The sequence below is a fragment of the Oryctolagus cuniculus genome, chromosome 14, assembly GCF_051225735.1.
Source record: "Oryctolagus cuniculus isolate XC-2025 breed Fujian yellow rabbit chromosome 14, ASM5122573v1, whole genome shotgun sequence".
In the NCBI taxonomy this organism is placed as follows: domain Eukaryota; kingdom Metazoa; phylum Chordata; class Mammalia; order Lagomorpha; family Leporidae; genus Oryctolagus; species Oryctolagus cuniculus.
The window spans coordinates 2,699,311-2,983,842 of NC_142880.1; the positions used below are offsets into that span (position 1 = coordinate 2,699,311).

The 284,532-nt window shown below is 56.6% G+C and overlaps 4 protein-coding genes and 1 long non-coding RNA gene across 6 annotated transcripts; 3 read left to right on the plus strand and 2 right to left on the minus strand.

The window, feature by feature from the left end:
- Positions 1 to 7,847: 7,847 nt before the first annotated feature.
- ARSB (arylsulfatase B) lies at positions 7,848 to 155,601 on the minus strand. The gene is made up of 9 exons (XM_089312908.1): positions 155,266 to 155,601; positions 154,717 to 155,234; positions 133,325 to 133,511; positions 128,524 to 128,714; positions 119,510 to 119,717; positions 66,820 to 67,063; positions 47,881 to 47,951; positions 11,262 to 11,384; positions 7,848 to 9,817 (listed from the first exon to the last, which is right to left on the minus strand). The coding sequence occupies exons 2-9, from the start codon at positions 154,978 to 154,980 to the stop codon at positions 9,552 to 9,554; spliced, it is 1,554 nt and encodes a 517-aa protein (XP_089169034.1). The 5' UTR covers positions 154,981 to 155,234; positions 155,266 to 155,601; the 3' UTR covers positions 7,848 to 9,551.
- An 8,368-nt stretch (positions 155,602 to 163,969) lies between these two features.
- On the minus strand, positions 163,970 to 226,341 carry DMGDH (dimethylglycine dehydrogenase). Its single transcript, XM_070056319.2, has 16 exons — positions 226,230 to 226,341; positions 219,462 to 219,624; positions 215,099 to 215,197; positions 213,762 to 213,926; positions 208,495 to 208,699; positions 201,078 to 201,326; positions 198,409 to 198,607; positions 195,703 to 195,872; positions 195,195 to 195,348; positions 193,224 to 193,389; positions 192,763 to 192,893; positions 191,451 to 191,668; positions 188,828 to 188,985; positions 186,798 to 186,857; positions 170,107 to 170,241; positions 163,970 to 164,389 (listed from the first exon to the last, which is right to left on the minus strand). The coding sequence occupies exons 1-16, from the start codon at positions 226,319 to 226,321 to the stop codon at positions 164,174 to 164,176; spliced, it is 2,580 nt and encodes an 859-aa protein (XP_069912420.2). The 5' UTR covers positions 226,322 to 226,341; the 3' UTR covers positions 163,970 to 164,173.
- LOC149122219 (uncharacterized) lies at positions 187,207 to 194,843 on the plus strand. The gene is made up of 2 exons (XR_016220334.1): positions 187,207 to 187,383; positions 189,737 to 194,843. It is a non-coding gene; the product is annotated as an uncharacterized LOC149122219 (long non-coding RNA).
- Positions 226,342 to 226,453: 112 nt separating the features above from the next.
- BHMT2 (betaine--homocysteine S-methyltransferase 2) lies at positions 226,454 to 241,887 on the plus strand. 2 transcript variants are annotated; one of them, XM_089312909.1, is made up of 9 exons: positions 226,454 to 226,499; positions 229,734 to 230,015; positions 230,671 to 230,803; positions 232,217 to 232,308; positions 232,922 to 233,113; positions 234,403 to 234,550; positions 235,428 to 235,610; positions 235,834 to 236,062; positions 241,083 to 241,887. In XM_089312909.1, the coding sequence occupies exons 4-9, from the start codon at positions 232,261 to 232,263 to the stop codon at positions 241,162 to 241,164; spliced, it is 882 nt and encodes a 293-aa protein (XP_089169035.1). In that variant the 5' UTR covers positions 226,454 to 226,499; positions 229,734 to 230,015; positions 230,671 to 230,803; positions 232,217 to 232,260; the 3' UTR covers positions 241,165 to 241,887. The 2 variants fall into 2 exon arrangements, with proteins under 2 accessions (XP_089169035.1, XP_069912423.2); XM_070056322.2 differs by lacking the exon at positions 229,734 to 230,015.
- A 16,571-nt stretch (positions 241,888 to 258,458) lies between these two features.
- On the plus strand, positions 258,459 to 270,376 carry LOC100339955 (betaine--homocysteine S-methyltransferase 1). The gene is made up of 8 exons (XM_051853656.3): positions 258,459 to 258,549; positions 259,479 to 259,611; positions 262,709 to 262,827; positions 263,655 to 263,846; positions 264,543 to 264,690; positions 267,504 to 267,686; positions 268,956 to 269,184; positions 269,823 to 270,376. The coding sequence occupies exons 1-8, from the start codon at positions 258,517 to 258,519 to the stop codon at positions 270,007 to 270,009; spliced, it is 1,224 nt and encodes a 407-aa protein (XP_051709616.2). The 5' UTR covers positions 258,459 to 258,516; the 3' UTR covers positions 270,010 to 270,376.
- The last annotated feature ends 14,156 nt before the right edge of the window (positions 270,377 to 284,532 follow it).

Below are 284,532 nucleotides of genomic sequence, written 5' to 3' on the forward strand. Positions count from 1 at the left end.
GTCCCACACAGGGTCCCTCAGGCGGTGTGGCCTGTCTCGGCCCCGCCTGACATTAGGAGCCCCACAGAAGCCCCCCCACCATCCTCATGTCCTGGGAGGGGGAGGGGGCGGAGCCTTCTACGTGGCAGGAGAGGGTGGGGTGGCCTCCAGAGGCAGGGTGCCAGGTCCAGCTTCCCAGACAGCGCCCTCCCCTCCCCTGGGGCTCCAGGAGTCTGAGCCCCACCCCCGCCCCGTGAGGCTGCCCCTGGACCGCTGACCCCCAGCTGCTGGGGTGGCTACGCACATTGGCTTCCAGGTGTGCCTGTAGCGGGTCACTCAGTAACAGATCCTCAACACGGGGAGGAAGAGGCGGGGAGCGGGCTTCACAGCCCGGATTCCTGCATCCCAAGGAGAGCCGAAACACCTATCTCCCTGCAATCCTGAGCCCCAGGAGGTGGAGGGAGTAGAAGTCCTGTGGAGGCTTCAAAGACATTTTTTAACAGATTCATTTATTTGTAAAAGCAGAGTCAGAGGGAGGGGGAAGGGGAGTGGGGGAGAGAGAGAGAGGGAGTGAGAGAGGGAGAGGTGGGGGGGAGGCAGAGAGACAATCTTCCATCCATTGGTTCACTCCCCAAGTGGCCGCAACAGCCAGGTGTGGGCAGGCAGAAGCCAGGCACTCCAACCTGGTCTCCCGCGTGGGTGTAGGGACCCAGGGACTTGGGCCATCTTCCCCTGCCTCCCCAGACCATCAGCAGGTGCTGGGTCGGAAGTGGGGCTGCCTGGACTAGAACTGGCACAGATAGGGGAGGCGGGTGCTGCAGATGGTGGCTTAACCCAGGTACCAGGATGCCGGCCCCGAGGCGATTTAAACACTAGGCTTCCGGTCTGAGCTCCCACCAGCCCGGCAGGGCCCTGCCTGGGCCTGCCTTCTCCCACGTGGACGTGGTGCACCTGTTCTGCTCCAGGTCCCACCACACTGCACCCCCCAGGGGAGGGCGAGCCTGGCTTCCCTGCTCCCCCTGTGCCAGGCAGGTACCCACAGGAGGCGCCGAGCAAGGGAGGTGTGCCGGTCCCCTGGGCTCACTCTGACACCAGGCTGCGGCTTCCGGGTCTGCACCTCAGCCACCGGGCTTCTCTCCAGCAACCCAGCCCCTACACGTTCCAAGTCCACGGTCTCGAAGGCAACACCAGGCCAGGTCCCGACGGGCACCCACTGCCACCCGTGCACAGGGAAGCGTGCCTATCACTCTGGACGGACAGCTGGGCGGCTGCTGGGGCAGAAGTGCTGGGTTTCTGCCGGCAACGCCACACACGGAACTCATTTGTCACGAAGCAGGAACGGCGGGGGAATCTCGGGGAAGGACTGGGAAGCGAAGGGGGAAAACCTGAGTCAGTCGGAATCTGGAGACCAGAAACAGTGACCGCAGCCACAGCCGACCCTGGAGGGTGTCCCAGGGAAACAGAAGTCGCCCGAGGGGCCGGACAGCATCACGGTGCTCCCCGGCCTCCCCGAGGTGCTGAGGCCCTTCCAGGAGACCCGCTCCAGACACAAACTTCCCGGAGCCGCCCCCGCGCCGGGCACACGCAGGCGCAGTGCAGGGCGGGAAGTCAGGGTGTGGAGCGAGGGCAGGCCTGCACACCCAGGACGACAATGTCACCCCGAGGGCAGAAGGCGGTCAAAGACTGACCACCCCTGCTCCGCCCTGAGACACGGACGCTCCGGGACACGAGCCAGACCCCACGTGCGTGAGCACACGTGACAGATCAGTGCTGTCCACGCAGGAGCTTTCTGTCGAGACCGGAAGGATGTGGGGAGAAGACTATTAGGGGCAAGCAGGTGTCCGGGCCCAGGGTACCAGGGCGTGGCTGACGGGGAGGACGCGACAATGGCGGGGCGTGGTGTGTGCCGGGGAGGCCAAAGCTGAAGTGGCGATCCAGTTCTGATGAGGTGTGCACATGGAGCAGGGGCGTCCTGCGTAGGTCCTGGAGGCACGTGGGGAATGGACTGACGCATCAAGGTCCTGTCACCAGGACCTCTATGAGGGATCGTGGTGTCTGGGGGTGCGGGCGAGATGACCCGGGGACACGCATCGGGAGGCCGGAGCGGTTGTGGGCTACATTTAAAAAAATATTTACTATTTATTTGAAGTGGGGCAGGGGTGGGGGGAGAGGGGAGGGAGAGAACACCTGCTTCCACTGGCTGGGTCACTGCCCAAACCCCCCAACAGCCAGGGCTGGGCCAGGCCCCGTACGGGTAGCAGGGGTCCAAGAGAGCTGGGCGGGAGCCGCGAGGAAGCGGAGAAGCTGAGACGTGGGCCGGCGCTCTGACACAGGTGCGGGCATACAAACAGTGCTGTGCCACCGCCCCAGGCCCTGGCTGCCCTGAGAAGACCTGCAGGGCCCACCCTCAGCCCAGCGGGGTCACAGCGGGCGGCGGGTAGTGGCCAGTGGCCTTCCTGCTCTGCTTCTCCCTCTCCTCGCCCCTGTTCCAGTATTAATATTCCGAGGATCAGAGGGCATCGCTTTGAAGAAACACCAAACTATCTGCCTTCCCAGGGGGCTTTGCGAGCCTGTGTGATCCCGTCCATCAGGAAAGCAAAGGAGCGCCTGGGCCCTGCCCACCTCGATGGCCCATGTCCCCGACAGGACTCGGAGCCCGCACAGGAAGCAGAGCTGCCGTCTGGGCCGGGAGTAGCGCGGCTCCGGGGAGAAGCTGGCCGAAGACCACCCATCAGTGATGGCTTCTCCCTCTGCACAGGGCCAGTGACACTGGGGGTGTCGGGGCTGACCAGACCATCCGAGAGCCACCGGGACTGACGATACACGGAAAAGGCCAATCAACTGGCACCCAAGAAACACCAAGCAGAAGCACGCCACATCTGTGAGGCGGTCAGTCCTCCAGAGCTCAACGTTTCGCAGTACAGGTAGCGCCGAGGATCCCAGGGGAGGCTGAGGGCTCCGCTGTGCGCGTGCCGCTTCCCACCGGACTGCACCTGGGTGTGCTCGGCCCTGGGCGGCCCCCGGGGTATCCGAGAGTGGCACCCGCAGAAGCCCCCGCGGCCCCGGCTCAGGAGCAGAGTTCCCGGGACTGCCCTGTCACCCACGGGAGTGTGTGCACCACGTCTCCGACTCAGGCGACGTCATGAGCCGCGTGGAAGCAGAGCGTGGCATTCCCCGCTCCTGAGCACCAGCAGGGAGCTCTCCATCTTACAGGTCAGACCCAAGCAGTGTCCCTGTCTCTCCGCTCCAGGAGCGCGCCTCCCAAGGCAGCAGAGTCTACACACCCACACCCACACCGGGCCCAGCAGCCCCGACACAGGCCGGGAACCCAGGGCTCTAAGCCGTCCTACCTGTCTGCGGCGCTGGCTGACTGCACAGGTGGGCGCGTTCCCATTGGCTTCCTAGCAAAGGGAGGAGACCCGGGCGCCAGGAGGAGCCAGCTGCTCCAGAACGCAGCCACAGGTGAGGACTGGACGCGGTGGGAGGCTGGCCCGGCAAGCCGCAGAGCCCCCGGAAGCCCTCAAGTGAGCGCTGCCCTCAGCAGCGGCCGTGCGCATGGGGAACGCACCTGGGGCGCTCGCCTGCCCTCCCCAGGCTCGGCGTGTGCTGCAGGTGGTCGCCACCCCCTAGGGAGGGTGTGGGAGGTGCCGGTGGGCCGTCTCTCCTCAGCTTGGTCTTTGAAGCCCCCAGGGAGCTTTTCTTCCTGTCCCCTGCTCTTGGGGTGCAGGGGCACTGTGCAGGCCCTGGTCCCCTGCTTTGCTGCTGCTGTGCGGCTCCGGCCTTGTGCCCGGTCCCGGGCTCTGCAGGACTTCCTCCAGACTGTGCTGTCCTCAGCGGGCAGGCCGAGGGCTGCAGGGGTTCTGGACGCTGGTGACGAGTGTCGGTCCGGAGCACCTTGGCTTACAGGGTCAGAGGTGAGGGCAGGGCCTGAGCCGCAGCCCGGGAGCTCGGTAACCCCAGAAATGCTGGTGTTGCTCCTCTCTGCTTGGACTTGCCACGCCGCCTGTCACACCTGCACCTGCACGTCTGCTGTCTGTCCTGGCTTCCTCCTCCGGCGGCCCCGCTGTGGTTCTCGCTGCCCGGCCCAGCGCACGTGTGCCGGCTTCTCATCCTGCTCACTCGTGACCCGAGCTGGGGCCACGCATCCCCTGCAGGGGCTCTGCATGGAGGGAACATGTTAAGCACTCCACACTGGAAACTCGTCCCCGCTCGAGGTCAAGAGCAGTTTGCCGTCCCGGTGTGCACTCCCAGGGCTGCCCGTGAGACCCACGTCCCTGCCCGTGGTGATAAACATTCCTGCAAGTCAGGCCTCGTAACCCAACCACAACCCTAACAGCACAGGCTGAACGCCCTGACTGCATCGTCCCACTCGTGCACGTGCGTCAGAGTATACCTCAGCCCCCAGGAAGGACAGACGGCACTGGTCAGTTAAGAGGGAGAGCGCCTCTCTAGCTGCCCACACGTGGTCAGGAGTGGCCCTCAGACACACATGCACCCTGCTGTGCCCCGGGCAGACCCATGTGAGTGACGCGGGTGTGGGGACTGCCGGAGTCCCCTGCCGCTGTCTGGGCAGGGCTGGGGGGCTGTGGCCGCCTGTGGTGGAACCTGCAGCCTCCACCCCAGCAGGGTCCTGGGGTCCCAGATGGGGGACACTAGCTGCCATCATCCATGAGCGTTCAATCAAATCACTTCTGTTCAAGCCCTGGCCCTGGCCCCCAGGAAACCCAGGCGGCGACCGTGAAGCCCCAACAGGTCACACTTCCCAACACGACAGCCGCTCCCAGTCACCCCCGGAGCCGTGAGCCCAGGCTGTCCTGTGAGAAGTGGGCTCATGCCGGCTCGGGGGTGAAAACCAGAGCTGAAGGCCGAGTGGTTGCTCGGCCCTGTCCTGGTGCCTGCACCTGCTGTCCACCTGTCCCTCACCTTTGCACGGTGAGCGAGCACCCTAGGCATACTCTTGCATTCCCTGCTGCCCCCCGTGGTGGGGCTCTGCCTGGGTGCCCCCTCTTCACCCACAGACTCCTGGCCCAAAGGGCAAACAGATCCACACTCCGGCTCATTTCACATCCCCAGCAGCCGGGCCGGCTCACCTCCCTGTTTCCCTGAGGAGGGCGGATGCGTGTGGACCTGTCGTGCCCAGCTCTGTACGGCCCGGGTCTGCAGGGGCTAAAGGCGACCCCAATTCGCTGGCTGAATGGTACAGCAGCCCCTCCGGGGGCCCACGGGGGAGGGTGTGCCACGGTGGGGCTGTGTTCATCTGAGCTCCCTGGAGTGAGTACCTGGATCATCTGTGCTTCATTAACGCAATTAAAATGGAGATTTCCTGGGGAGGTGTCATTTCATTTGCAGATCATGTCAGCCCCTCCTGAGAGCTCAGCTGGGCACAGTGGACCCTGCACACCAACCCCACGAGGGGCCCCTCCGCTCCGCGCTTACCAGCTGTGAAAGGCACTGGTGGCAGTTGGTGGATTGCTTAATTGTCTGTTTTTGAAAACTGCTACAGTGATCAGCTTAGCTCTCAGAACAGTAGCTTGGAGCTCCGTCTCGGTCTCCCATGTGGGTGCAGGGGCGCAAGGACTTCTGCTTTCCCAGGCCATAGCAGACAGTGGGGTTGGAAGTGCAGCAGCCGGGCCTTGAACTGGCGTCCTTGTGGGCTGCTGGAGCCTGCTGTGCCACAGTGCTAGTACCCCCCCCCCCCATGAACAAGTAGCACTGCACGTCATACCAACCACATTCTCCTTATCTGTTGTGGACAGACACTTGGGTAATCTCCCTGTTATGCTCTTTAGGAAGATGTAAAAATAACTCTTCCTCTTCATTTTCTTGACGTAAATAACTCTATGCGTGGACACCTCGGGTACTGGGAAGGTGGGAGAGGAGGAAACCGAGAACGCCTTTTACAGGAGAGGCGGGCTGGATTCTGCGAACTGCTCTGGGCACTGTGAAGTTCCGTGAGGCAGCGCCCAGCACGGTGCCCGGCAGGCAGGCAGCGCCCACGGAGCACAGCTCTCCCCCCGCTCGCCAGGCACCGTTCCGAATGCCAGGGCTGCCGGAGACCTCAGGGGCCGCTCACTCAAGCCATCGCTTCATCGGGTCAGCAGCAGCTCTGGGTGTGTGCGTGCGGGCGATGGCCCGGCCCGTGCCCCAGGAGGCAGACGCGCCCCTTGCTCTGCTGCGGAGCGAGATGGGCCCAGTCCCCCCGCTGCCTCTCAGAGTGGGGGCCTTGGGGATGCGATCACAGCAGGCCAGCAGCGCCGGCTAACCTCCCCCGCTCCAGGGCGGTCGGTCGCCCTCGTGAGGACGTCCAGGCCGGGCAGCCCGTGCAGTGTCCACGCAGGCCAATGGTGCTGGGAGTTGTGTGGGCAGTGGAAACGCCTACCAGGTGGCCCCAACTGCATTCCCTCCAAAGACCCCAGGCAGGCCAGCCAGACCACACCGGGCCCTGGGCCACACGCGGTGCGCAGAACGGCAAACCATGCGTTCTGCGCGGCCAAGGTCTGGGCCGTTTGTGACAGAGAACCTGCTCACTCGATTGCTGCTACTGGCTTCCCACCCCACCCTTCCTTTCACACTGTGTCATCTGTAGGGCGACAACCGACAGTCTTTACGGCTCTGATTTTTGCCGGCTGTTTTTTAAAGTGTTTTTTTTGTTTGTTTGTTTGTTTTTTAAGATTTATTTATTTATTTGACATGAGAGTTAGAGAGAAGGGAAGACAGAGATCTTCCATCTGCTGGTTCACTCCCCACATGGTTGCGATAGCCAGGGCTGGGCCAAGCATGAAACCAGGAGCTTCCTCCAGGTCTCCCATGTGGGTAGCAGAGGCCCAAGCACTTGGCCCATCCTCTGCTGCTTTTCCCATCATCAGGAGCTGGATCGGCAGTGGAGCAGCCGGGACGTGAAGGGACATCCATTTAGGGAGCTGGTGCTGTAGGCGGCAGCTTTACCCGCCACACAACACCCGCCCTGCTGTGTGTGTTTACTTAACAGATGTATTGAGATGACATTTCCAAGTTTGGGTTAGAAATCACCGACTGTGAAGTGACCACTCTGAGAACTGTGAAACGCATGGTTGGTGGCAGAAAGCGCGTTCACAGGGGCCAGCATGTGGCACAGAGGGTTAGGCCATGCCCGTGGCACCGGCATCCCACAGGAGCACTGGCTGGAGTCCTGGCTGCTCCACTTCCAATCCAGCTCCCTGCCAATGCACCTGGGAAAGCAGTGGAAGATGGCCCAAGTGCTTGGGGCCCAGCTGCCCAAGTGGGAGAGCAGGATGGGGTTCCAGGCCTTCTGGTGTTGGCCTCACCCAGCCCTAGCCATTGGGACTATTGAGGGATGAACTACTGGATGGAAGATCTCTCTCTCCTTCCTTGTCACTCTGCCTTGCAAATAGATTATATATATATATATATAAAATCTATTATATATATAGAATATATATATATATATATATATAAAGGCAGAGTGGACAGTGAGAGAAACAGAAAGGTCTTCCTTTGCCGTTGGTTCACCCTCCAATGGCCGCCGCGGCCAGCGCACCGCGCTGATCCGATGGCAGGAGCCAGGTACTTATCCTGGTCTCCCATGGGGTGCAGGGGCCCAAGCACCTGGGCCATCCTCCACTGCACTCCCGGGCCACAGCAGAGAGCTGGCCTGGAAGAGGGGCAACCGGGACAGAATGCGGCGCCCCGACCAGGACTAGAACCTGGTGTGCCAGCACCGCAAGGCGGAGGATTAGCCTAGTGAGCCGTGGCGCTGGCTGATAAAATATTTTAAAATGCCTTCACAATGTTGTGCACACAGCACCACTATCTGATTCCAGAAAGTTCTGTCCCCAAAATGGAAGCCCTCCATACCAATGGCTGACACATTTTTTTTTTTGGAAAGGTTAATTTTATTGTGTGCCTCAAATCTGGAGCAAGTATGTAGTAACAAAGAACTGGTTTACAATTACAACCTTTAACGGTACAAAGATTCAGAAAGAAATGACACCAATATTTCTAGCGACAACACTTGCAACTTGTCACCCCATAGAGAGTAAGAAAATCTACCTAGATAGAACATTATGGATAAAACAAAAACTCAAGTCATAGTCTTGTTGAAAATTAGCTTTAAAACTCTGCATCCTGGACGCAGCGCATCCAGCTGATGGCCTAGAACCCAGGCAGCTGCTGGGTGTGCAGCAGGTGCAGCCCCAGGGCGGGGCCAGCGGCAGTCTCCCTGCAGGGCTGGGCAGGGCGGCCCGCCTGACTCCCATCGGCTGTGGAGACGCAGCAGACGGCGCGTGGGCAGCTGACTGCCAGCAGCAGTTGGCACGAGGTGTCGGTGCTCCTAACAGTCGTCTGCTAAGGTAATGCAGGTCAGTAGCCACAAGAAAACAGCTGCTGACCTGAAGTACAGCCCTGCGAGTTCTGTCCTGATTACACAGTGGCTTTAGTTTCCAGTGCCCACGGAGGTCATCGGTGGCCCCTCTTCCCCAGCCTTGGCCACCTTGCCACCGGTGTCCCAGCCTTCGTCTGGGCGCTGCCTGGATGTGTGCGTATTGCTCCTGTCCCCGACGGGTGGCTCAGGATGGAAAAGCGAGAGCTGGAGGCCGCCTGCCGCGCGCTGGACAGCGCCCCCTTGCTGTGCACCTCTGTCTCCACTCGTTGGTTTAGAAAGCAGTGTGCCGAGTGCTCTCCAGGGACCAGGCCCTCCCGGGGCACCGGGGACCAGGAGTGGATGGAAGACCAGAGCGCGGCATCTGTGCGGATCTCGCCTGCTCCGATCTCTCGGGAGCTAGTCTGAGTGGTCCACGCTGGCAGTGTTAGGGGGACAGAGAGCGAGCTGTGGGGGTCCAACCGTGCACCTCCAAAAGCCAGAGCCTGCACGCCAGGAGCAGGGCTGAGAGGAAGAGCAAGGCGGACGTGCCCACCTCTGCCCACCCTGGCGCTAGCCGCCGCCCTCGTAAGCTGCCCCCTCCCCCTTCTCAGCAGGGACTCTGGCACAAGACAAAGGGTGTCCTCTGAGCGGCGCCCACCCCACACTGGGGGTACCCAGAGTGGGGTGCAAAGTCACCCTCCAGGCACAGGCCTGGGGTCAAGGGCAAAGGCAGGAAAAGGTTCCACAGGGAGGGGCTTGGGTGGCAGGAAGTCCAGACAGGACGGGCAGAGGTCACAGACAAAACCCATGACAAAAACACACGTGTTTACTGTTAGACCACGGCCAGGGTGCAGGCCCGGGACCCCGCTGCCCCTCACACCGGTGGGCCTCCTGCTCACAGGCACGGCCTCCACGGAGGTCACAAGCAATGGGAGTCGCTCGGTAACACCAGCGATGGTGGGCGGCAACCCAGAGTCTGGCTGGGGGGCAGGAGACAGCTGCTCGGCCCCCAGGACACAGCTCCTGGCTGTGCCAGCATGGGGCGGGGTGGAGGGGGCCACAGGAGGGGCCCAGACACAGGCCCTGGCCGGGCACCCATGCTCCGGATCCATCAGCGCCGTCAATGCGTGGGGGTGGGGGAGCTGTAACGGACACGCGGGAAAGCCAGGGTGGGGCAGCCAACGAGGGAAGGTGCTGGGGCCTGGCTGGGACCCTACAGCCAGGGCCCCCAGGCGCCGGTGGCCTTGGGGTCGCAGCGGGGGTCCTCGGCAGGGAAGAACACGGGCACCGAGTGCTTCTGGTAGAAGCCCAGGCGCGCCAGCAGCTTGGCCACGATGTGCGGGTACTCTTGGGACAGGTCGTGTCTCTCCTCGGGGTCCCACTCGATGTTGAAGAGCCACAGGGTCTTGTTGGGGGGGTCCGGGGAGGGCACCTCTGTGGCGCCATGCAGCGACGGCGGGGGGATCCAGTAGCCACAGCCTGGCAGAGAAATGAGACCGTTTACCGGGGTGCTGGGGCAGGGCCTGAGGTCAGGGAGGGCCCCGGGTGCTGGGCGCAGACGCGTAAAACACGCGGCCCCAAGGCTGCCTCCAGACTCCTCACAAGCCCACGTCTAGTGGTGGTGCTTTTTTTGGTTTTGTTTTTTAAAGACTGATTTATTTATTCAAAAGGCAGTGTTACCTGGAGGAAGGGGCAGAGGCAGAGACAGATCTATCCACTGGTTCACTCCCCAAATGCCCCCAGACAGCCAGGGCTGAGCCAGCTGAAGCCGAGCTTGGAAGTCCATCCAGCCTCCCACATGGGCGCAAGGGCTCAAGCACGTGGGCATTCTTCTGCTGCTTTCATGGGCACATGAGCAGGGAGCGGGATCGGAAGTGGAGCAGCTGGGATATGAACCAGTACCCACACGGGATTCCAACTTTGCAGGCCGCAGCCTTATCCACTACGCCACAGTGCCGGCCCCCGTCTGGTGCTTTAGTGAGACCCTTCTTCCTACTTCACAGCCAAGACATTGGGGGGGGGGAGGGAGGGAGGGAGAAAGAGGGAGAGGGAGGGAGAAAGAGGGAGAGAGGGAGAGGGAGAGAGGGAGGGAGGGAGGCAGGAAGAGAGAGAGAGAGGGGGAGAGGGGGAGAGGGGGAGAGAGGGAGAGAGGGAGAGAGGGGGAGGGAGGGAGGGAGAGAGGGAGAGGGGGAGGGAGGGAGAGAGAGAGAATGTGTGTGTGTGTATGAGACAGGGACCTCCGGCTGGCATCACAACTGGGGATGGGTGCCCCTGAGTTCACTGGGCCACACTGAAATGTCTTGCAATCCACGGTACGGTCCTCAGGAATGATGTCTTGCGTAGGTGTCAACCCCTGCCCCCCCCCCCCAAAGTGAGGGGTAACCTCACAGCCTGAATGGTCACATCACCAGCATGGCCTTTTACAGATACCATCCAGACGCAAGGCCCCAATGGCCCAGTGTGTGGCTCTGAGACGTTCTGTGACAGCTGGACGTGCGTGACTGACAGCCCCCCACGTGGGAAGTCCCAGTCCCCAGCAGGTAGGGCCATGGCATCTGCTCCCCTAACCCCGCTGCAGTTCTCAATTTTTAATTTGTCAATGGTCAGGATCAGTGAACGAAACCACCCTCCTTCTCTCTTTTGGTTCTGCCAGAGGCTGGGTGCACCTGGCCTGGGCCGTGGTGACAAGGGAAGCTGTGTGGCCGGGAATGGCCAAGCCTTAAGGCGGGAGGACACCTTGCGTGCACAGTCTTCCGTGACACAGGGCAGCAGGGAGCGCGAGAGACTGGGAGCTGAGCAGGTGGGGGAGGAGCTGAGGAGGGGCGGGCAGTGGGCGGAACAAGAGGGTAAGGCCTCCCTTCCCAGGGAAATGGCCCACGACGGGCAGGCTGCACACCGCGCGGTCCCACGCTCGGCCTCCTACCTGGGTAGCCCGTGAGGAGTTTCCAGCTCCCGTGTCTGATGGCGGCGTGGATGGACGTGTTAAAGGCTGGAGACGCGGGCAGGGCAGGCTCCGCCTGTGCTGGGATCGCGCTGCTCCCGGGGCCTGTGGAGAGCGTTTGGAAGAGCGTCAGGCGCTGTTCCTGGACCATGTGTTTTCCCCTTGCCAGGCAGTGGCTTGTACTCAACGCGGGCGTGCAGACGTGTATCCCGCCACGGACGAATCGCGTCCCCAGGATAACAGAGCTATGGTTACATCAGTGTCAGTCACAGGCCGTCACAAGCCCCGAGCAAACCCCGAGAGATGAGGACGCCCATTCATCCCGGAAACCCATGTTCTGCCAACAGCACGCAGCCGCCCTGGGCAGGAGGCGCTTCTGTCACCCCAGGCGGGTGCTGTGTGCGGCTTTTTAACTCTTTTTAACTCGAGCAGGGAGGGGCTGAGCGGAGAGCCAGCCCTGGTGCCGTGCGGGGCAGCCCTCTGACCCCACAGAGGGCTGGGTGACAGGGTCCACGACTGCACCTTCATAAAACGCATCACGCTCTCTCACTTGGAAATCTGCGTTTCTCGCAAACACGCTGGAGAATCCAGACTAAGGACAGGAAAGCAGAAGTGCCTGTGGATTTGCTGGTGGCTGTGACCATTGTGTGTACATCTATTGAGGCTTTCGCCGTGTAATACGTAAGCCAGACAAGCGCACCACCGGACCTGTAAGCAGAAGCAGGAAGTTCGTGATAGGCAGGTGGTTTTCCTGCCCAGAGGAGACAGCAGGACCGAGGGGATCCGCATGGAGCGAACAGAGAGCCTCGCATCCACCCCGAGGATAAAGGGTGAGTGTGGCTGCTGGAGAGGGCGATGAGGCGCCTGGGCCACAGCTGAGAAAGGCCATGCTTACTCATCGATTTGCTTTTATTTCAAAGGCAGAGAGACAGGCAGATCCCCCATGGGCAGGTTCACTCCCCAGATACTTGTTAGCCAGCGGGGCTGGGCCAGCTGGGCCAAAGCCAGGAGCCTGGAACTCCAGTCAGGTCTCCCATGTGTGTGGCTGGGACCAAGTACTTGAGCCATCACTGGCTGCCTTCCCAGGTACACATTTGCAGGAAGAAGGAACTGGAAACAGAACTGGCACTCGAACCCAGGCACTCCAACCGGCACCTTAACCACAGGCTAAGCCTGGCCCAAAGAACGGCCATCCTTCACGGCACGTGTGGGGAATGGGGGGGTGCAGACTGGGGCCTAGGAGGTCGTGAAGATGTGGCGGCTGCACCCTGGACAGCAGGTGCGGGCAGGCTGCGGCCGCCAGCTGGTGCAAGGGGGAACGCCAGAGGCACTGGGCTCGCCACCAAGCTGTCAGAGGTGGAAGAAACAGGGAAAAAGAGTAACTTTTAGAAAACTAACATTCACCAAATGTAAGAGACCCGGTGCTGTTTTACACTGCATGCAAGTGGCAACCGAGGCACACGTGGGTTAAGGCACAGGTGCCATCCGGGTTCAACATCAGGGAAGTTCCTAAGGCTCAGAGCTTCCCGAAGACCGGCAGGCTGGGCCTCCTGGGCAGGAGGACTTCCTGGCACAGATGTTCTTCACTGGGTACAGGTGGGAGGGGAGGGCAGCAAGCTGTCCTCTCGCCAGCTCAGGTCTGAAATGCTGCACAGGCAGAATGAGCTGGGCACGGTGGGGCGCAGGGCCCTGACTCCCGCCCTAACTAACGCTCCATGTAACTAACACCCCACCTAACACCCCACCTAACACCCCACCTAACAAACACCCCACCTAACTAACACCCCCACTAACTAACACCCCATGTAACTAACGCCTCCCCCAACGCCCCCCCTAACTAACGCCCCACCTAACACCCTACCTAACACCCCACCTAACACCCCACTTAACTAACACCCCACTTAACTAACACCCCACCTAACACCCCACCTAACTAACGCCCCACCTAACACCCCACCTAACACCCCACCTAACTAATACCCCACCTAACTAATGCCCCGCCTAACACCCAACCTAACAAACGCCCAACCTAACACCCAACTTAACGCCCCACCTAACTAACACCCCACCTAACTAACGCCCCACCTAACACCCAACCTAACTAACGCTCCACCTAACTAACTAATGCCCCGCCTAACTAACTAACGCCCCGCCTAACTAACGCTCCACCTAACTAACTAATGCCCCGCCTAACTAACTAACGCCCCGCCTAACTAACGCTCCACCTAACTAACTAATGCCCCGCCTAACTAACTAACGCCCCGCCTAACTAACGCTCCACCTAACTAACTAATGCCCCACCTAACTAACTAACGCCCCACCTAACTAACGCCGGCCCCTTACAACTTCTTAGGGTCAGTTTGTTTATTTGCGCTGAAGCTGACTTGACACTGAACACGACTGGCCAACACCTCTGCCCGGCTCCAGTCAATGCAAGTTCAAGGACTCCAAACTCGGAATAAAGGTCACGTCGCTAACTCACAGCCCACTGCCCAGGGCTGCGCGTCGCCCCACCCCAGCCACAGTGCACTTGGGCGGGCGGACACACGAGGTGCACACAGGTTCCGCTGCCCGGGCTGCTCGTGGCATCACAAGTGCCGTCACGGAGAGCCCAGGCCCAGGCCCGACTGTCACCTCACTGTGTGGCAACGACGTACAGGTGTGCAGTGCTGTCCACGATTGTTGGATCTAAAATAGAACTTTTTTTTTTTTTTTCCTAAGAAGAGCCTCCTAAAATCACCAGTTGGAATGCCCACACTTTAAATTTCAAAGAGGGGAAAGTCCTGGTAGCCAGACGTGCAGCTCGGCCCGCTGGAGCTGGGACGGACAAAGAGGCCAGACAGCACCAGCCTGTACCGTGCTGCCCTGCCCCGGTGCTGAAGAGGAACGCAGAAGTCACGGTGGCCATCGGGGCCACTCCAGAGTGTCTGCCCACTCGCGGATGAAGGTGGCCAGGCAATCAGCCCAGGAGCACCACACAGCCTCCTGGATTCCCACGCTGGTGCATCAGACGGGCACGTGCACAGAACAGATGAACAAACGGAAAGACCTTCCCTCCGGTCAGCTCAGAGCTGTGCTCTAGACCCGACAGCCCTCACAGGCCAGGTGCAGACAACCGGCCCACCTTGTTCAAACTCTGACTCGCAAACCAGCTACCATGCGAATGAGATATTACTAGAAAAGTCTACATGCCACACAGATCTGGCTAGACTGGAATTAGAGTGAAAAAAAGTATGGACGCCCATTCCCGGTTCTCCGCGGGATCACGTGAGCCCTGTGGTCACCCAAACTCCTCGCTGCAGCCCTCTGAGCAAAGTCCAGCTCAGCTCCGGCCTCATCAGGACCAGGCTGGCCCACAGGGCTGTCCGGCCTCCCGCCCCCTCCAGCAGCACTTGCTGGGCTTGTGATGGTCTCTGCACAGCCAATGGCCAAGGACCGCCCTGCGGACAACTTGCAGCCTCACTGGGCAGAAGGAAGGGGAGAGGCGCAGCGAGGGAGGGGAGAGGCAGGAGGTGCAGGTGTGGGGGGAGGGAGGATGCCCATCAGCCGGGGTCTCGGGGCGCCGAGCAGCCGCCGCCCCTCTACCCTCATCATTTACTTCTCTGCCTCTCTCCTTGTTTGCCAGCTTTTTCCAACTCAGGCGAGGAGGCCAGCGGGTGGGGGACAGAATGAGGTGCAGAGGAACTGGGGTTCAAGCACCGTTCGTGCCCGACTGTGACAGCACTCCATCAGCACCTGCTGTGTTGTCCTCCACATTGCCCGGTCGCTGACAGAAGCGTCTGCAGCGGTGTCGAGACCCCTGGCTTTGGAGCGGGACTCCCCAGGTCAGCCCCCGCATCACAGCCTCGGTACCAGGGCCACTGCCTTAGCCTCTCGTCTCTCACCGGTAAACGAGTGATGGGCTCCCAGCTTCTGGGGAGAAGTGCATGACACGGTACACGGAAGGGGTGTGGTGCACAGTGACTCTCACCGCACACTAGCGGTTACTGTGCCGAAATGCTGCAGCCGACGCAGTGACGCAGGGCAGCAGGGCAGTGGTTTGCAACCTTCTCAAGTGACAACAACTTCTAAATGAATGCTACGTTTGGGGCCGGTGCTGTTGCACAGTGGGTTAAAAGCCCTGGCCTGAGGTGCTGGCATCCCATATGGGTGCCGGTTCAAGTCCTGGCTGCTCTACTTCCAATCCAGCTCTCTGCATGGCTTGGGAAAGCAGTGGAAGATGGCCCATGACCCTGGCGCCCCTGCACCCATGTGGGAGACCCGGAAGAAGCTCCTGGCTCCTGGCTATGGATCGGCACCACTCTGGCCGTTGCGGCCATCTGGGGAATGACCCAGTGGATGGAAGACCTCTCTCTCTGTCTTACAACTCTCTTTGTAACTCTTTCAAATAAATAAAAATAAATCTTAATAAATAAATAAATGCTACACAGCCACCTGCTGCACACAACAGCTAACAGCAGAGCTGTCCAGCCCCTACCTGGGCCTCCATGAACTCTGGGTGGAGGGCAGTAGCCTGGAGCACTCCACTGTACCTGCCCACATGGGCACAGGTGTGGGGAGGGCGGGACTTGCTGGGAGAGGGTTACAGGTGCCCTCTCTCTTCCCAGTCCCTGCTGCTCCTCAGGGCCTGTGTGCTCTGCCCTGAATACCCAGCGAGGAGTGAAACAGGGAAGCCGACCACTGCTAAAAGCTCTCTCGTCACTGGACTTGAACCGGCTGCTAAAACTGTTACTCCACACAACTTGCCCAGGATCCCTTCTGTCCTTGCACCATGAACCAGGAGTGTCGGGAAAATATGCCAGAACGAAGCTAATCAGAAAAAGGTGAGGAGGCATTTGCGGATGTTACGCATTACCTACGGGGAAAGCAAAACGCTCCTGACGTTTATAAATGAGCTCCACGTGCTGGATTTCAAGTGGATCTAAGTTTATGATTTCAGTTTACAAAGTCGCTTTCTCTGACACCGACCCTCTCAGTCCATATCTGATGTTTTAAAGTCCCAGTGAGCAAAATCAGCTTCGCTGTGGCATGCTCAGACCAGACGGAGTTGCAGGGTTAACCCTCACTGCAGTGTGCGTACTAAGTACTCAGAGCGCCTGTGAGCTACAGGGCTGGCCACAGCTGGTGAATGTGGACATCAGCAGGAGTGCCGATCGAGTGGGTAAACCAGCACCGGCCAGGGCAGCCAAACCCCGAATCCTCAATGTGCGACCTCCCGGGACATCGGGCATTCGTATCTGAATGGTGACAAGACACTTTCTCATGTGTTGGTTTAAACTGCATTTTGAGTAAATCATTCGCGTTTTCTCCACCTATTACACAAACACCCCTTCTGCTGATCACTCTGTGCACGAGGCCACCTCTTCAGACTGAAGAAACCAGGCCCGGCAGGAAGGATCAAATAACCCCTCAAACACCGTGAGTTGTGCTGGGGAACAGAGCACACCAAGTGCCAGGGAGGGCACTGGGATGGGGCCCTAGGACAGAGTGTGGCCAGCAGGGAGTGGCAGGGATGGCCCGGCCCTAGGGAGGAGTCCCCTCTTGTACGCTCTGTTCCCTAGGGATCTTCCCCGCTTCAGTCTCTGAGCAGGAAAACGATGGCAAAGCAGAACTGCTGCCACAGCGCCTGGAGCAGGCGACTCAGCCCACGGGCGTCACCTCCACCTGCACAGGGGACACAGCCCACAGGGGTCACCTCCACCTGTACAGGGGACACAGCCCATGGCGTCACCTCCACCTGCACAGGGGACACAGCCCACGGGGGTCACCTCCACCTGCACAGGAGACACAGCCCACGGGGGTCACCTCCACCTGTACAGGGGACACAGCCCATGGCGTCACCTCCACCTGCACAGGGGACACAGCCCACAGGGCTCACCTCCACCTGCACAGGAGACACAGCCCACAGGGCTCACCTCCACCTGCACAGGAGACACAGCCCACGGGGGTCACCTCCACCTGTACAGGGGACACAGCCCACGGGGGTCACCTCCACCTGCACAGGAGACACAGCCCACGGGGGTCACCTCCACCTGCACAGGGGACACAGCCCACAGGGGTCACCTCCACCTGCACAGGGGACACAGCCCACAGGGGTCACCTCCACGTGTACAGGGGACACAGCCCACGGGGGTCACCTCCACCTGCACAGGGGACACAGCCCACGGGGGTCACCTCCACGTGTACAGGGGACACAGCCCACGGGGTCACCTCCACCTGTACAGGGGACACAGCCCATGGGGGTCACCTCCACCTGCACAGGAGACACAGCCCACGGGCGTCACCTCCACCTGCACAGGAGACACAGCCCACGGGGGTCACCTCCACCTACACAGGGGACACAGCCCACGGGGGTCACCTCCACCTGCACAGGAGACACAGCCCACGGGGGTCACCTCCACCTGCACAGGGGACACAGCCCACGGGGGTCACCTCCACCTGCACAGGAGACACAGCCCACGGGGGTCACCCCCACCTGTACAGGGGACACAGCCCATGGCGTCATCTCCACCTGCACAGGGGACACAGCCCACGGGCGTCACCTCCACCTGCACAGGGGACACAGCCCACGGGGGTCACCTCCACCTGCACAGGGGACACAGCCCACGGGGGTCACCTCCACCTGCACAGGGGACACAGCCCACGGGGTCACCTCCACCTGTACAGGGGACACAGCCCATGGCGTCACCTCCACCTGCACAGGGGACACAGCCCACGGGGTCACCTCCACCTGTACAGGGGACACAGCCCACGGGGTCACCTCCACCTGCACAGGAGACACAGCCCACAGGGGTCACCTCCACCTGTACAGGGGACACAGCCCACGGGGGTCACCTCTACCTGCACAGGGGACACAGCCCACGGGCGTCACCTCCACCTGCACAGGGGACACAGCCCACGGGGTCACCTCCACCTGTACAGGGGACACAGCCCACGGGGTCACCTCCACCTGCACAGGCGACTCAGCCCACAGGGGTCACCTCCACCTGTACAGGGGACACAGCCCACGGGCGTCACCTCCACCTGCACAGGAGACACAGCCCACGGGGTCACCTCCACCTGCACAGGGGACACAGCCCACGGGCGTCACCTCCACCTGCACAGGGGACACAGCCCACGGGGTCACCTCCACCTGTACAGGGGACACAGCCCACGGGGTCACCTCCACCTGCACAGGCGACTCAGCCCACAGGGGTCACCTCCACCTGTACAGGGGACACAGCCCACAGGGGTCACCTCCACCTGCACAGGCGACTCAGCCCACAGGGGTCACCTCCACCTGCACAGGGGACACAGCCCACGGGCGTCACCTCCACCTGCACAGGGGACACAGCCCACGGGCGTCACCTCCACCTGCACAGGGGACACAGCCCATGGCGTCACCTCCACCTGCACAGGGGACACAGCCCACGGGCGTCACCTCCACCTGCACAGGGGACACAGCCCACGGGGTCACCTCCACCTGCACAGGGGACACAGCCCACGGGGGTCACCTCCACCTGCACAGGAAACACAGCCCACGGGGGTCACCTCCACCTGCACAGGGGACACAGCCCACGGGGGTCACCTCCACCTGCACAGGAGACACAGCCCACGGGGGTCACCTCCACCTGCACAGGAGACACAGCCCACGGGGGTCACCTCCACCTGCACAGGGGACACAGCCCACGGGGGTCACCTCCACCTGCACAGGGGACACAGCCCACGGGGGTCACCTCCACCTGCACAGGCGACTCAGCCCACAGGGGTCACCTCCACCTGCACAGGGGACACAGCCCACGGGCGTCACCTCCACCTGCACAGGGGACACAGCCCACGGGCGTCACCTCCACCTGCACAGGGGACACAGCCCATGGCGTCACCTCCACCTGCACAGGGGACACAGCCCACGGGCGTCACCTCCACCTGCACAGGGGACACAGCCCACGGGGTCACCTCCACCTGCACAGGGGACACAGCCCACGGGGGTCACCTCCACCTGCACAGGAAACACAGCCCACGGGGGTCACCTCCACCTGCACAGGGGACACAGCCCACGGGGGTCACCTCCACCTGCACAGGAGACACAGCCCACGGGGGTCACCTCCACCTGCACAGGGGACACAGCCCACGGGCGTCACCTCCACCTGCACAGGGGACACAGCCCACGGGCGTCACCTCCACCTGCACAGGGGACACAGCCCACGGGGGTCACCTCCACCTGCACAGGGGACACAGCCCACGGGGGTCACCTCCACCTGCACAGGGGACACAGCCCACGGGGGTCAGTCACCTCCACCTGTACAGGACACAGCCCACGGGGGTCACCTCCACCTGCACAGGGGACACAGCCCACGGGGGTCACCTCCACCTGCACAGGGGACACAGCCCACGGGCGTCACCTCCACCTGCACAGGGGACACAGCCCACGGGGGTCACCTCCACCTGCACAGGGGACACAGCCCACGGGGTCACCTCCACCTGCACAGGGGACACAGCCCACAGGGGTCACCTCCACCTGCACAGGGGACACAGCCCACGGGGGTCAGTCACCTCCACCTGTACAGGACACAGCCCACGGGGGTCACCTCCACCTGCACAGGGGACACAGCCCACGGGGGTCACCTCCACCTGCACAGGGGACACAGCCCACGGGGGTCACCTCCACCTGCACAGGGGACACAGCCCACGGGCGTCACCTCCACCTGCACAGGGGACACAGCCCACGGGGGTCACCTCCACCTGCACAGGGGACACAGCCCACGGGGTCACCTCCACCTGCACAGGGGACACAGCCCACGGGGTCACCTCCACCTGCACAGGGGACACAGCCCACGGGGGTCAGTCACCTCCACCTGCACAGGGGACACAGCCCATGGCGTCACCTCCACCTGGCTTTCTCTTTGTCCCTTGTGCTGCTTGCCCTCTGCTGGTCCCCAAGTGTTTTCATCCCCCAGCTTTCTATCTGAATTCACCCCTCCCCAGGATTCCAGACCAGCACCCAGAAACCAAGCAGCCACTGGCCACCCTCTCCCTGCACCCCAGCGCAGCCGCAGTGGACAGGGAACCGGAGGTCCACCTGCACTGTTTGTCCTGCCCTCAGACGGGCCCTCCTCCCCCTCTCCGTGGCCTCCCTGCTGCCTGGCCTTGGCCCCAGGAGCCCCCTCTGCTCCGCCCTGGGCCCCAGGGCCTGGTGGAGCTGAGGGGGCAGGCAAAGCCCCGGGGTCTGCAGAGGACTCCCGGCTGGGGCCCATCCGCAGGGCCGAGACCTGGCCCCCCAGCTGCGGAAGCCCTGGGGAAACAGGGGCAGAGGCCTGGAGAGAAGCAGCCCCCTCCACACAGTCGGCAGGAGGAGGGGAGGGGCCTCCGCCAGCAGGGCAGGAGGAGCCACGCCCCCAGGTGGGGTGGGAGGAGCCTCTGCAGACCAGAGGCTGGACCCCACCCCACAGGGCGGGAGGAGCGGATGCTGGGCAGCTGGACCCGCTGCACTCGGGGTCGGGGAGACACCAAGAAGGCCGCAAGAGCTGGGTCGGCCTAGAGGACGCCATGCTGACAGCACCTGCACCCACGCCCGCCCAGACAGGAACGTGGGCCCAGGGAGCCTGAAACAAGCAAGCGGGACCTCCCCCGGCACCGCCGTCAGTGCATGGCCAGGGTCTCTGGCGGGCTGGCCGCCCCCCTGTCCCTACCTCAGGACTGGTGCCGACCGCCCCGCCATCCCTACCTCAGGACTGGGGCCGGCCGTCCCGCCGTCCCTACCTCAGAACGGTGCCAGCCACCCCGCCATTTTTACCTCAGAACAGTGCCAGCCGCCCCGCCATCCCTACCTCAGAACGGTGCCAGCCACCCTGCCATTTTTACCTCAGGACTGGGGCCAGCTGCCCCGCCATCCCTACCTCAGGACTGGGCCGGCCGCCCAGCCATTTTTACCTCAGGATGGGTGCCGGCCACCCCGCCATCCCTACCTCAGGACAGTGCCAGCCACTCCGCCATTTTTACCTCAGAACCCGCCATTTCCACCTCAGAACTGCGGCTGCTCCGAATCCACATTTTCAGTCTGTCTCTCTCTAAATACACGTTTTCCAAGTAATTGGTGGAGGCAGTCAACAAATGGCTATAAATAGGCATTGTGTGTACAAAAAAGAGGGAAACTAACCAAAAATATTCCTCCTCGGCCTGTGATTAGGCGGTGAGCTTGTAGGCCGGCCCCGGGCTCTCTGGCCCGGGATCAAAGAAGATGGCGCCCGCCCTCGGCCCCGGCGCGGGCCCAACCACAGGGGCTCCAGATCCAAGCCCCGCACCCACGCTTCCTCCTCCAGCGTTTTGGATAAAGATGAAATAACGCCGACGTCATCCTCCCTTTGGAAGGGGTCCTGCCCTGGAGGCAACCCTGGCCTTTGTGGGCGGCCGGGCACTGCCGGCCATCCTGAGCCTGGGAGCCCACGCCTGCACGGCAGCCAGTCACGGCAGAGCACAAAGCCAAAGCCGGCTGCGATCTTCCCTGGATAGCCATCACACCTCCCTGCGTGGCCTAAACCCCTGCGCGTTCCGCAACCCTGTGGTGCCAGCAGTGGGGCCGCCAGGCACTGCTGGCCAATGGGAAAAAGCAAAACCTTGAGATGGCACTTCCCAGCTTCGCCCAGCCTCGCCCGGCTCTGGCAGTGGCCCGCTGAGCCCGCAGAGGTTTGGCGTGAGGAGCTGGGCTGCCCAACACAAAACCTGTCTTCCCAGAGAAGCTGAAAACACACCCGAGGCGGTGGGCAAAGACTGCTTCCTCGCTCTGCAACTGAGAGAACAGAACGTTATGGAAGTGGGGCGGTCTGCCTCTGGGGTCACCGTGCCTTCAGTGGCCCGCGGGATCAAGGGGCCTGGTGGGGTTGTGATGATGGACTTCCTGGAGCTGGTGTCTCCCGCCCGCCTGGTGGAACCGCCTGGCCCACTGCCCGCCTAAGGCCTGCAAGGTCATTTGCTCTCTGGCCCTGCAGGAGTCTGAATTCAACAAACCTATAGCAGGCTAATTTTCACGTGGATAATTTTGTGTGGCCCGCAAAAGATGTTATAAATATCCAAGAGGCCCTTGGCAGAAAAAGTGTCCACACTCCCTTGCTGGCTGGATCCGAGAGAGTCCTCAGGCAGTTCTCAGCAGGGGCCTCTCCTAGGTCTCAGGCGGCTCTCTCCTGCTGAACAGATGAAAGGGGTGGGGGTGGCGGGTGGGGGTGGGGAGGCCCTTTTTTTGGCTGTTTGCTCTCCCCAGGGTGGAATCCTCATCTGCACACGATAGGGATCCTTTGTGCTGCAAAGAAGGGCACCCTGGGAACTGGACGGACTTCTCACCCTGGGAGGAGGGACTGATCACACCTCCTGCCCCAACTGGCCGCCCCCTGTGCACTGGGGATGGACGCTCCAGCCCACCGCTGCGCAGTGCTGGGGACAGATCACTTCACTTCCTCCCCCTTGCTTTACTTCTCTGAGATGCGAATGGCCCCAGCCCTGCGGACACTGCCTATGCGGATTGAGTGGCAGGTGTGTGTCAAGTGCTAAGCCAGCAGTGGCTGGCTCCAAGCCACAGGTGGCCTCTGTTGTCACCATCAAGTGACATTCACCCACCGGCTGAGAGAAACAAAACAGGGGCGGAGCAGCGTCCCCGACTGTGGGGCTGTCACAAAGCTGATCCTAAGCAATGGTCTCTACAGATCACCATCTGCAAAAACAGAGCCAATACTGTGGGGCCATCACTCCCACCCCCCACTGCCTAAGCTCTCGGCAAACACAACACAACTGACAGCCCATCTGTGGGCAAGTGACAGCCCATCTGTGGGCAGGCTGCTGCAGCCACATCACACCATCCAGGTCCCCAGGGAGCCATGCGTCCTGCCTGTCTTGGCACAGCAGGTGGGGGGAGGCCTGGGTCAGCCCCTGCAGGGTCCTGCCTCTGGCGTCCTCTGCACTCGCCACTGCCCTGCCTTGCTTCCTCCCCAAGCCCGGACTGGGCCTGTCTTCCCACTCACAGGAACTGTGAGGCCACAAGAAGTGCATGCACACTCGTGCAGGCTGGGAAAGCCGAGTGGGTGTCGGAAACCAGAGGGAGGTGGAGACAGGGCCAGGGGAAAGACCCGCCTGGAAAGCTGGGCACGGGGAGCCGAGGCCTCTGCAGGGAGAAGGGACCCCAGGCGCGCGGGCGAGGGGTCAGAGCCACCCTTCTCGCCCCCTGCTGTCTCTCGTGGAGCAGGGCAAGGCTGGCTCCTTTCCGGCACAGGCCGGCACAGCCCCGCTCCCCGGCTCTCCCTCTGTGCTGGCCTCACCCCCCAGCCAAGGCACGCCCTAGTTCCAAGATTTTCTCCATGTGTTTGAGGGGGTGTCTGACAGGAAGGCGTTTTGAGAAGGGATCAAGTGGGGGACAGAGCGAGAACCTGGACCCTTTTCCATAACCAACGGTCCTCAGGGTGACCCTGGGTGATGCCACCAAGAGACAGAGCAGAGTGACTTGGAGAACCCAGGGGATGGGAACAAAACGGGCCCCTCCTTGCCTTCTTCTTTCCCACTCACATTATGAAACATGTCGTGCACGGAAGCTGACGGAACAGCAGCACACCCAACACCCAGCTCCAACAGCCGCTGACTGGAGGCCATCTCAACCGTTTCCTCTCACGTCACCCGCAGACCCACCTGTCGTACTTCAAGGATGCTCCTGGCCACCAACACCTCCCTGTGTAGCCATCTTAGCGCCTGAATCTAAAAGGCAGGAACTCTGAAAACTGGAACCCCAACCACACACTGTGACTCCACCGGGACCCAGTGCGGCAGCACCCCACGCAGGCACTGTGACCCACTGCTGCTAAAGGTGCCCGCGCCCCTCACAGGCACTGTGACCCCACTGCTGATAAAGGCGCCTGCGCCCCACGCAGGCCCTGTGACCCACTGCTGCTGAAGGCGCCGCGCCCCACGCAGGCACTGTGACCCTCTGCTGATAAAGGCGCCGCGCCCCACGCAGGCACTGTGACCCTCTGCTGATAAAGGTGCCTGTACCCCACGCACACAAAGTGACCCCACTGCAGCCAAAGGTGTCTGCACCCCACACACGCGAAGTGAGCCCACTGCAGCCAAAGGTGCTTGCACCCCACACACGCGAAGTGAGCCCACCGCAGCCAAAGGTGCCAGGACCCCCCGCCCATGCACTGTGACCCCGCTGGGATCAAGCCGGGTTTCTTAAGAGCTTCACAGATCCGTGCTGTCTCCACCTAGTTCTTGTTTTTTAAGGACTTACTTATCTGAAAGGCAGAGTGACAGGAAGAGAGCAGGAGACACAGACACACACACGTATTTCTCCCATCTGCTGGTGTACTCCCCACACGGCCTCAACAGCTGGGCTGGGCCAGGAGCCCAGAACTCCATCCAGGTCTCCCACATGAATGCAGGGGCCCGGGCACCTGAGTGACCTTCCACTGCCTTCCCAGGCACACCAGCAGGGAGCTGGATTGGAAGCTAACCGGAAACAGCGTCACAAGCAGTGGCTTACCCTGCTGTATCACAGCACTGGCCCAACTTCTTGGCTTTTAAGTACTCTTCTCACGATGCCCACGTCACCTCCTAGGTGGCTGGGGGGACACAGTCCTTGTGTCCCAGCGTCTCAGGGCAGCAAGCCCTCTGGGGCACATCCTCCTCTGGGTGGGGGGTGGCCACTTTGCACTGCACTGCCGCCTGACGCATCGAGAGGCCCTCCTAGGAACACAGTCCCCAACTTCCGCAGCCACAGGCACGGCAGGAGCCAAGTAGTTCTGAAGTCTGCAGGGACCAGTCTCATCGCAGGCTCAGGACAGCTCTGTGCTCCACCCTGCCTGGTGCTGCAGGGAGCCAGGCTGGACCCCGGGACCCCGGGGCTCCCACCCACCACGGTGTCCTGGCTGTGGTTATGGGTGGGGGGAAGGCAAGGGAGAAACAGCACCACAAAGTCTGTGGAAGTGGAATGAAAAGATAAGTTTATTCTGATGCAACAAGTTTTGAAGTTGTATATTTCGAGTGGGAGTCTTCAAAAAGTTCACAGAACATGGGTATTACAGGAAAAAAACCACATGGGTTTCTAATACTGTTGCACCAAGATAAACTTACCTTCTAATTGCAGTTTTCCACGAGCTTTAGTGCCCTCGTGAATGCTGGCCGCTCGCCTCGTCCTGCTCTTAGACCCTAAGTGGTGGACACAAGAGGCTCCCACGCCCGGGAAGGAAGCTGCAGACGTGCAGTGTGAAAACCAAACCACGCCGCAGGCTGTGTGCTGGGACGCGATGCGTGGGGGAGCACACACGTCCAGGCCCCTGTCCCCGACAGGCTCCACACCTACTGAGCATGGGCAGAACCTGCAGCTTCTAGAGGCAACAGGAGACACTGAACGGCGCCGCTGGAGGTGCAATGAGTGCTTAACTCTGCCAGGAAAGAGCGTGGTGCCGGCTGGGAAGCCCTCGACAAGCCGGGCCACAGTGGAACCGGATCTCCAACTGTTAAGGGCGAGAACCGGCAGGAGTCAGACAGGAAGTAAGCCTTCCTGCAGGTTCTATACGTAGCACTCACCCTAACTCCACCCCTTCTGTGTCAACCCGGCACCCAGTTTCCCACAATGCACCTGAGCCTTCTCCACAATGAAGAGGGCGCCATGGTCATGGGCATCCTGAGCTCCAAGTGGACACATGGTGGAAACCTTCCCAGAGGACCCGGCTCAGACACCACCCCGTTTGTATATTCAATTAGGCCACCACCCTACCCAATAAAGGGACCCCCTAAACTGGGGCTCCGTCCTCGTGGGGCTCCCCACATTCACACCTGAGTGTGACCCTCTCTCTCTCTCTCTCTCTCTGGATACATCCTACTCCCATTCCCACTTGTGCACTTCACCTAGGACCCTGCTTGGAATTCTTATCTCACCACGGGGCAAGAACCCAGCGTAAAAAGGCCAGGAAACGTTCTCACCGCCAAAGGACAGGCTGCACTCGGCCTGGCAGGGCAAGGTAGTGATGGGGGAAGGACAAGGCTGGAGCAGGAGAGCAGGAGGCACGCTTGGGGCAGGGCAGCTCTGGCCTGGCTGGTGAGGCAGCGAGCGGGAGAGAGGCCTCTGCGGTGTGGACCCCAGGCCACGTTCGTCCGGAACAGGCGCTGGGGACGCCCCGAGGCAGTGCCTCTCCTGGAGGGGACGAAGACCACTGCCTGGTGGGGAACGCCTGCTGGGGCGCAGATCTCTCAGCCCACATGACGGGGGCCTCTTGTGTGTCACGTCCAAGGCCAGGCGCACGGAGCAGCTGGAGAGAGGACAGGGGCTGCAGGTGTGGCTCAGGGCCTGTATCTGCAGCACTTCTCACCGTCAGCAGGGTCAGGAGGCCCAGGCTGTCGTCAGGCCGAGGCCCACCAGACCTGGGCCACCTGCAGCTGTGTGGTTCGAGGCATCGGTCACACTCGGCCAGCTACAACCTGGCTGTCCGTCAGACCTGGGCTCTGCCTCTCTCTCCTCACAGGCCTGGCAGGGGCCCCAGCCTGGAAGACTCGTGGGACCTGCTTGTGTAGCCTCTGATTCCCCGACCCTGCGACTCCAGGCCACTGATGAATTAGCGGAAGCTGACAGGTGCAGGGTACAGGCTGTACAACCCGAGGCTGGTGGCCCAGGGTGGGAGCCCCCTTGGGACCCTCATCCTGCAGAGGGACGCTGCGCACCTCACGGCTGCCCGCAGTCAGTCACTTCTCATTGTGGGAGAGACACAGACAGAACCGTGTACAGGAGGCGGGGCAGGAGGCGTGCGTGACTCACAGTATGTCCTCACAGCCCTGTGACCCCAGTTTCTAATGCCAGGAGTCAGAGTTCCGAGACAATTAACCTGTGACGGACAGGTACACACAGCACGGCGAAATCTCTGCCTGCTCTGGGTGGAAAATGAAGTTGGTGCCCGCGATTTGTTTCTCATTTGCTTTGGAAAGAGGCCGACTGGGGAATGCGGAAAGCCGCGTCCCACTTCAGAAAGCCCATTTCTGCTGACTGTCGGTCTGGCAGGGGCAGGTCTGCCCATGCTGCCGCCGGAGCTCGCTTTCTGGGGCAGCCGCTGCACCGCGCCGAACGCAGACGCCAACGAAGCTGCACCTTCACCACAAGCTCTGATCAGCACTGCATGGCTGGGGAGTTTTCACAGAGCGTGCACGTCAGGAGACAATCAGGCAGGGCCTCAGGGCGAGGCGGACATCTGCAGCCAGGGTCTGCCGCGGGAGCTCCAAGAGCGCTCAGCCGCAGAGCCCCACGCTCGGCTGTGCCAGAAAACACGTGTGCTTGGATTCCTCCCAAGCTCTCCGAGGCCTTGACTCCCCGATGTGGTGTTGTTAACATTGCTAAACTTCTTCCTACACAGAGGTTTTACCCAGTACAGCAAATTAGCAGTAGAGGAGAACCTGAAGTTTTCTATAGAAAAATCGAATACTGGATTGAATTTAAACAGTGAAAAAATGCCCACAGCTGTGACTATGATAAGCCGAAGACTCTGCCTGCTTAAAAAAAAGTTTTTAAAATGTTGATTTAAAGGGCTGGCATTGTGGCGTAGCAGGTAAAGCTGCCGCCTACAGTGTTGGCATCCCACTTGGGTGCCGGTTTGAGTCCCAGCTGCTCCACTTCCAATCTGGCTCCCAGCTATGGCCTGAGAAAGCAGTGCAAGATGGCCTAAGTCCTTGGGCCCCTGCACCCATGTGGGAGACCTGGAGGAAGCTCCTGGCTTCAGGTCACCCCAGCTTTGGCCATTGTGGCCATCTGGGGAGTGGACCAGTGGATAGAAGCCCTCTCTTTTTGCCTCTGCCTCTCTAACTCTGCCTTTCAAATAATTTTTTTTAAAAATGTAGATTTGAGAGGCAAAGGAGAGAGAGAGAGAGAGAGAGAGGCAGAGACAGGAGCCCCTATCTACTGATTTACTCCCCAAATTTCTGCAATGGCCTAGGGTGGGCTGGGCTGAAGCCCAGGAGCCAGGAACTCAATCCAGGTCCCCCACGTGGGCACCAGGGACCTGAACTGCTTGAGTCATCTCTGCAGTCTCCCAGGGTGGACACTGGCAGGAAGCTGGAGTCAGGAGGAGTCTACTGAGTCCAGGCACCCGGATGTGGGTGTGGGCATCTTCTCTGGCCGGCTGAACGCCCGCCCTCTCTGCTTTCAGGGGCAGCAAGGGCGCAGGCAAAACCACGAGCTCGCCACACCTCACGGGCTGCTGTGCCGCTCGTGTCCCTCCCACTGCACGGAATTCCAGGTCGGCACCCTCCTGCCCCCTTTCCCAGGACACTGAAGCGGCAGGTGCCCAGGGACATCCGGCGGGAATACCTTAGGGCACACACCGAAGGCTGAGAAGCTGGGGGGAGCGGCACCCTTATGGTTCGAGGTCGGCCTTGCGTGTACTGGAACCGCTTCCCGCACTTCCTCCGTAAGAATCTCAATTTCGCCCTCAGACACAGCCCAACCAGCCCTGCAAACTACCAGAGACTGCAGCACGCCAGGAGGCCACGAAAGAGTTAACTCAGCCCCGGTAGGGAATTATGAGACAAGGCTCTGAGGATTACACACAATGGATTTATAACACAATAAGTTTATTTTTTTTTTTTTTAGGACAAAAGTGGTGACTGGGGACGTTTCAGATGACGAAGTAACCGCGCTAACCTCACTGCTTTTTTAAACGTTTGCATCTGTGAGCGGCAGAGGTCCCAACACAAAGCAGATTTCCTGCGTCCACGGAAAGCCACTCTGGCATGAGAAAGTTCCCTTCCCTAAAGCAAAACAGATGTGGGCGAGGGAGATGCAGTCTCTCTCATGGGCGGATCATCATGGAGAATCACGGTTATCTCAGGACCGCACACTGCGGGAGGGAATCAGGACAGAGTCTGGGCCACGCTGTGTCCTGCAAACTCGGCTTAGAAGCAGAAACGTTGTACCTGGAGCATCGAGAGCGCAGGCCAAGAGCTGTGTGTGCTCACGTCTCAGCCCACACAGTTTTAAGCTGGAAGGAGATCTGCCAACTAAACTAACTCACATCAGAGCTTAACTATTCGGAACTCTTGGCCGAGTGCTGCAGATGTGAATCCACAGCCACCAGGCCGTCCAAGCGATCAGGAGAAGCGCCGTGCCTTCACGGGTGCTTCCAAGTGGGCAGAGTGCCCCAGGCTCACCTGCACGAGAGAGCACACAGCGGGCCCACAAGCACCAGGGCCAGCACCTGGAGGCACAGGTCAGGGCGTCCTGAGCTCAGCTTCCCACGAGGTCCAGGAAGTGCACAGCAAACAGAAGCCAGAGCCCAGCACTGAGCTGGGGAGGAAGGAAGTACCTCGGCGGCCTACGAGAAGTTACAGGGAGGGGGACACACGTGCCGCTAGCGGCCCTCCGAAACCAGGCTGCACGGTTGTTCAGGGAGATGTCTGACCACTCTGTTAAATGTATCCCATAGACTGGTTCGCGCAGAGTCGCCCAACCTTGGATGGAAAATGTTTGCAAAATAAATTGCATCTGTACTGAATACATACAGATGTTTCTTTCTGGTCATTCCCTGCACAGTGTAAGTATATTCGCAGAGTGTGGAGAATGCATTAGGGACAATAACCGAGAGAGGATTCAACAAAGGGAGGATGTGTGCAGGTTTTATGCAAATACTGTGCCTTGTATTCCAGGGCCTGGAGCCTCTGAGGGCCCTGGTGTCCGTGGGGGCCCTGGATCTGACCCCAGAGAGACAGAGCGACAACTGTGTGTGGGAGAGAGACTGGAAATGCCGATGCAACAGTTGCAGGCAACTTGGCAGAAATGATTGTGAATATGACTCCTCACACAGCTCACGCAATGCACAGATGAAAAAACTAAACACAGATTTCTAAAACACTCTGCGCCAAAAAGAAGTGTCTCTTTTCATTCCTTTTTGCCGTGAACTCTGTGACGTTTCCTCATGTGATTAAGAGAGCCCTGAGTGTGTGCAGAGTGGCATCACAGAAACAGTCACGCACATCCGCCGGGGAGCGAGGGCTGCAGATGCACTGGGCACACGCGAGGAACATGACGGCGGATTTGGGTGTGCGGAGAAGAGCTGAACACGTGTTCACTAATGGTTTCTCTACTGCTGCTGTTAGAGGGATTTGAGTTCAGATGCAGGCCCTACCTGGAGCCATTCAGCACTCAGGCAAACACCCAGCACGCTTGGATTCCCGGGCTGGACACACGGGCTGCCCTGACCTCTGCCCTGGGGAGGACAGAGAGGCACAGGGAGGAACATGTGCCCAGGAGACGGATTCCAGGAAAATGTACATCAAGCAGCAGCGGGAACTCTCTACGGCACAGACTCCAAACGCCAGCAGAGAGAGGGGAGTGAGCACAGCACAGCGCCTACCCCAGCTCTGCCAGGGACACCACCTGGCCGGGACCAGGGAAGCAGAGAGCTCCAAGAGCCCCAGCTACAGGGCACTCCTGCAGTCCTCACAGACTGGGGCGGAGCCCCAGCCCTGAGCTGCTGCAGCACAGTCAATGCTAAACGCCATTCTGCCTCAGGGGACAGCAGGCAGCCCGTTGCTAGAGGGAGCGCCCAGAGCCAGAGCTGGGGTAGGCGGGAGCGCCCAGAGCCAGAGCTGGGGTAGGCGGGAGCGCCCAGAGCCAGAGCTGGGGTAGGCGGGAGCGCCCAGAGCCAGAGCTGGGGTAGGCGGGAGCCCCCAGAGCCGGAGTCGGCACTTTCCAGGGCAGTGGGCAGGTTTCTCAGGATCCGGCAGCTCTGGGCTCGCTGGAAACAGCCTGGAGCCACACTTGCCTGCTCTGCGTGACCCAGAATGTTCCTCTCTGCTTCTTGGGGCTCACGCCAGCAGCAGCCAGCACACAACCCCGGAGGACCAGACCCGAGGAAGTCCCCATCTGCATCTCTGAGCACAGGATGCTGGGTAGGCGGGCACAGGCCCCAGTGTCCCCCTTGCCTGCCCCACAGGAACTGGGGCAGTCCCTGCTGCGTCCTGCAGCTCCGGGACTGCGGCTGCTGGTGCTAGAATCCCTGGAGTAGCACACTCGCCTGGGGGAGCTGGAGGGCTCCGTCTGCACGTCTGCACTCCCCTGCTTCGGGCTGGAAGCTGCCAGTCTGTAACCCTGGCGCACCTGCGGCTCTGCCTGTGTGACCTGGGCGAGGACCGCACCACACCCTGCAGAACTGGGCTGTGAGGTTGTTTCTCTACGTGCCAGGGACACCCATGCTTCCCAGGGAAGGCCCTATCCACAGTCTTCTCCAGGCCTGCCCTGCTGGCAAACACTCCCTGGTACAACCTGGAGCCACCCTGCGGGATCCGGGGGAGGGGCCCTCCAAGTCCTGAAGCTCTGGGTCTGTGTTCCTTCTGTAAGCCCCACGGATACCTGTGCTCACCCACGGGGCTTGGGGAGTGGCCTATCTGAATCCCCCGATCCAGGCTTGCACAGGCTACTGCACAATCCCCAGTACAACCCGGGACAACCTGTGGGGCCTGGGCAAGGTACTCTCCCGGCCCTGTAGCTCTGGGACTGTGACTATTAGTACTACAGTCCTCAAAGCCACCAGGACCCACACTACACCACCTACCCTACCCGTGTTCCACTGCGTCAGGCCCACAGTTGCCTGGGACAACCCCAGCCTCACGCATATTCACCCTGTGGGACTGGGACAAGGTCTCCTTCAAGTCACCCAGTACTGGAACTGCAGTTTTTGGAGCTATATGCCCCAGCATCACCCTTCCCACCCAGCAGTACCTGGGGAAGGTCCCAATCACATCACAGATGCAGGGTCACAGCTGTTAGTGACATAAGCCCCAGCACCACTCAGGCTTGCCTTGTGGCACAAGGGGACAGCCCCCTCTGTGTCCCACAGAACAAGGATTATGGCTACAGCTGCCACAAACCCTAGCATGAGTGATACTCTACTCCGGGACTGAAGGAACATGCCTTTGGAAGTCAAAGTCAGCCTGCTACCTCCATGGACTTTGCCGCACACGAGACAACTGTGGCGCTCACAGACAACGCTGATGCCGGCTACGGCTGTAGAGGTTGAGGTTTGGGTTCACCTAAACCAAAGCAGAAGCAACCACCCAAGTGAAGCCTCCCATTCCAGCAAAACCAGTCTTTTCCAACAAAAGGTACTCCATGAAAAGGAGGAACTGTTACGCCAGATGTGCAGATGTCAGTGCAGGGATATTAGAAAGAAAGCAGCAAGGAGGCAGGGTGCCACTGAAAAAACAAGCAAAACAAAAACCACACACAACAATTCCAAGAAAGATCCTGCTTTGAAGTCAATCTATGAAAAGCCACAAAAGTAATTAGAAATAATAACCTCAAGGAAACTCCATGAAATGCAAGAGAATGCAGATAGATAATTTAAAGAAATGAGGAAAACAATGCATGATATGAATGAGAAATTCAACAAAGAGATAGAAATAATTAAAAAGAACCAACCAAGGGTTGGGCGCTGTGGCATAGCAGGTAAAGCTGCCACCTGCAGTGCCGGCATCTCATATGGGAACCGGTTCGAGTCCCGGCTGCTAACTTCCCATCCAGCTCTCTGCTGTGGCCTGGGAAAGCAGTAGGAGATGGCCCAAGCTCTTGGGCCTCCGCACCCACGTGGAAGACCTGGAAGAAGCTCCTGGCTCCTGGCTTCAGATCGGCGCAGCTCCGGCTGTTGTGGTCAACTGGGGAGTGAAACAGCGGATAGAAGACTCTCTCTCTCTCTCTCTGTCTCTGCTTTACCTTCTCTCTGTCTGTAACTCTTTAAAGTAAATAAATAAATCTTAAAAAAAAAAAAAAGAACCAAGCAGAGGAGCTAGTATTGTGGTGTAGCAGATAAAGCTGGTGCCCGCACAGCTGGCATCCTATATGGATGCAAGTTCCTGTCCTGGCTGCTCCACTTCTGATCCAGCTCCCTGCCAACCTGGGAATGCAGCAGAAGATGGCCCAAGTGTTTGGGCCCCTGCTACCAAGTAGGAGACCTAGATGAACCTCCTGGCTCCTAGCTTCAGCCTAGCTCAGCCACAGCCTCTGAGTACATCTGGGGAGTGAACCACTGGATGGAAGATCTCTTTCTCTCTCTGTATCTCCTCACTCTGTAACTCTGACTTTTAATAAACAAACAAACATTTTTTTTTTAAAGAACAAACCAGAGATTCTGGAGCTGGAAACTTCAATGAAACCAAAAATACAGCTGAGAGCTTCAATGACAGAACAGAAAAAGCAGAAGAATTTCAGATCTTGAAGATAAGACATTTAAAATAACCCAGACAAAAATAAAGAGAAAAGTATTAAAAAGAATGCAGAGGGGCCGGCTCTGTGGCACAGCGGGTTAACATCCTGGCATGAAGCGCCAGCATATGCGCGCCAGTTCTAGTCCCGGCTGCTCCTCTTCCAATCCAGGTCTCTGCTGTGGCCTGGGAAAGCAGTAGAAGATGGCCCAAGTGCTTGGGCCCCTGCACCCACATGGAAGACCCAGAAGAAGCTCCTGGCTCCTGGCTTTGGATCATTGTAGCGGCCATCTGGGGAGTGAACCATCAGACGGAAGACCTCTCTCTCTGCCTCTCCTCTCTCTGTGTAACTCTGAGTTTCAAATAAATATAAATCTTTAAAAAAAAAAGAATGAAGAAAGCCTACAAGACATACAGGTACCATGAAGCAAACGATAGTCCTATTTTAGTGCCCCCTGAAGGAGAGGAAGAAGAAAAAGGCATTGAGAACCCACTGAGTGAAAAATAGTGGGACAATTCACAGGTCTGGAGAGACATGGACGTCCAGATACAAGAAGCTCAAAGGACCCAAGCCAGATTCAATAAAAACAAAACAAAACAAAACAAAACCCTCGTCCAAGACGTATTATAGTCAAATTGCCCCAAGTTAAGGACAAGGAGAGAATCCTAAGGAAAGTGAGAGAAAAATGTCGTCACCCATAAAGGAAAACCCATTAGAGTGGCGGCAGCCTCACCAGCAGGCTGCAGGACGAGAGAACTTCCAGCCCATAATATTATACCCAATGAAGCTGCCCTGTGGACGAGAAGGAGAAATGAAGTGTTTCCCAAGCAGCCACGAGCTGAGAGGACGCATCCGAGCAGGACAGCCCGACAGGAGACCCTGAGGAGAGTCCTCCGTTAGAATAAACATGCGGCAGCACAGAGCGCCGAGACACACAGCAGAGGAAGAGAATCCAAGCTCATCATGCCAGCAAGCTGCCTAAACACAAAGACAGATAGTAAGAGAGGTGGAAAGAAACAATGGATACATAAAATAATCAGTAGGCACGCAACCAACTGATAGGAGTGAGTTCTTATCTATCAACATTAATATTCAGTATAAATGGATTAAATTCCCCGTCAGAAGAAATAGGTGGCTGCAAGCATAAAGATCCAGTGATAAGCTACCTAGAGGAAACTTACTTTTCAGGTTCAGGTTCTCAGACTGAAAGCAGAAGGTTGGAAAAAGATTTACCATGTAGACAGAACCAGAAATGATCAGGAGGAACCACACCCATAATAGGTAAAACACACTTTCAGTCACAAACTGTAAAAAGAGGCACAGGAGGATGTTATGTGTTGACAAGAGGATTAATTCAGGAAGAAGATATAACAAAAACATACATGTATTCAACCCCAAACCACCCAAATATAGAGAGCAATTATTATTAGACCTACAGGGAGAGACAGACGTCGCCACAATGATAGTGGGGACTTCAACACCCCATTGTCATCAGTGGCCAGAATGTCAACAGTGGCACATCAGAGCTGAATCCTGTTAGAGACAGCCAACGGACCTGACCGACATTTACGGGACATTTCAGCCAACAGCTTCGGAACCCACATTCCTCTCACCAGCACAGGGAACATGTTCTAGGATACAACATATAGTAGGCCACAAATCAAGTATCAGCACATTTTAAAAAATGAACTCATTATCCATGTATCTCCTCAGACTGCAAAGTAATAAAACTAGAAGTCATCAAACAAGAAGAATAAAAGAAAATTGACAAATACATGGAACTTGAACCGCCTACTCCTGAATGATGGATCAAAGAAATTAAAAAGGAAATCTAAAAGTTTCTTGAAACAATGAAAATACAACTTATCAAAACCTGTGGGACACAGAAAAAGCAGCATGAAGAGAGAAATTTATATCAATAAATGCACACTCTGGGGGCCAGCTCTGTGCATAGCTGGCAAAGCCACTGCTGGCATCCCATGTGGGCGCTGGTTTGGGTCCTGGATGCTTTTCTTCCCATCCAGCTCTCTGCTGTGGCCTGGGAAAGCAGGAGAAGATGACCTACGTGCTTGGACCCCTGCACCCGCCTGGGAAACCTGGAAAAAGCTCCTGGCTCCTGGCTTTGGATCGGTGCAGCTCTGGCCGTTGCGTCCATCCGGTGAGTGAACCAGTGGATGGAAGACCTCTCTCTCTCTCTCTCTCTCTGCCTCTGCCTCTGCCTCTACCTCTCTATAACGCTGCCTTTCAAATAAATAAATCTTTTTTTAAAAAATAAATGCACACTTTTAAAAAACAGAAAGCCATCAAATGAACTCCCTAGCAGGGCATCTCAAAGACTTAGAAAAGCAGGAACAAAACAAACCCAAAACTAGCAGGAGGCAAGAAATAATAAAGATCAGAGCAGAAATAAAAGTTGAAATTGTGACTAAAAGATATAAAAATCAACAAAATGAAAAACTTATTTTTGAAAAGATAAACAAAATGGATAAACTTTTAGCCAGATTAATGAAAAAAACTCTATTAGAGATAAAAATGAGAAATGACAGCTGATATCACAAATAGAAAGGATCATAAGAAACCATGGTGAGCGACTATGCACTAACAAGTGGAGAACTAGAGAGATGGATTTATTCCCTGAACACACACCTTAGCAAGGTTAGATCAAGAAGATCTGAGCAGCCCTGTAATAATAGTGAGATTGAGGCCCTAACGAAAAACCTCCCTTGAGAGAAAAGTCCAGGACCCCACTGATGGCTTTACAGCTGAGTTCCACAAAACATCTGAAGAGGAACTAACTCCGACACTTTTCAGACGATTCCAGAATAATGAGGAGGACGAACTCTGCCCAGGTCTTTTCATGAGGCCAGGATCACGGACACCAAACGAAAATCACAACACAAAAAGAAGAGCTGCAGGCCGACATCCTTGATGAGCAAGGACGCAAGAGCTCCCAGTAAAATATTAGCAAATCAAATCCAACACACATCGAAAAGATCAAACTTCACAACGAGGCTGGATTTACCCCAGAGATGCCAGCAGGGTTCAACACTCACAAATCAACAAATGTCATAAATCATGTCAACAGAATCAAGAACAAAACCCATATGATCATCTCAGCAGAAGTATTTGAGAAGCTTCACCATGCCTTCATGATAAAAATTCAACAAATCTGGCACAGTAGAAGCACACTTCAAAATTGTAAGGCTAGATACGACAAGCCTACAGCCAACAGCCTACTGATCGTATCGGTCTGGAAGAAGATGAGGATGGCCACTCTCCTCACTCTTGTTCAGTGTAGTATCGGAAGTCTTAGCAAGAGCAATCAGGGAAGAGAAGGAAACAAAGGCACTGAAGCTGGGAAGGAGGCAGTAAGAATGCCCACGTTTGCAGATGACAGGATGCTGCCCGTGGAACACCCTCAACCTCCACCAAAAAGCTGCTAGAACTGATAGACTGATTAGGTAAATCCACAGGTTACAAGGCCAACACACGGAAGACTAGCATTTTGTACACCAATAATGATCTTGTTGAAAGAGACGTCAAGAGGGGCCGGCACCTTGGCTCACTTGGTTAATCCTCCTTGCGGCGCCTGCACACCAGGTTCTAGTCCCGGTCGGGGAGCCAGATTCTGTCCCGGTTGCCCCTCTTCTAGGCCAGCTCTCTGCTGTGGCCCGGGAGTGCAGTGAAGGATGGCCCAAGTGCTTGGGCCCTGCATCCCATGGGAGACCAGGAGAAGTACCTGGCTCCTGCCTTCGGATCAGCGTGGTGCGCCGGCCATGGCAGCCATTTGGGGAGTGAACCAACAGAAAGAAGACCTTTCTCTCTGTCTCTCTCTCTCTCTCACTGTCTATAACTCTACCTTTCAAATTAATTTAAAAAAAAAAAGAAAAGAAAGAAAAAAAGAGACATAGAGGATGCTGGCACCTCACGTATTGGCTTTACCAGCTACGCCTTGGCCCTGCCCCTATTACTCTGTTTTTAAATAATGTTTACTCTACTTATTTTCATCCATTTGAAAGGCAGAGTGACAGAGAGGAAGAGAGAGACAGACTGAAGCCAGGGGCCCAGACTCCATCCAAGCCTCTCATGTGGCCGGCAGGGACGCAGGCACTTGCGCCATCACCCAGCCGGCCGGGATGTATCATCAGGAGGCCGGATCAGAAGCAGAGGGACTGGTAGCTGAACCGCCACGCTGATGTGGGACATGGGCGTGACCCGACGCCTGTCCTAGTCACGCTGTTGTGACAAGGCTGCTTTGTACACATGTACTGAACTATCACACTGTTCTTTAAACAATCAGAACAGAAAGAAAACAGGCAGCCGCGACTTAGTTCTGAGCAGTCACGTGGTGCCGCGACAGTCTCCAGTCTCCTCATTTCATGCTGACGGCGAGCGTCAGTGAAGTCTCTGGCTAAGCATAAAACATTTGCTGAGGCTGCATTCCTATATTTAAATTAGTTGAGTGAGAAAAGAGAATTATAAGGCCCAAGTATCAACTACTCTCCAACAAAAATACTTGGATTACGATCCATTTAAAATGAGTGAGCCCCAACACAGGCTGCATGGGTAAACAGAGTCTCCACGTTGCAAAGGCTTGAGGGAACACCTCTCCGTGCGATTCCGTGACCACTCACTCCCCGTGCTCCGCTGGCCTGCAGTGGGGCTGGAGGGGCTGTGGGCTGCTTCTGACGGAAGAGACCCACAGAAGAGAGGGCTCAGGGGGACGGGCTCTGGCATTGGAACGGAACAGCCAGAGGCCATCTGCAGCGCCTGCAGGTTTTCAACAGTACAGGCACTTAAACAATCAGGCAGAAACAACCAATCACGCAGTACTGTGATTACTCTCTTCTTACACGTACACGTGCCACGGCTTAGGTTAGACTCTGCTGAAGTTTTAAAGAAGAACTGATTAACACCAATTCTTCTTAAATCATTTCAAAAACGACAAGAGGAGATTCCTCCGAATTCCTTCTCTGTGGCCAGCATTTACCTGGACACCAAAACCAGGCAAGGACACCACACAAAAGGAAGCTATGGGCTGGCATCCCTGATGAACGCAGACGAACAAAACCAAACCCAACAGCACACGACAGAAACGTGCCCACCGTGACCAAGCGGGATCCATCCCAGGGATGTGAGGACAGTCAACACACACGAGAGCAATGGACGTGGCACATCTCCTCTACACAACGAAGGACCCACGTCCTGGGATAATCCGAGTAGACGCAGAAAAGAGGCTTCATACAATTCAGCATCCCGTCGTGATTAAAGCTCTGTCCGAGTCAGGTCAGAAGGAGTGTACCTCCACACATAAAGGCACCAAGCAGCAAGCCGGCTGCTAGCATCGGGCTGAGTGGGGAAAAGCCGAAGGCCTCTGCTTTGAGAGGAACAACAAGACGGGGAGTCCCCTTTTACCACTGGAGGTCCTCACAGAGCAGCTAGGCAGGAGGAAGAGAGAAATGGCATCCAAACGGAAAAAAGGGAGTCTAACTGTCACTCCTTCCAGATGACAGGACTTTCTATATAGAAAACACCAAATGTTCCACCTAATAAATTCAGCAAGGTTGCAGGATACAAAGTTCACATAGAAAAATCAGTGGCACTGTTATACAGAAATAATAATTCACCCGTAAAGAGACATTAAGACGGCAATTCTATTTCCAACAGCTAAGAGAAGAAAAAAAAACAAACCTGAGAATGAATTTTACTACATAGGTGAAAGATGTCTACAATGTTCATGGATTGTGTGAACCAATACTGTTAAAATGTGCAGACGAGCCAAAGTGATTTCCAGATTCAGTGCAATCCCTATCAAAATCCCAACGACATTTTCCCCAGAACTAGGCCCTGGTGTCCAGAGGCTGGGGAGGCAAGGGGAGGGGAGGTCCACTGACCGGTACTGGAATACGGCTGGGCAGGAGTCCCAGGTGCTGGGTCCCCTTGCACAGGAGGCTGGCTGGAGACCATGTTCACATACGACTTCTGGGTGTAGGACACCCAGAAGATGGGACTGTGGGTGCTTTCATTAGAAAGGAATGTTCACGCCTGGAAGGACTAGACTCCCCCAGACTGGACACGGCATGGCGAATACTTACAACAGAACGCCCCACGGCATCCATAAACGGCACAAGTTTTAACGTCTGCTAAAGGTTTTTTAATTAAAAAATAAAAAATAGAACTCTTCAAACCAACAACAAAAACCAACCAACCCACCAACAATATGCATAAGGACAGGAGTCAGGGTCAGTCGTCTGTCTATAAGTGAATCAGTCGTGTGTGGAGCTGTTACTCTCGTGAGAACACCTGTATTCTAGTCCTGGGATGGGACAGGGTAAACCATCCCCCTCAAAATGACCCGCTGCTGGCCACCTTCCCCAGAGTCCTGCCCGTGGCGTGCCTGCTCTGTGTCGCCCACCTCCCCGGGATGCCCAGGCTCGGAGGGAGAGAGCACAGGCAGCCCCGCGTGCGTACGGCGCGCCTGGTTCACATCAGGATGAGCACCCGTGCCATGCCAGCCGGTGTGTCTTGCCTGGGTTCTTGTGCAGCAAGCAACCTGAGCAACCGTGCCTGGCAGCCCGTCAAAAAGCCGGAGGAGGGCACTGGCTCACCCTCCTCACCCCCACGCTTTCTTCCAGCGGCATTTCCAGATCTCCGGGGTTATCTGACTTTCCCCGCCTCAGGCCAGACGCTGATGAGCAACTGGGAAAGTTCCAGACTCGTCCGAGTGAGCAGAAGCGGGCTGCATGTGACACGTCGCCGTGAGACATGTGAACGCCTGCTGTATTTCCACACGGAAACGAGTGAAGAGACAGGGCTTCCACTTGGGAAAAGACAAAGAACCGTGGGCCCCAGGGAGGCTGAGGGATCTCCCTGGGGGAGGCTGCGGGGGCGACCTGGGGGCCCACGGCTGCTCTGAGCGGCCGCCCTGGGGCCTTGGTCTCCAGGAGGCACTTTTCCTGCACTGCCAGGTCTCCTGTGCCCCAGGCGGGAAGCTGGAAGGACACCCACTGTTCCCAAGCAGAAAACGTGCAACACACGTGCCTTCCGCAGTGATGGTGTGAGTGCGTGCGTGGGAGAGACCGGCACGGGGATGAAACACAGTGGGCTCTGGACCTCAGGGGCAGACGCCTCCCGCCGTCCTCTATCTCTGCCTCACTGCTCTGAGTCATCCACTCAACCCCAGGGCACAGCTTCCTACGAGCCACGGCCGGGGCCAGCCCTGTGCCTGGAAGACAGCAGCCGTGCAGGAAGCCCAGCCGAAGGGGGAGCCCCCGGGGGACCAGGCAGCACTGGGGGCTGCACAGCCGCTGGGAGCCTGGAGCTGCCAGGGCTGGAATTGTGTCCCCACCCCAGGGGAGCACAGGGACAGGTCGGGGGAGCGGTGACTGGGCTCTGAGGGCTCCACCTGAGGGCGGGACGTGTGCCCTTCTCAGAGGCACTGAGTGTGTCCAGACCCCCTCCTCCATGTGGGGACACAGTGACAGGTGCCCTCACTCACAGGAGCCTGCTGCCACCCGACTCGGGCATCCCGGGCCCAGCACTGGAGCATGGAAGTCCAGTTCTTTCTCCATGCCGCGGATGAGGGGCTTGGTTTTAGGGCAGCAGCAGTGGTGTGGAGGGAGGAGGTGAGGGTAGACCCAGAGGAGCCTCCTGGCGGCACGACCTCACCCCATGCACCCGTGGAACCCACTGGAACCCTGTGGGCCCCGGCCAGGGCCTCGCCCGGGCCTCACTGCCCGCTGCGCACCTCCCTGCGGACTTGAGGCCACAGGCATCTCCGGGCCAGGCTGCCACGGCCACAGTCTCCCCAGAAATGGCCGATCCCCTGGCTGAGAAACCCCATCTGCACTCCCGAGCTGCAGCGAGCGCACGGTGGCTACCTCACCAGGCCGCTTAGGTGGAGGAGTGTCTCTCCTACATCCCTGGGCGACTCCAAGTCCCAGTCGGCACACGCGGGAGGGCCCGGAGCCTGGTCAGCACACGCAGGAGGGCCCGGGGCCTGGTCGGCACACGCAGGAGGGCCTGGGGCCAGTTGGCACATCCAGGAGGGCCTGGGGCCAGTCGGCACACGCAGGAGGGCCCAGGGTGGGCACCTGGCCTCGGGGCTAAGATGCCTGCACCCCATACTGGATGGCCACGGTCTGAGTCTTCTCTCTGCTCTGATTCCAGCTCCCTGCGAATGTACCCTGGGAGGCAGTGGGTAATGACTCAAGCACTTGGGTCCCTGCACCTACGTGGGAGACCCGGATGGAGCTCCTGGCTCCTGCCCATTCCTTGTGGGAGCCCTGGATGGAGCTCCTGGCTCCTGCCTGGCCCATTCCTGGCTGACAGGGGCATCTGGGGAGAGAACCAGCAGATGAGGGATCTCTGTCTGTCTGTCTCCCTCTCTGGACAAAGCGTGGCTGTGCCTCTGTGGGGCATGGGTCGAGAGTCAGCCTGAAGTTTTTCTTCTCTCTACTGCTTGTGTTGTTAAAAAAATAAGAAAGTGGGAACGTACTAGGTGTTAAAGCTTTTAGAGTGGAGACAGGAGATGAGAGAGCCCAAGGTTTAGTGACGTCATTGAGGCAGAACTAAAGGGAAGAATTTTCGGGATGCGAGGAAACTGAGCAGTGCTGCACCCAGGGAAGCCGTAGTCGGTGAAGCGGGAGGCCGAGGGGCGTGGCTGCCACACGTGATGACCTAAGTACCTGGGACCTGCCACCCACGTGAGAGGCCTGGACTGAGCTCTGGGCTCCCGGCCGTGGCTTGGTCTAGCCCCAGCTGCTGTGGGCATCTGGGGAGTGAACCAGCAGGTGAGAGATCTCTGTCCGTCTCCCCTGCCTTTCAAATAAGATAAAATAAGTAAGTTTTTTAAAGGTGATGGTTACCCATATCTTGAATTTGTAATCTTTGTATATTAAAAAAAAAATCTGCCCACGGAGGCTGGCTGGGAAGACATGAGGGTGGCAGGGACCCCATCACCTGTCCTGGTGACAGTGTCAGTGCGGAGGAGGGGTGAGGACTGACCTCTGCGTAGGACTGTGTTGGTTACAAATGAAGGATGCAAGAGGCAGGATGTGGCTCCCAGGTGGGAGGCGGGCAGCCGTCTCGGGTCCTCTTGGGCGCAGGAAAGGGGTGAGACACAGAATGCCGACGTTAGCCTGTGAGCAGACACTCACGCGGCACCCCTAAACTGGCAGGCTCTGGGCTTCCATCTGTCCCCTCCCCCAATAACTGGACCAAGGCCAGGGCTTGCAGCCCCTGCAACATGGTTTTCACTCCCAGTCCCTCAGCCGCCTGCAGCAGCGCCTTTAGCAACACCGCCGCAGAAGGAGCAGGGTAGCAGGAGGGGCGCCGGGGCAGCGGCTGCTCCTGTGAGGTCTGCAGGCCCTCAGAGGTCCCCGAGTTCAGTGTGCACCTCCCAGGTGAGGACACTGACCAGGTGAGCTCTGGGCAGGGGGCGGAGCCTTCCCACGGCTCCCACTTGGGGACCACTGGAGTCAGTGGCCAGGTGGCTGCTTCGGCCACCCTGGGGCGAGATGTCCACCCTCAGTCTATACTTGGGCCGGCCGCTTTCTGGCTCTGTCCACAAGCTCCGGAGCGTGGCCACAGTGCGCGACCCCCAGGCCTGGCTGTGCCAGCCGCACATGTTTTCTCCCAGCTAGATTTAATTTTCTCCCCATAAACGGCCTGAGGAAGTCGCTGTGGCCCCACCATGCCCAGGAGGAGCAAGGCCATGCTCCTGCCCTGCGTCTGCTCCCCGGAGACTGAAGCGAAAGCCAAAGCAGGCAACAGGAGCACGGTGTGCCCACGAGCAAGGAGGGGTGGCACTGCGCTTCCCCCACTCCCACACCCCGCAGGCACAGACAAGGCCTGTGTGTGGGCACGACCCAGAGGGAGGCTCCACGTCTGAGCCAGGCCCGGCCACGCTCCTGTCACAAGCGGGCAGCAGGAGACGCAGTGGCCACAAAGCGTCCCCGAGTCTGTGACAGAGATAACGTGTCTAGACGTCCCAGGAAGTCGAGTCCATGAGCAGATAGCTCCCGGCGCACAGGTGGCCAGGCCCAAACAGTCCCCGCTCCCATTCCGTGTCCTCACCAACGTTCCCCTGGACAGCTGTGTACCAGGGACATTGGAGGGCGGACGGCAAAGCCACGGCACTGGGGGCGTGGGCACTGGCGGTCACAAAGTCAGCCAGCTGCAGGGCGGGGGCCAGGAGGCCGTCTGTGTCACCCCAGAGGAAGTCGGTTTACGCCTGCACCCACACCCAGCCTCACAGTGTGTAGAGCCGCTCGAAGACTGACAGCCAGTCCTGCTTCCCAGCCTGCTCTGGGGCTGAGACCCTGATGGGACTAGAACCTGCCACCTCTCGGGTGCACCTGGGTAGAGCAACATTCAAGAAGCACTGACGCGGCCTCACAGGGACTGACAGGCCCGTGACCCGTGATTCAGCGGTGATCGACACACCGCAGACCCGTGCTCAGGTCAGCAGCACTCTGCCGTCCTCATGGCTGGAACTGCCCTCAGCTCTCGCTGGCCAAAGTTCACTCTGGGGAAACGCATACGTCCCGTCTGCCCCAGGCCCTCCCTGCCACGGCCCATGAGGCCGCTCCGGCCCAGTTCTCCTCTCCCGCCCACCGCAGGCACCGCCGAGGGACTGTCAGGGCGTGAGTGTGTGCTAACTGAGGTGGGTAAGAGAGGACACAGGCACAGGGCTCCGCCGAGTGGGAAACGTGACGCACACGTGAAGCAAGGCGCCGGGTGAGCACGCAGGCTCCCGTGGGCCTCTGGACGCTGCTGCGACACAGGGCGGGTCCCAGGGGACCACAAAGAGGCAGGGAAAGGTTCAAGCTGGGGAGAAGCACGCGGCAGACACAGGTATGAACGTGACGTGCATGCTTGGGAACAGTGCACGTCCAGCCGGGCAGGAGCCTGACTGCAGAGCCCGGGCGACACGGCTGCCTGGAGAGGTGGGCCCTGAGCCCCACGGTGGGTTCAGAACAACCGAGGGGCCGCCTCCTGGAGCAGGGAAATCCTGTAGTGAGGTGGGACCCAGACAGCAGAGGACAGAGCAGGAGGCAGAGAGAGCGTGGGGCAACAGGGGATCCGTGGCGGGAGGATGTGAGCCCCCCACCGTGGGTCAGGGAGTGCCAGGGCTTCGCTTTCAGAGACAGCGCGGGATGGAGCGGGGCAGAGAGCCTATCAGCACTTCCCCCCGGCCAAGCTCACTCGGCTCCAGGCATCAGGGCCCCTACGCTGGGCCCTCTCTGGGGCTTTGACCACTGCTGGGACCTGAGACCCAAGCATGCCCTTGGCCTGAGGGAATCCTTACAGGTCAGTGTGGGCCCCAGACACAATCAGCCCAGCCACCCCAGGACCGGCCAGGGGAGTGACACCTGTGACACCCAGCAGGTGCGTGTCAGCACCTGGCCAGCCCCATCAGAGGGTGTAACGGCCCTACCCTAGAGCCCAGCGTGGTTTCCTTGACCATGAGTTTTCTGGAAGGTGGCTCAGGGTCTCAGGTGAGAACAGGGTCACCACACGATGTCCACAGTGACAGGGAGCCCTGGGACCCCATTGGTTTCCCTTCTGCCAACGGGAAAGCTGACGCAGGAGAGGGAGGCTCACGCAGAGCAAGGAACAGAATTTCCATTCGTGATTCATCACCTCCTGCTCCTCCTACAGCACCTGGCCCACTGTGGGACCAAGGCCAGTGTGAGGTGTGGGGGACAGGTGTCACAACGAACTGTCCACCAGCACGGCCGCTTAGGTGGGAACAAGGAACCTGGAGATACGCCAGGTAATGACCACGCTGCGAGCACCAGAGATCAGTACAGAGGTAGTGTGCTGAGTGCTCACGCGGGGAGAGCCTACACGGCTCAGAACTCACAAGGGGAGAGTCTACACGGCTGGGTACTCACATGGGGAGAGTCTACACGGCTCAGAACTCACATGGGGAGAGTCTACAAGGCTGGGTACTCACATGGGGAGAGTCTACACGGCCGATTACTCTCATGGGGAGAGTCTACACGGCTGGGTACTCACACGGGGAGAGCCTACACGGCCAGGTACTCACACGGGGAGAGTCTACACGGCTGGGTACTCACACGGGGAGAGTCTACATGGCTCAGAACTCACACGGGGAGAGTCTACACAGCTCAGTACTCACACGGGGAGAGTCTACAAGGCTGGGTACTCACACGGGGAGAGTCTACACAGCCGAGTACTCACACGGGGAGAGTCTACATGGCGGGTACTCACACGGGGAGAGTCTACACGGCCAGGTACTCACACGGGGAGAGTCTACACGGCTGGGTACTCACACGGGGAGAGCCTACACGGCTGGGTACTCACATGGGGAGAGTCTACACGGCTGAGTGCTCACACGGGGGGAGTCTACACGGCTCAGAACTCATATGGGGAGAGTCTACAAGGCTGGGTACTCACACGGGGAGAGTCTACACGGCTGGGTACTCACATGGGGAGAGTCTACATGGCTGAGTGCTCACACGGGGGGAGTCTACACGGCTCAGAACTCATATGGGGAGAGTCTACAAGGCTGGGTACTCACACGGGGAGAGTCTACACGGCTCAGAACTCACACGGGGAGAGTCTACACGGCCGGGTACTCACACGGGGAGAGTCTACACGGCCGGGTACTCACACGGGGAGAGTCTACACGGCCGGGTACTCACACGGGGAGAGCCTACACAGCCGGGTACTCACACGGGGAGAGAATCTACACGGCCGAGTACTCACACAGGGAGAGTCCACACAGCTGAGTGCTCACATGGGGAGAGTCCACACAGCTGAGTGCTCACACAGGGAGAGTCTACATGGGGAGAGTCTACATGGCTGGGTACTCACACGGGGAGAGCCTACACAGCCGGGTACTCACACGGGGAGAGTCTACACGGCCGAGTACTCACACGGGGGGAGTCTACACAGCTCAGAACTCACACAGGGAGAGTCCACACAGCTGAGTGCTCACACGGGGAGAGTCCACACAGCTGAGTGCTCACACAGGGAGAGTCCACACAGCCGGGTACTCACACAGGGAGAGTCTACACAGTCAGGTACTCACACGGGGAGTCTACACGGCTCAGAACTCACACGGGGAGAGTCTACACGGCCGAGTACTCACACGGGGGGAGTCTACACAGCCGGGTACTCACACGGGGAGAGTCTACACGGCCGAGTACTCACACGGGGAGAGTCTACACAGCTGGGTACTCACACAGGGAGAGTCTACACGGCTCAGAACTCACACGGGGAGAGTCTACACGGCCGGGTACTCACACAGGGAGAGTCTACACGGCTGAGTGTTCATACAGGGAGAGTCTACACTGCCGGGTACTCACACGGGGAGAGTCTACATGGCCGGGTACTCACACGGGGAGAGTCTACATGGCCGGGTACTCACACGGGGAGTAGTCCACACGGACGAGAACTCACACGGGGAGAGTCTACACAGCTCAGTACTCACACGGGGAGAGTCTACACGGCTGAGTGCTCACACGGGGGGAGTCTACATGGCTGAGTGCTCACACGGGAGAGTCTACACGGCTGAGTGCTCACACAGGGAGAGTCTACACGGCTGAGTGCTCACACAAGGAGAGTCTACACGGCTGGGTACTCACACGGGGAGAGTCTACACGGCCGGGTACTCACACAGGGAGAGTCTACACAGCTGAGTGTTCACACGGGGAGACTCTACACTGCCGGGTACTCACACGGGGAGAGTCTACACAGCCGGGTACTCACATGGGGAGAGTCTACACGGCTGGGTACTCACGTGGGGAGAGTCTACACGGACGAGTACTCACACGGGGAGAGTCTACACGGCTGAGTGTTCATACAGGGAGAGTCTACACTGCCGGGTACTCACACGGGGAGAGTCTACACAGCCGAGTACTCACACGGGGAGAGTCTACACAGCCGAGTACTCACACAGGGAGAGTCTACACGGCCGGGTACTCACATGGGGAGAGCCTACACGGCCGAGTACTCACACGGGGAGAGTCCACACAGCTGAGTGCTCACACAGGGAGAGTCAACACAGCCGGGTACTCACACAGGGAGAGTCTACACGGGGGGAGTCTACATGGCTGAGTACTCACACGGGGAGAGTCCACATGGACGAGTACTCACATGGGGAGAGCCTACACGGATGAGTACTCACACGGGGAGAGTCTACACGGATGAGCACTCACACAGGGAGAGTCTACACGGCCGGGTACTCACACAGGGAGAGTCTACACGGCCGGGTACTCACACGGGGAGAGTCTACATGGCCGGGTACTCACACGGGGAGAGTCTACACGGCCGGGTACTCACACGGGGAGAGTCTACACGGCCGGGTACTCACACGGGGAGAGCCTACACAGCCGGGTACTCACATGGGGAGAGTCTACACGGCCAGGTACTCACACGGGGAGTAGTCCACAAAGTACGGGTCGATGTTGTGCAGCAGTTCTATTCTGGGCGACGGGCGTCCTTCACTGGAAGAGAATTTTAAGGAAACATTAATTTCCTCTCTCAGTGAACACGGTTTTTAACCTTCCTTCCTTCCTCGTGTGGGAGAACAAAGCCCTCAGCTAACTGTGTCGTGACTCCAGAGCACTTCGGAGTCACGGTCCCCGCACCTCAGAGCTTCACACTCGAGCTCGAGCAGGCAAGCGAGAAGGAGGACCCTGGGCCCCTCTGGATCACCACTGTGCCCCGTGGCAGCGGGGCCACTGTCCACGCCAGAGAGATGAGAACCCAGCTCAGGCCGTGCAAGGAAACCAGTGTCTGCCCAATGGCGGCCCACGTCAGCAGCCAGGGCCTCGCATCTGATCCAGGTGCACGTGGAACGTCGCATCTCACGTTTCTTACAGGGGCGCACATCACTATACCACACCCATCAGTGTGAATCCCACCCAGGAGAGCACCAAGCCCCAGCACCTGTAACAAATGCACTAGGCTCACAGCAGCTTCCTGGTACCTGCCCCCCACGCTGGGAGCAAGTGCCGGCTGTTGGCACAGCGGTTAGGATGCCGCTTCCGACATCTGCACCCTCCAGCGAAGAGCCTGGGTCCATGGCCTGGCTCTGCTTCCAGCCAGCTTCCTGCTACTGTGCATCGTAGGAGGGAGACGACGGCGCTACGGCTCGAGTCTCCGCCACCCACCTCGGAGACCCGGATAGAGTTCCCTGCTTCTGGCTTCTGCCTGGCCCAGCCCTGACTGCTGTAGTTATCTGGGGAATGAACCAGCAGATGGAAGATCTCTGTCTCTCTATGCCTTTCAAGTTAATTAAAAATAATCAGCAATAAAACATTTTTTAAATGATTGGGAGCATAAAAGGCACCAAATACATGTGAGGAGTAGCTGAGGTACCCAGGCCAGTCTCCAGTGCAGGCTCAGCCTTGGGGGCCTGCTAAACACGGGAGAAACGTGGGGACCTGCTAAGGACTGCGTGAATACCCAGGCCGTTGAGCTAAGTGCCAGGAGTCCACAGCACACCAGCACCATGGGTGTGTGCATGACCCGAATGTCCAGCGAGGTTCCCGATGTCACCACGAGGACAGCTCAACGTCCACACCCACGCCCACAGCCAGGCGTGTCCAGCAGAGGTTTGGGATTTCAAAGGCCAGTAAGATTTCAAAAAATCTGGGCTGTGATCCATGAGTCTGCCTTTGCCAAGGAAGGAAACGTTAAGACAAAATGCAGTTAATTAATTCAAAACAAGACTTCAACTACCATCACCATCATTATTAAAAATAAAGGTGACGGCCGGCACCGTGGCTCACTAGGCTAATCCTCTGCCTTGCGGCGCCGGCACACCGGGTTCTAGTACTGGTCAGGGCGCCGGATTCTGTCCCAGTTGCCCCTCTTCCAGGCCAGCTCTCTGCTGTGGCCAGGGAGTGCAGTGGAGGATGGCCCAAGTGCTTGGGCCCTGCACCCCATGGGAGACCAGGAAAAGCACCTGGCTCCTGCCATCGGATCAGCGCGGTGTGCTGGCCGCGGCGGCCATTGGAGGGTGAACCAACGGCAAAGGAAGACCTTTCTCTCTGTCTCTCTCTCTCACTGTCCACTCCGCCTGTCAAAAAATAAATAAATAAATAAATAAATAAAATAAAGGTGACTTTATCAATGCAAAAAAGGACATCATCTCAGGGCAAAGGACAGTCCTTTACATCATCAGAGCTTCGGGGTTCAGATCCTGGCTTCTGGGACTTGGAGCTGGGGGGGCGGGGCAGTGTCTCTGGGGGCAGTGTCTTTACATCGCACTGGAGAGAAACTCCAGCATTCTCTGCGATTTCCCTGTCCCTCTCCCCGTAAAACAGACACCAGAGGTGTGGCAGGGAATTCCTGAGGGGCGTCCCAGCGCTGGGACAGGGGAGACAGCACTGTGGGGGAGGGGCAAGGTGTAACCTCGCAACCCTGGCCACCCCAGAGACACCCCCCCCCAGCTCCAAGTCCCAGAAGCCAGGATCTGAACCCCGAGCTCTGAATGCCAGGTGGGAATGGTTGCAAAGAAAATGGTCAGCACGAGAAGATGCAGACAGAATGATGACGACGACGAGTTCTGGGTGTGCAGGCTTACAGACGAGCAAACCCAAGGTCAGTGCGTTGGAGGTCAGCATCTGGAGGTCTCTGTGCTGTCTGGGAAGAGGGCGAAGCCAGGGGTTAAATTCAGATTTAGCCAAGCAAAACTGTGCGTTAGACTTTTAGGGTGACTATTAAAAGCAAGGAATTTTTCTGGACCACAGGAAATCAAAACGAATTCATTCAATTCAAAAGATGGCAGGCCGGCGCTGTGGCCTATAGTGCCGCCATCCCATATGGGTGCTGGTTCGAGTCCCAGCTGCTCCACTTCCAATCCAGCTCTCTGCTATGGCCTGGGAAAGCAGTGGAAGATGGCACAAGTCCTTGGGCCCTTGCACCCACGTGGGAGACCTGGAAGAAGCTCCTAGCTCCTGGCTTTGCCTCAGCCCAGCCTCGACCATTATGGCCATTTGGGGAGTGAATCAGCAGATGGAAGATCTCTCTCTCCCTCTCTTCCTCTGCCTCTCTGTAATTCTGCCTTCAAAATAAATAAGTAAATCTTTAAAAAAGAAGAGAACTCCAAAAATGTCAGAGCCAATATATTCACACATAACCACTCATCTCTTAAAATTATTTACGTGTGGGGGTGGGCAATACCGTGATTCCACAAGAGGAGTAGACAGAAATAACAGAGTGTGAGAAACACCACGCACCGCCCACGGGTGTGCGAGGCCGGGAGGGCGTCGCTTCCCCAGGGCTGCCACACACGGAGCAGGCGCACACCGTGCACACCGTGACCAGGGGCAGCTCCGGCACGGCTGCCGGCATCCCACGGCGCCACACAGCCGGCCCTCTCCCCACTTTTAAACGGTCACAGTAACGGTCATGTCGTTTCCCTCTCACGTTCAGAAATCTTGCAGCTCTAAGAACGGAATCGCCTGTACCTACGGGTGGAGACCATAAGGGCGCGGGTCCCTAGATTCCCAAGTCGTACCCCTGAAGTCGCTGTTGTGGTTTCAGTAATGGTCCAGCGTCTCAATGCCTTGGAGGCAGGGGCTGACAGAGGGACGAGGGCGACTTAGGGAACAGCCAGACAAGGGGAGGGAGCGAGGGGCTGCAGGGGTCAACTAACAGTTACACAGTAAATCATTAGCACGGATCACCACAGTAATGCTATCTACACGTGTACACACAAGCACGCACACACACACACATGCACACACATGTGTACACTGCACAAATGCCCACACCACACATGTACACAAATATGTACACACGCGTGTGCATGTGCACATACATATGCATGCATGTGTGTGCACACGCATGCATGCCCACATCCACACAATGCAAACATGTACACATACATGCACACACACTTAGGCATACACACCCATCAATTCAACAAAGCACAGACACCACAGTGTAGACTTTCAGTGGTGACAAGGACACAGGAGGGAGCCATGGGAGCCCAGATGGGGCTGGAGAGGGTGGGGGTGGGGTGTGGACAGCAGGAGTCGGCGTGGACGAGAGACCGCCACGCCAACCCTGCACCCAACCCTGCACCCCTGGACTCTCTCCAGGAGATATCTGAGAGTCCCCATTTTGAAAGGACCCATGAAGGGCAGAGACGCCGTGGCCAGCCGGGGCGGGCGTGGGGGAGCTCCAGCTCGGAAGATGCAGGCAGGGCTCGGTTTCCCCGGGCCCGAGACAGCAGCCTTGGGGAAGAAAGTCTGTCACTGTGCAAGAACCAAGAGAGCACGTGCAGTGACCACCGGGCATCTTCCACGTTCCGTGGAACCGACACATCCACGCCACCTAAGCCGGAGCAGGCTCTGAGGTCACGCAGAAGACGCGCCCCCGCCCCTGCATCTGGAGGGAAGCCCCTGGGCTCCTTAGACCCTTCCTGCTGCTGTCACACCCCCGTGCCTCCACACCTCTACACATCACCAATGACCTTCACTCTCCTGTGCACCTCCCTCCCTCCTTACACTAAGAGAGAACCATACCTGCAGGAATTAACTGTCTTTGCTTGTCCATTGGCCACCTCCAGATCTCCACACTATAGTGCTCAGGCCTCGCTGTACTGCAGTCACCTGGGAGTGTGACAGCCCCACCCAGCAGATGTAATGGCTACGGCAGTCAGTGCACCAAGAACTGGGTAAGGACAGGAACAGAGTCGCTGTGACCCCCGCTGACTGTGGCTGATACGATGGGTCAACCGGCAGGACAGGCCTGTCCCACGCACACCCTTAGGACTCCCTGGAGGGGCCGTGGGTGCTTGCTTGGCTGGCCCTGTGGGTCTCACAGCGATCATTAGGCACCACACGCCTTTTTTGGTGCTGCACCCTGGTTGTTAACCCATTCATCCTGAACACAGTGAGGGGCACATGTTCTCGGCACAGCCAGCACGGGCAGGAGGCTGCCAGGGCCGTGCGGCTGAGCAGGGACACAGGCAGACTGGCTTTCTTCATTCCGCTCACTTTCAAGGCTGCCTAAATTTGCACCAGCTGCAAACGCCTCTAGGAACCACCGAGCCCACCGTGTCTCTGCATCCACTGTTCTACAAAGGGGCAAGCCGTTGTCTCTGCTGTTCCCTCAGGATTCAACATGAACTCAGCCCAGATTTCACACCGTCCAGATTAGTTCCACATAGCAGAGAGCAGGGCAGGGAGACGTGCAGTGATCGGCAAGCCCTTTCCAACACGCCACGGACACGTGCCCGTCTGCAGTTCCAGACACTGAGATCACAGCGCTGTCCACTTCTAAACTGAGCGGCCCACGTCTAGCCTTCATTTTCCACTGTGTCGAGGGTGGGACGGGCAGGCCTCCCGCTAACCAAGGGCGATGCTCCCACATTCCAGGCCCCCGCTGGCCCTGCTGCTGAGCAGCTGTCACAGGGCCCACACCCTGGGAGGCAGTACCAAGTGTTCAGAAAAGAACAGGAAATACATGCAGCAGTTCCCGGGCAGAGATTCTGAAGGAAAACCATCAGCTGTGCAGGCCTGTTCCCCTCGCTAGCCTTGTGTAAGCATCATCACCATCATCATCATCATCACTGCCATCACCATCACTGTCACCATTAACATCACCATCATCATCACTGTTATCACCATCACCATCATCACCATCATCACCATCATCACCGTCATCATCATCATCACCATCATCAGCAGCAGCAGCATCACCATTACCATCATCATCATCACCATCAGCATCGCCATCATCACCGTCATCATCAGCATCACCATCATCACCATCACCACTGTCATCATCAGCATCACCATCATCACCATCACCTTCATCATCACTGTCATCATCATCACCATCATCATCACGATCACCAATATCATCACCATCATCACCGTCATCACCATCACCATCAGCAGCAGCATCCGCATCACCACTACCATCATCATCATCATCATCACCATCATCACCACCATCATCACCATCACCATTGCCATCATCATCACCACATCATCATCACCACTGTCATCACTATCATCATCACCATCACCACCACCATCATCACCATCATTACTACCATCATCATCGCCATCAGTACAATCTTCATTTCAGCAACCAAGTTCTCACCGTGAGAGATCTCCAAAGTTATCTGTATGGGTTTCCAGTTTTTGCACACACACACACACACACACAAAAAAAAAAAAAAACAACCTTGTCTTTTTATTTCATTTCCCACAAACTCTTTGAAGCCCCCATGTGTGTTCCGGCACTGTGCTACGCACTTCCCACACATTCCTTCACCAAATTCTCACATGGTGCCTGGAGGATGGGGACCACCGTGTCACAATTCACACCAGGAAACTACTCTACCTTAATGATTAATTGATTTCAAAGGCAGAGTTACAGAGATGGGGGGAGGCGGGGACAAAGAGAGAGAGAGAAAAAATCTTCCATCTGCTGGTTTACTCCCCAAACGTGCGAAACAGCCAGGGCCGAACCAGGCCGAGCCAGGAGCCAGGAACTCCATGCGGGTTTCCCGTGTGGTGCGGGGGCCCAAGCCCTTGGAGCATCTTCCGCTGCTGCCCAGGGTCAGAATCAGAGCAGCTGCTTTATCGCCCCTTTTTAATGGATTTATTTACTTATTTAGTTAGTTACTTGAAAGAGGAAAAATAGAGAGAGAGGAGGAGACAGAGAACTTCCCTCTGCTGATTTACTCCCCGAATGGCCACAACGGCCAGAGCTGGGCTGGGCTGAACCCAAGAACCAGGAGCTTCCTCCAGGTCTCCCACACGGGTCCAGGGGCCCAAGGACCTGGGCCATCTTCCACTGCTCTCCCGGGCCACAGCTGACAGCTGGATCGGAAGTGCAGCAGCCGGGACTTGAACCAGTGCCCATGTGGAATGCTGGCGTCACAGCCTTGACCAGCTGCACCACCATGCCAGCCCCACTGGAAAATTAACGCTGCAAGATGCTGTGAGACTTGCCCAAGACCACAGACACAATAAGCGGAGGAGACGGGATTTGAACCAGGTCAAATCACAAAGTGCACGCTTTTACCACTATGGCCACAGAAGCCTCAGGGCTCACTCCCTGCACTGCTCGAGCCCCAGCCTGCTGCGAAAGCTGCCGTAACTCGAAAACACTGCCATCAGTAAAGAGTTCAGCACGGAAGTCAGAGAGCCATGACCACACGCGGGGAGAAGTATGTCCGCTGAGTTCATGTGACACGGAGCGGAGGCATGTTTTCTGATCCACGTTTTCAGTAAAGAGGTTTATCAAGGTTTAAATGCTGGCCGTGCACTACCACAAGTCACTGAATCACATCCCTAATATCATCTCTTCCTATTCAGCACTGAAAAACAGTTGGTAGGACTTCTGGTTCTGGGTCGGTAGCAGGACAAACCAGGCGCCTAACAGGCACGCCTTCCAATGTCCATTTTGACAGTCACCAAGAACCGCTAGGGCGCAAATGCAGCAACACTGCTGGAACCTGAAGGGAGGACGGAAGCCAGGCACCACGGGGTCCTCGCCAAAGCCAGGGGGACGAGAACCAGAGCCTGATCCCAAAGACAGCGGAAAAGACGGACTCCAGGCCGCTCAGGCCACGTCCCACAGACACAGGCCGAGGCCGCCCAGGAAGTGCCCCCACCGCTGTCGCCTCCCTCACCGTGCCCAGCCAGGCACGACAGCAGACCTGGGGGGAAGCAGCCGACTAAGAAATGGGGGGAAGCCCCCTGGGAGCCCCGTACCCCGTGAGCAGGGGCGGTCAGGGCTGGGGAGCAGCAGGCAGAGGTGTCACCCCAGAACGCTCTGATCCGGCTGAAACACACAGAGGACGGGCGGGCGGTCTGTGAGCTGGCCTCACGTGTAGTCTTAGCACTGCTCTCCTCACAGCTGAGCAGGGCCCAGGAACACGCGAGCGCCCTGATTTCTGGAGGGTCACAGTGGCCGTCTAGGTTTACGTATCTTCACACATGCTCCAGAAAAGAGGAAAGAAAAAACGGGCAACGCGGTTACCTGGCTAAGCTGCCCCTTGGGCACACGCACGCCACGTCAGAGTGCCTGGGATCGAGTCCTGCTTCTGCTTCCCACCCAGCTTCCTGCTGGTGCACCTGGGAGTCGCAGGTGGCTCAGGGGCATGGATTCCAGACCCTGACGGAGTTCTTGGCTCCTGGTTTCAGCCTGGCCCACCGCTGGAGGAGGCTGTGTGCATTTGGGAAGTGAACCACAGAGACCTCCTTCTCTGTCTCCCTCCCTCTCTGTCACTCTGCCTCATAAGTAAATACACACACACACACACATACATACATATTTTAAATAACCTGTTGGTAAAGGAAGCTACGGCACCCAGGACAGGAGCCCGCGACACAGGCAGGAGATGGTGCGTAGTTAAACCCCGGATGGAAGAGAGGAAAACCCTGAGCCCTGCAGAGCTGGTGCCCTGCCACCAGGGGGCAGTCAGGGGAGGGGCAGGGGCTCAGATCACTCCTGATAAGAAGAACCCTGCAGAGACGGGGTCACACCCTTGGAGACACATGCAAAGGCACGCAGTGTGCCCGCAGAGGAGCACCCTGTGCCTGCACAGTTGCCAGGCAGCCACTTGGAGAGTGTGCCGGGCAGGAGCGGCACCCCGAGTGGGCAGCAGTGCCAAAAGGGGAGCCGTGGAGGTTGGGGGTCTCTGGGAAGACGGCCGGACGTGGCCGGCACACGGCGCCCCAGTGTCACGATGAGGCCAAGTGCTAGGACAGGGGCTGCGCTGACGGGAGACGCTGCACCTGCTGTGCGACACAGGCGCTCCTGGACTCTGAAGCAGATGGAAGTGCCCAGAGCACCTGCTGTCACAGGCCTGGGCGAGCCGACCGGCGCCACGTCGGCAAGAGTGCAAGAACCCACCGGAGCTAAACCAAACCGCAAAGGGGAACCCCCAACTCCAAGAGACGAAACATGGCGGACTGCAGAAGCGGTCACCCCCGGGGGAACCACGCCTTGATGCCGCAGCACAAATCTAACCAGGCGCTCCACACCTCTGACAGTAAGAAGGCCAACACGGGGCTAAGGCAAGAGCTGACAGAAGAAAAAGACAAACGTCAGGAAACAAGGGACGTTACATCCAGCGAGAGCCTGTGAAAGCAGGGGGAGGTAGGTGGTTCAAAGCACGGAAAGATGAACGGCCGAGGAGTGGAGGAGCACAGGGAACCCGGCTGAAGCACAGAAAGGGAATCTCACGTCTGGACCGTGCGTGAACACTCAAGCACAGGGATGCTGGCCTGTCAGTGACGGGGATCCCAGCGTCTTCCCAGCGCCCAGACAGAAGGCCCAGCTGGCCTGTCAGTGACGGGGACCCCGACGTCCTCCCGGCGCCCAGACGGAAGGACCAGCTGGCCTGTCAGTGACGGGGACCCCAACGTCCTCCCAGCACCCAGACAGAAGGACCAGCTGGCCTGTCAGTGACGGGGACCCCGACGTCCTCCCGGCGCCCAGACGGAAGGACCAGCTGGCCTGTCAGTGACGGGGACCCCGATGTCCTCCTGGCGCCCAGACGGAAGGCCCAGCTGGCCTGTCAGTGACGGGGACCCCGACATCTTCCCCGCGCCCAGACGGAAGGCCCAGCTGGCCTGTCAGTGACGGGGACCCCGACAGAAGGCCCAGCTGGCCTGTCAGTGACGGGGACCCCGACATCTTCCCCGCGCCCAGACGGAAGGCCCAGCTGGCCTGTCAGTGACGGGGACCCCGACAGAAGGACCAGCTGGCCTGTCAGTGACGGGGACCCCGACATCTTCCCCGCGCCCAGACGGAAGGCCCAGCTGGCCTGTCAGTGACGGGGACCCCGACAGAAGGACCAGCTGGCCTGTCAGTGACGGGGACCCCGACACCTTCCCCGCGCCCAGACGGAAGGCCCAGCTGGCCTGTCAGTGACGGGGACCCCGACAGAAGGACCAGCTGGCCTGTCAGTGACGGGGACCCCGACATCTTCCCGGCGCCCAGACGGAAGGACCAGCTGGCCTGTCCGTGACGGGGACCCCGACGTCCTCCCGGCGCCCAGACAGAAGGACCAGGCACTGGCACAGGAAACAGAATCAGGCGCTCCTGACACTCACCAACAGCAACCCAGGAGCCAAGACCTGGAGACGTTTTGGCACAGCAGGGAGAGACAAGGCATGCGTGCGTGTGTGTGAGCACACATGTGTATATGTGTGTGCATGTGTGTAGTGTGTATATGTGTGTGCACATGTGCATCTATGTGTGTATTGTGCACATGTGTGTAGTGTGTATATGTGTCACACATGTGCATGCGTTGTGTATTGTGCACATGTGTGTGTGCGCGCGCACGGTGCATGTATATGCGTGCACATATGTGCATGCATGTGTACACGTGTGTCTGCGTGCATGTATGTGTGCATTGTGCAGTGCGTGTATGTGCATATATGTGCATGCACATGCATGTGTGTCTATGTGTTTATATGTGTGTATGTGGTGCGTGTGTATGTGTGCACACATGTGTATGTGTACACATGTGCATGTGCGTATGTATGTGTGCATGCACACATGTGTATATGTGTGTGTGCATGCACATGTGTATGTATGCATGTATGTCTGTGTGCACGTACGTGTGTGTGTATATGCATGTTATGTGTGTATGTGCGTGCACGTGTGTGTACACCTGTGCATGTGTGTATATGTGCATATATGTGTGTGTGCATGTGTATATGTATGTGTGCGTATATGTGTGTGTATGTGTGTGTGTGTGTGTGTGTGACCAAGGTTGCAGAAAATGTTTCAACAGACAGGCAACGATTCCAAGGGCCCTGAGAAGCGTGTTCGGAGCTAAGTCCTCCGACTGCGAGGGAGCCGTGAACACGCGGAGCGGGGTGCAGAGGTGGTCAGCGCCCAGCAGATTCTCGAAGCTTGAAGACGCAAACAAAGCAGTGGAGGGGGAGAGAACAGCGGACAGAACTGACCAGGGCTCTTGAGCAAGTCTGTGGAAATGGAATTGAAAGACGTTTATTTTGGTGCCAAAAATTTTTGGAATTCATGCAGTTTCTTTCACATGTATTTTCATGAACTTTCTGAAAACCACGCATCTGTATGGACTTCAATTGTCTGCACCAAAATCAACTTATCTTTTCATCCCATTTTTCCACTTTCTGAAGTTGACACAAGGGCTGTGACAGAGCACAGGTGATAGTAAAACGGAGAAGGGAGAGGCGATGGTGGAGTTGAATGCGTAGTAACTGTGCGTCAGGACGCCGAGGACGGCGGACGGACCAGACCGCGGAGCCCGGGGTGCAGGGCCACCCGGGAAATGACAGGGCCGTGGCCACGTCACGGCAGCCACCGCATCAACACTGCCGGAACCAACACGCAATGAACAGAGAGGGCAGAAGGGAACACGCCCCAGACGGCACGGCCCAGCCCGGCAGCACGGATACCCCACCTCCCGCACACAAACACCCACCGTCCCTGCAGACCACAGAGAACCCGAGGCCCCGCGCAGCCGCTGCCCCCCCCCCCCCAGCCCATGGGGGCCGGCACCAGGAGAGACCGTGTGTGGGCCAAGGCTCGAGTGTAAGGACTAGGATAGAAACTCATCCTCCAGCCACCACGGAACTGAACCACACGTCAGTAACACAAGGGGACTTCGAAAGGTGCATGGAAAATGAACAAAAAGCTTATTTTGGTACAAAACAAAATCTGAAATCCACGCACAGTTTTCTCCTAAGACACATTTTCCATGAACTCCTTGCCTAGTTCCCAGTCTGACTGGGGGAACCTGAAATACCTGGGCAACGCAGCAACGCTAATCACACTTCAGTCACCCTGGAGCAGGGTCTCTAACTACAAGGGAAGCCACACAGTGGGTGGTCTTGGGTGGGCCCAGGCACACAGCAGGGTCCTTGGCTCCTCCTCCCTCCCAGCTCCCAGGGCCGCTCCCACTCCCTGCGGATGGGCTCCCTGGGAGGTGGTGGTGGCACAAATACCAGGTCCCTGCCCCCACTGCCGAGGCCTGAACTGCGCTCCCAGCCCCCTACGCAGCTCAGACACTAGGCGCGTCTGGGGAGTGGGCCAGCGGATGGGAGTGTGTGTCCTCGCTGTGTCTCAAATCAATGGAACTTCTTCCTTATGTCTGAAGGGAACAGAAAGACATTCTTTCACATACAAATCCACTAAATCCTACCACTGAGATCCTCCCATGGGAAATTACTGTAAAACCTTAACTAAGCAAGAGACCAATCAAATCTAAGACCTGCAGAAGAGGAGCGTCATACAACAAAGGATACTGGTAGCACGAGAGACAATGAAGCCCGGCACAGGTGTGTGGCACAGCGGTTATGCTGCCGGTGGCATGGCGGCATCCATGGCCACAGTGCCTGGGTTCCAGTGCCGGCTCCGCTCTGGGTTCCAGCTCCTCGCTCATGTGCACCCAGGGAGGTGGCAGATGAGTTCCTGCCACGGAGCTCTCAGCTCCTGGCTGCAGCCTGGCCCAGCCCTGACTGTTGTAGACAGCTGAGCAGTGAACAGCAGATAGGAGCTGTCTGTCTGTCTGTCTCTCTCTCTCTCTCTCTCTCTGCCTTTCAAGTAAATAAACATGAAAACAAGCCACTGAGAGGGCCCCAAGACAGATCACAGCACCAGTAAGGATTATGTACAGCGGCACCGCCAGTCAACGCAATAGGACACGAGACTGACACCTCGGTCTGATGTCTTGCTGATGGGCGGGACACAGGATACAGCCTAGCGGTTCTTAGCCTGCGGCTCGTGGGCCGTTACGTCTCACTGGGCTTCGTGGTATCTGAGAAAGGGTGAGGGGGATGTATTTGCCCTCCACTGCGTTCCTGGGACTGAACCCTCAGGGCACACAGTCTGTTTTTTAATATCTGTATTTATTTATTTGAAAGTCAGAGTTACACACAGAGAGGAGAGGCAGAGAGAGAGAGAGAGAGAGAGAGAGAGAGAGAGAGGTCTTCCTTCCGTTGGTTCACTCCCCAATTGGCCACGATGGCAGGAGCTGCGCCAATCTGAAGCCAGGAGCCAGGAGCTTCCTCCAGGTCTCCCACAGGGGTGCAGGAGCCCAAGGACTTGGGCCATCTTCCACTGCTTTCCCAGGCCACAGCAGAGAGCTGGATGGGAAATGGAGCAGCCGGGACTAGAACTGGCGCCCATATGGGATGCCGGCGCTTCAGGCCAGGGTGTTAGCCAACTGGGCCACAGCGCCCACCCCGGCTCAGTCTTCATGACGCCGTCCTGTTTGAAGGAATTTCTATGATCTGGTGACACTGCTGTCACCGCTGCCAAGCTGTGAGTTCGCCACTGGTGAGGAAAGAACAAAGCACCTGCCGTTATGGCCAGGGCTGCACTTGAACCTCACAGGAAGTTCAATTAAAGACAAAATCAGCTACAAAGAAAACCGCTTAGGATGGATGAATCCTTTGGCTTTCCTTGGTGTCACCAGCCTACTTGAACTGTCTCGAAATAATCCACAGGCTGTGTATCAAGTTGAAAAGCAGGAGCACCACGGGGTCGGGCAGCACCGGGACTGCATCTCCTAGGAGTGACGGCCCTGGCCTGTGGTCTGCAGAAGGAGCACCCTTTGCAAATGCCACCACCCACCCCTGGACCCCTGCTGCCTCTGACCGCTCTACTCTGCAGGCCTGAGAGGAAGCGACAGCTGTGCCACCTGCGGAATCTCCGCCGCTCTCGGCACAGCCAGCTCAACTTTCCATCGTCCTCACATTCCTACTTTATGACATTTTCAAAAATTACCGTCATCTCAAGATCGGTGTTTCCATTTCTGGAAAAAAGCTTGTACCTCTGGGCACAGCTCGAGTATCTGTGACTTGGGCCATCTGGTTGTTTTTCTGCTTTGGAAAAGCAGCTCCAGACGCCAGCCTGGCTGCCGATGTCTCAGCAGCAGGCACGGTGCTGGCGGCTCGGCCACCCGTGCCGGACGGCGGCCGGGCTGATGCCGCGAGGGGGACCGGGGTGAACTTTATCAGCTTCAAGAATTGTGTCAAGAAACGGGAGCGAGATGAGAGCAGTTCTCTGCTTGTTAAACAGAGATCTGATGAATTTCCAGAGAAAACATCAGGAATTTTACTTGGTTAAAAAATAAAGCAGCCAAGGAAGGTGGGCCTGTCGTGGTGCAGGACGCGGCACAGCAGTCGGTCGGGGCTCGCCGCTGAGCGGTGCTCGGTCCCCGCTCCCCGGAGGCCTGGCTGCCGGGAGAAGGCGCAAGGCTGCGGCCCGTCTTCTGCAGCTGCGGGGAGAGAGTGTGGCAGCCCTTCCCACACCAGGACTCCCACAGTCCACCTCTGAGCAGGATCAGGAGAAGATGGAGCGGTTAAGTCGCCCTTACCGCGCACCCACCCCACCCCAGGGCGCCGACTCCAGTCCTGGCTGCTCTGCTTCCAACCAGCTCCCTGCTGACGCACCGGGGAAGGCAGGAGGCAGCTCAGGCACCTGGGCCCTGCACCCACGTGGGAGGCCCAAATGCAGGTCCAGGCTGCTGGCGTCAACCCGACCCAGCCCTGGCTGCTGTAGCCATTCGGGAAGTGAACCGGCGGATGGAAGATCTCTTTCTCCCCCTCCCTCACTCTGCCTTTCAATGAAGTAAATACATCTTAAAAAAAAAAAAAAAAAGATAATCTTAAGGCTGACATGTGGACTTACAAGCCAACATTTGGCATCAATGACGTGGACTTGGCCAAGATGAAAGCCTCAGTGGCCTGGGGAAGAAGGCGATGGCTCAAAATGCACTCAGCACCTTCCTGCCCTGTGCAGGGTGCCACTGGGCCCAGGCTGTGACACCTCTGTCACCAGCGCACAAAACCCCCCTGGCGCCAAGCAGGCTGCAAACGGTGTCGCGCCCCAGCGCCTCCACACTTCCCCAGCTCCTCTGAGTCAGACCCCAGCGTCTCCACACTTCCCCAGCTCCTCTGAGTCAGACCCCAGCGCCTCCACACTTCCCCAGCTCCTCTGAGTCAGACCCCAGCGTCTCCACACTTCCCCAGCTCCTCTGAGTCAGACCCCAGCGTCTCCACACTTCCCCAGCTCCTCTGAGTCAGACCCCAGCGCCTCCACGCTGGATGCGACCACCACGCGGCTGAAGCTCACACCTGGCTCAGCGACTGCTGTCTATGCCCTTTTTATCGTGAAGTGGGCATTGATTTTCGCGTTGACATGGGCAACAAAGGAACAGGTTTGTAAAGAACGTCCTCATTTTTCTAGATGGAATCACACAGGCAAGATGTGCAGTCTACTTCTGATCTAAGATAAGCTCCATCAGGATTCGTAAAAAGATATTTATGTACCTATTTATTTATTTGAAAAAGCATGACTGAGAGGAGAGCCAAGGCGGGGGAGACAGAGAGAGAGAGAGAGAGAGAGAGAGACAGAGAGAGAGAGAGACAGAGAGAGACAGAGAGACAGAGAGAGAGACAGACAGACAAGGCCTACAAGGCCAGGCCCATCCATCAAGGGTTTCCACCTGTGTCTGAGGCACATTTTTTTTTTTACCCTGTAAGTTCACAGCTTTCATAACAGTCTCAGCTCCAGGATCTAAAGAAACTAGGGGAGGCCGGCGCTGTGGCTCAGTAGGCTAATCCTCCGCCTTGCGGCACCGGCACACTGGGTTCTAGTCCTGGTCGGGGCACCGGATTCTGTCCCAGTTGCCCCTCTTCCAGGCCAGCTCTCTGCTGTGGCCAGGGAGTGCAGTGGAGGATGGCCCAAGTGCTTGGGCCCTGCACCCCATGGGAGACCAGGAGAAGCACCTGGCTCCTGCCATCGGATCAGCGTGGTGCGCCGGCCGCAGCGCGCCAGCGGTGGCGGCCATTGGAGGGTGAACCAACGGCAAAGGAAGACCTTTCTCTCTGTCTCTCTCTCTCACTGTCCACTCTGCCTGTCAAAAAAAAAAAAAAAAAGAAACTAGGGGAAAAAAATCATTCTTCTATCTGTGACACTGGACCCACGTCACACACACAGCATCTCCACGATTTAGGAATTATACAGGAGAAACATCAAACCACAAAGTTGAAAAGAAAATATTGGAAAATATTTAGTACATTTCATGGTGGGAAAAAGTTTTCAGAACATCACAGAAAAGGAAAAGTTGATTTAATTGATAAATAAACATGGGAAAGACATGTCCAAAAAGCAACGAAATTTAAAAGGTAAATTAGATCGGAAAAATATTTGCAAAGATATTATAGTCAAAAAACTCAATATATGGGGCCAGCGTGGCGGGGCACTGGGGAAAGCCACTGTCTGGGACCCTGGTGTTTCCTATCCCAAGTGCCGCTGAGAGTCCTGCCTGCTGACGGCCCGGGGAAGCAGCAGACGGCGGCCCGGGTGCTAGGGCCCCTGCACCCACAGTGGAGACCTGCGTGGAGCTCCCAGCCTGGCTTCAGCCTGGCCCAGTCCTGGCTGTGTGGGCATCTGGAGAAGAAACCACTGGACAAAAGAACTCTCTCTCTCTCTTTCCTTTTCTCTCTCTCTCTTTTTCTCTCTCTTTCTCTCTCTCCTCCTCTCTCTGCTGCTCTGCCTTTCAAATAAATAAAAATATATAAGTAGGGGCTCTCCTCTCTGTAGTCCTACGTCTCAAATAAATAAATAAATCTTGAAAAAATGTCATTTCCTCAGCTGGGTATAAAATTTAAAATGATTTATATCTAAGAAAAACCTTAAATGTAGACAGAGTTTACACAGAAATAGTTCATTTCAGAGTTATTTATAACAAAAGAAAGAAAGAGAGAGAGAGAGAAGGAGGGAGAGAAGGAGGGAGGGAGAGAAGGAGGGAGAGAAGGAGGGAGGGAGGGAGTTAACACAAAGCAATCCAAGGAAGCGGCTGGTTATAGGTACGGAGATGCATCCAAGGGACTCCACAGCAGATGGAATGCGTCTCTCTCTAATTCTGCCTTTTAGATAAATAAAATAAATCTTAAAAAAACTAAACATAACAAATTTAGAACACTCGGATAGAGGTAGATAAAAGAGCATTTTAAAGAAAAACTACATCAAAACTAATAAAAAATTAAAATAAAAACATTCAAAAATTAAAAGTAAAGAAAACGTCAACTCATATGGCAAACAACAGGCATGACGTCTTGACGGTGCCCCGGTTCCCAGCGCAGCCGCAGCCCCGACCCAGGCTGCACGAGGCCAGGGTGGCATCCACCTTCCCAGGCTCGCAGGACTCCAGAGGGGAATGCCGACACACGAACGCCCGCCAAGCCTCCTTTGCGTGAAATGATCTCACACCAGAGTCTGCTGTTTGCTCAACACGGACCACTGACCACGTGGAAACATAAGAAACGACCTCTAAGCCCGGCAGCTGGACTCGCATGGACATGCCAAACACTGAATACTGTGGCTATGCACAGTCTTTAGAGGTTCAAGGACAACGCATTCGATGAAGAAACATCCACGGGTTTCAAAAACTGGTGCACCAAAATAAACCTGCTTTAACTCACTTTCTGAGAGCTTTGGGAAGCCTCCTTGTCCGTGCACCATGGATTACACGCGTAAACGCTTTCAGGGCCACGAGGGTGACAAACACGAGGACACTGGGTCCTTGCTGGGACCTGGGAACCACAGTGAGGGGACTTGGAGGGCAACTGCTCCATTTGATTCCAGTCGATGCTGCCCTTGTGGACAAACAGGAACCCACTTGTCAAGTTTTCCCATTCTTTTATTTTTTTTTTATTTGAGAAGCAGAGAGGGAGAGAGAGGGCTTCCATCTGCTGTTCACTCCCCAAATGGCCACAATGGCTGGAGCTGCGCCGATCTGTAGCCAGGAGCCAGGAGCATCTTCCGAGTCTCCCAGGCAGGTGCAGGGGCCCAAGGACCTGGGCCATCTTCCACTGCTTTCCCAGACCACAGCAGAGAGTTGGATCGGAAGTGGAGCAGCCGGGACAGAAATGGTGCCCACATGGGATGCAGTGCCTCAGGCAGAAGCTTAGCCCCACTACGCCACAGCACCGAGAACTTCCCATTCTTAAACTCTTCTGTTCCATGAACCATTCGCACGCACATCACACGTATCTTGGCTCTTTATTCCAAAGCTACCCCACTGTGTATTTCTCATGAAGAAAAACTCGACACCACGCTACCTTCGAGCAGGGCCATTGCAACAGGACTCAGAAGGGAGAGTGTCAGGGGCTCCTCCCCAGAGCACCTGGGGGGCAGCCACCCACACTGACACCCAACAGGCTGGAAACCATGGCGCTACACCCTGTCCCACCATCGGTGAAAGCAACGCTCCAGCAGGGCACAGCTGGGGGTAAACTCCATGTATGCACCGATCTACTCGTCTATCACGTGCCTGTGCAACATCCGCTTAAAGAACGGGACTCGGGGCCGCGCTGTGGCCCAGCGGGGAAAGCCCTGGCCTGAAGCTCCAGCATCCCATATGGACGCAGGTTCAAGTCCCGGCTGCTCCTCTTCCCATCCAGCTCTCTGCTGCGGCCTGGGAAAGCAGTGGAGGATGGCCCAAGTCCTTGGGCCCCTGCACCCGCATAGGAGACCTGGAAGAAGCTCCTGGCTCCTGGCTTCAGATCTGCTCAGCTCTGGCCACTGTAGCCATTTGGGGAGGGAACCAGCACATAGAAGACCTTGCTCTGTCTCTCACTCACTCTCTCTGCCTCTCTGTAACTCTGCTTTTCAAATAAATAAAAAACTCTTAAAAAGAAGAACAGGACAAAACTAAAGTCGAAGTTTTCCTCCTGCACTCCCAGGGAGCACCCTACACCCTCCAGGGCCAGTGCCTCCCCACACAGAGACCAGTGCTCCACTCCATGCGGGCTGAACCCGAGCAGGACCACCGCCACCCCCGAAGCCGAGCCTGGGCCTGCTCCCGCCAGCCTGCTCCGTCACCACCTACGGTGCTACCGCACCCGGCCCTCGGCCCTCGGCACACACCTCGCGTGCTGTGTCTCCTGTCTCCGCCTCCCCCCACCAGTGCCAGCTGCTGAAGAGTCAGGAGCCCGCTCGTGCTGTCCACACCCAACTCTCAGCACCTAGGACAGGAGCTGCACCTGCAGGGAGCTCACCAGACACCTCTCAGGGTGAGGCCACCCGGCTGCCCCTGGCTCCTGCGGCCCTGTCCCCCACGAGCCCCATGGGAAGACGCTGTTACCCCCGCCTGCCACTGAACAGAGCTTCACCTCACAGCCCTTCCGTGGAGGGCGAGAGGCTGAGAACAATCTAGTTCCTGGCGGAACACCCAGGCCTGCACTCTCAATTTGATAAACACATGAAACTATGTATCTCTTAACGCATTTCTACTTAAAAAAAAAATCAATTGTAAGCGGAAGGAGCATCTTAACAGGGGGCTTGGCTCCTCCTCGCAGGGGAGGGAGAGGGCCAAGGGGCGGGTACCTGATGGTGTCCCACACGTCGAAGCCGTCCAGGGGCTTGGTGCCGCCGGTGTGCGCCCCTGCCAGCCGCGCCAGCGTCGGCAGCCAGTCGGAGATGTGCAGCAGCTCCCGGCTCTTCACGCCCTTCTGCTTCAGCAGGGGGCTGGCCACAAAGCCCACGCCGCGCACACCGCCCTCCCACAGGCTCCACTTCCTGCCGCGGAGGGGCCAGTTGTTGCCCCCGGCCAGAGTCTGTCCGCCGTTATCTGAAACACAACAGGGCCTTGTCGTGAGCACATGGAAGCTTCCGGAATCCTGAGAGAGGTGCTGGTGTCGACTCTACCAAACCTGCTCACTGAGTGACTGACAGACTGACTGAATCAATGAGTGAATGATAAATGGATGTCACCAGGGCGCTAGACTGAGGCCTCTCCTGTGTTTTGACCGGCCCACCGCAGCCCACAGAGAACACTCCCGAAAGACTCGGCCCAACCCTGCCCGACGTGCACCCTCCCCCAGCCTCGTCCTGGCCAGGAACCCTCAGGGCTTCCGCCTCAGAGGAGCCCACGCGATCCTCCTCACATCGCCTTAGGAGACCCCGTGCCTCCACCACGCTAAGCACGTGGGCCACTGTGCTCACTGCCCGTGGGCGTCCCTGTGGGTTGGGGGCCAGGCAGGGTGATACCACACATGTCAGTATTAACCAGTGCTTATGGAATGAAGGGAAAACTCATACCTTCCCCCCTACTAACCACCTCTCCTGTACCAACCACCCCTTCCTTACCAACCCCTCTCATAACCACCTCTCCTGTACTAACCACCTCTCCCGTACTAACCACCCCTCCCATACTACCCACCTCTCCTGTACTAACTACCTCTCCCGTACTAACCACCTCTCCTGTACTAACCCCCTCTCCTGTACTAACTACCTCTCCCGTACCAACCCCCTCTCCTGTACCAACCCCCTCTCCCATACTAACCACCTCTCCCATACTAACCACCTCTCCCGTACTAACCACCTCTCCCGTACTAACCACCTCTCCCATACTAACCCCCTCTCCTGTACTAACCCCCTCTCCCGTACTAACCCCCTCTCCTGTACTAACTACCTCTCCTGTACTAACTACCTCTCCCGTACTAACCCCCTCTCCCGTACTAACCCCCTCTCCCGTACTAACCCCTCTCTTGTACTAACTACCTCTCCCGCACTAACCCCCTCTCCCGTACTAACCACCTCTCCTGTACTAACCCCCTCTCCCGTACTAACCCCTCTCTTGTACTAACTACCTCTCCCGCACTAACCCCCTCTCCTGTACTAACTACCTCTCCCGCACTAACCCCCTCTCCCGTACTAACCACCTCTCCCATACTAACCACCCCTCCTGTACTAACCACCCCTCCTGTACTAACCACCTCTCCTGTACTAACCCCCTCTCCTGTACTAACCCCCTCTCCCGTACCAACCACCTCTCCCGTACTAACCCCCTCTCCCGTACTAACCACCCCTCCTGTACTAACCACCCCTCCTGTACTAACCACCTCTCCTGTACTAACCCCCTCTCCTGTACTAACCCCCTCTCCTGTACTAACCACCTCTCCTGTACTAACCCCCTCTCCCGTACTAACCACCTCTCCTGTACTAACCACCTCTCCTGTACTAACCACCCTCTGCTGAACTAACTACCCTCTCCTGAACTACCTTCTCCTGAACTAACTACATTATTTCATACTAAGCACCCTCTCTAATACTAACTACTCCCTCTTGTACTAACTACCCTCTCCCATACTATCTTAATACTAACTATCCTCTCTGAAACTAACTACCCCGTCCTGCACTAACCACCCTCTCTAGTACTAACCACATGATCTCACACTAACTACCCTCTCCTGCACTAACCACCCTAATACTCACCACCCTCTCTCATATTAACTACTTCCTCCCATACTAACTCCTTTCTCCCATACTAACTACCCTCACCTGTACTAACCACCATCTCCTGAACTAACTAGCCTCTCCTGTACTACCTCTCTAGAACTAACTACCCTCTCCCATACTAACTACCCTTTCCCTCTCCAGTACTAACTAGTCTTCTCCCAAGCTACCTTCTTCTGTTCTAACTACTCCGTCCCATACTAACTACTGCTTCCTCAAACTAGTACCATCTCCTGCACTAACCACCCTCTCTAGTACTAACCACATGATCTCACACTAACTACCCTCTCCTGCACTAACCACCCTCTCGCATGCTAGTAACCCTGCTCCCTCCTGACGCTGTAGTCAGTACAGATGTAACCAGAGGCCGGAGCAGGACACATCTGCTATGAGACTTCTCAGTCGAGCACAGGCCCTGATGCCACACTGCGTGCTTTGTGCAGATCCCTGCATGTCACCCAGCACAGCATGGGGCATGTTCGTGTGAGCTGGCATCCCCATGTGTCACCCAGCACAGCACAGGGCATGTACACGAGGTCTGGGATCCACACCTATCACCCAGCACGTGGCATGTTCACATGAGCTGGGATCCACACGTGTCACCCAGCACAGCATGTGGCATGTTCACATGAGCTGGCATCCCCATGTGTCACCCAGCACAGCACAGGGCATGTCCACGAAGTCTGGGATCCACACCTATCACCCAGCACAGCACGTGGCATGTTCACGTGAGCTGGATCCACACGTGTCACCCAGCATGGCACATCCACGTGAGCTGAGACCCACACGTGTCACCCAGCACGGCACATGGCACATCCACGTGAGCTGAGACCCACACGTGTCACCCAGCATGGCATGGGGGGCATCCACGTAAGCTGAGATCCCCGCGTGTCACCCGGCACAGCACGTGGCACATCCATGAGAGCCGGGATCCCCGCGTGTCACCCGGCACAGCACTGGTTACATCCATGAGAGCCGGGGTCAGGCATGCCACCCAGCACGGCACAGGGTACATCCACGTGAGCTGGGCCCCACATCCATGGAAGGAAAACCGTGTCTCACGTGTTTACGTAAAGCTCCCAAGCAGTGGGATGTGGGCCTCATCATACCTCCGGGACAACGTCTCAGCGTCCACACTGGTCACTGAGCTGACATCTGCAGTGACCTGAGCACTATCAAGTGTGGAAGACTTCTCGGTGGTCTACAAACGTCCCTGCAAACAGAGCAGTGGGGACAGGGGTTCTGGGGGGAGACCCCTCCCCACAGGACAGCGAGAACTCCCATGGAGTGTGCAGAGCAGTGGGGACAGGGGTTCTGGGGGGAGACCCCTCCCCACAGGACAGCGAGAACTCCCACAGAGTGTGCGGGCAGTGGGGGAGGAGGGTTCTGGGGGGAGACCCCTCCCCCAGGATGGTGAGGTGAACGCCTACGGAGCGCAGACCCAGGGCAGAGAGAGCTGCTGCTCCCGGGCCCCAGGCAGGGCAGGCGGGTGGCGCCGAGTTGCTGGGGTCAGCATCCCCACCCGGGCGAGGGCTCAGGGCTGGACTGCGGAAGACAAGCAGGGCTGCCACTGTGTGCTGCTGGCAGACTCGCACCCGTGTCAGAGGTGACCCCGGAGACGCCTTCAACAGGGCACTAGTTGGTGTGTCTGTCACACGGAGACATTTCTAAAAAACCTCTGTAATCCAAAGGAGCCTCGGGAGGGTAGTGTGGACGACCTGCTCGAGGGTATACAGCCATCTCCCCACTACCACAGGGAGGTATACAGTCGTCCACTTCACCATGTGCAGGTATACAGCTGTCCTCCTCATCACAGGGAGGTAAATACCTCATGATGGGGAGGTATACAGTCATTCCCTCACCACAGGGGGGTATACAGTTGTCCACTTCACAACATGGAGGTATACAGCTGTCCCCTCGCCACAGGGAGGTATACAGTCATCCACTTCACCACACGGAGGTATACAGCCGTCTTGCCCTTACCCAGGAGAGGTATACAGCCGTCTTGCCCTTACCCGGGGGAGGTATACAGCCGTCTTGCCCTTACCCGGGGGAGGTATACAGCCGTCTTGTCATTACCCAGGGGAGGTATACAGCCGTCTTGCCCTTACCCGGGGGAGGTATACAGCCGTCTTGTCATTACCCGGGGGAGGTATACAGCCGTCTTGTCATTACCCGGGGGAGGTATACAGCCGTCTTGCCCTTACCCGGGGGAGGTATACAGCCGTCTTGCCCTTACCCGGGGGAGGTATACAGCCGTCTTGTCATTACCCAGGGGAGGTATACAGCCGTCTTGCCCTTACCCGGGGGAGGTATACAGCTGTCTTGTCATTACCCGGGGGAGGTATACAGCCATCTTGCCATTACCCGGGGGAGGTATACAGCTGTCTTGTCATTACCCGGGGGAGGTATACAGCCGTCTTGCCCTTACCCGGGGGAGGTATACAGCTGTCTTGTCATTACCCGGGGGAGGTATACAGCCGTCTTGCCTTTACCTGGGGGAGGTATACAGCCGTCTTGCCCTTACCCGGGGGAGGTATACAGCCGTCTTGCCATTACCCGGGGGAGGTATACAGCTGTCTTGTCATTACCCGGGGGAGGTATACAGCTGTCTTGTCATTACCCGGGGGAGGTATACAGCCATCTTGCCATTACCCGGGGGAGGTATACAGCTGTCTTGTCATTACCCGGGGGAGGTATACAGCCGTCTTGCCCTTACCCGGGGGAGGTATACAGCTGTCTCCCCCTGCTCACGGGCAACATGCTGCGAGACCACCTGCGGATGCCTGGAGCTGCAGACAGAACTCAACTCTACGGGCTGTTTCTCCCTGAACACTCACGCCTACGGTGAAGTTGGAGTTCCCCATCGGGCACGGTGAGAGAGGACTAACAGCAGCTAAGACGACGGTGACGGTGACGGTGACCGTGGAACTCAGTGTAGCTGCGCACGGCAGTAAAGGGCGCCCAGAGCCCGGGCAGGAGGAGGGGGCTCAGGCGGATCTGATGTAGAACGCAGCCGCTGTGTACTCCTGACATTTTCCACTTCCTACTTCCAGACCACGGCAGGCCATGGGTGACAGAAACCACAGAAAGGGAAGCCGTGGACAGGAGGGACCACGGCACATGGAGTCTGTTCCCGAGATGGCAGACTGGTCAGAACCACGGAAGCACCCGGGAGAGCAGAGCAGGCGTTTGGGGACGAGCACGGGCTGCGCACCGGGCACCGCGTGAAATTTGCATGTACGTGGTTGAGAGAGACAGTTCCCACCGCTGGTTCACTGCCCAATTACCAGGAACTGCTGGGGCCGGACCAGGCTCAAACCAGGAGCCAGAACCCAACCCGGGTCTCCCACATGGCTGCCGGGACCCAACTGCTCGAGCCATCACCACTGCCTCCCAGGGTGTGCGTGAGCAGGAAGCAGGAAGCAGAGCTGGGACACGGGTAACAGGCACGAGATGCAGGCACCTGAACTGCTAAGCCGGACACCTGCCCGACACCGCTGTGGCTCCTGGTATCTTTCCAGGGCTGGGGTTGGACAGACCCGAAGCCTGGTGCTGGCCACTGGCACGAGGCCCCTTGGGACCCTCACCCCGAATGAGGAGACCCGGCCCCTCCCTCCTGTACTGCCTGGGAATGAAATGACACCATTTACAGTGAGCACATGGCAGGGCGAAGGCCACAGCCTCGGTGCTCAGTCAGCTGCAGTGGCTCTGTTGTTTCAATGTTTACATAAACCCAAATGCTGGGTCAGATAACTGCTTCATTGCTTTAAAAAATGTGGTGTGAAGAGGCCCAACAGCTGGGGAGTGGCAAGGTGGGGATTCCCACAATGTGCGTCTCCCCAGGCGACAGTAACCTGGGCACAGCACACACCTTCCCGGGGTGGCAGGAGAACGGGTTCAGTTCCCTCCAGGAACTGCCGCTTACGAGTAAGAAACTCAAGAGCTGGGGCCGCGCTGTGGTGCAGCCGGTGAAGCTGCCGCCTGTGATGCTGGCATCCCGGATGAGTGAGTCCCATGTGAACTCCCGGCTCTATGCCTGGGAATGCAGTGGAAGACGGCCCAAGAGCTTGGGCCCTGCCACCCACGTGGGAGACCCGGATGGAGCTCCAGGCTCCTGGCCTCAGCGTGGCCCAGCCCCAGCCACTGCAGACACCTCGGGAGGGAACCAGCAGATGGAAGGTCTCGCGTGCTCACTCTTCCTGTACTTCTGCCTTTCAAATAAGTAAACAAACGGAAGGGGGGGGGGAGGGAGGGAAGGAAAGAAGGAAGGAAGGAAGGAGGGAGGGAGGGAGGGAGGCAGGCTACAAGGCCACTCCAGGCAGAGTCCTGATGCAGGCCGCTGGTGGTCCCTGTGCTTTCTGCAAGGGGGCTGAGTGGAGACATGGCCTGGAACAGATGAACGTGAACTCCCCAGCGCACGGGGTAGGATGCTGGGGGTAGACGGCCTTGTTGTCTGACACCAGAGACCTAGGAGCTTTCCTCTCCTCTCACCACTTCTCTTCCCAACAAACACTCAAGACCAGAGCCTCCACCCAAGCCAGCTTAGGAAAGCCACCATCCGCTTCACAGCCGGGCTCGCAGCCCTGGGCACACAGACCAGGAGGGCGCCGTCTCCAGACAGGCGCTGTCTCCACGCCCAGCGCACCTGAGCTGGAAGGAAGCAGCCACACTGGAACGGCACACAGAGCCCGGGGCTGGGACAGAACCTGCCCTGCAGAGCCGTGAGCCACACGGCTCCCAGCTGTGCCCGCTCTAAGCAGGCAGCCGCCCCTGAGCCGTTACACGACCTGTCCGTCAGCTCCGCACACTCGGGGTGCCCAGCAGCACACACAACGGGACAGCGGTGGGGGAAGCAAGCGGGCAGGAGAAGGCTGAGGGGGGTCTGATGCTGGGCACAGCCCCGCAGCTGTGACTCAGAGGACGATCCTCCGGGCCACGGACAGACGTGGCCGCCGCCATCTCCTTTAGGGAGGGCGTGGGCGCAGGGAGCGTGGCTGTTTCTGCCGTTAGCTCAGCGGGATGTTTTTGCCATTAGAAACGACCGGCGGTTCTTCGATTGGTTTTCCATGTGGCTTCCTCAATCGGTTTTTCAACAGCCCTCCAGGGAGAAGCACTGTCAGCGGACACACCTGCGGCTCCTGGGGCCTTGTCCGGCAGCCAGCTGCAGGCGTGGCTGGGGCAGGCAGCCGTGCAGCCTCACGGGGCCTCTGGCTGGGGCCGGCCGCTGCTCCGCAGAGGGGCAGACGCCCCAAGAGGGTTAAACGTGCACATCGACTGGTTCAGGCTGCAGGGCAGCCCCAAGAGCGCGACACAAACCGATGGCAGCCACAGTGAGGGAAAAGCAAGCTCCCTGGAAGCAAGTAGGAGCAAGGGCTTCCTGTATCAGAGCTTCCTGGCCCAACCTGAAAAGACAGCAGGCCACGGCCACGTCAGACCCGTTCGCCCCATCTCCTCTCCTAGCTTGCTTTTTGGCAAACGTTGGTTTCGTAAGAGTTCATTTACAGCTGAGATTTCTGTTTCATTTCCTGGCTGACTCCGGAGAAGACGTCCTGCTCGAAACGCCTCTGGCACGTGAAAGCCACCACGAGGCGCTCTCCCGGGAAGTCGCGTGCCAGCCACGTCTTGGCAGAAGGAGAACCGAATCCTAAGACCTCCACAGTCTGCGAGAGAAACGCCGATGCTGCCACACGCAGACTGCACATCTCACCTCACTGCCCACTGCTGAGCAAAAACAACTGTGATAAAGTCACGGGGAGGCATCGGCTCGCCGAAGGTCTGAGCAGAGCAGGAGGATGGGGCGCACAGCCTCACCTAAGCCCGGCCAAGGACACAGCAACAGCGGAGTAGCGCTGCACTCACACTTCCCCTCCCTCGGGCTCCCGGTATTTTATGCCCGACGAGCCTGAGATTCCACCAGCTCCGACTACCTCGGCCCCCACCACCGGGCTCCCACACACCTCCAGTAGGTGTCTCTGGAAAGCCCCAGACCAATCACCCACAGCTGTGCTTGCCGGCCCGCCTGCTTGTCAGTCGGGAGCAGGTGCAAACGTGAGCTGAGCAGAGAGTCTTCCGGGCCCCATCCGCTGTGGGCACCAACACCCAAGACATCAACCCCATAAAAGCACCGCGTACTTCAGTCACAGAGAACTTGCCCCTCCCCAGTGCTGGGACTTGAGGGCATTCAGGAAGGTCGTGGGGAAAATGTGCCATCTTTCAGCTCCTGTCTCCATGAACTGCTCGAAGCCCCGCACGAGTCAGGCCCTCTCGTGCCAACCCTGCCCCAGCCAGGTCGGCTCCATCGCCTGCAGGGCCTCTCCCCTCCTTTCTGCCTGGCCTGACATCACCTCCTCCGTGCACCTGCCGTGCAGGGCCCAGGTTGGCCTCCTCTCTCCACTGCAGCCTCATGTCCCTCCCCAACCCCAGGTGCCCCGTACATTGCTGATCCACCATCCATGGCTGAGCCACCCCCAACTCGGCTTGTCAGCAGCGAGAAAGTTCCTTGCTGCTTGCACTCCCAGGCCCCAGGGAGAGGCCCAATGACTTGGGGTGGGGGTGGGGGACAAATCACCCAAGTACAGGGGAAGGCACTGAAGACAAACGCTGCTCTCCCTGCAGCTTGTCCTGAGCCTTCGACTCGACCTGGACTCTCGACAGCAGGTCCACTCACAGCTGCTGCTGGGAGCTCCTGGGCCCCGAGAAGCCCCTACAGCGCGTGCTGGTCCAGTCTGGCACCCGGTCGGCTGTGCCAGCCCTGGCCTGCAGGGGAACACTCACCTCTTTGACATCGCTCTCTCCAGGGACGGCCGGAGCCAGGGGCTCCGCAAAAGTGGCCGTGGTGGGTGTGGGGAGCAATTCGGACTAGACTAAGTTACTGGAATTAAGACTTATTCTATGCATCTGCTCTCCCACAATATGGCGCTGGGAGAGAAGAAAACAGCTTCTACACAGCTGCCTCCAGTTCAACCAATAAACTGTAGGACTTGCTCCTGATTGGAGAGCGGCATACTCGGCGTGTGGGCAGCCGAGTTAGGATTGGCGGAGGAGGACTATAAAGGAGGAGAGAGACGGCATTCACCAGGAACATCTATGGGGAACATCTAAGGGGAACACCTGTGCAGCCCCCCGAGAGAGCCGGCCGGCGGTGTGCCGCTCCCCTGCGGAAGTGGGGAATGCGGCCAGGGGGAACTGCCCTTCCACGGAGGTGGAAGGGATAGTAGCCAACCCGGGAAGAACCAGCAGCAAACCCGGGGAGGGCCGAGCAGACAGAAAGAACAGCGCAGGGTCCTGTGTCGCTCCTCCACGAAGAGGGGGAGCGACATAATGGTGCCGTGACTCGGATATGAAGCCTAGGCAGGGTTTAGTGTCGTTCCCCCATGAAGACGGGGAGCGACATAATGGTGCCGTGACTCGGATAGGAAACCTAGGACGGATAGCAAACTTAGGAGGGAAGAAACGGGAAGAAATGGGAAAATATCGGAGAGAGAGACTAGCAAACAGCCTAGGGAAAAGCCGGACGAAAAAGGTGCCGGAAGAAGCTATTGAAAGCCTAGGCATAGACTCAGATACGGACTACGGGGGGAAGCTGGGAGAAATCTCTAAGGTCGAAAGCGAAAGTGAAAGCTAGAACAGACAGACTCCGATGCGGACTGTGGGGAGAGGCCAGGAGAAATGAGGGAGGAGTATTGTTGGAAGAAAGCTTGGGGAAACAAACCGGGTAGAGAAAAATGTTAGGGAAATTGAAGCCGCGGGGGGCAGGCCGAGGCGGAAACGAAAGCCACTTTGGGATTCTCAAGTTAGCCCGGGAATGGGGGGCGAAGAGTTGAAACCAGAAGCGGAGACGTATGAGCTAGGTTGGAATCCGTCAGATTAGCCTGAGGAGCAAAGGACGGGAAGCCAGACCGAAAGGCGCAGAGACGTGAGCTGGGTTGAACTCGCCAGGCTAGCCCGGGGAACTTAGATTGAATACTAGTGGCGGAGACGTGAGCTGACGCTGTGTGATTCGCGGAGGCTGCCGCACGCAGAGAGAGCGTGTGGGGCACAAGTAGATAGGGAACGCTGGGCTAAGTGCGAGACCGCGGAGTGTGCGCGCAAAGCCGAGCCGCGCAGATGAGAGAGGCGCGGGCTGAAGCGGCTCAGAGCCGGAAAGCCGCCGAGAGGCAGCCTCGGGGCGGGCGCCGGGAGGCCGCAGGGATAAGAGAAATAGAAGTTTTAGAAGTAAAGTGAGAGAAATAGGAATGCTGGAAGATAGAAGTGGAATGGGAGAGATAGGAATGCCCGGAGATAGAGAAATAGAGAAAGAGAAAGGCCTCCCCACAACACAGCAATGTGAGAGCTTGGATTCGGTCTGCCTGATTAAGTGAGGCGATGAGCACCTGTGGGCGGCTAGCAGCTCATGCGCCGCAGGTCACCGAAGACAGGCACGAATTAACATCAGTAAGGCCTCCCCACAATACAGCAATTAGGAGGTTTGGATTCGGTCTGCCTGATTAAGGCGGTAAGCACCAGCAGGCGGCTCGACCAGAGTGTGAGCCGCAGGTCACCGAACACAGGCACGCATCAGCGCCTAAAAACCTCCTCACAACATGGCGAAGAGAGGACCCGGATTCGGTTTGCCTGATTGATAGGACTTGTAAGAACCTGTGGCAACTCTAGCAAGTAGAGCAGAGTGTGTGCCGCAGGACACCGAAGACAGGCGCGTATCAACGCCAAAAAATAAAAAGAAAGGGGGATCTGTGGGGAGCAATTCGGACTAGACTAAGTTACTGGAATTAAGACTTATTCTATGCATCTGCTCTCCCACAATATGGCGCTGGGAGAGAAGAAAACAGCTTTTACACAGCTGCCTCCAGTTCAACCAATAAACTGTAGGACTTGCTCCTGATTGGAGAGCGGCATACTCGGCGTGTGGGCAGCCGAGTTAGGATTGGCGGAGGAGGACTATAAAGGAGGAGAGAGACGGCATTCACCAGGAACATCTATGGGGAACATCTAAGGGGAACACCTGTGCAGCCCCCCGAGAGAGCCGGCCGGCGGTGTGCCGCTCCCCTGCGGAAGTGGGGAATGCGGCCAGGGGGAACTGCCCTTCCACGGAGGTGGAAGGGATAGTAGCCAACCCGGGAAGAACCAGCAGCAAACCCGGGGAGGGCCGAGCAGACGAAAGAACAGCGCAGGGTCCAGTGTTGTTCCTCCACGAAGAGGGGGAGCGACATAATGGTGCCGTGACTCGGATATGAAGCCTAGGCAGGGTCCTGTGTCGTTCCTCCACGAAGAGGGGGAGCGACAGTGGGACGGACAGGTGCTGTCACGTGGAGTCAGGGAGGAAGGCGGTCCTGCAGCAGCCTCTTGGAGGGGCCGAAGCCAGGAGGATGGACAGAGGCAGCCCAGGACCAGCAGCGAGAGCAGAGCGGGCCCAGCTGCACGTCCAACTGCGCAGCGTCCGTGTCAAGTTCCTTCTTCACTAGACTAGTGACGATGAGGAGGGTCGTCCACACGGGCTCAGAGAACACGCCGCGAGAAACTCAGACACACACTTCATAACTGCCTGGCGCCAAAATACAGCGAGGGCTCCAGGCTGCCGGCCCCCAACTCCCTGAGGGGCCCCCTTCAGAACACTGCTCCGGGAACTAAGCTGGACAATGACCAGATGTAAACGGGACGGTCCCTCGTGGTTCCGCGGCTGCCACGGCCCTTCTCCACGGTCCCTGGGGGCCAGGTTACTCATGCCCTGAAACATTAGCGGGTGACGGGGGTTAAGCTGTGGGCTCTGAGCCTGAGCATCCTCATCTGGATATGAGGACACCATATCCGAGCCACAGATGTGGGGCTCGGTCGGGCCCGGGCCCCCTGACGACGACAGGGACCGGTGACAGCAGCAGCAGGTGCACCGGGCAACCCCCCAGTTATTTACTTGGCACATCCCGCAGCCAGGTGTTTCAGCCACGCTCACCCCAACAGCATCCTCAGCGGAGAGCCCAGGATGCCCTCCCTGCAGGCAACTTCCCGCGAGCCATGAAAACCTAACAAACTGCGACTGGCTTTGCTTTGCTATTATCTGGGGAGACCCAGGGTGACTGTCAGTTTCCACGCGTTTCAATAAAGCACAACAGTCGTCAGGGAACGAGGCACAGCCCCCACGGCCTGGAACTCGCTAAGCCTCAGAGGCTGGACACTGACGCGGATGGTCCTCTGGTCGTCGGTGGGGGCACGAGGTTCGCAGCCCCCGAGGCAGACAGAGCTCCTCCTGCTGGGGCACAGCCGCACGCTCAGCAGACTCCAGCTCTGCGTGGGGAGCTCGGCCAGGGGGGTGCACCTGCCCGGCTGGGGCCCCGGATTCCGGGCTTGGACTGGGCAGCCAGACACCGCGTGGTTGACGCAGTCACCAGCAGCGTTGAGACAAAGGGAGACAGATAGTCAGGGAAAGGTCAACATCAGACATGGATGGGGGTTAAATAGAAAGCGACCGTAACAGGTGTAGGGAAACATCTCCCCATTTAACAGCACTGACGCCGTTGCTTCCAAGGACCGAGGACGAGACGCCAGGACGTGTTCTCTCTCCTTTAAAGCTACCGCAGGACAAAAACGACCCAGAAGTTGGCTCAGGGACTGGAATCATCTGTCCTCCAACAGCTGCGATGGAACCGAGAACCAGGTCCTAACTTACTACACACTGGGAGGCAAGCGGCTTTTTTTCTGCACTGCAAATGCACAGGTAGCACAGAGCCTGCAGGTCTCCGGATGGAAGTGGTCAGCCGAGCACCAGGTGCCGTGGGCCCAGGAGAGTGGGCCTGCGCCTCCCGTCCTGAACCGCTAAGCAGTGCACGGGGAGCAGGCCGGGGAGCAGGTCCTGGCAGACCTGCAAATGCTCGCCCTCTCCCTCCTGGTGACAACACCCTTGCAGAGAACACTCGTCGGCTTTACAGTGACAGTCAGGGAAAACCCTGCTTCCCCCCACCCCAGGGAGCATTTCTGCTGACTCAGGCGTGAACCCCGTAGACCCAGCACCTGCTCATCCTTCCGCGAGAGATGAGAAAACAGAGGGGGGCCAGTGCCGCGGCTCAACAGGCTAATCCTCCACCTAGCGGCGCCGGCACACCGGGTTCTAGTCCCGTCGGGGCGCCGGATGCTGTCCCGGTTGCCCCTCTTCCAGGCCAGCTCTCTGCTGTGGCCCGGGAGTGCAGTGGAGGATGGCCCAGGTGCTTGGGCCCTGCACCCTACGGGAGACCAGGAGAAGCACCTGGCTCCTGCCATCGGATCAGCGTGATGCACTGGCTGCAGCACACCGGCTGCGGCGGCCATTGGAGGGTGAACCAACAGCAAAAAAGGAAGACCTTTCTCTCTCTCTCTCTCTCTCTCACTGTCCACTCTGCCTGTCCAAAAAAAAAAAAAAAAAAAAAGAGCAGCGGGGGCGAGCTTGAGGCAGAGACACGTCCTCACTGGACGTTGCTTCCTAAGCCAAAGACATGCTTTCAGGGTCACTCAGAACAATCGATACACCAGCCCGAGGGCACTCTGCCTCCCCAGAGCTCTGCTCTGGAGCTGCGCCAGGGCTGCAGGCCGAGCTGGGCACCGGAGAGGCACGCAGACGTCCCACCAGCACGGCCGGCTCGGCCCCTGCAAAGAACGACTGACCAGGAAGCAGGCCCGAAACAGCAGAAACAAAATCCACTCGCTCCACCAGGACAGCCGGCAGCCGGCGCCAAGCGTTCCAGACGCACATCCCCTTGGAGCCACAGTGCACGCCTGCCCAGGCCTGGCAAAGCACACTGCGCGTCCCCAGGTCCTGGTCCCGCCATCCACACGGGGCAGCAGATTCCGGGGGTCAGGGTGTGCACAGTGGGCGGCAGGGTGGGAGCCGGTGACCCCGGACACCAGCAGGAGACGCCCCCTAATGAAGGTCACTGGAGGGAGGCAGGCCCGGGCTCTGCATAACCAGAGATGTCGCAGTGGAGACAAAGCTGTGCATGGCCAGGCGCCGGGACAGAGAGCAGCCCAAACACTCCAACAAACCAGAACAGGTAGCCCTGGGCAAACACCAGGCGGCACAGAGAGCTGGGATCAGAGGCCAGCCAGGCGCCGGGACAGAGAGCAGCCCAAACACTCCAACAAACCAGAACAGGTAGCCCTGGGCAAACACCAGGCGGCACAGAGAGCTGGGATCAGAGGCCAGCTCAGCACCTGCACGGCCTCCCCGGGGACTCGGACGGTGCACCAGGTCTGGCTTCCTAATTTCCTAGCAGGCAGGAAGCTGCACGGTAGGGAGCTTCAGTGGTTAGGGTTGGCCTCTATAGAAGGAAGTGAAAAAGAGAAAAACAGCCAAGGGAAATGGAAAGCAGGCCACAGACCGGGAAGGCACAAAGTTCCTGCAGGTCAGCAGGTGCCTCCTGGGCCCGACATCCCCCGGGGCCTGAGCATAGGCACTCTCGTCCCTGGTGGTCTCCTCTCGCCTGGCGGGCAGGCAGGGCACAGGTGCATGGCCCCAGGTGGACAGTCCACAGACAGATGACCTAACGGGTTCAGCTGCCTTAATCACTCAGAGTGGGTACCAGGAGACAGCAGAGCAAAGCAGGAAGACCTGGCCATGGCCCTGAGGGATGGAGAGGGTGACAGATGTGGGGGGTCCAAGCACAGGAGGGCTGTGCCCGAGCCCTGGAGGACCCTGGGACAGAGGAGTGCACCGGAGACTCCCTGCCCCTCCCTGTGCCTGGGGGTCACGGTGGCTCCGATGACAGGGCACACTGGGTGACGAAGGCAGCTGGGGGGCAGCCCCCCGTGTGGAAGCAGCTGTGAACGTCTTCTGCTCTCTGCTGAGGAGAGCACAGCCGTGCAGAGGTGGCATGGAGATGGCGAGCAAGCAGGCAGCAGCACAGCCCAGGCAGGGGCAGCGGTGTCAGCCACAGGGCGCTCCCTCCCCCAGCCCCAGTGCCTGCTCCCTGGGGGGCCACAGTGACCGGGACAGCCTGCACGCACAGAGATGCCACCCCCTTCCCCACAGCACAGGGCACAGCCGTAGGAGAAGACGCCAGCCCCGTGCCTGGCTTCCACGTCACCGCGTCTGTGTGGGCCTCACGGCCAGAGGTCGCGTCGTCCTCGGGTACGGGGTCCCGTTCAGCTGTTCAGTAGAGGACCCCACTGTTGCTGTGGTCCTGTGTGTTCCGATGTGGGGATCCGTGAGCCGCAGACCTGGACTTCATCTCCACACAACAGGGCTGAAATGGCAGGAAACGCCCTGGAACGCGGAGTTTGCCTGTCGGGTGGGCCACAGTCTCTCCAGCCGAACCCCACTTCTCACAGCAAGTCTCGGGCAGTGCTTCTCCCACTGCCCACAAATGGATTCACACGGCTGACATGGATCACACGATGCTGCCACCTCCGCAGGCGGCCAGGCAGCAGCACGGCTTGCTGGGCCACCAGGGGCTGGGAGGGCTGCGTCCCCTTCGGCCACTCCAGGGCAGTCCGCTTCCTGGCCTGTCCAGCTGCCAGGGCGTGTGTGTTCTGCGGGCCACGCCCCTTCCTCCGCCTGCCAGGCCAGCCTTGGTGGTGGAGCGCTTCTGCCATCACAGTCCCGCGGCCCCCACTCCGGCCTCCCTCTCCCCCACTTAAAGACACACGCGGCTTCACTGATCTAACAGCACGATCCAGCGTGGTCTCCCCTTCTCAAAGTCGACTCACTGCCAACCTCAGCTGGGTCTGCAACCAGCAATCCCTTGTACCGCAGGACGTACCGGAGCCACACGGTCCAGGCTCCAGGACGGATATGTGTGTGGGGGCGGGGCAGCACTGCACCCTGCACAACCACGGTGACCACGGGCACGCACCCCAGGGCTGCTTCAGTTTCCAGATCACAGAACAACGCAGTACAAATAGAACGACCCAGCTTTACGACCTGTTCAAAGCTATGCTTGTCATGACGCCGGGGCACCGGAATACAGAGCCCAGAAGAACCACATCTGGCTGGTCCTTTGATGCTGGCAAAGGAGCTACACAAGCCAGTGAGAGGAGAGACACTGCAAGAATCACGCGAGAGTGAGTGGGATCTATGTGCTAAGGACAAAGACAAAACAAAAAGAACAACCGTGACCAGCCCCTAGCTCACAGCTTACGTAAAAGTTAGCTTGCAGGTCACTTTAGAACTTGGTAACAGAAGACAAAGAACTCAAGCAATTAATAATATAGAGGCGCTGTGGCGTAGCAGGTGGAGCTGTGGCCTGCAGCACCTGCATCCTGTGTGGATTCCGGTTTGTGTCCCGGCTGCTCCACTTCCTATCCAGCTCCCTGCTAATGCACCTGGGAAAGCAGTGGAAGATGGCCCACATGCTTGGGCTCCTGCACCCACATGGGAGACCCAGATGTGTCCTGGCTGGGCCCCTGCAACCATCTGAGGAGTGAACCACCAGATGGAGGATCCATGTCCATGACTCTCTGTCTCTCTCTCTCCCCCTCTCCCTCTGCCTCTCCTTCTCTGTAACTCTGACTTTCAAATAAGTACATAAATCTTCAAAAACAAACAAACAAAAAAAACCAGGCAAAGGATTTAAATAGGTATTTTTCTAAAGAATACACACAAATGGACAATGAGAACATGGGAGATGCAAAGTAACACATGAAGGAGATGCCATGCCACACCAGCCAGGATGGCACTCATCAAAATGACAATGACAAGTGGCAGAGGGGGAGGGTCACACGGGCAGCTTCCTTGCTGCTGTTGGTGGCTCCAGCGTTTCCAGGAGGCCCAGCAGTTCCAGTCCCAGGAGAAGGGAGGAAAAATGGGTCCACGTGAAAACCTGCATCCCAGCCAGAGCAGCATCATTCCCGACAGCCCCCCGAACGCGGAAGCAGTCCAAGTGTCCAGGACTTGATGAAGGGGCACAGAAGACGTGCTGTATTTTTAGCAATGTACAGTAAGGAAACCACTCTTATTCACCAGGGAAGGGGCGGGCAGTACAGATCCCCGCTGTGAAGAGACGGCCCTTGAGAATATCACACTCAGTGAAGGAGGCCAGACACAAAGGACCCGCATCGCAGGCCACACCCACAGCAGCAGAATCTACAGAGGCAGGAAGTAGAGTGGGATTGACAGCTGCTGGAGGGGAGGGCCTTGGTGCCTGCTAACAGGATTGCTTTGGGAGGCGATCAAAATGTTCTGGAGTTAGATTTTGGTGGTGACTGCACAACTTCGTGAAAATACTGAAAACCAGGGAATGGCATGTTTCAAAAGGAGAAATTTTATGGAATCTGAATTATCTTGGGAAAACAACACCGTGCATGAAAAACGAAAAATAAACACGGATCAAAGACCTACATGAAAGCTGAAACCATGAAACCTTACGGGAAAACACAGAATGCCTGCGTGACTCGCTCATGGTCCAAGGCTTCTTAAGCCAGCAACGCTCTGCGCATGCGTGTCTAGAAGCGGCTGCGACCCGTGACGGCGTAAGAGGACGCACAGCCGCCACCCAGCTCCCGTGAACACCCACCCGGTGGGCTTGGTCCCTCGGAGGGGAGGCGCGGAAGGAGAAGTCCCGCAGCCAGGAACCGGAGGCGGTCCCTCTGCTTCTCGGGAATGCGCAGGGCTGCGCTGGCCCTCCCCAGCCCCGCGTCCACACCAGAGCTTGCAGGACCCGCCCACCGGTCTCTGCTCCCAGGCTCGGCCGCCTGGCTGGCGTGGCTGCTCCCTTCCTTCTCGCACAGACCCCTGCGCTCACACCGCAGTTCCCTGCCGGGCTCCCGTGGCTGGCCGGGGGGACAAAACGTGCACCTGGCACCACCTGGCACGTGCATCACAACATTTTCCCGAACGCCTGAACACGGAGTCAAGTGGAAAATGACTTCACGATAGATAAGAGGCTACCGGAATCTTGCACGTTCCACGTATGAAATCATGTTAACCCCATCGGGCAGGAAACGGTGTACGTGTGACCCCCCATACAGTCTCAGCACGGCATGTCTGAGTTCTGACAGTCACAGAACCACCACCACAGGCAGCATCCGGCACATTCTGGAACATTCTTTCACTCGGCAGACGGTGTCTGAGACTCGGCGGTGCAGAGGCTGCGCCAGTAGTCCAGGGCACTGCTGAGTGCACGGTGCTGTGCGTCCCCTGGGCGAGGGGCATCTGGTTTCATCCAGTTCCGAGCAGCTCTGATAAAGCGGCTGAAACACAACCCGGGTGCTCCCTGTCTGTCCACCCGCGCGCGGCTCTCAGCAGCTGGGCTGCGGCGCGAGCGCGGTTTTCCCTGAGTGCACCCTGCGCGCTGCAATTCCCGAGCTCCCTGGATCTGCTCAAGCCCCGCCCCGGCCCGGGCAGCACCTGCGCTCTCCCTCCTCTCCTGCACACACAGGACAGGCCCGTGCCCCGGGCTCTGCCGACACCATCTCTCTGCCCGCTCTGCAGACCCGCCCGGGACGGCAGCGCCTCCGCTTCTGGGCGCCGGCAGGGAATTTCGGACTACTGTGCCAGTCCTAGAGCGGCCGCCCTGGCGGCTGCCGTCTCTCTGGTTTCTCACTTCTGCTTCTCTGCTGAGACGTTCTGCTTTTCCATCTGTTCCAAGAGCATCCGACACACACAGGGAGACCGCGGACATGGGCCTATGCTGTCCCCTCACACACACACACACACACACACACACACAGGGAGACCGCGGACATGGGCCTGTGCTGTCCCCTCACACACACACACACACAGGGAGACCGCGGACATGGGCCTGTGCTGTCCACACACACACACACACACACACACACAGGGAGATCGCGGACATGGGCCTGTGCTGTCCCCTCACACACACACACACACACACACACACACAGGGAGACCGCGGACATGGGCCTGTGCTGTCCCCTCACACACACACACACACACACAGGGAGATCGCGGACATGGGCCTGTGCTGTCCCCTCACACACACACACACACACACACACACAGGGAGACCGCGGACATGGGCCTGTGCTGTCCCCTCACACACACACACACACACAGGGAGACCGCGGACATGGGCCTGTGCTGTCCCCTCACACACACACACACACACACAGGGAGATCGCGGACATGGGCCTGTGCTGTCCCCTCACACACACACACACACACACACACACAGGGAGACCGCAGACATGGGCCTGTGCTGTCCCCTCACACACACACACACACACACACACAGGGAGACCGCGGACATGGGCCTGTGCTGTTCCCACACACACACACACACACAGGGAGACCGCGGACATGGGCCAGTGCTGTCCCCCCCCCCCCACACACACACGCACACACAGGGAGACCGCGGACATGGGCCTGTGCTGTCCACACACACACACACACACACACACACAGGGAGACCGCGGACATGGGCCTGTGCTGTCCCCTCACACACACACACACACACACACACAGGGAGATCGCGGACATGGGCCTGTGCTGTCCCCTCACACACACACACACACACACACACACAGGGAGACCGCGGACATGGGCCAGTGCTTTCCCCACACACACACACACACACACACGCACACACAGGGAGATCGCGGACATGGGCCTGTGCTGTCCCCTCACACACACACACACACACACACACACAGGGAGACCGCGGACATGGGCCTGTGCTGTCCCCACACACACACACACACACACACGCACACACAGGGAGACCGCGGACATGGGCCAGAGCTCAGCCACGCTGTCCTTTCACACACACACACACACACGCACACACACGGGGAGACCGCGGACATGGGCCTGTGCTGTCCCCTCACACACACACACACACACACACACACACAGGGAGACCGCGGACATGGGCCAGTGCTGTCCCCACACACACACACACACACACACGCGCACACACAGGGAGACCGCGGACATGGGCCTGTGCTGTCCCCTCACACACACACACACACACACACACACAGGGAGACCGCGGACATGGGCCTGTGCTGTCCCGTCACACACACACACACACACACACAGGGAGACCGCGGACATGGGCCAGTGCTGTCCCCTCACACACACACACACACACACAGGGAGACCGCGGACATGGGCCTGTGCTGGGCCCCTCACACACACACACACACACAGGGAGACCGCGGACATGGGCCTGTGCTGTCCACACACACACACACACACACACACACACACAGGGAGATCGCGGACATGGGCCTGTGCTGTCCCCTCACACACACACACACACACACACACACACAGGGAGACCGCGGACATGGGCCTGTGCTGTCCCCTCACACACACACACACACACACAGGGAGATCGCGGACATGGGCCTGTGCTGTCCCCTCACACACACACACACACACACACACACAGGGAGACCGCGGACATGGGCCTGTGCTGTCCCCTCACACACACACACACACAGGGAGATCGCGGACATGGGCCTGTGCTGTCCCCTCACACACACACACACACACGCACACACAGGGAGACTGCGGACATGGGCCTGTGCTGTCCCCTCACACACACACACACACACACACAGGGAGAGCGCGGACATGGGCCTGTGCTGTCCCCTCACACACACACACACACAGGGAGACCACGGACATGGGCCAGTGCTGTCCCCTCACACACACACACACACAGGGAGATCGCGGACAGGACATGGGCCTGTGCTGTCCCCTCACACACACACACACACACACACACAGGGAGACCGCGGACATGGGCCTGTGCTGTCCCCTCCCTCACACACACACACACACACACACACACACGGGGAGACTGCGGACATGGGCCTGTGCTGTCCCCTCACACACACACACACACAGGGAGACCGCGGACATGGGCCTGTGCTGTCCCCTCACACACACACACACACACAGGGAGACCGCGGACATGGGCCAGTGCTGTCCCCACACACACACACACACACACGCACACACAGGGAGACCGCGGACATGGGCCAGTGCTGTCCCCTCACACACACACACACACACACACAGGGAGACCGCGGACATGGGCCTGTGCTGGGCCCCTCACTTCCCACCCCCTGCCACACAGGTGGACAATTACAGGGGGGGAGGGGGCCCCCGCCACCCCAGGGCATCCGAGGGGTGCTGGACAGCCACACGGCGAGCAGCCAGCCTGAGACACCGGGGACAAACCCAGCTGGCCCTGGGACGGCTGCACACCGGGTTCTGCTCTGCTTTTCTGGACTGGGGGTGCACAGACCCAGCCAACGCTCAGCCAGCCCGGCAGGGTCAGGGACACCTGGCACGACCGGAGACCGCGTCTCACTTGTTTTGTCTGGGAACTCTACCTTGTGTTACAGAAGATCTCGCAGCCCCGGCCTCCCTCCGTCTCCCCGCCGGCCTGCCGCTGGGACCATATTTTGTCGCTTATCTAACACAAAATAAACAGAGCAATCTGGAGCTAATTTAAGTGGTCTGCCGTATCAGGATACAGCTGGGAAAGATCTGAAGAAGAAAGCTGTTGGGGAGCAAGGGTGCTGTGCAGTGTGGTGGGGGAGGGGAGGAAGGCCGTGCAGCCGCCTGGCAGCCCTGGGCCCGGGCGGAGCCCCCAGCAAGGCTGCTCCGAGCTGCCCCGGGCATCGGGGCCCCCAGTCTCCCAGGAGCCCCTCTGCAGCCGGGCTGAGGAGCCGCACGCTGGGCGTCTCTGCACTGCCGGCCAGGACGCTGCTTCTTTCTGACACGCATGCGCCCTGGCTCAGGAGGCCGGCAAGGCCGCAGAGCAACATCTGTTTTTGACATCCACTTCTCCTCCGCTGCAGGCTGGGTGGATTTTAACTCATTGGGGGCCGCTGGCTAGACCCTGAATTTCCTGGTGCAACTTGACGGAGGCGAGAGGGCTCGAGAGAGTTAACCCGAGCTCCGAGCTGCCCTGACAGGACTTGAAAATGTTTTAGATATTAAACCCGAAGCCCCGCTGGGGTCGAGCTCTAGACCGAGATCCAACTGAGACGGCCAACTGTGCAGTCCCCCGAGGCAGTGACATTTCACACACGGAACACCGAGCCGGAAGCACGGGCACTCGGGCTCTGTCTACACTGGCCCCTGCGGAAGCCTTCTGGGCCAGAGCTCTCTGGCGGGGACCAGACACCCTTGCCGTCTCCCTCCTCGGTCAGTGATGACGTGGGCCGAAGGTCAGGGTTTCCTTTCACAGAAAACTTAAGTCTCTCAAGAAAGAAGTCCATTTATCCAAGAAGAGCTTTAAAAGCTAACCTGTCTCCATGTTCTAACGTAAGAGGCTGCCATCTAGAAGGCCCGCTAAGAAACAAATGATGCAGAAGATAACACACCGATGCTTTATTGGTCCCTGCTCCCTCCACTGTGGTATCACACGTCCGGACCCCACCGTCTACCAGCGTTCCCAGACAGAACTGAGACCAAAATCACAGGGCACAAACAGGCAGAGACAGGGGCAGGGGTTTCAATGGGCGGGAAACAACGAAACCTTCTGTAAGATGGGACAGGAGGCCTGCGCCGCGGCTCACTAGGCTAATCCTCCGCCTTGCAGCGCCGGCACACCGGGTTCTAGTCCCAGTCAGGGCACCGGATTCTGTCCCAGTTGCCCCTTTTCCAGGCCAGCTCTCCGCTGTGGCCAGGGAGTGCAGTGGAGGATGGCCCAAGTGCTTGGGCCCTGCACCCGCATGGGAGACCAAGAGAAGCACCTGGCTCCTGGCTTTGGATCAGCGCGGGGTGCCGGCCGCAGTGGCCATTGGAGGGTGAACCAATGGCAAAAGGAAGACCTTTCTCTCTGTCTCTCTCTCTCTCACTGTCCACTCTGCCTGTCAAAAAAAAAAAAAAAAAAAAAAAAAAAAGATGGGACAGGAACACAAGAGGGAGGCTGGGAAATCCGTCTAACACCTCTTGTATTTGTAGACCGAGTTCAGACAATGATCACTTCAGAAATACGCGAACATGCTGAAACAAGCAAACAAAACCACCAAAAATGTACAGCAGCTCAGCGTGTAGAACCACCTAGACGCAGAACCACCTAGGAGAACCCTCTAGAAGCAGAACCGCCTAGACGCAGAACCTTCTAGAAGCAGAACCACCTAGAAGCAGAACCACCTAGAAGGAGAACCTTCTAGAAGCAGAACCTTCTAGAAGGAGAACCCTCTAGAAGCAGAACCCTCTAGAAGCAGAACCTTCTATAAGGAGAACCACCTAGAAGGAGAACCACCTAGAAGCAGAACCACCTAGAAGGCTTGTGAAGGCACAGATTGCTGGGTGCCACCCCCAGGGTTTCTGGCTCAGGGAGGGACCTGGAATCTGCCTCTCACAAGTTCCCAGGTGGGGGTAACATGGCTGCTCCCAGTCCCACAATCTGAAAACCAACGTGAGACAGAGAGAGGGAGGAGAGAGAGGGAGGGAAGGTGTGAGGGAGAGGGAGAGAGGGAGAGAGAGGGAGGGAGGAAGAGAGGGAGAGAGAGAGAGGGAAGGAGAGAGGGAGGGGGAGGGAGGGAGGCAGAGAGAGGGAGAAGGAGAAGAGGAGAGGGAGGGAGGAGGGAGGGAAGGAGGCAGAGGGAGGGAGGGAGGGAGGGAGGGAGAGGGAGAAGGAGAGAGGGAGGGAGGAGGGAGGGAGGAAAGGAAGGAGGGAGAGGGAGGGAGGAGGGAGGGAGGGAAGGAAGGAGGGAGGGAAGGAAGGAGGGAGGGGGAGGTAAGGAAGGAGGGAAGGAGAGAGGGAAAGAGGGAGGGAAGGAGAGCGAGCGAGCACGCTCTCTATTACATGAAAGGCAACGGCTTCCCTCTTGAGCCTTTCACTGTAGTTCTCTTGAGGCACTGGTCGCGTGGCCTGAAAGACCCGAGCGGAAACCTGAGTAAGAAACGAACAGATCCTGGACGGCTGCAGAGTTCTCACAACAGCCGCCCCAAGAGAGAACAGCTCGGCCTCCCCTTCTGTGAGGGTTAATCACAGAATTAACACGCCCTCCAGGGCGAGGGCTGCAGGCTGCCCCGGGGGCTCGGGGCAGTGAGAAGCTCGGGAGGGGGCTCGGGGGGAGACTGGGGGGAGGCGCCCGGCCCTGCAGAAGGAGTGGACCACGGAGGGACATGGCCTCCCAGGGACGAGCTCAGAACCCCCTTGAAGGGACCGCTGAGAGTTGCCACGACCACCGTGTGGTCAAGAAACAACCATGGTTTCCAGAGATCGCACGCGAGACACAGGCAAGGCTGCCACAAAGCCTCTCTTCCTGGAGGCACGCCCACGTCTGCCTGGGACAACGGAGACACGCGTGAAGCAGGCCCCGGGCAGGGTCTGAAACGCGGATGCGTCTCCGCCTGTTTGGCCCAAGTCACAACTGAAACCACAGTGTCTGGGTTTGGGTCCTGGCTCACTCCCAATTCCAGCTTCCTGCTAACGCAGACCCCAGGAGACAGCAGTGACGGCTCAGGCAAAACTGGGTCCCTGCCACCGACGTGGGAGACCTGAACTGAGTCCCCCCTCCCGCCTTTGGCCTGGCCCAGCCTAGGCTGTTGCGGGTACTTGGGGAAGAGAACCAGTAGATGGGCGCGCTCTCTCTCTCTCTCTCTAGCTCTCTCTCTTCTCTTTTACTGTCTCCTGCCTCTCCAACAAATATACAAATAAAACAGAGTTCTCACAGCAAGCAGCAGGGCCAAGCAGCACCATGGAGACCGCAGCGTCATTGAGAAGCGTCCACTTTAACGATCGAAGGCGTCAGCACGGCTCCTGCCTATCCTCACTCCGCACCTGTTGGGCGAGCAGGCCTCTCTCTCCACAGCATGGGCACACCAGGGGGTGTGGGGACGGGTGTTAGTGTGGTCCACACAGTTCACGAGAACGCACAGACGACAGCAGCGAGAGGATGGCCTAGAACCTGCTGTCCGGCAGCCCCAGCTGCTGACGGTGCCACGTGACCGCAGAGAGGCTGCCGAGGGGAGACCGTGTCTCCGAGGGCCCCGCGCAGGCCCACAGCCTGCCCTGCTCTGCCTGCTTTACTGGACGCGCAGAGAATAAAGGCTGCATTTTTACAAGCTTGTCTCCCACCTGGTTCTCATCACCGCTCTTGGCGAGCAGGAAAAGGACCGGTCAGTTTCATCTGCAGGAGGTAAAAAGAGACACACGTTGCAGGGAGAAGCAATAGCCCTATACCACGATGGTTTCAGGTTTACCAACACAGCAGGTGCAGCAGGGGCCGCGACGTCTCCCCAGCCCAGGCCGGGTGATGTCACACAGCGAGGAAGAGGGGGGCGCGTCCCCCCCGAGGAGAAGCAGGGGTCGACCCAAGCCCTCCACCCGTCTGCCTCGGGCCCCAGCATCTTCTGGGAAGTTTTTCTTCTTGGAACCCAGTCCCAACACCACCATCCACTTGCACTTCTCGATCCTGAACAGACACGTGTACCATCAGAGATGACCTCTCAAGTGTCTTTGTGGGGAGACCACGCAGGGCGGGAAGGAAGAACCCCCACAGAGCAGCTCTGTCACGGGTGCTGGAGAGTCCAGGCAATCGGCAAGGCGGCTGGGGTGGGGTGGGGGCTCAGCCAGAGCCACGGCCCTCAGCAGAGACGGCAGGAATCCTGGGAAAACGATGCTGTCACTCACTCTGAGCTTCCCAAAGGCGGCTGGGTCACTGGTATGGGCCAGGTCTCCCCTGCCCTGGCTGAGCGGGGACCGGCTTCCTGCACTGCATTCTCGGGTTTCCCCTGCTCCGACCAAACCCAACTGTTGTGGTTTCCACCAGCTTCTCTGCCGGACTAAGCCAGCGCCTAGGACACACATTCCCCCGCCTGCTTGTGTCTGCAGCCGGGAGCACACAGCCACGCGGTCAGACGCGCCACCACCATTCTCTGCGACAACAGGCTGCGCGTTTGTGCCAAGGTGTCCGGACAAGGTGGCCAAGGCAAGGAAGTGGAGGGGACGCCAGGGAGGGGGGAGGAGAGGCAGGGGAGGGGCAGGGAGAGGAGAGGTGGGGTGCGGAGGGGAAGAGAGGCAGGGGAGGGGAGGGGTGGGGAGGAGAGGTGGGGGAGGAGAGGGGAGGGGAGAGGTAGGGTGGGGAGGGGAGAAGAGGCAGGGGAGGGGAGGGGAGGAGAGGCAGAGGAGTGGAGGGGAGAGGAGAGATGCGGTGGGGAGGGGAGGAGAGGCGGGGGAGGGGAGGAGAGGCGGGGAGGGGAGAGGAGAGATGGGGTGGGGAGGGGAGGAGAGGCAGGGGAGGGGAGGAGAGGCAGGGGAGGGGAGGAGAGGGGGGAGGGGAGGGGAGACACAGAGGAGGGGAGGGCTGGGGAGGAGAGGCGGGGAGGGGAAAGATGGGGAGGGGAGGAGAGGCAGGGGAGGGGGAGAGGTGGGGGAGGGGAAAATGGGGTGGGGAGGAGAGGCAGAGGAGGAGAGAGGGGAGAGGTGGGGTGGGGAGGAGAGGGAGGGGAGGGGAGAGGCAGGGGAGGGGAGGAGAAGCAGGGGTGGAGAGGAGAGGCAGGAGTGGGGAGGAGAGGCAGGGTGGGGGGGAGGGAGGGAAAGGGGAGAGGGGGTGGAGTCCAGAGGAGGAGGAGTCACCCGACTGTTTCCTAAGGACCTCTGGCTACACCCAGCGGGAAGGGTCCGAGTCGGGAGTTCCCACCGCAGGGGTTCAGCACCGGCCTCGGGAGCGGTGCGCGGACAAGCTTCCTCTTCGTCCCAACAGAGCGGACTGCACAGCGATGCTGCGCTGCACCCAAGTCAGAACCTCGTGACTAAGGCCACTTTCAAGCAGACTTAGGAGACGCGAAGGGTTCTCTGAAAAGCTCATTTAAATCTGAAATCCCCGCAGCTTACTGCAGAAGTCTCCTCCTCAGAGCCAGTTATTCTACACGTCACTCACCCAGATGGACAGGACCTGGGGCGTGGCGAGGAGCCCTCCTGGGAACAGGTGCACACACGCACGCGCGCGGCCGCACGGTGACGCCAGAGCGCTCGCGGCTCCCCACGCTCGCCCAGGGGCGCCCACGGCTCCCTATGGCTCCCCACGCTCGCCCAGTGGTGCCCAGTGGTGGCCAGCGCTGGTCGGGCAGGGCCCGCTAGCCACACGCCGTCCCTCAGCCGCGAGCTTGTGCCGGGACGGGACGCAGCGCCGCTGTGGCAGGAACCCTCCCGCGTGCCAGGCACTCGTGGGCTCGGCGGGCGCCTCCTGCCCGCACCCACTGTGGTAATTCCTCCGTGGAGCGACGGCCGCCACCATCAGAGAGAATTCGGGAAGACGAGGCGCCCAGAGGCTGCGCGGGCCTCCTCGGGGCCGGCGAGGCTCGGCGCTGCTGTGAGGCCGGCTGTCCAAAGGACCGGGTCCTGGCGGGTTCCTGCGGTCCTGGGTGGGAGCCACGCGCAGCAGGCGGTGTCCGGCGTGCACTCGCGGCACGTCTCTGGCAAGGCTCTGGTGCTCTCCCACGCTCGCTCTGAGGTGGCCGGTGGAGAGGAGGCCAGGGACAGAGGCCATCTTCCCGCTGGTCCACTGCACACCGAGGAACCCCGCAGCCTGGCTCCTGGACACACGCGGGGGAGTCCAGAGCCGAGCCGGGCCTTAACTGAGGACCTTGCCTGTCTTCCGGGATGTGCACCTGGGAGAAGGGGGCCAGAGCTCACTGCCCCGGGGAGCCCACTCCAAGCCCACCGGCTTCCACCCCCACCAGCTAAGACACGGATTTGCCGTGCAAACTGTTACCTTGCATACCATCATCAAGTCCTCAGGAAACAAAACAGCACGGGATGAGGAAAGACGTCCTGACTGGCGCAGTTACGCACTGGGTCTCTGCTGATTTCTACCCCAACGCCAGATGCCGCAATACTCATCCGTATATACGCCAGTGTCACACACTTAGCTGTCAGCCCACCCCGTGCCCGTGTCCCAGGGAGGGGTGGAAAGTGGTGGCCCACACAGACGGGGGCCCTGCTCCCATGCCGCTCCCTTCTGGAGGGAGACGGGCGGGAGAAATCCCACCAACAGGGAGGGAGTCAGGGAGCCAAGGAGCCACGAGGTTTCCAAGGCCTCTGTACCACTAACTCCAAGGCCACTTTCCCATGATGCACTGAGCCTCCTCCATCACGAAGAAGCCCCGGTGAGCTCCATGCGCAGACACCATGGAAACCTCTCCAGAGGACACAGCACCCTGAACCCCACCCAAACCCCACCCTTTTGTGTGTTCAGTTGGGCACCAGCCCTACCTAATAAAGGGGACCACGGGACTGAGGGGCACAGTCCTCTCCCTGATTCCTTCCTCTCCTCAAGGGGCTGCCCGCACTCACATCAGTGTCACTCTGCACCACCTTAAATACATCCAGCCCCCATTCTTACACTTATCTATGTCCCTGCTTTGAATTCTCTCACATGGAGGCAAGAACCCAGAATAAAACAGCTGAGGGGGCCAGCACCGTGGCTCACGTGGTCGATCCTCCACCTGTGGTGCCGGCATCTCATATGGGTGCCGGTTCTAGTCCAGGTTGCTCCTCTTCCAGTCCAGCTCTCTGCTGTGGCCCGGGAGGGCAGTGGAGGATGGCCCAAGTGCTTGGATCCTGCACCCCATGGGAGACCAGGAGAAGCACCTGGCTCCTGCCATCGGATCGGCGCAGCACCGGCTGTGGCGGCCATTTGGGGAGTGAACCAACGGAAGGAAGACCTTTTTCTCTGTCTCTCTCTCACTGTCTATAATTCTACCTGTCAAAAAAAAAAAAAACCAGCTGGGGACCCCTCATCCCACAATACCACTGTGATGAGTGTCATTATGAAAACCACACGCTCTGATAGGACAGACTAGAAGGACAGGGGTAGACTTGTGACCTGAGGATTAAGGTGGCCAGGAGCAGGGGTGCTTGGGGTAGCCGCTGACATCGATTGGGACACCCAAGGTTCTACTAGTTGGGCCCCGATACCAATGTGGGAGACCCAGATTGAGCGCCTATCCCCCACCCCAGCCAGCCAGAGTCCCAGCTGTTGTAGGCATCTGTGGAATGAACCACTAGATGGGAGATCTCTCCCCCCACCCAGGAAAGAAATTAAACAATAAATGAAACAAATCCATCAGTTGACCAGGCCTGGAGAGCGAGGCTGTAGGGAGCTCTGGCATGACACTGGGCAGTGGGTGCACTGCACAGAGCTCCCTTTAGCTTGAAGTCTGCAGTAACTTCAGTCCTGACACTCCCGCTTTGTCCAGACTCACACGCTACATGGTGGTGGTGATGAAGCACAGGAGACCTCACACAGGACTTGCTGGTCACTGTCCCTTCTGTTCCTTCTCTGTCTCACTGCACTGAAATGCGTTCACAGGAGAGGGTGCATGTCTGCATGAAATCCTTTTTGTGAATGCAACCGCATTTAAAGTGGCATTGGACCATGGGCTCAAACAGAACCCAGGAAAACCGGGTAGTCTTCCATCAGGTTTGGCCCCCAAGCAGTTAACTTCTCAGAAACATAAAAGGGGCAAACCTAGACAAAGACACACGTCAAAGCATCGTGGTTCTTCTTCCTTTGGCCCCTCTGGATCCCAAGACAGTCCTGGGGTCAGATAGGAACTAAAACCACCATTCCTAACCTCTGTTAGATGTGGTCAGAAGATTTAGGAAGGCAACACGTCATCAATTTCCAAGTGTTTTTTTTTTTTTTTTAATGAGAGTTTGCTTTGTGGAAAATTTCTGGAAATCTTTCCATTCAGTTCATTGCAGAATAAACTTCATTTGAATTTAAGGGCCTTTCATACCTTTTATTTAAAAAAACCCATTACCTTAGAATAGTTTTAGATAGGCAGAATATTGTAAAACAGAACAGAGATTTTCCAGGTACCTCACACTGAGTTTCCCCTATTGCTAATACCTTAAATTAATCAGTCTTACCCATTGTGGGTGGCAAAAACCCAACTGCATGTATATGCACACATATATAAACACATCCACACACATACACATTTGAAGCACTTTCAACTCAATATGGTATTTCTTGTATAATTTAGTATGAAATTGTAATCTTTCAAGGACTTAATATCTAATTTTCTGGGGCCAGTGTCATGGTGCAGTGGGTTAAGCCGCCAGCATCCCACATGAGTGCCGGTTTGAATCCCAGCTGCTCCACTTCTGATGCAGCTCCCTACCAATGTGCCTGGGAAAGCAGCAGAGGACGGCCCAAGAGCTTGGGCCTCTGCACCCATGTGGGAGACCAGAACAGAGTTCCAGGCTCCTGGCTTCAGTCTGGCCCAGCCCTGGCCATGGAGGCCATTTGGGGAGTGAATCAGTGGATGGAAGACCTCACTTTCCTTGTGTCTCTCTGCAAATCTAACTTTCAAATAAATAGATAAATAATTTTTTAAAAATCTGATTTTCTAAAATGCTACAATCACAGTGATTTATTAAATTAAGTACTTTTCTCCAGACATTTTTAGAGTCAGAACAATTTTTTTTAATTAAAGGTCGCTACTAAATAATTACCTCATTAGCAACACCATTTTTTCCTCAGTTCAAAATCTAATTTAAAATTACAACCGTGAAAGAACGCTAATTGGCTTTCTACAGAAGCGTGGAGCCCGAGCGTTTTCTGTTCGCTTCGCTCCTCGGCGGATGACGTCGCCTCATTAATCCTCTCTTGTCTGTGTGACAACCCCAGTATAAAGGCTGCAGGCGGGAGCGAGTGTAGAGGACGAGGAAAGAGCGGCTCCAGTCAGCTTTGGGATTTCCCACAGTGTGAGGTCCCGCCCTGCAGGCCGGGAGCGGAGCAGAGCCGGAGCAGGGAGCACGGAGCTCAGCGTGCCCAGAGGAGCTGCCCGCTGCCAGCAGGGTGGATACTCTCACGTGCCTTGACAGGCCCCAGTGGAGAGCGGTCACGACAGGGCGAGCTGGGGGACCCGAGTCCTTACCCTGTCGCGTGTCTGCTTGCCACAAATGTCAGTGCATCTGCCACACCCTGCTGGTGCTAACCACGGAGAGGAGCCGGCCTGGACCGGGTGGCCCTGGGCAGAGCCAGCCTGCACAGCCCAAGTGCAGGCGGGGAGCATGGCCAAGGTCGGCTCGCTCCTGTGTGCTCAGCACGGAGCCCTGCTCAGGGAACCGAGAGGAGTGGATCCCGAGTGGGGCTAGGAATGCAGAGGTCACTCACCCCCGAAAGCTGTCACACCCAGAAATCAAGGGCCTTTCCATGAGGCACCACAAAGGCCTCCTATGAATGCAGAGAGAACCTGGACTCCCACCCCACAAGCCACGTGCTAGGGAGTGCGTGCACTCTGGGAGGACAGCGGCCAGCACTGCCCAGCAAGCCCCGGGTAGCAGGAGGGCGGAGACAGGGACCAGAGTCACCTTGCACTCATACGCCTTCGTCATTTTTCACCATTGTCCCTCACGCATTATCAATGCAAAAAAAAAAAAAACATTATTTTTGTTTTTGACACCAGAGTGGACAGTGAGAGAGAGAGACAGAGAGAAAGGTCTTCCTTTTGCCGTTGGTTCACCCTCCAATGGCCGCCGCGGCCGGCGTACCGCGCTGATCCGAAGCCAGGAGCCAGGTGCTTCTCCTGGTCTCCCATGGGCTGCAGGGCCCAAGCACTTGGGCCATCCTCCACTGCACTCCCAGGCCACAGCAGAGAGCTGGCCTGGAAGAGGGGCAACCGGGACAGAATCCGGCGCCCTGACCGGGACTAGAACCCGGTGTGCCGGGGCCGCAAGGCGGAGGATTAGCCTAGTGAGCCGTGGCACTGGCTTCACATTACTTCTTTACAATGAACTTAGGGTGACATTAGTCCTCTACACTGCTGGCCGTGGGCAGCACCTAAGCAGGACGTCAGAACGCTCGGGGTTCTGACTGATCAGCACCTGGACCCTTGTCCCCATAGGCTCTGCCCCAAACCCTTGTCCTTTCCACTTCCTGGGAGGCCACCTCTGCTTCTGCAGCTCACAGAGTGCCGCAGGCCGCAGTCACCAGAGCAGAGGCCCTGCTCTCCCTGAAACGTGGCTCGCGGGGGGCGCGTCCTCTGCGGCTCACTTCCTAGCTCTCCCACCCTTGGCTCCAGCTGCACCTGTCCCCAGGTGAGACCACACTAAACCCCACCCCGCGTCACACTGCCTGACGGCTTCAAGACCCAGCGTCCATCACTCTCTCTGGCACCATTCCTGCCACCTTGCTGCATGATTTCAATATCGACACAGGGATCTTTCCAGAAACCTGACCCCCGGGGACCTGACCCTCCGCCCTGCTTTAGCAACCAGCCTCCAGAGTGACAGCCTAGATCCTCAGATTGAGAACATGCGCAAACCTCCCACCAGCCTGCGTCCAGCACACCAGCCGGCGTCCAGCATCGCTCTCTCCGCTGACCACCAACCTGTGTCTGGCTCACATCTCTCTCTCTCTGTCTCACTCTCTCTGTAACACTGCCTTTAAAATAAATAAGCACATTTCAAAAACACCAGCAAGTGAATTCAGCAGCACATTTAACGCAGCATTCACTAGGACACAGAGGCTTTACCCCGGGAGGCCAGGACGGCTGCCAATAAACAAATATGATGCGCACAGTCACAGGATGAAGGACAAAAACCATGATCATACCAATAGATGCAGAACAAGTACTTCAAAAATTCACATTCCATCAAGGGAAAAGAAAAAGTACAACAGCTGGGTTTAGGAGGAATGTACAACACAATGAAGGACCCGGATCACAAGCCCACAGCGAACACCACGTTTCCTCTGAGGCCAGCTACAAGACAGGGACACCCATCTCACCACTTCCATTCCACAGGGCACTTGAAGGCCTAGCCAGGGTGATTAGGTGATAAAAACGAATATAAAGTCTCTAAATCAGAAAGGAAGGAGTTAAATTGCCTCTATTTGCAGATGACATGATCTTACATGCAGAAAATCCTAAAGATTCCACTAAAAAAAACTGTTAGAACTAATAAAGATTCAGAAAGTTGCAAGATACATATCAACCTACAAAAATCAGTCGTGTTTCTACACACCAATAATGAACTACTCAAAAAAGAATTCAAGGAAACAATCCTGTTTGCAATATTATTTTGAAAAGATACTCAGAAGTTTTATATAAAGAAATATGGGCATCGGTTCGAGACCTGGCTGCTCCATTTCCCATCGAGCTCGGCAGTGTACACGGTGTCTCTCCCAAGGAGGCGCTCACGGTGCCTGCCCAGCCCCCAGAGCAAGGCCATGTCAGTGCCACACCAGCATGGGAGGAGTCAGTATGGGAACTTACACAGCACCAGGCAACAGAAACCCTGACAGCCCCTTCCCTGGGGTCCACACACATTCCACCAGCACGAAGGACCGCAGCCCCTCAACCCCGCTAGACCCCACAAGCTGTTCTGCAGGACACGTGGCTGGCACAGCAGCTTGGGTCCTGCCCCAGGATGGTGCAAGTGGGGGTGATTGTCTCTGTAGAGGCAGAGCCGCCCCACACCCCCTCCTTCCTTGAGGGAAGCACCTGCCCTGGCCTGGAACTCCAAGTCCCTGCCTTTCTTGCCAGCTCCATCATTCTGCCCCACCTCCACCTTGGTGGGGTCAGGCAGCCATGCACACCTGCCCCAGACGTGGGCCCAGCTCTGCTGTGGCTCCGCTTCCAAACGCACCCTGGCCTGGTGAGTGTGCACCCCAGCCAAACTGCAGCCTAGCACTGCCATGACCCCAGCCACTACCACCAGGCCCCATCACCTCCTCCTGGGACTCAGAGGAGCCCCTCAGCCCCTGCTGTGTCTATGACCGTGGGAGAACACACAGGGAGCCCAAATTTCACTGAAAGTGAGAAAGCCTTGAATCCACAAAGGCAACTTTTAAAAAGTGACGGGAGGGGCTGGTGTTGTGCCGGCTCCAGTCCCAGATGCTCCACTCCCCATCCAGCTCCCTGCTAATGCACCTGGGAAAGCAGAAGTCGGCCCAAGTACTTGGGCTTCTGCACTCGCATGGGAGAGCTGGAAGAAGCTCCAGGATCCTGGCTTTGGCCTGGCCCAGCCCCAGCCATTACAGCCATTTAGGGAGTGAACCAGTGGATGAAAGACCTCTCTCTCTCTCTCTCCCTTTCTCTCTCTCCCTGTAACTCTGCCTTTCAAATAAATAAATAAATCTTGAAAAACTGGCAGGAACAACTGATCTTCCACACGTGCAAATATTAATGCAGTGACACCTGGAAAAGCAGGCAACAGGGTGCCATAAAAGGCAACAGCACATCAACATCAGGCTTGGAGCTCAGGCAGACTGGTGAGACACCTGACGAGGAGTTCCAAAGAACGGGAACGGGTACGCTCCAAGAGATGTGAGAGGATACAGAGAGACAGTTTAGTGAAGTCAAGAAATCGGTGCATCCTAGGAATAATAAAGTCAGCAAAGAGATTATGAAAAACAATCCAACAGAAATCTTATAAATGGAGGACTCAATAAGTAAAATAAAAATACAGTTGAGCTGGAGCCATGGATCACTAGGCTAATCCTCTGCCTGTGGCTCTGGCATCCCGGGTTCTAGTCCTGCTTGGGGCGCTGGTTCTGTCCCGGTTGCCCCTCTTCCAGGCCAGCTCTCTGCTGTGGCCTGGGAAGGCAGTGGAGGATGGCCCAGGTGCTTGGGCCCTGCACCGGCATGGGAGACCAGGAGGAGGCACCTGGCTCCTGGCTTCAGATCGGCGCAGTGAGCCAGCCGTAGTGGCCACTTTGGGGGTGAACCAACGGAAGGAAGCCCTTTCTCTCTGTCTCTGTCTCTCTCTCACTGTCTAACTCTGCCTGTCAAAAAAAAAATACAGTTGAAAGCCTCAATAAAATACTAGATCACGTAGAAGAATGTCTGAACTTGAAGTTAGGTATTGTGAAATATTTTACTCAAAGGTTAAAAAGGGTGAATGAATAAAACACCCTCTGAGACCTCTGGGAGACCATTACTGAACAAATATTCAAATCACGGGAGTTCCTGTGGTGGAACAGAGGACTATAAAAAAAACAGTGAAATAATAACTGGAAGCCTCCCCAGTCTTGGGAAGACATGGACCTCCAGGTACAGGAAGCCCACAGGATGCCAAATAAGCATGACCAGAAAGCACCTTCACCGTGACGTGGCACAGCCAAACTGTCAAAAGTACACACCAAGGGCCGGCGCCGTGGCTCACTAGGCTAATCCTCCGCCTAGCGGCGCCGGCACACCGGGTTCTAGTCCCGGTAGGGGCGCCGGATTCTGTCCCGGTTGCCCCTCTTCCAGGCCAGCCCTCTGCTGTGGCCAGGGAGTGCAGTGGAGGATGGCCCAGGTGCTTGGGCCCTGCACCCCATGGGAGACCAGGAAAAAGCACCTGGCTCCTGGCTCCTGCCATCGGATCAGCGCGGTGCGCCGGCCGCAGCGCGCCAGCCGCGGCGGCCATTGGAGGGTGAACCAACGGCAAAAGGAAGACCTTTCTCTCTGTCTCTCTCTCTCTCACTGTCCACTCTGCCTGTCACAAAAAAAAAAAAAAAAAAAAAAAAGTACACACCAAGACAGGACAGTGCCAAGTCACCACCAGGCAGCCCCCAGTAGATTAACAGCAGGTTTCCCAGCAGACACCTTACAGGCCGTGAAGGAATGAGGTGACACAGTCCAAGCTCTGGAAGGAAAAACTTCCAGTCCAGAAACCACACCCAGCGAGCTCTCCTTCATAAAGGAGGGAGAAACAAAGATGTTCTGAGACAAGCAAAAACGAAAGGAACTCATCACTACCAGCCAGCCGCATAGGAGATGCCCAGGGATCCTACGGACAGAAGCAGAAGGGACTAAGTACCATCGCGAAGACACGTCACAGTACACAATTCACTGCAGAAAACAAACAGCATTCAAGACAAGCAGAAGCACTGTTTGATGATAAAAATCTCCTTATTTATCAATAATAATATTGCATGTACATTAACTAAACTCCCCAAATAGAAGATACAAATAAGCCAAATGGTTTTTTTAAAAAAAGACTCATTAATACACCATCTACAGGAAACCTACTTCCAGAACAAAGACACAGACTTAAAGTGAAAGGGTGGAAAAAGATAATCTATGCAAACAGAAACAAAAAGCAAGTAGGAGCAGCTGTCATGCATTAGACAAGACAAACTGTAAGACAAAGACTGTAAAAACGAGACAAAGAAGGTCACCATGTAGTGATCAGGGGACCAATTCAACTAGAAGGTCAGCTGTCAGTGAATAGGCACTAACACTGGAGCCCTCAATTTCATAAAATAAAGGAAGCAAGCAAAGGAGTCACATCTGTGGGGAGCAATTCGGACTAGACTAAGTTACTGGAATTAAGACTTATTCTATGCATCTGCTCTCCCACAATATGGCGCTGGGAGAGAAGAAAACAGCTTCTACACAGCTGCCTCCAGTTCAGCCAATAAACTGTAGGACTTGCTCCTGATTGGAGGAGAGCAGCGTGCTCGGCGTGTGGGCAGCCGAGTTGGGATTGGCGGAGGAGGACTATAAAGGAGGAGAGAGACGAGAGACGGCATGCAGCAGGAACATCTAAGGGGAACATCTAAGAGGAACACCTGTGCAGCCCCCGAGAGAGCCGACCGGCGGTGTGCCGCTCCCCTGCGGAAGTGGGGAATGTGGCCAGGGGGAACTGCCCTTCCACGGAGGTGGAAGGGATAGTAGCCAACCTGGGAAGAACCAGCAGCAAACCCGGGGAGGGCCGAGCAGACAAAAGAACAGCGCAGGGTCCTGTGTCGTTCCTCCACGAAGAGGGGGAGTGACATAATGGTGCCGTGACTCGGATAGGAAACCTAGGACGGATAGGAAACTTAGGAGGGAAGAAATGGGAAGAAATGGGAAAATTACCGGAGAGAGAGACTAGCAAACAGCCTAGGGGAAAGCCGGACGAAAAAGGTGCCGGAAGAAGCTATTGAAAGCCTAGGCATAGACTCAGATATGGACTACAGGGGGAGGCTGGGAGAAATCTCTAAGGTCGAAAGCGAAAGTGAAAGCTAGAACAAACAGACTCGGATGCGGACTGTGGGGAGAGGCCAGGAGAAATGAGGGAGGAGTATTGTTGGAGGAAAGCTTGGGGAAACATACCGGGTAGAGAAAAATGTTAGGGAAATTGAAGCCGCGGGGGGCAGGCCGAGGCGGAGACGAAAGCCACTTTGGGATTCTCAAGTTAGCCCGGGAATAGGGGGCGAAAAGTTGAAACCAGAAGCGGAAACGTAAGCCAGGTTGGGATCCGTCTGATTAGCCTGGGGAGCAGAGGACGGGAAGCCAGATCGTGGGGCGGAGACGTATGCTGGGTTGAATTCGCCAGGTTAGCCCGGGGAACTTAGATTGAATACTAGTGGCGGAGACGTAAGCTACGCTGTGTGACTCGCGGAGGCTGCCGCGCGCAGAGAGAGCGTGCGGGGCACAAGTAGATAGGGAACGCTGGGCTAAGTGCGAGACCGCGGAGTGTGCGCGCAAAGCCGAGCCGCGCAGATGAGAGAGGCGCGGGCTGAAGCGGCTCAGCCGGGAAGCCGCCGAGAAGCAGCCTCGGGGCGGGCGCCGGGAAGCCGCAGGGATAAGAGAAACAGAAGTTTAGAAGTAAAATGAGAGAAATAGGAATGCTGGAAGATAGAAGTAAAATGGGAGAAATAGGAATGCCCGGAGATAGAGAAATAGAGAAATAGAAAGACCTCCCCACAACATGGCAATGAGAGAGCTTGGATTCGGTCTGCCTGATTAGTGAGGCGATGAGCACCTGCGGGCGGCTAGCAGCTTATGCGCCACAGGTCACCGAAGACAGGCACGAATTAACATCAATAAGGCCTCCCCACAATACTGCAATGAGAAGGCTTGGATTCGGTCTGCCTGATTAGTGAGGCGATGAGCACCTGCGGGCGGCTAGCAGCTTATGCGCCGCAGGTCACCGAAGACAGGCACGAATTAACATCAATAAGGCCTCCCCACAACACAGTAATGAGAGAGCTTGGATTCGGTCTGCCTGATTAGGGCGATAAGCACCAGCAGGCAGCTCGACCAGAGTATGAGCTGCAGGTCACCGAAGATAGGCACGAATCAACACCAATAGGCCTCCCCACAATATGGCAATGAGAAGGCTTGGATTCGGTCTGCCTGATTAGTAAGGCGGTAAGCACCAGCAGACGGCTCGACCAGAGTATCAGCCGCAGGTCACCGAAGACAGGCACGCATCAGCGCCTAAAAACCTCCTCACAACATGGCGAAGAGAGGACCCGGATTCGGTTTGCCTGATTGATAGGACTTGTAAGAACCTGTGGCAACTCTAGCAAGTAGAGCAGAGTGTGTGCCGCGGGACACCGAAGACAGGCGCGTATCAACGCCAAAAAAATAAAAAGAAAGGGGGATCTGTGGGGAGCAATTCGGACTAGACTAAGTTACTGGAATTAAGACTTATTCTATGCATCTGCTCTCCCACAATATGGCGCTGGGAGAGAAGAAAACAGCTTCTACACAGCTGCCTCCAGTTCAGCCAATAGACTGTAGGACTTGCTCCTGATTGGAGGAGAGCAGCGTACTCGGCGTGTGGGCAGCTGAGTTGGGATTGGCAGAGGAGGACTATAAAGGAGGAGAGAGACGAGAGACGGCATGCAGCAGGAACATCTAAGGGGAACATCTAAGAGGAACACCTGTGCAGCCCCCGAGAGAGCCGACTGACGGTGTGCCGCTCCCCCGCGGAAGTGGGGAATGTGGCCAGGGGGAACTGCCCTTCCACGGAGGTGGAAGGGATAGTAGCCAACCCGGGAAGAACCAGCAGCAAACCCAGGGAGGGCCGAGCAGACAAAAGAACAGCGCAGGGTCCTGTGTCGTTCCTCCACGAAGACGGGGAGCGACAACACCCATCAACGAAGTCGCCAGGGGGCAACACCCCCCTTCAGGGACGCCAGCTCGCTGGGGCGATGCGGGGGTGCGGTGTGTTAGGCCGCGGCTCGGGATGCCGGCATCCCATAACTGAGCCCAGCTGGAGTCCCTGCTGCTCTGCTTGTGGTCCAGCCTCCTGCAGGGGCATTCTGGGAGGCAGCGGGGGACGGGTCACGGGCTCGGGCCCGGCCTTCCAGCTGGGAGACAAGCACAGAACTCCCGGCCTCTGGCTCCAGCCTGACCCAGGCCTGCCCGTTGCAGGCGTTTGGGGAGGGACCCAGAGGATGGATGATCTCTCTCTCTCTCTCTCATTTTGTCTCACAAGAAGACAGAATCAATAAGACAAAATAGTACATCTAAAAAAAAAACCTCACAAACCTCTACACTAAACAACTCAAAGGATGCAACCCCAGCCTGGCACTCCCACCGTGTCACACCCACCCTAGCCTGGCACTCCCACCATACGCACACCCACCCCAGCCTGGCACTCCCACCATACGCACACCCACCCCAGCCTAGCTCTCCCACTGTGTGCACACCCACCCCAGCCTGGCACTCCCACCATGCACACACCCACCCCAGCCTGGCACTCCCACCATGCACACACCCACCCCAGCCTGGCACTCCCACCATGCACACACCCACTCCTGCCTGGCACTCCTCCATGCGCACACCCACCCCAGCCTGGCATTCCCCCATGTGCACACCCACCCCAGCCTGGCACTCCCACCGTGTCACACCCACCCCAGCCTGGCACTCCCACCATACACACACCCACCCCAGCCTGGCACTCCCACCGTGTCACACCCACCCTAGCCTGGCACTCCCACCATACGCACACCCACCCCAGTCTGGCACTCCCACCATGCACACACCCACCCCAGCCTGGCACTCCCACCATGTGCAAACCCACCCCAGCCTGGCACTCCCACCATGCACACACCCACCCCAGCCTGGCACTCCCACCATGCACACACCCACTCCTGCCTGGCACTCCCCCATGTGTACACCCACCCCAGCCTGGCATTCCCCCATGTGCACACCCACCCCAGCCTGGCACTCCCACCATACACACACCCACCCCAGCATGGCACTCCCACCGTGTACACACCCACCCCAGCCTGGAACTCCCACCGTGTACACACCCACCCCAGCCTGGAACTCCCACCGTGTCACACCCACCCCAGCCTGGCACTCCCACCATGTACACACCCACCCCAGCCTGGCACTCCCACCATGCACACACCCACCCCAGCCTGGCACTCCCACCATGCACACATCCACCCTAGCCTGGCACTCCCACCGTGTACACACCCACGCCAGCCTGGCACTCCCACCATGCACACACCCACCCCAGCCTGGCACTCCCACCGTGTCACACCCACCCTAGCCTGGCACTCCCACCATACGCACACCCACCCCAGCCTGGCACTCCCCCATGTGCCCACCCACCTCAGCCTGGCACTCCCACCATGCACACACCCACCCCAGCCTGGCACTCCCACCATGCACACACCCACCCCAGCCTGGCACTCCCACCATGCACACACCCACCCCAGCCTGGCACTCCCACTATGTACACACCCATCCCAGCCTGGAACTCCCACCATGTCACACCCACCCCAGCCTGGAACTCCCACCGTGTCACACCCACCCCAGCTTGGCACTCCCACCGTGCACACACCCACCCCAGCCTGGCACTCCCATCGTGTACACACCCACCCCAGCCTGGCACTCCCATCGTGTCACACCCACCCCAGCCTGGCACTCCCACCATACGCACACCCACCTCAGCCTGGGACTCCCACCATGCACACACCCACCCCAGCCTGGCACTCCCATCGTGTCACATCCACCCCAGCCTGGCACTCCCACCATACTGACACCCACCTCAGCCTGGCACTCCCCCATGTGCACACCCACCCCAGCCTGGCATTACCACCATGTGCACACCCACCCCAGCCTGGCATTACCACCATGTGCACACCCACCCCAGCCTGGCACTCCCACCATGTGCACACCCACCCCCGCCTGGCACTCCCACCATATGCACACCCACCCCAGCCTGGCACTCCCACCATATGCATGCCCACCCCAGCCTGGCCATTAGGGCCCTCACCAGACAATTCCTGAACCACTCCCAAGGGGGAAGAGTGTTGGCTGTAAAGCCACCACTCAGAGCAGAAATGTCCAGCTGCAGTGTTCCGTGAACCACGTGGTAATTTACAATTCTCTACAGTGGCCACGTCCAAAAAGATTAAAAGAACCTGCAGAAATTAATATTATATCTTACTTAACCCAATACATCAAAAAGATTGTCCGGTCAGCCTAAACCAAAGTCAGAAATCACTGAGATACTGCTTCTTGTTTTTTCCCACTAAGTCTTGGAGATTCAAGACTTCATGCCAAAGCCCACCTAACCCAAACTCGCCACATTTAAAGGCTCCGTGGCCGTGTGCGGCTGGAGGCCGCTTGGCACCACAGACAGGAGCCTGTCCCCACCCTGTGAGGACAGCCGGGCACTACTTCCTGTAGGATTAACTGAGCACGCTCGCCCCTTAGCTCCTGTAACTTCTGAGCAGGTGACCACGGTGCAGGACCACAGCTGTGAATGACGCTGGCCAGTCTGGCACTATGACAAGAGAACCTTACACCAAAGAGGAGCTGACACACCAGACCAGCACAGGGGCTCAGCCCCCTGCCACCACCCCTGCTTGCAGAGGCTGTAGGGGAGGGTGGCCTCCGCCTAGGAAAACAGAGCCCCCTCCTGACTCATGGCCCAAACATGCGGAAAACAAAGGAGCAGCATGGGGCAGGGGCCCAGAGAGGCAGGAACCAGAGGGACCAGCAGGCAGGGGACAAAGAGGACATGGGAGACTGGGGAGGACCTTGGACCCCAATCTCATTATCTGGGGAGACCAAGGCACCCAGGCCTCTGCGTTCCCAGCAAGCATGTAGACTCGGCCCAGACCAGCCCTGTCTGCCACGGGGGGTGGGCCCCAGGCCAGGGACAGCCGCGTGGCCCAGCCCCAAGACTCACCAGCCGGGATGTGCAGCACTGACAAGGACAGGACACCAGGAGGGGTCCAGAGCTGTCCCCGGTCACATGGCTAGCGACACAGGGAGCCACAGCTCAGGCCTCAGCCCCCAGTGGGGACCAGTGGCCTGTTCTGACCCCTTACTTGCTTCTGCTGTTTTTGCCAATGAAAGAATGGAGTTGACCTCCTTGAAAGAATTTTAAATTCCTCCACCGAGGAATCAAAAGAGTGGACACAGATTTTGAACTGAAAAATCAGTCCATGAGAGCAGCCGAGGTGCTCCATAACGGACCCTGTGTTAGTATAAAAATGTTTTAAATTAGTAGCCGTCCACGGCTTACTTTGCCTTCCCACTCTTTCAGGCAAAGAGAACATGGCAGGGAGATGAGCCCGGTCTGTGCTGGGTGCTGGGGGCCTGCGAGCACCGTCGGGGAGGCTGCACTGGGCCAGTCCCTGGGCCAGGCCGCGACGCGCCTTTGCTCTCCTCTCCTGTGTCTCCTGTGTCCCTACCACCACCCACGTCCCCAGCGACCTGCCCGCCTTTCCCACCCACCTATCCGTCAACCACTCAAGCACAGCTCCTCTACGAACCCTGCCCCGGAAGCCCCTCCTGGTCTTTCTATTGGGTCCCCTTAACCTGCCACTGGGGCCCGCACAGGGGTGTGGCTGGCTCACTCTTGGGAGCGGCCATGCCCTCGCCCTGCACCCTTTGCTGGGCTGGGCACTGTGCTCCTGTGCAGTCTTCGCACTGCCCGTGTGGCCCTGGGGCCGGACAGGGAGGCTGCCCAGTGCCCAGGGCGCTGGATTCAACAAAGGACTGAGGAGCGAGGCGGGGACGGTGAACAGCGAGCCCCAAGTGTCTTGTTAAGAAAGCAAGGGCGTCCGAGGGGAGTGGCCCGTGTCTGACCTGTGTTCCACATTGCACGGGCCTCTTCACAGAATGGAGAGGGACGTTCTAACAAAGAGGAGGAACAGCATGGTTTCCAGGAAGCAGGTGCAGATTTCCAGGAACCCAGCCGCTGCTTCTTGTCTCTCCTTTACATGGTCTCGTGTTGCCTGTCATGGAGGCTGACATGTGTGCTAATCCCATGTCACTTGTTAATCACTTAGGTTAGTCACATGTTCATCACTTAGTATGATGGCCTGGAGGTCAATCTGGGCCTGTCCAGGCAGGGAGTTCTATCCCCAAACCCATCTCCCATAGGTCCTGAGATAGCAGGCACCCTGCCAGCCTCCCCTGCACCCACACTCCCATGGGAACGCCTCCTCTAACACCAGGGCCTTCTCGGGAAGGACTTCCCCGAGCCACACGCCTCCCCGGAATGGCCACCCAGGCCCCGCAGGAAGTCCCGCCGCTGCTGTGCCTGGTGCGCCTGGCAGGGGGCGCTGTCCTCTTTAGTTCCGTGCCACCTCAGGGCCAGCGGGTGTCATAAGGCTTGGTAACTGACTCCTGTTGCCAAGGGGAAAAAGGAGTGGACGGCGGCCTCCCCAGGTGGCATCCTGATGCCCACAGCCCACGGCAGACATCCGCTGCATCTCTCCAGGAGAGTCACACAGCCACTCTAAGCGACTGGCTTCTCACCGGAGGCCACCGGTCAGCCTGTCCATTACTTCTGGGCTCAAGAAGGCCCTCCTGGCATGGACGTGGCATCGGGAACCAGCAATGTAGTGCAGAGGCTTAGGCAGCTGGGGCACCACCAGCCCCTAACAGAGTGCTAAATCCAGGTTCCTCCGCTTTGGATCCAGCGCCCTGCTAGTGTGCCTGGGGAAGCAGCAGACGATGGCCCAAGTGCTTGGGTCCCTGTCACCCACACGGGAGACCAGAACAGAGTTCCAGGCTCCTGGCTTTGGCCTGCTCAGCTCCAGCCATTGCTGCCATGTGGAGAGTGAACCAGCAGATGGAAGATCTTTTTCCCCTCCGTCTCTCCCTCTCTCTTTGGCACTGTGCCTTTTAACGGTATCTCTTTGTGACTTTGTGCACTGTCCTTGATGTCTCAAAGCTCAATCTACGGATTCTTTTAAAAAAAGAAAAAGATTTATTTATTTGAAAGGTAGAGTGACAGAGAAAGCCAGGTTCCATCTGCTGGCTCACTCCCCAGATGGCCTCAAGCCAGGAGCCAGGAGCTTCATCCAGCTCTCCCAGGTGGGGCAGGGGCCCGAGTCCCTGGGCCATCTTCTACTGCTTTTCCTAAGCTGGGAGCTGGATCCAAAGCGGAGCAGTCAGGATAGGAACTGGCACCCACGCTGCTACACCACCACGTCAGCCCCTCAAATAAAGTCTTTAAAAAAGTGGCACGAGAAGGACTTTCAAATGACAGTGACACTGCACGCTCAGCACCTCACTCACTCCCTGTTTCCCTCCTTCGCGGATGCTTCTCATCTGTGTATCTGAACACGGCACCAGACCACTGGCTGTCCCGAGGACACACAGACGATTCCCGGGTGGTCCCACAACTCGGGCTGCCATTGTTCATGCTTGCTAGGTGAAAAAAGACAGCTGCTAACAAGCACAAGTGTTCTGGGATGGAACCGGTTTTTTAAAGCGGGAGAGAGAAAAGACACTGTACTTTGGACTGTCACGCTCCAGGCCGGGGCGGGACACGGGCCACGCTGCAAAGAAAAGTCCGAGAGGCCACAGAGATGGCAGCTGGGTCAGTGCACGAGCCGCAGGGAAGGAATGGCCCGCGGTGCCGGTAATCCCGGGACTATTTCTCATTAAGAAAACACGGAGGGGGAGCCCTCGGGGGTCAAGGCCCACGCTGGACGAAGGCAGCAAGTCCGGGGCTTGCACACAGCGTTCTGTTGATTCTAGGGACCTAACAGCCAAAGTCAGCAAGAAACCCAGCCGGGGACTTTTCCAAACGCATTTTCATTGTTGTCTTTAGGACTGGCGGGGGAGCTCCCGCTTCTGCAAGCCCAGGAGGGGGCGGCCCCGACCGATGCCGGGCGCAGCAGGGCTGTCTCCGCCAGGGCGTGGGCACGGCCTTCCCAGGCCCCCGCGCTGAGCAGGGCGGACAGAGACAGCGGGCGCGCTCCGCGGGCCAGGAGTGCCTCCCCCGGGCCCGAACGCTGCAGCCATCTTCTGTGAGCTCAGGAGTCTGGACGGCCCAGACCGGCCACAGTCGGCCCTGGAGCCCACTAGTCTGGGAGCACTCGCTCCCCGGCTCGGGGGACATTCCACACACGTGCGTGCCTCGGAGCAGAGCCACACGTGCACGGCAGAGCCACGGAGACCTGCAGTGTTCGGGTTTCTCAGTAACTAAAACCCAGCTGCTCTCTATTTTTCCTTAAGTGAAAAAAATCCATCATGGAGGGGCCGGCGCCTGCGATGCTGGCATCTCATATGGGTGGCTGTGAGGCCCAGAGGCTCCACTTCCCATGCAGCTCCCTGCTGATCGCCTGGGAAGGCAGGGAAGATGCCCGAGTGCTTGGGCTGCTGCACCCCCCTGGGAGACCTGGGTGGAGCTCCCAGCTTCCACTGTCCCAGGCCAGCCACAGACGTTGTGGCCACACTGGGGGGTGAACTAGCGGACTGAAGATCTCTGTCTCTGTTTCTCCCTCTCTCTCTCTCTCTGGAAACTCCTCCTTTCAAATAAAAAAAAAAAAAAAAACTTAAAAAAAAAAAAAGGACGTAGGGGCCCACGTTGTGGCATAGCAGGTAAAAGTGCTGCCTGCAGTGTCAGCATCCCATATGGGTGCCAGTTTGAGTCCTGGCTGCTCCACTTCTGATCCAGCTCCCTGATAATCGCCTGGGAAGGCAGTGGAAGATGGCCCAAGTCCTCGGGACCCTGTACCCACGTGGAGCTTTGGATTGGCCACGCTCCAGCCGTTACAGCTATCTGGGGAATGAACCAGAAGATGGAAGATCTCTCTTTCTCTCTCTGCCTTTTTTTTTTTTTTTGGACAGGCAGAGTGGACAGTGACAGAGAGACAGAGAGAAAGGTCTTCCTTTTTGCCGTTGGTTCACCCTCCAATGGCCGACACGGCCGGTGTGCTGCAGCCGGCACATCGTACAGACCCGAAGCCAGGAGCCAGGTGCTTCTCCTGGTCTCCCACGGGGTGCAGGGCCCGCGCACCTGGGCCATCCTCCACCGCCCTCCTGGGCCACAGCAGAGAGCTGGCCTGGAAGAGGAGCAACCGGGACAGAATCCGGTGCCCCAACTGGGACTAGAACCCGGTGTGCCAGCGCTGCAGGTGGAGAATTAGCCTAGTGAGCCACAGTGCCGGCTGCCTCTGCCTTTCAAATAAGTAAATAAATCATTAAAAAAATAAAATAAAGTAAATAGATATAAATGACAGAAGATGGATAGTTAAAAAGGAAAAAAATAAATAAAGAAAAATGTATGGATCTACTTTCTGGAGGAGATAAGTACACACGCCACATGGCTTGCTTCCCTCCTGCTCACATGAAGCCCCTGTGGAGCCCTAGTGTGTATTTGCTGCTGACGTGGGAGGGTCACCCCCCACCCCATCCTCATCAGAGGGGCTCACCCAGCCAGGGGAGGAGCAAGGGCCCAGGCTCAGCCTCCCTCCCACACCAGCCGCTTACACTGCCCACGGCTCCGCACCCTCAGCTTTGAAGTGCAAAGAATGTTCCGGAACTGTCTCCAGACCTCTTTCCAGCTCCTCTCACAATGCTTTCTCCACACGGCTCCCACGCACCTCCCCGAGCTGTGCTCTCCCTCTGGGCTCCGCCAGTGGAGATGGCTGGCGTGAGCCCTGAACCCAGCCAGGAGCGGCCTGAGCCCACTGCTCCACTCAGCAGGCCTGCTGCTTGCTGTGGACAGCTGTGTTACCCTGAGAACACCTGTTTCTTCCCCCAGAGGCAAGGCTAACAACAACAGGGCGTGCGCAGTGAGTCGGCACTCGCGCAGGGCCTGGTGCAGCACCCAGGGTGCAGCTGGCGCTCATGAATTATCGCTCCCATCATCATCAGCTCCAGGGAGGCATGTGCCCCAGGCTCCTCTCTCCCCCGAGCCCACCCCTGCTCTTCCTCCCTTCCAGCTCATACCGTGCAGGTGGCCTGGGCGCTGCGGCCACGAGCTGCCCTCCCTCCAGCTCCAGCCAAGGGGCAGCCCCTCCAAGGCTGCCGCCGGCACTGAGCAAGGTCCTGAGAGGCCACAAAGTTAGGGAAGCACCAGCTCTCCCAGTAACAAGAGCCATCACACGGGGGCTGCCGCGGAGCCGCAGGTTCAGCTGCCACCTGTGACACCGGCAACGGTTCAAGCCCCAGTGCTCCACTTCCAATCCAGGTTCCTGCTAACGCACCTGGGAAGGCAATGCGAGATGGCCCAAGTGCTCGGGGCTCCGTTCCGATGTGGGAGACCTGGATGACGCTCCAGGCCCCTGGCTTTAGCCCAACCCGAGACATTACAGCCATCTGGGGAGTGAAATGGCAGATGGGAGATCTCTCTCCTCTCTTTCTCTCCCTCTCTCTGTAACTCTGTCTCTCAAATATAAATAAATAAACCTTTAAGAAAAAAAAAAAAACACTATCAGATAGCAACTGGCCCAAGGTCTCCCAAAACCAAACAGCGAAACCCCTTGGCCTGTGCCTGTCTTTCGGCACCGGCTGGGCACCAGGAAGCTGGCTCAGGTCAGCTTCTGCAGGAGCTGCCCCAACGTGCCCTGACCTGGACGCCCACCCGGGAGAGCAGTGCAAGGCGCGGGAGAACAGGAGACAGATGGGTCTCTGCCCCGAGCTCGGCTGGTCCAGGCCCACTGCCCCCGGGTTTTACCCATCATAAATCTACCCCAGGCAGCGAAACTGCCGACAACCACAGAACAAGTCACTGGAGAAGGAAACTCAGCCGGGGTCTCTTCGCGCTTGGCTGCACCGTGGAGAGAAGGGGAGCGCCAGGTGCTGAGCTCCCCGCCGCGGCCTCCGCGAGGCCTGGGTCTCCTGGCCCAGGAGCGCCTCTCACTCAGCGGTTACATTTCCACGTGGCTTGGAGAACTCACAGCTCAGCCCCAGGGTTGGGAGCCGGGGTCCCAGTGGCGTCTGCTCCTCGGCCTTGGCACAGGGTCAACTAACCAACACCCTCCCAAAATAACAGCACGGAGCAAGAGGAAAACCCAGCCCCACCCAGGGAGTCGAGGCTGACAGGATCCTGGAGAACTTGCCGTGAAGTACCAGGCCAAAAAGCTGGGCCAGGATGCTGTGCCGGCCTTGTGGCCCAGAGGCCCTGAACAGAGGCAGGAAAACAGCCGGGGAGTGCAATGGGGCTCCTTGTGTGTATGTGTGTGTGTGTGTGTTTACAAGACCAGAGAATTATGGGACCAGTGCTGTGGCACAGTATGTAAAAGCCGCCTCCTGCAGTGCAGGCATCCCATATGGGTGCTGGTTCCAGTCCTGGCTGCTCCACTTCCGATCCAGCAATGGCCTGGGAAAGCAGTAGAAGATGGGCCAGGTTCTTGGACCCCTGAACCCACATGGGTGACCCTGAAGAAAACCCTGTCTCCAGGCTTCTGATCCACGCAGCTCTGGCCACTGCAGCCATCTGGGGAATGAACCAGCAGATGGAAGACCTCTCTCTCTCTCTGCCTCTCCTTCTCTCTGTGTGTAACCTTTCAAATAAATAAATAAATCTTTAAAAAAAAAAAAAAAGACCAGAGAATTAGGCCCTCCTCGGCTTTCTGCTTGCAGGGAGACACCAGAGCTCCCAGAAGGCAGTGGGCAGGGGGGTGGGGGGGGGAGGGCACGCAAGGTCCTGGTACATCCCGAGAAGCAGGCTCTGAAATGCCGGAGGCAGGAGGAGCCGGGAAGCTGTGCTGGGGCTCCCCGTGCTGCCGACGAGCCAGGGGCCCACAGAGGAGACGGTGCAGCCAGGCAGACAGGACACCGACAGCCTGGACGCCTCTGGGAACACAGCAGGTGGCACAGAGAACTATACCAGGGCATGGGCACGCCCTATGGGGAGCAGGTGGCCAGGAACCATTCAGCAGGAAAGGATTCTAGAAAGTTCTGCAGCGGAAGAGTCAGGAAGACGCGGGTTCTCAGGGCAGAAGTGTAGGAAGCAGAGAGCAGACACGAAGGACAAGCCAGGGGAGGGAGAAGGGAGAGCTGAGGCTGGCAGGCAGCTCCTCACGTGACCTCTCCAGGCTCCAGGTCTGCACCTGGCTCTCCCTCCTGCTACTGTGTGGCCTCAGGCGTTGGTGAACTTTACCCCTTTGAGCAGTCCAACAAGTCTTGCTTTCTTAGCTGGTTAAATGGGGCTCAAGAAATGCACGTGCCAAGGTCACTGTAAGCACTGGCGCTCAGGCTGTGAGGATCGCGAGAGGGTACAGGAGAAAGCCAGCGAGGGCCTGCAGGCAGCACCCCCCGCAGTGGTCCTGTGACCACCGAGAAGCTGGGGCGGGAACTGACGGAGGCAGAGACAACACAACAGCAATCAGCAGCAAGCCACCCGAGACACCGAAGCACAGAGACGGGACGCAAGTGTCCAACAGGCAGCCCGGAATGGAACAGGACGGGCGAGGCCGAGGCCGGGCCTCTGACGTGGGTGAGCAAACGCGGGAAGCCGAAACAGGAACGAGGAAGACTCCCGGCCAGGAATGATCCGCTCGGCGCAGACGGCTCTCTCTGTTCCAGGCACAGTTACCCTGACAGTATTTCACAGACCCACACCTGGATACGATCAGCAAAAAATTCCCACCATGGAGACAATTTCTCAAGATTGCAGGAGTCAGGGCCATTGTCCTGGGGCAAGGGGTCAAGTGACACTGGGGCATCGTCTGTGGGCGCCTTCCCAGTCCCGGCTGCTCCACTTCCTATGCAGCTCTCTGCTACAGCCTGGGAAAGCAGAGGAAGACGGCCCAAGTCCTTGGGTCCCCACACTCATGTGTGAGACCCGGGGGGAGATCCAGGCTCCCGGCTCCAGCCTGCCCCAGCCCCAGCCACTGAGGCCATTTGCAGAGTGAACCAGCAGGTGGAAGGACGCTCCCTCCCCCCACCTCTGTCACTCTGCCTGACAAATAAACAAATCAGTCTTAAAGAACAAGGTTTCTAGGCATCAGCTTCCCTGGGAGGATCTTTCAGCTACCCTGCAAACTGTCCCAGAGCACAGAGAACCAAAGGCAAAGCAGCCTCTCGGGACGCATCCGCCCAGTAACAGGCAAGAAGGAACCCAGCAGCCTACGCTCGCCTCTGACCTCAAGCAAAACCCCCAAATGACTAAAAACAGCAGAGTAACGAAAGGACAGTGACACGACCCAGTGGGCTTCACCCCAACAGAGCAAAGAGGACCCCAGACTAAGACACCCACTCGCACGACACAGCATCAGAGCCTGAGCCAGCCCGGCTACAGGCAATCCCGTTTTCTCACGGGGAACTCCAAATATTACTTCTGCCAACATGAATAGATGTTACAGATATTCGTGAAATGTCACCTGTTCTAAACCAGTTAGCCACGTCCACTTGAAAGCAAACACTGATCTTCAAATATTTTTCTGTTCTCACGTATCATGAAAAACTCACCTCCCACCTTTTCCCACACACTCTAGACACCGAGCTGGGCTGCGCTGAGACGCCTGGCACGGCCTCCGGGCTCCCACCTTCACTTCCGCCTGTCTGACACCCTGCTGCCTGCACGGGAACCCTCTTGTCCCTCCTGCAACGGTGTCACTGTCACCTCTGCAGAACACACCTGCCATTCCGAGGCTGCTTCCCACAACAGCCAGAAAATCCGTGTCGCATGTCCCGGCCTCCTTCTTGTTGATTGTTTCTGGAGTCCTTGATCAGGCACCCAGTACCAGCACTGACCCAGAGTTCAAGACAAGGTATGCTGACAAGGACGCCCTGCTCACGAGAGATCTGACCGGGATTTAAGTCTGAGGCACGGCCTCTCTTCTGAGCGTATGTTTTGAAGACAACAACAGGGTTTACCTTGGAGTCAGCTCTTTTCACAGCAGGGCAAGCTTGGGGAACCACAGCACCCGGAGAGCGATCCCAGGGAGCTCAGGGCAGACGGACATCACGGGGAAACTCTGCTGCAGGTGCAGGTGCCACAGGGTCACCACCTCGGGGGCAGGTGCTGCAAGCTGGAACCCCCAACCTGCTTCTGCCCGGCTGCGTGACCCTGGCACCGTCCTCAGCCCCGCTGGGCCTTGGCTCTCACACCTGCGAGACATGGCAGTAACAGTCCCCAGAGGATTAATTATCCTGACAATCAGCCCAGTGAATTCACGCAAAGTGCTTAGACCTGGGTCTCACAGGGAGCAGGCACCCAGTGAATGCAACACCTGATAACCAGGTTGATTCAAAGCAAAGTAAAACTTTGAAGACAGAAGAGCTGTGAGTGGGATACTGAGATTAACGCCTGCACATCTCACACCCCCAGACGGTCACGGCACAGCGAATGCACAGATGAGAAGCCGGCCGACACACCTGCGGCGTTACCCAACTTATTCGATGTCAGTCAAGGATCGTCAGGGTCTGGGAAGCCACCCTCACAGAGGACTAACGCAAAGATACCAACAGACCAAAATAAAAAAAAAAAAAGAGGACTGTAAAAGCAAGAGACGCAAAGTTGGGAATACAGATAAACTTTAAACAATATGCATGCATCTACATATAGACACACGTGTGCAATCAGACACACCTGTGCATCCAGACACACTTGTGCACCCACAGACACACATGTGTACCCACAGATACACGTTTGCATCAATATACACATGTGTGCATCCACAGACACACATGTGCATCCAGACACAGCTGTGCATCCACACAGATACATGTATGCATACACACACACCTGTGCACCCAGAAACATGTGTGCAGACACATGTGCACCTACAGCACACATGTGCATCCAAACACAGACATACATGTGCCTTCAGACACCACTGTGCATCCAGACACACATGTGAATTCAGACACACCTGTGCACCCAGATACATGTGTGCAGACACATGTGCACATAGACGCACATGTGCAGCCACATACAGACACACATGTGCATCCAGACACGCGTGTGAATTCACACATGTGTACACCAACACACATGTGCATCCAGGCACATGCGTGCCCAGACACTCATGTGCACCCACATCCAGACACGTGTGCACCCACATGCAGATACAGTGAGCATCCAAGCACACATGCGTACCCACAGACACACGTGTGCACCTACAGACACACCGCTATCCACACACAAACTCATAGATTTAGTGGAAAGCTTACAACATAATCATAAGGAAGTTTCCCAAACAGAAAAAAAATAAGAAAATAGGAGAAGATGGAAAGAACCCAAGGAACTGAAAGGTGGGGGCTCCTCCCCAAGGGCTGGAGCTCGTGAACGGGGGATGGGAGAGAGGCTGGGGGCACCAACACTGGGACACGGAGCCCCGCCCTGTGCGAGGACCCGTGTTTCCAGCCAGAACCCCGGTGGGCAGCACCACGCGCCCACACCTGTGCATCGCCAGGAAAGTTTAGAAAATCCTGTCTCGGAGAGGGGGGAGACGTCACACAGATGCCAGGTTAGGGGCGGGAAGCTACCAGCAGGATGAACACGGTTTTCCAAGTTGTCCCTGGGGGCCAACAGGACAGAATCCTCCCCCACCCACTCTTGCGTTTTTCCTCTCATCAACGTCCATGACTTTCAGTGTTAGAAAGCAATTTTGACATCCAAAAATGTGCACGTGCAGACTCTGCCCAGCCTTAAACGGCTCCACCTCCTTCACAGGGCGCCCTCCAGCCAGGACACAGGGGAAGACTGGGCTGGGGGGACAGCCAGACCCCAAACGCACTGCCCGCCGCCCTGGTCTGAGCCACATGCACCACGCTCCTTGTTTTCGAGCAAACCCCCAGAACAGAGTGATGTCTGCGGAGGGAGCACAATTCTTTGTCTTTAGACATCGTCCTCCCCACGATGACCGCACCCCCACTTCTGCAGGCCGCGTCTGTCTCGGCAAGGACCCGCGGAGCGCGCCCATCTGTCTTCATCCCACTACCGCACACGGCGTCCCAGGCTTCGCCAAGAGGTGGCCTTCCTACCGGCACACTCACCCGTGGAGAAGATGAGCACCGTGTTGTTCCAGAGCCCATGGCGCCTCAAGGCTGCCGTGATGTTCCCCACGGCTTCGTCCATCAGGGACACCATGCCGGCATAGTGCTGCCTCTTCTTGTCTTGGATGAAGTCGTAGGGCTTCAGGTACGCCTCGGGCACCTGCAGGGGCTCGTGCACAGACTGCAGGGCCAGGTACAGAAACAGAGGCTGGAGAGAGAGTTTGCACACGTGAGTCGAGAGGGCTCGGGTGAGACAGTCGATCAAAATGACACCAAGACCACCTACAGAACGCACCAAAAACACCCAGGCATCCCATACGTGCTGAGAGGCTAGTATCCAGAACGTATAAAGAGCTCTTGGCAACTTACTGTTGTAAGACAGTTCAACTACCAACGGACAAGGAATTCGGATAGAACTTTTTTTTTTTTTTTTTTTTTGACAGGCAGAGTGGACAGTGAGAGAGACAGAGAGAAAGGTCTTCCTTTTGCCGTTGGTTCACCCTCCAATGGCCGCTGCGGCCGGCGCGCTGCGGCCGGTGCACCGCGCTGATCTGATGGCAGGAGCCAGGAGCCAGGTGCTTCTCCTGGTCTCCCGTGGGGTGCAGGGCCCAAGCACCTGGGCCATCCTCCACTGCACTCCCTGGCCACAGCAGAGAGCTGGCCTGGAAGAGGGGCAACCGGGACAGAATCCGGCGCCCCAACTGGGACTAGAACCCGGTGTGCCGGCGCCGCTAGGTGGAGGATTAGCCTAGTGAGCCGCGGCGCCGGCCCGGATAGAACTTTCAAAGGGCATGTTGCCCCATCCCCCTCCTTTACCCGCCCCCCCACCATTCCCAGACCGGTAAAACCCCAGCCCTACAGCCGCGCTGCGCACAGCCTCTTCACAAGAACATGCTTCCGTCCCTCCTTGTTCCAACAAAACAACTGGCTGTCTCCGTTGAGCGCGGCTCTGTCTCCCTTTTCCATCGCTCCCTTCTGGGGATACAAGAGGCCAGAACCCCAAGCTGTTCCAGACCTAACACCATCAGCATAGGAGGAGATGATCAACAGCAGTAGTCCTTAGGGAGACGCAAAACAAACCACGGGGAGATACCGCCTCCCACCAAGCAGGGCGGGTGTAACTCAACAAATGGAAAACGGGACCAGCACTGCAGTGTAGTAGGCTAAGCTTCTGCCTGCAGTGCCAACAACCCACTGGGCGCTGGTTCTAGTCCCGGCTGCTCCACTTCCAATCCAGCTCTCTGCTATGGCCTGGGAAAGCAGAACAAGATGTCCCAAGTCCTTGGGCCCTGCACCCACGTGGGAGACCTGGAGGAAGCTCCTGGCTCCTGGCTTCGGATCAACTCAGCTATGGCTGCTGCGGTCATTTGGAGAGTGGGCCAGTGGAATGAATGACCTCTCTCTCTCTCTCTCTCTGGCTTTGCCTGTTTCTGTAACTCTGTCTTTCAAATAAGTAAAATAACTTTAAAAAAAAAATAGAAAACGGGACCGGCGCTCTGGTGTAGTAGGCTAGGCATCTGCCTGCAGTGCTGAATCCCATAAGGGTACCAGTTCACATCCCGGCTGCTCCACTTCCGATCCAGCTCTCTGCTGTGGCCTGGGAAAGCAGTAGAAGATGGCCCAAGTGCTTGGGCCCCTGCACCCACCTGGGAGACCTAGAAGAAGTGCCTGGCTTCAGATCAGCCCAGCTCTGACCATTGCAGCCATTTTGGGAGTGAACCAATGGATGGAAGGCCCCTCCCTCCCTCTAACTATGATTCTCAAATAAATAAACTTTTAAAAAATAGAAAACAACTAGTGTCGGTGACGACTGGGCGAAACCGGCACCCTCACCGATGGCTCGCAGCAGACAGAACAGCGTGTGCAGCCGCTCTGCAGAAAGCCAGGCTTCCCTGAAGTCGCTCAGCACAGCGTCACCTCCTGAGGGCACAGCACACATCCACACAAAGCTTGTACGCCTGGTCCCTGAAACACGCCCCATCACGGCCAAGAAAGCGGAAGTGACGCCAGTGTCCAGCAGCTGACAGGTAAACAAAACACGGCATGGCTTCAGCGATTTCTGCCAGTAAAAGGAACGAGGTGTTGACACATCTACAACAGATGAATCTAGAAAACGCTATGCAGAAGGGGAGGAGCCAGGCACATAGTGCGTAACGCCACCTGCAGCAAAGCCCCGGATGGGGGGGTAGAAAAGGCAGTGAATGGGGCCGGCGCTGTGGCACAGTGGGTTAGGCCCACGCCTGTGGTGCACACACCACAGATGGGCACCAGTTCATGTCCCAGCTGCTACTCTGCCCATCCAGCTCTCTGCTAATGCACCTGGGAAAGCTGCAGAAGATGGCCCAAGTGCTTGGTCTCCTGCACCCACATTGGAGACCTGGAGGAAGCTCCTGGCTTTGGATCAGCCCAGCTCTGGCCATTGCAGCCATTTGGGGAGTGAACCAGTGGATGGAAGATCTCTGTCTCCCTGTCTGTAACTCTGCCTCTTGAATTAAAAATTAAGTGTTTAAAAAGGAAGGAAGGAAGGAAGGAAGGAAGGGAGGGAGGGAGGGAGGGAGGGAAGACAAGCAAGTGAGTGACAGGTGCCAGGTTTCTCAACAGCGCAATGAACGCTACACAACATGGTGAATTTCTGTGAATCCTGCCCTTCAACTGGTGGGTTTATTGGCTGGGTAAACCACGCCTCAATAAAGATACTACCAAACCTAACAAAAGATGACAGCTAAAAGCAAGGCCCTTCAACGGCCTCAAAGGCCTGGAGCCAAGCAAACGACAGCAGTAACTGTGACGGTATATTCGGCATGAAACCATGATGCTAATCCACACATTCCGTCTCACTTAATACCCCAACCACCCACGCTGTATCCAGTCTACAACTCAGTTAACTGAAGCTGAATGGTCGCAGCCTCGCCCAGGCCGGCGCTAACTGAAGAGCAGTTTCCTGCAGGCAAAGGCACGGTCACCCGCGGTGATGGGTCACCCGCGGGACGCTCCCACCTGGGACTGAGTCCACCCTTCAGGGAGCGTTACAGCATGTAGGTGCCGAGCCAGCTGGCCTTTGACGTGGGACCAGGCCGACGGTCTCCCCGCAGGCCAAGCAGCCTGAGCCGCCGCTGCCCGGTGCAGAGCCCTCACCTGGGCCCTTCCAGCTCAGCCTCTCCTCTCCAAGGCACCTCTCTGAACGCTGAGGTCCCGTGCCGTTCTCTCATGAGCTGGAAACCCTCGCAGAAGCAGCCCTGCGGCTCAGAAATAAGCACATGAATTTGTTCAAGTATGTCAGACACTGAAATCTCAACCGGAAAAGACAAAGGGGAGAGCGGGGAGTGGAGTCTCACGGTGGGCAGGGTGCGGGTGCCCATGCATCACGCGTCCCGTGGCAGAGCAGAGCGTCCACACCGCGCTCAAGGGACACCAGCAAGGTTGTCTCTAGATCAGTCTTTAGGACTTGGAGACGTCATCCCCCCAGAGTTAGAATTGTTAAGAGTTTCTAAATATCAGTCATCACTAGAAACATTCAAGTAAGGAGGTGGGTGACCAGATGGCCCTGACGCCTACATGGGCCCAGTGCACCATTTGTGGGTTACCTCTGAGAAAACACTCCAGATTCCCACGCCAGGGCCAACACCACGACCTCGGACACCAAGCTCTGCCTCTGCCCCCGACCCCACCCCAGCCCACCCCCAACACACACAGCTCACGCATGGTTCCTGCAGACCACAGCAGTGGCCCCAGAGCCCACAGGCGAGAATGACCCAGGCAGAGAGGGCTGGGGGAAAACGTGCAGGGTCACGGCAGGGCTCTGTGGCTGGGGCCGAGCACCAGGTGTGCGGCCCCTGGCACAGCCGGCTGCAGCCACCAGCTGAGGTCTAGAAGCTGACAGGATTACAAATCAGTAGCTGGGGCTGGCGCTATGGCGCAGTGGGTTAATGCCCTGGCATCCCACATGGGTGCCGGTTCAAGTCCCAGCTGTTCCACTTCCCATCAAGCTTTCGCTATGGCCTGGGAAAGCAAGAGAAGATGGCCCAAGTCCTTGGGCCCCTGCACCCACGTGGGAGACTCGGAAGAAGCTCCTGGCTCCTGGCTTCGGATCAGTGCAGCTCCGGCCATTGCGGCCAATTGGGGAGTGAACCATCAGATGGAAGACCTCTCTCTCTCTCTCTCTCTCTCTCTCTCTCTCTCCCCCCACCCCGCCTCTCCTCTCTCTGTGTAACTCTTTCAAATAAATAAATGAATCTTTTTAAAAAATCAGCAGCTACAACAAATGGCAGCCCACTTACACTGAGAGGCAGAGACAGAGAGGCAGAGGCAGAGAGAGAAAAGTCTTCCATCCAGTGGCTCACTCCCTAAATGGCTGCAATGGCTGGGACTGAGCTGATCCGAAGCCAGGAGTTAGGAGCTTCTTCTGGGTCTCCCATGCAGGTGCTGGTTCCCAAGGACTTGGGCCGTCTTCTACTGCTTTCTCAATCCGTAGCAGGGAGCTGGATCAGAAGTGGAGCAGCCAGGTCTTGAACCAGTGCCCATATGGGCTGCTGGCACTGCAGGCAGTGGCTTCACCTGCTAGACAGCACTGGCCTCCTCCTTTTATAAAAATGGGACATATCACACAGAAATTGCTGACGACTCCACGTATACACTCCAGCTGGTAACCAGAGGCTGGAGTAAGAGAAATGGGGTTACCACCACCACTGCTCCCTGACTTTCTGGGGTCTCCCCTCTGTCTCCCCGATCCTGGGTGACACCTTGCCTCACCCATCGTAAGGACCACAGCCAACACTTCTCCAAAGAAAGGTGTTAACACAAGAATGTTTCCTCTGACTCCTGGTCGCTAATACACAGAGTACCAAAAGCCAGCACTGACGCCCTGGGACTTGCTCACTGTCGCCAGCCCTGGTCTGTACACCTGCAGGTCTGGTCTTTCCACAGCCCCTTGTCAACTTCTTTATGCAGTGGAGGATTCAGTCTGCGATTATCAAGCAAACTGCAAGTTTGTTGCCGCAAACATTAAAAGAAAAAGGAAGGAGGAAGGGAGAAGGGCAGGAAGTATCCTTCTGTGCTTAAAATTGTGCGTATGGAACCCGTTCTCTGTACATCAACAGAAGAGAGGTGAACAGAGAGGCACGGCACAGCCACGTCGCCTCACAGGCCTCGGAGACCTGGGGGGATCTGTCCGTCTCTGCTCGGGTTCAGGGAGGCATGGACAGGCGTGCTCTTTGTCCAGCTGAGTCCTTAAGCATGTGGCTCCGCCCACTCTGCGGGTCTGGGTTTCCTGTGCTCCCGCCTGTGTTCTGTTGATCTGTGTTTTGTCAGCGTAACTCCCAGGCCCCCCAGGAGCCTGCGAGCTGTGCTTCTGCCCCTCCTGGGTCAGCGGCAGCCCTGGGGTGGGGCGGGGAGGGGCACAGGTGACGCTGGGGCAGGACTCGGTCAGGAAGGGCTCCGGGCCCTTAGAAATCCCTGGTCGGAAGGCACTGCCCCCACCTGGTGGAACGCAACCAAACAACCCGAGCTCTTTCTCCTAATTCTTCCCTGGGGGGCCGCAGCCACCACCCGCACCCCGCAGGGACTGAAAACACTGGAGCGGCTGCCCAGCCCACGCCGCTGCATCGGTCAGACTTCCGGGAACTCAGAACTCAGGGCCACGCTGCAGGCCGGGCCACCTCCGCCTCTCAGGCGCCGGGGTGGACGTGGGAGCCCGAGCGCCCCCTTGTCCTTTCCTGCATCCAGACCCCTGTTCACATGGACGCGGTCACAGCCGCTGCCCTTCCTCCAGCCGCGCTGCCTCTGTCGCTCCACACCTCCAGGCTTCTCCCCTCAAGTGCTCTGTGAAACAGCTCCATGGCTGGGGCTGGGGTGCAGCGGGGGAAGCCGACGCCGGCTACGGCAGACGGCATCCCACATCACAGAGCTGGACGGAGTCCTGGCTGCTCCACTTCCAATCCAGCGCCTGCTAACGCACTTGGGGAAGCAGTGGAACACGGCCCAGGTACGTGGGCCCCTGCCACCCACGTGGAGACCCAGATGCAGCTCCAGCCTCCTGGATTCAGCCTGGCCCAGCCCTGGCTATTGTGGCCATTTGGGGAATGAGCCAGCAGATGGAAGACCTCTCTGTTTCTTTGTCTTTGTCCCTCTGTCTTTTAAACAAAGTAATTCTTAAAGAAACAAAAGGCCCAGTTTTAGGTTGGCTCAGGGGTTCGTGATGTCCATCTCAGGAAACGTCACCTGCATCCCGTGGGTCTCTGGCACCTGAGAAATCAGCACAGAATTGGCTGGGACACGGGGATAACACAGGAAGCGTGGCTCATGGCACCACGCGGGACGCTGTCCACGTTAGCTTTCTATAACATTCCTGGGTTACGACGATGTTCTTCATTCATGCTTATTCCTCAAATCGCACTCTGAGCACGCTGGGGAGGACAGGGTCCGCCTGCCACGGCGTCAGTCAGACACAGGAGGGACCACCAACACGATGGCTTGCGGCTCCCACCCCTGTGGCCCCCAGCTGCCATGTTTTCCCACCGCGCCAGTCAAGCCAGCCACCCACGAACGAGCATCACCCAGCTCCGCGCTAGGGGGCCCTGCTGGAGCACACCCGTGCTGCGGGAGCCGCCGGCCGCTGGGATGAAGCTGCTGTCAGACTGAGACCCCAAAACAGAGGTCGGCTTCCACCCGGCTCTGTTGGAGGCCTGCAGCAGAAGGCTCCGGACTGCATGGGATGTCCACACAGAGGCATGGCAGGATCCCGGGGGGCGTGGGGGAGGACAGCAATGAAGCAGCAGTGGCCCGTGGACCACGGGACATGGCATCAGTGCCTCCCACAGGTTTCCCGGGGGATCCAAACGTCCGGCCAGCGCTGCAGCCATTGGGTGGGATCAGGACCCGGGCAGGCCGACTCACCTTGTGAATCCCAAGTCAGACTGCGTGAGAGTGAATTCTGGCCCCGACGCTCAGTGGCTCGTGACCTTGAACGAGCAAGGTGGCTTACGAGCGACAAGCTGCCTATCCAGAAGGATAACACACTGCCCCTCCGGACCCCGCTTTCCTCTTGGGGTGTGAGCCGTATCCACAAAATTCCAAGCATGAGATAGCAAACTGGGAACTTGAGCCAATGACCCGGCGGCTAGCTTCCCAACTGTGAATCCACGGGTGAGACCCCGACGTAAAGACCTTTTTAAGAAGATGTTCCCATTTCTCAGCGTTCCATAGCTCCAAGACATCAGCACAGAAGAGTGATTAAAAAAGCCAAAAGTAGGGCAAAGCTGAGAACAGACAGAAATCAGGGAAGGACCTCCCACCTCCTCCGCCCCCGTAAAGGCAGAACCAGGGAAAAAAAACACATCAGAGACGAATCGGTGGCCGGCACCACGGCTGAGCAGGCGCATAAAGCAGAACCCACGTTGTGCTCTGCACCAAGCGCCTGCAGGACCGGTCAGAGAGGCGAGGCAAGCGACCTGGAGGCACCAGGTAAGGAGCAGACTGCCACCCCGCTCCCACGGATGGGCAGTCTGCAGGTGCATCTGCAGGAAGCCAGGCTCTGAGCCCACTGCCTGACATCACGAACATCACAAGCCTCTACCCGACTTGCAAAGCACGTACAAGCTAATGGCGGGGGAATCACCTTACACTTCCACTCACGGGGCCAACTCTGGGTTAACAACAACAGCAGTGGGGCCTGCACTGTGGTACAGCGGATAAAGCCTCTGCCTAAAGTGCTGGCATCCCATATGGGTGCCAGTTCGAGTCCCGGCAGCTCCACTTCTGATCCAGCTCCCTGCCAATGCACCTGAGAAAGCAGTGGAAGACGACCCAAGTGCTTGGGTCTCTGAACCCACATGGGAGACCTGGAAGGAGCTCCTGGCTCCTGGCTTTGGACATGTCCAACTCCAGCCATTGCAGCCATCTGGGGAGTGAACCAGCAGATGGAAGATTGATCTCTCTCTCTCTCTCTCCCTCTCTCTCTGTAACTCTGCCTTTCAAATAAATAAATAAATCTTTAAAACAGAACAAAACAAAACAGCAGCAAGGCTGATGTTGTGGTGCAGTGGGTTAAATCCCAGGTCAGCAGCGCCAGCATCCCATACAGGAGCTGGTTCAAGCCCTGGCTGCTCCTCATCCGATCCAGCTCTCTGCTGTGGCCTGGGAAAGCAGTGGAAGATGGCCCGAGTGCTTGGGCCCCTGCACCCGGATGGGTGATCCAGAGGAAGCTCCTGGCTCCTGGCTTTGGACCAGCCCTGCTCTGGCCATTGTGGCCACTGCGGCCATTTAGAGAGTGAACCACTGGATGGAAGATCTCTCTCTCTCACACTGTGTGTGTGTGTACGTACGTGTGTGCATCTCTACCTCTGTAACTCTATTTCAAATACATAAAATACATCTTAAAAAAACAGCTGTGACACGCTTGGGTTTGTCCAACTCGCTTGTACTTTTGCGGGCAGCTCAGCCAGCGGATCTCAGCACCAGTGCCCCGAGAGCCGCAGTGTGGTCAGTGGGCGGGGTAGAAGCCTGGATGCCTTAAGACCCCTACTTTCCCCACTGGGCTGCGGCCCTGGCAGAAGCCACACTTAAAACAGAGCCTCTGGCAGAAACTGACAGCGGATTCCAACATCAACACAGGAAAACAAAAGGCACGGAATGATCCAAACAGCCTCCAGGCGGGAGAAACAGGTTTAGTAGATTCGCCCCAAGCAAGCCCAGCGCTTGCCACAAGGAAGCCTTGGGCCAGTGCCACCTGCTCTAACAGTCACACTCAGCACCAGAAACTCCAAACCCAGGGAACCAGACTGCTATGGACACAGAATTTCCCAGGTGTGTGTGATGTGGGACCTCTCTGTTCAGACGCAGCCGTTCAGGTTTCTCCCAAGAGGGGATGTGTGGTCTCCCCGGGGTGCAGGGCGCCACCAGGGATGGGGCCCAGGCCTGCTTTCCGCCAGCCTGGCCGACACTCCGCCCACCTGCGGCCTCGGCCCCGCCCAGCCTGTGATCCCAACAAGGCCCCGGGGGTCGGGCAGAGCGAGCCTCACCTTCTGGGGCGGATGGTCAGCTATGAGGGCTGTGGCCCGTTCGGTAAACACGTTCGTTGAGTACATGTTCTTGTAGCCTGTCGCCACCTCCTCGCCATCTCGAAAATCCAGAGCACAGCGCGTGACGTTGAGGGCGTGGATCGGGGTGCAGCGCTCGTGGGAATAGTAATCTTCACTGCCCAGCAGGTAGCCTGGCGCGGGAAGGGAAGACGGACCGTCAGCTCGGCTCAGGGACGCTTTGGCGTGTGCCCCACTGGTGCCAGGGACCCCGGGACAGAGCCAACCAGAGCACCCGCCCTGTCACCCGGACCGGCAGCAGAAGGCGTGGCTACGCTGCCCTAGAGCCTCAGCTCTGCTGCTCACATCGCCAGAACACAGGCTCCTTCGTGCAACTGGCAAAGGAAGTGATCCCAAGCCCTAGTTTAAAAAGACCACAGTTCGAATTCAGTGAAAGTGGCGGCATCAGAGTCCTTGAAAGCTAAGGGCAAAAATCATACAAGGTCACGGTTAAGCGGTGTGAGGCGGGTCCACGGGACCCTCCGTGCTGCAGCTCCCGAGCTGGGGACTGCTTCCCGGCAGAGCAACCAGGCGTCACCGGCAGTCGGATGCTGACACCAGCTGGTGGGAGAGACAACATTTCCCAACACACTTCCCAAGAACCCCAGCGCCAAGGGCTGACCAAGCCCAGCACCGAGAGGCTCACCCCAACCGCAGCAGCGCACACGGGTCAGACCCAAGCAGGCAAGGAACTGGGTCTGTACAAGCAGCAGGCATTTCTGCAAATGCTCCCTAGTTCCCTGAACCATTACAGTAAGCTTGCTGCACGTGATAGGACTGTTTACATAAAATGCCCAAGACCGGCAATCCAGAGGCAGCTCGTGGATTGGCGGAGGTACGGGAAGGGCGACAGCTACATGTAGGACAGGGGAGCAACCCCGGGCGTTTAGTAAAAGCCACTTTCACGGGGCGAGGCGAGCCATGTGCCTGTGAACCACACGTCAATCAAGCGACGGACAGCAGTAAGCCCCGCCCCCACTGGGCTCCCGGCTCTCTCCTGCCCCACACTGCTGCTAACTCAAAATGAGGACCACAGAACCAGCCTGGCCCCTCCCCCAGGCCTGAGCCGTCTTCCCTTTAATGAAATTAACAGCCTTCTGCAGCTTCTCTGTCAACACATTTTTAATTAAGTCTTCCTTTCCCATGAGCCAATACATTGAATATCCTGAATATAATTAGTACCTGCATCTCAATATATCTTTAACATTTTTTAAATTCATTTTCTATTTTTTTTTTGAAAGGCAGAGTGACAGAGACAGAGAGATCATCCATCTGCTGGTCCTCTACCTCTAAATTCCCGCAAAAGCTAGGCTGGAGGTGCCTGCGCTGTGGTGTAGCCGTGACAGCATCCCATACAGGCACCGGTTCAAGTCCCAGCTGCTCCAGTTCTGACCCAGTTCCCTGTTAACGTGCCTGGGAAAGCAGCAGCACATGGCTCCAGTGCTTGGGTCCCGGCATGCACATGGGAGACCCATAAAAGACTGCGGGCTCCTGGCTTTGGCCTGGCGCAGACCCAGCCGTTGCAGCCATTTGAAAGGTGAACCAACAGATGGAAGACCTCTCTCTTCTCTCTCTCTCTGTGCCTTTCGAATAAAAAAAAAAAAAGGCTGGGGCCGGGCCAGGCTGAAGCCAGGAGCCAGAATCCCAGGCTGGGTCTCCCACATGAGTGGCAGGGACCCTCGAGCTGTCACCTGCTGCCTCCCACCATGCACTGTAGCAGGAAGCTGGACGGGAAGCAGGCAGGACACAGACCCTGGCGTTCTGAAACGGGATGCAGGTATCCAGGCATCAGGTCAGCACTGCACCACAACTCCAGCTCCTAAGACGACTGTCGGCGACCATCTTTTCTAAGGATATGCTGAGCAACGTAAAATAAACGGGGAAAGAAATGCATCCGTGGGGGAAAACTCAGCCCTCACGTGAGTGCTTAGCGTGGCAAGCACTGTGATTCTGGAGTTTTGTGGGGGTTTTTTGATAATTACTTGATATTAGAGCCCAAAAAACTCTGCTCAGGGCCTCTCGTGAACGTCAACAGCTCTCTGTGATTTGGGAGGAGGCACACACGGACGTGCTCAACGGAAGACATGAACGGGACAGTGAGTGATACTGCTCTGAGATGCACACAGAACCTTGAACTCACAGGCTGGCCCCCAGACCACCATAGAGCTCCCCACGCCCACGGTGACCGACGGCCACACCCTGAGCCTGCAGAGGAAGCCGCCTGTCAGCCGCATGAGGAGAATGGTCACCACTCACAGGGCTGGGCACCTACACGGTTCTCCAGCTGATAAAAGGGGCAGGCAGGGAGCTGGGGGAGAAAATGAGCTGGAGCAATTGCCCAGAGTGTACTGAGCAGCCCTGCACATAGCTCCACCCCGTTACATGCCAATCTAGTGTGCCCACATTCCCATGATGCACCTGTAGCTCCACCCCCTCAGATGCCCATCCAGCACACTCACGTTCCCATGATGCACCTGTGACTCCACCCCCTCACATGCCAATCTAGTGTGCCCACATTCCCATGAAGCACCTGTAGCTCCACCCTGTTACATGCCAATCTAGTGTGCCCACATTCCCATGAAGCACCTGTAGCTCCACCCCTCACATGCCAATCTAGTGTGCCCACATTCCCATGAAGCACCTGTAGCTCCACCCCTCACATGCCAATCTAGTGTGCCCACATTCCCATGAAGCACCTGTAGCTCCACCCCTCACATGCCAATCTAGTGTGCCCACATTCCCATGAAGCACCTGTAGCTCCACCCCCTCACACTCCACTGTGCCCACTTACCCATGATGCATCTGTTTGCCCCCCTGGACTGGGAAGGAGACCCCGTGAGGAACACATGAAAGCTGAAAGTCTCACGCACAGCACCCCTGCCGGAGCTGCAGCCCATCTGTGTGTTCAGTTAGAGCCGCACCCCTACCCAGCAGAGGCTGCTGGCCCCTCCTCTTGTTGCATCCCCAGCCTTTCTCGCCGCGGGCAGCTCTCTGGTCTTCCCGTGGTGGGTCTCTCTCTGCACAGGGTTACCCGCACTCACTGCCCCACGTGAAAGTGTACACCTAGTGTATACCCCTGCTTAGGGGCCAAGACGTGGGGTAAAGACCGGGAAACACCTTCTGACCACGCTTTTGGGCACCGCACCGGAGCTGTCACAGTGAGGGCAGCTGTGTGGTCAGCACACCCTCTGGCCCCAGGTCCCTCTTTGTAGGAAGGTGGAGTGTTCATTGCTCACCTGGGCTGTCACTTCTACCTTCTCTATCTGATTTTTTAGTATACAACTTGGCTGCATTCATGGGTGAAGGCCTGGGTGAAAAACGTCAAAGGATATACTGGCTGTATGTTCTAGAAACTCTCTCGTAGGAACATGATTTCACCCCAAGTCTGATTTTAACAAGTGTTTGAGGTCACCGTGGATACATCCATGTGCATCCAAAAGATTGCCACTGTTGATTGGAATGTCTGCCGGGGTGCCTGGGTGGGAGTAGGGCTCTCTTGATTAGCAATGCCTGCAGGGGAACCTGGATGGCAGTGGGGCTCTCTTGATTAGCAATGCCTGCAGGGGAACCTGGATGGCAGTGGGGCTCACTTGATTGGCAATGTCTGCAGGGGCTGGGTGGGAGTGGGACTCAGTTGATTAGTGATGGCTGCCAGGGCTCCTGGCAGGACCGCTGCTCTGCGATGGAGGCCCCGTAGACCTGTGGATTTCAGTCCTGGATCTGTCTGCTCCCACCGCTTTGTTTTGGCCCCGTATGAATGACTTCCGAGTCGCTCTTCTTTGCTCTGTCTCTCCCTTGAACGGAAGTGTGCATCTCCAGAAATGGGTACAGAAAACCCCCCGGTGCTGTTTCTAAGGATGCTGTCTGCCTCGCCCTCTCCCCAGGGAGCAATCTCAGGTCTCGGAGCCAGAGACGGCTTCCTGCTTCCTGAGCACCCGGCTCCTGCCCCTCCTGGAAGTAATGGGGCTCTTACTGTTCCCTTCTCCTCTCCTTCTTTGGAAATGAGAACTCTCACGTCTCGGAGTGGAATGTCCACGCCTGCAGCCACCCGGCTCTGTGCCACCAGGCGCCATGAAGCTCCCCCGTCTCCCCGTGCCCTCGTGTGGTTCTGTGTGTGTCCAGCGTGCTTGTGGCAGAATGAAGACACAGATGGTGAGGTGTGCAGGGAGATTAGCAGCTGCAGAGAAAGCCACTGGGCATAAAAAGGAGGTGACAGAGGGGCTGCTGCCGTGGGCGCAATCGGCAATCATGGCAGAGGCGCAGCAGGGGTGAGGGGCTCCCATCGGAACCCCCTTCCACCCCTGACCGTCACGGGGCTGTGAAGCCTGCCACGCTGCCTTCGTAGGGTCCCCTGGAGCCGCAGGTTAATTACCTTCCCCACTTTTATCTTACGTTCAATCCACCAGTGATTTTAAAAACAGATCTCAGCAGAGGGAGAGGTGCCAGAGGGTGCCCGTGCTCCGCAGGAAAAAGAGCAAACTCTGCGTCCAGGCCACGGAAGGGGCTGCATGAAGGAAACGTGCGTCGCGTTGGCCTGGAGGTGAAATCACCCGCGTGTGTCCGCTAGGGGACAAGGGTCCCCACCAGCAGGGGCCGTGCTGTGGACACACAGGCTCCCGGGGGCACCCAGCGCCGGGCAGGGGCATTGCCCACCGGGGCCCCAGAGCGCCCCATTTATGGAGGCACCCGGGGCTGTGCTTCCCAGACGGCCGCACAGAGAACACAGCACGCGCGCAGCCGTTACCGAAGTAGGTGTCGAAGCCACGGCGGGTGGGGAGGCACTCCTTCCGGTACATTCCGAGGTGCCACTTGCCCACCATGTGGGTGGCGTAGCCGGCGTCCTTGAGCAGCTGGGGAAGAAGCTTCTCGTCCAGAGGAAGGCAGCTGGGCTGGCAGGGCCAGATGATCTCGTGCTGCAGCCCCGTGTGGATCTGCGGAGACACAGCATCACACGTGACCTCAGGGACACATTGACATCACAGATCTCAGGGGGACACGTGATGTCATGGATCTCAGGGCCAGATGATCTCGTGCTGCAGCCCCGTGTGGATCTGGGGAGACACAGCATCACACATGACTTCAGGGACACATTGACATCACAGATCTCAGGGAGACACGTGACATCACAGATCTCAGGGCCAGATGATCTCGTGCTGCAGCCCCGTGCGGATCTGGGGAGACACAGCACCACACGGGATGTCATGGATCTCAGGGGACACGTGACGTCACAGATCTCAGGGGGACACGTGACATCATGGATCTCAGGGCCAGATGATCTCGTGCTGCAGCCCCGTGCGGATCTGGGGAGACACAGCATCACACATGACTTCAGGGACACATGTGACATGACAGATCTCAGGGAGACACGTGACGTCACGGATCTCAGGGCCAGATGATCTCGTGCTGCAGCCCCGTGCGGATCTGGGGAGACACAGCATCACACGTGACCTCAGGGACACATGTGACATCACAGATCTCAGGGGGACACGTGACATCACGGATCTCAGGGCCAGATGATCTCGTGCTGCAGCCCCGTGTGGATCTGGGGAGACACAGCATCACACGTGACCTCAGGGACACATGTGACATCACAGATCTCAGGGGGACATGTGACATCATGGCTCACTGGGAGAGACACGACATCACGGCTGCTGATGCTGAAACACTGGCCTGACTCTGCTCGGGGCTGGCTTCCCGTTTGGGAGCGTGAACCTGGCGGGAATGATGGATTAAGTATCCGATACACATGAGGTGCTTTCAGCAACTGTTTACCAAGGTGCAATGTTAGAAACCATGGACGTGGGTTTTTATCTCTGAAAGAAATAAAAGGGTGCAACAGTACAAGGTGTGCATCCATCAGGGAAACGTCATTTCTGGACGGGGAAGCCGCTGTGCCAGGACAACACTGGTGATATCTGATAGGACCAGGGAACTGACGACGCACCCTTCTCCCACTTTACGACACACCCTTCTCCCACTTTACAACACACCCTTCTCCCACTTTACAACACACCCTTCTCCCACTGTACAACACACCCTTCTCCCACTTTACATAAACCACGATCACAAAAGGCAGCGACCAACTTCTCCTCATTGTGGTTTGTTTATTTCAGGGACAGAGATCTCCCACCCACCAGCTCACTTGGCAAATGCCTGCAACAGCTGAGGCTGAGCCAGGTCAAAGCCGGCAGCCAGAAATTCAATCCAGTCTCCCGTGACGGGGGCAGAGACTCAAGTACCATCACCTACTGCCTCCCAGGGTGCACATTAGCAGGAAGCTGGAGACAGGAGCCTGGGCCAAGCACCACACCAAACACTGGCATCCCGAGCTCTAGAGCATGCACTCACTCAAGTCTTCATTTACAAAAACCAGCCACCTGACCACTGCGTGGGAGTGGTGACCCAAGGACAGCCAGGGCACGCGTTCCATGCAACACCCGGCCTCTACGAAGTGACCGGGGCTGGGCGTGGGTGCAGTGCTAGCATAGCACACACACAACTACGGAAGCCCCGCAGTTCACGACGGCGCTCCTTCCTCACCATCTCACTCTCAGTCAAAGCTACTGAAAATCAGAACTGCGCTCACCACACTCGCCGGGCCTTTGCCCTTGCACATCAGCCGGCGGCTCGGCAGCCTCCCGGAACCCACAGCCTGTCTCACAGTCAAGTGCCAGGGGGCTCACGCAGCTGACCGAACACTGCACTGCAAGTGGAAGACACAACGGTTGTACGGCTGCTTCTGAAGTCAGAAACGCCCTAAGTGGAAGCGTGGTGAGCAGGGGCTGGCGTGAGAAGGCTGCAGGGCTGCAGCCGCCAGATCTTCCGCTTCCACCAGAACAGACCGCGCAGGAGCAGATCCTCCTATCAAGAGAAAAGATGTGCTGGGGCCGGCGCTGTGGCTCACTTGGCTCATCTTCCACTGCGGCACCGGCATCCCATATGGGCACCGGGTTCTAGTCCCGGTTGTTCCTCTTCCAGTCCGGCTCTCTGCTGGGGCCCAGGAGTGCAGTGGAGGATGGCCCAAGTGCTTGGGCCCTGCACCCCATGGGAGACCAGGAGAAGCACCTGGCTCCTGGCTTCAGATTGGCGCAGTGCCAGCCGTAGCAGCTATTTGGGGGGTGAACCAACGGATGGAAGACCTTTCTCTCTGTCTCTCTCTCACTGTCTGTAGCTCTACCTGTCAAATTAAAAAAAAATTAAAAAAAGAGAAAATATGTGCTAAACATGTGAAGCCGTGCCCCTCCTCTCACAGATTTTCTTAGGGAAAATACCATTGTTTTTCATAAGATAATCATGTTAACCTATAATGGAGTCATTATTGCTTTTCACTGGAGGAACAAAAAGTGTGCAATTACTGTGTTAATTCAGAGAATGGCCGGTTTGGAAGAAGCCCACACAAATGCCTCCTCTTTAGGGTCCTCACTATTAAGCAGGTGCAGAGGTCCCAAGATGCTCCAATGGTCCTTGTGGCTAAGAAGAAAAACTGAAAAGGAGGGGAGACACCAGAGGAAGCACATGGAGCCTGGCGAGCAGAGGGGGCGCCCTCCACACTGGCCACAGGGCTCCAACAGGTGAGACCCCACCTGGTCACCGGCTCTGGGAGCCAGAGTTCAGCCCAGTAGGGCTCACTGGCGCCTCCTGCCAGCTGTAAGGTGCATAGCAAGCAGCCTGACACTGATGAACCTGAAAAATAGGTTTGTAGGTGATTTCAAACAACACAGCGCCAGGCCCAGGGCCCAGGGCCCAGAGCCCGTCCCAGCTTGACCACTGACCGCGGGGTAACGCGGGGACTGGCGCCAGCCACTTCCTAAGTCAACAAGGTGATCACGTGAGGATGCGCTCCTGCAGCCCGTCAGGCCGGCCACGCACGCACCACGCACTGGGCAGCGGCGCCTACGCACGCCGCCCCTGTGTCCATTCCAGCTGCTTCCCGGAGGAGACGCAAGCACGCCCACCGTCCTGCGATCCTCGGAACCACCTGGTGGCGGCTCTGCAGATGCAGACCAAACACTGCCCCTTCAGTCACTCTCAGATGGAAACCCTGGCTGCTGGGGTCACACAGCCTCGCCCGTTGGTGTTTGGTTTCGTTCTGAATATCTGGTAATAGGTACAAAATGCAGACCAAAAAAAAAAAAAAAAAGCTCCAAATTCACAGGCATTTTCTAATTGATTATAGCTGACTCTTAAACTGCTTTCTAAATGCCGTTACACAGTCTTGAAGTTCATTTTTTCTGTGTCTTTCCAGAACTAACTATCGGGATTGAATCTGCTACTGCCTGACCTCCTGGCGTCCCCCTTGCCCTCCTGAAAGAACCATCTGGAACACGCCAATGTTAGTGGGGGCTCGCTGTGAGGGCGAGTGGGGACACACACCCCAGAACCTGTCGGGGGATGCTCCCGTACCCGCAGTCACCTGTGCCACTCGCACCCCAGGGAAGCTGCTCACAATGAGACGGCTTTGCCAAGCCATGCAGAAGGAAGGGGGCGCAGCCCACACACTGCCCACTGCCCACGGATCCCTCCGCCTCCCCAGCTGCCCTGAGTGGCTGACCTGTGGGGCCCAAATCAAAAGGCTCCTGTGCCCTCTTGCTGTTCACTGTGCCCAGCCAGCGTGGCACCTGCCGGGAGGTGAGACAGTAGGAGCAGCCTGCGGCAGCCTGGCTGGGAGTCACAGGAAGGCAGCCCCCGACCCTTGACCCCACTCCCCTCCTGGGCCCGGTAACCATCCCTCTCTCTCCACATGCACACTCCTGCGCACACACATGCACATGATCGAATGCACACTCATGTGCACACCCACATGCAAGCACACGCATACACACCCACACATGCACATGCGTGTACACTAAATCTAAAGAGGACCCTCTCCATTGCTAACACCACACACTCACTCAACACAAAGTTGATCCGAGGCTCAAACACTTCACAGTTTATGCTCACTGGCAACCCAGCAGATGTAAGGATCCTGTCTCACGAACCCAGACCCCCCAGGCAGAGGACGCCATCTGCAAATGTCCTCAATGGACCGTTAGGCCCCCCAACGCGGGGATGGACTCTAGCAGCCAGGGCGCCGCCCACAGAGCCCTGCAGTCCACTCTGCCCAGCCACAGGCCCCTGGCCGGGTGGTCGGCTGAAGCCTCCGTCCACTGGGAGGAAAGGGGCGAGGGTTTCTAGCACGTGCCCAGTGTGCATCACGCTGAAGCCAGGGCTGCCAACGGCCGCCCACCCCAGCAGCTGCAGGAAGGCAGTGCCCCTGCGCTGGCACTGGCCACACGTGGCCCCTGGCTGCAGCACCAAGAGCCTCTGCAGGCCACGGAGCTCCCCCTGGAGCCAGGCCTCAGAACAGCCACAAAGAACGCGGGCTGGGAAGACGGTGACGGGACTGGACAAAGGCCGTTTGTAAGATCCGGAAAATCAGTGGTTTCAAGTCTCCCCCTGAACTAAAACCAGTGCATGCATTCTATTAGGAAAAGCAACAGAATTTTAGCATTTTTCCTTTAAATCATGAGACTCTGAACAAGGGGTGATGAACACAGAAACTTGACTTCCGTCTGCGGAGCTCTCCAGCAGCGCTGCCGGAGCCGGGGGTCAGGCAGGCGGCAAAGACCTGCACAGACACGGGTGGGCGGCAGGGCCCAGGACCGCCGCCTGCCCTCCAGCTCCCGAGATCCGAGGATGCTCACGTGGCTGACCCGAGACGCCTGGTAACTAACTGCATGTCCTCCCACACGCAGGATTTCAATAGCTTCCGATCACTGGGCACCTGGCAGCAGGGAACGCTGTGTAGACAGCTGGCCCGTAGGACTGGCCGGGGACAGCGCCGGGAAGCGCCTTCATGGGCTCGCCGTGTCTTCAGGTCTTTTCAGGCTGTGCCTGGCCGCATCCACCGCCGTCGGCCTAGTGGCCGTGGAGGACTGGTGCGCTCTCTGGATAAGTGCGTGTGTGTGCACATTAGTGTGCAAACATATCACCATATTTTCTATTCCAAACTCCTGGATGTATTTCCACACAACAATTTTTTTTTTCATAAGTTTGCTTAAAACGGCAGGGGAGAGGGGCGGGGGTCACACTGCATTCTAACTCGAGTGGCAGCTGTGGAGGCAGCGACAGACGATTTAGCTCCTGGGCAGACTCACCGGGACACTGCTGGATCGGAAGTCGTCTTTACTGTGGGCCAAAGTGGATGCAGAGCCATCGTTCAGCAGAGGCGAGGGCTGCAGGTCTAACCTCCACTGGGAGCGGGCAGCACCGGGCGCTCCCTCCAGGCATGGGGGCCCTCACTCGGCTCCCACACAGTCACCCCCTCCCTGCTCTCAAGGCTCTGGCCTCAGCTCCTGTCACAGCGCCCTCCTGCACAGCCAAGTCTCCCCCATCTGGGCACCGGCACCTGCCGGCTCCTGAGTCACCATCACCCACTAGTGCTGCCGCGCCATCACCTTCGCTCTCCTCCGTGTCACTCGTCCACTCTCCTCGCCCCCCGAGACCGTAAGCACCAGGAGATCCCAGACGCCAGGGCAAGGCCTGGCCCAGCCGGTTGCTCACGAGTGTTCACCACGTGAAAGAGGATCGGGACATCACCGCGATGGCGACATAACGCGACCTTCCCTCTAACACCACGTCCACCCAGCGCCCTGCTGGAGGCCCCAGCCAGGCAACTATCAAGAAATGACGTTAAGAAGCATGTAGATGGCACAGAACAAAAATAAAACTCTATTCAGAGGACAGGATTTTGTACACAGAAAACCCTAAATGGGTATGGGGGGGGTGCCGTTTGGCACAGCGGTTTAGTTGCCACTTGGACACGGGATCCCATAGCAGAGTGCCCAGATTGAGGCCCAGCTACTCGGCTCATACCGATCCAGCTTCCTGCTAAAGCACACTCTGGGAGGCAATGGTGCCGGCCACGCAGGGGGGAGGCCCGGAGGGGATCCCATGCTGCTGGCTTTGGCCTGGCCCAGCACTGGCTGCTGCAGGCACCTGGGGAGTGAGTGAACCAGTGGATGGGAGACCGATCCTCTCCCCCCCCGCTTTTAACAAATGGGGCGGGAGCATCTGGACACCCACATGAATTCATAGACAACAATTGGCTCCAAACGGATCAGAGATCTAAATCTAAGAGCCGAGACTATAAAACCCTCCGAGGAAATCATAGAGACAAATCTTCATCATCTTAGAATAGATAGCGGCCGGCGCTGCGGCTCACTAGGCTAATCCTCCACCTAGCGGCGCCGGCACACCGGGTTCTAGTCCCGGTCGGGGCGCCGGATTCTGTCCCGGTTGCCCCTCTTCCAGGCCAGCTCTCTGCTGTGGCCCGGGAGTGCAGTGGAGGATGGCCCAAGTGCTTGGGCCCTGCACCCCATGGGAGACCAGGAGGAAGCACCTGGCTCCTGCCATTGGATCAGTGTGGTGTGCCGGCCGCAGCGCGCAGGCCACGGCGGCCACTGGAGGGTGAACCAACGGCAAAGGAAGACCTTCCTCTCTCTCTCTCTCTCACTGTCCACTCTGCCTGTCAAAAAAAATAAAAAATAATAAAAAAAATAAAAAAAGAATAGACAGCGGTTACTTAGGTAAGACACTGAACGCAAAGGCAACCAGAGAAAAGCACTGGTGAGTGCCACAGCGAAGTTTACAGCTTTGGCTATGACTCAAACGTTATCCAGAACACAGACAGCAAGGCACGAATCTGATGAGGACCCAGCAGACTGCGGACGCAGCACCAGAAGCTAACACAATTAAAACAGCAGAGGATCGAGCAGACATTTCTCCAAAAAAGCGACTTGCATTTCCAGGATGCATCTGGTCGCTGGGGAAATGCAAGTCAGATGACCACAAGATGTCACTTCACACTCGCTGGGATGACTGGAAGCTGTCATCAAAAACACAGACAGTGAGTACTGGCAAGGGTACAGACACGCCCCGCTCACGTCCACTGCCACGGGAGATTCAAAACCCGGCAGGGGCTGTGTGAGACAGTGGGGCGGCTCCTCAGAAAGCCAACACAGCGCTGCCACGTGATCTGGTCCTGGATGAGATTTTCATATGAAAACTGGTACAGTGTCCACTGCACATGACAGCCAAAACACAGCAACACGGGGAATCCATCAGTTAGCGAGTGGACTGACAAAATGTGGTATCCCCAGAACGGAATGCTCCGGAGTTGTACGGGGGACCATGCAGGCCATCTGCTGTGTGAGCCCACTCCCCTGAAAACTCCACAGACCGGGCTGTGGACACATGGCTTCCAGAGGCTGACAGGACACGGAGCCAGGGAGTGACCGGCACTGGTTACACAGTATCTCTTGCCTGTGACGGGAAGTATACACCTCCAAATGTAAATTTCATAGTATGTGAACTGGAAGTTTTTTAAAAAGAATATAGGGCTGTGGTCAATATTATATATTGCTGGTGGAAATGTACAAATCTGCACTATTTATCGCAATGAAAGATTCACCTACTTTTAAACCCAGGGAATTCCTTTTTATGGGGATTTATCCTACGAATATGTGCAAAATGGCATAATCAAAAGGCACGACTGTCACCAGGCATGGGTTCAGGAACAGGTGGACGCACTCTACACGTCCACCATGTGAGAGATTAAATAAGTTACAATATGCCCACTCCACAGAGCATCATACACTCATAAAAACCGGCGACAGTGTTTCTTATTTAACAACACAGAATGACTGCAGATGGTCTATCAAACACACCCAAGGTCTGAACAGTGTGGAGGACATTTCTATCCACCTCACGTCGGAAGAGAGAAGGCAGCACCTGCACGTGGGGTTTCTTGTTTCACCATGAACACCTGTGGGGAAGTGGACACTTCAGAGAGCCCCATGAGCCTGCAAATGCAGAACTCAGGGTGTACATGGCTGTGTGTCTGGGTGCGGGGCAATCGCCAATGCAAATCCTTCAGCAGCCTCTGAGTGTTTAAACCATCCGCATGTGTTTCCCAGCTTGAAAATAAATATAAAATATAGTTTAAAAGTATTTTTAGGGGTTGGCGTGGAGGTGCAGCAGGTAAAGCTCTAGTCTGCTCTGCAGTAGAGGCCTCCCAAAGACAGAGAACAAGAAACCTCAGTGGAAATGGAGTGTGGTCATCATCGCTTGCCCACGAATGCTCCAACTGCAGCGCCTACCTGCTTCCACATAACCGCTTCAGGCTCTGTTTTGTATCGATTCCTGCGGCCACAGTGTAACATTAGAATATCCCATCACGTAAGAGAAACAGAGAAGCCAAAAACCGCATGTAAGACAACATCCCTCTTTGTTCCAGACTCAGTCTTTTGGACCCACATCCAACTGAGTCTTACGCTTCCTGGCCTTGGCGTCCCCTCTCTGGGGGAATCCCGCTACAGCTCCACTTCCCACCCAGCTCTCTGCCAATGGCCAGCAGCAGAAGATGGCACAAGTGCTTGGGACCCTGCACCCACATAGGAGACCTGGATGGATGGATCTCCTGGCTCCAGCTTCAGCCTAGCCCAGCCCTGGCCATTGTGGCCATCTGGACAGTCGCCAGAGGACAGAATCACTCGCTTGCACTCTCTCTGTCTCTCGCTCTCCTTCTGTAGCTCTTTCAAATAAATAAATCCTTTAAAAACATGTCTTTAAAATATTGACTCAGTGACCAGTGGAGCTGTGGAAGACCACTCTCCTGAGTGTCTATGGAGACATGTGAATTACAGCAGCTGGACTTCACGGTGACCTCTGACCTCTGCGGCTCCTCTTCCCTTCACCTCTGCCCAGGCTCTGCACTTTCATCAAAGAACACAGGTTTTCACAAGTTCATCTGGAAGGCTTCCCAGAAGTCACATGTCTCTGTGCCAAAGGCTAAATTCACGCCCAAGTTTAAACAAGGTCCAGGCACCAAAAGAACTCCCACGTGCAAGGGTCTTGGACAGGAGCGGTCTCTCCCTTCACCCACCGCTGGGGTAAGTGGGTATGGTGACGTGCAACTGCCCAAACTAGGAGCTTCCTTTAAGGGATGCAAGGGCCTCAGTGTAAGAAATGCAGAGCTAAAAAGAGCCCCAGCATCCAGCCCAGCTCCCAAATTCCAGGCATGGACGGGACGTCCAGCGAGGTCGGAGGGCAACCAGGCCAAGACGGAAACCTACAAAGAACCAGAAAAACTGAAGAGCGGCAGCTCAGTGAGGGGAGGGGTGCTGGAGCCCTGCAGGCCTCGGGGGCCTGGGACAGCACCAGAGAGCGGAGGCACTGCACCCGGCAGCCACGTCCCCGGTTCCCGGGCTGGACGCCCCACCACAGGGCAGAGGGGAGCTGGGGAGGCCCAGTGGAGCCCACGGGCTTGGATGCCAGCAACAGTGGGGCTCCATGGATGGCGCAGGCCTGGGGCACTGCAGGAGCCTGCACCGGGCTCTGCTCCCACACTGGCTGCCCCAACCAGAGCCTGGCTGCACGCTGCAGAAACATTCATGTGGTGGGCCACACTGCCGGCCCACCAGCCACCTAAGCCACCACTGGGCACAGAGACATGCATGCTGCACTGCACTCCCCCTCCCCTACATGTCCTCCCTGCATGGCTCCCAGGCACCCCACCCACAGCCATGGGTTAAAGCCGAATGTGGGAGACACATCACCAATGTCAGTGTGGCTACCGCTCCAGCACCCTCAGACACACCTGCAGGACAAAGCCACTCACTACGAAAGCCACCTAATAGAAGCGGTAGAGACAACTGATCTACCCCATGTGCAGCTATCAGGCCAGGGACACGGGAAGTATGAAAAGCCAAGATGACTGCCGCTGGCACTATGGCCAGCAGGTAACGCCACTGCCTGCCTCCCAGCATCCCACATCAGAGCGCCAGTCGGAGTCTCAACTGCTCCACTCCCAGGCCAGCTCCCCACTAACATGCCTGGGAGAGCAGGAGATGACGGCTCACGTACTTGGGCCTCGATCACCCACGTGGGAGACCCAGATGGAGTTCCTGGCTCCTGGTTTTGGCCTGGCCATCTAGGGAGTGAACCATTGGGTTGAAGACATCTCTCTTTTTCTTTTTCTTTCTCTCACTCTCTCTCCTCTATCCCTCAGTGATCCTTTCAGATAAATAAAAATAAATCCTTAAAAATCAAAGCCTGGGGCCACTGCCTGCAGCGCCGGCATCCTATATGGGCCCCGGTTCGAGCCCCGGCTGCTCCACTTCCGATCCAGCTCCCTGATATAGCCTGGGGAAGCAGTGGAAGATGACCCAAGTCCTTAGGCCCCTGTGCCTGTGTGGGAGACCCGGAAAAACCTCCTGGCTCCTGGCTTCAGATTGGCACAGTTCTGGCCGTTGTAGCCAATTGGGGAGTGAACCAGCAGATGGAAGACCTCTCCCTCTGCCTCTCTGCAACTCTGACTTTCAAATAAATGAATAAATCTTAAAAAAAAAAAAAAAAGCCTATGTGACATGATGTTTACAAAATGACTCAGTGATTCTGTACCAACAGACCTCACACAAGAGGGGCCTCAGGAACACCGGATCGAGGGAAAAGGGGTGCAGCCCAGCAGGGGGGCCAACTTCAGCGTACCCGGATTCAGTCCTCAGCTCTGGCTCCAGACCCCAGCTTCCCCCAGCACAGACCCTGGGAGGCTCAAGGCAGCCCCCCGCCGCCCACATGGGACACCTGGAGGAGTCCCCATCTCCCGGCTTCGGTCCCAGCCCCAGGGCCAGTGAGGGCACCTTGGCAGTGACTGGTGGATGGGACTCTCCCTGTCGGTCTCCCCCTCTGCCTCTCAGATAAATAAGCATGAATGTAAGGGAACTCAATGAGATGCAAGGGAGTTCAGACAGCATGACAAAATGAGGAAAACAATGCATGCCATGAATGGGAAATCCAGCAAAAACATTTTTAAAGACTTATTTGTTTATTTGACAGTCAGAATTACATAGAGAGGGGAAGGGGGGGGAGGGAGGGAGGGAGAAATCTTTTATCTGCTGGTACACTCCCCCAGATGGCCACAATAGCCTGGGCTGGGCCAGGCCAAAGCCAGGAGCCAGGAGCTTCATCCAGGTCTCCCACATGGGTGGCAGGCGCCAAACACTTGGCTCATCTTCCATTGCTTTGCCAGGCCGTTAGCAGTCAGCTGGATGAAAAGTGGAGCAGCCAGGACTTGAACCTGCACCCATATGAGATGCCGGCATTACAAGTGCAGATTTACCCACTACATCACAACGCCAGCCCCAGCAAAGAGATCTTTAAAGAGAATCAGACAGAAATCTGGGAAATGAAGAACTCAGTAAATCAACTCAAATCAAAGTACGTTTGAAAGCCTCAACAAAATAAAGTAGAAAATATCTGAACTTGAAGAGGACTCCTTTGAAAAATCCCACTCAACGGTGGGCACTGATTAAAACACCTCCTGGGGCTCTGGTGTGGTGGTGTAGCAGGTAAAGCAGAATCTCAAATGGGCCCTGGTTTGTGTCCTTGGCCGTGGCGGCCATCTGCAAAGTGAACCAGCAGACAGAAGATATCTCTCGCCTTCTTTTATTTTTTTAAAGATTTATTTATTTATTTATTTATTTGAAAGTCAGAGTTACACAGAAAGAGGAGAGGCAGAGAGAGAGAGAGAGAGAGAGAGAGGTCTTCCATCCGATGGTTCACTCCCCAATTGGGTGCAACAGCCAGAGCTGCACTGATCCAAAGCCAGGAGGCAGGATCCTCTTCTGGGTCTCCCATGCAGGTGCAGGGGCCCAAGGACCTGGGCCATCTTCCACTGCTTTCCCAGGCCACAGCAGAGAGCTGGATTGGAAGTGGAGCAGCCGGGTCTTGAACCGAGACCCATATGGGATGCCGGCGCTTCAGGCCAGGGCGTTAATCCACTGCACCACAGCGCGGGCCCCTCACCTTCTCTTTCAATCTCTGACTTTCAAATAAAACAAATACATCTAAAAAAAAAAAAAAGCCGCAACTTGGGACACGCCCGTTCTATACCAGAGCATCTGGGTCAAGCCCAGCTCTACTCCCAATTCCAGCTTCTCTGGGAGGCGGCTGGTGGTGACTGACGTACTTGGGCCCTGCCACCAAGAGGGGCCTGGACAGAGGTCCCAGCTCCTGGCTCAGCCTCGCCCAGCCCTGGCCGTCGCAGGCATGTGGGGAGCTATGACGCAGGTTCTCTGTGCGTTCCATCTGTCTCTGTGTACGTCTCTCTCTGTGCCTTTCAGATAAATACAATAAATAAATTCCCTAAAAGATACCCTAGTCCAACCAATAAAAGAAAAGAAAAAATGATGCAAACAGCCTCTGAGCCCGCTGGGAGGCCAGGAAGTGAACAAGTGTACAAATTCTTAGGGTCCCCAGGGCAAAGGGAAGGGGAAAGGCTGAGACTTGCCCCATCGTGGGACAACACCCACAGCACCCACACAGCCAGGACCACGAAACATTCCCAGTGCTGCGTGTTTGGTCAAACCATGGAGTGTTCAGCATTCTACACAGAATGTGAAAAACCCCAAGAGACAAGACCTAGTTTGGAAACTCAGCTGGGTTAACAGAGCCTTCTCACGTGCAATGGAACGGCACGTGCCAAGTCCTGGAAGAGCCCAGCAAAGCCTCCCGCACAAACGCGGAGAAATGAAGACGTTCCAAGCCCAGCAAACCTGACTCGTCAGCACCCAACCAGTCTGAAGCCCTTCAAACCACGCTGAAGGGAACCCTCCAGGCAGAAGCAAAACAAAGACACACAACACGGGAGCCTGAAACACCCACCGGAAGAGCAGATTCAAGAGAGGGCGAGAAGAATCAAACTGGGTCAGTGCAGTGGAGCAGCAAACCACAAGGACAAACCAATCGTATTCAGCCCAGAGGAAACCTCTTTTATGACAAGGCTGAGTCTTATCTGTAATCAAACACATTGAATCTCCCAATTAAAAGATACAGATTGGCTCAGTGGATCAAAAACAAGACAAAAACAGACAGACTGGAAGGAAATAGATACTCCAGGCAAAAAGAAACCAAAAGCAAGCAGAAGAGGCTACCCTTCTGTCATGCAAAACAGACCTGAAAACAGAAACCAGGGGCGGCACTGTGGCATAGCAGGCGTCCAGTCCCGGATGCTCCACTTCCAATTCAGCTCCCTGCTAATACTCCTGGGAAAAACAGTAGAAGATGGACCAAGTGCTTGGGCCCCTGCACCCACATGGGAGACCTGGAAGAAGCGCCTGGCTCCTGGCTTCTGGCTTCGGCCTGGCCCAGCTTTGGCCGTTGCAGCCATTTGAGAAGTAAACCAGCGGATGGATGACCCCTCTTTGTCCTCCTCCGTCTCTCTCTGTAACTCTGCCTTTCAAATAAATAAAACAGAACTTCAAAAAAACTGTAAAAAAGGATAAATAAGATTCTACACAAAAAGTTCAAAAAAATCTATTCAACAAGATAAAATGAATGCAAATATATGCATTTTATAAACCAAATGTTACTGGACATAAAGGGAAACAGAGATCCCAATTCAACAACAGTGGACAGATCATTCAGACCAAAAAAAAAAAAAAAATCAACTTCCAAAACATTAAGCCACACTGTACACCAGAGGCCTAGAGACAGGCATGGAACCTCTCCCTCAGTGGGACAGAACCCCTCCCCCAGGACAAAACCCCTCCCCCAGCGGGACAGAACCCCTCCCCCAGGACAGAACACCTACCCCTGGACAGAACCCCTCCCCCCAGGACAGAACTCCCTCCCCCCAGGACAGAACAGAACCCCTCCCCCAGGACAGAACCCCTCCCCCAGTGGGACAGAACCCCTCTCCCGGCGGCACACAGCAGGCCCCCCTTCCACAGCACACAGCAGTCCTCCGTGACAGACCGCCTCTCACACCACCAAAGCAGCCTCAGCAAATGCAGAAAAACTGACATCCTATCCCGAGTCTCTTCTGACAAGAGACTAAAGTTACAAGAAACAAGGAAGGAACAAGCTCGTGGGGACTGGGCAACACGGTATGCAATCGAGGAAGACAGGAAGAAAATGGAGCAGCACACACCAACACTTACAGGGCCCAGCAAGAGCAGGACCAACCAGGAAGCTGACGGCAATGAGCACTACCGCAAAATAAATAGGTAAGATCTCAAACACACAGCCCAATGGTGCAACTCAAGGACCTAAAAAAGCAAGAACAAAACCCAAAATTACTATAGGAAGGGAAGAGCAACAGCAAAGATCAGAGCAGAAATAAAGAAACAACCAAAAAATAAAAATACAAAGGATCAATGACAAAAAGAGCTGGCTTTTTGAAAGATAAACAACATTCTACAAACCACTGGCCAAGCTAACAAGGAAAAAATAAAGAAAACTAAAAATAAAATCAGACAAAAAGGAGATATTACAACATATACCCAAGAAACACCAAGGATCAGTATAGACACCAACAAACTGGAAAACTTAGAGGAAATGGACAAATTTCTGCACACATATAACCTACCCTAATTGGTGCATGAAGAGAGAGGAAGCCAAGGCTGGCAGTGTGGTGCAGTGGGTAAAGCCACCACCTGCAACACCGGCATCCCAAATGGGTGCCACTTCCAACCCAGCTCCCTGCTAATGGCCTGGGAAAAGCAGAGGAAGACGGCCCAAGCATCCACATGGGAGACTGGATGAAGCTCCTGGCTCCTGGCTTCAGCCTGGCTCAGCCCTGGCCACTGTGACCATCTGGGGAGTGAACCAGCAGATGGAAGACCTCTCCCATTCCCTCTCTCTCTGACCTTCTAATAAATAAATACACCTTTTTAAAAAGAGAGACAGAGAAAGCCTAAAGACCAAAAATGAGTATTAGATTGAGTCCATACTGAAAACTTAAGAGAAACACTTCAAGACATCAATACAGGCAAATATATTCTGGATAAGACCCCAAAAGCCTAGGCAACAAAAGAACAAGACAAACTGGTTTATACAAAACCAACAGAACGAGGATACAACACACTGAATATCAGAAAATCTGCAAATTATTCATCTGACAAAAGGTTGACATGCAGAATATATAAGGAACCCAAAAACACCCAAACAATACATTTAAGAAATGGGCAAACAATCCAAACAGACATTTCTCAAGAGAAATGCAAATGTCCAACCAATCTATGAAAAAATGCTCAACATCACTAGTCATTGGGGAAATACAGATCAAAACCACAGGAAGATACCATCTCACCACAGTCAGAACAGATACAACCAGAGAGACAGAAACAGCACAGGCTGGTGAGAAGGCACAGGAGGGCTCCCACACCACGGGAGAAGGTACTCACTACGGCCCTTACAGCGAACTAACAACAGATGCACCACCCGACACGGCCACCCCAGCGCGCGGCGTCTATCAGAAGGAACGGAGATCCGGCTGTCAGAGACGCCTGCACGCCCACTCTGCAGTGAATCTATTCACAACGGCCAAGGGTCAGACCTGAGGCGTGGAATGTGTGGAGCATTATGTAGCCATAAAGAAAAATGACATTCTGTCATTTGCAGCTAAACGGATGGAGATGGAGGCCATCACGTGACTTAAAATCAGCCAAGCACAGAAACACAAATGCTGCAGGTTCTCTCTCACTTGTGGAAGCTTAAAAATATGTGACCATTGAACAGGGATCACCAGGCTAATGGTGGGGGTGACTGAGGCTGACAAAGGGGGCCGGCACAGCTGGAGGCGTGGGGCTGGGGGCTCTGGGTCACAATAACTTCAATAGTCTTGAAGATCAAGTGCAGCTGGACTTAAAGCCTCCAAAGAAACAGAGCACCAGGAATGCTACTTACCGTGATTTCATCAGTACACCCAAGTAAATGTCCTGAAACATCACTGTACCCCAGAAATATGTACAATTTTGTAAATAAAAAATGGATACAACACTATGGAATGCAAAAGAAAACTTCATACTTTAAGCCCACTCAGTTTAGGTTGTCATTTTGCACTTTTCTTTAGCTGTCTTTTTTTTTTTTTTTTCTTTTTTAGGCAGAGTTACAGAGACACAGGGAGAGAGGAAGAGAGAGAGGCTGAAAAAAAGATCTTGCTTCCACTGGTGCAGTCCCTGAATGGCCCCAGTAGGGACCCATGAGCCGGCCATGGGCCCACATGCTAAGGCTTGGCTTGCTGACCACTGGCATTAGTTACTGCTGTGTGGATGTTTATGGTTTCTGTTGAGCTGTGATATCGGGACCGTTTCATAACCCCAGGGTTGAGTCTACAACTATGGCCTTGGGGCTTCCCGTACCTCTTTTCCCACTGACCAAGGCTGAGAAAACACCAGGTGGAAGCTTGTTGTTAGCACCCAAGTTGCCTGCTACGTGACCAGGAGCTTGATTGGATGAAGGCGCGTGATCACCTTTATGGTTGGACAAGGAGCGCATGGACTGTGCGTGATCAGGCACCCGATTGGAGCGCCGCCGCATGGACTGTAGCATGGACTAAGCTTGCTTACATGCTTCAACAATGTTCTACTATATAAGCTGTTTGTGATATGGTACGGGAGCTTCCCCTTTCTTTCGGAGCTCCCCTTGCTCAAGGGTTTCTCTTTCTATCCTGTTTAAATAAAAGTCTACTGAAGACCAATCAGCTGGGAGAAGTGTCGTTCCTTTGCGGGCAAGGGAGCGACAGCCCCAGTGGCCAGGGCTGGGTCAGGCTGAGGCCGGGAGCTCCAGAGGTCTCCCATGGGGACAGCCGGGCCCCCAGCACGTGGGCCACGTTCAGCTGCCTTCCCAGGCACATCAGCAGGGATTTGGATCAGAAGTGGACCAGCTGGGACTCGAACCACTGCTCCAGTATGGGATGCTGGTGGCAACAGCGGCCCCACCGGCAGGACCACAGCACCAGCCCCTGCCCTTGTTCCCTAGCCTAAAGCTGGCTACTTAGGAAGGAAGTCTCTGAACCTTAACTTAAAGTACGACAGCCCAGTTCACAGACATGACTCGTCAGCAGTTCTTTCAAGTTCAACAAACTTCCTCATTTTATTGTCTAAACTTACCAACAAATGACTGAGAAACCTCTTTTTACCTACACTTTATAGGGGATCCCTACCTAGAAATGCTACGAATTAAGTTTTAAATTGAGATGTTCAGGAATGACCTAAATGTTCAAAAATAACAGAATTACTTAGCAAACATAACATGCCTCTTACAAACACTCTGAAATAACTATCAGTAGCAAATGGCGTGGTGGCTGTCAGCAGTGGCTGTGGGCCTGGGTCAGACCTGCAGCTGTGAGAGGTGTCTAAGCCCGCGCCAGCCCCGCTTCCCTTGTTAAAAACAGAGGGGACGGCCGGCGCCGCGGCTCACTAGGCTAATCCTCCACCTAGTGGTGCCGGCACACCGGGTTCTAGTCCCGGTCGGGGTTCCGGATTCTGTCCTGGTTGCCCCCCTTCCAGTCCAGCTCTCTGCTGTGGCCTGGGAGTACAGTGGAGGATGGCCCAAGTGCTTGGGCCCTGCACCCCATGGGAGACCAGGAGAAGCACCTGGCTCCTGCCATTGGATCAGCGCGATGCGCCAGCCACAGCACACCAGCCGTGGTGGCCATTGGAGGGTGAACCAACGGCAAAAGGAAGACCTTTCTCTCTCTCTCTCTCTATCCATTCTGCCTGTCAAAAAAAAAAAAAAAAAAAAAAAAAAAAAAAAAACAGAGGGGACAATAGGGCCTCCCTCCTTGAAGCCCTACGGGAATGCAGTTAATGCAGCACTAAGGAAACCTGTCCACTTAATGCTGCCAAAGTGCTCAGGGCTACAGGGCTCCTTGGCCCTCCCAGCAATACTTAACCCTTTCAAGAATGGGGCAGCGCTCTGGCACAGGGGGTTAAGCCACCTCCTGCAGTGCTGGCATCCCATATGGGCAACGGCTTGAGTTCCAACTGCTCCTCTTCCAGTCCAGCTCCCTGCTAATGTCCCTGGGAAAGCAGTGGAAGATGGCCCAAGTGCTTGGGCCCTTGCACCCAGCCTATCCCGGCTCCAGCCATTGGGGAGTGAACCAGCAGATGGAAGATCAATCTCTCTCTGCCGCTCTGCCTTTCAAATAAATTAACAAACCTTAAAGAAAAAAAAAAAGCAGCAGGTTCTGGGACAGGCATTGAGTCTAGCAGTGGGGAGAGAAGTTAGGACACCTGCTCCAGATCGCGGAGCCTGTGGTCCCAGCCCAAGCCTCGACTCCAGCTTCCTACCAGATCGCGGAGCCTGTGGTCCCAGCCCAAGCCTCGACTCCAGCTTCCTACCAGATCGCGGAGCCTGTGGTCCCAGCCCAACCCTCGACTCCAGCTTCCTACCAGATCGCGGAGCCTGTGGTCCAGCCCAACCCTCGACTCCAGCTTCCTACCAGATCGCGGAGCCTGTGGCCCAGCCCAACCCTCGACTCCAGCTTCCTACCAAGCAGGCCTGAGGAGGCAGCAGCCACAGCCCAGAGGGCTGGGTCCCTGGATTTAGGGCATGAACTAGAAGATGGGAGGCCAAGCCCTCTCTGCTCCAGTCTCCGCATGGATCTCGTGAACCCCAACAGAACACAGCAGGTGCAGCCCTCGGCCCCAGCCAGCATCATTGCAAAAAGCCGCCTGTCCTGTGGATAAGGTCTTCAGGCCTCCTTCTCCTGGTCTCGGGAGCCGAAGGAAGGCCGCGTGCACGTGGGCTGGGGAGCGCAAGGCTCAAGCATCATCTCCCAGGAGGGTGGCACGGGAGGCTCGGAACGCCAGCGCACTGCTGGGCGGAGGGTGCTTCAGACAACTCCTGGCAAACGGAATGAATGAACGAAATGGAGACTTCAAGTTAGAAGTCCACGCACAGCATGTCAGAGCACGTGTTTCCATGAACACACAGGTGTGCGTGTGCAGGCACGCATGCAGTAACCAGCAGTCCCCACGCTCTGCACTTAACAGGGATGGACTGTATCAGGCAGAATCCACGAGGGCTCCCACCGGTCCAGGGTGGATGCCAGGGAGACACCCAGACAACGGTCAGCAGGGTGGATGCCAGGGAGACACCCAGACAACGGTCAGGGCTGGAAGCAGGGCTGCTCAAGCCGGGAGCAAGACGGGCTCGCCACGGAAGCCCCGGCTCCTGGAGCGGAGGGGCCAGCGGCACACAACTCGCCTGTCGCTCCCCCTCTTCATGGAGGAACGACACTAAACCCTGCCTAGGCTTCATATCCGAGTCACGGCACCATTATGTCGCTCCCCGTCTTCGTGGAGGAACGACACAGGACCCTGCGCTGTTCTTTCATCTGCTCGGCCCTCCCCGGGTTTGCTGCTGGTTCTTCCCGGGTTGGCTACCGACCCTTCCACCTCCGTGGAAGGGCGGTTCCCCCTGGCCACTTTCCCCACTTCCGCAGGGGAGCGGCACACCACCGGCCGGCTCTCTCGGGGGCTGCACAGGTGTTCCCCTTAGGTGTTCCCCTTAGGTGTTCCTGGTGCATGCCATCTCTCTCCTCCTTTATAGTCCTCCTCTGCCAATCCCAACTTGGCTGCCCACACGCCGAGTACGCTGCTCTCCTCCAATCAGGAGCAAGTCCTACAGTTTATTGGCTGAACTGGAGGCAGCTGTGTAGAAGCTGTTTTCTTCTCTCCCAGCGCCATATTGTGGGAGAGCAGATGCATAGAATAAGTCTTAATTCCAGTAACTTAGTCTAGTCCGGGTTGCTCCCCACACTCACCTGCGGGAGAGCCACGCTCAGTCACTGCAGTGCCTGGGACGGCAGGCCGTGCCCATGGAAGTTTTCAGATCTCTTAACTCTAACTTCTGTTTTCTAATTTTTGGATTGATTCCTTCATCCACTCATCTGTCAGACAGAGGGGTTCATTCATTCACTCGCTATGCGTTAGACAGAGGCATCGTCCTCTGCTGCTCCACTCCCCAACACGCTTGCAATGGCTGCGGTCTCACCAGGCAGAAGTCCTAGCCAGGAACTCAAGCCAGGCCCCCCCCCCTCCCCGGGGAAGGGGGTGGCAGAAACCCAAGTTCTTAAGCCATCGCGGCTGCCTGCCACAGTGTGCATCGGCAGAAAACCAGAGACAGCAGCTGGCGCCGCGTGCAGCCCTCAGTGCCCCGCGAGCACAGGTGTCCTGACCAGGCAGAGCAGCCGCCTCCTCGGGACACACGGATTTTAAATCGCGGTGGAAAACCGGCCTTGGCCCCACGCGGAGGACGCCTTAAGGCGCTGCACTCCATACCCCAGCGCCGGGGCTCCAGCCGCTGGGCTGCTTCCAATTCCCGCCTCTTGCCAACAGGCACCCGGGGAGGCAGCAGGCGGTGGCCCACGCCCCGGGGTTCCTGCCACACGTGTGGCAAATCAGTATTAATTCTGTGTTCCTGGTTTCCATTCTGGCCCAATGCAGGCTGTCGTGGGCTGCAGGGGAGTGAGCCAGTGGACACGAGCTGTCTCCTGGCCCCCAAATTGATTAATTAAGGGCGCAGGGGGACACCTGGCCACGAGTTACGTGTGTCCCGCGTTCCGTGTCCGGAGGGGGTGGAGACTTAACGTTCTACCGAGGTGGCGTCTGGCTCGCGCGTCAGACAGGTGCAGACAGGTGCAGGCGAGGGCCAGCGAGGGCAGGCGGGCAGGGTCGCGGCTCCCCACCCGGCCTGGCGGCGGGCGCGCTGCTTTCCCCTCTGCCCTGGCCCGGTCAAGGCTTAGGGGAAGGGTGGCCTTACATGACCTCATCAGGGTCTCATAAAAGATGTCACCCTAGCTCAGAACGAGAGGAAAAGTGCCACTTCCCAGGCCCGGGGCGCGCAGCCCCACCGCGGTAGCTGAGGGGCTTGACCTGCCCCGCGTCGCCTCCTGTGTGCGGGGCCAGGGACCCCCGCGCAGGGGCAACTCTGCAAGCGGCCGCGACGTCTCCACAGCCGGCAGCGGCGCACGGATCCAGGGACCCCCGCACAGGGGTGCTGTGCTAGCGGCCGCGACGTCTCCACAGCCGGCCGCGGCGCGCGGATCCAGGGACCCCCGCGCAGGGGTGCTGTGCTAGCGGCCGCCTCGTGGAGACGCGGGACGGAGGGGCGCCTGCCCTGCGCCCTCACTCGCCCCGCGGGGTCCCCCGCAGCCCGCGCCCCCCAGAGCCGCGGGACCCGGAAGCCGGAAGCCGCCCCGGGCGCCGCACCGCGCGTGCGCAGAGCCCGCGAGCGGCGAGGGCGCAGCCACCGCCACCGCCGCCGCCGCACCCCGCGGGGCCCCGCGCGCCCGGCCGCGCCGCCTACCTGGTAGCGGCCGCTGAGCAGCTGGCTGCGCGAGGGCGTGCACAGCGGCTGCGTGTAGTAGTTGTCCAGCAGCACGCCGCCCGCCGCCAGCGCGTCCAGGTGCGGCGTGCGGATGGACGAGCCGTGGAAGCCCACGTCGTTCCAGCCCAGGTCGTCGGCCAGCACGAAGACCAGGTGCGGCGGCCGCTCGGCCCCCGCGCCCGGCGCCGGCCGCAGCAGCAGGAGCAGGAGCAGCAGCGGCGGCGGCGGCGCGCCCCGGCCCATCCTGCCCCGCCGGCCCGCGCCCGCTGCCCCCGCCACCCCGCTTATAGACGCGGGCCCTGCGCGCCCGGCTGCCCCGCCCCGGCGCGGCTGCCCCGCTGCCACCACGGGGAGGAGCCTCGGCCAGCGGGGGTCGGCGGCCCTGCCCTCGGCCCCGGGAGGGAGGGCGTCCTGGCGGGCGTCCGTGTGTGCGGGACACGCGTGCGCCCCGGGCCGCGGGCCTGACTTGTGCGTGCGCCCCGGGCCGCGGGCCCGACCTGTGCGTGCGCCCCGGGCCGCGGGCCCGACCTGTGCGTGCGCCCAGCCCGGGCCTGGTTTGCGGTTCTCCCGGGAACGGGCCCCTCGGGCGGTGCAGCCCGCGGTCACGGAGCAGCCCCGGCCCGCCCACCGGCGAGCCGCTGGCTCCAGAGCAGGTGCCCAGGGGGCCCCACGCCCGTCCACGGGGAAGCGGCCAGGTCCCACTGCTCCGGTCACGTGGGGGTGGACCGCGCTGCCAGCGAGCCCTGGGGGTTACCTGACAATCTTGTAACTTGTGGATGATTGACAGCTGTGTGTCTGCTTGTACCTTTTAGTGAGGCTGTCCTTTGAACTGAGTTTAACACTTTTAAGGAGGAAAATAAAATCTTAGGTATTCATTTTTGTATTTGTGTGATTTTTACCTCTTTTTTAATCATCCTGGAAAACCTGCAATGCTTCCCTTTTACGAATAATTTTTTTTAACTGCATGAAGATTAGTTTATGTTCTACTCATTTTTTAGTGGAAACTTTAGCGTGTGTGTTAGGGGAGGGGGAGAGAGAGACGTGTCTAGAATATCAAGAAGGGCACAGAACACTGTAGCATAGTTGTCTGAGTGGACGGGACAGGAATGGAAAAGAAACACCTTTTCGCCACACACCCTTTCATTCTTCTGAATTCCTTTTTTTTTTTTTTTTTTTTTTTTGACAGAGTGGATAGTGAGAGAGAGACAGAGAGAAAGGTCTTCCTTTTGCCGTTGGTTCACCCTCCAATGGCCGCTGCGGCCGGTGCACCGCGCTGATCCGATGGCAGGAGCCAGGTGCTTCTCCTGGTCTCCCATGGGGTGCAGGGCCCAAGCACTTGGGCCATCCTCCACTCTTCCTTGGCCACAGCAGAGAGCTGGCCTGGAAGAGGGGCAATCGGGACAGAATCCGGCGCCCCGACCAGGACTAGAACCCGGTGTGCCAGTGCTGCTAGGTGGAGGATTAGCCTAGTGAGCCGTGGCGCCAGCCCATTCCTCTGAATTCTAAAGTCTGCATACATCACCTATTCTGTAATTAATGCTAATAAAAAAGTTCATGTTTTTATTCTCAAAGGCAGGGAGAAGAGTGGAAACAGATAAGAAACAGGCCAGTCTCCCGTCTGCTGGTTCACTCCTGAAATACCCAGCACAGCCAGGGCTGGGCCAGGTCGAAGCCGGGCGCCAGGAACCCAATCCTGTTCTCCACGTTGGCGGTGGCGGCGGCCCAGCCGCTGGAGCCGTCACCTGCTGCCCAAGATGTGCCTTAGTAGAAGCCGGAATCAGGGCTCAAAGGCAGGCCTGGGGTCCGGGCGCCAGACGCCCACCCCGAAATCCACACCTCTGCCGAGGAGAAAGCGCTGGAAGCGGGAAGTGTCCCCCAAGAGACCAGGTGGTTGTGAAGCCCGGGCCAGCACAGGGAGCCTGGAGGAGATGAGCCAGCGGTGCCCCGCCCTCATCCCTGGCAGCTGCTGGCGGCTGTGGGTTACGCTCAGAAGTCAGGACTCCTGGGTTTCGATGCTTCTCCCAAACCGTTGTTTGTTTCAAGGCCTCTAAGTGTGAAAGGCATTGGCACACAGACCAGGCGATTTTAAACACCCTGTTTCAAAATGTTTAACCGTTGCGGGGAGGGCAGGGGAGGAAGCAGCCCTTCCCAGCTGAGATAAGAATCCTGAGAGGTCTCTGCAGAGAGAAACCAAGCTCACCGTCTGCATGTGGGCAGCTGTGGTCGCGTAGCTCACGGCCCCAGTGCCACCCTGCACAGTGCAGGAGACGGACTTGAACCTGAACATCAGAACAGCCCAGTGTGCTCATTAGATGCCAGCCTCTTCTGTCTGACCGGGCCTGCAGGCCGTGTGTCAGTCACACACATGACCCTCATGGCCCACCTGCAGGGACACCTCAGGCTCCATCAAGGCTGCAGGCTCACACGGAGTGAATTCTATGGGAGCAGCATCTTCGGGTAACTGTTGCCTTGTTCTGTGGGGCCCGAGGAATGAAAGGCAATGGAGAAAAATGTTATTTGTGGACAAGAACTGCTGTGGCCAGCTCACAGCTGACCCCTCATCCTGCCCAATGCCCATCACCACCCACCCCTCGAAAGCAACTGGGGGAGAATACACGGTGGGACACCCTCGTACAGACACAGTGTCTGCTGTGTGTAAGACCAGTGGCTGGGCCGGCCTTGTGGCGCAGCGGGTTAAGCTGTCCCCTGTGAGAGCTTGTTGGAGTCCTGGCTGCTCCACTTCTGATCCAGCTTCCTGCCAATGCTCCTGGGAAAGCAGCAGAAGATGGCCCAGGTGCTTGGGCCCCTGCACCCATGTAGGATACCCAGATGAAGCTCCTGGCTCCTGGCCCAGTGCTGGCCATTGTAGTCATTTGGGGAGTGAACCAATGGATGAAGATTCTCTCTCTCTCTCTCTCTCTCTCTCTGTGTGTGTGTGTGTGTGTGTGTAAATCTGCCTTGCAAATAAAACAATGTTCCACTCGCCCATCTCAAGCTGATGGCAGGCCAGCAGCCACCTCTGCCTCCCCTGGCCAGGCACTAAAATGTGTCCTCTGAATTCGATCCTGCCTGATGGGTGTGGGGAGCAATCCGGACTAGACTAAGTTACTCGAATTAGGACTTATTCTATGCATCTGCTCTCCCACAATATGGCGCTGGGAGAGAAGTAAACAGCTTCCGCACAGCTGCCTCCAGTTCAACTGATGGACTGTAGGACTTGCTCCTGATTGGAGAGCAGCGTGCTCGGCGTGTGGGCGGCCGAGTTGGGATTGGCGGAGGAGGACCATAAAGGAGGAGAGAAACGGCATGCACCAGGAACATCTATGGGGAACATCTAAGGGAACCCGTGCAGCCCCCGAAGAAAGCCGGCCGGCGGTGTGCCGCTCCCCTGCGGAAGTGGGGAATGTGGCCAGGGGGAACTGCCCTTCCACGGAGGTGGAAGGGATAGTAGCCAACCCGGGAAGAACCAGCAGCAAACCCGGGGAGGGCCGAGCAGACAGAAAGAACAGCGCAGGGTCCTGTGTCGTTCCTCCACGAAGAGGGGGAGCGACAGATGGGGAGTCGGGTTTGTCCCATTTTCATTGCCTATGCTGACTGATACACAATTCTTTAAACTTTTAATTTGGAACAGTATTTTAATTGTTTATCTATTTACTTGAAAGAGTTACAGAGAAGAAGAGCCAGAGGCAGAGAGAGAGAAAGAGAGAGAGAGAGATTCTGTCCCCAGTGGCCGCAATGGTTGGGGTTGTACCAAGCCAAAGCCAGGAGCCAGACACCACTTCTGGGCCTCCCACGAGGGTGCAGGGGCCCAAGCACTTGGCCACCTCCCACTGCTTTCCCAAGCCATAAGCATGGAGCTGGATGGGAAGAGGAGCAGCCGGGAGTTGAACCAGCACTCATATGGGATGTCGACACTGCAGGTGGAGGCTTAACCTTCTACGCCACAGCGTTGGCTCCAGCGAAGTTTCTTTGACATGAGCAACAGTTGTGCATATAACCAGGGAGAGAATCAACATACAGGGCTGGTGTTGTGGTGTAGCGGGATAAGCCACCGCCTGTGACATGGCATCCCATATGGATGCTGGTTGCAGTCCCGGCTGCTCCACTTCCAGTCCAGCTCCCTGCTCATATGCCTGGGAAAGCAGCAGAGGATGGACCAAGTGCTTGGGCCCCTGCATCCACATGGGAGACCCAGAAGAAGCTCCTGGTTTGGCCACCCACTTGCTGACTTTGGATAGTGAACCTGTGACGGAAGATCTGTCTCTCCGTCTCTCTCTGTGACCCTGCCTTTCAGATGAGTAAATAAATATTTTAAAAATACCAGCACAGAGCTGAGTCTGGCAGTCATGAAAACCTTCCGCCGGGGCGGGCGTTGTGGTTCAGCAGCTGGGTCACTACTCAGGAGGCCTGCATCCCCCATCAGAGTGTGTAGTTCCTGCATCCCCATCAGAGTGTGTGGTGCCTGCATCCCCCATCAGAGTGTGTGGTGCCTGCATCCCCATCAGAGTGTGTGGTGCCTGCATCCCCATCAGAGTGTGTAGTTCCTGCATCCCCCATCAGAGTGTGTGGTGCCTGCATCCCCCATCAGAGTGTGTGGTGCCTGCATCCCCATCAGAGTGTGTGGTGCCTGCATCCCCCATCAGAGTGTGTGGTGCCTGCATCCCCATCAGAGTGTGTGGTGCCTGCATCCCCATCAGAGTGTGTGGTGCCTGCATCCCCATCAGAGTGTGTGGTGCCTGCATTCCCCATCAGTGTGGTTCCTGCATCCCCATCAGAGTGTGTGGTGCCTGCATTCCCCATCAGTGTGGTGCCTGCATTCCCATCAGTGTGGTGCCTGCATCCCCATCAGAGTGTGTGGTGCCTGCATTCCCCATCAGTGTGGTGCCTGTATCCCCATCAGAGTGTGTGGTGCCTGCATTCCCATCAGAGTGTGTGGTGCCTGCATCCCCCATCAGTGTGGTGCCTGCATCCCCATCAGAGTGTGTGGTGCCTGCATTCCCATCAGAGTGTGTGGTGCCTGCATCCCCCATCAGTGTGGTGCCTGCATCCCCATCAGAGTGTGTGGTGCCTGCATTCCCCATCAGTGTGGTGCCTGCATCCCCATCAGAGTGTGTGGTGCCTGCATTCCCCATCAGTGTGGTGCCTGCATTCCCCATCAGAGTGTGTGGTGCCTGCATTCCCCATCAGTGTGGTGCCTGCATTCCCCATCAGAGTGTGTGGTGCCTGCATTCCCATCAGAGTGTGTGGTGCCTGCATCCCCCATCAGTGTGGTGCCTGTATCCCCATCAGAGTGTGTGGTGCCTGCATTCCCATCAGAGTGTGTGGTGCCTGCATCCCCATCAGAGTGTGTGGTGCCTGCATCCCCATCAGAGTGTGTGGTGCCTGCATCCCCCATCAGAGTGTGTGGTGCCTGCATCCCCCATCAGAGTGTGTGGTGCCTGCATCCCCATCAGAGTGTGTGGTGCCTGTATCCCCATCAGAGTGTGTGGTGCCTGCATCCCCATCAGAGTGTGTGGTGCCTGCATTCCCCATCAGTGTGGTGCCTGCATCCCCCATCAGAGTGTGTGGTGCCTGCATCCCCATCAGAGTGTGTGGTTCCTGCATCCCCATCAGAGTGTGTGGTTCCTGCATCCCCATCAGAGTGTGTGGTTCTGGTCTTGGCTACTCTGCTCCCACCCAGCTTCCTGCTAGTGTGCACTCTCGGAAGGCAGCAGGGGATGGCTCAAGTACTTGGGTCCATGCCACCTGCCCCTACATGGGAGACCCAGATCGAGTTCTGGGCTCCTGGGTTTGGGCTGGCCCAGCCCTGGCTGTTGTAGGCATTTGGGGGTGAACAGTGGACAGAAGATCCGTCTCTCTGTGTCAGTCTCTTTCCCTTTCTTAAAAAAATAAAATAAAAAATAAAAAATAAAAAAACTCATAGCACACTCCAGAAATTTCAGTGCTGTCTATCTGTTGCTTTGGGAGCAATTCTAGTTTTAAACATCTCTGTAGTTGAAAAATTTCCCGTAAAACGCCTTCATCAGAGACTTCTTCAGACATTTCTGTTACGAATGGTCGGACTTCTGAAGTGTCTCTGCCTCTGGTAAAATCAGAGAAGCTCGTAGAGCAGCGAGAGCTGAGACGCTATTTGGTCTACTGCTGGAACGAGCCCTGGGTTCCTGGCAAGGAGGAGCAGGGCTCTCCAGCACTGCGCCCCGATGGCTTCTGGCAGCACAAGGCCAGCGCCTTCTGTTGGTGGCCCAGCATGCTTTGAGATGTGATTTCTGCACAAAGGACCATTTCCCTAGACTTCTTACTGCAGCCGTAATGGCCTTCTCCTTCTGCGTGCCTCTCCTTCGGTTAGAGGCTGGTGTAACATTCTACATAAACGATCGTCCAGGAACAATGTTACTGAAAAACGACAGCAGAGGTTACATCCATTGTAAATCACGTCCTAGCATTGCATTTCCTCCTTTCTTTAGTTTTTGTACAATCTTTAAAAAGAAGGAATTCGAATTGTAAAGGTATATTAAAATCAGTGGGCAGTCCCTGTGTGAACACAGCTGTGGCCAATGCAGTTCACCCTGTTTCACAGCCCACGTGATAAACCCAGGTGGGGACTCTGGCCCCCAGAGTGACCGCTGACGAATCTCCACCGCTGTGTCTCTGCCCTGCACTCGCTCTGCTGTCACTGCTCATTTCCAAGCCCCCGTTAAAGGCAGGGTAACCAGTTCCACAGACTCTGAAGGCACAAACGTGCCGCTAGTGAGCGGTTACAGGAAGCTGAGATGTGAGTGCTGGGCCCCGCGGCATAACCGGGGTTCCTCAAACCAACTTCCACGTAGAATACAAGGCTTATTCAGGAACACGCGAACGTAAAGTGCTCTTAGGAGTCAGTGTAATCACACACAGGACATATTCATCACGTGATTGGATCGCATGTGTGTGCTGCTTTGCCGGATGGGATCGAGTGAGCTTCACGCTCTACAGAGATGTGAAACTGACAGAGGGGAGGATCTGAGAGTTAAAGAGACAGAGGCACTCACGGATGGCATCGGGGCCGCTCCAGACTTCTGGAGACGAGATGCGATGCAACAAAGACGTGTTTCAGTTCCTGCGGGTAGGACTTCACCCTGCCAGCCCGGGGCCCGCCCTGGGAGGCCAGCCGCTCCTGCCCTCCCCCCCACACCCATCCTCCTCCGGGCTGTCCCTCAGTTGTCCTCACTGTCCCTGGAGCAGCTCCTGCTGGTGGTGCCCACGGCCGTTCTCGTCAGCCTGTCCTCTCACTGGGCATCTTCACCTCCTGACCCCTCACCGCCCCCGACCCCTGCCCGGCTCTCCTGACACCATCACACACTCTAAGAAAGCTGCGTTTGTCCTGCCCCCTCTCCCCAGCAGCAGCAAAGGAGAGACACAGACTGGCCACTACGACAGCCTTGCAGCAGGACAGCGCCTTACGGTCACGTGGCACCGGGACAGGGCCTGTGCAGGCCCAGGGGCTCTCCCTGCTCCAGGGGAGGGAGCGCCCGCCCCTGGGCCAGGCCCGGAGGACCCACATCTGTGCCGACACGGAGCACTTTGGAGCCTGGTGGTTGTGGGAGCCTGCACGGCCCCTGCTCCACCAGCTGCTGGAACCCACATTCTCACCCAAGCACCAGCGCCAACGCCAGGCGCCGAGGGCTGGGGGCCCAGCTGGTCTTCTCTCTCAGCCTTCCTCCTCGTGGAGCTCCCAGCATCCCAAGACTGCAGCTTCTTTCCTGCCCACGCACGGTCTCAGCTTCTGCCTTCGGCGCTCATCAGCTCACTCTGAGGGCTCTCCGGGCAGGTTCCCACGGGAGACATCTGGCTGCCCCAGCCCACCCCTCCGCAGCCAGGTTCTGGTGCTGGTCAGGGATGGGCGGGCTGATCCTGAACAAGGTGACAAGCCCAGGACACTGCCCGGTGGACCTGAGGTGCTGGGTGAACCACAAGACCCAAGAGCGACTCAGACACAGCAAGGGAGCGGGTGAGGACAACCTCTTAAGGAAATCAGAGTGGACTTAGACTGTGCGTGAGATTTCTTTAAAAAGACCTGTACTGAATGTTCTAGTCTCTACACTTGGCGGGTTTGATGCTGTGATAAGAATTCAGTGGTGCACTCTCATTGCTGCTTCGCGATACTGCAGTATCCCAAAGTCAGGAGAGGGTATACAGAGGAAGAACCCAGAGATGGGGGTACAGCCCTGAGGCCCCTAACGGACAGAGGCTGAGCAGCCGCCTCCCAGTGCGCAGCCACGGGCTCCAGGCTGCACCGACGCTGGGGCTGAGCTAGGAGGACACTAATACCCCAGACGGAGGTGAGGCCTGTTGCTTTCCAACAATGCTCATTGTTAGAAAACATTTAAAATGTAAGTGTGGCTCCTTTTCAAGAGTTGTGTGCTAAGAATCACTCTAGAGTTTATCATAACCACAGTCTTATCATGCCCCGTATTCAGCTTCAACACCCAGGAAGACAGTTAATAAAGGATAGCACACAAAAAGTCTAGGGTTACAAGCTGATGGCAAATGATAAACCACCTTTCACCAAAACCAACTGGATTTGATCAGTCAGCCAAACCCACAAGGCTCCAAGCAGCACATCAAATTTTCCTGAAGGGTTTTCTCCCTGCTGTCCCCAGACTAAGGGCCACCCACCAGCTCCTCAGCTTCTGTCTGTGGAGGTTTTGTGAAAGGACAAGCAGCAGGCACCCCGTGGGCAGCTCCTGAATCCTCTCCCAGGGAGCCGCTGACTCGGCGGGAAGCCACCAGCCCACTGAGGGGGGGCACTCTGGACTCTGGCTCCTCTGGGGGGAAGCCGCCAGCACACTGGTGGGGGGGTGGCATTCTGGACTCTGGCTCCTCTGGGGGGAAGCCGCCAGCCCACTGGAGGGGGGCACTCTGGGCTCTGGCTCCTCTGGGGGGAAGCCGCCAGCCCACTGGTGGTGGTGGTGGGGGGCACTCTGGACTCTGGCTCCTGGGGGGGGGGAGCTTACAAGCATTCTCTGCTTTCCCGCAAGTTCTAAGACAACCATCAGAGGCACGAGGACAGTGCCCTACAAGCAAGCTCTCAGGGAGTCATTAATAAAGAGTAAAGATTTCAAAAATTGAATTAAATGTTACCCTATTTAGATGTACCTTAAATTCAATTTTGATCACACATCATGAAAAATGAAAACTAGCATTCAGCCACCTAAGAGACGATTTCTCAGTGAAATAATCCAGCAGCCCCACCTCCGTTTTTAATGTAGATTTATTTTCAGGGATCACAAACTGCAGCGTCCTGAAGCTCAGCCATGATGAGGATCAGACGCCAGCAAACACCTCGCGCTCTGCGACTGGGTCTCATGAGAACAGGCATTTCTCATCACCGCTGGAAAGCGGTCAGTCCCTGGCCGCCACACCGCCTCGCCGAGGAGACCTCGCGGCGGCCGGGCACTCAGCCCAGGCGCTTCTCGCCTTTCTTCTGCAGCCGGCTCCGGACGGGCTCCGGCAGCACCAGCGGCTCCCGGGTGACGACGGCTGGGTAGTTCCTGCCCAGCAGCTCCACTTCCACCTGCTGCCCGACAGCGCCCAGCGCCACAGGGACGTAGGCGAAGGCCAGGCTCTTGTGGATGCTGTAGCTGTAGGCCCCCGACGTCGTGTTGCCGACCACCTGGAACACAAGACCCAGCGGCCTGGGCACCTGCGCCGAGGCGGCCCGTGGGGGATGCACCCGAGGCGGCCAGAAGACCACACGGCCTGGGCACCTGCGCCAAGGCGGCCGGAAGACCACAGGGCCTGGGCACCTGCGCCGAGGCGGCCCGCGGGGGTTGCACCCGAGGCGGCCGGAAGACCACACGGCCTGGGGACCAGCCGTGGTCTTCTCAGGGTACATCTGTACTGCTCGGAAATTTCTCCTTCTTAAATAGGAGCGTTTACTTGCATGATTCATGGCACCATTTTGCTTAGTTTCCTACCAAGAGCTCTGATGATAGAAGACTGGGATGTCTATTTTAAACTTAAAAATGTTTTTTTCTTCTTGGAGTGGCGTTTAGCCTAGTGATGAAAACGCCTGCCCCCCACCACTGAGTGCTGGTTCCCATCCGGGCTCCAGCTCTGCTCCACAGCTCCCTGCTGACGCACGCCCCGGGAGGCAGCAGGTGATGGCTCGGCAGCTGGGTCTCTGCCACCCACCGTGGAGTCCTAAACGGAGTTCCAGGCTCCCGGCTTCAGCCCTGTCCCAGCCTGGGCTGCTCAGGCAACTGGGGAGCGAACTGGAAGGTGGGAACCCTCTCGCGCGCTCTCTCGCTCTGTTACTGTCTCTCAAATGAGTAAATGTCAAATAAATACAAAAATTTTAAATTTTCTCTGTCATCACACTAGCTGGGCAGTACTAGATGAAAGGGGCGGGATCTAAGACCCAAATGCAGAGTTGGCCTCGTGTCCATGTGGGGGGGTGTGTGAGGAAGTAGTGCTGAGTCCAGCTATTTCTGCCTCTGTCGGAGCCAACGTGAAGTGCGCGTCTGCGTGAGAACACAGTGCTTGCGACTGCGCCCTGCGATCTGCAGAGGTGAGCTCCAGGAGCCCCTGCCGAGGCCACGACTCCCCAGACGCGTGAGTCCCCCAGAAGATGTCGTGGAGCCGGCCTGCACCTGATGCACACCCTCCCAACACCTGAACTCATCTCTCCACCCATACACAGCACCAAGGCAACGTCTACACACCACTTCTTCTATGCGGATCCACAGTAATAACTTGGCAAGCAACAAATTCAAGTTTTGCTTTTTGGAACTTTCTGGATTTTTCAAAAATATTTGTATCCATGGTTGGCTGAATCTGGAGGTGTGGAGCCAGAGGGTGCTACTGTGTAGTACTGAACAATTCCTGGTCTTGTTTAGTCATACACAGTGTGACGCTTCTAGGTCTACCATGCACAAACACCTTCTAGATGCTCATGGGGAGTGGGCAAAGCCTGCTGCCCAGCCACCCTCAAAGGCAAGCTGAGGCATAACACAGAGACAGAAGAAAACGCAGTCAGGAGCCATAGCAGTCTACGTGGGCGGGGCCTGGCTCTGCACTTTGGAGTTGGCTGGGCTTGGGCTGGGAGAGACGAAGCATGGAAGCTTCCAGAAGCAGGAGAGACGTGGACTCAGCATGAACAAAGAAAACGAAAGAGGGGGAAACGGGGTTTCCTGGGACGGCGGCCAGGGAGCGACACTGAACTCAAAAGTGACAACAGAGGCTGCAGGACCAAGCAAAGCCGAGGCGCTGGAAGGGGACGCACGCTAGTGAGACCAGACCTAAAGGGAAGGGTGGAGACGCAGGCAGGCAGAGAGACCCAAGCGGGCACTGGAGAGGAGACGACAGAAAACAGCAAGTGCACAGCCAGAGGTCCCGCCTCCTGGGAAGGGCCGTCCAGCACAGCAGGCTGCGTGGGGCTGGAGCCCCAGGCATCCGCGCACGCGAACCAGCCAGGACCACACAAAGATGCTAACGCAGTCTCCCAGTGCAGACTCCGTCTGGAACGATCCCTTTGAAGCCCCGCATCAGGAGCCCTCTGTGTGGTTTCTGAGCTGACTGCGGTGAGGACGGCGGCAGACCTCAAAGCACCCATCAGCGGAAGCTCCTCTCTGGCAGGCGTTAACTGCCCGGGCAGACGCGCGCTGCACCACCGCTCCACTGCTTTCAGTGCCAGTGAAGCGATGGGAGGCAGAGACTCAGGATGAGAGAGGCCGGGGTTTTAATCACAGCTCCCAAAGACCTCAGTAACCTTGGCTTCACTTGCCAGTCTGTGAAGCTGGGGGTTGAGTTTGGAGCCTGGGCTGCCTGGGTATGGAAGAGACCTGAGCCAGCGTCCGGGTGCCATCCCTGGACGCGCCAGGCCCAAGGCGCCTGGTCACTGCTCTGACGCCTTCTCCAGGCCTCCACGCTCCTGGTGCCCAGCAGGTTCACCTTGTAGTTGTGTCTGCCCTACCCACCCCAGGAAGGGAGCGCTGATTTTATGAGTGCTGTTTTGAAAACGCGCTTGGCTCTCTGCTAGGATTTGCTTTCATTCCTACTTTAATCTCTCTCATCCAGGAGTCAGCAGCCGAGTATTTCAGAAGTCTGGCCTTTCCTTTTGTCTTGTCACTCCGTCTCCGGGGTCAGGTTCTCCCCGGCATACTTTCCAGAAGGTTCCACCTGAAAGCCTTCCAAGAACAGTTAGGACCATTCCTTCTCTTTGCTTGGTGAATTCGGAGAACGACCCGTGCCCACCTGTGGGGAGCAACTCGGACTAGACTAAGTTACTAGAATTAAGACTTATTCTATGCATCTGCTCTCCCACAATATGGCGCTGGGAGAGGAGGAAACAGCTTCTACACAGCTGCCTCCAGTTCAGCCAATAAACAGCAGGACCTGCTCCTGATTGGAGGAGAGCAGCATACTCGGCGTGTGGGTAGCAGAGTTGGGATTGGTGGAAGAGGACTATAAAGAAGGAGAGAGACAACATGCACCGGGAATATCTATCTGAATAACACCTGAGCAGCCCCCGAGAAAGCCGGCCGGCGGTGTGCTGCTCCCCCGCGGAAGTGGGGAAAGTGGCAGGGGGAACCGCCCTTCCACGGAGGTGGAAGGGACGGCAGCCAACCAGGGAAGAACCAGCAGCAAACCCGGGAAGGGCCGAGCAGACAAAAGAACAGCGCAGGGTCCTGTGTCATTCCTCCACGAAGAGGGGGAGCGACACCCACCCCTGCCCAGCAGACCCTCCTGTTCTGGGGGAACACTGGCCTCTTTTTTATCACTGAATAATCCGCACTTATTTTCAGTCTCTTTCTATTCCTCTCCTAGGCTCTCAGGAGTCTCTGGCTTGGGAGGATGGCGTGGCCAGTGGAGGAAGGGAGGTTGGTGGATGCCCTGTGTTTCGTGGCCGTTTCCAAGTAACAGGATGAAAAAGAAAGCTTCTCATCTCTTCCAACTTCCCTGCAAACCTCGTCTTCAAAGCTTCCTTCCTAAGCTGCTTTCGTGGCTAGCCCACCTGACATAATGAAAACTGTTTTCATGGCCCCCTGTGTCCCTGGGCACTCTTCACACCTGACCGCCCTACTTCTGGTTTCCTTTGCTCCGTGTCTCCCTCCCATGAGGTGGAAGGCTTGGAGGTCACAGATTCTTGCCTGTCTGGTGTGGTGCTATGTCCCCGCGGGCTAGCATACTGCTGGGTACATGAGTGAATCTGCGCCCTGTCTCCAAAACTGGAACCATATGCAAGCATAACACACCAGAAACGAAAAGCAACACATGTCAGAACACAGTCAGGAGACGAAAAGCAACGCGTAGGCCGTTCCAGGGAGCAGAGGATCAAGGACCCCGGGGAGAGCCATCACACACTGGAGCTGGGACCCCACTAGAGCCACAAAGAGCAGTCAGCTCCTATCGGGAAGTCCAGGAGAAGCAGCCCTACAGCTGGGCTGGCACGTGTCGGGAACCAAGAACACCACAGCCCACTGACTCAGTGGACACGCAGGGCCGAGGAAGGCAAGTCCTGTGTGGTGCTCACACTTTCAGGCCGTTTACCGTTCGTGTGGCAGCGACACATTTCCGATGGAGAAACAGCTGTCAGTTGTCCGTGGCTGACACGGGGCTGCACACAGAATCTTACAGCATCGCAGCCCCGTCAGCGCACGGCCAGTGAAACGGCGCTGGGAGGTGAGCGCACGGATCACACTCGGAGGTGCTGGGTGAGGACGGAGTGGAAAATGGGACGGAAGCACGGGGTGGGGGCGGAAAGCAGGACTGGAGAAAGAGCAGGTCGCAGAGGGCAGCCTCTCATTGCAAGCCCATCGAACGGCCTCGCTTTCCAGCTGAGAAGGCAGGGCCTGGATGCGGGTGGGGCTACAGCACTGGGTATCAGCAGGAAACACGCAAACCACGACAGCTTTGCAACCGGAGGGAGAACACAGATTAAGAAAAGGACTGAACCAGAGATAGGGAGCGGAAAGGGGAAGGAGGCGCTGAGGAAAAGCCAACAGACCAGCAAACGTGGGCCGGGGAGGGCAGGCCGAGACCCCTGCCGCAGGAGGGCAACTTCCCTCGGCCTCATGGTGTCTAACAACGCCCACCTGCCGCTCAGATGGGCAGGGCTGTGGGGGCGTCAGCAGGGGCAGAGAAGGAGCAGACTGCGGCACTCAGCGGGCCTTGGAAGAAAGCATCAGAAACTCAGCGTCCAAGCCAGCCCCACCCACACAAGCTGTGCAGCCCCCAGCAGGCTCCTTAACCCCTCTGAGCCCACAGCCTCCTCTTCAGCGTGGAGACGCTCACACATCTATGGCAGAAGTAGAGCTGGCACTCGTGGGTGTCGGCTGTGTGCCGCGCCCACCCCTCCTCAGCCCACACTGTACTTCCTCAGGAATCCGAGGCCATGACGCGACACGGCCGGCCTCCCCACGCCCAACTGTCCTGTCACTGGGAGAAAACAAACCAGTTGGCTATGGCCAAGGACAATAAACCCAGGCTCGGAAGTGCAGCGTCCTGGGTACGGACCGAGGCTGCTCAAAGTGGACACCCACTCAGGTGAGCCCCGAAGGCCTGGGCCCCACACCTGCCTGCCCACTCAGCCGAACGCTGAGCCAGACTGGGCTGCACAGTCCCAGAAAGTGCAGGAAATGCAGCGCCCCCGGGCAGGTGTCTGACCGACCCCAGCTCCGCCGATTACAAACTGAATGAGATGGGACTCTCTCTTCCCAGGGAACTCCAGGGCTGCTGCCCTCACTCTATGCTACACTGGAAGGTGCCACCCTCTCTCATACGTGTGTTCTGGAATTTTCTTCTCTGATCTGCAAAACTGCCTCCTTCTCAGATTCAAGTTCTTGATAAAACTCAACTTCGCACTCACAGACATGAATGGGATGAACAAACAGGTCACCCCACCCCCTAAGCCACACCTTCCTCACCATCCGTGGGGCCGCCGGCCTTCGACAAAAGCATACAGAATTCCTCATTTTCAAAGACAAGCAGCTGTCATTCCCCTCAGTTAACTGCCACCAGCTCCTTCAATGTCAGCTCAGAACGAGAAGTGTTGCATCCCTCCAATAAGTCAGCAGCAAAGCGTGCCAGGAGCTGCCAGGAAGGAGCAGACGGGCCGCAGAGGCCGCGTGGCTCCTGGCAGTGGGGGTCGCGTGGCTCCCGGCAGTGGGGGCCGTGGAGGCTGCGTGGCTCCCAGCAGTGGGGGCCGCAGAGGCTGAGCGGCTCCCGGCAGTGGGGACTGTGGGGGCTGTGGAGACCGCGTGGCTCCCAGCAGTGGGGGTCGCATGGTTCCCGGCAGTGGGGGTCGCATGGTTCCCGGCAGTGGGGGTCGCATGGTTCCCGGCAGTGGGGGCCCCGTGGCTCCCAGTAGTGGGGTCCTTGGGCACTCACCTTGCCCTCATACCACACACTCTCGTTCCCCTCCGGATCGACGTCATCTGTGGCCAAGGTGAGGCAGACCAGTCTCCGCTTCAGCCCCGAGGCTTTAATCTGTCTCAGGGCGTGCTTCCCTATGAAGTCTGCAGGCTGCGGGAACACGAGATGATGATGATAAATGAATGCGCAGACATGGTGACAAGGTTAGAGACGCAAGCGTTTCAATTTGCCTTTGCTATTTTCTTGCCAATTACACATTAAATAAAAATACAGATTGGATCAAACGTCTAGCCAAAAACTTCTTCGTCCTCAGATGACAGGATCAGCCACCTACTCCTTTAGAACGTGTTCCACGCGAGGGTGGGGGCTTGTTGAGGACAGTTCTGCCGGCGCTACGTGGGCAGAAACCCGTAAGGCATTCACCGGCAACGCATGAACGTGACCCACATCTAAGGCAAGGGTGGAGCATGAATGAATGCGACCCGGCACCTGACACAGCCGGACAACAGCACAGCTGTCCACGGGCACAGTGCACTGTCTCCACCATCGCGAGCCTCTGATGAGAAAGAACCAGTTTTCTGAATGTGATGCTAAAACCCCTCCCACATGCCGTTTCTGTTCTTCAGAACAACAGCCCCTGGCAGGTACTCCAGCACTGGGCGTATCCACTCGTTCAATGGGGCCCATTCACGAGCCCCCTGTGCGGACACCACACTGGGCCTGCCGTGAGTCAGACACTTCCATCAAAGGGCTTATTCTCTACGACGTAGCTCCTCTGTCCTTTTCCCTTCTTGTGTGCAACACATGATGGGTGACACTCTGCGAGGCGCGTTCTGGGGGGCTGCAGCCCGGGGTTTCCCAAGGCAACGCACGTGACTGACAGTGACATTGGCTCAGGGGTAACCTTGAGTCCACGCGCACGTGTTACAAAGGAGCAGGAATCAAACCTGAAAGCACCCGGTTATCACTAAAACTCCATAGGTGGGTGACGACTCCTCATCAGGGAGCCAGGCTCCGGCTCAGCCAGACACGGCCTAAGTGTGGGAAACCGGGCAGAGGCCCCAGTAGCCAGGGCGCCCAGGCCAGGCTGCCGTCCACACGGGGCTGAGGGGAAGGCGCCCCCACCCCACGTGCCCAGCAAGTCTCCGACCCTGAGGGGACAAGAGCACCTGCTACTTACGGGTCCTGTCACTGGCCAGTGAGCTTGGACAAGAGCGCAAAACAAAAAGGAGGTTCTCAAAACAATTCTCACTTCTAGACAAATGCTCTGCCACTCTGAAAACTGTGAGGAAACGGACTCAGCTCCCAGGGACAGGGGCACAGCTCCCAGGGACAGGGACACGGCTCCCAGGGACAGGGGCACGGCTCCCAGGGACAAGGACACGGCTCCCAGGGACAGGGGCACAGCTCCCAGGGACAGGGACACGGCCCCCAGGGACAGGGGCACGGCCCCCAGGGACAGGGACACGGCTCCCAGGGACAGGGGCACGGCCCCCAGGGACAGGGACACGGCTCCCAGGGTCAGGGACATAGCTCCTAGGGTCAGGGACACAGCTCCCAGGGACAGGGACACGGCTCCCAGGGACAGGGACACAGCTCCCAGGGTCAGGGGCATAGCTCCTAGGGTCAGGGGCACAGCTCCCAGGGACAGGGACATGGCTCCCAGGGACAGGGGCACAGCCCTCAGGGACAGGGACACGGCTCCCAGGGATATGGGCACAGCCCCCAGGGACAGGGATGCAGCCCCCAGGGACAGGGATATGGCTCCCAGGGACACGGGCACAGCCCCCAGGGACATGGGCACAGCTCCTAGGGACAGGGACACGGCTCCCAGGGACAGGGACACGGCTCCCAGGGACAGGGGCACAGCCCCCAGGGACAGGGACACGGCTCCCAGGGACAGGGGCACAGCTCCCAGGGGACAGGGACACAGCTCTCAGGGACAGGGACACGGCTCCCAGGGACAGGGACACAACTCCCAGGGACACAGGCATGGCGCCCACCTCCAGGCTGGCCAGCGAGGACACAGGCCTTCATGCCCAGGCCGCCCCAGCTGCCCACGCGGAGGAGGTTCCTGGCCTGGGCGGGAAGCATGAGGCGGAGCGCGATCACCCCGCACCTCTCACTCCACCCCACTCACTGCGAGCGTGGAGTCCACAGAAGCCGCCACTTCAACTCTAACCCGCGTAGAACCCCGCAGAACCCACACCACCTCTCTGGCACAGCGCACCACACCGCTGTTCTCGCCCCTCCCCTGTGACCCTGCCATCCACGACCAATAACAATGCCGCAGCAGGATCTCCTGCATGCACAGAGGGCCGCGTCGCTGTCCATCAATACAGGTCCCACGGGGAGGGCGGAACCCACAGGAAACCCAGATTCAGAATGGCGGGAACGTGCTCAAGGACCCGAGTGCGGGCAGAGCACCCAGCCACACGAGCGCCTTGCTTTCTAGTTCTGTTTTTAAGATTTATTTGTTTGTTTGAAAATCAAAGTTACAGAGAGAAAAACAGATCTTCCATGTGCCAGTTCACTCCACAAATGGCTGCAATGACCAGAGCTGGGCCAGGCTTAAGCCAGGAGCCGGGGTCCAGGGACCCAGGCCCTTGGGCCGTCCTCCGCTGCCTCCCAGGCCTTTAGCAGGGAGCTGGATGGGAGTGGAGCAGCCGGGACATGAACCACTGCCCACTTGGGATTTAAGCGAGGCAGGCAGCAGCTGCACCTGCTAAAGCCACCGAGCTGCCCCGGCAGACAGCCGTGGACAAGGAGCAGAGTTCTCACCTCCACAGTAGGCAGGTCTCCACCCAACAGCCCAGAGGCCCGCACTGCACGTGCTGGGATGGCACCGCCTTGCTGAGGCCTGACCCCGCCCTGCCCTGCCCTGGCCTGGAATGGCTTCTACCACTGGAGATTCATTTACGTCTTGAAGGCTTTGGGTCTTGCTGAATCCCTTATAAGGAATCTGTTGCAGTTGCTGACAAAGCCATTGAGCCCTGCCGTGTACTGCCCTCTGGTTAGGCACTGACTACACAGAGCTCGGCAGAAGCTGGTCTTGAAGTGTGGGAGACCCCTGAGGAAGAGTGACCGCTCTCCCCCACACCACAGCAGAGCCAGTCATGAAATTTCCTCACGGCAGAGGAAAAAGAGGACCGGAAGGATAGCAGCACAAGGCACACGCAACACACAGGCCAGGGCGGCCCACTCGGTGACGTGACTTGGTCAGTTCTGTGCACTCCCTAGGGGGAGAAGTCCCAACGTTTTATACATCTAAACCAAGAGGCGTGGAGGCAGAAATGCAAATAAGCAGACCCCCTGAGAGAGGGGTGTGCTGTGGGGCCGAGCCAGCCTCAGGGGACAGTGGGGCGGGGGCGGCCCCCACGGCAGCAGCAGCGGCACAGAGGAAGTCTCTGGAGCCGAGCTTGGAAAGACGGGGCGCTTCCGTCATCGCGGCTGCATTTCCAGAGGGCGTGCACCTGCGGGATAACCGTCTTCACTACAGCCTCCTTCCGGCAGATCTGGGTTCTAAAGGAAGTGCCTTGACTCAGCCAGAGATGGAAATCCAGCAAACCGCGTAAGAACCCAGGGTTCAAGAGCCCCAGGCCGTAGCTGAGCCACTGGTCACCTCCCAAGGTGTTCAGTGGAGCCAGTCGTGACCAAGGCTCTCAGAGACATGCCCTTCTGGGGCCACTGATTGAGAGCTTCCGGGCAGGTGCCAGGACAGGGATGAGAGGGATTGCAGGGAGCCTACCCCTATCTTTGACAAATTCACAATTTTACCCAAAGCAGAATTAGAGAGACAGAGAGAGGGAGAGAGAGAGAGAGATCTTCTACCTGCTAGCTCATTTCAGAATGGCCGCAACAGCTAGGGCTGGGCCACGCAGAATCCAGGAGGCTAAAATGCCAGTCAGGACTCCCACATGGGTGCAGGGGTCCAAGCACTTGGGCCACTCTCTGCTGCTTTCCCAGGTGCATGAGCAGGGAGCTGGATCAGAAGTGGAGCAGCTGGGACTCAAACTGGTGCTCATATGGAATGCCAGCACTGTAGATGGAGGCAGCTGGCATGCTGGCTCTCAAATAAAGTTTTAAAAATCTTTTAAAAGTTGTTTTTAACTGTCCAGTTAAAAGACACCGATTGGCTGATTGGGTTAAGGAACAAAACCCATCTATTTGCTGCTTACAAGAAACACATCTTTCCAACAAAGATCCATACAGACTGAAAGTGAAAGGCTGGAAAAAGATATACCATGCCAACAGAAATGAAAAAAGAGCGGGCGTAGCCATCTTAATATCAGACAACATAAACTTTACTACAAAAACCGTTAAGAGAGACAAAGAGGGACACTACATAATGATTAAGGGATCAATTCAACAGGAAGATATAACAATTATCAATGTATATGCACCTAACTACAGGGCACCGGTTTATCTAAAAGATTTGTTAACGGACTTAAAGGGAGACTTAGACCCCAATACAATAGTACTGGGGGACTTCAATACTCCACTCTCAGAAATAGACAGATCAATAGGACAGAAGATCAACAAGGATACAGTAGATTTAAATGACACTATAGCCCAAATGGATCTAACAGATATATACAGAACTTTCAATCCTACAGCTAAAGATTTTACATTCTTCTCAGCAGTACATGGAACCTTCTCTAGGATTGACCACATACTAGGCCATAAAGCAAGTCTCAGCAAATTCAAAAGAATTAGAATCATACCATGCAGCTTCTCAGACCATAAAGGAATGAAGTTGGAAATTAGCAACTCAGGAATCCCTAGAGCATACGCAAACACATGGAGATTGAACAACATGCTCCTGAATGAACAATGGGTCATAGAAGAAATCAAAAGAGAAATCAAAAACTTTCTGGAAGTAAATGAGGATAACAGCACAACATACCAAAACTTATGGGACGCAGCAAAAGCAGTGTTAAGAGGAAAGTTTATATCAATAGGTGCCTACATCAAGAAATTGGAAAGGCATCAAATAGATGAGCTTTCAATTCACCTCAAGGATCTAGAAAACCTACAGCAAACCAGACCCAAATCTAGTAGGAGAAGAGAAATAATTAAAATCAGAGAAGAAATCAACAGGATTGAATCAAGAAAAACATTACAAAAAATCAGCCAAACGAGGAGCTGGTTTTTTGAAAAAATAAACAAAATTGACACCCCGTTGGCCCAACTAACTAAAAAAAGAAGAGAAAAGACCCAAATCAATAAAATCAGAGATGAAAAAGGAAACGTAACAACAGACACCACAGAAATAAAAAGAATCATCAGAAATTACTACAAGGACTTGTATGCCAGCAAACAGGGAAACCTATCAGAAATGGATAGATTCCTGGACACATGCAACCTACCTAAATTGAACCAGGAAGACATCGAAAACCTAAACAGACCCATAACTAAGACAGAAATTGAAACAGTAATAAAGGCCCTCCCAACAAAGAAAAGCCCAGGACCAGATGGATTCACTGCTGAATTCTACCAGACATTTAAAGAAGAACTAACTCCAATTCTTCTCAAACTATTCAGAACAATCGAAGAAGAGGGAATCCTCCCAAATTCTTTCTATGAAGCCAGCATCACCTTAATTCCTAAGCCAGAAAAAGATGCAGCACTGAAAGAGAATTACAGACCAATATCCCTGATGAACATAGATGCAAAAATCCTCAATAAAATTCTCGCCAATAGAATGCAACAACACATCAGAAAGATCATCCACCCAGACCAAGTGGGATTTATCCCTGGTATGCAGGGATGGTTTAATGTGCGTAAGACAATCAATGTGATACACCACATTAACAGACTGCAGAAGAAAAACCATATGATTATCTCAATAGATGCCGAGAAAGCATTTGATAAAATACAACACCCGTTCATGATGAAAACTCTAAGCAAACTGGGTTTGGAAGGAACATTCCTCAATACAATCAAAGCAATCTATGAAAAACCCACAGCCAACATCCTATTGAATGGGGAAAAGTTGGAAGCATTTCCACTGAGATCTGGTACCAGACAGGGATGTCCACTCTCACCACTGCTATTCAATATAGTTCTGGAGGTTCTAGCCAGAGCTATTAGGCAAGAAAAAGAAATTAAAGGGATACAAATTGGGAAGGAAGAACTCAAACTATCCCTCTTTGCAGATGACATGATTCTTTATTTAGGGGACCCAAAGAACTCTACTAAGAGACTATTGGAACTCATAGAAGAGTTTGGCAAAGTAGCAGGGTATAAAATCAATGCACAAAAATCAACAGCCTTTGTATACACAGACAATGCCATGGCTGAGGAAGAACTTCTAAGATCAATCCCATTCACAATAGCCACAAAAACAATCAAATACCTTGGAATAAACTTAACCAAGGACGTTAAAGATCTCTACGATGAAAATTACAAAACCTTAAAGAAAGAAATAGAAGAGGATACCAAGAAATGGAAAAATCTTCCATGCTCATGGATTGGAAGAATCAATATCATCAAAATGTCCATTCTCCCAAAAGCAATTTATAAATTCAATGCAATACCAATCAAGATACCGAAGACCTTCTTCTCAGATCTGGAAAAATTGGTGCTGAAATTTATATGGAGGCACAAGAGACCTCGAATAGCTAAAGCAATCTTGTACAACAAAAACAAAGCTGGAGGCATCACAATACCAGATTTCAGGACATACTACAGGGCAGTTGTAATCAAAACAGCATGGTACTGGTACAGAAACAGATGGATAGACCAATGGAACAGAATTGAAACACCAGAAATCAACCCAAACATCTACAGCCAACTTATATTTGATCAAGGATCTAAAACTAATTCCTGGAGCAAGGACAGTCTATTCAATAAATGGTGCTGGGAAAATTGGATTTCCACGTGCAGAATCATGAAGCAAGACCCCTACCTTACACCTTACACAAAAATCCACTCAACATGGATTAAAGACCTAAATCTACGACCTGACACCATCAAGTTACTAGAGAACATTGGAGAAACCCTTTAAGATATTGGCACAGGCAAAGAATTTCTGGAAAAGACCCGGGAGGCACAGGCAGTCAAAGCCAAAATCAACTATTGGGATTGCATCAAATTGAGAAGTTTCTGTACTGCAAAAGAAACAGTCAGGAGAGTGAAGAGACAACCGACAGAATGGGAAAAAATATTTGCAAACTATGCAACAGATAAAGGGTTAATAACCAGAATCTACAAAGAGATCAAGAAACTCCACAAAAACAAAACCAACAACCCACTTAAGAGATGGGCTAAGGACCTCAATAGACATTTTTCAAAAGAGGAAATCCAAATGGCCAACAGGCACATGAAAAAATGTTCAAGGTCACTAGCAATCAGGGAAATGCAAATCAAAACCACAATGAGGTTTCACCTCACCCCGGTTAGAATGGCTCACATGCAGAAATCTACCAACAACAGATGCTGGCGAGGATGTGGGGAAAAAGGGACACTAACCCACTGTTGGTGGGAATGCAAACTGGTCAAGCCACTATGGAAGTCAGTCTGGAGATTCCTCAGAAACCTGAAGATAACCCTACCGTTTGACCCAGCCATCCCACTCCTTGGAATTTACCCAAAGGAATTTAAATTGGCAAACAAAAAAGCGGTCTGCAGCCTAATGTTTATTGCAGCTCAATTCACAATAGCTAAGACCTGGAACCAACCTAAATGCCCATCAACGGTAGACTGGATAAAGAAATTATGGGATATGTACTCTTTAGAATACTATACCGCAGTAAGAAACAACGAAATCCAGTCATTTGCAACAAAATGGAGGAATCTGGAACACATCATGCTGAGTGAAATAAGCCAATCCCAAAGGGACAAATATCATATGTTCTCCCTGATCGGTGACAACTGACTGAACACCAAAAAGGAAACCTCCTGAAGTGAAATGGACACTATGGGAAACGGTGACTTGATCAGCATAGCCCTGACTGTTAATGAACAACTTAATACATTATCCCTCTTAGTAGTTTTTTTGTCTGTTCTACTTAATATGACTGGTTTAATTCTGTAATTAATACACAGTTATTCTTAAGTGTTAAAAATTAACTGAAATGTGATCCCTGTTAAACATAAGAGTGGGAATGAGAGAGAGAAGAGATGTATAATTTGGGACATGCTCAAGCTGACTTGCCCCAAATGGTAGAGTTAAAAACATACCAGGGGATTCCAATTCAATCCCATCAAGGTGGCATGTACCAATGCCATCTCACTATTCCAAGTGATCAATTTCAGTTCACAATTGATCATAATGAAAGGACTAAGAGTCAAAGGGAGCACATAAACAAGTCTAGTACCTGCTAACACTAACCGATAGAATAAATAAAGGGGAGAGTGATCCAACATGGGAAGTGAGATACTCAGCAGACTCATAGAATGGCAGATGTCCTAAATAGCACTCTGGCCTCAGAATCAGCCCTAAAGGCATTCGGATCTGGCTGAAAAGCCCATGAGAATATTTCAGGCATGGAAAGCCAAGACACTCTGGCAAAAGATCTCTGCGAGTGAGATCCCAGTGGAAAGAACAGGTCTTCAAAGAAGGAGGTACCTTTCTCTGAAGGGAGGAGAGAACCTCCACTTTGACTATGACCTTGTCTAAACAAGATAAGAATCGGAGAACTCAGAGGGCTTCCATAGCCTTGGAAACTCATGACTGGAGCATAGGGAGATTACTGATGCCATAGACAGGAGTGTCAATTGGTAAAGTCAACAACAGGAGTCACTGTGCACTTACTCCTCATGTAGGATCTCTGTCCTTAATGTGCTGTGTATTGAGATTTAATGCTATAACGAGTACTCAAACAATATATTTCACTTTGTGTTTCTATGGGGGTGCAAACTGTTGAAACCTTTACTTAATGTATACTAAACTGATCCTCTGTAAAAAAAAAAAAAAAAAAGAAAGAAAGAAAGAAATTATCAACTCCCAACTTGACTCTCACTGGGATTAAACATGACAATAGGTCTGATCTGATTTCATCATCATTTAAAAAAATCATCTATTATTTTTCACTTTATGTTTCTGTGTGGGAGCAAACTGTTGAAATCCTTATTTAATGTATACTAAGCTGATCTTCTGTATATTAAGATAATCGAAAATGAATCTTGATGTGAATGGAAGGAGAGAGGGAGTGGGAAAGGGGAGGGTAGTGGATGGGAGGGACGGTATGTGGGGGAAGCCATTGTAATCCATAAATCGTACTTTGGAAATTTATATTCATTAAATAAAAGTTAAAAAAAAAAAGTTGTTTTTAAAATGTTTAGTACTGGGGCCAGCGCTGTGGCACAGTAGGCTAAGCCTCTGCCTGTGGTGCCAGCATTCCATACAGCTACCAGTTTGTGTCCTGGCTGCTCCTCTTCTGATCCAGCTCTCTACTAATGCACTTGGGAAAGCAGCTGAAGGTGGCTCAAGTGCTTGGGCCCCTGCACCCACAAGGGAGACCCAAAAGAAGCTCCTGACTCCTGGCTTCAGACTGGCCCAGCTCTGGCTGTTGCAACCATGTGGGAAGTGAACCAGCGGATGAAGACCTCTCTCTCTCTCTCCCTCTTTGTCTGTAATTCCGCCTCTGAAATAAGTAATTTAATCTTTCAAAAAAAATTTAGTACTAGGAATAGAAGTAAATGGCCTCAGAGCCGGCGCTGTGGCACAGTGGGTTAAAGCCCCAGCCTGCCGGTTCGAGTCCCAGCTGCTCCTCTTGCAATCCAGCTCTCTGCTATGGCCTGGGAAAGCAGTGGAAGATGGTCCAAGTTCTTGGGCTCCTGCACCTGCCTGGGAGACCTGGAGAAAGCTCCTGGCTCCTGGCTTTGGATCAGTTCAGCTCTGGCCATTGTGGTCATTTGGGGAGTGAACCAGCAGAATAGAATGCCTCTCTCTCTCTCTCTCTCTCTCTCTCTCTCTCCCCCCACCCCTGTAACTCTGTCTTTCAAATAAAAAAAAAAAAAAAGTAAATGTCCTCAACTGGATAAAAACCTCTATGAAAAAGCCACAGCATCCACCACGCCAAGCACCGGAGACGGAGCGTTCCCGCCCAGCTTCCAAAGCTGGCTGGGGTGTCACTGTGACCACTTCTGCCCAGCACTGCTGGAGGCCCACCAGCAGAGGCTCTGGCCAGAACAGGAAGCCAGAACAGGAAGTAAAAGGCACCAGAAATGACAAAGAAAATCCTCCCTTTTACACCTCGTGACTAGTCATTCAGAAAATCTAACAGAATCTACAAAACGAGCCATTGGAATGACAAAATGGACATAGCAGCCACAGAGCTTAAGCTCAGACTTCGAAACTAATTGTAGAAGCAGTCTTCAAAAGGTTCGTGGAAAGTGTATATGAAAAAAACTATGCACAGATTCCAACGTTTCTACACCAACATAAGCTAGTCTTTTATTTTCATTTTCCACCAGCTTTTTGAAGTACTGTCATATTTCCATATCCTAGCAATAAAGAACTAAAAACTGAAATTTAATTCACCATTTACAGCAGCATTGGAATCAGAAAGACTTGAGGATAACTCTGCAAGAAGATGTGCAGGATCTACAGACTGGAAACCACAGACCTTCCTAAGAGAAACTAAAGATGACTTTCATGAAGAGAGATGACTTGTCCATGAGTTGGAAGACATTAATTGACCTCTGGATACAATGACATTCCAAAACCCCAGCAAGCTGCTTCATATAAGTTTACCAGTTGATTGTAAAACCTGCAGAGATCCCAAGGACCTAGAATAGCCAAAACAACTTTCTGAAAAAGTGCACAGTTGCAAGGCTATCACAGCCTTATTTAAACTACAGTAATCAAGATTGGGGGTATCGGGGCCAGCACTATGGCCTGGCAGGTAATGTAGCCACCTGTGACACCAGCATCCCATATGGGCACTGCTCCAGTTCCAGTCCAGCTCCCTGTAATGACCTGGGAAAAGCAACGGAAGATGGACCAACTGTTTGGGCCCTTTTAACCCACTTCAAAGGCTGTGATGAAGCGCCTGGCTTCAGCCTGGCCCAGTGTTGGCTGTTGTGGCCATCTGGGGAGTGAACCAGGGAGCAGAACCTCTATTTCTTTTCTCTCTCTCTCTCTCCCTCCCTCCCTTCCTCCCCCTCCCCTCCCCCTCCCCTCCTTCCCCCCCCTCTCTGTAATTTCAACTTTCAAAATAAATAAATCTTTTAAAAAACTGGAAGTATTAACACAAAGGAAAATAAACCAATAGAACACAGCAGGGTCCAGTACTAGACCTACAAACGTGGGAACACCTGACTTGTGCAGAGGTGTAAAGGCAGGGTGGTGGAAGGCATGGTCTTCAGCAAGGGGTGCTGGGAGCAATGGGACATCCACACAGAAGAAATCAAAATCCTTCAACCCACACCTCACAGTAGATGAAAAATTAACAAATTTTTACAACGGTAAAACTTCTAGAAGAAAACACACAAGAAAATCAAAGCGACTTATGTAAGAAGATTTCTTACATAAGAACCAAAAACACATAGGACTCATAAAAGAACAAAAGGATAAGGACTTTTAAAAAGCACTTCAATTTGTTGAGGGCGGGGTTAGCAGAGAGGCTAGGATACCTGCGTCCCACATCAGAGTGCCTGGGTTCAGTCCCTGGCACCGGCTCTGACACTGCAGACCCAGGTAGGAGACCTGGATGGTGCTCCTGGCCCCCGGCACTAGTCCTGCCCAGCCGCCCTGCCTTTCACACCATTTCAGATAAGTACCTGATAAAGGACTTGGATACAGAGCACACACAAACTTTAAAAGTTATCAATAATAATACAGTCAGATAAAAATGGGTAAGAGATTTGGCCAGATCCTTCACAAAAGAAGAGAGGGGGAGGGGTGGGTGGCATTGTAGTGCAGCAGGTGAAGCCGTTGCCTGCAACGCTGACATGGCACATGGGTGCCAGCTGGAGTCCCTGCTGCTCCGCTTCTCAACCAGCTGCCTGTGGATGGCCTGGGAAAGCGGCAAAGACGGCCTGAGTGTTTGGGCCCCTGCCACCCACATGGGAGACCTGAACGGAGCTCCCGGCTCCCAGCTTCTGTCTAGTCCAGCCCTGGTTGTTGTGGCCATCTGTGGAGTGAACAAACTGATGGAGGACCTCTCTCTCTCCCCCCCCCAACTCTGCCTTTCAAGTAAATACATCTTTAAAAGAAGAAGAAGAGGGTGGAGAGGAAGGGGGCACAGGAAAGCAGGTCCAACAGCATCAGCCACACAGGGAATGCTGGGACATGCTGCGAGCCATCACAGGCTCGTAGAACAGCTCCGGCCAGGACAGCTGACCATGGCGGGTGTGCGGAAGGAAGCAGGGCCCTGGAATCCCTCCATGCGGCCAGCAGGAATGCAGAAGATCAAGTGCTTGGGTCCCTGCCACCCCCGTGGGGCACCCAGATGGAGTTCCAGGATCCTGGCTTTGGCTTGGCCCTGTCCTGGCCATTGTAGCCATTTAGGGAGTGAATCAGCGGATGGAAGAGCTCTCTCTCTTTTTCCTTCTATCACCCTGTCTCTCAAATAAATAAATCTTAAAAAAAAAAAATCAGAAAACATATTCACTTACTGCCCACTACTGAAGAAGAAACAAAGACTCAGCGTGGAGTCTCATCCCCCACAGCCTGGGCGGAACAGGCCGCAGAGCCGCTAACTCAGCTCCCAGGCACTGCAGACTGCGCCTCACCTGGTCTCCTGGCTGCCTGCTTACTCGGGAGCACAGCTACTAGGAGGCTAAGGAACCCAAACGGGGGTTCTCAGGCTTCAGGGCATTAAAGAAAACATCTATGAAACTTCAGACGCCTGGGGTGGGCGAGTGGCCTGGCAAGCATGGCGCCCGTCCCCGTCACGGTGCCTGGGTTCAATCCTCCCTTCTGCTCCTGACTCCCGCAGACCATGGGAGGCAGCAGTGACGGCTGCAGGTCATGGTCCCTGCCACCCACGTGGGCGACCTCCAATGAGCTCCTGGCTCTGGGTCAGCCCAGCCTTGGCTGTCGCGCGGGGACTGCACTGTGGATGGAAGATCTCCGTCTCGCTCTCTGACTCTCAGATCAATAGATTAAAAAGAAAGAAATCCGAACGGCTGCCCAGAGTGGATCTGACTGGGTCGACGTGGGACTGTGTTCTGAGCTGCCTGGGACCTGATTCCCACGGCTAGGCCCCGCCGTGCAGCGTCGGATCCTGAGGGTCTGGTAGGAGACCCACCACCTGGTGTTCTCTCGGGAGTGCGGCTGCTGCTGAGGGCCACACTGCAGGACCACTGTGGCAGAGCGTCGGGATTTTTTTTTTTTTAATTCTCAGGATAGTAACTACAGCCAGCTGGAAATCACTGGTCTCCAACAGTCACTCTCCACTGTTCCTGGAATCACCTCAATGAGTAACTAAAAAAACAAAACAAAAAACATCAAATGCCCTAGTCCCTCAGCCCCCAGCCTCAGCCCCCGGAGGACGCCGAGCCCTCAGGCCTGTGGTCTGGGGGCCTCTCGGACAGCGCTTCCGGAGTCCCAGGCAGAACCTGCCCAGGGCGCCCATGCTGCCTCCAGGGGGCAGCTCTTCCTCACTCCTAGTTAACGCACTTCTTCCACTTCCTCATGCTAAAAATAAAAAGCAAGAACACCCCGATTTCTCCCCTCAGGTGACTTCCCCTGGAACAAGCGAGCAGGCGGCCGGGAGCGGGAAGCCCTGAGGCCCGTGTGAGGCCCTCACCTGAGGCGGCGCTCGGTCCCGCGCTCTCCTGCGTCTACGGCTCGGCCGCACGGGGGCGCTGCCGCAGGCTGGGGCAAGCCTGCCCCATCTCCAACTGCACAACACCCAGGCTGGCTCCTGGGCACTGGACCAGGTGTCCCTAGGGTGGCTGAGCTCCAGCCTCGCACAGCACTACTTTTCCAAGGCCTCCCAGCTGTAGGTTATGTACACCGGGACATGGCACCCCCACAGGGCTCTAAAGGGAACACGTGCTTCTGCAGTTAGGGTAACTCCTTCCAGGCGTAAGAGTTGGACGACCAAGTTACACAGCTTAGTTGGTGACAAGTCTTTCAGGAGCTTAGGCTGCTACGGAACCATAATAAAGTGGTGAAATTATCAATAGGATATAACGCGATTGATCCAAGCTGTTCATCTCAGAAAGAAGCATCAGCAAGATTACTGATGGCGCAAGGACAAAAAGCCTTAGAGCCATGCTGACGTCTCACCTGCATAACAAAGCAGGCCCCATGTCCCTGCCCTGCTAATCCAGCCCCTCTGCCTTGACCAGCCCTGCGCGGCCTGGACGGCTGGACACACCACTATCTGAAGAGTCCAGCCTCAGCCTGAGCTCTCCTCACTCCTCCCAAGCTCTCTCCCTGCAGCTCAGCAGCTCCGCCGCAGAGTCCAGCCTCGCCTCTGCCTCCGCCGCCACCTCCGCCTCAGCCCAGACGGCTCCCAGCTCACCCCAGGATCTCACGGGACCTTTAGAAAGAGCCCAAGCCTCCCTCTGTCTCGGCATCCCAGCTTTAACTCAGATCCCCAAGCCCCTCCCTGCCACTCTGTATTCTATAAACCGCTAGTCTGTAAGGGAAGGTGCTCTCGCTCTCTCTCTCTCTCTCTCTCTCTCTCTCTTTCTCTCTCTCTGCCGTGTGTTCCCTGGAGTGGGCCCCTCCCAGGCTTTGTTCTGGATAAACCTAGTCTGGCTGTGGCTTCCGGCTCTGTTTCCTCTTTCCTGACAATGACGTTGAAGCCGACCAATCGCCTGAACCAACATCATTGACTTTGTTCACTGAGGGCCAGGTCCTGGGACTGCCGGGACTTTCACCGCTAACTCACCAGCGATGAGCTCCATGGCACCTGGCTGAGGACCAACAACTTAGAAATCATAAAATCGTGCCATAAACCAAGCTTGGTGTCTACTGTCAAACCAACTCCACTCTGAGCCATATCATCTGAGAGCACTCATAAATACATCAGCCACTCCTGCTGACAGAGTTCTTTGGATTCCAAATGCAATATGAAGAGGTCGTCGATCCCTGCCTGAGCCCCAGACAACAATAGCCAAACATCAACCCCAAATGGAACTGCAGGACTTTGCGGGCCGGCCCCTTTCTCCTTATGTTAACGGCTAAGCCAAGACTCGTTTTGTCAGTAGGAGCAGTCAGCTGCTCGGTCTGCACAAGCCCCAGGCACCTGCTTCCTCTGGTCCAGAGGCCAATGGCACACCCTACAAACAAAAGCCGTGGGAGAGAACGCACAGAAAGACGCTCCCTTTAAAGCCCTCAAGGAGGCTCTTCCTGCCGCCATCCAACACTACAAACATGCACGGTTATGCTGATAGTTCAGTTCAGGATCTGGGACAGACGCAGCAGCAGCAGAGAGTTTCCTTAGCCTGATTCACGAGCGTGTGTTCCGGAATCCCATAGGGTAGGAAATCGCCTTTAGCTCCTACGCACCAGGAAAGGGCCGTCTGTTCTAGAATCCTGGCAAGCACCCCACGCGGCAGTGGCTACCACGAACCGCACCTCTGCTAAGTCCTTTCATAGTGGAACTGGAGATCATTATGCTACGCGAAACAATCCAGACCCACAAAGACAAACCTCACAGGTTTCCCCTTAGAAGCTGATCTAGAGAGAGAGGACAAAAACTGTGAGGATGTCCTGTCCTTCGGCATACAATTACAAATATTGCTTCACCAAACCATATCGCGCGAATGATGATTTACCCTTCTTTCCCCAAGTAATGATCGTTGTCACGAGTCCTTCACTCTGATATTAACATGGATGATTTCAAGAAAAAACAGCAAATCGGTGAATGTATGTAATGTCTGTATTTGAGGTGAATGTGGCAAATGTTTTTTAAAACACAGTAAAATAAGGGGAGGAAAGTTCTTTCCCAACCTGGATCACCTCCTTTAGATCTGTAGGCACTGTAGGCACTGGAGAAACGAGGGGGTTGTAACAACTCGGCCCCATGTGGGTTGGTAACCCTCAGACCACAGGGGTGTGAGGAGCCCCCGAGAGTTCCTTCAAACGCACACTTCAGAGCTCCTTCAAATGCACACTTCACGGCCCGACTCCCGGCCCGACTCCCAGCCTAACTCATGGCCGGCGGAGCAGTCTGCGCGGGACCTGAGGGTCTGCACTTCTCACAGGCTGCCTGCTGATGCCAGTGCTGCTGGTCTGAGGACCACGCTGTGCGAACCACAGCTGCAGGGGCTCCCCGGGACAGACACTGGTATCGGTCGTGATTCTTTGGGCCGTGCTGTCCTGGCTTCTTGGCTGACACCACCTGCTGCTGAAGGCATTGCAAATGCACGCTTTGCTTCGACACAGAAGTCATAGTTTACGCACAAAGACGCTACCCCGCAGCTGGATCTGCTGAGTGAGCAGCCTTGTGCCGTGAGCCTCCAGTGAGCGCGGGGGAGGGTGGGACTCCACGGTGCAGCCCCACAATTCCTGCTGAAATCTGGTTATTATCTGTCCTTGCAAATCTTCACCCTGGAGCTTAGAGGTAGCCCTTAAATAAGCCCGATTCTGCCAACTGAAACCTGTAAGCACACTCCAATAGTTTGAGCCACTCAGATTTTGACAAAACAACAATAAGGAGCAACCGAGCAATGCTTAGTCTCTTTCTGCTCACTTCATTTCTCCCACGATCACCCATTTCTCCCACGATCACCTGTGGCTAAATTTTAACGTACGGCTTTGTCATGAAACAGCACCCTCCGGAGTGCAAACAGACCTTATCCAGCTTGACAAAAGGTTCCAGGCCAGCTTCCAAGGGATTGGTATCGCAGTTCATCTGAAAGGAAAACACACATGTGGGTGCGAAGCATCTCACAGCCTCACTTCCATCCGATGTCTTTGAGGACAGAGAACAGTGCGACTCCTGAACAGATTCTGGAAGATTCTGGTCTCTAAGACACTTTTTTCACCCAACATTCAAGTGCAGCCTTCCACAAACACCGTCATGCAGACGTGGTTAATATAGAAGCTGCAACTGTTCGTTTCCATGGCCTTTTATTTTAACCAACACCTGAAGGGGTAGCACATAGCTGTGTGCCTTCTAGAAATAGCCCTTCACACCTCTTATGTAATAACTTTATGTAAGTGGGTTTGGGAAAGTTATGTAATTTACCGACTTTACAATCATCCAACCATCAGTGCAAGGAGAAGGAAAGGCGGGTGTTAGGAAACGGCTTCTCCTGAGCTCAGAAAGAAGAACTGAGAAGAACACAGACGCTGAGTTTCAGTCTTTGCAGATGCAGTGGGATCGCTGCCCTATAAACCCAGCTGGGGCTGAGCCGGTACTTGGCAACGGACCGGAAGTGAGTGATTTTTGTCTCTGTTTTGTTGCTCACTTTGACTGTAAGGGAACTAACTAATCTAACCTCCTCCCTCAACAGTGGTCAAAATCTCAAAGACAACTCAGCACTTGCATAATCCAAACAAACAGTAACTTGTTTTACGTGCTAGAAAATTTTGTCTCGTATTTCTTAATCAATTGGAGCTTCTTTCAAATTAATTTTGATCTGCTCAAATTTTCAGAATTTCTTAAGTAAAAAAACAGAGACGCCTGAGGGATGCAGCACCACTAGAGGGCGCTCTAGCACCACCGGAGCTGGCAGGGCCGGGACCGGGCGACACACTGCTTGGGTAGGGGTAGGGGTGGAGGTGGGGGAGCGGGGCATGGAGAGGCGTCAGATCTCAGCCTGGTAGCGCCTGGCCCTCGATAGACTCTCCGGTGCCACAGGGTGAATCCAGCGCTTACGGGAAGCAGAGGTTCTGTAAAGTTCGCTGTGCTGAGATGGAGATAACTAGGCCCGGGAGTCCCCACTCTGGGACTTTTATTTTTTAAATCACTGTCCCTTATCTCGGCTCTCAGGCCTGAGACCACAACGTCTTCCAAGGAAACAATCAAATCTGAGCAAGTGAGAAGCCCAGAGAGAGCCCGCTGCACCACAGATAAGGCCGAGTCTGTCTGACCACTGCCCGGCTGCTTACTGTGTGGGCTGGGCCAGGCTGGGCACCGGGATTGTGCGTAAAACGAGGGCGGGGACAACAGGGGACTAAGAAGTCGTGCCCGTGACCAAGGCGTGTGAAGGGACAGCACTGCTCCGAGAGGGACTGGGGAGCGGCCTAGCCTGGCGGGGAAGGTGCTGGCTGGTGTGCCGTGTCACACACGGGAGCGACTCTTTCACACTCGGCCCCAGATGCTACTCCAGCGCCCCGCCAATGCAGGCCCTGGGAGGGGGGACGGGTGGCCCGGGGAAGTGGGGTCCTGACACCCACACGGGACGCCTGCCTTGCAGTCCCGGCTCCCCGCTTGGCTGCTGCAGCATTCGGGGAGCTAACCTATAGATGGAGGCGCCCCCACCCACCATCTCTATCTCGCTCTCTCTCCTGCCCTCCCCCAGCCAAGGAAGGAGAGGAGAGAGGGAGGGAGGGAGGAGTGGTGGGCAAAGGCTAGACCAAGGCATGCTGGGCCGTGGCCCTGACCACGGAATGCGTGTCAATTCACCGAAACACGAGAGCCGAGGAGGAAATGCGGGAGATAGGGATGTGAACTGGGTGCTCCATCCCACAGGCCAGAGGCAGGGGCCAACCCAGCCTGTGGGAGCAATCAGCAGAACAAAGGTGCGGGCGGAACTCCCAGGAACATTGGCCAGGGAGCCCTCATGGAGTACGAAACCTCCTCCCCCCAGCCCGGGCGACCCCAGGCGCAGGGGAAGCAGCGCCGGCCCCGTGGTGTGGTGAGGGGCCCCCTCGCACCTCGGCGCCCCAGGCGCGGAAGGCCTTCTCCAGGCGCAGGACGTTGAGGGCGTAGGTCCCGAAGTCGGCGATGCCCTCCTCCTGGCCGGCGTTCATGAGGGCCTCGTAGAGGGCCGGCGAGTCCTCACGCCTGTGGTACAACTCCCAGCCCAGCTCGCCTGCAACACACGCGCAGCGTGAGGGCTGCCGGCCCCAGGCCTGACGCCTGGCCGCCAGAACACCACACGCACGCACCACAGGCACTGCCGGGGGTAAAAGACCGCCGGCGAAAAGTTGTCCTGGGGCACCAGCTGCCGCCGTGCCCAGCCCTGACTCCCACGTGGAGGCTGGTGCGTGGCACGTGGCTCTCGCCACACAGATGGGCAATCTGCACCCTGGACCCCAGCCTCTCCACGAGGCTGGCCTATTGTAGGTGAATGATGTTGTCGTAAATTTGATCAAGATAGGGGGTTCAAGTCCAGACACCCCAACACCAACCCCATTGCCCAAAGAAGCAGCGGGCTTACAAACAACCAGCAGACAGCTGTGGGGAGCTGTGGCTTGGGACTTGAGCCATGTCCCACATCCCATGTTCCACATCCCACGTCCCACGTCTCCCCTCTGCCCATTCCATTCACCATCAGGACTGCAGGCAAAAATCAGCAGAAAGGGAACCCACACCCAGGGAGTCCTGGGGGCTTCTACTCACTCACCATCGCCACAGGCTGCGGGAAGACGAGGGTAGGGGTGGAGGGGTGGGAGGGGGAGGCGACCCTGGGAGGAGCTGAGGCCTCTATCACCAGGTGCCCCTTGCTCCCAGTGCTGAGGGCTGATGGGGATGGGGTGGGTCCCTCGGTGTGCCCCAGAACAGGAGCCACCTGCAGCTGGGCGGAGCCTGGGGGCATACAGCACTTCTGCTGGACCCGACAGGGAGGCCTGGAGGACCTTGTCCGTGAGCCCGAGCACCAGCAGGGAACTGGAGCCCGACCACTCCTGTCTGTGCCGCTGGCTGCCGTGCACACTGTCAGGGCTGGAGGAAGCCTTCCTAACAACGCAAGGCCCTAGGAAGGGGGCTCGAGAGGAGACTGTCCCAGGGACATCGCCCCGAGTGTCCCCAGAGAGTCTGCTGGCCTGGACATCCCTCTACCCCAGCACAGCCTCTTCCCACTCGTCAGCTACTCTGCCCCACAGTCAGCTACGGACCTGGAGCAAGACAGGAAACCTGTGGAGCTCTCTCCAGAGTGGGAGGTGGGCAGAGGAGACCTCCCTCACAGCCACGTGGAAAACAGTGAGTGTGTGGGTGTGAGAGCGTGTCAGCGTGTGGGTGGGTGGGATGCACGTGTCAATGACAGTATGTGCATGAGTGTGTGTGCAAGTTTGAGTGTATGTGTGAGGGTGTGGTTGTGTGAGAGTAGGGAGAGGTGTGAGTTTGAGGGTGTGTGTAGGTGTGAGTTGAGTGTGGGTAGGTGTGTGTATGTTTGCATGTAGGTGTGAGTGTATGAGTAGGTGTGTGTGACTTCGAGTGTATGCATGTAGCTGTGTGTAGGTGTGAGTGTGTGTAGGTGTATAGGTGTGAGTGTATGAGTAGGTGTGTGGGAGTATGCATGTACCTGTGGGTAGGTGTGAGTGTGTGTAGGTGTATAGGTGTGAGTATATGTGTGTATAGGTGTGAGTGTATGAGTAGGTGTGTGAGAATGAGTGTATGCATGTAGCTGTCTGTGGGTAGGTGTGAGTGTGTGTATATGTGTATAGGTGTGAGTATGTATGTGTATAGGTGTGAGTATATGAGTAGGTGTGTGTGAGTGTGAGTGTATACATGTAGCTGTCTGTGGGTAGGTGTGAGTGTGTGTATGTGTGTAGGTGTGAGTATGTATGTATATGAGTGTATGAGTAGGTGTGTGAGAGTGTGAGTGTATGCATGTAGCTGTCTGTGGGTAGGTGTGAGTGTGTGTATGTGTGTAGGTATGAGTATATGTGTTTGTAGGTGTGAGTGTATGAGTAGGTGTGTGAGAGTGTGAGTGTATGCATGTAGCTGTCTGTGGGTAGGTGTGAGTGTGTGTATGTGTATAGGTGTGAGTGTATGAGTAGGTGTGTGTGACTTTGAATGTATGCATGTAGCTGTCTGTGGGTAGGTGTGAGTGTATGTGTATAAGTGTGAGTATGTATGTATATGAGTGTATGAGTAGGTGTGTGAGTGTATGCATGTAGCTGTCTGTGGGTAGGTATGAGTGTGTGTATGTGTGTAGGTGTGAGTATGTATGTGTATGAGTGTATGAGTAGGTGTGTGAGAGTGTGAGTGCATGCATGTAGCTGTGGGTAGGTATGAGTGTGTGTATGTGTGTAGGTGTGAGTATATGAGTAGGGAGGAGCGTATACATGCAGGTGTGAGTGTGGGTAGGTGTGAGTGTGTGTGTCAGACTGTGGTGTGGGTGTTAGTGCATGAGGAGGTTGTGAGAGTATATTGTGTAGGTGTGAGTAGCTGTATGTGTGAGCCTCTGAGTGTGTACATGATTGTGTGTGGGTGTATGTGTATAGGTGTGAATTGTGAAGTTGAGTGTGAGCAGATGAGCATGTGTGCCTGTGAGTGAGTGCACACGCACATTTCTGGTAGCTCCTTTAGCCCTCGGGCTATTCTGGTTCTTACCGGTGTATGAGATCCTAATGGCCGTCACGGGAACGTGGGCGACCTTGAGGGGCTTGACCTGGAGGAACTTGAAGGCGCCATCGCTGAGATCCTCCGAGGTCAGTTTCTGCAGGACCTGCCTTGCCCGGGGCCCGGCCACACCAAGGACGCCCAGCTCATCGGTGGTGTTGCTGATTTCAACTTCATATCCGCCTCTGATGGCTGCTTCTTCAATCCATCTGTGCTCAAGACATAATCATCGTGTGAAATACTGCCTGGATAAGGCACCCTGGTGACACCCGATCTCCGTGAAGAGGCACTTTGTGTCTGGGATCATCAGAGAGCCCCCAGAGAGACATTTCTTGCTGTTAGCACTGAGGAAGCCCAGTCCTGAGACACTCAGCGATCTCTAAGTCACGCCTTACAAACCTGGGGGCGATTTTCCACAGCACAGAGCACCCTCCAGTTGAAACTGTCTCTGCACGTGACTCTTTCCGACGGTGACAGCCTTACTGCATTTAAACGAATGATTCAAGCGCCAAAAATGAACAGTAACCCACTGTTCCCTGAAATCTGTACACAGGAGGCACACTTGGGCCACCACAGGTCAACAGTGCACCTGCCAGGAGACGTGCGAGTGCCCTAACAGCACCAGGAAAACTCCAGGTCCAGTTCCTGAGTCTTGACGAGTTACTGGAGTTCAGCGGGAGGTTGGCGAACTCACTGAGTGGCCACTGAAGCTACGCAGGTCGACTGTGACATTCCTGTCTGGATTTACACGAAGCGAAGCCATCGCGGATGGGCACGCGTGACTCGCATCATTCCACAGCAGTGGTGAGAACCCATCAGGGGAAGCCATGCATTATGTAATATAATGACACTCCAAAGATTTCCGCACTGTTAGACTAGAGACCACAGATGTCCTGGCAGACTAAGAACGCATGAAGGCCGACCAGCAACTTAGCTGGGGGCCGCAGAGCACCAAGGGTCACCCACAGGGCGGAAAGCCCCAGACGACAGTCAAGAGAGGGGCCGAGACTGGCTGGCTGGAGCAAGCTGCTTCGCCCCGCACCGCTGTGAGGACACGTGGGGGTAGGGGTGAGGAGTCTGGCACAGCGATGACGCTTCACACCTGTGGGAGGTGGGAAGATCAGAATCACGGCCCCGCTCATGGGTCCGTCTGACGGCTGCAAGGGGTCCTCACCCCAAGACTTCTCTGTGTGACGTTTGTGTGAAATAATCAGGCCTAACAAGAGTTACAGTTGCACTTTCAAGTCCTGGTGACAGGAAGCTCGGTGTGAGGCACACGGTTCCTCCCCAGGTGCGCCCTTACCTGAGGTCATGGAGCTCTGACCCGGAACCAGTTACCAACAGGAAGTCGCCGGGAGCCTGGTGAGACACGGTCAGCTCGGCATACACTCGGCCTCTTGGGGTCAGCATGTGGCTTATGTTGGTAAAGCCCACCTGCACAGGAGCAGGCAGTGTGGCGTGAGACATGTGGCTGTCAGCCATGAAAAGCATGCGACGTGCAACGTGTGTATCAGCTTCATACCCGCAAACCAAAACCTAAGATCAACATCGAGGTCTCCATGTCAACAGTTATTTAAAACTACTTATCATAAAAATTGCACTTTACTTAATGGTAGTCACGGTTAACTTCCTGTCCACATAGTTAAGCAAAGTCGCAAGTCCTGAGTGACAGTTCAGTCAACCGGAAGTTAAAATAACATGGGTTTCTGGAAAAATGAGGAGCTGGAGAATGAAACGGGTGGGAACTCCGGACACTGTGTTTACCTTGGGGACGACGTTGGCAAAGAGATTGTCCAGCAGTGTGACGGAGTCTCGGCCTTTGATGTGGAACTTCCCGAAGGGTGACAGGTCGATCACCCCCACCTTCTGCATAACCTGTTCATATTCGGACCCCACAGGCTCAAACCAGTTTGTGCGCCGGAAGCTGGGCCTGGAACCCAATAGGTGGTGTTATTAAACGGTGGTCGCTCACTTTCTGAACAAGTAAGGACCAAGGACACTTTAAGAAACTCCACTCATCCGGAAAATTCTACAGGGTGGAGGCAAGGGCTGAGAGCTGGAAGATGAGACTGTGATTTGGAAGTGGGGCTTCCCAAGTAACTCATCCGCCCCCTGGACCCAGTGCCCAGCGAGGGAAGCGCTCGTTAACCACAGTGACACCGGACCCGCGGCTCTGAGCTGGAGGAGTCTGGATGTGAAGGCCGGTGCCTTTCATGCCTCCCACGCCACAGTCTCCTGGGCAGCATTTGGAAGCCACCAGTGGTGGGGCTTCATTAATGCAAAGTATCTAGGGGGAGGAGCTCTCAGACCCAGGGCTTCTCAAATGCTAATGTGAACACTAGTTGCTTGCATTTGTTCAAATCCAGGTGCTGCTGCCCCAGGCCTGGGCTGGGGCCTGGGAGTGTGTCCAAGCGGGCTCTCAGGTGATGCCCGTGCCATCGGCCCACCCCCGGCGGGAGCAAGGGTCTGGGCCCAGAGCGTCCTGTTTCGGAGCACAGGCACCAAGTGACCACCAAGGCCTGTATTGGTTGATCTCAGGCCTGGGCATGGACAGAGGTCTCCCAACAGGATGACACATCATTTCCCATTCCCCAGGTGGACGTCTAACACGGTATTGAAGCTGGAGAGGGGGGTACGTAGGCTGCAAAGCCAGCTCCCATCAGTTTAGTTGTGAAGATGGCAAACGACACTGTGGCCGGACCCAAAGAGCCCGCAGTGAGGAAGAGAGCTGGTGCCTGTCTGAGTGGTTTAGGGGAAAACAACCCCGATATGGTCACTGTGTACTCTAGACTGGCTGCTTAGGGAGCCCAGATGTGTTCCTGAACTGCCCCTCCCCTCCTACGCTTTGCACCATTTAGATTAGGTCCTTAAGCAGACATCAAACCCATCTACAGAAGCAAAGTGACGGCTTGGAAATCAAGGTCACTGCTTAACTACCAGGTTGCTCTTTGCTTTCTCTTGGTTTCTGGACTCTCATGAGAAAACAGATATAACGACCACTAAACCCAGTGCAACAATGGCATGTGACACACAGGGTGGTGGCGGGGGATCAGAGGACATTCTGTGGGGTTGGCGTTTGGCACTGTGGTCAAGTTGCCACCTGCGTCGCCAGCACACCATAGGGATGGGTTTGCATCCCAGCTGCCCTACTTCCCATCCAGCTCCCTGCTACAGGGCCTGGGAAAGCAGTGGAGGATGGGACAAATACCTGGACCCCTGCACCCATGTGGGAGACCCCAAAGAAGCTCCAGGCTCCCAGCCTTGGATTGGCTCAGCTCTGGCCATTGCGGCCATCTGGGGAGTGAACCAGTGATGGAAGATTATCTCGCTCTCGCTCTGCTCTTTCAAATAAATAAAGTAAAACTTGAAAGAAAAAAAAAAAAAGGACATTCTTGTGGTGTGCTCAATGAAACGCTAAACAAACGATGTTCTCCCCTAGCTTATCAACTGTGCCATCACTGCAGGGTAGGAAAGCCCTCGCTCTGAGCCATTTTTAAAGCAAGATTTTTCATTTGAAAGGCAGAGCATCAGGAAAACACCCCGCATGAGGGGTGGCGCCTGGTCCGGTTATAGGACACGTGGGGTCAATGTCACCCAGGCTCAGCCACAACTCCAGCCAGAAGATGACCTGTGTAGGAAGAGGCTGGGGAGCACGCTGTGGGGAGGGCAAGGGGCTCCTCTCTGCCGCCCCACCCCCGCCTCGTGGCTTCTCCCTGGGTCAAGGCCCTGCCTTACCTGTACTGGGTGTCCTGGCCAGGTTTGTAGAACCAGTGCGGCTGCTCCCAGCCTGCGTGGAAGCCCATGGAGCACCTGGGCTGCAGGATGCTGTAGAGCCCGCTGACCCGCTGCGTCGGCCGCCCGGCGAAGCGCTCTTCTTTAGGATAGCCGACTGCACGGGGCAAACAGGCACGGTCAAGAGCAGCCAGCCGGAAGCACAGCGCCACAAAGGGACCCAGCAGATGGACACCGAAGCACCTCGTGTGTACGTACTTAACGTAAAACACAAAGCCGTGACCTTCACCGACCCTCAAAGGATAACGTAAGGCACATCCTCAGTAATCAGGATCTGAAGTCCATTCTGCGCTCCACAGAGCAGGCGCCAGTGCACACACCCCTTGGGTCTCAGAGGCACCGTGCTGCCCAGGGCCCCTCACCACCGCAGAAGGAAGTGCTCCACCATCACCGCTGTGCAAGGCAGCCCTGCGGGTGCGTGGCGGACAAGACGGACACGCTCACCCCTTACCCACGTTGTTGAACCCGTAGGACTCCCTGGCTTTGGCCTCGGTGTACTGGGGAGTGGTCCATCTGCCGTAGCGGTTGGGGTCCAGCTCTATGAGGTCAAAAGGAGGCTCCCCCTGCAGGATCCACTCGCTGAGGTACTTGCCGATCCCGCCAGCGTGGATGATGCCGTAGCTTCCAAACACAGACAGAAACCCCGTCACTGACACACGCTGGCTTCAAACACCAAACACATCTGGATACTTCACAGGGCCTCAACGCTGGAGGGCTCTGTTCTTAGAACTCACAAGTACCAGGGCCCTACACTGTCCACTGGTCCTAAAAACCACGTATTCAGGCATCCAGACCCAACATGCTCCTTTGTTTGCAGTCTCAAGAGTGGCACAGCTGCAAGTTAGCTCCTGGCTGGTATGGAACAGGCGGCAGGGAAGGAGGCCACTGTGTAGGGGAAGCGTGTGTCGTGTAAGAGTCCTGGCCACGGCAGACTCGGTCCAGCCCGGCTCCCTTAGGAGGCGACCTCTGTCACTACACAGGGACGTGATCTCAGCAGCATTGAAGCCAAAAGGGCACCATCCAGGGAGGGCACTGGGGACAGGAACGCTGGATCCCATATTCTGCAGGGAACAAGTCATTTGGTGGGGAAGGCACTTGTTCCCATCTCCATGGGAGGTGGTTAGGGGACAGGCAGACTCTCACCCCCACAGCCCTGCACAGGACATGGTAAGGGGAGGGCCTGACTCACACCCCCACAGCCCTGCACAGGACATGGTAAGGGGAGGGCCTGACTCACACCCCCACAGCCCTGCACAGGACACAGTAAGGGGACAGGCAGACTCTCACCCCCATAGCCCTGCACAGGGGGACAGGCAGACTCACCCCCCTCCACAGCCCTGCACAGGACACGGTCAGGGGAGAGGCAGACTTTCACCGTCACAGCCCTGCACAGGACACAGTCAGGGGAGAGGCAGACTCTCACCCCCACAGCCCTGCACAGGACACAGTAAGGGGACAGGCAGACTCACCCACCCCCACAGCCCTGCACAGGACATGGTAAGGGGACAGGCAGACTCACCTCCCCCACAGCCCTGCACAGGACATAGTAAGGGGACAGGCAGACTCACCCCCCCCCACAGCCCTGCACAGGACATGGTAAGGGGACAGGCAGACTCACCCCCCCACAGCCCTGCACAGGACATGGTAAGGGGACAGGCAGACTCTCACCCCCACAGCCCTGCACAGGACATGGTAAGGGGACAGCCGGACTCACCCCCCCCCACAGCCCTGCACAGGACATGGTAAGGGGACAGGCAGACTCACCCCCCCACAGCCCTGCACAGGACACAGTAAGGGGACAGGCAGATTCTCACCCCCACAGCCCTGCACAGGACATGGTAAGGGGACAGGCGGACTCTCACCATCACAGTCTCTCTGCAGGACATGCTTTAAAACCCAGCAGAGGATTGCATGTTGGATATTGGAACGTAGCGTCACAGCTGCACATTGGCCATGTTCCCTGCTACCTTCTCCCGCACATCTAACCAAGACCTTTTCTCTGGGTTCCTCTATAGTAAGTAAAGAGGCTGGTAGGAGCTGAATGAGCCAAGTCCTAGGAGGGGGCCCAGCACAGGAGCCCCACGAGCAGACATCAGTCATAGAAGCCAGGGAATCTCAAATGACAGCAGCTCAATAGTGGGAAGCAGAGTTTCCAATGCCCAGGGAACCTCAGCCAAGACTAGAAATGCTGATTCTCCTACCCAGAGACAGCAGTGGTGCTATTTTAGAAAAATGCGTGGTCAGTTTGTTACAGGGATATTTATCAAGGAGAATAGGAGGGCAGCAGTGAGTACTCCCTGGGCAGCCAGGCACGAGGCTTGGGTCACAGAGTGCAAGCACTGTGGACAACAGAAGAAACAGCCAACTAATGTGTGGAAGGCAAATGGAATTTCCAAGCTGTGATGGGACAGTATAGGATGTGTGACATCAGTATCCATGGATTCATGGCACAAAGGTTAGAAATGAGACACCCGAGTCAACAGGGTCATAAGTGAGGACGCACACCTGAGGATACCCAACATGGAAAGGGCCAAGAATAATGGGAATGGCAGGAAATACAGAGAAAGTTCCGGAAAACCATTATGCTCCTGAGCGCTAATCCTTATAAACTATTCCAGAGACTATACCATTGCACAGTCAGTGTTTAAAATGTGTGTTCATGGCCGGCGCTGTGGCTCACTAGGCTAATCCTCCGCCTAGCGGTGCCGGCACACCGGGTTCTAGTCCCGGTCGGGGCGCCAGATTCTGTCCCAGTTGCTCCTCTTCCAGTCCAGCCCTCTGCTGTGGCCCGGGAAGGCAGTGGAAGAAGACCCAGGTCCTTGGTCCCTGTACCCGCATGGGAGACCAGGAGAAGCACTTGGTTCCTGGCTTCGGATCGGCACAGCGCGCCGTCCATGGTGGCCATTTGGGGGGTGAACCAACGGAAGGAAGACCTTTCTCTCTGTCTCTCTCTCTCACTGTCTAACTCTGCCTGTCAAGAATAGAACAGAATAAGTGTTCCTCATATTATTCCCTGGGTATAAAGGGTAGAAAATTCTTATGCACACACACGCGCACACACACACACACCCGTCCCTCCCACACCATGCTTCTTTCCCAGAGATGGTGGAGCAGACTGAGCTAAAACAGCGAATCTACGAGAAGCGCAGAGCCTCACCCGAAGCCTACCGCCACCCAGTAGTTGCGGACCCCCTGGTGGGGCCCCACCATGGGCAGGATGTCAGGGGTGTAGGTGATGGGGCCGTTGACCACGTTGACGATGTCAGCCTTTTTCAAGACCGGGATCATCTCCATGGCAATCTCCAGGTGTTCTGTTATCCGGTCCAGGTCGGCCTCAAAGAGCTCCTTCCCAAAACCTGCAAAGCCGGCCACTGGGGTCAGGGCGCCACAGCCCCACGGACGGGCACTCCCCAGTGGGGCCGTCTGCGGAAGGTGCCCAGGGAGCCGCTGCCTGCTGTTTTTTTTTAAATCTACACTTGATATTCCCTATCTGTACCATCAATGCCACTGTTTTTGAAATAAAATCAGTTCATCATTTTTAGTTAACAGAACATTTGAACGCATACCTGTTAAGTTTCCATTATTTAATCCAACCACAGTTTTGGAAGGAAAAAAACCCCGCGGGCTGATGATGTGGCATAGCGGGTAAAGCCACCATCTGCAATGCCAGCATCCCATGTGGGCACAGGTGGTTCACGCCCCTATGGCTCCACTTCCCATCCAGCATCCTGCTAATGACCCAGGGAAAGCAGCAGAAGATGACCCAAGAGTTTGGGCCCCTGCTACCCACATAGGAGACCTGGAGGATGCTTCTGGCTCCTGGTTTCAGCTTGGCCCAGCCCTGGCCATTGCAGTTATCTGGGGAGTGACCCAGTGGGTGAAAGCGCTCTCTCTGTCTCTGCCTCTCTCTCCCTAACTCTGACTTTCAAATAACTAAATCTTTAAGGAGAAAAAGCGGCTCCTGTTTCACTCCCGAGGTAGATGTCTCTCCAGGATACTGGGAGCAGTGGACACTACTCCAGAATCTGGGCTGCCGGGTTGGGGACCCCCTCCAACTCTCCCTTCAGGAACGGCAGGGGGGTCTCCTTCCACCAGCCCCCACCCACAGCCAGGGGCTGTGCTCTGGGACAAGAGGCGGGTCGGGAGCACCATCATCTTGGCCTAAAATCGCCGAGGCTTCAGAGGCCACACAGAGGAGCTTCCCAAAATAGGGACCCACGGGGGGCTTCCCCTTGCACCTGCTGGGGCCTGCACAGTGGGTCAGCCACACAGAGGCCCAGACATCACCACAGGGTGGACCTGGACATGTGGGCCTCAGCCCAGGCACGGAGAGCAGTCTCCCCGGCCTCCACCCCAGCTGGGATTGCTGAACTCCAACCCTGGCATGGAGTAGCGGCTGCCAGGGACAGGCAGGCAGAGGGGGAGCCCTCCCCGGGGGGAAGGAGTGAGGCTGCTGGGGCCCAGGTGCACAGAGCCTGCCCAGCTTTGCCCTTCGCAAGTGCAGGGGAGCAGGAACAGGGGAGGTGGGCACATTCCCTAACTGATCCAGGCGTGACTCTCCAACTGCCACCTCCCCCACTTCTCCATATTCCCAGGAATGCTTCCGTGCCTCCCTATAAATAGCAAAACCTGAGAAACCTCCTTAAGAAGCCCCCTGCTCCATCCAGCTCTGTAGGGGGAGGCGTCAGGCATGGTGGCTCAGGTCACCTGGGGCAGCCCAGGGCATGCACATCTGAGCGCCTGGTTAGAGTTGAGCTCCTCCCCACTGACCCAGCTCCCTGCTAACTTGCATCCTGGGAGGGAGCACTGACGGCTCAAATACTGGGGTCCCTGCCCCCTGCGGGGAGACCCGGATGGAGCTCCTGGCTCCTGGCTGCTGCCTTGCTGGGCTCTGGCTGTTCTGAGCGACTGGGGAGTGAACCAGCAGATGGGAGATCTCTATCTGCCTCCTTCCCTTTGCCTTTCAAATAAAAACACAGAATCTAGCTCTGCAGAACCCGCTCCTGAAAGACAACAGCACAAAGCAGTCCCAGCTGCACAGTCTGCGAGGGAGAAAGGGCAGCAGCTCCCACAGGAGCCCAGGGCCTGAGCCTCCCCTCCCCGGGCGCAGCACCCAGCCCCTCTCTGCGCTGTCCTCCGTGGCTCCATCCTGAGTAGGGCAGACGTCCCGCCTGTAGCACCTGTCCTGCTTCTCCACAGAAGCACCGTAGCTGCTGCATGCAAACCTTGAACCGGATCAGGCAAGCCGCAAAGGGGGGCGACAGCGACCCGGGAGTCCTGACCCACCTGGAGGGACCCCGTCAGTGACCAGGAGTCCTGACCCACCTGGAGGGCCCCACTGGTGACTAGGAGTCCTGACCCACCTGGAGGGCCCCACTGGTGACCAGGAGTCCTGACCCACCTGGAGGGACCCCGTCAGTGACCAGGAGTCCTGACCCCTGGAGGGGCCCTGTCAGTGACCAGGAGTCCTGACCCACCTGGAGGGACCCCGTCAGTGACCAGGAGTCCTGACCCACCTGGAGGGACCCACTGCTGACCAGGAGTCCTGACCCACCTGGAGGGACCCCGCTGGTGACCAGGAGTACTGACCCACCTGGAGGGACCCACTGCTGACCAGGAGTCCTGACCCACCTGGAGGGATCCCGTCAGTGACCAGGAGTCCTGACCCACCTGGAGGGACCCTGTCAGTGACCAGGAGTCCTGACCCACCTGGAGGGACCCCGTCAGTGACCAGGAGTCCTGACCCACCTGGAGGGACCCCGCTGGTGACCAGGAGTCCTGACCCACCTGGAGGGACCCCGTCAGTGACCAGGAGTCCTGACCCACCTGGAGGGACCCCGTGAGTGACCCAGGAGTCCTGAAGTCTCATCTTCTCTTGACGCTCATAGGGGCCCAGCAGAAGTCCATCCCTCTCCTGGCGCACATAGTAGGATCCTTCCAGGTCGCGGAGCACAGCGAGTTCTCGTTTCAAAGCCTTCACCTCGGGGATGGTGGACGTGACGAGGTACTGGTGCTGGACCGGAATGAGAGGATGCTCCAGGCCGATCATTTTGCCCACTTCACGAGCCCAAAACCCTAAGTCAAACAATCGTTACAAAGCGTCATCACACACACAGGGCAAGTGATCACAGCAATTCCTACTAAAACCCGACGGCTTGAGTACTCGCAGAACGTCAGAACAATCTGCACGTTCCGTCGCTGCAGACTAGAAGCAGAGTGGGGCAGCGCTGTGGAGTAGCGGGCAAAGCCACCACCACCTGCAGTGCCAGCATCCCATGTGGGTGCGGGTTCAAGACCCGGCTGCTCCACTTCCACTCGAGCTCTCTGCTGTGGCCTGGGAAAGCAGTAGAAGATGGCCCAAGTCCTTGGACCCCTGAACCCACGTGGGAGACCCAGAAGAAGCTCCTGGATCTTGGCTTCGGATCAGTGCAGCTCCGGCCATTGTGGCCAACTTGGGAGTGAACCAGCGGATGGAAGACCTCCTTCTCTGTCTCTCTCTCTCTCTTTCTGCCTCTCCTTCTCTCTCTGTATAACTCTGCCTTTCAAATAAATAAATAAATCTTAAAAAAAAATAACTAGAATGGGGGAGGAGCAGACAAGAAATGTTTCCCGTTGCCTGGAATTTTGAAGATGGCTGCAATGGAAGGGAACTCCAGTCCTGAGAAAGGATTTTGCCCATGAGCAACATGGAAAAAAAAAAACACACACACACACACACACAAAAATTCGAAAATTCAAAATTCAAAAGAAAAGAATAATCAACTCAAATGCACAGGTGTGGGTAAGGAAGACAGAAGTCATCCTCTGTGGATGGGGATGGCCAGCTGGAGGCAGAGGCCCCATGGACAAGGTCCACAGAACCCAGCCGGCACTGGCTGCAGTCAGGTCATGGACACGCTGCTGTCCGGAATTCCACCAGGGCAGGGCTGTTCCGCCCACTTACAGTGACAGTGTGACCCAGCCTCATCACGGAGGTCATGCAGAAACGGGCCTCAAAGACAAAATTTCCTTTGAGACCCATGCGTGGCTTTTACATAATGCGTACACGGAAGACCCCGGGGCCAGGGTGGTGGCGCAGCCCGTGAAGCCAGAGATGCGACACCAGCATCCCAGGTCAGAGAGCTCCTCTGGTCCCAGCAGCTCCACTTCCGATCCAGCCCCACTGATGCACCTGGGGAGGCAGCGGAGGATGGCCCATGCGCCTGGACCCCCGCACCCACGCGGGAGACCCAGCTCCTGGCTTCAGCCTGGCCCTGACCCCAGACTGGGCTGTCGCAGCCATTCGGGGAGTGAACCAGCACACAGAGCATGGCTCGCTCGCTCTCGCTCTGCCTCTCTCTAACACTCTACCTTTCAAATAAGTAATTGTTTTTTTTAAAAAGGAAGACCCTTCCAATATACTCTGGGGGAGACGCCCACCAGGCTTTATCAGTTCCTGTAGTCTTTTCCCGTAGAAGAGCCGAAGGCACCAGGGGTCACAGCAGGGGAATGGAGAATCCTACTTGGGCACCTCATGCGTTAGAGTTTTTACCATTTCCCTTTCAGTTGCTTTTCAGAGTCTAAGAAGTCTGAAGACCCCATCGTCCTGAGGTTCACAGCTAGGGAAGCGTCTCCGATTATGAGCCAGCCTGGGAGTCCCGATTACACACTCTCATTGCCAAGGTTTATGTCTGCTTAGCACCCAGGCAGCACCCGTGTGTTCTGCTGTTTCATTTTGGCCTTAGAGCTAAGCTGGGCGTTCTTGTAAAACCCCAGCAAGGGTGCCCATCCGCAAACCAGGAATCAGCCCGTGGGCGGCAGAGCTGTGTGTGGGTCTTTCGATATTTCAGAGGCGGAATTTGTTCCTGCCTGTTAGGAAGGTAAGAATTGCTGATCTCCACACTTTGTAGGAAGATACAGTGAAGTCACGTTTTCTATTTATACACACTAGAGCGGTTTTAAAGATAAAAAGTCAAAGCACCTAGTAATTCAAATCACTGTGGCATCCTCAGTCTACTTGTTTCAATTAAAAACATAAATTGAAAACAAATTTTCTGTCCTATTCAGACATATCTATGAATTTTAGGCTCAACTGCTTGCTTATTAATGCGCTTCATCATTAAAAGGGAAACGTAAGCAGAAGCATCAGAGAACTATATTACTTCGAATCCCACAGGAACTTCTAAACTGTTCCGCCTTATAGCGTTGGTGTCAGTTGGTCAATGCCAACCATGTGTCTAATTCCCCCATATAGCAATTAAATAAACCTAAATCTAGTCAGGACTACACTTCAAGCCCTGTTAGCTCACTGCCCTCCTACACACACACACACACACACACACACACACACACACACACCAGGTTCAAATGGAAGAGACAAGTGAGGAGAAGGCACTCCCAAATCCAGCATTATTACCCAAGTGACAACGGAGGAGGCAGTAAAAGTGCGATGGAAATGGCCTCGATGGCTTCAAGACACAGGGAGAAAGAGAAATGGGGTTAGAGTGAAGGGTGAAGCTTCCACAAGCCGGTTTAGCAGCGACCGTGCAGAGATCAAACAAAATGAAGCAATTCTTTAAGGCTGACCCTTGGGCTTCACAGGATGCAACCACAGCTCTGACCATCCAGATCAGAAAATTCTGCAGTCGACGGGAAACCTCGTCTCCGGCCTCACCCGTGCACTGGAAACCAGTCCAGACAGGCACTCACAGAGCAGAGGGAAAGCGTGCGTCCTGAGACACAGTGCCTGCCCTGAGCTGCTGATGGCAGAGGAGGGGCGGTGGGGGGCAGAGGATGCCATGTGCAGCCACTTAGCCCCAGCGCAAGCCAGCCTGCCGCACACCAGGAGGTCAGCATCTTGGGGTGCTCCCAGCCCTGCAGTCTCTGTCCTGGGATAGCCCCTCGCAGGGGTGTCTCTGCTGCCCAGAGCACTTGCATAAATGCAACTCCAGACCACACTCAGGCACCTACATCCTGACCCAGGCCCCTGCACTCCTGACCCAGGCCCCTGCACTCCTGACCCAGGCCCCTACACTCCTCACCCAGGCCCCTGCACTCCTCACCCAGGCCCTGCACTCCTCACCCAGGCCCCTACACTCCTCACCCAGGCCCCTGCACTCCTCACCCAGGCCCTGCACTCCTCACCCAGGCCCCTACACTCCTCACCCAGGCCCCTGCACTCCTCACCCAGACCCTGCACTCCCACACCCAGGCCCTGTACTCCCACACCCAGGCCCTGCACTCCCACACCCAGGCCCTGTACTCCCACACCCAGGCCCTGCACTCCTCACCCAGACCCTGCACTCCTCACCCAGACCCTGCACTCCTCACCCAGGCCCCTACACTCCTCACCCAGGCCCCTGCACTCCTCACCCAGGCCCTGCACTCCTCACCCAGGCCCTGTACTCCCACACCCAGGCCCCTACACTCCTCACCCAGGCCCCTGCACTCCTCACCCAGGCCCTGCACTCCTCACCCAGGCCCTGTACTCCCACACCCAGGCCCTGTACTCCTCACCCAGGCCCTGCACTCCACACCCAGGCCCTGCACTCCTCACCCAGACCCTGTACTCCCACACCCAGGCCCTGCACTCCTCACCCAGGCCCTGCCCCAACCCCTGCCACTCTCTACCCCCCCCCCCCGCCCCCGCCTACCAAGTGTGAGATTTCAACATCCCAGCAGAGCGGACACTGGCAGTGGTTAGGACAGTAGGCAGGAGTTGAGCCATTTACAAAAACACCATGAAAAGCTGACCCTGGCCCAGCCGCGGGCACATAACACTCATAAAGTTAGTACAGCGAATTCTTGGCAGGATTCTGTACGTGGGAGCCCTGTTCTGGGGACTTTACCTTCCTCTTAGCTCATTTCCTGCTGCCGGTAACTTTGAACCGGCCAAGCTCCAAGGCAGGCAAGGCCAGGCTCTGGGCCAAGACCCCACCACCCTGGACCACGTCGGGAACAGCCCACACCGCGGGCTCCCTGTGTGAAGATGTGTGAAAGCCCGGGCAGCCGTCACCTCCTCCACATGCGGGTCCTACTTCTGAGTCCATAGCCTGGTCGCTGTTTTCTTGTCAAACATTGATTGGTTGATGTGAAAGGCAGAGCGATGTGAGATTGGGAGAGAGAGTGCTGCCATCCACTGGTTCCTTCATCAAACGCCCACAACAGCCAGGGCTGGACCGGGCAGAAGCCAGGAGCCTGGAACTCAATCCAAGTCTCTGTGTACCAGGTGGCAGGGGCCCAAGCTCACTGCCTTCCCAGGCGATTCAGAGGGGAGCTGGATCAGAAGCGGATTGGCCAGCCTGCACTGCGGCTCACTAGGCTAATGCTCCGCCTTGCGGCGCCGGCACGCCGGATTCTGTCCCGGTTGCCCCTCTTCCAGGCCAGCTCTCTGCTGTGGCCAGGGAGTGCAGTGGAGGATGGCCCAAGTGCTTGGGCCCTGCACCCCATGGGAGACCAGGAGAAGCACCTGACTCCTGCCATCGGATCAGCGCGGTGCACCGGCCGCAGCGCACCAGCCGTGGCGGCCATTGGAGGGTGAACCAATGGCAAAAGGAAGACCTTTCTCTCTGTCTCTCTCTCTCACTGTCCACTCTGCCTGTAAAAAAAAAAAAAAAAAAAAAAAAAAAAAAAAAAAAAAAAAAAGAAGAAGAAGAAGAAGTGGATTGGCCAATATGGGACCCAGCACCACAAGTGGTGGCTTAACCCCCTGCGCCACAAGGCCAGTCCCTGTCCTGGTCACTTTAGGTTTTGGAACTGGCCTCAGGGCCAGGCTGGTCCTGGTCTCGCTGGGCCACTCCCACAGCTCAGATCCCCACAATGCGGCCTGGACGCGCACCTCCGCTCTGCGTGAGCTTAGGTTCTACAAAGCACCGCATCCAAACCTCTCCCCCGCCCCACTCCCTGGTCACCGGGCGTCACCCTTGGGAGCCTTCTACCCTTACACGAGGGACTTGGTTCTTTGTTCTTTCCTACATAGCTGCAAATAATTCAACACAGCACCCTCCACACACCTCCTGCCATGTAATAAGGCTGATCTCCTCCGGCCACTTTTGCCCACTGCACAAGGAGAGAGGAAGTCAAGGGGCAAAGCTGATAGGGAAGAGGAAAACGAAACAGAGCACAGCACAGACAGCAGAGGCCACACAGGCTCAGCGAGGCGCTGCCTGCAGGTGCCTGGCTGGCGAGGCCTCGGGCGTGGAGGGAGAGAAGACCCGGTCACTACTCTATGCAGAGCCACCTGCCCTCCCAAGTCTGGGCCACCAGGACCCCTGAGCCTGCTCCCACCACCCCACAGGAAGTGACCTCTGCTGACGAGGGTCCTGGTTGGGTCAGGCCTCTTTGGAGGTCACTCATGTGCCCCATCTGTGACTCCTCATAGCACAGGGTTTAGAAAAACACATTCCAATGGCAACTTACTGTGGAAATAAAAATTGCTCATTTAAGGAAATCAACAAATAAAGTAAAGTCTTTTAGGTTAGTTCTCAAAATATGAGTTGGCAACGTGTGGCTACCAGTAGCACTGTGTTGAGAAAAATGGTGTGGCTTTGTCCAATCCCAACCAACAAGTGCGTGGATTGATTAGCCAGGTCTGCCACAGGTGCGGCATATGGGAGTCAGTGTGTGTAACATTTTCTGTCACCATGGAAACCATCCCATGGTTTCAGGAACTGAACTCGTGAGAACAGGAAAGGCACTGAAAGGTTACGGAAAATCCTCGAAACTCAGAGAAAAGTGTGAATGATTTCACAGCCTCCGATTTTCTTACAGAATATAAACCGGGGGGTCCCAGGGGCAGTGGGAGATGGGGTGCAAGGAGGAGAATGGGGGAGCAGGAGAGGCTCAGACCCAAGGCGCTGTGACTTTATGCCATTGCTTTCATTTTCCACGCAAGTCATTTTGCATTTTTTTAAATCTCAAATTATAGTGAAGACAGCATGGGACGTCTATGCTTTTCCAACAGGAGGCATGGGTTAGAAAAAATCAGAAATACTAATTGGGACCCTCCAATACTGCAGCTGTGACTTTCCAAGGACCAGAGGGAAGTGCCCTGGGGAGCTCCATCCGAGAGGAAACGACGCTAGGGCCCGTGCTTCCGGCATGTCTGGGGCATGCGTTTTGATCTGTACGTAGGAAAGACCGATTTCAGTTTACAATTTAGGCAATGACCCAGTGAACATGAGTTATGGCCTCCTGTCTCTCCTGGGTTTTAAGTGAACCACTATGAACTGCAAGAAAATATTAGCTCCTCGCCCGTTTTAGATGGCACACACACTTCCAGTGGCGTCTGCTTTTGCAGGTGTGACGGTCGGAAGTGACTTCAGAAGGGGTCAGTGTCATGGCACTGAGGGTTAAGCTGCACCTGCCGTGCCGGCATCCCAGATGGGCACCAGTTCAAGTCCCGGCTGCTCCACTTCTGATCCAGCTCCCTGCTAATGCACCTGGAGGGCAGTGGAAGATGACCCAAGTGCTTGGGCTCCTGCACCCGAATGAGAGATGGAGGTCTTGGCTCTCAGCTTCAGCCTGGCTCACCCTGGCTGTTGTGGCCATGTGGGGGAAGGAACCAGAAGACAGATCTCTCTTTCTCTCTTGCTTTCCTTTCTCTCTCCCTCTCTGTCACTCTGCCTTTCAAATAAATAAATATTTTCTAAAAAAGAAAGTGATTTACTAAGCCACCGGTCTGTGAGACATGTGTTCCCTCAGCATTAAAAGACACAGTCCCATGCCACCCGCTGTGCGGCTCAGCCACGGAGCGCTGTCCTGCTGGCCCTGCCCTGTGCCGATGGAAGGTGAGTGGGGGCGGCCTAGCTCAGACGGGTTCCCTACTCTGTGAGTCTGAGTACAACAAAGTAACCTACAGAAAGCGTACTGATGTCTGGGAGACAAAGGATGACATGACACAGCCCATTGCTGGAGTGGAAACTGCCCAGAACTGGATGAGAGAGAACCCAGACGGGCAAATCGGCCCGAAAAAGCCAGAAGTGAGTTTGAACACCAGGATTTGGTTATCACCAATAAAGAAAGAAAGAGCAGACACAGGAAAAACAGGCATAATTTGGTAAAATAATAATAAATAAAATACCCGGAGCAGAAGAAAACGGAGAAAAACTTCAACTTGCTGTGGACAGGCAGGGACAGAGCAGTGTGCACACAGCAAAAGCCACGCGCGGCCACGCTCCCGCGGGAGCCTCCCCGGGGGCTGCCCAGGCCCAGCCCCCCCCCCAGCCATGCTTCCTCGCCCCTCTGACAAAGGTGCCAGGCTCACCGGCGGCATTGACCAGGCGCTTTGCTCTCACGGAGCCCTGAGGCGTGTCCACATCCCACGTGCCGTCCGACCTGGGTGCCAGCGAGGTCACCGGGGCAGGGTACTTCAACAGGGCTCCGTACTTCCTGGCGCCGGCGGCCAGGGCCATGGTGAGCGAGTACGGGTCAATGTGGCCGTCCCCGGGGTTGTAGAGCCCAGCGAGAACCTGCACCGGTCAGAGAGAGCCAGTGTCACAGCGGGCGTGCGCATGCCCAGTGCAGACAGGCTGTCATCCGCAGTGTAGACCAGCCTGTCTTCCCCAGTGTAACACAGCACATCACCTCCCAGTGTAGACCAGCCTGTCATCCCCCAGTGTAGACCAGCCTGTCGTCCCCCAGTGTAGACATAGCCTGTCATCCCCCAGTGCAGACACAGCCTGTCGTCCCCCAGTGCAGACACAGCCTGTTGTCCCCCAGTGTAGACCAGCCTGTCGTCCCCAGTGTAACACAGCACATCACCTCCCAGTGCAGACCAGCCTGTCGGCCCCCAGTGCAGACACAGCCTGTCATCCCCCAGTGTAGACCAGCCTGTCGTCCCCAGTGTAACACAGCACATCACCTCCCAGAGCAGACACAGCCTGTCATCCCCCAGTGTAGACACAGCCTGTCATCCCCCAGTGTAGACCAGCCTGTCGTCCCCAGTATAACACAGCACATCACCTCCCAGTGTAGACCAGCCTGTCGGCCCCCAGTGTAGACCAGCCTGTCATTCCCCAGTGTAGACCAGCCTGTCGTCCCCAGTGTAACACAGCACATCACCTCCCAGTGTAGACACAGCCTGTCGGCCCCCAGTGCAGACACAGCCTGTCATCCTGCAGTGTAGACACAGCCTGTCGTCCCCCAGTGCAGACACAGCCTGTCATCCTGCAGTGTAGACCAGCCTGTTGTCCCCTAGTGCAGACACAGCCTGTCATCCCCTAGTGTAGACACAGCTGTCATCCCTAAGTGTAGACACAGCATATTGCCTCCCAGTGTAGACTAGCCTGTCATCCTGCAGTGTAGACCAGCCTGTCGTCCCCCAGTGTAACACAGCACATCACCTCCCAGTGTAGACACAGCCTGTCGTCCCCCAGTGCAGACACAGCTGTTGTCCCAAAGTGTAGACACAGCACGTCGCCTCCCAGTGTAGACCAGCCTGTCATCCCGCAGTGTAGACCAGCCTGTCATCCCCCAGTGTAACACAGCACATCACCTCCCAGTGTAGACACAGCCTGTCGTCCCCCAATGTAGACACAGCCTGTCGTCCCCCAGTGTAGACACAGCTGTCACCAGACACTTAGTGATGCTCGACTGTGTCACCCCCACCCCAGCATTGATGGATCAGATGCGAGCCGCATCTATACCATGAGCGACGTCCCACTCTCCCTCCCCTCACACCATGAGTGATGCCTCCCCCTCCCTCCCCCAACAGCAGTGGGACTCACACGCCACAAAGGACACAGACCTGCTCCCAAGCTTCTTGGTGGCCAGTGGTTCTACCTGGGAACTAGAACTACTACCACCTCGGCTCCAGGGCGTCCCACGGCAGCTGCCACAGCCAGCTTGGTTGTTACCTTTTTTTTTTTTTTTTTTTTTTTTTTTTTTTTTTTTTTTGACAGGCAGAGTGGACAGTGAGAGAGAGAGACAGAGAGAAAGGTCTTCCTTTGCCGTTGGTTCACCCTCCAATGGCCGCCGCGGCTGGCGCACCGCGCTGATCCGATGGCAGGAGCCAGGAGCCAGGTGCTTTTCCTGGTCTCCCATGGGGTGCAGGGCCCAAGCACCTGGGCCATCCTCCACTGCACTCCCTGGCCACAGCAGAGAGCTGGCCTGGAAGAGGGGCCACCGGGACAGAATCTGGCGCCCCAACCGGGACTAGAACCCGGTGTGCCGGCGCCGCTAGGCGGAGGATTAGCCTAGTGAGCCGCGGCGCCGGCCTGGTTGTTACTTTTTAAACATGGGTTTACTTGAAAGTCAAAGTCACAGAGAGAGGGGGAGAGACAGAAAGACAGAGAGAGGTCTTCCACCCGCCGGCTCACTGCCCAGATGGCTGCAATGCCGAGGTGGCCCAGGAGCAGGGTCCCAAGTACTCGGGTCACCCTCGGCTGCCTTCCCCAGGCCATTAGCAGCGCCAGGACACGCACCACTGCCGATATGGGGATGCCGGCATTGCAGACAGCCGCTTTCCCCCATACCACAATGCCAGTCCCTCACAAACCACTAAAAAGACAATGGGCACGTGCCCTGTACACCTTCCTTGTCTCTTTCTCTATCCCGCTGTCTGGAATGCGAATGTGATAGCTGGAGCTCTGGCAGCCATCTTGGAGGAAGAACAGAAAAGTCACACTCTAGAAATGACAGAGTGACCACCTGGGAGGGGGCCGAGTCCCTGCATTCCTCGTTATGAAAGCCACCATTCACAGTCTTGGACTGCCCAAACAGAACTAGGAATTTGCCTTGTTTGCTTTGTTTGGGAGGGGGGAGGCAGGGCAGGGGGAGAGAAAGGGAGAGAGGTCCTCCAGCCACTGGTCTATTTCCCACCTGCCTGAGGCCAGGAGCCTGGAACACGAGCCAGGGCTTCTGTGGGTGGCAGGGACCCACCTGCTGCTTTCTGTGGTGGGCACCAGCGGGGAGCTGGCGCAGAAGCAGAGTGGGAGCTTGAACCCAGGCGCTCCCGTGTGGGATACGGGCTTCCCAAGGGCTGTCGAAACCACAGCACCACAATGCCCGCCCCTGAACTCCTACCTTGTTTAAGCCCTATGATTCTGGTTTCTGAAAGCAAACTTAATCCCGACGCCCCAACTAGTTACATTGAACGGTGTAATCTGTGAAATCCACACGGTAAACACGAGGGCTTTTTTAAGTTCATGTAAAATCGAATTACAAAGTTTATCTTGCGACAAAATCTTTGAAATCCATGTCCATGAGGGCTCCTCAAAAGATTCACGGGAATGCCTATTAGGAAAACCCGTGCATGGATTTCAGACTTTTTCACACCCAAGTGAGCTTACTTCTCACGTCATTGTTCTGTGATCAGGAAAAACAACTTCCCGGGACTCAATCGTCCCACACCCAATGCCGGAACATCGGTGTTGTGTTAGGGCTCCAGGCCAGGCACTGCCGGAAAAACAAAGAACAGAGCGCAGAGGACACGCCGGCCGCGTGAGACAGGGCAATGTTCTCATTAGGCTCATCTGTTCCCCAAGTCTCCCGGGCGCCATGGGGCAGCAAGGGGCTTCCGGCCAGGGCTCCTGCACCTCTGACAACGCTGCCTGCTCTGTGGGTTTCCGCCTCCTCCTGCTGCCGTCTCATGGCCCGGCGTCACCCCAGCCCTGGTTCCTGGGACGCCCGCCCTCTGCCTATGGACAGCTCCCTCTGCTGCGCTCTGTGGGGTCTGCACTTCCGTGTTCCCGGGGCACCCCCATCTTTCTGTTCTGCCTGCCCTGCCGTTCAGGGAGAGGTCGGCCCGAGGGACGAGCTGAGAGACGCTCTCTTCTGTTTTCGGAAGGGCTTGTGACGAGCTGTACGACTCCTTCACGCAGGGTCTGGTGCCGTAACGGCCAGAGTCAGGGTTTGCTTGCTGCTTCCATCGTTTTACTGCTGCAGCAAACAACCCTGGCCCAGACCAAGCGTGCAGAGCTCCGCGATGGCACTCAGTGGCCACCAGCAGCGAACGTAAGCTTCTGCCCCCCACCAGCCCCACCTGGGGCATGCGGGCCAGGTGTGCACTGTGGAGCCGAGAGCCCGGGTTCAAGTCTCTGCTCCAGCTCTCTCCACGCAGTGAACCAGGGCTGCTATGCAAACTGTCTACACTGCGGTTTCCCATGTAGGAACCGTTCACGCCCCTCCTATTATTGTGAGGAGTAAATGAGATCACACACAGGGCTTAGCGCAGGACCTGGTACCTGGACAGCAGCTGCAGCAAGTGTAGGTGGCGGCTGTTATTATTCAAAAGGGATCATCACCCAGCAGGGAAAAGATGCTGTATCCCCTGCCGAGCATTCTCTTGGGCAGACGGGGCTGTGAACAGGGATCCACGCCCAGCGCAGAGCGGTGAGGCGCCAGTGGTGTGTGTAGCACACTGTGGCGTGATTCTGCCCTGAGTTTTTTTTTTTTTAATTTTTTTTTTATTTTTTGACAGGCAGAGTGGACAGAGAGAGAGACAGAGAGAAAGGTCTTCCTTTTGCCGTTGGTTCACCCTCCAATGGCTGCCGTGGCCGGCGCGCTGCAGCTGGCGCACCGAGCTGATCCGAAGGCAGGAGCCAGGTGCTTCTCCTGGTCTCCCATGGGGTGCAGGGCCCAAGCACTTGGGCCATCCTCCACTGCACTCCCTGGCCACAGCAGAGAGCTGGCCTTCTACCCTGAGTTTTAAATGTGAACACGCCCTTCCTAGACATGTGCTTGTCTGGGTGACTCTCCACAATCGATGCAGAGAAACCGTTCTGTGTGGGGGCCACGGTAGCAGGAGCTTACTGAGAACGCCCCCTCGGGGCTGGGCCGCCCCCCGCAGCACCGGCACCCCCTAGCTCCAGTTCCAGTCCCCGCTACTCCGCTTCCGATGCAACTCCCTGCTAACGGCCTGGGAAGGCAGCGGAGGATGGCCCGAGCGCTTGGACCTCTGCACCCCTGTGGGAGACCCAGACGGAGTTACAAAAACTTCTGGCTTCTTTGCGGCCATTTGGGGAGTGAACCATTAGATGGAATATCGTCTCGTATCTCCTCTATGTCACTTGGGCATTCAAATAAATAAATATTGCAAGGAAGGAAAGCAAGGAGGGAGGGGAGGGAGGGGAGGGAGGAGAAGGGAGGGAGGGGGAGGGAGGGGAGGAGGGAGGGAGGGGGAGGGGAAGGGAGGGGGAGGGGGGAGGGAGGGGGAGGGGAAGGGAGGGGGAGGGGGGAGGGAGGGGGAGGGGAAGGGAGGAAGGAGGAGGGAGGGAGGGGGAGGGGAAGGGAGGAAGGAGGAGGGAGGGAGGGGGAGGGGAAGGGGAGAGGGGAGGGGAGGGGAGGGGGAGGGGAGGGGAGGGGAGGAAGTTAGGGAGAAAAGAGGCTTCCTCAGTTGCCATAGATAGAAAACTTAACATTTTCACTTCGTATCTCATTTAACAGCGATGTAGTGCCCCCAAACCCCCGATCTACGCATCTGATGCTGCCATCAACACGTGAACACGGTTCTTCCATCCTTAGTTACCTTCTTGGAGTAAGGTCTGCTCACTTGAATGCAAGTGTGTGACGCGGCTGCCCCGGGAGGAATACCTTGTCCACGTTGAGCAGCGGGAACATCTCCTGGACCTTCTCGGGCCCGATCAAGTACTGCTCCGTCGCATGCCAGCCGGCGCGCGTCATCTGATACTTAAACTCATCCACCCGCACGGGCGTCGTGGCCAGCCGGATGCTGCCTGGCTGATGGAATCCCACCGCCTGCAGCAACAAGAGCCCAGAAAGGAACCATGATCTGGTTCTCCCCCGGCATGCGGACAACGCAGGTGTGCGATCCAGCAGACCCACGGTGCAGGCAGGGAGTCGCTTGCGAAGACAATGCTCTAAGTCCCTCCCACAGGCTGGGACCGGGCTGAGCCGTGCGATGCGGGTACAAGCAAAGCAAAGGCGCCGGGGTGCTCCCAGCGCACAGGTGCACACGTCAGTGTGGGACCCCGACCACAGGGGTGAGCGGCGTGTGCAGAGTGGGAGAGAGAGGGACCAAGGGTTCGAGGGGGCCCACGCTGACGAGGCAAAGTCTGAGCTGAAGTCGGCCTTCACGTGACATTCCAGGACGCCCTGAAGCTCAGGTCTCAGCCAGACCCCGCGGTGCAGGGACAACGATGCTGCCCTGGGCTAGGGAGTGAGAGGGCCTGACCCGCAGGCAAGGAAGGCTTCCTGGGGGAGGAAACCCTAGAGGAGAGGACGCCGTATTGGGATGGGATGAGGGGATGTTGTTTCAGCCAGAGGAGGCAGCAAAACAAACCCAGAAAACTGGGCTGAGTGAGCCAGCACACTCCATAACTGGGCGTCGTTGAGGACAGCTGCATGAGGCAAGAGAAAACGCTGGCGAGGCAGGCAGGGGTCAGCAGACCTGCGGCCTCGGGCCCACAGACCTGGGCCATCGGGTGGTGCTGGGCGTGGACACCCCCAGAGCACTCGGCAGGCTCCATCCTGGCCTGTGAGCGTGCAGAGGGGAGCAGGTGCGGGCGCAGGCCTCAGGAGGACAGAAGGAAGCGGGCTGGGCTCTGAGCGGTGCTGTCTCCGGGCCGCGGGACTATGTGGCGCCCTCCCTCTCACATCCTTGGCCACGCACCTGCCGGAAAGCTCCGGCTCCTGGGTTCTGGGGAGGGCGGCTGGCAAAAGGTGCGTTCAAAAGCTACTTTGTATCCTTTCATCACGTAAATAATCAAGAACAGCTAATGAGATGGAGAAGTTACATGATTTTAAAGCAAACCCCAGGGGTTGTTAACGTCTCCCCCTGTTTCTGTACCACATTCAACGCCTTGTGTGCTGCCGACGTCACTCCACAGGTGTCAACCCCGCCGGAAATCTCACTCGCTTGCTGTAGACCCATCGCAACCCGCAAACGGTTTTGTGTCAAATGCATTTACCTGCCCCGTCTCTTCTTCCAGTTTCTCGTACAGTTTGATGCTGTCATAATGTATTTTCTTGAGATTTATTCCAGGATGGAAGTACGTCGTCAACCCCGCCTTGAAAGAGAGAAGAAGAGGACATATTGAAAAAAAAATCGGCATTCTCAGGACGCTCACTGCCAGACCACTGCACAGCGCAGGAGAGGGCTGTGTGGCCATCGAGACCGGGACGTTCAGATGGAAGGCTTGGGAACAGGAAGTTGGTAGGAAATGGAATTAAAAGATAAATTTATTTTAGTACAAAAAATGTGGCATCCACTATAGTTTTTACATAATATTCATTTTCCATGAACTTTGTACAGACTTCTCATATGCACGGATTTCAGATTTTGGTTTGTTGCGCAAAAATAAGCTCATCTTTTAATTCCATTTCCACACACTGCGTGAAGTCCCTGGTGCACGCTCTCAGGCAGCGTAAGTGGGGATGGCCCCTGGACTAGAAACCTGCGTGTGCGTAGCCGCAAAACTGAAGGACCCCGGCCAGCAAAGGGGTCTCCCCGACCCAACTCCCCCTCTCCCTCGGATGGAGCCGCCCCCTCGTTCCTTCTCTGAAGTTGCAGACTCCAAGCAGGAGAAAACTCATGCTGGGACCCTGGTGAGGAGGCACCCTGGAGCTCACCCTGCTGGATGAGCACACACGTGGTACCTGCCCACAGGGACGAACTGCTGGCGGGGAATATGTGAACATCAGCCACGCCTGAGCCACCTGTGCCAGCTCCTGTCTACACCACAAACTCTCAGTAACTGCATGAAGCCAGTCCTCTGCTGTTCCCGTGTCTGGGGCCTCATTGTGCAGCCACTTCTGTGTGGGCATGGCCCCTGCACTCACAGAGGGCTCAGGGTGGGCTCTGGGCACACCTGCCCCTCTCCCTTCTCAGACTGTGCTGTCCAGTGCGTGCGTGGACAGCTCTGTTGAACAGCAGGGACTCCGGCCCTCGGGCACTGCCGAGTGGACCTCACTCTGCTTCGAAGCATCTCCTGTCAGCTGAGAGAACCCAGCCACCGCTGCCTGCTGCCCCTCTTCAAGATCGCAGAGCTTGGCGCCTGGATGCAACTGGACCACCAGGAAGCCCAGCTGTCTACACTGCATGGTCCGCTTCTTCCTGCCCAGGAGCAGGAGATCAGTGCCCTTCCAGGTGAGGGTCCCGTGGTTCACTGCCGTAGCACTGTCGTTCCAGACTGCCGGCCTTGTTTCAGGGGCACATTCTCGTGCAAGCTCACGGTCAGGGAAGTCAGTATCCACGGCTGGACAGCAGCCGCATCTCTGTCCAACGCCCCATGCCACCTGCTCCACCTCGCTGCCAGGACAGAGTGCGATACGGGCTCTGGTTCCTTCGGCACAACAGTTAAATCCCAAGCATTGGCTTTTGCCTGTTCATCTGTCTTTAAAACTTGGGGCTGTGCATTTCAGCCCTCCGATTCAAATGGTTTGAAAGCCACACCTTGTACTGCATCCACTGCTGAGTTAAGAGCCAGCCTTGTGACTCGGGCTGTGAAGAAGGTGCCACGTCTTTCTCCCCGTGACTTCACCAAGGACACACTGAACGGGAAGTTCAAGAACAGAGAACCCATTGCTCTGACCTCCAGGATTCTGCATTTGTCCTGGAGTCACGACACGTTAATACGTGCAGTAATTAAATCCAGGGTTCCTGGTGACAGGCGGGCATTGTGACCCATGGTTAGGACCCCTGTGCCCCACACCTCGCTCAGGCTGCTGACTCCTGTTACTGCAGACCCTGGGAGGCAGCTGGCCATGGCTCAAGTGATTGGGTTCCTGCAGCCCATGGGGAGAGCAGGAAGGAGCTCCTGGCTCCTGGTTGCAGCCTGGCCCAGCCCTGGCCTCGACAGGCGTTTGGGGAGAAGCCAGCAGATGAGAGCTCTGTCTGTCCCTCCTGTTCCTCTGCCTCTTAGACACATTTATCTGTTTTCAAGGCACATGATTAAGCGACAGACCCTGCAGTGCAAGGTAAAACTATGGGAACCCCGGGAAGAGTAGCCGTAGGTGGGGAGGGTTGCAGAAGCCTTTGGGGCAGGGGGCTTAGCTCTGGTGTGAATACAGACAATGGAGGGGAAGGCGATACAGGGACACCCACCAAGAATGACAGCCCTTGGAAAATGAGGGATTGGTGAGGAATAAATCGGTGAGGGCAAGGGAAAGCTGTCGGGGCTCAGGACGATGTCCCCTCTCTGCTTCAGCACCCTCTGCACCTCCAGAGACCCCGGAATGGCTGCACCCACCCTGCACCCTAGGGCTCCTGGTGTTCAGCCCACACTCACACCCCCAAAAGTTCAGCACAGCCACTGGAACACGGATATCCACTGTTCACCCGCAACATGCCAATCAAGACATACTCCCCTACCCAGAGAGACCAGAAAACACACAGAACCAGCTCGAGATGGGAGCCGCTACTCCTCACCCACACCCGGGATCCTGATGACCTCTGACCACAGCGCCCGTCCTGTCCCTGTCCCCTGTCACCGAGCAGTGGGGAGCAGCGGGTCTCTGCATTTTAACGTCAGGGGACACATCCCAGAGAAACGCCTCACTAGGAAACACCTGCTAGCCATCTCTCACGGACAGACGCATCTCCCTCCGTGACCCCACGCTACTGCAGCCACAAGACACAACAGCACTGGCCACACTCCTGACGCAGGAGGACCACCCCTGGACACCCGCCCTCAGGCCTTCACCACGCCCCAGGGGCTGCCTGGAGGGCCTGCGCCCCCCCGCCCCTGCTCCGTGCACCCCAGAGCCCTGCTGCCAGCGCTGAGACTTGAAGCTGCGTTTCTGCACCCATCTGGCAGCACCTGTGCACGCCTTGTGCAGGCACGGAGGATGGCGACAGGAGGGACACGGGCACCCTGCACCTCGCTCAGGTCGGCCCCAGAATCCCACCCAGTGCACCCACGCGCCGACTGCATCCACACAGCGGCCATGAAGCTCCCCCTCCTTGGGTCCCCTGGTAACTACAAACAGGAGCTGCAGCATTGTCTTCCAGCTCACAGCAGCTCCCTCGTCCTGCACCTGCCCAGGGCAGCGGCCCCGGGAGCCCGCGCTCCACACCGCTCCTCTGTCCACTGCACGCGGCATGCCAGTGCCTGGTGCACCAGGCAGCCCTGGCAGAGTTCAGCGGAGCCTGGGCACCCGTGGGCTCATTCTTATGTCTTGTGGAGGCCAAGTTTGCCTCACAGCAGGAATCTAGCTTCACAAGTGAATAAAAAATCCAATTAGCGCCAAACACAGGCGAGGGAGTCAGCCAGGGCACCTCCACAGTTTGTGGACAAAATGAATTAAAAGTAAGTTTATTTTGCTACAAATTTTGAAATCCATGTACATGATTCAAAAAGTTCACGAGGAATGCCAATTACAAGGAAGTGACACATGGGTCATCAGACCACACAAGAATAAAACCTGCCAATGCCACTTCTCACCACCTTTTGGAAGAGCCTGGCAGATCACGGCTCTGGGCTAATACTCAGGATCGCTCAGGCAGTGGCCTCTGATGCACTGAACACATGTCCTGTGTTCGTCACGCGTGCCCAGATCAACTCAGCTTCAAGCACCACCACTAGTCCCACTTCACACTTGAGGAAATGCCAGCCTAGGGAACTTGCTGAAGTCACGGGTTGGGAAATGGTCTGCAAGGCCAGGACTGGAACCCAGAAGGCACCAATCAAAACCAACACCGTGCCCTGGCACGGTGGCCTAGGGGTAAAGCCGCTGCCTGCTGTGCCGGCATCCCATATAGGCTCCGGTTCGAGTTCCAGTTGCTCCACTTCCCATCCAGCTCTCTGCTGTGGCCTGGGAAAACAGTAGAAGATGACCCGGGCCCTTGGGCCCCTGCACCTGCATGGGAGACCCGGAAGAAGCTCCTGGCTCCGGATTGGTGCAGCAGCTCCAACCATTGCAGCCAATTGGGGAGTGAACCATGGAATGGAAGACCTCTCTCTCTCTCTCTCTCTCTCTCTCTGCCTCTGCCTCTCCTCTCTCAGTGTAACTCTGACTTTTGAATAAATAAATAAATCTTTAAAAAAAAAAAAAAACCAACACAGCGACACTAACCGAACCGCAGCCGCAGTTCCCACTCTGCTGAAACGGCGCTCGCTGGGAAGGACTCACAGGGAACCAGCGCCCAGGGAGCTGTGCTCCGGAGCCCGCGGGTGGGAGGCTGGGCGGGGGGCGGGGCGTGCTTACTGCGTGCTAGGTGAATCCTGGGTTGGGGGCGGGGCTTGCCTACTGCGTGCCAGGTGGACCTGGGCTGGGGGCGGGGCTTGCCTACTGCGTGCCAGGTGGACCTGGGCTGGGGCGGGGCGTGCTTACTGCGTGCCAGGTGGATCCGGCCGTGAGCTCCGACTTTTCCAGCAGGACCACGTCTCTCATGCCCGCCTTGGCCAGGTGGTAGGCCAGGCTCACGCCCACACAGCCCCCTCCGATGATCACTATTTCCGCTCTGTCCTTCCATGTCGTGTCTGGTTTTTCCTCCCTGGAAGACATTTAGGTCTTAAACGAGGACTTGGCTGGGCTGCGGCGGCTGTAGCTTTGGTCCGAATGGTGTGCTTCCATTACCCATTTCTCTAGTACTGAACACCTGGTGACTGTGAGATTTGCCGATTTAGCAGTTTGCAACACGTGAACCGACGCGGGCAATCCGGCTATGGGGGCGGCGGGGGTGGGGATGGGTCCCATTCCATTTACTGATTCTGGTCCACTGTAAGGAACCAACACAGCTAAAGAAATGAACAAGTAGCTTCTTTAGAGAGAGAGAGAGAGAGAGAGAGAGAGAAACAGAATACTTTTTCTTACTTAAAAAGAAAAACCATAATCATCCTGAAATCTAGCACCTGTAACCTAGTTCACCTCATGTCTCCAGTGCTTTCAGGCTGAAGAGAATGGAGCAGGACCTGACTTCCACCCCTGCTCCTCTGATGACAGCCAGGTGGGACCCCACTCTCACCCCTGCCCCATGCACTTGCCCCTCTGCTGACAACAGCCAGGTGGACCCCACTTTCACCCCTGCCCCGTGCACCTGCTCCTCTGTGACAGCCAGGTGGGACCCCACTCTCACCCCTGCCCCATGCACCTGCCCCTCTGCTGACAGCCAGGTGGGACCCCACTCTCACCCCTGCCCCGTGCACCTGCCCCTCTGCTGACAGCCAGGTGGGACCCCACTCTCACCCCTGCCCCGTGCACCTGCCCCTCTGCTGACAGCCAGGTGGGACCCCACTCTCACCCCCGCGCCGTGCACCTGCCCCTCTGCTGACAGCCAGGTGGGACCCAATCTCACCCCTGCCCCGTGCACCTGCCCCTCTGCTGACGACAGCCAGGTGGGACCCCACTCTCTCCCCCGCCCCGTGCACCTGCCCCTCTGACGACAGCCAGGTGGGACCCCACTCTCACCCCTGCCCCGTGCACCTGCTCCTCTGTGACAGCCTGGTGTACCCCACTCTCACCCCTGCCCCATGCACCTGCTGCTCTGCTTACAGCCAGGTGGGACCCCACTCTCACCCCTGCCCCAAGCACCTGCCCCTCTGCTGACAGCCAGGTGGGACCCCACTCTCACCCCTGCCCCGTGCACCTGCCCCTCTGAAGACAGCCAGGTGGGACCCCACTCTCACCCCCGCGCCGTGCACCGGCTCCTCTGCTTACAGCCAGGTGGACCCCACTCTCACCCCTGCCCCGTGCACCTGCTCCTCTGACGATAGCCAGGTGGGACCCTACTCTCACCCTTGCCCCGTGCACCTGCTTCTCTGCTGACAGCCAGGTGGGACCCACTCTCTCCCCTGCCCCATGCACCTGCCCCTCTGCTGACAGCCAGGTGGACCGCATTCTCACCCCTGCCCCGTGCACCTGCTTCTCTGCTGACAGCCTGGTGGACCCCACTCTCACCCCTGCCCCGTGCACCTGCCCCTCTGTGACATAAAGGTGGACCCCACTCTCACCCCTGCCCCGTGCACCTGCTCCTCTGCTTACAGCCAGGTGGACCCCAGTCTCACCCCTGCCCCGTGCACCTGCTCCTCTGACGATAGCCAGGTGGGACCCCACTCTCACCCCTGCCCCGTGCACCTGCTTCTCTTCTGACAGCCAGGTGGACCCCACTCTCACACCCGCCCCGTACACCTGCTCCTCTGCTGACAGCCTGGTGGACCCCACTCTCACCCTGCCCCGTGCACCTGCCCCTCTGTGACAGCCAAGTGGACCCCACTCTCACCCCCGCCCCATGCACCTGCCCCTCTGCTGACAGCCAGGTGGGACCCAATCTCACCCCTGCCCCGTGCACCTGCCCCTCTGCTGACGACAGCCAGGTGGGACCCCACTCTCTCCCCCGCCCCGTGCACCTGCCCCTCTGACGACAGCCAGGTGGGACCCCACTCTCACCCCTGCCCCGTGCACCTGCTCCTCTGTGACAGCCTGGTGTACCCCACTCTCACCCCTGCCCCATGCACCTGCTGCTCTGCTTACAGCCAGGTGGGACCCCACTCTCACCCCTGCCCCAAGCACCTGCCCCTCTGCTGACAGCCAGGTGGGACCCCACTCTCACCCCTGCCCCGTGCACCTGCCCCTCTGAAGACAGCCAGGTGGGACCCCACTCTCACCCCCGCGCCGTGCACCGGCTCCTCTGCTTACAGCCAGGTGGACCCCACTCTCACCCCTGCCCCGTGCACCTGCTCCTCTGACGATAGCCAGGTGGGACCCTACTCTCACCCTTGCCCCGTGCACCTGCTTCTCTGCTGACAGCCAGGTGGGACCCACTCTCTCCCCTGCCCCATGCACCTGCCCCTCTGCTGACAGCCAGGTGGACCGCATTCTCACCCCTGCCCCGTGCACCTGCTTCTCTGCTGACAGCCTGGTGGACCCCACTCTCACCCCTGCCCCGTGCACCTGCCCCTCTGTGACATAAAGGTGGACCCCACTCTCACCCCTGCCCCGTGCACCTGCTCCTCTGACGATAGCCAGGTGGGACCCCACTCTCACCCCTGCCCCATGCACCTGCTTCTCTGTGACAGCCAGGTGGGACCCCACTCTCACCCCCGCCCCATACGCCTGCCCCTCTGTGACAGCCATGTGGGACCCCACTCTCATCCCCGCCCCGTGCACCTGCCCCTCTGCTGACAGCCAGGTGGACCCCACTCTCACCCCTGCCCCGTGCACCTGCCCCTCTGCTGACAGCCTGGTGGACCCCACTCTCACCCCCGCCCCGTACACCTGCTCCTCTGCTGACAGCCAGGTGGGACCCCATTCTCACCCCTGCCCCCTGCACCTGCCCCTCTGCTGACAGCCAGGTGGGACCCCACTCTCACCCCCGCCCCCTGCACCGGCTCCTCTGCTGACAGCCAGGTGGGACCCCACTCTCACCCCTGCCCCGTGCACCTGCCCCTCTGCTGACAGCCAGGTGGACCCCACTCTCACCCCTGCCCCATGCACCTGCCCCTCTGCTGACAGCCAGATGGACCAAACTCTCACCCCTGCCCCGTACACCTGCCCCTCTGCTGACAGCCAGGTGGACCCCACTCTCACCCCCGCCCCGTACACCTGCTCCTCTGCTTACAGCCAGGTGGGACCCCACTCTCACCCCTGCCCCGTGCACCTGCCCCTCTGCTGACGACAGCCAGGTGGGACCCCACTCTCACCCCCGCCCCCTGCACCGGCTCCTCTGCTTACAGCCAGGTGGACCCCACTCTCAGCCCTGCCCCGTGCACCTGCCCCTCTCCTGACAGCCAGGTGGGACCCCACTCTCACCCCCGCCACGTTTACCTGCCCCTCTGCTGACAGCCAGGTGGGACCCCACTCTCACCCCCGCCCCGTGCACCTGCCCCTGTGTGACTGCACAGCTGTCTTCCTGGCTGCACTGGCTGCTCCCTGAAGGCAGGCACAGTGTCTGCCCACATCTGCATGAGTAACTATGAAAGCCTCTGCTACTTGCCCCAGCTGAGGCTCAAGCCTCCTCGGACCACACTGTGCCTAGATTTATCCCACAGAGGTAGTGCTCCTTAGCATGGGGCATCTGTTAATTACCAGCACAGGTTATACTTTTGCTTGACTGGCTGATTCATTCATTCATCCCTCATCAGTTCTGCTGCCCGAGTTCCCGCCATGAACAGGGCGCCAGACAGCACCATGCTCTCTGCAGCACACAACACAGTAGGAGCCAGGAGCTTAATCAAAAACACAGACGTGGGCCTCACAAGACAGTTGGTGGGAAGGTGGGGTATGTGCAGGAAGCAGGACAGGTTAGGACAGGAGGACACTCCAGGCTGTGGGGACAGCCACGTGGCAGGGCCGCAGAGGCCAGCAAATGCAGGTCCCGTCAGAGGGGCCTGAGGAAGCCCCCACCTCTCTTTTGCTTTGTGCCTCATTGCCGTGTGTCGAGCCCCTGGGACCGCTGGTTCTCAGTAAATACTGCTGGACTCGTCCGTGAATTATGTGCTTCGTGTTGCTAATTTTTCATATTTTCTTTCTTCCTGTAACAATCCCTTAATTATATGTATCTCTACCTTAGAGACTCAAAAAAGGTACAAGGACCACTCCCATATTATATTTTAGTAACAAAAGAATCTAAAAGTTGTGAGTTTGAGGAAGTCTTAAACCAAGGGAACAAACCAACAGGAACTTTCACTGAAGTTAACACAGTGATGGCGTCTGTTTCACTCTCTACTTCGAAGGAGGTCATACGCCTGAATTCCATGTTGCTACCCAGTCCTGAGACGTACAACCTAAACTGCCTTCAGTTTATCATCTGTATCAGTTAAACTGATTTGGAGACTTTGTATTTTCATGCAATTTCAAATTTAAGAAAAATTGCAAAAATTGTACAAGTAACTCTTAGAATACCTAGAAGGGAAATGATATCCATAATTTATTCTCAAACACAAACATTTTTCCATGAACGTCTGAATTCCAAGCACTCTGGAGTTGATTGGTAGCATTCTACTGTAAGAAAACACTTCATTTTTGCCCCTGTTTGTTTGCTGCTTATATGAACATGAACCATGTGGACAGTTGTCCTACTCAGGGGTTTATAATCCATTTCTATCCGGATTTATTTTATAGCCATGCTGTTCCGGGTTTGACCAGCAGGGCGTGCCCTAAGCTGACCCCTGCCTGTCTGACATGGCCACAAGATGCTCCAAGCACTTCCTCACTGGTGGCACCAGGACAGCTCCAGCACTTTGGTTCCAACTAGCTTTTTTTTTTTTTTTTTTTTTTTTTTTTTTTTTTTTTTTTGACAGGCAGAGTGGACAGTGAGAGAGAGAGACAGAGAGAAAGGTCTTCCTTTGCCGTTGGTTCACCCTCCAATGGCTGCCACGGCCGGCGTGCTGCGCTGATCCAATGGCAGGAGCCAGGTGCTTCTCCTGGTCTCCCATGGGGTGCAGGGCCCAAGCACTTGGGCCATCCTCCACTGCACTCCCTGGCCACAGCAGAGGGCTGGACTGGAAGAGGGGCAACCGGGACAGAATCCGGCGCCCCGACCGGGACTAGAACCCGGTGTGCTGGCGCCGCTAGGCGGAGGATTAGCCTAGTGAGCCGCGGCGCCGGCCCCAACTAGCTTTTAAATGACTCTTACCATCTCTTTGTGAGCCACATAAGAAAACAGTGCACCTAGGACCCCACTACTTTACACAGACATCCAGTTCGGTCGAGACCACCATGATACTTCATAACTTGGAAGGTTCTTCTGTGTGTGTTCAGGCGAGAGAAGACGATTTCTTTTAGTGACACAGTCAGGTGAAACACAGATAATAAAGAATTTGAGATCAGGAAACCCGAGTCCCACTGATCAGCTACTTCAGGGACATTCGGACAAGGGTCCCCAAATTCCCTCCCCAGCGAAACGGGGCTGATGACCGCGCTGTGCTGCTCCCTGCTCCCTGTGCCCATCACACTGTCCACAGCTGCGTCCACAGGCACGTGGACAATTGCCCTGACTCCTGCTGGCGGGCGTCAGGGAAAAGCTGAAACCATGCAAAACACCCAACTCCCCTGTTAGAAGTGGAAGATGTTAAATGGCCTGTGGGCTTGCCCAAGTGCCTTCCACCATACAGCATCTTCCCGATGGTAGAGATCGGGGTGTGTGGACAGCTGGCCACAGAAATAACCCGAATCTGGACCCTTCAACACAGAACCGCGCCTTGTGCAATGAACACGGGAAACTCCATGGCCCTGGGTGTCGCGTCTTTTCAACTCCAACTTTAAAGAGATCATCTGGCTGCCTGTGGCACTGGCACCCCGGGTTCTAGTCCCGGTTGGGGCGCTGGATTCTGTCCTGGTTGCTCCTCTTCCAGTCCAGTTCTCTGCTGTGGCCCATGAGTGCATGGGAGACCAGGAGGAAGCACCTGGCTCCTAGCTTCGGATCGGCACAGTGCCGGCCGTGGCAGCCATCTGGGGGGTGAACCAACGGAAGGAAGACCTTCCTCTCTGTCTCTCTCTCTCACTGTCTAACTCTGCCTGTCAAAAAAAAAAGGGAGATCAAGTCTGTTAGCTTATTTCATCCTGCACTGGACAGTAAGTACGGCCCTTGTGTATTCCCCTGATGCGGTGGCCACCTGCGCTCTGTTCTACGTGGCAGCAGCCCTGTGGGCAGGCGAGGAGCCGCGAAGTCAGCGTGGCCTGTGTCCGGCGAGGTCACTGCGATGTCACCGCGCCCGGGGCAGCAGGGCCAGTGCCCGGGTGGCTGTGACCCCCGGCGCCTCAGAGGCATGGAGAAACCGTGCCGAGCAGCCGGACGGGGGCTCCATGCAAAGGCGGCCACCGCACCATAGCTGAGGCAGCCGGACGGAGCCCACCCCGGGGTGTCCTAGCCGCACACCCGATGGCGCTCCGGGAGCCGGGGGTCGCGCGGGACCCACACGCGGCGCGGAGACCCTCACCGCCCACCACGCGCACCCCGCGCCAGAGAGTCCACCCTCGAGGCGAGACGTCCCCGGGCGCACAGCCGCGCGACCTTTACCTGCTCGTTCTGTGCGAGAACGGAGCCCGCGCCCGGGGCGCCCGGAGCGTCTGGGAACCCCGGCGGCGCAGCCCCCTCCGAAAACATCCATCACCTCCAGAAGCAACCCCAGGGGTCCGCCGGCCCCTGGCCGCCCCACTCACCCTTGGCTGCTACTGCCGGAGCGCAGGCGTCGGGGCGAGGCGCAAAGCGGGAGACCCCGCAGCCCCCGTAGCCCCCGTAGCCCCCGCAGCATAGCGCGGCCGAGGCGAGTGCGAGCGCCTGCTCCGGACCGGGCAGCCTGGGTCGTGGAGCCAGGGGGTGGTGCCGGACCCTCCCCGGGGCGGGGCGCGCTCGAGGGCTGCCGTGTGCCAGGACCCGCGCCCGCAGAGCGCAGCGCGATGGCGGCGGGCGGAGGCGCGCGGGCCGCCAAGGTGAGTCCCCCCCTGCCCTCACGGGCTCCAGGTTCAGACCCGCCGGCCTGGACGGCCCTGCACCCCGGCTTCCGCTCGCCAGCGGGATTGTCCCCGCTTCCAAGGCCCCGAGGCTGAGGCCCCGGGGTTGGTCGGAGCCGGCCTCACGCTGCGAGCGCGGCGGGCCGGGCGCGGGGACCCTCCAGGTCTCACACCTGGCCAGGAGGCCTCTCCCCCGCCTGGTGCCCCACTCTGTGACGCGTGTGCGAGGGAAGGGGCCCGGCGACCCCCACGAAACCGGGAACCACCTCAGCGCGCCGCGGGCACCTCTGGGGACCTCTGGGGACCTGATCCCCCATGGCAGCGGGCGGGCGGGGGCGGGGCTGCCAGGGCACGGGGACGCGCACCTCTGAGTTGCTCAATCACTGTCGGGGACAGCGGGGACACCGTGGACAGGCGCGCTCTGAACACCGAAGCTCCCCTCCCCGTGTTCCCAGGCCACGGTGAGCACTTGGCAGCGATGGATCTGGCGAAGGGGCCCCGCCCCGCGCGCCGTGGGGACCTGGTGGTGTTAGCCACGTACCATCAGGCATAAGGCTTGGAAACCGTGTTGGGAACTGTCCTTTCGTCTGGTTATAGCCAGCGGCGGGCATGGAAGGAAGCAGCTAATAAAAGTGCAGAGCCGCCTGCTGACTTCAGTTGTGCGGGCTCTCTCTCCACTTTGGGGGAAGCCGTGTTTTTACAGTTCACTTTTTTACACAGATTTTCAGACTCTCCCTGTCTCGTCCCCGTGGGCCTTTCCTCTCACAACACCAGGACAGCCACGCATCACCCACTCTAGTGTGCATGGGAGGGGATTAACTCCACCTGGCTCCTGATGGGTACTTTCTTTTTATAAGATTTATGTATTTATTTGGAAGGCAGAGGGATTGAGGGGTGGCCACAATGGCTGCAGCTGAGCCTGATGAAGCCACAAGCCTGGAGCTCCATCCAGGTCTCCCACATGGATGCAGGGGCCCAAGCACTTGGGCCATCTTCCACTGCTTTCCCAGGTCATAGCAGAGAGCTGGACAGGAAGAGGAGCAGCCAGGACTTGAACCGGTGCCCACGATGGATGCCAGTGTTGTAGCGGCGGCTCACCCGCCGCACCATAGCACGGGCCCCAGCAGGGACACTTTAACAGTCCATCCATTTGCCACAAACACCCCCTCCACTAAGTTCTTTCATTCAAAGGCCAGTCCTTCTGGCACCCCCAGGCTGAGGGGGCATGAGGGTACTCCAGGGGACGCAAGGCCACCCAGGGCTCACTGTCAGAGGCAAGGCAGGGTCCCTGCTGGGGGGAGTGGATGGGACACATGGGGGGCCTGTCTGACCCTCCTGCCCTGCCTGTGTCATCCCGGAGGTGTCTTCAGATCCTGGTGATGCCTGCCGCAGGGCAGAGGGCTCAGGGACGCTCTGAGGGCCGGTTTCGATCATTTAGTATTTCGCACGTGGCTGTATAGGGAAATGGCAGATTGAAAATGTTGGGCATTTAGCCGAGCAGTTAAGATGCCCAGGCTCTACACCAGAGTATCTGCACTCACCACCCAGCTTCCTGCTAGTGCACACTCAGAGGCAGCAGGTGCCGGCTTAAGGAAGTGGGTCCCTGCCACCCACATGGGAGACCTGGATGGAGTTCCCGGCTTCAGCCCCAGCCCAGTCCTGGTCATTGCAGGCATCTGTGGAATGAACCAGCAGAGGGGGTTTCTCTGTGTCTTTGAGAAAATAAGAAGTTGGACAAATACCCAGATAACAGGTGAAATGCCTTGTGTTTAGTTGGCACCAGGAAGACGCAGTCAAGTATAAAGAGTGGTTCTTCTTTTTCTCCTCAGGGCCAAACTTCTAGCATCCGTGACATTTCCTAAACAGTGCACAAGGAGAGAGCTAGACCCAGGGGAGAGCCAGACATGGCTGCAGACAGGGCTGGGCTGCACATGGGGGTGAAATCAGGGAACTCAGCAGAGGCTGAGCCATGGTTCCCCCCAAATGCTGCCTCAGGCTGCCTGGGAGGTGGGAGACTGGCACCTGTGCACCTTCATTCTGGTCTCTGTTAGTCTGGAAGGGAGGCTGAGGACAAGTGCACTCCACTCTTGCTCCTGTTGGCCTTGCAGGGCCCCCAGCGTCTTGGAAGAAGACTGAAGGAAATCATTTATCAAGTCACAAGGCCAAAATGTGGTCAGAATGTCCCAGGCAGCTCGTGCTGACCCCCTGGGCCGGTCACGTGGGGTGCAGAGTGGGCAGTGGAGAGAGCAGGTGCCAGACCTAGGACAGACAGAGCCGGTATCTCTCAGAGTCAGCTCCGAAGGCAATGCCGTGACGGTGGGGCCTGGGGCCATGCACAGAGCAGCAAGTCCTCCCCTGGGGGACGTCCCAGCCCGGGCCCCCACGCGCAGTCTCCGTCACCACACTTGACTTGCTCGCCCTTTGGGACAGAACAGGGCTGCAACGCCTCACACACGCTGAAGAGAGCGGGGGTGGCACACTCTTCTCTGCCAGCCCCTGCCGCGGGGATGGCCGCTGAAAGACGGAAGGACTTTGACACTGCTGTGCAAGAGGGAAGCTGATGACCTTTGTGCACAGCCACTGCTGTTGCAAGGCCTGGCCTTACCCTCAAGTCCCCGTGTCTCAGTGGTCCATCTCTGGACCCTGCTTGGTGTCCCCTGGGATCCCAGAGCTGAGCTTCCCAGGACACAGAGGCCTGGTGCACAGGGCACCTGCAGGCCTTTCTCCCCGATCGCTGCCCTCATGGCTCTGTGCCCAGCTGTGACAGGAGATGAACTGGCCCTGATTCACAGTAAAGTGGTCTGTCTTCAGCCACTGCCCATCCATGCAGGGTCAAGATTGCCACAGGAGCATTGCCGAATAGGTGACCTGACCCAGGCCTGCAGGAAGGGAGGCGTGAGTTTGTCGGAGACAGGACAGGGGAACGGTGGGTCTCGGCTCACTGCTCCGCACCCAGCCTCTGGCGCATGCGGTGGGCTTCGGAGATGGGGTGAACAGGAAGTGAGTGGGGAATCAGGAGATCTGAAGTCCGCTCGGCTCTGTGGCCTTGGCAAGTCGCACCTTGCTGACCCTCCGTTTCCTCATCTACATGTGGAAGAAAAACCGACTTCCAGCCTTCACACATGGACTTCTTGGGAGGTCCACATGGGAAGATGCCGGGCAGGTGCAGGCAGGATTGCGAGACCTACACAGAGTGTATTCTTCTCACCCAAGGAAAGGCATAGAAATGGCCGCCCCGGCCGCTGCAGTGACTCCAAGATGCTGTCATGGACCCACGTCACTCAGCGCCACCAGACTTAGCACGGGGCTGCCAGTGGCCCAGCTGCAGAGGCACGGCTGTACTCCAGCACGGACTTCCGTGCAGAAAGAGAGACAGAGGGAGCGAGCGGGCATCTGGGCCAGCAAACAAAACCTTTCCCGAAGCCTTGGCCACTTTCATCAGCATCGCAGGGCAGCACCGGGTCACGGGGCCGCTCCCGGCAGCACAGGGGGCCTGTGAGTGGTTTCTGTTCTTGTTTTTTTGCCTTTAAGTTAGGGGTGTTTTCTCCCCGCACAAAATGCAGTAGTAGAAAATGAGAGAATCCTTCTAAGGTAGGCCACTTGCAGAGTGGCCACAAACACGTTGAAAAACCAAGTCACTCCCATGGAACCCACTCCTTCACTGCAATTTCACTCCGATTCGGTGTTATTTGGGAGAAATCAATCATCACAGCCCTTCGACTGCTCACAAAGCAGGTGGCTGGATGGTGAAGAAGTAAAATGTGCTTCCAGCTCAAGTCCCAGCGGCTCTGCTTCCCATCCAGCTCCCTGCTGATGCGCCTGGGAAGGCAGCAGAGGAGGGCCCAAGTGCTGGCTTTGACCTGGTCCAGCCCCTGCCATTGCAGCCATCTGGGGAGTGAACCAGCAGATGGAAGATCTCTCTCTCTCTCTCTCTCTCTCCTCTCCCTACGTGTATGTGTCACTCTGCCTTTCTGATAACTAAAAATTATCTTTTTAAAGAAGTGACACGGGCTCAGTCTTGCCCCCCCCGCTGGTTGGGATGTTGTCAGAACTGAGCTCCCCACACAGAGCACCGCCTCTCGGAAGAGCAGGGCTCGCTCGTGAGATAAAAGGTGGGCACGTCCCCACGCTTCTCCCTCTTCCTCCTCAGGGCATCCTGGAGCGCCTGGACAGCGGGGAGGTCATCGTGGGAGATGGCAGCTTCCTGATAACGCTGGAGAAGCGGGGCTACGTGAAGGTCGGGCTCTGGACGCCCGAGGCCGTGGTAGAGCACCCGAGTGCAGGTCAGTGCCCCGGCCCAGGGCCCTAGCTCCTGCTGCTCCCCAACACCTGCGCCAAAAGCAAGAAATGACAGGGTCTCTTCCCCTGCCATACATGGTGTGGGGACAGCGGTGGGGGCGCTGGCGCCACTCTCCCCTGACCCCTGCACACACACCCACATGCACACACACCCACCTGCACGTCCACGTCCTGACAGCCTCTCCAGGAATGGCCACCTTGTGATGGCCGCACTGTCACCTGCAGGCCCCAGAACCAGCTCACTGGTCACCACCACTCTGCAGGCCCTCTGCCAGGGAGCCCTGCTGGGGTGTGAGAGCAGAGGCAGAGCCAGGCCCCCGTCCTCCTGCTGGGAAGTCAGATGGTGATGGGACCGGGTAGCCCTGTAGGACGGGAACTGCTCTTCTCCACTGGTCTGCTGTGCTTGGGACCCTGCCACTTCAGCCAACGCTGAATGCCCAAGGCAGCATCCACACTGCCAGGGAGCTCACCCTGACTCAATGCCCAAATGCCTGGGGTCAGACAGGCAGGTCCTGCCTCTGCTCTTCCCCCGCACAGCCCCATGCACCCCTACACACCCCTACATACCACTATGCAACCCTACACACCCCTATGCACCCCTACATAACCCTACCTACCACTATACACCCCTACACAGCCCTGTGCACCCCACACACTCCTATGTACCCCTACATACCCCTATGCAACCCTACACACTCCTATGCACCCCTACACAACCTTACATACCATATACATCCCTGCACACCCCTATGTACTCCTTTGCACTCATACACACCCCTATTTACCCTTACATACCCCTACACAATCTTACACACCCTTACAAACTGTACCCACACCTGGACATTTCTACACAAGCTTACACACCACCACACACCCTAGCGAACCTTAGATACTCCTATACATCCCTACCCATCCTTACACAACCATATGCACCCCACATACCCCTATGCAAGCTTACACACCCCTACACAACTGTATGCACCCCTACATGCCCCAATACACCCCTACACACCCCAACATACCCCTACACATTCCTATAAATCTCTACGTATTCCTACACATCACTATGCACCCTACACACCCCTATGCACCCCTACACACCTCTACATGCCCTTATGCATCCCTACCACCCCATGCAGCTGTACACACCCCTACACAACCTTACACACCACCACACACCCCTACTGAACCTTACATACTCCTATGCAACCTCTGACACTGTGCACGCTAAGTGCCCGTGTATCTAACACTCCTGCGTTCCTCCTGGCCTGAATGCCATGACCCCGCTCTGGAACCTCCCCGGGCTCTGGGTCGGGAGGGTGGAGGGGCTGCCGCCACGGCCCACACCCCTGGGAGCCTGACCTTTCCATCTCCACGTGAAAACCTCCGGCCCGAAGTTCGCCAGCTGCACACGGAGTTCCTGAGAGCCGGGGCTGACGTCATGCAGACGTTCACCTTCTCTGCCAGTGAGGAAACCATGGAAAGCAAGGTGACCGACCGAGTGTCCCCGCGCCCTGCTACACACAGTCGGAAAACCCCAATCCCTTGCCCCGCAGGGCGAGGCCACGGGGAGCACACCACCTCCCTGGGTGCTGCCTCGTGGAGAGGGGACACACAGAGGGTGCTCTGGGCCTCCTCACCCTCCCCACCCTGCCCCACACCTGCCCTGTCTGCATCTCCACACTACTGTGCCAGTCGCTCGGCTGCTGTGGGCTCTGCTTCTCTGTCTGCAAAGTGAGGTGACGGCAGGGCTGCAGCTCCTTGGGCAGGCGAGGTGAGGGGGCAGCGTGTGTCCCTGTCGATGCCGTAGCTTCACTCAACCCGGTGAGTGCGTGCCATGTCCCTTGGTTGTAGCCCGCGCACCTGGTGCAGGGCATTCTCTCTGCTAGAGGCTCACGGTCAGGCGTGGGAGGCCGAATCCACAGGGCTGGACCCCCCTGGGGAGAGTGCGGTGATGGAACCAGGAGGACCCCAGCCCTGCCGCTCCTCGCCCTGCAGTTCCAGCGCAGTTGCTACCCCCTCGTGCCGCCCTGCCTCCCTGTTGAGCCCTTGGCACGTATCTCACCATGCATTCAAATGCCAGCCTCGCCCTCCACCCGCAGTGGGAAGCCGTCAACGCCGCTGCCTGCGACCTCGCCAGGGAGGTGGCCAGCCAAGGCAATGCTCTGGTGGCAGGGGGCATCTGCCAGACCACAGTGTACAGACAGCACAAGGATGAAGCTAGAATCAAGAAGCTTTTTCAACTACAGATAGAGGTATTTGCCAGGAAGAACGTGGACTTCTTGATCGCAGAGGTAAGCCTTGTGGGGGACAGATGGAGCCGGTTTTGACCAGTACCCGTGCCTAGTCTCCAGCGGGCACTGGGCAGCGGCCTGCCCTACGCCCTAGTTCCTCCATTTGGGCGGTCAAGGCCGTTGTACACGAGGTCCTCTGTGAGGCCAAAGGACAGATCTGGGCGGGGGGGAGCTCTGGTTTCCTAAGCCCTGGGTGGCTGCAGCAGCCACTTCTGGGGGCCCTGCCTCCCCTAGGGTGAGAGGAGAGGGACAGTGACCCAGGGAGCAGGAGCAGAGCCCAGGAGGTGGGGGCTGTGAGGCTCCCATGGCCTGCAACAGCACTGGATAGCGAGAAGTGTCCTTACCTGCCCCACCAGCCTTGGTTATTTGCTCAAATGTGGACAGCTCCAGAACAAAGAGACAGGAAGGGGGACGTCCTCTCCTCTCCAGCCCCAAACAGAAGTCCTGTGCCCCATTGCTCAGCGCTGTCCCTGCTGCCTGGGCCAAGCCTTCAACCAGCTCTCATCTGTAGCTGCAGCTCTGAGGGATGTCCAGCCCTGGCTGTCGCAGGCATCTGGGGAGTGAACCAGTGGGTGGGGGAGCTTGCTCTCTCTCTCTCTGCCTTTCAAATAATTAAATGCATAACATTCTACCCTGAAGAAGGAAGCAGCATCTAGCCTGTGTTGCCCCGCGTCCTCTGGGGACCCAGGACAGCCTGCAGGGCATACGCCCTGGCGGCATCTGCTCTGCACTGTCCTGTGCCCAGAGGAGAGACACACTGATATCTGCTGACTCTCTGCGTCTCCTAAAGTCAGCTTTTCCTGGTGGCCTTGGGATTCCGAGGCAGGACCCTGCAAAGGACACAAACGCCCACGCAAGGCACCCTGTCCACACCCGGCAAAGCAAGCGCAGGGCCTCGGCTGCTCCGTGCCTGCCCCTCCCACCCGGCACAAGCTGAACGTGAGGCAGCTGGAGTGTCCAGCACACAGAAAGACAAACGGCTCTTCTCTGCAGAGGTCACCCAGCATGGGAAACGAGGCTGAAGTGTATCAGTAAAATTGTCATTCCTTCTAAACAGATTCTCGATTACCCTAAACATCTCTGATTTATGTTTTTGACAAAAGTCGTCATCTCTCTGAATTCACGATCCCTCGTGAAAACCTCCCGTCGTCGGGGGAGGGATGCACACACGACTCGGAGGCGTCCCTTCCCTGTCCGTGGGACAGAGGCTGCTTCCCCAGCGGGGCTCAGCCCCGGCTGCGCGTGGGTCGTTCCGACGACCCTCCTGCAGCGTGTGCTTTCTCCTGTAGTACTTCGAGCATGTCGAAGAAGCCGTGTGGGCTGTGCACGTCCTCCGGGCAGCCGGGAAGCCGGTGGCAGTGACCATGTGCATCGGGCCGGAGGGGGACATGCACGGCGTCAGCCCTGGCGAGTGTGCCGTGCGCCTGGTGCAGGCAGGTAACTCGCACACTTCCTGTGGCCACGCGACACTCAACCCTGGTGCCTGCCTACTGTGGGAGTCTTTACAAGAAGGAACTAGGATCAGTTGCCTTCTCTGTAGATCTAGGGAGGTAGAGGGGAGAACTAATGGCCAAGCTACACGGTAACTAGTTTTAAAAGCAGCAGCAGCTAGCACCGCGCTCAATAGGCTAATCCTCTGCCTGTGGCGCTGACACACCGGGTTCTAGTCCCGGTCGGGGTGCCAGATTCTGTCCCGGTTGCCCCTCTTCCAGGCCAGCTCTCTGCTGCGGCCAGGGAGTGCAGTGGAGGATGGTCCAAGTCCTTGGGCCCTGCACCCGCATGGGAGACCAGGAGAAGCACCTGGCTCCTGGCTTCGGGTCAGCGCGGTGCGCTGGCCGCAGCATGCCAGCCACGGCGGCCATTGGAGAGTGAACCAACGGCAAAGGAAGACCTTTCTCTCTGTCTCTCTCACTGTCCACTCTGCCTGTCAATAAATAAATAAATAAATAGCAGCAGCACCAAGGGCTGGGGCTGGGGCTCAGTGGGTTAAGCCATAACCTGCAATGCCAGCATCCCATATGGCCACTGGTTTGAGTCCCGGCTGCTCCACTTCCGATCCAGCTCCCTGCTAATGTGCCTGGGAAAGCAGCAGAGGATGGCCCAAGTGCTTGGGCCCATGCACCCACATGGGAGACTCAGATGCAGTTCCAGGCTCCTGGCTTCGACCTGGCCCAGACCAGCCTGCTATGGCTATTTGGGGGAGTGAACCAGCAGATGGAAGATCTGCCTTTCAAATAACTAAATAAATCTTAAGAAAAAAACAGCAAACAAATGACTAAGCCACGGAAGGTCAGAGGTCTTTGCTTGCTCGCAGGGGCCGACATCGTGGGGGTGAACTGCCGCTTCGGGCCCTGGACCAGCCTGGAGACCGTGAAACTCATGAAGGAAGGGCTCCGTGCCGCGGGCCTGCGGGCCCACCTCATGGTGCAGGCCCTGGGGTTCCACACGCCAGACTGCGGCAAGGGAGGCTTTGTGGACCTGCCCGAGTACCCCTTCGGTAAGCTGCGGTGTGCACAGGGCCTCCGGTTTCCCGTGATGGAGTTCCGTGGTCATCACAGGCCATGGTGCAGGGTCTTCATGGGAAACTGCCCGAGGCAGGAGCCTCGTGTGGCCACCAGAGCCAGCTCTGAAAACTCTGTAATTCGTCATCGGCGGGTAGCGGGGGAGCCCAGCAGAGCACCTCCGGACCGTGCCCGAAGTGCCCTCGCTGTGCCTTGCAGGCCTGGAGCCCAGGGTGGCCACCAGGTGGGACATCCACAAGTACGCGCGCGAGGCCTACAACCTGGGCGTCCGCTACATCGGCGGCTGCTGCGGCTTCGAGCCCTACCACATCAGGGCCATCGCCGAGGAGCTGGCGCCCGAGAGGGGCTTCCTGCCCGCGGCGTCGGAAAAGCACGGCAGCTGGGGCAGCGGCCTGGACATGCACACCAAACCCTGGATCCGAGCGCGGTGAGCGCGCGTGCGCCTGGGGAGAGGGCTGCGGGTCGGGAGGGGGGAGCGTGGGCGGGGTCGAGGCTTGGGCGGGGCGGGGCTTGGTGGGAGGGGCGGGTTCTGAGGGGACGTGCACACCAAACCCTGGATCAGAGCGGAGCGCGGGTGCGCTGGGGAGAGGGCTGCGGGGGCGTGGCCTGGGCGGGGCGGGGTTTGGTGGGAGTGGTGGGTTCTGAGCTGGACTTGCACACCAAACCCTGGATCAGAGCGGAGCGGGGTGAGCACGCATGTACCCGGGGAGAGGGCTGCGGGGGGTGGGGTGGGCGGGGGCGGGGCAGGGTTGGTGGGAGGGGCGGGTTCGGAGCTGGACAAGCGCATCTAAACTTGGATCAGAGCCCAACAGCAATCTGAAAATTCATTTTTATATTTTCCTTAAATCTCTTTATACCTATTGCGCATGTGCATAGTAATGACAGTTCAGAAAGCACAGAGGTATCCAAATGGAAGAGAAGCTTGACCTCCCCCATACAACACCACCCCACCCCCACACGGGACAGCAGTGCAGCTCCACGGCGCATGGACTCCTGGACGCTCACAGGAGGCGCGTTCTTGCTCGGTCCCCAGTGGTGGAACAGGCCAGCAATCGGGCCCCCTTCCTTCTTTAACAAATCCAAAAGGCAGAGTTACACAGAGGGAGAGGCAGAAAGAGAGGTCATCCATCCACTGGTTCACTCCCCCAAGTGGCCACGACAGCCAGGGCTGAGCCAGGCCAAAGCTGGGAGCCAGGAGCTTCTTCCAGGTCTCCCATGTGGGTGCAGGGGTCCAAGCACTTGGGCCATCTTCTGCTGCTTTCCCAGGCCATAGCAGAGAGCTGGATTGGAAGTGGAGAACTGTTGCCCATGTAGGATGCCAGCTCGGTAGGCAGCAGTTTAACCTGCTGCACCACAGCGCTGGCCCTTCCGAGTCCCTTTTAAAAGGGTACAAGGGGCCTGCATGGTGCCACAAGGGACTATACTGTTGCTTGTGACTCCCAAGTCTCATATCAGAGCGCCAGTTCAAGTCCCAGCTACTGTTTCTGATGCAGCTCCCTGCTAATGCATCTGGAAGGCAGCTGGTGACGGCTCAAGAGCTTGGGCCCCTCCCACCCACAGGGAAGACCCGGATGGAGTTCCGAGCCCCTGGCTTTAGTCTGGCCCAGCCCTTCCTGTTGCAGCCATTTGGGGGCTGAGTCTTGGATGGAAGATCTCGCTGTCTGTGTCTCTGTCGCTCCCTCTCTGTGCCTTTCAAATGAATGAATGAGTGACTGAGTTTGTTTTAAAAGAGGGCACTGATCTCTTCATGAGGATCCACCTGTGTGGCCTCAGCACACTCCCTCCGCTGCCCCACAGGCCCCGCCATCACAGAGGGGATTAGGCTCGGCGTGGGACTTCGGGGCAGGCAAGCTTTCAGACGGTGGCACAGAGGTCCGTGTGTGTCACTTGTGCCTTGAGGTCCACCTGCTGTCAGTGGAGATCACTGATGACCCTTCATGAACACTGAGAAACCCAGATCACGCCACCTGCGCCCGCTCCCCTCAAATCTGCTTTTCCCAGTTCAGATTCAGGGTGTTTCCGTGTCTTCTGTCACCCGTGTTTTCAAGGTCTAGCTCTTTCCTAATCTGTGAGGCAGGACTGGACTTGGACTTCATCGTGTAGAGTAAGAAGTGATGTCCTCTGCTTCTCTCCATTTCTCCGCACGTCCCTTCTCTTGTGGACTTGTCCACTTCTCCCTGTCCCAGCACCACGTCTCAGAACCGGCTTGTTCTCCTCTGCAGCTGTAGCTACCTCTCCCAAGCTGTGTCCGTAGGTAGTCAGCAGAGCCCCAGGGTGTCCGCTGTCCCTGTGGAGCTGCTCGGTGGGGACCCCAGCCCCGCCTCCCTGGTCCTGTGGGCAGTGCAGGTCTCCCCCAGTCACTTGCCTTCGCAGTCTCCATTCTGGGGCTAACAGGGTGAGATCTATGGAAAAGTCACAACTCAGAGCAGGTTCTGAGCATGCTTCTCCCGCTGTCCAGCGGGGCCCCCAGAGAGCCGGTGTGACCCTTCACTCCTTCTTGGGGCTTGCTAGCCAGGCCTCTGACCGCCTCACTGCCCGAGTCAGCAAGGGCATGGAAGAGGGAGGCGGCCTCCCTGCGCCCGCAGGTCCCCGAGTGCCGGGCTCCGCTCTGGCTCTCCAGCCCCAGGGGGTTTTCTCTGGCTACTGCTTGCCCTGCATAGCAGGTGTACCCTGGAGGTACCACTTTCACTCTTCCCGGTGAGTCTCTGGCCCCGATCCTGGACACCTGCAGGCCGGCTTTGCTACTCTCTTTGGGCTCTGAGCAGCTCCTCCTGTTGTTCACAAAAACCCCAGAATGTGGCCTGATCCTGCTGCACACCCCTGCTCAGCACCAAAGCAGATTTCCCAGGGTGGGCTTCAGTGAGCCACCAGGCATGGAAGCGTCCACAGCGCTGACATTCATATCATGGCTTCTGCATAAAACTTCCCATGGGATACCCTGTTGTGCGCAGGGCTTTCTGAACATTCACTGCAGAACAAGGCAGTGTGCCTGGGACCATGGGAAAGAGAAAGAATCGAGTTTCACACAGCTGGAGCCCCGGTCCGCAATACCAAAGCATCAAGGTCAAATAGATCCTCTCGGGTTTAATCCGCTGTCCAAATTCATGTCTTCAACTTGCTTCCTACTTGGACCTGCTTTCTTTGTACCTCTGGTTTCCAGCAATGTCAAGTAATATTCCTTTTTCATTGTTGAAAGAAAAGTTGCTATCTGTTACTCAATCATTGTGCTCACTTTGGCAGCACATATACTGAAGTCAATAATTTCATTATTGAAGACATTTTTCTTGTGGCTCTCTGAGTTATGGTTCTGTGTGTCTGATAGCCCACCCCATGGATGGATGGATGGATGGATGGATGGATCATTGATAGACACATACATAGATGATAGAGAGATACAGAGACAGATGATCCATAATTTATAGACTGATTGATACACAGATGATAGAAATATAGATGATACATAGGTGATAGATACATAACTGATAGATTTGTAGATACACAGATGATAGGTGACACAGGCAGATGACAGATGAGAGACACAAATGATAGGTGGATGATAAATAGATGGTAGAAACATAGATGGTAGATTGATAGATACATAGATGATAGACACAAAGGTAGATGATAGATACATAGGTGATAGATACATAATTGATAGATCTGTAGATACATAGATGATATGTAACACAGGTAGATGACAGATGAGAGACACAAATAATAGAGAGGTAGATGATAAATACGATAGAAACATAGATGGTAGATTGATAGATACATAGATGATAATACAAATGATAGCAACACAGATTGATAGATAATGATAGATGGACAGATGATTGCCAGACACCATCAGTTCAGTACCATCCCCTCCCATACTCTAGGAAGCAGTTTGACCCGCTACTCTCTCTCCCTGTGACCAGGGTTGTTGAATGCTCAGTCCATTTTTATTCATTTCAGTGGGATGTGAAGCAGACTTCCTTTTCAAATTGGAACAACTTCCCTGTTGTAGAATTATTTAGATTGTAGAAGCAGGGAAGATATCATTTAACCAAACCTCTCTTCTGGGAGATTTGGGTACTTATCATTAGAGAAGATGTATTTTATGGGTAATGTGCTTAGAAAATACTAAATCTACATATCATTAGTGAGGAAAACAAACTTTGGTGGTGATTAAAACAGCTTAACTAAATGAGAAATGGCTTATTTTAATTGTCATCCTCTGGGGCCATTCTTCATGAGCCATTGAAGTTAAGACATTATTCTGTCCACTAAAGCAAGACATTCCTTTTGCCCCAAATTCTCAGCACTGCTGACACTCGTGGGGATTCATGATCACACAGAAGCCTGTGTCAGCCTCAGGTTTCTAGTATTTCACCATTTCCAGATATTGATTTGTTCACCGTTTTGTAAGTAAAGTGGGGAAAACTCTGACGAGCATTTACCACACAGGTCTGTCACCAGGGTGCTCCTACTCTGTCGAAACATGAGAACCAAACGCTGACAAAGGAATTTATGCTCAGTTCTTTGTTGCTTTTTGACGAACTGCACTTGGTCTTGCTGCATTAAAAACTGCCTTCCTGTACTTCTCATTCCATTAAAATATTGAGCCCCGAAGTTTCTGCCGGACATTTCAGAACGAAGTCATTCATAAAGACGTGTAAAAGCGGAGCATACTGCCTTGTTCCCGAGAGGTGGCATGACACCTCGTGATTGCTGCGAGGACAGAGACGTGGGAAAGACCCTTTGCACCGATGGCTGTGCATGTGGTTTTTCTCTATCTTGATACCAAAGTTCTACTTTGGCCTGATCATCGATCAAGTCTTCAAGTGTACTTGTAGCCTTTACGTTCATGTGTACACATGAGAGTACTTCAAACTGTTCATGGAAATGCAAGTGGGACGATAAGCTGGGCTAAGCACCCAGCCTAGCAGTTAGGATGCCATGTCCACACTGGGTGCCTGGGTTTGACAGCTGGCTCCAGCTTCCTGCTAACGTGGACCCTGAGAGGCAGTGTTGCCGGCTCAAGCACTTGGCTCTCTGCTGGCCACCAGGGAGACTGATTGAGTGTGGAGCTCCTGGCTTCCTCAGCCCCCGGGCTGCAGGCATCTGGGAAGGAACCAGTGGCTGGGAGTGCTCATTCCCTCCCTCACTCCCTCTCTCCCTGCTTTCCCTACCAAGAGAGCAGGAAGAGAGGGAGGGAGAGGGTGCATTTTGATGCAAAGATCTTGGAAATCTCTGCATGGTTTTTTCTTTATATGTACTTTCCATGATCTGCTTTCAATAGCTCTCCTGTGCATGGATTTCACTTTTTTTTTTTTTTGCACTAAAATCAACTTACCTTTTAATTCCATTCTGTACCAGTTGTTTGAGGTACCTCATATATGACAAAATGGACTTTAAAAATAGGCAAGGGGAATCTAACTCACTACCTGTTTGTGCCAAAAACACAGGGCCAGGCGGGAGTACTGGGAGAACCTGCAGCCAGCCTCGGGCAGGCCCTTCTGTCCTTCTCTGTCCAAGCCGGATGCCTAAGGAGGGGACAGCGACAGCAGAGCAGGAAGAAGCCACCCTCGGCCCTGCTGCCCCGCTCCTCTCTAAATGCAGCCCCACCCCCCAGCCAGCGCCTGCGCCCTGTGTGGCTGCCACAGGGACCCTGTCCCACCCTGTGCCAGCCCATGGTCCCTGAATGCAGCCCTGCACTGTTTGAGATCACCACGCACACAGCCACGCTTGTGTTGGAGGGTGAATCTGATGTTGTCATCCGAAATCACTTAGAAACGAACTGAGACCAGGAATCAGTGCACGACCCTGCCACACCTGCTCTGTCGGGGCACCCGCGCCCCTGGCTCGGGCAAGAGGCTTGGGCAGAACCGACATGTGGGACCACCCTCCAAAGCGATCCTTCCCGAAGGAGGCCTGCACTCATGGGTATTAGGTCCCAGCATCCTAGAACTGCATCTCGTGACCACAGATGGCCACGCCAGGAGCTCTGCAGGAACAGGGCCGCCTCGGACGCTTGTACCTTTCCTTCCTTAGCACCCCGTCAGCCTAATCACAGATGTTCACTCACAGATGAGAGGCATTGATTATTTACAACAGCAAAAGGAGAAAGAAGATCTTAAAGCCAGATCCCACCTGCCCTGCCCGAATCCTTTCTTGGCTTTCACTTCTGTCCTCCTCTGTCCCTGTCTCTGTTATCCACAACAATGTAAGAATGAGCGGCAAATAATAAAGATACAAATAGTGCACTTGTTACACTGCTTCAAACTGTTTTAAATTCCATGGCATTCTTTGTATTAATATTACTCACTAGGCCCTTGTACTTCTCTCATGATTAAGCCACCTTATATGTAATACAGATAATAGGTAAGATTGCAATGACCAGGGCTGGGCTGGGCCAAAGCCAGAAGCTTCTTCCAGGTCTCCTACATGGGTGCAGGGACGCCAGCATTTGAGGCAGCTTCCACGGCTTCTCCCAGGCCATTAGCAAGGAGCTGGATCAGAAGTGGAGTAGCTGGGACAGGAACTGGCACCCATGTGGGATGCTGGCATCACAGGCAGCTCCAACCCCGACACCACAGCACCAGCCCAGAGACGGTGTCTCCAACACGGTGGTTCACAGGCAAAGAAACAGCTGTGTAGTGAGGCCAAGTGACTTTTCAGAGGCCATTGCACGTTTAGTGGTGTGGATTAGAACGCACGTGGTCTGGCCCTGGAACCCACGTCCCAGCCACTCTCCGAGTGCAGGTGTATCCGTGGCCGAGCTACAGGGGTTCAGCATCACCTCTCCGTCTCAGGAAGCCGTTGCTGTAACCCAGGGCACTGGAATCCCAGCCGTGCTCCCACTGTGCACTGCCCGCTCCGGTGGGAGTCCCGGGGGTCGGTCACATCAGGCGCTGATGGGGGGTGGAGCACCCCCGCCTGTAGCCCGCGCCACCTGCAGCAGGGCCACCAGCCTCTGTTTGCAGCTATTGGGGGAAGTCACACCTCACGATCATTTTTCCTTGCTAGGACTGCTCTCACTCTGGGAAGCTTATTCCATGTGTCCGCCCACAACCTCTCCCTGTTGGGCCAGATAATAGACCCTGAATGGCCCTGGAACAAACGCACGGCTTCTCCCACATGCTGCCTCTTCAGACGCTCACAGATCGCCGTTAGGGCTTTCCTAGGCTTGTGCTGCCTCATTCTCTCTAACCCGAAAGGCACAGTGTTTCACCGTGTGCTTTGCCACACACCGCATGTGTGCTAAGAGACAATCTGAATTTCCCTATTTGTGGAATGAGGGTAACCATGGAGCCATCTTTACCCCGGCACCCTGACCACCAGCTGTGATAGCAAGAACCTGGGGAGCAGGGCCCGGAGCGTGGCAGACCCTCGCTCCCTGTTGGTTTCCAATCCCCTTGTCCTCACCGGGGCGCTTACCCGGGCACACCTTGTTGGCAAAGCCTCTGCTTATGACTTGTGCCTGGTCCTGAGCAGCTCCCTCCAGGAGTGCCCCTGCTCACGCAGTACCTGCCTGCCGAGTGGGTCAAGCATAAGTGAAGGGGTTGGTGCACAGTGCTGGGAGAGGAGCGGGAGAGCTGCTGTCCCCTGAGTCCCTACCCTGGGCCTGCACCTGCACCAGCTGAGCCCTCCCTGTAGTCTCACACTGCACAGTCTGGAAGCCTGGAGGGGATGGTGTTGTGGCATAGCTGGTAGAGCTGCCACTGGTGATGCTGGCATCCAATGCAAGGGCTGGTTCAAGTCCTGGACACTCCACTTCTGTTCCAGCTCCCTACTAATGGCCTGGGGAAAAGCAGCAGAATATGACCCAAGTGCTTGCCCCTTATGAGATACCCAGATGAAGCTCCTGGTTCCTTGCTTCCACCTGGCCCAGCCCCAGTCATTGTGGCCCCCTGGGAAGTGAACCAGTGCATGGAGGATCTCTCCTTCTCTCTATAACTCTGCCTTCCAAATAAATAAATAAATAAATCTAATAATAATAATGAATGGTGTACGTAGGTGGTGTTGCAGTGTTGTTAAATCTAGTTCCATTGCCCCATAAGAAAGGGGAAATCAGCTGAGGTCCATATCAACAGTTCGTTTAGACTTAGAGAAAAAGTAAAGGTGTTCATCAGACTCCCAGATGGACAGCTGCGGTACATACAAAATAAGTGTGTGTTGGAAGGTGCTAGTCCCAGGAGTGGCACGGCCTGAGAGACATGAGTAAGGACAATCACAGGGAAAATGAGTGGGAAAACGACTTGCCGGCCAAGAGTCACAGGGAAGGTGAGACCCGGTGCCACGGTGGCCAGGGCTGCAGGGCGGAGTCCGGGCCAGCCACTGAAAGCTTTGCTCGGGGAGTGCGTTCACGGCCCCAGTGTGCGTGCAGCTCGGCTCTGAGGACTCAGACCCGAGCACTATCGATGGGACAAAAGTCGTCTACTTTGTTAAACACACAGGTTCACTCCAGAAGTAGCAAGTGCAATGCCCTGGAGTTGATGTTGACGGGACCAGAGTTGATAGGACTTGCAGCAGAGAGACCCTAGACCCATCAGGTAAAATTTCAAAAGCGAGTTCCTGTCCTGAATGTGCGCAGGTCATGGTTGGGCCACACTTTAAGCAATCATGAAGGTGCACTGAGGGACAGTATTTCGAGCAACACAGCTCCTACCACAACTTGAAAAGTGTGCCCTACGTGAAGTCCAGAGAGTCTGCCCAGTTCCTGTCCTTATTCACCGTGCTCCAGAAATGATATACATGGGGTATTTATGTGATGCTAAGTGTTAGAAAAGCAAAACCAAACTGCTTATTCTGTGCAGATGTGATGGTTTCAGAGCTCGAAATACCACAAGGGGAGAATTCAGTATTGTGTCTAGCTGAAAATGTTTTATACAAAAGTCACTGCTTTTCCATACACACTGACAACTGATTTGAAAGCATACTGAAAAAAAGCGGTCTATTTTACATTTTTACCAAAATGATTACATATCTAGGGAAAGCATTAGTGAGAACCACACAAGAGCCACTGTAGAGACTGCGGGTGCCGCTGAGCAAGACTGAATAACCCTGTGCAGGAAGACAACAGCCGGGCGTCAAGTTGCTCTAACGTGATTGACAGGGTGACGGAATCCAGATGAAAAGCACCATTGGCACTGAGGGGGCGTGGACATGCAGGCGCTGGGGTTCCCGGAAAGCCAGGAAAAAGGAGAGCGAGGAAGGCATGGGCTCAGCAGATGAGTGTGTGTAACAGAGTAACTAAACCACTGCTTACTTGTATAAAAGCTGGTGCAACCGAATACAGTTAATATGTAACAGAGGGGAACCTCAGAGCAGTGAGCAGAAATCCAGTGGTTAATCATCAGGGACAACTGGTCAACCATGTGGGAGTAACAGGGTGCATCTCTTAGAGTAAGTTCCAGGTTGGTCAAAGATTGGGTCATAAATCTATAAAAGAAACCAGTGAATAAATTCTCCCAAATAAACACCACCAATACAAACAACACCAAATACTCCAAACAAAGGTCAAGTCAAATGGGAAAATGTGGGTCACGGCCAGGAGTGGGACTTCCAGTACAGGGGTCTTGAGCTGTGTCAGAGCAGCCTGCCACGCCCTGCACCTGAGTGACTGATGTTCAGAACTCAGCACCCGGCTGTCTCGGGCTCCCCGGTGTTGGGAGAGGGGGCTCCACCAGCGGGGTCTCCCCAGTCAACACCAGGGCTGTCACGCTCACCCTGCCTGGCCGTCACTGTTTCAGGTGCAGGAGGTAACTCCTTGAATCACCCGCCCCAGGAGCCCCAGGGCAGCTGGTGGCGCTCACAGGGGGGCTGGGTGACGGCTCTGCAGGTGCTGACCCAGAGCAGCAGCAGCTTCGGAACGTTCACACGCTCCCCAAAACGTGCACCCGCAGGGCCCAGCCGTGTCCCGTGGGGATGAGTCCTCAGCTCCCGTGCTCACCTGCACTCCACGCTGCCTCCCCCCTGCCCACCGGAATGTGTCTGCACTCCACACTGCCTCCCCCTGCCCACCGGAATGCGTCTGCACTCCACACTGCCTCCCCCTGCCCACAGAATGCGTCTGCACTCCACGCTGCCTCCCCCCTGCCCACTGGAATGCGTCTGCACTCCACACTGCCTCCCCTCTGCCCACAGAATGCGTCTGCACTCCACACTGCCTCCCCCTGCCCACTGGAATGCATCTGCACTCCACGCTGCCTCCCCCTGCCCACTGGAATGCATCTGCACTCCACACTGCCTCCCCCCTGCCCACTGGAATGCGTCTGCACTCCACACTGCCTCCCCCCTGCCCACTGGAATGCATCTGCACTCCACGCTGCCTCCCCCCTGCCCACCGGAATGCATCTGCACTCCACACTGCCTCCCCCTGCCCACAGAATGCGTCTGCACTCCACACTGCCTCCCCCTGCCCACAGAATGTGTCTGCACTCCACGCTGCCTCCCCCTGCCCACTGGAATGCATCTGCACTCCACGCTGCCTCCCCTCTGCCCACTGGAATGCATCTGCACTCCACACTGCCTCCCCCTGCCCACAGAATGTGTCTGCACTCCACACTGCCTCCCCCTGCCCACAGAATGTGTCTGCACTCCACACTGCCTCCCCTCTGCCCACAGAATGCGTCTGCACTCCACACTGCCTCCCCTCTGCCCACAGAATGCGTCTGCACTCCACACTGCCTCCCCCTGCCCACTGGAATGCATCTGCACTCCACGCTGCCTCCCCCTGCCCACTGGAATGCATCTGCACTCCACACTGCCTCCCCCCTGCCCACCGGTTTGCGCATATGCCTCTCGCTCTGTTGTCACAGGGACATTGTGCCCACAGCCATGGGAAACAGAGGCCTCTTCCCACAAAGCGCCCCTACTGGAGGGAGGGAATACCCTTGCTTCGTGTCTTCCCAGGACAAAGTAGCAGGGGATACACCCTCCACAGATGAAAGCAGTCCGAGTGCTACCGCCCTACCACAACGGTTTGCGCACCTTGATATACTTGAGAGAATGTCCTTAACTTACAAACTGGGAAATAGATTTCCTTCATCTACTAAATATGGAAGACAAACAGCACATTCAAACTTAGGTAAATGTACAGCAAACCAATGAGATATTTGCACCTGTCACTGACACAGACCAGCACTGGCAATCACTGACGTTGTGAGGGGCAGGCACTCTCACGCCTATGTTCTCTGTGGAGGTGAAGACCTGGACAAGCTACTTGGAAAACCAGTGGACCCTTCCTATCAAAATCTAGAATTCACACATCCTTGGACAAGCAAGTTCACTTCTTTTTTTTCTAAAGATTTATTTATTTGAAAGACAGAGTTACAGAGAGGCAGAGGCGGGGGAGAGGGGTCTTCCATCCAAACTGGCGCCTGTATGGGAGTCTAGCACCACTATGCCACAGCACCAGCCTCAAATAATCTTTAAAACAAACAAAAAAAAAGGAGTCAGCACTAACTTTAGCTATAACGGAGCAGGTTCATTATCTTTGGAGAAAAAGTATAATTTTCCTAAATGTGAATCGCTGTTCATTTTTAAACATTCTAGTATATTAAAGTGAGTTGCTTTGAACATGAGATTTGCACAGGTTCTGATCTGGCTGAGGGGATAAGTGCAACCTTGCTCTTCCCAGAGGCACAGCAGGTGCCTGTCGGACTGCAGGGCCCTCACAGTGGCAGATGGCTACCCGTAAACCCTGCGGGGCAGAGGGAGCAGCACAGACCAGCCACAACCTGTGTGGAAGTCCCTGGAAGGGCCCGAGAGGTGTGTGGAAAGTGAGAGCAGAGGTCAACTGGAGAAACAGGTGCCGCTTCCATGGGACAGCACACACAGAGCCGTAAGCAGGCTTGGGCAACCCGTCTTGGCTGTACAGTCAGCTGCCTAGAAGTCGAGCACCGGCCGTGTTTAATGAACAATGAAGAGGGGTGTGGAGCCACGCCACGGGGCCTGACATCAGGTGGCTCCATGAAAGGGGCTTGAGAGGAGAGACAGGGCCCGCTGACTGGGGCGTGGCTGCAGCTCCGGCAGATTTCTTACAACCTCCGCCGATTGGTTGGCATGGAAAGGAGGGGAGTGAGGAGACGGGGGGGGGGGGGGGGAGGCTGTATTTTTAGTGACATGGATCCAGATGAGCAGGGCCCCTCGCTAGAGACTGCAGACGCCTCCTGCCTTGGGTGGTGACTGCTGCCCCTAAAGTTCTTTGCTCTCATGGCCAAGCACACCCAGTCTTTCCTGTCTTCACTCGCTCACGTACTCTATATCCAACTCACCCAGTCACACGTGTTTAGGGCTCGGCCCACAGCGGTCGCTGCACCCCTCCTACACCTGCCCGCAGGGCTCTGGATTCAGCATGCATGTGTTCAGTGTGGCTCTATCCATCCCTTGGTCATTCCTGCTTACTTGCCTGGCCCCTACTTAGAAGCACTGGGAAAGTATCTCATTAGTTGTTGGATTTTCAGCCCTGGAAGGTCACAGATCCAAAGAAGGCGACGTGTGGAAAGGAACGGCAGAGCGAGTGAACACGCAGCCCCGCTGAGCCGAGGTGTGCAGTGCTGAGCAAGCACTGTCCTGGCCGCCCTCTCCATCTCGACACGCCACTGTGGAGAGCACAGGCGCGGCTTAGGCAACAGCAGCATCTGACATGCTGGCTCCAAGAGGCTGGAGCAGGCAGCAGGTGCCAGACCCGCAGGCTGTGCACACCCTCGGCTCAGGGCAACCGCAGGAAGGCCCAGACTGGAGCAGGCAGGGGAGTTTTTGGGATGGAGGGGCACACTAAACTCCACAAGCAATGGGGAGAGGTGGGGCGCACTGGACTCAGGCTCATGAGCAGTGGGGACAGGTGGAGAGAGTCGGACTCAGGCTTAGGACCAGTGAGAACAGGCGCACATTTTAAATGCACCATTGCCATTTTGAAGATGGGAACTCCTTTAAAGTCTGAATAAAGCAAAACCAACACAACCGTCTGAACCGATCACGTAGAACACGCGTGTCGGACACACTGTTCCAAACCACTGTCGGCAACAGCAGAGTGGGTCAATCATAGGTTCTGGCTGAGACAGTGGAAACGCCTGAGCCCACTTGTGGAAGCTGGGCCTTTTCCACTGCGAGGAAGCCTCGTTGGGGCAGCAGCGGGCGGACAGACCGGCACATTCTGATGTCAGGGCCGCCTGTCTTAGTCCGTTCTGAGCTGCTCTCGTGAAACACCCGAGGCCGGGCCATCTTGGAAGAACAGAAATCTGCTCTCAAAGTTCTGGAGCCCGTGAAGCCAGACGCCGGGGCGTCAGCCAGGTCCGGGTCTGGCTGCCCGCTGCTCCCAGGGTTGCGCCTTGCTGCTGCGTGCTCCAGACGGGGTCCCCGTGCCCCACAGGGCAGGAGGCAGAGGGGCAGGCCGGGCCCACGCGCCCTCTGCCGAGCCCTGTGCAGTGCTGCTGATCTGCTCACGAGGCAGATCCTCGCCACGAAACACCCCCTGCCCTGCCCACTGTGGGGTGGGTTCCCAACACGTGGCACCCGCAAACCACAGCACCAGAGGGGATGAGACCCACAGAGACGCGGACCACAACACCCTCACCCCCCTTTACTTTTCTCCAGTACACATTGCTGATCCGTCTCTTCTCCTACATGCACAGAACATAAACAGGGCAGAAACCCTGCCCCTCTTCACACTGCAAAGGGCAGCACGGGGCGCATGGCAGGGGTCCACGAGTAGCTGGAGGAGGGAGGGACCCGATGGATCCATCCACATCTTCTACCTGAAGGACCTCTGGACTCAAAAGCTGGTTTTTGATGGCTCTCAGTTCCAGACTAAGATGATCAAGCAGAGAAAGCCAGTGAACGCCTGGCGGGGCCAAGAGAGCCGTTCAGCTGGGGGTGCAGAGCAAGTGGCGGGTGACCCTCCCAGCCAGCCCGGAAGCGGCAAGGCGTAGGCGTGGTGTCCCTGCCAGTCAGTAGGGACTGGGGTGAATGAAGCTGTGTGTGTGATGCAGCAGAGCCGGACCAGGCCTGGGGAACGCAGCTGTCTGTGTCTTGCGAGGAGCTGACTGGGAAGAGGACTGGGAGGGAGCACAGGCAGGGCGGGGCTGGTGTGCACAGGCATCGCAGGTGCTAACGGGGATGCTGTTCCCTGCTCCCTGCACAAAACAGCCCAGAGTGGGCACTGAACCAGGCCTGGGGGTGCCACTTCTTAACTTTTGAATTTGGAACCATGTGAATGTCTCACCTGTCATTAAACTAATTAACTTTTAATGAATGGATCTTCTCTGCCTGGTGCCACAGGCACCTGTAACAGCCACTTAAAACTAAAACTGCAGGGACCGGCTCCTTAGATCACTTGGTTAATCCTCCGCCTGCAGCAACCGCATCCCACATGGGTGCCAGGTTCTAGTCCCGGTTGCTCCTCTTCCAGTCTAGCTCTCTGCTGTGGCCCGGGAAGGCAGTGGAAGATGGCCCAAGCGCTTGGGCCCCTGCACCCACATGGGAGACCAGTAAGAGGCACCTGGCTCCTGGCTTCATATCAGTGCAGCACCGGCCGGAGCAGCTATTTAGGGAGTGAACCAACGGAAGGACGATCTTTCTCTCTCTCTCTCTCTGTAACTCTACCTGTCGAAAAATAAATAAATAAAAATAAAACTGCAGTCCTGAAGTGCAGCTTTGACTTTTCTGTCTTATGTTCTGTCTTACGACGATACAGCTGATGTCACAATCAATAACCTCTTGAATTCCATAGGTACAGAATATACAAGCATCTATATAAGGAAATGCACATGTATCTATAAATGGAATACACAATATCTGCATACATGGAGAGAGAAAGAGCGGCTGAACTTATTTTTCAAAATGGATTACTTTACAATAAGGAGTCTACTGGCGTTAGCACCATGCCTAGATCACTGCTAGATCACATGCCTAGATCACCAGTGAAATGAGTGGATTCAGAATTTAGACTGCTTTGTTTTAGCTCATTTCTCTCATGGGGTCTTTCCCAGAATTCACCGCAGGTCAAAGAGCTGCTTTAGCTTGGTTTCCCTTTAGTTTTCCATTTCTTCCTAAAGTCTAAGATACACCCAGAAAAGTAGACCAGCTGTAAACGTGCCGCCTGGTGGGCACTGGTGCTCACGCGTGCTCACATGTGCTCCCTGCAAGGTAGAGCAGCAGTGTGGTGAGCCTTGTGGTGCAGCGGGTGAAGCCACTGCTTGGGTGCCGGCGCCCACTCTGGAGTTCACGCGTGAGAACCAAGTGGAGCTCCTGGCTCCTGCGTTAGCCTGGCCCAGCCCTGGCCCTTGCAGCCTGTTGCAGGGAAGTGAACCAGCAGATGGAAGATCTCTCTCTCTCTCTCTTCGACAACTCTGCCTTTCAAATAATATATAAGTCTTTCAAAAAATAATTTCCTAGGTGATCAAAGGGCTGTGTCCCGGAAACGATGCCTGGGAATGAAATAAAGCCACACATAGCCCACTGGGAAGAAAGGCTGTGGAGAATGAGGATGTCTCTCGCCGGCGCCACGCCCGAAGCCCTCTCCCAACCCTCTTCAGAGGACGGTGATGTGCAAGCAAGCAGGACGCGGAAACAGGCAAACAGCACTGCTGTGAGGCAACGTGGGACAGGAGCCGTGGATTCCAACCTAGAAATGCATGCTCCTCTGCGTGGTGCCGGTTGGTGTCTCCCAGACCAGAAGCTACATCGGCACCTGTGGCTGGACTCCCTACATGCTGGGAGCGCTTCCTCCATGCCCCCAGCTCTCCCACACACCACACATCCACCACCCGCTGCAGACTGTCCCTGCGAGGGCTGGGCAGAGCCACACGGCCCTGTGCTGTGATTCCCAGACCAGGAGCTACATACAGTGGGGCCACAGAGACCCCGTGCACCAGCCACCCCCGTCTTTCCCGATCAAAGCGGCAAGCTATCTGTGCTGGCTCATCTCTCAGCAGCTCACAGAGGTGAGGGCAACCAAGGCTTCCCTCCTATTCTAGGAGCTTTTCTTTCTTAGCACACATCTGGAGCAACAGCCAAGCTTTGGAACGACTGGACCACCCTGTGTTCTCGCATTCCAGCGGCGGGGGTGCTGCCCGGGTAGGACTTGCTGTCTTCCCATGAAACGGAGGTGACGCCACACCCCTGGGCTGGGCCAGCTGAGTGGGAGCAGCCCTGGGTTGGAAGACGTCATCAAGAGTTTGGGAAGTCATTTAGGAAAGTAGTTCACTGAGGAGCAAATACCAGGTAGCTCTGCAGAGCACGTCTCTGGCTCCACCGGGCCTGGGCTGAAGGCCTCTGCCAGCTCTAAGGCTGGGTCTGGACATGACTGTGCACTTGACCTCTGTGCTCCTCGGCGATGCCCTCAGTGAAGCAGGGCCAGCGCGGTGCTGCAGTGAGCTGAGCTGCTGCCTGCAGTGCTGGCATCCAAAATCAGAGCTCTGTCTCCCATCGAGCGTCCTGCTAACGTGCCTGGGAAGGCAGCAGGAGACAGCAATGCCACCCGCACAGGAGATGAGATGGAGCCCGAGCTCCTGCCTGTTGCAGCCATTTCAGAACTAAACGAGAAGATGGCCGATCTGTCTCTGTCTCTGTCTCTCACTATCATCACTCCGACTTTCAAATAAACAAACAAATCATAAGAAGAAGTCAGGATGGCAAAGTCCCTAGGCCTCAGGGTTATGGTGAGGGCCGCACAGGGCCCACAAGGCACTCAGCACAGCTCACTCCACACAATGCATGCTCGTAACGTGACAGCTGTCTTTGTAAAAGACAGCAGCAAAAGGACACATGACATTCACTGGTCATGGTGTTAACCTGGGGAGTACTGGAGAAATGGGTGTAGTGGTTGTGGTGTTACCCTGAGGAGTACTGGTGAAATGATTGTTGAGTGGTTGTGGTACTAACCTGGGGAGTACTGGAGAAATGGGTATTTGACTGGTTGTGTGTTAACCTGGGGAGTACTGGTGAACTGGGTGTTGAGTGGTCATGGTGCTAACCTGGAGTACTGGTGAAGTGGGTGTTGAGTGGAAGTGGTGCTAACCTGGGAGGTACTGGAGAAATGGGTGTTCAGTGGTCCTGGTGCTACCCTGGGGAGTACTGGAGAAATGGGTGTAGAGTGTTAACCTGGGGAGTACTGGTGAAATGAGTGTTGACAGCTCTTGGTGTCAACCAGGGGAGTACTAGAGAAATGGGTGTTGAGTGGTCATGGTGTTAACCCTGGAGAGTACTGGGGAAATGGGTATTCAGTGGTCCTGGTGTCAACCTGGGGAGTACTGCGGAAATGGGTGTTGAGTGGTTGTGGTGCTAACCTGGGCAGTACTGGTGAACTGGGTGTAGAGTTTCATGGTGTTAACCTGGGCAGTACTGGTGAAATGGGTGTTGAATGGTCATGGTGTTAACCTGGGGAGTACTGGTGAAATGGGTGTTGAGTGGTCATAGTGCTAGCCCAGGGAGTACTGGTGAACTGGGTGTTGCGTGGTCAAGGTGCTAACCTGTGGAGTACTGGTGAAGTGGGTGTTGAGTGGTCATGGTGTTAGCCTGGGAGTAATGGTTAACTGGGTGTTGCGTGGTCATGGGGCTAACCTGTGGAGTACTGGTGAAGTGGGTGTTGAGTGGTCTTGGTGCTAACCTGGGCAGTACTGGTAAAGTGGGTGTTGAGTGGTCGTAGTGTTAATCTGGGCAGTACTGGTGAACTGGGTGTGGAGTGGTCGTGGTGCTAACCTGCAGAGTACTGGAGAAATGGGTGTTCAGTGGTAGTGGTGCTAACCCGGGGAGTACTAGAGAAATGGGTGTTGAGTGGTCATGGTGTTAGCCTGGGAGTAATGATTAATTGGGTGTTGAGTGGTCATGGTGCTAACCTGTGGAGTACTGGTGAAGTGGGTGTTGAGTGGTCGTGGTGCTAACTTGGGCAGTACTGGTGAAGTGGGTGTTGAGTGGTCGTGGTGTTAATCTGGGCAGTACTGGTGTGGTGGGTATGGAGTGGTCGTGGTGCTAACCTGGGCAGTGCTGGTGAACTGGGTGTGGAGTGGTCATGGTGCTAACCTGGGCAGTACTGGTGTAGTGGGTGTGGAGTGGTCGTGGTGCTAACCTGGGCAGTACTGGTGAACTGGGTGTGGAGTGGTCGTGGTGCTAACCTGGGCAGTACTGGTGAACTGGGTGTGGAGTGGTCATGGTGCTAACCTGGGCAGTACTGGTGTAGTGGGTGTGGAGTGGTCGTGGTGCTAACCTGGGCAGTACTGGTAAAAGCATCAAAGGGAGAGGCTGAAGAGATAGGGGAAGTTTGGAGAGGGACTCGGATCCGTTATGATGCTGGGAGGGAACGGGGTTGCAGGACTCACAGCTGCACTGGCGGGAGGGCTCCCTGATCGCAAGCCTGAGGGACGCATTTGTACCCATGATGGGAGGAAGCCCCGAGCATCCAGCAAAAATCAAACCTCCCAGCATGCTGTCTCCAGGCACTCAGGAATTCAAGTGAAGCTGGAGGGCCGGCGCCACGGCTCAATAGGCTAATCCTCCGCCTTGCGGCGCCGGCACACCGGGTTCTAGTCCCGGTCGGGGCGCCGGATTCTATCCCAGTTGCCCCTCTTCCAGGCCAGCTCTCTGCTGTGGCCCAGGAGTGCAGTGGAGGATGGCCCAAGTGCTTGGGCCCTGCACCCCATGGGAGACCAGGAAAAGCACCTGGCTCCTGGCTCCTGCCATCGGATCAGCGCGGTACACCGGCCATAGCGGCCATTGTGGGGTGAACCAATGGAAAAGGAAGACCTTTCTCTCTGTCTCTCTCTCTCACTGTCCACTCTGCCTGTCAAAAAAAAAAAAAAAAAAGTGGAGCTGGAGACGGGAACGCAGCCAGAGGCCCCTCGGAGGCAGGCTGCTGCAGAGGAGCTCACTGACCACAGGCGGTTGGTGCTGCACGTCCACGCCGAGTTCATTGCAAAAGGAATCTGTTCCTGCCTTCACTTACGAAGACACAAGGCTCTTCCGAGGGAAAGGGTGCATGGTGTGGCCGGTGTGCCAGGTGCGCTGGGGTGCATGCATGTGCCTGACGCTGTGGTGGGGGCGGGAGGAAGACAGGGGAGCCGCCCTGGGCACTCAGGAGGAGCCCTCGGGGACAGGTGTGCCCACCGTTCCTGCAATGTGGTCCCAGGTGGAGACAACACAAAGCACCTGAGGTCTGTGGCGGCAGAGACGTCAAACCTTCTGGTCTTGGTCTATTTGAGAGGCACACATTCTGGGCATCCCCAAATATATCCATTTACAACCAAGGTTGACAGCCCAACGCCTGCAAAGCGAGGAAAGTGTGTGAAGGAGAGCAAGGCGGCCAGAGGGGTGTGGCACCGACTTCCAGGCGGGAAGGACCGCGCTCCACACACAGCTTCCCAAACACACTCGGTTGGCCAAAGGGAACATACAGGTAGCTGCATCTCCCTGTAGCCAGCGTGCACACAGAGTAGACATGGACGCACCTCAGTGGTCCCAGGCCAACTGCCCCAGTTTTGGTCTCAACAGATCCAGGAGAAACCAGCTGCATTTTAGAGACCTCGATGGAACAGCAAGTGAAAAGTCCCTATATTTTCCCATCTACACATTGATACAAACAACAATTTAGCCCTTAGACGTCCATGGCCCCATGAAAGGAGGGAGGTCTCTCAACTCCAGCACCAGCACTGTTTGAAATGTTGTCTAATGGTGCTTATGAAATGTTTGTTGAATGAATAAATAAGAGTAAGTAGAGCAAAGCAGTAACTGGAGGAAAAACAACCTCCTCCCAGGTTATAAAACCAAGGGGTGGCCCCCGAGCACTAACCCTCCTCTTCCCCTTTGAGATTTACTTTCAACACCAAGTCTCTCTTACCAGGTCAAGGACTCTGGGAGGACGCCCTCCTCCCGTGGCTGTGCAGAGATCAGAGAACATGGCAGCGTCCCAGGATCTGCTGCTTGCAAAGCATTCATGCGGACTTGGTCCTTTGGGACCAGGACAAGGACCTGTAGGGCTCCTGACATTGTGGTCCGGTCACAGAGGGTGGGGGGGGGTGACCTACTTCTGGAGTCGAGAGGAGAAAACATTTGGCTGGTGCCAAATGATGAGCTGTGGTGGTCATTTCCCACCACGGAAGCAGCAGGTGAATAACTTCTTTGTAAAAGGACCCAGAGCGGGAAGGAGGAAGTCAGAGATGGAGGCTGGGCCTCCGCAGCTGCCCAGCGACCATCCTGGGCAACCTCCGAGCACTCAGGAGCCTGCACTCGCACAAACGCTCGCACTCCTGCATGGCCCTCACATGGGCGCAGCGCTCCAGGGCAAGCTACGTCCAGGGACGGGACTCGACTGGCAGCAGCTGTGAACTTTTCAAATGTTAGCCTGGGTCTGTAATACATGATTTTAAACCTAAGGCTACCAGTTTAAAATCTCTCCTATGTGTTGCTGAATTTGGGGGGAGCTGGAAACTGAGTGTCTGAATTCAGCTTTTCCTCGCAGTCAGAGACCGGGCACCGGCCCCTAGTCCCAGTCCCCATCACTGTCGCAGTACTCCCGAGGCTAACACCACGACCACTCAACACCCATCACCAGTACTCCCCAGGTTAACACTATGACTACTGAACACCCATTTCTCCAGTACTGCCAGGTTAACACCATGATCACTCAACACCCATCACCAGTACTTCCCAGGTTAACACTATGACTACTGAACACCCAGTTCACCAGTACTGCCCAGGTTAACACCACAACCACTCAACACCCATCACCAGTACTCCACAGGTTAACACCACAACCACTCCATACCCATTTCACTGGTACTCCCCAGGTTAGCACCACGACCACTCCACACCCACTTCACCAGTACTCCACAGGTTAACACCACAACCACTCAACACCCACTTCACCAGTATTCCCCAGGTTAACACCACGACCACTCAACACCCACTTCACCAGTACTCCACAAGTTAACACCACGACCACTCAACACCCATTTCACCAGTGCTTACCAGGCTAACACTATGACTACTGAACACTCATTTCACCAGTACTCATGGGTCAACACCACAACTGCTCAACACCCATTTCTCCAGTACTCCCCAGGTTAGCACCACGACCACTGCACACCCACTTCACCAGTACTCCCCAGGTTAACACCATGATCACTCAACACCCATCACCAGTGCTTCCCAGGTTAACACTATGACTACTGAACACCCAGTTTACCAATTCTGCCCAGGCTAACACCATGACCACTCAAGACCCATTTCTCTAGTACTCCCCAGGTTAACACTATGACTACTGAACACCCAGTTCACCAGTACTGCCCAGGTTAACACCACGACCACTCCACACCCACTTCACCAGTACTCCCCAGGTTAACACCATGACCACTCAACACCCATTTCTCCAGTACTGCCAGGTTAACACCACAACCACTCAATACCCAGTTCACCAGTACTCCACAGGTTAACACCACAAGCACTCAACACCCATTTCACCAGTGCTTACCAGGCTAACACTATGACTACTGAACACTCATTTCACCAGTACTCACGGGTCAACACTACAACTGCTCAACACTCATTTCTCCAGTACTCCCCAGGTTAACACCACGACCACTCCACACCCAGTTCACCGGTACTCTCCAGGTTAACACCATAGCTGCTCAACGCCTATTTCCCCAGTACTCCCCAGGTTGACACACAACCAGTCAACACCCATTTCACCAGCACTCCCCAGGTTAACACACAGCCAGTCAACACCCATTTCACCAGCACTCCCCAGGTTAACACACAACCAGTCAACACCCATTTCACCAGTACTCACCAGGTTACCACCACAAGCTGTCAACACCCATTTCTCCAGTCCTCGCCAGGTTAACACACAACCAGTCAACATGATAACTGAACTGTGCCTTCATGGTGGAAATCCAGCCACTGGGGCGGATGGCGCAACCTCATGCCTAGTTCCAGCTGACCCCAGGTCTCTGCTGGCGATGGGGGTAGGTGAATCGAAGGTCTCCCCTCCCCTTGCTCTCTCTTGTTTTCAGATTTAAACTTGAGTCACTTATCAGAAGCAAAAGGACTATGTCTGCCTCATGCATTGCATCTCAGGTTCACATCCCGTTAGCCATCATATCTCTTTTATTTATTTGACAGGTAGAGTTATACAGCCATCATATCTTTTTAATTTACCATTTGGGGGCAATTTCTCTCTCTCCAGGTTTCTCAGGTGCTTTTATTTGGGCAAAAGATTCCAAATTCTGTTTCAGACGTTTCAGCTGTTTTATAAGCTATTTATGGTCATGGCATACTTTAAAAAAAAAAAGAGGGTGTTTTTATTATTTAAAATGAATGTATTTTCGTTGTAAAAATATATTTGGAAAATACAGTAACACACAACCGCTGTGGCCGTCGGATTTCTTTCCCAGCGCCTCCGGTGCCCGCGGGGTTTCACACGCAGCCCTTGTCCACACCCAGAACGCTAGTGGCACACCGCAAAGGGCTCCTTGAGAAGTCAGAGCGTTTCGCGGGGTTCAGGGTACAGCTGGATCCGGACCCCCCTGCTGAGCTCCCCTAAAGGCGGCCCTGGCCTTTGACAGGTGCTTGGCCGGCCTTGGGCAGCATTCCTAAGGACCTGGCCTGGGCGTGATCCCGGGTCGGGGTCGAAGGCTGGAGGGCCAGGGCGCGGGTGCGTTGGAGACCCGAGTGACCTACCAAGCCAGCGGCTGCCCTGCTTTTGTTTATTCTGCGCCCGGCACCCCCCCCAACCCCGCCCGCCTGCAGAGCGACCCCGCCTCCTCCACGGGGCGCAGGGCGGGTCTGCGGCCCGGGGCGCCCTGCCCGAGCTCCGCGGATAAAGACGCTGCCGGCCAGCAAGGCACAGCAAGGGCTCACCGAGACAGTCGCAGGGCACCGCACACGACTCCCCACATCACGAGGATGGCACCCGTCGAGGGCAAAAAGGCCAAAAGGGTGAGTCCGAGGGAGCCTTGGGAGCCAGGTGCAGGCTTGGAGCAGCTCGGGCGCCCAGGGCTTCTCGGCGGGACCCCGAGACCTGAGCGCCGGCACTCCTGCGCCGTGCCCAGGGCATGCATGCCCCGAGGCCCCTCGCCACCCAGCCCCCAGCTCGCTTGGGACAGTGCGGCGCCCAGTCTCCACCACTGGGGCCTGGGCGCCCCGCGTCCTGAGCAGACTGTCCCGAGAGCGCCTGCGCCCAGCCTGCGGCGCTGCCAGCTGAGGATAGGGGGTTCGGGCGCACTGTGGTGTCAGCCGTGGCCGGAACGCGCAGAGACGTCTAGGGTGAAATGGGCAGAGCCGCTGTGAGGTTCAGGAGAAGGGCTGCTAAGGAGAAGAAAAACACGCACACCCAGACCAGACGGCGCGGGTTCTGTTGGGGAGCACACGCGGGGATGGGGCAGGGGGGCGGGGACAAAGAGGAGGATGGGTCTGGCCTCGGTGGCCTCCCTGCCCCCTCCAGGAAGTCAGAGAGCACCGGGCACCTGGAGGAAGCTCCTGGCTCCTGGCTTCAGCCTGGCCCAGCCCCAGCCATTGCGGCCATCGGGGGAGTGAACCAGAGGATGGAAGACCTCTGCCTCAAAAATTAAAAACTATATGTATATTTTAAAATTAAATATATATATATTTTAAAAACAAGCATATGCGCTGACGCGTAGATGCAAGGCTTTACTACACAACAGCTGCTCTCCTGCAGGTGGCGCTGCACACACAACCCTGCCCCAGTGTCCATCCAAGGGCAGGGCACCGCCCCCTGCATGTGCACAGCAACCCGCCAATTATCATTATAAATACATTTTTAAGGAAAAATGTACACCCATTTTTTCCTGAGAATTAGGACTGTACTAAAATGGGAAACTGTCTTTTTGCCCCCTCTGGGATCCCAGGGCATCCTGGAACGGTTAAACGCCGGCGAGGTTGTGATCGGAGATGGAGGCTTTGTCTTTGCGCTGGAGAAGAGGGGCTACGTGAAGGCGGGGCCCTGGACCCCGGAAGCTGCCGTGGAGCACCCAGAGGCAGGTGGGTATGGCGTCAGCTCCACGTTCTCAAGAGCTGTATGCGGGCTGAGCCCAGGCACGCAAGGGCTCACACACAGGGCGGCCGCAGGCCCCGGCCCCAACCCCTCTAGGGGGTGGAGACCCTGGCTATGGCCTCCCCCTCTGCCCCACCCTCTCCCCAGCCCAGGTGACTTCCAGGTCCATTCCGACGAGGCATCCAGCGCTTCATTCTGAACTCATATCCAAAGAGCTCCCCCTCTCCTCCCCAGCACCCCGCTCCCTGGCCACACCTGCTGTCCCCTTTCCATGCCAGTGCAGTGTCCATGGCCCATTCTCCCCCAGAGCCACCCTGGCCCTCACCCACGCAGGGCTCCACACACCATATCATAACCATTCTTGCAGATAAGCCCTCCACGTTGTGCTAGCCTCACTCTACTTGTTTCCAAGTTTTTATTTATTCTCTTATACTTGAAAGGCAGAGAGACTGATGGAGATCTCTGCCGCTTCACTATCCAAATGCCCACCACAGCCAGGGCAAGGCCAACCTGAAGCCAGGACCAGGAACTCCATCCAGGTCCCCCGTGTGGATGGCAGGAACCCAAGTACTTGGGCCATCACCTGCTGCCTCCTTGGCACATTTGCAAAGCTGCATCGAAAGTGCCAAATAGCTGGGACTCAAACCAGGCGACTTACCCTGCCACTGCACAAGGCCTGCTGTGCTTCTGCACCTGTCCTCACATCCCTTGTCGCTTTGTGACCATGAATCTGCGCTGGCCAGGGAGGGAGTAGGGGGTGGGGTGGGGGATCCTGACGATGTCTCCTCCGACAGAGGCCTCCTCATGTCCCCTGGCAAGGGGCAGGAGTGGCCCTGTCTACAGCCCCCAGGGTCCATGGGGCCCTGGTCTTCCAGGTGCCGGAAGGAGCCTGCCTGTGTGTCTCTGCCCCTACTCACAGGTGCCGCATCTAACAAATCAGACTTTGCAAAGCAGCCTGGCTTGGCAGAGGCTCTGCCTCTCGGCGGCTCTGCTCCTGCCCAGCTTGGCCCTGGGCTGCTCTCCGGCTTTGCCTGCTCTGTAGCCACAGGGAGTGCGCCCCTTTGGTGCCATACAAGAGACCCCGGGACTTTCACCCTGCAGTGCATTCTCCCGAGCATGGGTGCCCAGCGACAGCCCCCAGGATGACTGCTTCCCCAGCCCATCCTGCCTGGCTTGCCTCTGAGAGCCGGCACCTACTGGTACCCACTGCACCTGCTAGTGCCTCCCCTTCTGGGCAGCCAGCCCAGCTCAGCACGGTGAACTCTGTCAAGGGGGCAGGCGCAGAGTTGCAACACTCCCCTGAGGCCAGCAGCGGGCACTCCTGCCTAAGGGCCCCTTGAGCGGCTTCCTGAGGCAGCCCCAGCTCCAAGTGCTGCAGGCCAGGTGCTCAGGAGGTGGACTGAGTGGGGCACTTCTGGCCAGCAGTTGTGCCCCGGGGGTGCCCTTCAGAGACTGCCCTTGAGGGGGAAGCAGAGCAAGGCTGTCCTGAGGCTAACCGAGGCCTCAGCCAAGCCTCCAGGAACTCCGGAGCTGGACTGCAGAGTTACCACAAATTGAGGTGAGGCACCAGGACCCTGTGTCGGCCCAGCACTCCACCCCTCACCAGGCCGGCTGAGCGTGGCCAGGCCTGTTAGGGTGCTGGGAGGACTAAGTAAGTTACAGGAGGGTCTTAAGACAGTTCATGGGAAATGCATATTATCAAAAAACTCTGCATGGATTTCAATTTTTTGGTACCACATTTAGCTTTTAATTACAATTTCCAAGAACTTTTTGAAGTACTGAGCGTTTAAAAAAGCGCCCGGATGTTTTTGGCACTGTGTACTTTGCCATTGAGCCTGCTGGTTGTTGTTCCTGACGGTGCCCTTGGTGGTGGGTGGGCTTCTGTGGAGGGTGTGCAGAAGTGCCAACAGTCGGCCCCTCCATCCCCCCCCCCCCAAGCAAGCGGCTATGAGGCCCAGCAGAGCTGCACAAGGCTTACCCCCTCACAGACACAGGGAAAATGCCGCACCCCTCCAAACACAGATGAAACTTGCTCAGACTGTAGTCTCCCCAGCAGTTTGTTAGAAATGACAAACTGGGCAAACGTTCGGATCACTGGTCAAGAAGGCCACTTCCCATGTCAGCGACCGTGAGAGCACATCCCAGCTCTGGCTGCCGACTCCACTTTTCTGCTAAGGCACAGCCTGGGAGGCAGTGCTGATGGCTCAGGTCGCTGGGTCCTGCCACTTACGTAGGAGACCCGGATGGAGTTCCCAGCTCCTGGCTCTAGCCCGGCCTAGCCCCAGCCTTTGCAGGCACTGGAGGAGTTAAGCAGCAAATGGCAGCTCTCTCTTACCGGACACTTTAGAATGAGATTCCTGGGCTGCCCGGCGGAGGCTGGGTCTAGTGTGTCTGAGGGGGAGCCCAGGAACCCACAGCACCGTCACTGCTCGGTGGCTGTGGAACGAATGAACCACGCATTGAGAAGCACTGCTTTAAAGGAATGCACTGGAACGAGCCATCAGGAACCAGAGGGACATCGCAAACCCACCTGTGGTTTTCCACTTAGGCGCTGCCTGCCAGGCTACACTCAGAATAAAGCATTTCTTGGGCACAACTAACGTTAAAGATGAGATTGCTTGGCCCAGACTCTGCCATGGAGACAAGATAAGATTTTGACCGAAGCCTCAAGTTTGTTTTGTAAGTCACTCTTGTTCCACAGAGTGCCGTGCCGCAGGGCCTGCTCTCAGGCTCCTGCACGCTGTTCAAGCAGAGACAGGCGGCCACCTTGCCCCACACTGAGGCCCGCGCCACCAGACCTGCCCTCTGGCTACACCAGGCTGATCACAGCCTCGCTCCTTGGTTCACCCCAGGCTGGTCTCCATTCGTCCTCCGCTCCCAGCAACCTCTCCCCATCCCCAACCCCTCTGGGCTCCAGGACTGGCCACCAGTGACCTCCCCCATGGCCCTCGGTCCTGCCTCAGTGCCTGCGCTCACACGGGTCCCTCTGCGAGGAGCACCGTGCCCTGGCTGGCAGACACCATGCCTGCTGGTCTGTGGGGCAGCCCTAGTCACTCTGTACCTCCCTGTGCTGTCTCCCTGCAGTGCGCCAGCTGCACCGTGAGTTCCTGCGGGCGGGCTCCAATGTCATGCAGACCTTCACCTTCTACGCGAGCGAGGACAAGCTGGAGAACAGGGGCAACTACGTGGCCGAGAAGCTGTCGGTGAGTGGGACGGCACACGGGGGAGAGGCACGCCGTCTCTGCAGACCACGGGAAGGCGGCTCACGGAGCACCTCCAGAAGGGGGCGTTTGCCGTCAGTGGTACCCCCGTCCCTGGGGGAGGGTGTGAGCAACGTGCCCCCTCTCAAGTGCCTCCAGCCCTGGGGTCTCAGTGCCACCCAGGGAGGGCAGGGAGCTCAGAGGCACCCGGGGGTGGTAAGCTGCTGACCCAGCTGCCATCCTCTGAGAGGCAGGGCAAACCCCCACCCATCAGGGCTGGGACCCTTCGCCCCGACCTGACAGACAGTGCTCCAGATGCCTGGTCTGTGCCGCCGTGGGGGCTGGGTTTGGGGTTTACCGTTGTTTTAGGGTAAGGGTCCACTTTTAGTGTCTAAATCATTAGGACAGACCTGACTGGTTATGCATCTATCAGCTGATTGAGAGACTATACAACAACAAAAGGCCAAGTGCTCTGTGATCTAACTGAACTGTACAAGTAAGCCCTCCTCTTCCTCTTCATCCAACAGTCTGCGGGGCAGTCCTCCAAGTCCGGCCCAGGCATGAAGATGGCAGACTAGACCCTTTAAGTGAGACTCTTGCCCTCTCACAGGTCTTGGGTGTCACGTTGCGTCCTAAATGCTGCCCTGAGATTTAGTCGCTGTGCTTAGGATCAGCACTGTCACCGCAAACTTCTCAGCTGGTAGAGCACAGACCTACCCACAACCATCACTTTCTGGCATAAAAACACAACTGAGACCAGGGCATGTGACCCTTTCTTTAACTTGATGTGAACGCGTAGATGCCTGGTGTCCCCCGTCCCCCCATTTCAGGGGCAGAAAGTCAACGAGGCCGCCTGTGACATCGCACGGCAAGTGGCCGATGAGGGCGACGCTTTGGTGGCAGGAGGCGTGAGCCAGACCCCATCCTACCTCAGCTGCAAGAGCGAAGCTGAAGTGAAAAGCATCTTCCAGCAACAGCTGGCAATCTTCATGAAGAAGAACGTGGACTTCCTGATTGCCGAGGTGAGCGAGGCCACGGTCAAAAACGACTCAAGCACGGGGGTGCACGGCCTTGCCTGTGCGGCTGAGAGGGCATGGGGCTGGGCGCCAGTCAGGACCAGCAATATTAGCCTTCGAAATCTTTCCGGGGGGACCCAGCACTGTGGCACTGTGGCACAGTGGGTTAAGCTATGGCCTGCAGCGCCAGCATCCCATATGGGTGCCAGTTTGAGTCCTGGCTGCTCCACTTCCTGCCCAGCTCCCTGCTAATGCTCCTGGGAAAGCAGCAGAAGATGAATGAGTAAATGCTTAGGTCCCTGCTACTCAAGTGGGAGACCCGGATGGAGCCCCAGGCTCCTGGCTTTGGTTTGGTCTAACCCCAGTTGTTGCTAGCATTTGGAGAGTGAACCAGTGGATGAAGCATCTCTCTCTCTCTCTCTCTCTCTCTCTCTCTCTCTCTCTGTGTGTGTGTGTGTGTGTGAAAACTACTTTTCAAATAAAATCGTTAAAAAAATTTTTTTTTCCTCCCTGGGGCTTTGGCTAAACTTAAGTCAATCTAATGAAGTCCTTTGCAAATTCTGGACTGAAATTCCCACTAGCAAATCACCCCTTGTATAGAAACTGCTCGCGAGTGGCAGCCCGGTTAGCGAAGCTTGAAGTTGCTGGCCACGCGGGCGGCCCCACCAGGACGAGGACTCACGGTGCCCTCCCTGGTTTCAGTATTTCGAGCACGTTGAAGAGGCCGTGTGGGCAGTGGAGACCTTGAAAACGTCCGGCAAGCCGGTGGCGGCGACCATGTGCATCGGGCCCGAGGGCGACCTGCACGGCGTGCCCCCCGGCGAGTGTGCCGTGCGCCTGGTGAAAGCAGGTGAGGGCGGCGCCCGCAGGCTCCTAGTGGGCAGGGCTCTCTGGGTGGCACAGGCGCGTCCCCGAGTGGTCACCTGTACTGGGGTACCAGGTCCAGCAGAGGGGCAGGGCTCTCAGGGTGGCACAGGCGCGTCCCCGAGTGGTCACTGTACCAGGGGTACCAGGTCCAGCAGAGGAAAGTGGGAAAACAAGCGCCCCACTTTCGAGAGGGGCAGCCAGATCCACACAGCAGGCTCAGCCTGAGACCAGAAAAATATTCTGGAAAGTTGAAAGAGGCAGTAGAACGTGAGACATTTTACTTTAAACTTGGCTCCAGTGGAGGCAATGGAGCATCAATAACTTTAGTTAGCTGGCCTCTCCGTCAGAGTTTTTCTACTCTCACAAATTATGAGTATGCTTTACTTTTTGTAATTCGTATAGAAAATTTAAAAAAAAAAAAAACACCTTTGATAGGAAATACAGACCAACAGATAAGTCTTTGGTGGAATTTCCATTCCCAGTGCTGGGTTTCATTTCGATCAGAAGACACTCAGGGAGCATTTTCTAAGGTGCCTCACTTCGAACCCCAAGGAATCCCGCGGTGCTGGTGGACGGGCCAGGCTCACCCATGAAACAGAGAATCTGTGACCGAATGCTGTTCAACGTCTGATTCCTGCCCAGAACCCAACTTTTCACACAAGCCCCTTGGCATCCAGGAGGCTGGATGTCTAGACCTAGGAACAAGACTGTACAATCCCAACTCTTGACAGGAAGTGTAAAACCAGGGCAAAAGCAATGAGCTCGCATCAGACAAGGGCTCCTAGGGGTATTAGAGAGAGAGAGCTGGAGGGTGTGAGAGAGAGCTGGGGGTGTTAGAGCTGGGGGTGTTAGAGAGAGAGCTGAGGGGTGTTAGAGAGAGCTGGGGGTGTTAGAGAGAGCTGGGAGACGGGGGCCACTGGTGAGCCTACAGCTCCAAGCCCTGGGACTGAAACAGAAGTGGATAAGCAAAGACGACAGAGCCCCAGACACTTCAGGGTTCCCACTCAGCCTTGCAAAGTCTGCCCGGGAGGAGGTAGCAACACCCTGAGGGCGTGGGTGCCTCGGGAGCCAGGAGGAGCAGGTGGAGAAGGAAGCCGTCACTGGTCACTGGGCTGAGTGCTGCTGCACGTTCAGCGAGGCGGGGAAAGAGACACAGTGTTGGACCTGGCAAGACTGAGGCCATCGCTGACCAGGTCAAAGGCTACTGCAGAGAAACTGTGGGGAGTCAGGCCCCCGGGAGCAAGCATGGGAGCAAACTGTGATGCAGCCCCGTGGGGACCACCGAGATGCCCACCGCCGAATGCTGGGCGCCACTGGGTTGCGACATTGGCTGCTCCTGGAATCTAACATTGAGTCACTCTCGTTGCATCCAGAAACATTGTCACCTGGCCTGTTTCTTGGTGTCTCCAGATGCAAGACACAAGATCCTAGGCCATGAGCCCAACAATTATAGTCACTTCTGGAGCGGGAACGCTCCAGGAGTCCTTCAACAGATGAACGAATAAAGGGATCAGACGACGGAAAACTACTCAGGCACAGAAAGGAGCAGAGCTGTCATACGCGCTGCGGCAAGGGAGAACCTCGAAGGCAGCTCACCGGGTGAAGTAAACCAGCCACAAAGGAACAGATAGCGTAGAAGTACTCAGAATGAGCAAATCCACAGAGAGAAAGGAGACTACCGGGGGCAAGGGGAGAGGGAAATTGGTGATTGCTTAATGGGTACCAAGCTTCTCTTTGGCAGGACGAAAGTTTTTGGAAAACTTGTTGGTGGTGGTTGCACAACACTGAAAACGAAATGCATGCCACTGAACTGTGCACTAAACGTGGTCAGAACAGCCAGCTTTATGGCACACACAATTTCTTTAATTTAAATTTCTTTAATTTCTTTAATTTAAAAAAAGGAAGTTCCCATTCTGAGATGATGAGATAAGAATGAGAGGGTCACGCTGCCTGCGCAAATCTTTTGGAGGAAGACAGTGCGAAAATTGCATCTCACAGCTGCCAGGAAAAACCACCGTCAGTCCCTTTATAATTGAGAACATGACTGTAAAGTTAATTTAAAAGAAAAAAAAAAGAGAGATGTCTGCAACACTGCTTTCTCACTACATCAAACTTCTCAGCGAAGGATTTTAATTTTCAAAGAAAGTGCTACAAGGACACCCAGGGCCCTGCGACTGTGGGAGGGGCCGACACGTGACAGAGACACCTGTCACAGTGACTGAGCCCCAGTCACCTGGAGCAGTTCAAGTCACGGGACTTCTTGAGATTTGTTTGTTTGCAAGATTGCCAATCCCAGACACAGAATTCCTGCTAGAAAACCCATTTCTGAGGACTTCTCCCAAATCTCTCTCTACTCTCATGCCCGCGGCCGCTCGTGCAGGGGGGTGGAGTGGAGTGGAGTGTCACAGGTCTGGTGCAGGAGTGTGTACTCCGGCCTTCCCAGAGCAGGGCAGACAGCGTCCGCGGTGCTAGGACAGCGCCGTGCTCACAGGCAGAGGGCTCACGATGGAGACCTGCCGAGATCTCAAGTCAGAGCAGAGCTCTGCAGACGGAAGGCTTATGTGTAAAACAGGTGGTCCGCCAGGCGTGCAGGGGCCACACGCCAGCATCCTGAGAGTGGTCACCTCCCGCCGTGACTGATCCTTCTGGCCCAGGGCAGGAGGGGGCAGCACTTTGTGGGGAGAGGGAACAGGGCTCCTGTTTCCAGTTCAGCACTCCCAGGGAGAGCTGCCTGGCTGAGCGGCAGGTGTCCCCAGGCCCCCGCGCCCCAGGCTGAGCCCTGGTTCTCGCTCCCAGGGGCATCCATCGTGGGCGTGAACTGCCACTTCGACCCCATGATGAGCCTGCAGACGGTGAAGCTCATGAAGGAGGGCCTGGCAGCCGCCCGCCTCCACGCCTACCTGATGAGCCAGCCCTTGGCCTACCACACCCCGGACTGCAGCAAGCAGGGCTTCATCGACCTCCCCGAGTTCCCGTTTGGTGAGTCACCGCGAAGGCACGGTCTCTTTGTTTGCCAGATGGATGTGTCTGGGACAGGGAGCTGCGGCGTGGTCAGGAGCTGGCTGCGCCTCTCACCTGCTGGCCCCTGGGTGGTGCCCAGCAGAGGAAGGAGGGGTGACCAGCATGCAGGAGGCCCCTGGGCTCAGAGCAAGCGCCTCTCTGCAGACAACGGGGTCGGCAGAGCTTTGGGCTCCTCTGGATCTTGGTTTTCCCTTTGGGCCAATGAGGCCGGCCATCCCCCAGGTCCTTTCCTCTGAGTCTGGATACCACCCCAGGGCAGTACTGCAGAGCTGCCGGGGCCAGGGCCCGACACCGTCCCGGTGACCGTGTGGCCGACGGGAAAGGAAGGGACATGCAGGCGGAGCGAGCGGATACTCCCATTTGGGCAGAGGGCAGCGGCCCTGAGCCTGGCCGAAAGAGGCCGAGTCCATCCTGAAGCCCAGGCCAGAGAGGCCAGTGCCTGCGCCCTTCCGCGATCCCCACGGGTGCTCCGCACTCCCCAGGAGCCTTCAGAGCGGTCTCAAGGTAATCACCCCAGAATGACCGAGGGGAGGAGCGAGCCCTTGGTGCTGTCTGTGGCTGTAGCACGCGGGGCTGCAAACTCGGTGTCTCGCAGACAAACCTTTAAAGATATGAGCGATGGGGTTGGCTGGCATTGTGGCAAAGTGGGTTAAGCTGCTGCCTGCAGCACTGGCAACCTATATGGACACAGGTTCAAGTCCCAGCTGCTCCACTTCCCATCCATCTGCCTCCTAACGCACCTGGGAAAAGCAGCGGAAGATGGCCCAACAAGTGCTTGGGCCCCTGCACTCATGTGGGAGACCTAGATGAAGCTCCTGGCTCCTGGCTGTGGCCCCAGCCATTAGGGCCATTTGAGGAGTGAACCAGCAGATGGAAGATCTCTCTCCTTTTCCCTCTGTAACTCTGCCTTTCAAATAAATAAAATAAATCTCTTTTAAAAAAAGATTTGAGAGGTAGACAGAGCTCCCATTTGCTGGTTCACTCCCATAACAGCCTCAGGTTGGGGCTGAAGCTGGGAGCCAAGAACTCCATCCAGGTCTCCCACTCCAGTGGCAGGGACCCAGCCACTGGCACCATCGCTGCTGCCACCCAGGGTGTGCATTAGCCGGAATCTGCGAGGTGGGGAGCCACGGCGGCAAACACGGAGCGGCCGGCGGGTGCAGAACCCTAGAGCCGGGCGCCGACACCCGGCATCCGTGCTCACAGTGCCCTCGCTGTGCCTTGCAGGCCTGGAGCCCAGGGTGGCCACCAGGTGGGACATCCACAAGTACGCGCGCGAGGCCTACAACCTGGGCGTCCGCTACATCGGCGGCTGCTGCGGCTTCGAGCCCTACCACATCAGGGCCATCGCCGAGGAGCTGGCGCCCGAGAGGGGCTTCCTGCCCGCAGCGTCGGAAAAGCATGGCAGCTGGGGCAGCGGCCTGGACATGCACACCAAACCCTGGATCCGAGCGCGGTGAGCGCGCGTGCGCCTGGGGAGAGGGCTGCGGGTCGGGAGGGGGGAGCGTGGGCGGGGTCGGGGCTTGGGTGGGGCGGGGCTTGGTGGGAGGGGCGGGTTCTGAGCTGGACGTGCACACCAAACCCTGGATCAGAGCGGAGCGCGGGTGCGCTGGGGAGAGGGCTGCGGGGGCGTGGCTTGGGCGGGGCCGGTCTTGGTGGGCGGGGCTTGACTGGATAGGAGAAGGGATGGAGAGGAGTACATCTTGGCACGGAGAAGCCCCAAGCTTAAGCATGGCCGGCCGGCCACAGTAGGATGGGGGCCCCGAGGGGCGGCCTTTCGAGATTCCCTCCTTCCGCAGGTGCTACCTCGTCCTGCAGGTAGGGGAGCTGCAGGGGCGCACATGGCCGGGCAGGGAGCCTTCCAAAAGGGCTGCCAGGCACTAGGGCCCGCCCCTAAGACAGACCAGGAAAGCGAACCGAACCGGGAAGAGGAGGCAGACCCGGGGGGCATGCGTGGGAACAGGTAGCAGCTGGCACACGGCACGCACACTAACAGATGCAGTGGAGGGCCCCGGCCAGGATCTGTGGCTGTGCCTCGCTGCTCACCCTCTGAAGCCCAGTGGCCAGGCTCTGACGTGGGCGCTTTGTCTACAGGGCCAGGAGGGAGTACTGGGAGAACCTTCGGATCGCCTCGGGCAGGCCGTACAGTCCTGCTTTGTCCAAGCCGGATGCCTGGGGGGTGACCAAGGGCACGGCGGAGCTGATGCAGCAGAAGGAAGCCACCACGGAGCAGCAGCTCAGGGAGCTGTTTCACAAACAGAAGATCCAGTCTGCCAAGTAGCCGCAGCGCCAGGGCCCGCGGAGGGGCACGGCCGTTGTCCCCCTGCCAGTGGCATGGCTGGCTGAGCCTAAGAGAATTGCAAGTAGTACTTGATATAGCACTTGATAGCTTTAGAAGCATGCTTTATAAGTTCACTAAGAAGCAAAAAAAAAAAAGAGTAGGAACAGATTTGTCCAGCACCCACCAGGTACGAGGTGTTAGGGGAATGTCACGGAAGTGCTGTGGCCGCTTCAGGGGACGTCCACTGTCACAGCCGACTCAGTCCCCGTCGGGGCCAGAGTGCTGTGGGAAGTGACTTCCACGCCTTCCTAAGAAACCCACTTCAGATACTGAGCCAATCACCACTGAAATAAAACGTGTGATCCGCTCTGCCGTGTCCTCTTCATTCATGACGACAGCTGGCTGCCTGCAACCCTTGGCACTGGCTCCTGGGACCTGTGAAAGGGTCTCAATGCCGTTTGCACAGCATGGCTGTGGGGGGTGGGGTCCTCCGACATGGGGGCTGCGCTACTGGCGTCACTGGGCGCCTGATCAGGACGGACCCGAAGTCTCGCTCTCAGAGCTCCGGGGCCACTCTCGGCATAGAGAAATGTACAACAGTGGGGAGTAGGGAGCCCAGACTGCTTATCTAGGCTTTCTCCATACTGCTCAAGACCAGAGCTGCCTCAAAGCCTCACTCAGGAAGGCCAAGGAGTGGTGAATCTGTGGTACTGTCGTAGCTTGAATATACATACATAACGAATATACATACTTAACGACAGGGGTTGGGCTTGGCGAGGCAGTGAGGGAGGCCACCACTGGGGCTCGTCTCTCCTATCAGAGCGCTGGTTTGAATCTGAGCCGCTCCACTCCCTGCTAACGTACATGGTACAGGAGATAACAGCTCCAGTGCTTAAGCCCCTGCTACCCACATGAGAGACCCAGACAGGGTTCCCGATGATTGGCTTTGCCCTGGGTTGGCAGCCACTTGTGGATTGAAGCAGAAGATGAAGGTTGTGTGTGCCTGCCTCTCAAGTAGGTGGAAATAAATATTTTAAAAAGCACAACAAAGGGAAAATAGAGGACTGTTCCAGCTGTAGCCAGGTCTCCCTCTGACATCCACTAGCCTATGGGAGCTCAGGTCTGCAGACACAGGACTTTCAGAGGAAACACGGCTACCCTGAAGGACAGGAAGAGTTCACGCTGTTCTAGCAACATTCTGTGGCTATTTGTGATTCTGATTTTAGATCTACAGTTTGAAAATCTTGTATGAAATCTCTATACCTCAATTTTTCCATTAGAAAATTAAGTAAAAAGAAAAAAATTAGCGTAGCACCTAATGATGCTCCAGTCGCACATTGGGGTGCCTGGCTTGGATCTGGCTCTGGCACCTTACTCCAGCTTCTTGCCAGTACAGACCCTGGCAGGCAGTGGTAATGGCTCCAGAGGTTGAATTCCTGCTGCCTACACGGTACCCATCATTCTTACATCCTTAGTTTTTGCAAAATACATCCCTCAAAAGGCACTGTGCCTTGCAGATTCTTGAACACTACGTCAGCACTGCCTCCTAGTGGTGCATTTTGGATTTTGCACACGCGCTCTGACATTCACCCCTGTTCCAAGCATAGTGGTTTTATTTCCAGCAATCTGCCCCATTCAAAGAGAGGCTCATTTAGCACCCAAGAATGGGTGTCGCAGGTTACGACTGTTAACACAAACAGAGCAGGAGAGACCTTGGAGATCAGAATCCAGATGCTCCCTTTCAAGGGCAAGATTGGTGGGACAGGACACAAGCCGGGAAGTGTGCCCAGAAAGAAGGCTGGACCAGGACATACAGTTCTTCCCAAAACAACGGAGGCCCCTCCGGCCATGAATGTAGATTCTTGGCTCTACTCCGAGTCCACATCAACTCACTGAGTAAGTTGTTTGCCTTCTATGGCCTGATTCTCTTGCACCAAAGCCCAGCCGGCAGAATGGAACTGAGAGGGCTGGACCAGAAGCTCCAGTTCCCAACGTGTCCAGAGGGGGGCAGCAGGGTGCCAGCATAGAACGCCTGAGCAGCCTGGTGCCACTGAACTTCGGCACGCTGCTCACAGGGCACATATCCATGGCTTCTCCCCGTCACGGTCAATTTCCCCCTAATCTGTGTGGATCCTGGAGCCCTGCCCTGGAGAACTCACCCAGCAGGGAGAGCCATTCATGTCAGCAACCTCCCTCCTGGCAGCAGCTGGCCAGCCGGCTGCGTGTCCCTAGCAGTCACAGCCCTACAGGAGCGGGGGTGGAGGCAGCTACGCTACAACAGAACATGAGCCCCAGCGCCCGAGGGGCTCGACAGCCTAGTGATGAGGGCTCTGTGTCGGAGCATGGCTGCCCAGTGCCCAGGGTCACCTGGTCACCTGGCAGGGTCGTTTGTGAGATGCGTGGGAGGGGACAGACCGCCCAGAAATGCTTCCCGCATGCGTGCAGCAGGAGGCCTGGGCCTTGAGTGGGCGACAAAGGAAGAGGATGGGGAGGGAGAGAGCCGGGGTCATCATCTGTGCTGCCGAAAGCTACCGGCCCGACGCCAGGCAAGCCGAGCGCAGCCAAATCCTAAGAACCGGCAGGGAACCAGCACTGGGGCACAGTGGGTTAGGCCACCCCTTGCAGCGCCTGCATCCCATACCCGGGTATAAGTCCTGGCATTAATGCACCGGGGGAAGCAGCAGGTGATGTCCCAAGTGCCCCCACCCATCTGGGAGACTCAGACGGAGCCCCTGGCTCCTGGCTTCAGCCTGGCCCAGCCCTGGCTGCTGGAGCCATCCAGGGAGAGAACCAGCACATGGAAGTCCTTCTCTCTGTGTCTCTCCCTCTCCGACACTCTGCCTTTCAAATAAACAATTTAAACCTTAAAAATTAAAAAAAAAAAAGGGTGGCCGTTTATGTGCCATTAAGTCAAAGGCACAACTTTAAAACAAAAGCTTTATTTATTTGAAAGGCAGAATTGCATAAAGAAAGGTGGGGGGACCTTCGTCTACTGGTTCTCTCTCAAACAGCCACAGCAGCCAGGGCTGTGCCACGCCAAAACCTGGCACTCCATCCGGGTCTCCAACAACCAGTGCTCCAACTCAGGGCACCAGTGCCGCAGGGCATGGCTGAACCTGCTGCACCACAACCCCTGCCCCCACGGCACAGCCCAACTAGAACTTAACTTTAAATTTATGAGAGCTTTGGGCCGGCGCCGTGGCTCACTAGGCTAATCCTCCGCCTTGCAGCGCCGGCACACGGGTTCTAGTCCCAGTCGGGGCGCTGGATTCTGTCCCAGTTGCTCCTCTTCCAGTCCAGCTCTCTGCTGTGGCCCGAGAGTGCAGTGGAGGATGGCCCAAGTGCTTGGGCCCTGCACCCTATGGGAGACCAGGAGAAGCACCTGGCTCCTGGCTTCAGATCAGGTGCACTGGCTGCACCATTGCGAGGTGAACCAACAGAAAAGGAAGACCTTTCTCTCTGTCTCTCTCTCGCTGTCCACTCTGCCTGTCAAAATAAATAATTAAATAATTTATGAGAGCTTCCTATACATGTTCACAGTTGAAGTGAGTTTTGAAAGGAACATTCGACAAGTTTAATAAAAATCTATTTCCCCCACACGCTAAGTCTCTGCTGTCTGTGCCTTCAGGCCCCGTGTTGCTGCGGGCTCACCCCGTGGCCGCGGGTGAAGAGCACTGAGCTGCCTTGGGAGCAGGTCAGCCTTTCCTCCCGTGGGCCCGGCCACTCTCCATTGTTCTGATGGAAGGAGACGCTGCTGTTCTGTGGGATGGCGAGAGTCCAAGACATCTGAGCAGCCTGTGGGATCCAGCCATGCCCCGAATCCCACACAGCGCCACAGGGAAAGCCCCAGTGCCTACAGCGACCCCAGGCCTGCTCTCACTGCAGCAGGACAGGGAGCCAATCTCTCACTTCCCTGGCCTCTCTTCTGTGCAGGGCTCGCCATGCTAGACACCTCCCCGGTTCCATTTCCAGAGTGCTGGCACTGACCAGTGACTGCCCCGGGGCCAGTAGGCTAGGCACTACCTGATGCTGTTCCCAGCAGACTCGACCATGGTGGACAAAGGCCTTGGCTGTGAGTGTAGACAGCCGACTACAGCAGGGGAGGTGCTGCGAGTGTAGACAGCCGACTACAGCAGGGGAGGTGCTGCGAGTGTAGACAGCCGACTACAGCAGGGGAGGTGCTGCGAGTGTAGACAGCCGACTACAGCAGGGGAGGTGCTGCGAGTGTAGACAGCCGACTACAAGTGGGGAGGCACTCCGAGTGTAGACAGCTGAGTACAGGCAGGGGAGTCACTCTGAGGGTAGACAGCCAGCTACAGGCAGGGGAGGTGCTGCGAGTATAGACAGCCGACTACAGCAGGGGAGGTGCTGCGAGTATAGACAGCCGACTACAGGCAGGGGAGGCACTCTGAGTGTAGACAGCCAGCTACAGGTAGGGGAGGCACTCTGAGTGTAGACATCCAGCTACAGGTGAGGAGGCTCTGCGGGTATAGACAATTGACTATAGGCAGGGGAGGCTCTGTCAGTGTAGATAGCCGACTACAGGTGGAGAGGCTCTGCGAGTGTAGACAGCCAGCTACAGGTGGGGACGCTCTGCAAGTATAGACAGCCAACTATAGGCAGGAGAGGAGCTGTGAGTGTAGACAGCTGACTACAGGCAAGGGAGGCTCTGCGAGTGTAGACAGCTGACCACAGGCAGGGGAGGTATGGCAAGTGTAGACAGCCAACTATAGTCAGAGGAGGCACTCCAAGTGTAGACAGCCAGCTACAGGTGGGGAGGCTCTGCAAGTGTAGACAGCCGACTACAGGTGGGGAAGCACCAGGACAGGGATCTGCACTGTAGCCTGAAGGGCCTCGACCTCCTCCTGCACCGCCCACTTTTTTTTAAAGAAAACACGTATTTGTATGTTTGAAAAGCAGAGGGAGAGCGAGCTCTTCCACCTGCTGGTTCACTTCTCAGTCGGCCACAACAGGCAGATCCGGGTCACACCGGAGCCAGGAACCAGCACCTCCCTCCGTCTCACACGTGTACCTGGGCCACCTTCACTACCTTCCTCGGGTTTTAACAGGAAGCTGGACGGGGAGCAGAGCAGTGCTCTGGCGTAGGATGCCGGCTTCCCAAGCGAGGCATAACCTGCTGCCCGACTCTGGCCATGCTCTCTCCCCTCTTCCGTCCCCTCCAAACACCACACACTTTTGTGGCCTTCTTGGCACCTACCACCGGCAATCCACAAACCACCTCTCCCTGATCACCCTACAGAAAACAGCGACCCCTCTTCCCTGTGCGCCTGCCCCCTTTCTCTGTTAGGCCACTCCTTCTCCCTGATCACCCTACAGAAAACAGCGACCCCTGCTCCCCCGGCGCACCCACCCCGTCTCTCTGTTGGGCCACTCCTTCTCCCTGATCACCCTACAGAAAACAGCGACCCCTGCTCCCCCGGCGCACCCACCCCGTCTCTCTGGTGGGCCACTCCTCCTCCCTGATCACCCTACAGAAAACAGCGACCCCCCCTCTTCCCTGTGCGCCTGCCCCCTTTCTCTGTTAGGCCACTCCTTCTCCCTGATCACCCTACAGAAAACAGCGACCCTGCTCCCCCGGCGCACCCACCCCGTCTCTCTGGTGGGCCACTCCTTCTCCCTGATCACCCTACAGAAAACAGTGACCCCTGCTCCCCCAGCACGCCCACCCTGTCTCTCTGGTGGGCCACTCCTTCTCCCTGCTCCCCCGGCGCACCCACCCCGTCTCTCTGGTGGGCCACTCCTTGGCCACTGTCTCGAGCCTGCCCTGCACTTCCAGGCAGTTCTGCTTGTGCACCTGCTCGCTCAGTCCTTGCTGTCTCCCCATGCCCTAGAACACAAGCTGCTAGAAGACAGGGCCTGAGCTCCGCCACTCCCATGATCCCCTGCCTCCATGAACAACTCGGATAGAGTGGGCGCTGGACACGGCACTGAGGAACAGGAAAAGCGGGTGCATGATGGGGAGCCCCTTGCTGGAACGTAGGAGGCCAGAGCTGTGGGAAGACCCCACCGCCCTTCCTCGGACATGTGGACTAAGCGGAGGCCCAAAGATGCTTGTGGTTGACTTGGGACTTGCACAGGAGAGCCGGTTCCCCTCCTCCTCACTCCCACGTGCACACACGTGTGCTTCACATGCAGCCAAGTGCTGAGCCAGTCGCTAGGCTAAGGGCAGGCAAAACAGGAGGGGGATGAGACCCTGGACCAGTGGGGAGACAGGTCATCCCTGAAGGAGCTAAGTGCTGAGGCACAGAGCCGTGCTACTCAGCCCAGCCCTGGGGAGGACCAGGGTGCCCTGAGGAAAATCCCTGCATGCTCCTCACCTCCCCCATCCTGCAAACACCACCCACGCTCATTTCTGCCACAGGGCCTTTGCACGGCTGCCCTCACTTCCCAGGGTGTGGTTCCCTGCAGATTTTCCACAGCATGGCATCTCCTTGTCATTCCCATCTCAGATGTCACCGTGGCAGGGAGGCCCCCCTGGGCGCCTCATCTAAGAGGGCCCACTCACGCCCGTCTCCCCAAGCCCCACCCTTGATGGGGCACTGCCCCTGCCCTCTGCCCCTCACTGCCCTGCCCTTGGCCTGTTCTTTATTCATCGTGGGCCATCTGTCTCCACTGTAGTTGGGGTCCTTGCTGGCCTTGCCACAGCTCCTACCCCAGCGCCTCATCTAAGAGGGCCCACTCACGCCCGTCTCCCCAAGCCCCACCCTTGATGGGGCACTATCAGCCAGGCCTCTGCCCCTCACTGCCCTGCCCTCGGCCTGTTCTTTATTCATCATGGACCATCTGTCTCTACTGTAGTCGGGGTCCTTGCTGGCCTTGCCACAGCTCCTACCCCAGCCCCTACGAGAGGACCCGGCATGCACAGGGGCTCAACAAATGTTCGTGCAATGATTCTGTGGACAGCACTGAGCAGGGGGCACTGCTGCAGAGACAGAAACACCGCCTGGGGAGTGGGCAGGCATGGGAGGGGGCGCAGGAAGAGTTTTGCAAAGACGCAGGTTTGCAGCTTCCCCTCCCCTCCCCCAACCCCCAGGGCTGGGTGGTAGACTCGGGCTCACTGGGCTATTCTCTCCACTTTTGTACTTGCATGTTTTTCATCATAAAAAATTTAAGGAAATAAAAGTCTCGGAGGCCAGAAGGAAGCAAGCACAGGAAAGCTGGGGTTTCAGCCCCAAGATGGGACCCAGGGTGGATGGCTGACAGCAGGCTCTGCACAAAGGCATGCGAACGTCACACTCCCCCCAGACTCTGCTGAGACAGAAACAGACCCAGCTGCATACAGCCGGCCATGACCCCCGCACAGCAGAGGCACCTGGGGGCCCAGCACAGGGCCCACAGCCCGCGGGAGTGGGGAAGAGTCCCTGCCCGGGACCTCACTGCCGCACACACACAGACCCTTCCCCCTCCTGCCTTCCCCACACACAGGTCCCAACCCTGCCTGGCCCCCCGCCCCGGGCACTTCCCCCCTACCCTCTTTCCCCACCCTTTTCCAACCTTCCATCTGCTGTTCAGTGCAGCTCCATCACCTCCGGAGGGCTCCCTCTGCCTCCAGTTCAGTGCAGCTCCATCACCTCCGGAGGGCTCCCTCTGCCTCCATGCCAGGAAGCCGGAATGATGGCAGCCCCTCCCTCCCAGGGCCGCCCAGCAGCCCCACCGGGTCGAGCCGCATCTGCCAACTGCCAAGCTGGCAGCCCACACTGGGGGCCGCCTCCCTCACCTCCAGGGTGCCCACCCTTCCATCAGCTGTCGGGCCCCACTCTGACGTCACCTGTCCTGGCATGCAGCTTTGCTGGGCACCCTCAGAGGCAGCTGGGGAGCGTCTGCAGCTTGGGGTGCTGGGGCTGCCTCCACCCACCACGCCAGCTGCCCCGCCCCGGGGGACTGCGGCAGGCAGCCGGGCAGAGGACCCTCGGAGCCCTGCGACCTGAGCCCCAGCTTTCACCTGTCGAACCCGTACCGCTCATCACCTTCACCTCCACACACACACACACCCCCCCCAGGCTACATGCTCCCCAGGAGGCCGCAGCTGGGAGCAATCCTGATCCTGCAGGAAAGTCTCACACCGGCTGCGCTGTCAGAGCAGGTGCCTGGCTGTAGGCTGGGACTGACGCCCCCAGGGGCACGCAGGCACCACAGCCCACTCTACGCGGAGCGAGACGGGCGAGCGAAGAATCAGGCTGCAGAGAAGGAATCCGACCTGCACCTGAACCGCGGCTTCAGCCCTGGTCCAATTCGCCACGGTGGGCGGCTTAGCCCCCCTGGGAGCCCATAAAGGGCCACCTGTTCCCTAAACACAGAGCAGCCGCCCAAGAGTTACTCTTCCTAGCTGGAAATTGGGGGCCGTGAGAATCTGAGCTTCTGGAAGGTTCCAGGTAGGGAGGCAGGGGTGAAGGAGCAAGTCGGGGAAAGGGAAGCTGAGAGACACAGGCCCCGGTCTAAATGTAGCCCCACGCTCCAGGTTCTCGGCCCAGGACTTGGCACACACGTCCCTGTGACTGAGCGACAGGTAGAAGAGGAAGGCTGCACGGGGACACTGCCATGGCCGAAGGAGCACTGAGTAGGTGAGAACAGCGTGAGAAGGCAGCGAGGAGACAGGTAGGGACATCTTAAATACCAGGACAAGAAACCGGGGCTCTGCCTGGAAGGCAAGGGGAGATGGAGCCCCTTGCAGAGGGGCGTGTGCAGAGGAGCCATAGCCGTGTGACTTGGCCATGCAGCTCTGGGGAGTTAGAAATGTTCCGCAGAGGAGAGTGTGGCCTTGGATGTGTGGGCGGGAGCGGCACAAGCCAGACTGCCCCGACTCGGACGGAGCGGAGCGCTTGTGCAGGGCAGCAGCGGGGCTGATGTTTTCCACTGGGGAAGGGGCAGCAACAGTGCCACCCAGGGCGTGGACACAGCCTCAAGCCCGTGCACGACAAAGGGTATTTGCTCTGCAGGAAACTTCGCAATGCATTTCCTCAAGCACACCCAGGACAGAGTCAATGGGACCCCGCAGGTGGGTTCACAAGTCTGCTCTCCAGTTCCTGGGCTTTAAGATCTGAAAAAGTTGTAAAAATATTTATGTATTAAAATAGGAAAAATATATTTATGTATTTATTTGAAAGAGTTACAGAAGGAGAGATCTTACATCCCCTGGTTCGCTCCACAGATGGTTGCAATGGCCAGACCGAAGCCAGGGGCCAGGAGCTTTCTCTGGGTCCCCTACACAGGTGACAGGGTCCAAACACTTGGCCTGTCTGCTGCTGCTTTTCCCAGGCCCTTAGCAAGAAGCTGGATCAGAAGTGCAGCAGCCTGCACACAAACTAGCGCCTACATGGGAAGCCTGTTACAGGCGGCTTTACCCAGCACACCACAAAGCTGCCCCATGAAATCCGGCCCCTGGACTTGAATAACCCAATACTGTCAGAAAGTTAGACATGAGCGAGACTCTCCTCAGGAGGAGAGACCGGGGATGCTGCTCTGCACCCAGGCCCACCCAAGGCCACCCCCTTTGTGGTTAACTTGTGTTTAGAGTATCCTGATGAAACAGGAGCTCAGCCAAACAGAACAGTCTGGTTGGTGGCCCAGGCTCGGTGAGATCCAGTCTGACACCAGAGAGACCTTCTTGTATGACGATTAGAATGTAACCCACCAATTGCACCAGGAAAGCCACATGTGCAGAGTCCAAAGGGATGCCATGCCCAGATGTCCATCAAAAATGCCAATCAGGAGCATCACGGTCAGCTCATTAATCAACAGCCTTAAGCTTTAGGGGTGGAGCCCCATGCCGTGAGGAAAGGGGGCCACTGCACACCGAGAGGGACTTTAATAAATTTTGCTTTACTCTCCCTCCTTCATCTCTGTGAACTGTAATTCTTCACTCCATCAGCAAAAAGAATCCAGGCAAACCAGTGACAATACCTATTCCATGACTAAGATCAAGGGACGGGCGCATCCAACTCAGCATGAAGACTGCTTCGGAAGGACCCAGTGCTGTGGCACAGCAGGCTAAGCCTCCGCCTGCGTCACCAGCATCTCATGTGGCGCCAGTTCAAGTCCCTGCTGCTCCACTTCCTATCCGGCTCCCTGCTAATGTGCCGGGGAAAGCCGCGGAAGATGGCCCAAGCACTTGGGTCCCTGCCATCCATGTAGCTTCGGCCTGGCCCAGCCCTTGCTGTTAGAACCATTCGCAGGCCGCTCCCAGCAACGTGTGGTAGATGAGCTGCCCCTGGAAGCAGTCCTCGCAGAAGGAGGTGAGGAGAGGGGAGCATACAGGTGGGTGTTGGGGCCTGGAACTTGCACCACCCCCTTGGAAGGGGGAAGAGCGGCCCCCTTCTTCCCCTTGCACCAGCCCCCAAAATGCCACAAGAGGCTGTGTGTGCAGGGATAGGCCCTCCGGCTCCCCACAGTACCCGGAGGTTCTCCAAGAGGGGAAGTGCTCTGTCCATGAGGTCATTACGATTTGGAAAACCTGGGCTTTCCTGGAACTATTTTGTGTGATTTAAAATGAACCTATACCGTGACTCTCACACCACAGACTGCTAACCAAAGGCAGGGAAACGCCTGAACACACACACACAACCCTCTGCAAGTGAGCCGTGATGCTCCACTGAGCAGTGAAGGGGGAGAGCGAGCGAGCTGTGCTGAGATACCGAGTATCAGAATGTGGGGAGACTCATCAGTAAAATGCTGCATGGGGAAATAGCTGGCTGTGCCGAGAACACGGTTCCCGTGCCCAGACGATACTCACTGTTCTTGACCCCTTCTCTGCTAAGTGTCTGCTCCTCTGTGTGGACGGCGTGCCAGGTGCTGGGTGGAAGAGGAGTGAAAATGGTGAGTGTTACACACCTGTCTCCTCCAGCCCCACACAGAAGGAGGAGCTCTGTATTCTTCCTGCCATTTTCCAGGGGAGAAAACTGGATGCCTAAAGCCATGGATACCAAAAGGCCAGGGCAGGAGTTAAGGTGAAGGCAACCAGCGTGGGCTGTGCTCAGACACCCTGGACATGCCTCCCTGCCATGAGCCAGCGGGTACCCTCACACCACACCTCCCTGCCATGAGCTAGCTGGAACCCTCTCAAAATCCCTCGTGGGCCAGGATACTCCTGGCACGTAGCAGACTCAATATTTGCTGAAGCGACTGTTTGGCTAAGTGAACAATATTTGCAGAATTGAACCATTAAAATAAATGGAAACTACTTACTGATTTGAAATGGAATCTCCAAATTTGTGTTTTAATTGCGGTTTATCTTTTTCGCTCCTAGTCTGGTAGGCGGCTGGGGCTGTGGACAATTGGAGCCTCGCGGCTGGCTTGCACCAGGCCAGGGGTCTGAGTCTGGCTGCTGTGGCCAAGCTCCTGGCGGGCGGGCCTTGGAGTCAGGCGGGCTTCAGGAGCGCACTCACCCTGTGACCCCGCAGCCCTGCAAGCCTTCCCCCGAAAGGTGTCTCAGCTTCTCACGGAAGCAGCTGGAGCGTCACAGCTACCAGGACTCAGAGGTGTGGCCCAGGACGCCTGGATCTCCTCTCAAAGCTGCCCTGGCGGCGGCTGTGACCACCGACCCGCACCTGTTTACCAAGTGGTTCAGAAGGCACAGACTTCAGGCACAGTGGCTCAGGAGTTTCCCTTGGGGCCCAGACAAGTCCGTTTCTTTTCCTTTCTTTCTTACTTTCTTTCTAAGATTTATTTATTTATTTGGAAGACAGAATTATAGAGAGGTCTTCCATCTGCTGTTCACTTCCCAGACGGCCGCAGCAGGGAGAGCTGGGCCAGGCTGAAGCCAGGAACCAGGAGCTTCATCTGGGTCTCCCTTGTGGAAGCAGGGGCCCAAGCACTTGGGCCATCTTTTGCTGCTTTCCCAGGCTATCAGCAGGGAGCTGGATCAGAAGTGGAGCAGCAGGGACCCAAACCAGTGCATATGGGATGCCAGCATCGCACATGGCGGCTTCACAGGCAGACAAGTCCTTTCATCAAGTTCCACTGGGAGAAGCATGGTGATATTCTGTGATGAATCTGCTAAGCAGCATGTGCGGCCCAGTGGTCCTGAGTCCTCCCCCCAACCATTGACAATAAAGCGTGCCTTTCACTCCTGGAACCCAAATCAGGAGGCTCCTGAATCCTGGTGTGGACAACATAGGTGACCTTAATGACTGTTAAATCATCCTTGTTCCCAGCTACTTCCTATGGATGCAGCCTATGTGTGCTGATAGAGCATTAATATAATTCTTGGGATTATCATTGTATGATTTCTGGGTTTTTTAAAAAATATTTTCTTGTTTATGAAAAATGTAGTTACAGAGAGTGAGGAAAAAGAGAGATCTTACATCTGTTGGTTCACCTCCCAAATGACTGCAATGGCCAGTCATGCTTTTGGGCTAGGCCAAAACCCAGAGCCTGGAACTCCATCTGGTTCTCCCACATGGGTGCAGGGGCCCAATCACTTTGGCCATCATCTGCTGCTTTCCCAGGAGCAGTAGAAGGGAAGTGCAGCAGCTGGGACTCCGAACAGCACTCACATGAGATGCAGGTGTCTAGGGCGGTGGCTTAATCTGTTATGCCATGATGCTGGACTCCTGATTCCTGCCTTAAAACCTGGAAGGAGTTCAGAGAATTCTATGATTATGCTGCAACAAAGTCTGCTTGCTTCTGTGAGCAAGACTTTTCAGGGCTTACACCGGAAAAACAAGAAGAGGCAGAGAAATGATGGAGACTCTGCACCAACCTAACCTTGAATGATGAGGCATGGATACATGGACTGGTTGGGAAAATGCATCTACCCATCTTGCTCATAAATAATTTCTAAAACAATTTTAGTTTTCATTGCATGACTGTGCATCAAAATGGATCATGTCTTTATATTCTGATCATCCATTCTAATACATTGAGACTTGGGACCTCAAAGTACTTTACAAATGTAAATGCAGATTATGTATGATTTTGGGTGTGGTAAATTTTAAATGGCTGGGGCTGCCTGCAGGGCCGGCTTCCCATACGGATGCCAGTTCAAGTCCCAGCTGCTTCACTTCTGATCCAGCTCTCTGCTATGGCCTGGAAAAGCAGAAGAAGACGGCTCAAGTGCTTTGGCCCCTGCACCCATGTGGCAGACCCAGAAGAAGCTCCTGGCTCCTGGCTTCAGATCAGCCCAGCTCCAGCCATTGCAGCCATCTGGGGAGTGAACCAGTGGATGGAAGATCTCTCTCTCTCTCTCTGCCTCTGCCTCTCTGTAATTCTGCCTTTCAAATAAATAAGTAAATCTTTTTAAACAAATTTCAGTGCCCTACCTCTCAAAGACTTTGAGACATAAAATGGATAGGACAGGGGTCAGCACTCACAAAGTACAAGAACAAGTTCTGGAGGTTAATGTCAAATCTCATTTGTCATTCACCCTTCATTCACTCGACAGAGGATGGGACCCTCCCAGTGGTCCACATCACAGACACACTCTTCATCCATACACACACCATATCACTACACACACCATATCACATACACAGACATCACATACATATGTCACATACACACCACATACATACCACATAAACGCACATCACATGCACACATCACATATACACCCATAACACATACATTCCACACCAGACGGCACATATCACACCATATATCTACCATACCACATACAGACATACCATGAACACCACACCACATACATATCACATCATACACATCACATACACATACATCATATACATACCACACCATACCCCACACATCACACCATACACACACCACATACATATCACATACAAACACAGCACACACATACACATCACATACATACCACATGCAAACACATCACACCACACACACAATCATATACATGCCACACCATACATATCATCATATACACACCACACCACATACATATCACATACAAACACAGCACAGACATATACAACACATACACACATCACATCATACCCTACACATCACACCATACCCTCACCATACCATACACATAGATATACCATACACATTATACACACAACACACAGATCTCACACCATATACATACACACAGATACACAACATATACACATGATAACACACACCACCACAAATGCCACACTAGCTATAACCAAAATGTTTAACATTTTAACGTTTTAAACGTTTAATGTTTTAAACGCCCTAGTCTTAGAGCTCTTGTATGAAAAAATTTAATATCTTAACAACAATCCTAAAAATGTGCATGACATTACTAACAATGAGTAACGAAAGCAAAAAAATAAATGTTTCTAAAGATTCTTTTACAAGGTGGAGAGAGAAAGAGATTTTCCATCTGCTGAGTCACTGTCGTGAGTGTAGTACCGGCACCAAGGCGGTGTTTGTTCCAATAAGGTTTTTATGCAGTGGGGAAGTCACACGTTCTAATTCACACAACGTACTGGGCAAACCAACCACCCAAGGTTCCCACGTACCTGCAGTGCTCCTCACGATGTGTCTTAGCCACAGAGGGTGGATTCTCACAGCATCCACGCCAGTGTTGCCGCGAGCGAAGAATGCAGGTCTCGA

Excerpts from the sequence above, each read along its gene's own strand:
- ARSB (XM_089312908.1), bottom strand. The coding sequence starts at position 154,980 with ATGGGCCGGGGCGCGCCGCCGCCGCCGCTGCTGCTCCTGCTCCTGCTG. Across the intron at positions 128,715-133,324 it reads TGGCTTCGACACCTACTTCG|GCTACCTGCTGGGCAGTGAA; the intron begins GTAACGGCTGCG and ends TTCCCGCGCCAG. Across the intron at positions 11,385-47,880 it reads CTTTGTGGACTACTCCCCGT|GCCCCGGGAGCAGCGCGATC; the intron begins GTGAGTACCTGG and ends CGCTCTCCACAG.
- DMGDH (XM_070056319.2), bottom strand. The coding sequence starts at position 226,321 with ATGCTGCGGGGGCTACGGGGGCTACGGGGGCTGCGGGGTCTCCCGCTT. Across the intron at positions 219,625-226,229 it reads TCCGGCAGTAGCAGCCAAGG|GGAGGAAAAACCAGACACGA; the intron begins GTGAGTGGGGCG and ends AATGTCTTCCAG. Across the intron at positions 195,873-198,408 it reads TGGGTGGCGGTAGGCTTCGG|CTACGGCATCATCCACGCTG; the intron begins GTGAGGCTCTGC and ends TGTGTTTGGAAG.
- BHMT2 (XM_070056322.2), top strand. The coding sequence starts at position 226,467 with ATGGCGGCGGGCGGAGGCGCGCGGGCCGCCAAG. Across the intron at positions 226,500-230,670 it reads GAGGCGCGCGGGCCGCCAAG|GGCATCCTGGAGCGCCTGGA; the intron begins GTGAGTCCCCCC and ends CTTCCTCCTCAG. Across the intron at positions 236,063-241,082 it reads AAACCCTGGATCCGAGCGCG|GGCCAGGCGGGAGTACTGGG; the intron begins GTGAGCGCGCGT and ends CCAAAAACACAG.
- LOC100339955 (XM_051853656.3), top strand. The coding sequence starts at position 258,517 with ATGGCACCCGTCGAGGGCAAAAAGGCCAAAAGG. Across the intron at positions 264,691-267,503 it reads CGTGCGCCTGGTGAAAGCAG|GGGCATCCATCGTGGGCGTG; the intron begins GTGAGGGCGGCG and ends TCTCGCTCCCAG. Across the intron at positions 269,185-269,822 it reads AAACCCTGGATCCGAGCGCG|GGCCAGGAGGGAGTACTGGG; the intron begins GTGAGCGCGCGT and ends CTTTGTCTACAG.